General features: G+C 39.1%; 4 protein-coding genes and 1 pseudogene across 6 annotated transcripts; 1 reads left to right on the forward strand and 4 right to left on the reverse strand.

Moving 5' to 3' along the window:
• Positions 1 to 31,378: 31,378 nt before the first annotated feature.
• BEND4 (BEN domain containing 4) lies at positions 31,379 to 77,958 on the forward strand. Of its 2 annotated transcripts, none has more exons than XM_008017522.3 (5): positions 31,379 to 32,101; positions 39,758 to 40,324; positions 63,247 to 63,338; positions 68,641 to 68,881; positions 71,185 to 77,958. In XM_008017522.3, exons 1-5 carry the CDS (start codon positions 31,615 to 31,617, stop codon positions 71,400 to 71,402), a joined length of 1,605 nt encoding a protein of 534 aa, XP_008015713.1. In that variant the 5' UTR covers positions 31,379 to 31,614; the 3' UTR covers positions 71,403 to 77,958. The 2 variants fall into 2 exon arrangements, with proteins under 2 accessions (XP_008015713.1, XP_037864515.1); XM_038008587.2 differs by having other exon boundaries at positions 68,641 to 68,810.
• A 34,314-nt stretch (positions 77,959 to 112,272) lies between these two features.
• On the reverse strand, positions 112,273 to 221,385 carry SLC30A9 (solute carrier family 30 member 9). Of its 2 annotated transcripts, XM_008017529.3 has the most exons (18): positions 221,138 to 221,385; positions 209,765 to 209,929; positions 192,559 to 192,618; positions 190,232 to 190,331; positions 187,705 to 187,797; positions 187,254 to 187,336; positions 169,148 to 169,206; positions 165,412 to 165,479; positions 155,280 to 155,382; positions 143,590 to 143,645; positions 140,721 to 140,856; positions 138,513 to 138,552; positions 137,250 to 137,321; positions 136,680 to 136,787; positions 133,178 to 133,343; positions 126,564 to 126,693; positions 123,724 to 123,837; positions 112,273 to 116,669 (listed from the first exon to the last, which is right to left on the reverse strand). In XM_008017529.3, the coding sequence occupies exons 1-18, from the start codon at positions 221,247 to 221,249 to the stop codon at positions 116,625 to 116,627; spliced, it is 1,710 nt and encodes a 569-aa protein (XP_008015720.1). In that variant the 5' UTR covers positions 221,250 to 221,385; the 3' UTR covers positions 112,273 to 116,624. The 2 variants fall into 2 exon arrangements, with proteins under 2 accessions (XP_008015720.1, XP_037864516.1); XM_038008588.2 differs by lacking the exons at positions 123,724 to 123,837; positions 126,564 to 126,693 and having other exon boundaries at positions 116,529 to 116,669.
• On the reverse strand, positions 180,744 to 181,855 carry LOC103246170 (sodium/potassium-transporting ATPase subunit beta-1-like; annotated as a pseudogene).
• Positions 221,386 to 225,480: 4,095 nt separating the features above from the next.
• On the reverse strand, positions 225,481 to 230,197 carry DCAF4L1 (DDB1 and CUL4 associated factor 4 like 1). Its single transcript, XM_008017527.3, has one exon. It carries the CDS (start codon positions 230,158 to 230,160, stop codon positions 228,970 to 228,972), a length of 1,191 nt encoding a protein of 396 aa, XP_008015718.1. The 5' UTR covers positions 230,161 to 230,197; the 3' UTR covers positions 225,481 to 228,969.
• Positions 230,198 to 257,289: 27,092 nt separating this feature from the next.
• Positions 257,290 to 277,121, reverse strand: TMEM33 (transmembrane protein 33). Its single transcript, XM_008017526.3, has 7 exons — positions 276,757 to 277,121; positions 273,582 to 273,676; positions 272,899 to 273,086; positions 268,306 to 268,373; positions 267,191 to 267,324; positions 262,741 to 262,824; positions 257,290 to 258,012 (listed from the first exon to the last, which is right to left on the reverse strand). The coding sequence occupies exons 1-7, from the start codon at positions 276,799 to 276,801 to the stop codon at positions 257,883 to 257,885; spliced, it is 744 nt and encodes a 247-aa protein (XP_008015717.1). The 5' UTR covers positions 276,802 to 277,121; the 3' UTR covers positions 257,290 to 257,882.
• Between the last annotated feature and the right edge of the window lie 11,237 nt (positions 277,122 to 288,358).

Genomic DNA, 288,358 nt, shown 5'->3' on the forward strand with positions numbered 1-288,358 from the left:
AAAGGCACTTCTTTGTTTCACTATGTATATATTTGATTAATTGTGACATTAAGGGGTTTTTTTTTTTTTAAATCAATTACTAAACAGTTATGTTTCTTCAGTGAACTATCTATTCATGAGCTTCACTTATGATCTTGGGGTGATGACCTTTTCTATTTGTAAGTCCTCTCTATTAAATAGAGTTATTAACTCTTTATATATGACTGCACATTTTGGTCCAAGTTTATAAGCCTTTCAATTGGGTATTATATCTTTAATCGTACAGAAGTTCTTAGTTAAAATTTAATAAAATCAGCCAACCCTTCTTATTTCTGCTTTAGAATTATGCTTTGAAAAGTCCTATGTCATCCTAAGATTATTATTTTTGTTCTAGTATTTTATGGAATTTTGTTTTTACATTAAAATCTTAATCTACATAGAATTTATTTTGACATAAGCAGTGAGGGAATACTTTGGTATTCTTATTTTCTAAGTAATTAGAAAATCATACAAAAATTAGTTTTTGAGTAATCCATCCAATCTCTCCCAAATGATTCTGTTTCCCTTTATTAATGGGAAGCAAGTCTGTTATTTGACCTTCTATTCTGATTCATCATCTGCTGCCCAATTGCTGGCCAAGCACTGTTTGAACATTTGTAACTTTAAAATATGTTTTAAAATCTGCTGGACTAAGACTACATTTTTAATACTACTTTTCTGAAATGTTGTTTGTTACCCTATTGCCTTCATATTTTTCAGAGTAAGGGGGAGCAACACAGAGAGACAGAAAGAGCAAGAAGGCAAAGAGAAAACACTGAAGATAAACTTGGCCATTTAAGTTTCTCCTTAGCCTCATTTTCTCCAGCTGAAGATCTTTAGATTCCATTATCATTTACGGAATGCATTTTAAGTAAGCTAAGCACATTCACATAAATTATGTCAGTTTCTTCTCATTTAGTGTCAATATCCAACTTTTAATCAATTACAATTTTTTTACACTTTAATATCCAAAGAATATAGACAAAGCTTTTATGTGTTCAGAACTACTAAATAAATTTATTGGCCGGGTGCGGTGGCTCAAGCCTGTAATCCCAGCACTTTGGGAGGCCGAGACGGGCGGATCACGAGGTCAGGAGACTGAGACCATCCTGGCTAACACGGTGAAACCCCGTCTCTACTAAAAAATACAAAAAACTAGCCGGGCGAGGTGGCAGGCGCCTGTAGTCCCAGCTACTTAGGAGGCTGAGGCAGGAGAATGGCGTAAACCCAGGAGGCGGAGCTTGCAGTGAGCTGAGATCCAGCCACTGCACTCCAGCTTGGGTGACAGAGCGAGACTCTGTCTCAAAAATAAATAAATAAATAAATAAATTTATTAGTGATCATCCTAAGGATCAATATTCCTAGACTTCTCCATTCCTTGAGAAGGAAAAAGACTTTAATAAATATCTTGGCCGGGCGCGGTGGCTCAAGCCTGTAATCCCAGCACTTTGGGAGGCCGAGACGGGCGGATCACGAGGTCAGGAGATCGAGACCATCCTGGCTAACACGGTGAAACCCCGTCTCTACTAAAAATACAAAAAACTAGCCGGGCGAGGTGGCGGGCGCCTGTAGTCCCAGCTACTCCGGAGGCTGAGGCAGGAGAATGGCGTAAACCCGGGAGGCGGAGCTTGCAGTGAGCTGAGATCCGGCGACTGCACTCCAGCCTGGGCGACAGAGCTAGACTCCGTCTCAAAAAAAATAAATAAATAAATAAATAAATAAATAAATAAATATCTTATAATCAGGGATTCACATCCAGAAACACACTTTGCTAACAAGCACCACTTATATTATTTTATGGATATCAAAGTTTTGAAGTTTTATTATGTAACTAAAAATATATATATTTCAAGTAGTAAATCCATTCCCAAAAGAGCACAGAAATGCAAACAACTTAAGGTTCTGTAATTCACAGCACTAGGAACAGTTTCTGTGGGGTGGCCAGACGATGAGCTCAAGTAGAAAGTAGATGTGTTTTCACAGAAGGGGTAAAGGATGTGAAATTTCTCTTTGCCACCTAGATGTAGACTTCCACCTAGATCATTCCAGATATACCACCTTCCCCAGTCTGGGTGATGGGTTTCCCTTCCCCACAGCAGCCAAAGAGCAGGCCTTGAAACCAAAGGATCCACTTGCCAAGCTCAGCTCTTCCATTTTGCTTTATGACACTGAGTCAACTGCTTCACTGTCTGTGATTCAGTTTCCTTATCTATGAAATGGGTAAAATAATGCCAGGTATTGGAGTTGTTTTGGGGATTAAAAGAGTAAATGCACGCAAAATGCTCTTAGAGCATTCACATACTTTCACATATTTTACTGAAGTTTTGAGGGTTTTTTGTTGCTATTGTTGTTGTTTTAGCTACACCTGCTGGAATGGGACAAGGTTTTGAGTTTTAAAGGACTCATGATTTTTAAATAAATCCTATTTGTAAAAATCATTTTAAGATAATTTTAAAATAAATCATATTTAAAAGCAAAGCCCTAGCACATTGTCATCATTGAATAAATGTCAGGCAACAATTTAATAAGGTAATGCCCCTGTGGGGTAAAGAATTTTAAGATTCATGAAAACTTCTAACAATATCAATTCTTAAAAATTCAAACATTTTATATATATACACATATGCATATGCATATACTTATCTATATATACACACACACACATTTCCCATTCACCAATGTAATGCAAAGGGAAAGAAGCAAAAATAAAAAGTTTCATTTAAAATGGTAAATAAATTTACAATGTATGCTTTTCAACCTCAGTTTTGCATCGTACAGGCAATGTTGCCTTGAGTATACGTGTTCCTAAAGATGGGTGTGAATAATACACCACTTTGAACAGACTTCTATTTCCATCCAACTAAAAAGTACTCTAAATTCCCAAATGATCCTCATCTTTAATTTTTCCCTTTTCCTTTCTAGTTAACACAAAAGAAGAATTCAACTAGCTTAAACACAGATGGTCCAGCTGAGGTTAAGCTTTACCACCTCTTGCCCTATTGTGGTTTCCATCTTTATCTCAATGGAGCAAAATTTATGAAATAATTATTTCCTATCACTTTAATTTTTCCACTTGCCACTGGTTTTTGTAAACATAACAGGCAATATAAAACGTAATTTCTCAAAGTTTTTCAAGTTGTGGAAATCTTTCTTTTAAAAAAAAAAAAAATTCAGCCTAGTATGGTGGCTGACACTTGTAATCCCAGCACTTTGGGAGGCTAAGGCAGGCGGATCACGAGGTCAGGAGATCAAGACCATCCAAGCTAACACAGTGCATGAGCTCAGGAGATCAAGACCATCCTAGCTAAGACGGTGAAACCCCGTCTCTACTAAAAATACAAAAAATTAGCCAGGCCGGGTGGCAGGCACCTGTAGTCCCAGCTACTCGAGAGGCTGAGGCAGGAGAATGGCATGAACCCGGGAGGAGGAGCTGAAATCACGCCACTGCACTCCAGCCTGGGCGACAGAGTGAGGCTCCGCCTAAAAAAAACACAAAGAAAAAATCTATCCAGAAGCCCAATATGCAAAATAGATCAAAGTGAAGCTGCCCAGATTGAAAGGAGATGGGAAACCTAGAAGCCTTCTAGTAGCAACCAACCCTAGCCTGACAACTAAGGTCTCTGCCACCACCGAGATCTCTGAAATAAAACAGATCAAATCATGTTATATCTGGCTCAAGACCCTCCAATGGCTTCCTATCACACAGAGATTAAAATCCAAAATCCATGCCTTGCCCTACTTGTTCTGGACTCCTACTACCTCTTAATCTTTGATATTCTAAAGATATTCCTTCCCACCGACTGCCATCCCATTCCTGCCACCATCCTGACACCTCACACTGAGGCAGAAGATAGGGTCTGGAGGCAGGGAACCTAAGGCCAATTCACCCTGACTTTCCAGAATTAAATCAAAAGGAACCCCCCCACCCCCACCAACTTTCCACACCTAAGTAACAAAAGGATCAGTGACTACTCCCTTTGCAAACCTCCACCTTTTCTGCAGGACACATGGAAAATTGAAAGTACCTCTGACTGGTTGCATAGGAGTGTAACTTTGCAACTTCACTGCAGCCTCTGATTGGTGGCAGACAGCAACCAATCAGACTGATTGCCAGCCAAGTCTTCATTTGCATATGAGTGCAACTTTGTAACTTCACTTTAGCCTCTGAGTAGTTGCTTTCCACAACCAGTCAGATGTTTGCATAGGGGTGGAACCATTGTAACTTCACTTCAGCCTCTGATTGGTTGTGAGCAGCAACCAACCAATCAGACTGATTGCAAGCCATCACTTCATTTGCAGGGGGTGAACACCAAGTGATCAATGGGAAACCTCTAGGGGGGTATCAGGACCCCAGAAGATTCTGTATCAGGGCCCTTGAGCTGCTGCTCAGCGGGTTTCCACACTATGGAGTGTACTTTAATTTTCAATAAATCTCTGCTTTCATTGCTTCATTCTTTCCTTGCTTTGTTATGCATTTTGTTCAATTCTTTGTTTGAAATGCCAAGAGCCTGAAAAACTTGCGGTCAAGACCGTCCACCAGTATCAATACCATTACTGCTACTGCCCTAATTATTCCTTGAACAAGACAAACATTCTTGTTCCTCAGTCCCTTTGCATTTGCTGTTCCCTCTATCTAAAGGTTCTTCCACCACAAAACTCATGGCTCCTTCCCTTATTTCTTTTACATCTCTACGAAAATGTTATTTCCTCAGAAAAGTTATCCTGGCTGGCTGCACTGTACAAAGTAATACACTCCCATCCCCATTACTCCACCCCTTACCAATTTTTCTTTTTGGCACTATTATTGAAACATTTCTCTACTTACACATACATACTTGCTCATGGCCTGTTTCTCCCAGTTCCATGTGAACTCACTAGGATAGAAAATGTTTGTTCACTACTTACTCAAATACAATACCTGACACATAGTGCTGCTCAATAAATAGTGCAGGTTGAATAAATGAATGAGATAGCCCTGCATGCTTCTCGAGGCAGTTCTAAATCTCTACAATGAAAATTGGGGTATGTGTGTAAGTGAATGCAGGTACACCTCATCTCATTGTGATTTGCTTTATTGTGCTTTGCAGATATTGCATTTGTTATGAATTGAAGATTTGTGGCAACTCTGCATTAGGCAAGTGTATTAGCCCCATTTTTCCAACGATATGTGCTCATTTCATGACTCTGGGTCACATTTTGGTATTCCTGCAGTATTTTAAATGTTTTCATTATTATTATACCTACTATAGTGATCTCTGATCAGTGATCTTTGATGTTAATATTGTCATTGTTTTGAGATGCCACAAACCATGCCCATATAAGATGACAAACTTAATTGATAAATGTTGTGTTCTGACTGCTCCACTGACTGACCCATCTCTCTCCCTCCCCTTGGACCTCCCTACTCCCTGAGACACAGTATTTGAAATTAGGCCAATTAATAACCATTCAATGGCCTCTAAGTGCTCAAGTGAAAGGAAGAATCTCACATCTCTCACTTTAAAACAAAAGCTAGAAATGATTAGCTTAATGAGGAAAACATGTCAAAAGTCAAGGCAGACCGAAAGCTAGGCCTCTTGCACCAGTTAGACAAGTTGTGAATGCAAAGAAAAAGTTATTGAAGGAAATTAAAAGTGCTACTCTAGAGAACACATGATGATAGGAAAGAAAAACAGTCCTATTGCTGCTATGGAGAAAGTTTGAGTGGTTTGGATAGAAGTTCAGACAAGCCACAACATTCTCTAAAGCCAAAACCTAATCCAGAGCGAGGCTCTAACCCTCTTCAATTCCATGAAGGACGAGAGAGGTGAGGAAGCTGCAGAAGAAACGTGTGACACTACCAGAGGTTGGTTTATGAGGTTTAAGAAAAGAAATCATCTCCATAACATAAAAGCACAAGGTGAAGCAGCAAGTTCTGATGAATAAGTTACAGCAAGTTATCCAGAAGATCTAGCAAAGGTCATTGATGAAGGTGGCTACACTAAACAACACATTTTTCAATGCAGATTAAACAGCCTTCTATTAGAAGAAGATACCATCTAGGACTTTCCTAGCTAGAAAGAAGAAGTCAATGACTCAGTTCAAAGCTTCAAAGGACAGGCTGACTCTCTGTTAGGGGTGATTTTAAGTTGAAGACAGTGCTCAGTTACTGTTGCAAAAATCTTAGGGCCCTTAAGAATTATGTTAAATCTACTGTGCCTGTGCTCCATAAGTGGAACCACAAAACGTGGATGACAACACCTCTATTGATGGTTTACCAAATATTTTAAGCCCACTGTTGAGACCTACTGCTCAGAAAAGAAGACTGCTTTCAAAATATTACTGCTCATTGACAATGCATCTAGTCCCCCAAGAGTTCTGATGGACATGTACAAGAAGATTAATGTTTTCATGCCTGCTAACACAATATCCATTATGTAAGCCACAGATCAAAAGTCAAAATTATGTTCTTACTAAGAAACACATTTTGTAAGGCCGTAGCTGCCAGAGATAGTGATTCCTCTGATGGATCTTGGCAAACTAAATTGAAAACCTTCTGGAAAGGATTCACCATTCTAGATGCCATACAGAACATTTGTGATTAATGAAAGGAGGTAAAAATATCAACATTAAGAGAAGTTTGGAAGAGGTTAATTCCAATCCTCAAGGATGACTTTGAGGAGTTCAAGACTTCAGTGGAGGAAGTAACTGCAAATGTGTAAATAGCAAGATAACTAGATTTGGAAGACGAGTGTGAAGATGGGACAGAACTGCTGTAATCTCATGATAAAATTGCACAGCATGAAGACTTGCTTCTTATGGAGTAGCAAAGAAAGTTTTTTTTTTCTTTTTTCTTTTTTAGAGACAGGGTCTCGCTATGTCATTCAGGTTAATCTCAAACTCCTGGGTTCAAGCAGTTATCCCACCTCAGCCTCCCAAGTAGCTGGGACTACAGGTATGTGCCACCATACCCAGCTTGAAAATGCTTTATCGAGATGGAATCTACTCCTGGTGAAGATACTGTGAATACTGTTGAAATGACAACAAAGAATTTAGAATATTACATAAACTTAGTTGATGAAGCAGTGGCAGGGTTTAAGGTGATTGATTCCAAATTTGAAAGAAGTTCTACTGTGGGTAAAATGTTATCAAACAGCATCTCACGCTACAGATAATATTTCATGAAAGGAAGAGTCAATAGATGCAGCAGCAAATTTCATTGTCTTACTATAAGATATTACCACAACCACCCCAACCTTTAGCAACCACCACCCTGATCATTCAGCAGCCATCAACATTGAGGCAAGATCCTCCACCAGCAAAAAGATTATGACTTACTAAAGGCTCAGATGATCGTTAGTATTTTTTAGCAATCAGGTAAAATTTTTTTGAGATGGGGTCTCACTATATTGTCCAGGCTGATCTAAAACTCCTGGGCTCCAGGGATCCTCCTGGTTCAGCTTCCTGAGTAGCTGGGACTAGACACCTGCCACTGCACCCGGCAGTGTATATATATATACACACACACATATATATAAATATATACATAAATATATACACATATATAAATATATATATAAAGTATATATATACACACATATATATGTGTGTGTATATATATACACACACATTTTTTTTTTGAGACAGTCTCACTCTGTTGCCCAGGCTGGAGTGCAATGGCACAACCAGGGCTCACTGCAGCCTCAACCTTCCCAGGTTCAAGTGGTTCTCTTGCCTCAGCCTCCCAAGTAGCTGGAACCACAGGTGCACGCCATCCCAGCTAATTTTTGTATTTTTTGTAGAGATGGGATTTTACCACACTTTCCAGGCCGATCTCTAACTCCTAGGCTCTTGCAATCCACCCACCTAGGTCTCCCAAAGTGCTGGGATTACAGGTGTGAGCCACTGTGTCTGGCCCATATTTTTTAAATTAAGAATGTACATTACTTTTTTAAACATAAGGCTATTGCACACTTAATAGACTATAGTGTTAACATAACTTTTACATGCACTAGGAAACCAACAAATTCATGTGATTCACTTTATTGCAACATTTGCTTCATTGTAATGGTCTGGAACTGAACCCACGATACGAGGTATGCCTGTACTATTCCATAGACAATTATGGGAACAGTGTCAAAACCCTCATAAAAAAGGGTGACTGAAGGTGTCAGATAATATCCAAAAGTACAAGTTGTTTGAACATACAAATTTTGTGTCTTAGGCCTAGATTCAGGAGAAGCACAGGTGAGTTTGTGAATGGATTATGAAATTGATCTCATAAATGCAGATTATTTGTAATCACAAGCTTCACGGGGCATCAAAAAGGACATAAGAATGACAGATTCATAGGCTACTGCTAGGTGTGTCTTCCTGGTATCCTCCAAGGCTGTGGTCCATGAGGTATGAAAAATCCACCAGGTCCAAAAATCCCCACACAAAGAGGGTCCCTAGCTTCTTGATTCTACCCCATTCCCTGCCAGATAGGTCATGTGATGCTATGGTCTGCATGTTTGTAACCTCCCAAAATTTGTACGTTGAAATCCTAAACCCCAAGGTGATGGCATTAGAAGGTGGGGTCTTGGGGAGGTGTTTGGATTATAAGGACAAAGCTCTTATGAATGAGATTAGTGTCGTTATAGAAGGAGATCCCAGAGAGCTAGCTAGCCTCTTCCAATATATGAGGACACAGTGAAAAGGTACCATCTATGAACCAGAAAGTGGGCCCTCATCAGACACCCAATTTGCTAGTGCCTTGATCTTGGACTTCCTAGCCTCTAGAGCTATGAGAAATAAATGTTGGTTGTTTATAAGCCACCCAGTTTATGGTATTTTGTTATAGCAGCCCAAATAAACTACATGTTAACTCCCAGAAACAGTTTATAGCATGTATGGAACATTAATTATGGTCACCATCAATCTGTATCCCCCAGGCGTGACATACAGAGTCTCCATCCTGAAATTCTTGCTGCACCATTCTTATGCAATATCTTTTTTCTTTTCCCTGTGTCTCAGGATCCATGGATCAACCTTATGTATACATTTAGGGGCTATCCATTGACTGATCCAGCCCACCAAAGCATGAAGCTGAGGACTACTTTGAAAACACACAGAGAGACCAGAAAATGTCATGGCTTAAGCAAAAAACTGCTTCTGGAAATGATTTAAATAAACAAAATTAGACACACAAAAATGGCTCAGCAAAGGAGTCCTGGTGAGCATATTAACATTCAGTTAATACAGGTCTGACCAGAGCAAGAATCAGGTCCAAAGAAATGTGGCCAGAGTCACTGGGAATAAGATGGGTTATTTTGGACATTACTACAACTCAAGTTTAAATTGAAGTTAACATGCTGGAGTTTACCATTTTGGTATTGATAAATTAAGGTTTTGGGGTCTTTTGGGGACGGAGTCTTGGTCTGTCGCCCAGGCTGGAGTGCACCATCATGAATACTTGTAGAGACCAGCTTTGTTAGAGGGGGAAAAAAAAGAAAGAAAGAAACAGAGCAGGCCACGGTGGCTCACGCCTGTAATCCCAGCACTTTGGGAGGCCGAGGCGGGCGGGTCACGAGGTCAGGAGATCGAGACCATCCTGGTTAACATGATGAAACCCCCCATCTCTACTAAAAATACAAAAAATTAGCCGGGTGTGGCGGTGGGCGCCTGTAGTCCCAGCTACTCAGGAGGCTGAGGCAGGAGAATGGCGTGAACCCGGGAGGTGGAGCATGTAGTGTGCCAACATGACGCCACTGTACTCCAACCTGGGCGACAGCGAGACTCTGCCTCACAAAAACAAAACAAAACAAAACAAAAAACAAAAAAAAAATCCAGTAATCCTTGCAGCAAGATGTGGATCATTTTCTCAAGACTCCCACGCCCAAACCTCCCTCCAGGGATAATTCAAATCCTTGCAGCAGTAACCTACAGGGTCAGGAAGCCCATGGAATCCTGGGCTTCAGCACTAACCAAAACTTGACCTTGAGATTTTTGAAACCTTGGTAGAAATGGTAGAAGTCAACTGTCATTCCAAAGCTTCAGACAGATGATAAACAACCAAAAAGAAAAAAACAAGCAGTGCTGCTCCTCAAGGTCCAGAGGACCAAATGCAGCAATGCACTTGGCACTGGGACCTTTGTCCTCAGAGTGATGTCTGGAGAACTGGCAGTCTTGGGAGCATCAGGAGATGGCACCCTTAGCCTATATGCTATGCCATGCTCCCAGTAGACAGCCACCACCACTGACAATGATGAGAGCCTTCAGATGGTGTTTTTGGCACTGGGTAGCAGCTAAGAAAAGCCAAAGCAGCAGAAAAAGAGCACGGCAGACACCAAATGGTGTCCATAGGTGACAACAAAGTTGTGGGGCCCTTTTAGGACTTCAATAAATCTTTGTTAGGTGAGGTATTTTCAGGGCAAGAGATGCTGCAGGGTCTGAGGATAAAACAGGATATCTGCATTTCTAATGTTCTGACTCCATTTGTATCCGTAAGGTGGCGTGCTTTGTAACCTTTGGATAACAGCATTACACATTAGGTACAAGGAGAAGGAAAAGGGAAAGAGGTTCAGAACATTGTGAGTATGGAGTAAGGGGATCCTGGCATTAAAAAAAAGAAAGCCTCCTTAGAAACTAAGATAGGGGCTGCAATGTTACCAAGGAACAGGAACTGATAGGCGAATGCCAAGGCAGCAAGTATACAGCATGACAATGACGCCCGGAATGTTATAGGCTTGGAAGTTTTCCTAATCCTTGTTTAATCTCCTGGGAGTTTTTTTTTTTTTTTTTTTTTTCATAGAAATGCATCTTTAATTCCATAATGAAAATCAAGAGACAAATAGATTATATGTTATGGCCAACTTATGAGATATCTATTGCATTAATGAGTGGGCATCTGTACTTAAAAAGAGAAGGAGTTCTAGATGATGATTATTTAGCCTCTGAGGAAATTGCCTTCAATTTATTTATTTGACAAATATTTATCGAGCCTGGCACTCTTGTCTGTAATGGGGATACTGCAGTGAGCAAAAGTCTCTGCCTCCACAGAGTCTACATTCTAGTGAGAGGTAGACAATGAACAAAGGAAACAAGCAGAAGGGATACTGCAAAGTGATGAAGGCTGCAGAGAGAAAGTGGAGGGTGGGAGTGAGTGTAGGGACAGGGCAGGAGGGTCTCATTGAGAAGGCAACATTTTGATCTCTCACTCAGGGCATGCTTGCTCACATTGAGAATTTGATCAGAGATGTAAAGGAGCTGAAGGAGCAACCCCCGTGGATCTGAGGGGAAGAGAGTTCCAGGCAGAGGAAACAGCAAGCTCAGAGACCCTGAAACAAGGCTGCTCCTTGAGGGCTCCAGAAACAGCTAGACTGGTGTGGATGGAGTGGGGTAAGCACAGGAGGGTGAGATCACACATGTGGGGAAAAGAAAGGCGATCATAAGGGCCTCTGCAGTGTGTGTGTAAGCTTTAGCCTGAGTGAGAGGGGAATCCACTGATGGATTTGAGCAAAGAAGTGACAAGACCCCATTCACTTTTAAAAAGAATCACTCTGGTGGTGGCACTACAGGTGCTGGATATTAGTTGACCTGAAGCCACAAAAGAAAAAAAGATTAAGACTTAAACTTCCAAAGAGTTCTTATCCATCTACTGACTCACCTTCAACATTGCCACTGAGATTTTCAAAACTGGGCTGAGAGATCATTTTGTGAAAACGCATAAAACAGCATTTCTGTCGCTTTAAGCATACAACAGAGATGCACAGCAGAGATGCACAAGGAAGTGCGGGATGGGATAAAGTACTGTTTCCACAAGACAGGTCAGGTTACGCATATTGGCCAAGTCTGCAGCTTTTGGGCCATGCTCCAAACTCAATTTTCATCCTATTGGAGGTTTGGGGGTCCCGTGCACAGGAGAACGTGAGGGGAGAAGAAAGGAAGAAACAAAAAAACTGTCCTGACCCCAATCCTAAAATTCAGTCTTCATGAAAGAACCTGGAGTTACTGCCCACAGACGCAAGTGTGGGGTCACCATCAGATATCACAGTAAGTGTTTAGGTCCTGGTCCAGAGAGGATCTGCCAGGAACTAAACACTTACCCTGATGTCTGATGGTGACCTCTGGCCCTGGAGATTCTAGGACAGTCATGATTTCATATATTATGTCCCATTGGTCCCACAGACCACCAAAATGTTCATGAAGAACTTCCCATAAAGCTGAAAACAGGAGTCTCTATCACAGAGAGAAGAAAGAGAAGGGAGGCTGGAAGAAGAGGGTTTCTATCAAGAGGAATCAGTCCTCAGGATGATGAGGAGGGGGACAAGGGAAGGTTTGGGTAGCTCGAGGATATCAAGTCCCAGGCTGGGACCTCTATTTCTATGTTTCTGGGTTGGTAATTCTGATTTTAAAAGAGAATTCGTGTACATAATGCTCCTCAGGGCCCAGGCACTCAAAAAGGCCAACTCCCTGGCCTCACCCCTGAGTCATCCATTATTAACTTTAAGGAAGGCAGGAGGAGAAAAGCAGGCTTTAGACAAGTTGCATGATATAATTCCACGTTTCAAAAATGTGCAAACACACATGCATATGCTAAAAAACATACACACACATGCATACACACAAACACACATACACAAACACATACGCATACACTAAAAAACATACACAAATACACATGCATATACTAAAACACACACACAAGCATACACACAAACACACATCACATACTAAAAAAGAACACTAAGAAGAATGTAAGTCAAAGTGTTGACAGTTACTATCTCTGGATATTTTTGTTGTTCGTCTGTATTTTTTTCCTTTTCAAACAACGAATGTGGATTGCTCGTATCTCAAGGCAGGGAAGTATGTGTTATATGGTAGAAAGGATTCCAATATGAATGGTCCAAATGAGAAAGTTGTTCCTGAAAAGCTAATGTTTTGTCACCTAAATGACACACGTGGAAGCAGTTCTTGAATCTGTAGTCAGACTTGAAGTCTGGTTTGGGTTTTGGAATATGTGGCCAGCACGTCACCCAACCCTAAACAGACTGGTTTGAGCATGGCATGGGCATCAAGGATGGGAGCATGTCTTCCACATCTTCTTAAGAAAATGTACTGTGTCTGCCCTGTTGTTTCATTATAAGCTTGCCAGTGAAACCACTTCAAATCAAGTGAATAGATTTTTGGAGGGGTTTCACTGCTAGAGAAGGGGCTCCTTGCTATCCCTGTCTAGCAAGATACAGAAAAGGTTATTGTTACATTTTGCTTTCCATCTGCCCCTTTTTCTAGCTTTTTTTTTTCCCCCCCGAGACAGGGCGTTGTTCTCTCACCCAGGCTGGAAGGCAGTGGTGCAATCACGACTCACTGCCGCCTCGACTTCCTAGGCTCAAGCAATCCTCCCACCTCAGCCTCCTGAGTAGCTAGGATCACAGGCGCATGCCACCACACCTAGCTAAATATTTTGATTTTTAGCAGAGATGAGGTCTCGCTATGTTCCCCAGACACTTAAAAAAAAATGTTTTTTTTTGAGACAAAGTCTCACTCTGTTGCCCAGGCTGGAGTGCAGTGTGGTGCAATCACTGCCCACTGCAGCCTCTATCTCCTAGGCTCAAGGGATCCTTCCACCTCAGGCTCCCAAGTAGCGAGGACTACAGGCAAGCACCATTACACTCGGCTATTTTTTGCAGAGATGAGGTATCACTATGCTGCATAGAGTGGTCTCAAACTCCTGGGCCCAAATGACCCTCCCTCCTCGGCCTCCCAAAGTACTGGGATTACAGGCATGAGCCACTGCACTGAGGCCTAATTGGGGGTTTTAATTGCATTTATCCTCCCTTACCTCCATTATTATATGCTGGATATTTTGGAGATAATCAGGCATAGGTTGGTGGACCATAAAGAGCCACATTTGAACTTGACCAAGAGGAAAAGGCATTGCCCAGAAATCCTATCCTTGGAGCTAGATTCAATAACTGGATGTGACATTAAGTTGTTACTCTCACAGGAAATGGGTGAGTGTGTTTTGGCTGAACATGGGACAGTTATAATAAATGAATCCATTCTTCTGATTGTATGCATATATGTGTCAGGCAGCCAAGGGATGGACTGTCCTGGTCTCTAATGACAATTATCACATCCCCTCCTTCGGGAATACACCCTCTCCCCTGACTGCAGTGGTAAACATTGGACTCAGGTCAATCAACCATAATATCCATCCTTTGGCAGCAGAGATTGATTGATCCCAGAGTAGTCATATGTCCCAAAATAGAGCAAATCAGTGTCCTTTCCTAGGATTTATATACAAGCCTGTGATGAAAGAACTTTCTTGTGCTAGGCTACTAAGTTGAAGCTGTGGGCTCTGACATGTGGACAGGGTCACTCTGCAGCAGGAGAGGCCGAGATGGATCCTCAAAGATAAACTGAGGCAAGCAGGGAGGAAGAGTGGATGCCAGCACCAAGTCTTGGTTCCAGCTGCTATTGCCTTGACTGCTATGGTGATTGTTAGCCACACGTTTATCCCAGTTATCAGTCAACACATTCCTCTTCTCCTTAAGGTGGTCTGAGTTGGTGTAATGGTTAGTTTTACATGTCAACCTGACTGGGCCACAGGGTGCCCAGATATTTGGTCAAACATTACTCTGGGTGTGTGGTTAGTTTTACATGTCGAACTGACTGGGCCATGGTTAAACATTATTCTGGGTGTGTCTGTGAGGATGTTTCTGGCTGAGATTAGCATTTGAGTCAACAGACTGAGTAAAGCAGGTTGTTCTCCCTAATATGGGTGGGCCCCATCCAATCCATTGGAGGTCTCAATAGAATAAAAATGAGGAGTAAGGAAGAATTCACTCTCTGTCTGTTTTTGGGCTCTGACACTCATCTTCTCTTGCACTTGAACTGGAACTTACACCATTGGTTCTCCTGGTTCTCAAGCCTATGGACTTCTATTGGAGCTATACCACCAGCTTTCCTAAGTCTTCAGCTTACAGATAGTGGATCACAAAACTACTCAATTTCACTATCATGTGAGCCAATTGCTTATAATAGATGTATCTATCTATCTATGTTCTATTTCTCTAGAAAGCCCTGACTAATGCAGTTGGGGCTTACTGATGACACTGGTACCCAAGGATTCAGCTACAATAAACATTACCAAAGAGTCAATGGATCCCAACTCATGTTTCTTTGTCATAAAATAAGCCTAACAAGTTTATTTTTCATTCAACTCCATAGTGATCTTCCATGGCTGCCTGTTATTTCTTTCTTTCTTTCTTTCTTTTTTTTTTGAGACAGAGTCTTGCTCTGTTGCCCAGGCTAGAGTGCAGGGGTGCCATCTCGGCTCACTGCAAGCTCTGCCTCCCAGGTTCATGCCATTCTCCTGCCTCAGCCTCCTGAGTAGCTGGGACTACAGGTGCCTGCCACTATGCCCGGCTAATTTTTGTATTTTTTAGTAGAGACGGGGTTTCACCGTGTTAGCCAAGATAGTCTCTATCTCCTGACCTCGTGATCCACCCGCCTTGGCCTCCCAAAGTGCTGGGATTACAGGCGTGAGTCACCGCGCCCAGCCAGTTGCCTGTTCTTAATTTACCTTTGATTGGTGTTGAAAGGCCTCAGGATTACAATGGGGTGTCAAATAAAGAATGTAAACATTTTGTCATTGGGCCCCCGACTTGAACAACATTTCTGAAAGCAACAACTGTTGTTAAGAGAGGCTCATGTTTCCCCTGTGGAATTCCCTGGCTACTGAACATAAATAAAGAAATCAGCATAGGAGGGGGATGTCCTGGGGCAACTGAGGTGGGGAGAAATGGAATTCAAGGCTCAGATGAGAACGGCATTTCCTGCGCTACCTCAAAGACCCCAGCACCTGAGAGAAGTGCAACCGTGACAAATATGCAGAGTGTAGTCTCTCACCACAGGAACTACCAAAGAAACTAAAAACAGAAACATGCACTGCATAATCTCTAACCTCAGGGGACAACAAAACAGAGAATTGCTGTGTCAATCTCATTTCCTTGTTAGGTGCATTATCATAAGTGGGGGCCTTTCGTTCTGAATGCCACACTTCAGTAACATTTACCCGGCTCCAGCTTCTAAAATATTGAATTCCATAGTAATTTTATTTTTCGCTTTTGATCTTTAATGTTTTGCTCATTTATCCATAAACATGAGCTACTCAGCCAACTTCAAATTCAACAGCTAAGGTTAAAGTCTGAGGCCACCCGGCTAGGACTAAACCAGTAGCCCAAGGAGGACCTTGTGTTGGTGTGTGTAACAATAAATTTTAAATGTCTGTTTTTGGATACCTCCATGTAAGATTCTTTGGTGATGATCCACATCTTGATTTATCTTGCTGCTCTGGTTTAAGAAGAAAGACTGTATACAACACTGGGATTTTCCTGGACATGGATGGTAAAAGCAGTTCTCATAATGTGAATTTTAGAAATCCTCCCATTTTGTCAAAACATTCTGTTATAGGATGGTTCTGACGAGGGGAATTGCTAGAACCACTGTGCAAAGCAGTACTTTGTATCAGTTGATTAATTTTAAAAGTAGCTCATTCAACCAGTTTTGGCAACCAAACTATTTCTGAAATCCAGAATAGCAAAAACCTGAGAATGAGACAGGGAAAAAAAACAGGAGAGTTAAGAATAAGTCACAGTGAATTTACTGAATCATTGTCAGTAGGGGGAAAGAGAGACCGGGGTGCACCTGAGCCACTCCTCGGTTAGTTCACCTTCCCTGTGCTTCCCCATCAATGCCAAGCTCGGACCTGTGGCAGCTGGCAAACCTGGTCTGCTTGATCTGCCCACCTGGCAGAGGAGTGAGTTTGTTGTGATTATCCTGTTTTTACAGCTGAGGAAAATGGGACTCAGAGGTGTCCCTAATTGGCCCAGAGTAACACAGCTTGCCTAGGGTCTCACGCATACCAGTGGAACAAAAATTTGGATCCGGGGGCCGGGTGCAGTGGCTCACGCCTGTAATCCCAGCACTTTGGGAGGCCAACGTGGGCGGATCATGAGGTCAGGAGATCGAGACCATCCTGGCTAACACAATGAAACCCTGTCTCTACTAAAAATACAAAAAATTAGCCGGGCCTGGTGGCAGGCGCCTGTAGTCCCAGTTACTTGGGAAGTGAGGCAGGAGAATGGCGTGAACCCGGGAGGTGGAGCTCGTAGTGAGCCAAGATTGTGCTACTGCACTCTAGCCTGGGCAACAAAGCAAGACTCTGTCTCAAAAAAAAAAAGTTCCAAGGTCTGTGCTCTTCATGTGGCTTGGGGAGAGGCCAGTAGAGAACACTAAGCTTTGAAGATCCCTCTGGTGGGTAGTTGCACATTTTGGATTGAGATATATACAGAGGAGCCAGGCGCGGTGGCTCACACCTGTAATCCCAGCATTTTGGGAGGCTGAGCTGGGTGAATCACTTGAGGTCAGGAGTTCCAGACCAGCCTGGCCAATGTGGCGAAACCCTGTCTCTACTAAAAATACAAAAATTAGTTGGGCATGATGGCACGCGTCTGTAATCCCAGCTTCTTGGGAGGCTGACACATGAGAATCGCTTGAACCAGGGAGGTAGAGGTTGCAGTGAACCGAGATCGCACCACTGCACTCCAGCCTGGGTGACACAGCAAGACTCTATCTCAAAAAGAAAAAGAAAGATATACACAGAGGACGTAATCTAATTCTATCTAACGAAGATGGTAAAAGCCATTCTTTACCAAGTGTTTCCTGTGTGCCAGGCATGGTTTGTATACACACATTAATCCTTTTATTTCTCAGAGGAATGCTGCTAAGTGGGCACTATTATTATCCCCGTTCTTTAGATGGGGAAGCCTACTTACTGACACAGGGATACACAAATGGTAGGTGAAAGAGTCAACATAAAACCCAACAACTAGGTTGTAATTCCAGCGCTTTGCTTAGAACCGCGGTGGGAAAATCGCTTGAGCCTAGGAGTTTGAGACTAGCCTGGACTGTATAACATAGGAGAACCACCATTTCTATAAAAATAAAAAAAATTAGCTGGACATAGTGGCATGTGCCTCTAGTTCTAGCTACTCAGGAGGCTGGGCAGGAGGATTGCTTGAGACCAGGAGGTCAAGGCTGCTGTGAGCTATGATCGCACCACTGAACTCCAGCCTGGGTGACAGAATGAGACTCTGCCTCAAAAAAAAAAAAAAAAAAAATCAAACATCCAAGCAACTGGCTCCAGAGCCCACGCCCTCAACCTCTAAGTGTTCCTGTTTCTCAGGCACATCTATAAAGAGTGGTTAACAGAGTCCACAACCTTGTAATTCTAGATTGCATGACCTGGACTTTCATTCAGAACAACATTCATGTTACCCTCCTATTGGCAATAACGAGACACTTGGGACACAAGCAGCTTACAAGTTTCTAAAAAAAAAAAAAAAAAAAAATAGGATCTCTCTCAACTTTACTCAATTGAAAAAAATCTATATTTGAAACCAGATCTGTGTTCTTAGACATCCAGAATGGTTGTGATAATTTCAACAGGCTGAAAATGCAAGCCCTCACAGGTTCAAGGGGTGGGCTCCCCATGGCAAGGGTCATACCCATGGGTCTGTCCTTATCTCCTGAACTCATGGATGGCCATCCTTGGAAAGCCTGGAATCCACTTGGGAAAAAAAATAAAAACTAGATCTTTCATTAAAGGGAAAGTAACCCAAGTAAAGTTATTGTCATGCATATTATAGAAAATAAATGACTTGATTCATAGAGCACGGTGTGCCTCAAGTCACTGTTTGTTGCAGGTATATCTGTCCAGAGCAATCCTTCTAAATTTTGCCAACTAGAAAAGAGAGATAGCAAAGCATAAAGTCATCTGTCACTTTTGACATTCAAGATTGTCTGTCTGACTCTGTCCTTTCATTTTTCCCTTACAATTTCACAGAAGGTTTTATAGTTAACTTAGAAATATTTTTATCCCACAAAATGGCTTTTATTAAAAGGTTGAAAGAAGAGCTATTAGTTCACTCAGTCTCAAAGATGCAATAGAGAGCAGTTGCTCTTGTCTACTCAGCTTCCCTTCCTTAGAGAACCATTTCCTCCCATATGCAGTTCTGGAGGTGTCTTATGGCCCAAGCGTAGCTCATAACAGGACCTGCTCTCCCAGGCAATGATGCCTGGTCCAAGGATACCATGTGACAATCATCTTTCTGTTGTGAGTTTTAAATTGGGAAGATGACACTTTATGGCTGCTGGAGGCCATCTTTTCTGCAACACAGAGAGGTGAGACTTTGGATGGAGAGAGAGAAAATTCTGGAATAAGTGAGCCCATTTTTCATCCCAAAGACTCTAATTCCTGCAGTCCTCCTTTCCTGTGAGAAACCTTAGCATTCTTCCAAGCTGAATGAGCCAATAAATTTACCTTTGTACTTAATCTAGTTTGAGTTGGATTTCTGTCTCTTGCAACCAAGAGCCAGAATGTAAAACACTAAAAGTTTAAATCTCTTCCTTAACCTCTCACAGAAGGTACCTGTGTAAGTTAAATGTATTTCTCTCTCTTAAAAAGGACTGAGTTTCTTTTATACCCAGTAAACCTGTCATCTTGCTAGCCTCAGTCCTCTTCGCATTAAATCCATTTCTTTCATTTTCACTTCTCACTTAGCCCAGACTTCAAGCAGATGTGATTGCTTTCTAACTGCAGTAACTTACTTTGTCTTTGGGGAGACAGAAAGATACTTAGTTTGCTCATAAATAGCAAAATGCTCAGGCATCCCAATGTGTACTTGCTTTCCACTTGGTAACCTTCATACCATGATGAGTTTATTCTAGTGACATTGCCAGTGCTTCAAGCAATCGTTTTCAAGATAGTTGTATATTAAAATCACCTGAAGAGATATTTAAAACACCAATATCAAAGTCTCACCTCAGAAATTCTGTGATAATTGCCCAAGTATCAGTATTTTTCAAAATTCCTCCAGCTAAGGTTAAACCAGCCAAGGTTAAGATTGGTTGACTAAAAATATGTTCAGATATGTCTTTAATAATTTTTATGAGTGATTCAACTAGAATAACTTATTCTCTGTCCACGCTTTTGCTGGTAGTGTCAGAAAAAGCTTGGAGGCATTAGCCCTATGTAACTGTCCTTCACCATTTGCTGAGATGTGCTTGAATTCATTAAAGCATATTGGACATTTCTAGAGATGTGATGGAAATGAGAAAGGGATCCTGTTCTTTTTTTCTGAGACAGGGTCTCACTCTGTTTCCCAGGCTGATGTGCAGTGGCGTGATCACGGATCACTGTAGCCTCAAACTCCTGGGCTTAAGTGATTCTCCCATCTCAGCCTGCGAGTAGCCGGGACCACAGGTGCATGTCACCATGCCTAGCTAATTTTTTTTATTTTTTGTAGAGGCAGTGTTTTGCCATATTGCCTAAGCTAGTTGCACTCCTGAGCTCAAGCGATCTGCCCACCTCAGCCTCCCAAAGTGCAGACCCTGTTCTTAATAACCACACATTGGCCCTTTGTTCTGTGGCCTCCTAAGAACCCACTCTTCATGCCCAAGTGTACATATCTGTTGTGTATATTTAAGTCTTCTGTCAATATATATGAAATCATACGAGTTCTGATAGACTTGCAAAAAAATCAAATACTTGACCTTTTTGGCATAACTCATTCTGATAAAGAGATTATCATATAACCTATATATGGTACATGATTATCATATATGTATATATACCATACACCTATATATATGGTATATGTATTAGTTTGCTAATGTTGCAGTAAGTACCACACTCGGCATGGTGGCTCATGCCCAAAGTGCTGTAATCCCAGCACTATGGGAGGCCGAGGCAGGTGGATCACCTGAGGTCCAGGAGTTCGAGGCCAGCCTGACCAACGTGGTAAAACCCATCTCTACTAAAAACACAAAAATTAGCCAGGCATGGCGGCGGACACTTGTAATCCCAGCTACTCGGGAGGCTGATGCAGAAGACTCACTTGAATCCAGGAGGTGGAGGTTGTAGTGAGCTGAGATCACGCCACTGCATTCCAGCCTCGGCAGCAAGAATAAAACTCCAACTAAAAAAAAAAAAAGTAGTACCACAAACTGGGTGGCTGAAACAACAGAAATTTGGACAGAGACAGGCACATAGGGAGAATGTAATGGAACATGAAGATGGAGATTGAGGTAGTATTTCTACAAATTGAGGAACACCAGAGATTGCTAGACAACCAACACCAGAGGGTAAGGAAGAGTCATGGAATGGATTCTTTCGCATGGCCCTTGGAAGGAACCACTCCTGCTGATACCATTTGGTTGAATCTTGGTTGGATCTTGGATTTGTAGCCTCTAGAACTCTGAGACAACAAATTTCTGGGTAAGCTATTCCGTTTGTGGTATGGCAGCCTTTTCTTTTCCCTTATGGAAAATAAAAATCTATGACTTTGCAATCATTCACTTTGATGCTGGAGTGGTGGGGAGAAAGACTCACAAGTTTGAATTACCTGAAAACAATAAATTAAAGGATCACTGTTGGTCTTCATGCAATATATAAAGTCTGTTACCAGCTACTTTTTGGAGACCAAAGAAGAGGTTAAAAAAAAAAAAAAAAAAAAAGGCCTTGTTCTTTCCTAGCCTAGAAAACAGATCCAAAAAGTTCAGCTGCCTGGACATTTCTTATATAAGTCAGTTAGATTCTTATCACAATTTTAGAAGCAAAATCATATTTCTATTGGTTTCCAAAAACTGGTGCTTACAGAAGGTTTTGTTAGTAAACTGTGAAATACTCCAGGCAACCAGAACACCAGACAAATCCAGTTGTTTTCTTGGTTGGGAGCAAATGGCATGTATTAATTTATAAAAATTCTAATAAAGCATATAATGTGTGATGTTACAAAACCTCAAGTTGCCAATATTTAAGATTATATTTCAGTGGCTCATTTCAGAAGCTTCTCTATGGAAGTGGTCCTCCTGTGATGGTGTGGAATAAAACCTTGGCTTAAACACCAATTACCATTATGAACTGATCATTTCCTGTTGCAGCACAGTACCCAGAGAAAGTTAAGAGTGGCCAGGATGGAAATGGATCTTGATGGAAACGACTGCAAACTCTTTTTAGGAATTAAATCCCCAACAGTTTGACTTGCTGTTATCGTATCTTCTAAACTTTCTCTTCCTCTTTTCTCCTTTTTTCCTCCTGGTTTTAGTATCCAATTTTATTCTCTTAAATATTTCAAGTGGCTGGGTACAGAGGCTCATGTCTGTAATCCCAGCACTTTGGGAGGCCGAAGTAGGAAGATCACTTGAGTCCAGGAGTTCAAGACCACGCTGGGCAATGAAGTGAGACCCTCTCTCTCCAAAAAAAAAAAAAAAAAAAAAGGTTGAGCATGGTGGCTCAAACCAGTGACCCCAGCTATATGTAAGGCTGAAGCAGGAGGACTGCCTGAGCCCAGGAGGTCAAGGCTTCAGTGGGCCAGATTTACACCACTGCACTCCAGCCTGGATGACAGAGCAAGACCCTGTCTCTAATAATAATAATAATAATAATAATAATAATAATGATAATAATGAAATAAAAAAACAAAATTAAATATCTTAAGCTCATACTTATGTCCATGGTGCTTTCAGCTCTTTGGGAGGAATGTTCCTTTAGGAGTTGGAAGAAAGTGAAAAATAGAGAATAAAAGGTTAAACTTACAAAACTTGACAAGGTATATTTGCTACACTGATAAAGAGAAGAATATTGAGCTAACTTCTTCAATGATTTGCTTGGTGACTTTGGGGGAATTTCTTCAGTTCTCTGAAGGGAAATAGCCACAACATCATAATATTGGAAGGGTCAATGGACAAATAAACTAATCCATTATCAAGACCCAATTAGCCAATAGTCAATTCTGGAGTTGATGGGAAAGAGATAATCTCTTGCACACAGTTGACAACTGCTGGTGGCCAGATAGACACTGTAAAGGGAAGACCTGCCAGAGAATGAATCAGCACAAAGGAAATTGGAGGCAAGAACCAACAGGGGTAGATTACTAATAACAGCATGTGAGCACCCACGTCTGCAGATATATCTCTCGTCTTCATGGGTGTTCAAGCCATGAACATGTTTGCTTAAGTCCATTTGAGTGGATTTCTGTCACTTGCTACTAAAAGAGTCCTAATGATTCTAGGATTCTATTAGTGAAAAAAATAGTAATTAGATCAAAGATGACTGTCCTCGTCTACTCTTTAAAAGGATTCCAAAAACGTCTTAGAAACCATCATAGGAAAGTATAGTGTTAAGATATATATTGGTTTTCATCCACTGTTCTGGCTCATAACTCTCATAGCCCTTGTTACAATCTTTTGTTACAGCGTTGAGTATGTTAGGCCTCAGGGGCAGACCTCAGGAAATGCAAACTCTGACCTGCCCTCCTCTCACCTGCCCCAAGGCCAAACTTTAATCTTCCCCCCACCTTTCTGACTGTGGGTCTTTTTTTTCCCCAAATCCCCTATTCTGAGAAGCATGAGCGTGGGTCTTAATACCCTTGCCAGAGAGGGCCCCACTCTATACACTGGGAAACGGAATGCTGACATCATGAAGCCTCTATAAAAACCCACAAGGAACTGGGTTCCAAAATTTTCTGGATAGCTGAGCACGTGGAGGTTCCTGGAGGGTGGTGTGACCAGGCAGGGCATGGAAGCCCTGAGCCTCTTCCCTCATATCTCACCCTACACGTCTCTTCATCTGTACCCTTTGGAATATCCTTTATAGTAAACTGGCAAACGTAAGTAACTGTTCCCCTGAGTTCTGTGAGCTGCTCCAGCAAATTAATTGAACCCAAAGAGGGGGTCATAAGAACCACAACATGAAGCCAGTAGGTCTGAAGTTCCGGAGGCCCAGACTTGTGACTGGTATCTGTGGAGGGGGCAGTCTTGGGGACTGACCCTTCATCCTGTGTGATCTGATGCTATCTCCAGGTAGATGGTGTCAGAACTGAATTGACACCAGCTGGTGTCCGGTGCTTGGTGGTAGAGAAAACCCTCCACATGTTTGGTCACAGAAGTCTTCTATGTTGATGAGTGTTGTGGTGTGACAGCACAGGAAAAATGCAGTTAGAGTTTTTCCTAACCCAGAAGGAAAGATAAAACTGTTGTAGATTTCATTCCAAAGCGAGGAAGGAGGGGATTAAGCTTCCTCTGAATAGCCGCAAGGGCCAACAGTTCTGAGAAGCAAAGACGTAAATTTGTGTTCAACACAAGGAAAAAATTTCCACTGTTGAGAGCTATATAAAGCAGAACAGGTTGCTCTTGAATGCATTCCGGATCTGCCCACTTCCTTCCATCGTCACTGCCGCTACACTGGTCCAAGCAGTCTTGGCTCTTATTTAGACTGCTGCCAGGGCTTCATCATGTCACTCAGTCAGCAAATATTTATTGAGCCTCTTTTATGTGCTAAGCATTATTTTAGATGCTGTGGACTCTGTAGAGAACAAAACAGATAAAATCTCTGCCCTGAGGGAGTTTGCATTCTAGTCAATGGAAGCTAATAATAAACAAGTAAATATACAGCTGTAACAGATGGTGATAGGTGTCAGACAGGAAAGGATATGGGGGGGGCAGGGAGGGGCAGGTAAATCAGCTGTAAATAGGTGATCAGTGCAGGCCTCACTGTGAAAGGGATACAAGAGCAAAGACCCAAAGGAGATGAGGGCGAGAGCTATACAGGTATCTGGGGAAACAGTATTTCAAACAGAAGGAGCAGTGACAGCAAGAATCCTGCATGAGACAGGATATTTTTAGCCGGTTCAAGACCAGTGGGGCTGGAGAGAAGTGAGGGAGGGAAGGAGTGAGAGACAGGACTAGCCAGATTTCCTAGGCCGACTAAGAATCCCTAAGCCTAGCTGGGAAGGTGACCGCTTCCACCTTTAAACACGGAGCTTGCAACTTGCAACTTAGCTCACACCCGACCAATTAGATAGTAAAGAGAGATCACTAAAATGCTAATTAGGCAAAAACAGGAGGTAAAGAAATAGCCAATCATCTATCACCTGAGAGCACAGCAGGAGGGACAATGATCAGGATATAAACCCAGGCATTCGAGCTGGCAGGGTCTACCCTCTTTGATCCCCTCTCTTTGTATGGGAGCTCTGTTTTCACTCTATTAACTCTTGCAACTGCACTGTCTTCTGGTCCACGTTTGCTGCTGCTCGAGCTGAGCTTTCGCTCCCTGTCCACCACTGCCGTTTGCGGCAGTCACAGACCCGCTGCTGACTTCCATCCCTCCAGATCCGGCAGGGTGTCTGCTGTGCTCCTGATCCAGCGAGGTGCCCATTGCCACTCCTGATCAGGCTAAAGGCTTGCCATTGTTCCTGCACGGCTAAGTGCCTGGGTTCGTCCTAATCGAGCTGAACACTAGTCACTGGGTTCCACGGTTCTCTTCCGTGACCCATGGTTTCTAATAGAGCTATAACACTCACCACATGGCCCAAGATTCCATTCCTTAGAGTCCGTGAGGTCAAGAACCCTAGGTCAGAGAACACAAGGCTTGCCACCATCTTGGAAACAGGCCGCCACCATTTTGGAAGCGGCCAGCCACCATCTTGGGAGCTCTGGGAGCAAGGAACCCCTCCCCCCACCACCCTAATAGGAGTATAAGAAATGAGGTCCCAGAGGCAAGGGGTAGTGACAGATCATGAGAGGCCTTAAGCTATCATTTTAAGGACTCTGCATTTTACTCTAAGGAGGAAGACCAGAGAAGGCAGAGTGGAGACCACATTTTACATATATGTGTGTGTGTGTGTGTGTGTGTGTGTGTATATATCTTTTTTTTTTTTTTTTGGAGACGAATCTCGCTCTTTCGCCCAGGCTGCAGTGCAGTGGCGTGATCTCGGTTCACTGCAAGCTCCGCCTCCCGGGTTCCAGCGATTCTTCTGTCTCAGCTTGCCGAGCAGCTGGGACCACAGGTGCATGCCACCACACCTGGCTAATTTTTTAATTTTTAGTAGAGATGGGGTTTCACCATATTGGCCAGGCTGGTCTCGAACTCCTGACCTCGTGATCTGCCCACCTTGGCCTCCCAAAGTGCTGGGATTACAGGCATGAGCCACCACGCCCGACCCACATGATTATATTTTAAAAGGATCACTCAGCTGCTGTTTTGAAAATAAATTGTCTCCCTGCTGCCAATCTGATCCTGTAAAGTTAATTGTCCACAAAGCAGAATGAATCTTTTAAAATACTATGAAATTACCCAGCAATCCACTCCTAGACGTTTATTCCCCCAAAAATAAAACTCACGTCCACTTAAAAACCTGTGTTTGTTCAGAGCAACAATAATTGTAACAGTTCAACACTGAAAACAACCAAAATGTCCTCCAACAGGTGAATGGTTAAAGAGCCTGTGGTACATCCATACCATGGAATCTACTCAGTAATTAAAACGAACAAACTACCGATGCACACAACAACACAGGTGGATCTCAAGGGCATTCGATTAAACGAAAAATTTCAAAGGATCACATATTACACGATTCCATTCACATAACTCTAGTGACATAAGATGTACCCATCGGAGGATACGGATGAAGGGTACCTTGGACCTCTCTGCAACTTCATGTGAATCTGTACTTACTTCAAAATAGAAAGTTGTTTTAAAGAAAGCACTGCAGAAAATAAATTGTGTTTCAATGGAAAACTATGCACTGCCTACATGCAACCCTTTCTCAGTTATCTGATTCTACTCTTTCATTGTCTTTGAATTATTTTTACAAGTTCTAAACTCTGCAAGTTTAGGTAACTGATAGACATGCAAACTGTCCCATCTGGCAGAGATTCCCTTTTCCTCACCTGCATACCCCCATGGAAAAATCATTTACACATTCAGTTCAACATTCCTTTATTCCACACCAATCTGTGCTTCCCTTTGAACACTATAAGGGCCCTGAATAATTATGTTTAATAAAATCTTTAACACGTGTTCATTTTTATGTCTGTATGAGAGTCACGATTTTAACTTTTCTGAAAACATCATTTTTTAAGAACATAAATCTGGTCATGTCATTACCTCTGTGTAACTACCTCCAAGACTTCCCATTGCCTTTAGAATAAATCCCCCAAGTGTCCCATGATGTACAAGGCCCTGCACAGCCTGGGCCCAGCCTGCCTCTCTCCTCTCCTCCTTGCTCTGCCCCTTGCCATGGCAATTCCCATGGCTTGCCCTCTTTCAGCTCCCTTAGAACATCAAGCTTGTTCCCATCTTATGGTTCTTATGGCTCTTGCACCTATAGTCCCTTAGCCTGGACTGCTCTTCTCATGGGCGGCTTTTTCTCATGAGTGAACTATTGTTCCACTGCAGCGAGATCATCTCAGTCACACTCTATCAAAAGTACACCCTTGCCCTATTTTTTTCTTTTTTTTTTTTTTTTGAGAAAGGGTCTCACTTTGTTGCCCAGGCTGAGTGCAGTGGCACGATCTTGGCTCACTGCAGCCTCAACCTCCTAGGCTCAAATGATCTTCCGGCCTCAGCCTCCTGAGGAGCTGAGACTACAGGTGCTATTAGCCACCATACCTGGCTAATTTTTTATTTCTGTGGAGATAGGGTGTCACTATGCTGCCCAGGCTGGTCTCAAACTCCTGGATACAAGCGATTCTCCCACCTTGGACTTCCAAAGTGTTGGGATTACAGGCATGAGCCACCAAGCCCTGTCTCCCATCCTGGTTTTTCATCATAGTTTGTTTAGAGACAGGTGTAGCTCTGTCCTCCAGGCTGGAGTACAATGGCACAATCATAGTCCACTACAGCCTTGGACTCCTGGGCTCAAGTGATCCTCCTGCCTTAGCCTCCCAAGCAGCTAGAACCACAGATGCATACCACCTTGCCCAGTAATTATTATTTTTTTGTAGAGACGGGATCTCACTATGTTGTTCAGGCTGGTCTCAAACTCCTGGGCTCAAGTGATCCTCCCTACTCAGCCGCCCAAAGTACTGAGATTACCAGCATGAATCACTGCGCCTGTCCCTAATCATAGTTATTTCTATATGAAATAATATTTTTCAGTTAATTACTAGTTTGTTTACCTGTTCCACCTAAATCCATAATAGTAGGACCTTGTGATCTGGGTTAGCATTATATCCTCCAGTGCTTAGAAATGTACCTAGCACATGGTAGACACTCAGTAAATATTTGTGGAATAACTACCTGGGGAAATAAGGTCCCTGAAGGTAGCAAGATCCCCATCAGTGGAGGCATTTAAACATGGTTTGCACAACCACTTGCCAGGGCCATCGAAAACTATGGGCAGAGGCTCAGTCACAAGAATAAAAGACTGCAAAGGTCCCTTCTAGTCCTGTGTACCTACGATTACATAGCCACCACACCTTTTTTGCTATGCAATGGGAAAAGCACAGGAGTATTCCTAAGTCATTTTGTACCAAATGATAGCATGCATAGTCCTGTTCCTGCTGCAATATCATCTTGGCATTAAAATGTTGCAGCTAATCAGACATTTAATTTCAAAGTGGAAGGTCATTATCTTGTCACAAAATTTTATTCCAATTACTTTTTTTTCCTATTATACAAAATGAATTAAAAGTAGCACAAAACATTGGGAGATCAAACAGTCAATCAGAAGCTCATTAAATATCATTGAAATTGGTGCAATAAAAAGCATTTCCCATGGCTGAGTTATTATTTAAAAGCTACATTCTGGATGGCTCAAGGAATTGACATGCTGCCAATCAAAAAATTACCCTGTCCATAAATAGCCACTTGGCTTTTAAAAGTTCTCTCTCTCTCTTTTTTTTTTTTCTGAGATAAGAGTAAATATCTAAAAAGATTTAAAGCATGGGTGTAATTACTATTCTATCAGCTCCTATGAGACCCCCAAGACATCAGCAAAGTCACTATCTGATAATCTAGGCCACAATTTAGAGCAAGATGCTCACAGAGTGCTACCAGTAATTTTATAAACACTTAAATACATTACATCGATGTACAATACTCAGTTAAATACAGTCTCAGGCAGGGATTAGTGGTCAGTTATAATTTTAAAATTGCCTTCAACTCCACACTTAGAATAAACGCTCACTTTGTTTTTTAAAGAGTGATTCTTAAGTACTTCATTTTTCTATGAACCGAGGACCCAGATATAGGTGACTGCCCACATGAAAATCTGAAAGCTGATCATTTAAAACTTTTAAATATTTTTCCTCTGGGAACCTCCCCCTCCCCCAACCTTTAAAAAGCTAAATGACTAATTTGATTATTTCAGTTTTATAGAAATGATCACTTTTTGATGTAAAGGACAGCAGGTCCTTTTCAATAGAAAATATACAATAGAAGTATTGTTCCCAGTCTCTTCAGGTGTTTAAGTGGTGAGGAGGATATACATTTAAAACTACATAGAAGAGAAAGCCCCCAGGTACAGGAAATTACTTCTTCAGAAGAACTAAAAGATTTCTCCCCTCTAAACGCCCCACACTGCCACCACCCCAATTTCTTTTCAAAAGCCAGGACTTATTGGCAAATTATCTGGGAGTAAAGTGGGAGGAAAACATTTCAACGCAAAATTCAGAACTGCTTTATAGAAAGGAAAGTATGGGGAGGTTTGTTATCATTTATTTCCTCCAGTATATCATTCAATTTCAGCTGTCTCACGTCTCAGAAGTAGCTCCCCCATTTCTCACTTACGTGCCTAAGAAACATCTCCCTGGCATCTCATTCTCTTTCTCTGTCTTTCACCAGCATTTCATTATTTCTTAACTGTCCCTCTCATGCTTGTCTCCTTTTCCTAGTGATCCACGTGTCCTCATTTAGCAGTTTTCAGAAGCCAGGGAGAAACATTGCAAATAATGTTAAATATGATTAATATCTTGAATTCCTTGAAATATGACATGCATGAGTTACAATGAAACCTCTTTTATTTCCCCATGAAATGCTTTTGCATAATGAGAAAGAAAATGTCCTCTATGCCCTAATCAGCCCTGACAGTTCCTGGACTCCCAAATACTTTTATTTATGGCATTATTTATTTCATCTCTAATAAATGGATGGGGGGGTGGAAGCACAGCACCATCTGAGGAAGCTGCAGGAGAGAGGGAGACAATCTAGGGGGGAATAATACAGAAGCTGAACCAGCAAGAGAGAGAGAAAAAGCTTCCAAAGGAAAGGAGACCAGGGAAAGAAGAGGCCGAAAGATGTGAACCCCCAGAAGAAAATGGGTCACCTTCCAAAGAATAAAAGGAAGGCTCTGAAAAGGAAACAAACTCCAGAGCGCAGAGATGAGGGTCCTACACCAAGGAGCACCCAGAACTCTGACCTGGAGAACGAAAAAGGAAGGCTGAAAAGCAACCCTGCGGCAGGGTACGCTGGTTGGCCTAGAGGAGGAGTGATCTGAGATAGGGAGCAATGGACCCTTTGCTCCAAAAAGTGGCTGGGAGAGACAGGACATCTGCGCCCCACGGAGGATCTTCCTCCAAACCAGAGATCTCTCATTCAAACGGCTACTGAAATTAGCCACCCTCCAGACCCTCGCCGGATGACGCCAGTTGGTGAATAAGACAATGCAAGGAGTGAGTTCTCGAGTTACCTTGGTCTTGCAAGTACATATACACATATTAAAAATGACACTGTTGAAAGTAATCACCTCAAAGGGAGGTGTCAGGTCATTTCCCCACTCAATTGCACAGAGTCTACTTGGTATGAGAAGTCAGGAGCTGAATTCAAACAACCCGGATGCATCAGTGCAACACAGCCACACACTCCCGAGTATCTGACTTTGGGCAATTCCCTTTGGCCTCTCTGCGCCTCGGTTTTCTCATCTTTATAATGGGGGTGGGGGGAATGATGGTGTCATGCACATTCTCAGGGCCCCTACGGGAAACAAATGAAAACGTGAAAAAGTTCTACGCCCTGCGCGCTTTTATGTTCCGCATGAGCTTAGAGGCCGCGAGGCTCGGGGAAAGCAGGACCCCAGAGCCCTGTAAACACCGCGCGACCACCTGGGGCAAGATCTTGTAAGAGGTTCTTTTCAGAAAGATCGGAGAGCAATTCCCGATTGGTAGAAGAACTTGCGGTAATACACGCGTACTCTTGACGACCCCGCCCCAACGACTAGCCCCTCCCCTGTGCAACCCCGAGAGTTTGGGGTCATGCAGGGGGCGCCAGGAGCTCATTTAGGAAGCCGGACCCCGCCCGCAACCGCAGAAGCCTCGAGTCCACATCTGGGTCTCTAAAGTCTCGCCGTAGCCAGATCCAGGATCCCCACCTTCTTCAGCAGTTCCCGGGAGCCCTCCAGGTCCTCGCTTTCCCCCTTCCCCCCCTCCCCGTCGGAGGCGCGGAGCCGGCAGGCAGACCCCGCGGGCGGCTGCGGCGCCAGGCCCCGCCCCGCCCCCATTATCATTAGCAGATATTACCCTAAACACTTGCTCTTTACCTCCTTTCTCCCTCCAGGCATTGGCGAGGCGGCCTGTCAATCAGGAGCTCGGGCGGCAGCCCCCCGCGCGGGGGCTCGGCGATGCCAGCCTCAGCGACAGGCGGCGGCGGCGGCGGCGGCCACGGCACAAACATACACCCTCCCACACGCGCGCACCAGGGCAGAGCCGGCGGGCAGGCGGCGGAGGCACCCTCGGAGCCCGGCGCTCGGCGGGGAGGGGACGTGCTCCGGGGGACCGGCCCCGAGGCGCCGGATGGAGGAGGAGATGCAGCCTGCAGAGGAGGGGCCCAGCGTCCCCAAAATCTACAAGCAGCGCAGCCCCTACAGCGTCCTCAAGACGTTCCCCAGCAAGAGACCGGCGCTGGCCAAGCGCTACGAGCGACCCACCCTGGTGGAGCTGCCGCACGTGCGGGCGCCCCCGCCGCCCCCGCCGCCCTTCGCGCCGCACGCCGCCGTCTCCATCAGCAGCAGCGAGCCGCCGCCGCAGCAGTTCCAGGCGCAGAGCTCCTACCCCCCCGGGCCCGGCCGGGCCGCCGCCGCCGCTTCGTCGTCGTCGCCGTCCTGCACGCCCGCCACATCCCAGGGCCACCTGAGGACTCCGGCGCAGCCGCCGCCCGCGTCCCCCGCCGCCTCGTCGTCGTCCTCGTTCGCCGCCGTCGTCAGGTATGGCCCAGGCGCGGCGGCGGCCGCAGGCACCGGCGGCACGGGTAGCGACGGCGCCAGCCTGGAGCTCAGCGCAGGTACCAACTCTCGGCACAACTTTCCTTCCCGCCACGGCCGGGGGCAGCGGGAGGGGACCCGGGAAGGAGAAGCGGGGACCCGCCGACACTCTTCCGTGTTGGGCCGAGTCGGGACGTCGGGGCGCACCCTGAGGCCTCCCCGCGCGCCCGGAAACTTCGTGAAGATTCTCCAGCGCCGCCACGGCTGGGCTTCCGACGGCGCGCGCTTAACAGGTGGCTCCGCGGCTTGGATGCGGCACCGGGAAGCACGGCTGTGGCGGTCGGCGGCCGGGATCGCTTGGGCGTGGGCCGGAGTGGGGCCAGACGCCCCAGGGGGATAGCGGCGGCCGCTACGGGAAAAGCTAGAGCTTCTCGGGCCGCCTCGCTGGGACGCTCTAGTACTGCTTCACTTTTTCCGTCCGCTTCTTCCCTTTCTCCTCCTTACTCCATTTCTTTCTTTTCTCCACTTCTCCTTTGCCTTCTGGTGCTTTCTTCGCCACCTCTTTGATGCACTCTCACACTATCGCAGTCCACGCTGGTTGGCTCTTAGCTGCGTTTTTCCTTATGTCTTTTTATGTGCGCCTGTGTTTCTCGGGTGCTCTCTGTCTTGCTCTGTCCCTTTCCCCTCCCACCTTCTGGTTGTGAGACTCGGGGCCCCGCGTCTGCCACGCCGTGGACTTCGCGAGGCGCGGGGAACCATCCCGTCCCTCCTCCCTGCCCGGGAGCCGCAGACACTCTGCTCCCACCGCCCACGTTGTCGTCCCCGCCATCCCCTGGTCCCTGCCCACCGCGCGGCCCTGCCCCTCCGGAGCATCTCGCCCAAGCCCTACAGAAACGCCTCGTGGGGAGCACCCACCCTGGGGTCCGCGACTCCTCTCCTTTATCCCGAGTCCGCGGGCGCTGCCGGGGCAAAGCAGCCCACTGCCTGCCTGTAGAGAGCGAGATGGGCTGGTTTCGAGGCCACAGCCTGAGGCCTGAGCCCAAGGGACCTCTCCACCAGCTCCCAGTGGGTGCAGCCACGTTTATCCGCTCATTAGAACTAAAAGTTCCTGCCAAGGCCTTTTATGACACTTCGGAGCCCCCCAAATCCTGCATGTCAGTGAATATGAGACTCTTTTTTTTTCCCCTGTGGGAAATAGAGTGTTGTGTCTAAATGAGTTATAGATGCCTCCACTAATAAATCTGTTGTTTGTCAATATTTTGACACATGAAGGATTGGTTTTGAAAAAGAAAACCTAATTACAGGTTATAGTGAAGACTTGATCTGTCACATCTCTTACTGATATGAAGATGGTTGATTGCTTTCAGTGGGATTCTTAGGTGGGCTTCCTTATTGTTTGTGGGGTATATTTTTTTCAGTTGCTCTTGCCCCAGTATTCCATTGTGTTTTTATATTCTTCGTTAGGCAGTTGGCTTACTTGATTTTCCTCCTTACTTTTCTTCTTTTTTCCCCCTTTCTTAAGGAGGTTCGTTTTCTTTCTGGTTTGGGATCTTATTTTCTCCTAAACTATTTCTTGTTCAGGCGTATGTTTATTTCTAGACTTAGCTTTACCATCCTGTATTTTTATGTTGTTTTCCAGCCATTTGAGTCCTTTTCCCATTTTCTGTGTTTTGCTATTACTCTTTTGCATAGCCTCAGTTCCATCATTTTCATTGAGGTTTTCCCCTCATTATCTGCCCAGGTCAGTCTTTCATCTCCTCTTGCTTTCTCTTTCCAGCCTTTGCTGACTCTTTCCATATTTTACTTCCTGTTATACACTGTAAATTTACCCCCGTCTCATTTCCATTTTCATCCATAGTTTTAGCTGGCAATATATTTCCTGTATTGCTGCTTTTTTTCTGCACCAGTCACTTGCTGTTCTTTCCTTGGTCACTTCTACCCTGGCAGTTTCCTTGCTGTCCTTCATTCATGTGGAGTGTTTTATTTTTTTTCCTCCCTTTTCTCACCTTGTTCTCAATGTTCTCTTTCAGTATTCCCTCTAATGTCCTGTTTAGTTTATTTTGTCTCTGTTCCCAGATGGAAATTATAACATCACTAAATCTAAAGGAGTGAAGAGGGGTTTTTTTTATGCCTTTCAGACTTCTCTGTATTTCCTTTTATTCTCACGGCTGCTTTTGTTGTTTTTAAGGGAGGTCATCTAGAGGGGTGAGCTTGATAGCACCAAGGGCTGGATGCCTCGTGCTTGTTGGAAAGATGGGAATTGGATGGTAGGTTTCTTCCATGCAGTGAGGAAAATAGTCTGGGGGGAAAAAAGCCATAGAATTAGACATCATGAATTGTGGTCATAATGTTAATCACTGATGGACAAAGCCATCTCTTAACAGGCACAGTGTTGTGAGTGGTCATCAGGGGCACAACCACTTGAAGAGCTGATTGGTTCTTTTAGAAATTAGTCGTTCCACTTTGAACCAATGAGCTTGTGTGCACAGACCCATGGCCATTTAAGCATACAGGATGGGGTGGGGGATGGGTGTGGTGCTTTGCCTGTTGCACCTTTGCAAAAGTGTAATTGCAGTGTCTGAGGCTACCTGGTAAACTGAAAATAGCCAAAACATTCATGTGATGAAATGAGTCAAGGACAGAAGAAGAGACATAACTGAGTGTCCTGAGTAAATACAGTGAAAAGATGAAAGGGTTGAAGTGAATCTTAGTTGCCATTAAGGGCCATAACTGAGAAGAGAAATATGTGATTAAAAACAGATTTTTTTTCAACGTTCTTATAAAATCTCATGAAGAGTATAATTTTCCTTAAAAGGGGTAATACACCATGGTTTTAAAAGCATAGTTTTCCTCTGTGGGAGGCTTAGAGTTAAAACCCACGTAGATCTTGATATGCAGCCTAAATTTGGCATCAGGAAATGGGAAATTGCATCTTTAAGCAGAGTACAATCAAAAATGAATTACAATAAATCCTATATAATTGCATAGGTCATTCTCTTTAATGAGATTTTATTAACCTGACTGTCAAGCTTTTGAGTCAGGCAGATATTTTATCTTCTTCAACTGATAAAAGTGTCAGCTATAAACCACCATATAAATATTCATAAATCTACACATCTGTGGCAGCCTATCAGCATCATTCTTTTGGACATTAAAAGCATTCTAATTACTTTCTGTCTAGCAGAGCTGAAATGCTGCCTGTTATAGTATGTGCTTGGCAGGCATGATTGCTTTTGTTTGCCATCACAAATAGCAGCATCCTATTTTATATACCGATGGTCCAGAAAATATTCAGGGATTGACTGAGCAGGATGAATATTAGGAAGCACCATCTGGTTTTGATAGCACCGAGTATATTAACTCATCTGTTAATTTTTGACACATCATTGATTTATTTATTTAGAAAAATTGCATCCTACTTTGCTGTGTTGATGTTTGCCATTATGAAAAAAAAATTGGATGCCATTTTTTTAAAAAGACATAGTTCATTGATTTAAGACAAGGGTGGTGCTTCCAAAGATGCTTTCATTTTCTAAGTTCTATTTTCTATGCCATGAAGTCGTCTCTTAAAAAGAAGTTAAATTAATGTTTTAAGGAAATCATCTATTTTGAACTAGTGAGAAATCCTTGGGTAGATATATGAATACATGATAGTAGGTCACTAAAAAAAATTTCTGCTTCTGCATTTTTAATATTAATATATTTCACCCTTCGCTGGGCTAAAATCAAAAGGTTACCACTAATCTTGACTACTGTGATCTCCTTCATAGAAACAGAATTCTCTTGGGGATCTGCTGAGATGGGCAAATTCCATTCAAGGCTTTACTTACAAAGAAGGGCGGTAAAGTAGGGAGACTGTATTTGATTGCCTACTTCCCATCCCTCTTCTTACTCACTTATCAGATTTAGGATGGATTAAACAACTTAAATTCAGGCGAATTTCTCGAAATGAATTTTTTAATTAAAAAAATAATCATGGGTTCAGATTTTGGAATCAGACAAGGCACAATTTGCAGCATGATATTATCTCCCAATAGGCTGCACAATAAAGAAAAATAAATTAGAAGTGGGCATTTTGGAGGGCTTTGTGATTGTGATTTGTTAACATTTTATGGCGTTTAATTTTAGGGAAGTTAGGGATAAAGTAGTCCTTCTGTAAACTGTTGATTTTCTCTTTCCCTGCCATCACTTGAGTGGAGCATTCTATGACTAAAAAAAAAAAAAAAAGTTAAAATCATGATACATGTTCACAGTTTGCTCAGTTGAGAATCATAGATCAGTAGCCATTCAATTGTGTTCGTATGAAAACAGAACTTTTGTCCATTTCTTAATGATAATGGGCATCACACAGTACTTGCATTTGTAATTATATTCTGTCTAGAAAGCTAAACTATTGCTGCATGCAATGTGTATTAGGTGGAAAGATTTGCTATTTTCCATCAAATGTAATGGTAGTATTTTTCATCACACTCTTCCATGTATCAATGTTAAAATAATATTCAAATAATTCAAGGTATTGAGAAGGGAAAAAATTCAACTTTAAGTGTGACAGTAGCCCTTTTTGTACATATCATTTCTGAAAGCAAATTCAGATTGAAGCATTTAAAAAACTGCAGGCAAGAACTACTTTATGATTGTAGCTATTCTCTCATATTCTGAGTGCACTTTAATAGATTATCTTCATAATGTAGTATATCACATAATGATTTTTTCTCAGCATGTTACAAGTTTATCCTTCAATTAAGAAAACAAATCACGCTTGTCCCTAAGTCAGATTTTTTTCCCTTAAAATCTATGCTCTAATGTGATTTATCAATATGATTAAAACTACTCAGTGTATTGTAGGACACCGAACAAATACATTTAAGCAGTTCTTACCAGGCAATTCTGTGTTAGACTTTCATATTTTGTCCCTTTCATCAAGGTTATGTTGGACCATGCTGATTAAAATGCAAACAGTAAATGCAACTTCAGGTCTAGAATGGGATTATAGGATTAAAATGAATGAAAACTGCTGTTGTGCTGGAATTGAAAATTCCTAATCAATATCATCCTTTGATTTTACTAATAAAAGAACAGAAACCAGGAAGTAAAAAAATGAGTGTAACATCTTAAACCTCTTACTTGTATAGTTCAACTGTTGGCTTTCTTATTATTTGGTTTTGGCCATTGTAAATAAATGGCACCCAAATATTTTTGTGAGACACCAGATTAAGAGCACCATCTGGTGCGTCACAGAGCATGTATCAGATAGTTACAAAGTATAAATCAAGCTAACAAATTGTGTAACAAAATATGTTCCGTCCACCTACCTTGACAAATACACCTTCATGGTAACCAGGTTTGGAATTTACAGCCAACCCATGTCTTTCTCTCCCTACTCCCAGCTTTATCTTCCACCAGGAGGGACCTCATATACACATATATGGAGGTCCCAGTTCACACTTCCAGGGTCTGACACCATGATCACTGTCTTTGGATTGATGGCTAAAGAGAAGATGGCAGCATAGATCCTTAAAGCAGTTTGAGTGGGGAATTCCTGGATCTTGGGGTACTTGGCCATGGGGACAGGATTGGCTGGAGAAGGAGGGTCAGGTGGCGGTTCTGCTGCCAAGGTCTGAGGGTCTAGAATGGGAATTCCTAAGAATAAGAAAGTACTATCTTAAGAAGAAAATAGTCCTATGGACTCTCAACCAGCCTAGGGTGGACTTGCTACCCCTGCCCCAGTCAAGTAAATCTGATAATGCTATAAACTGAGATGCTCTATGTATGTGCAAGAGTACCTGCTATGTGTTCAGTAACTATTTCTCAAGGCGTTGTGCTGGCCTCTCACACTCCAGTGCAGTTTATGATCCTCTGATCCTCTACTGAGTAGAAGAGATCAGGCCTCTATTCTGACTTGCAGTTTTTCAGCGGGATTCAGAATTTGGGAGATGTAAGGGATGCTTCCCATGTGCCAAACACTGTGCTATATGGGCTTTACATATATATTCTTTTTTTTTTTTTTTTTTTTCTGAGATGGAGTCTCACTCTGTCTCCAGGCTGGAGTGCAGTGGCACCATCTCGGCTCACTGCAACCTCTGCCTCCTGGGTTCAAGTGATTCTCCTGCCTCAGCCTCCTGAGTAGCTGGGACTACAGGCATGCGCCACCATGCCCAGCTAATTTCTGTATTTTTAGTAGAGACAGGGTTTCACCGTGTTGGCTAGGATGGTCTTCATCTCCCACCTCGTGATCCGCCCACGTTGGCCTCCCAAAGTGCTGAGATTACAGGTGTGAGCCACCATACCCAGCTGCTTTACGTATATATTCTTATTAAAAAGTTGGAAAAGAGCACTTGGACCCCTCTCCTCTGATTAGCTTAGTTATTTCATGAAAGAATAGCAAGAAAAAAGAACACAGTGGAATGTTGAGCACTGCATGGAGTTCTCCTAAAGTGTGGTTTCCTTGGTCTTACATCCTAGTTGTGTTCTAGGGGATTTCTTATTGAAGCTGTTCTAGCTCATTATTCCTATAGCAGCCCTTGAACATCTCACCATTTTTTATTCTGAAAGTTTTTTTTTCCTTCCAAAAAAAATACAGCTAGTCAACATTTTCAGGGAGAGCTAGTGCTAGTTGCATTTTTATCTTAAACAATAGTTATAGGCATCTAAAATCTCGAATATTTTGTTTGTTGCCATTATTCTGGGAAAGGGGAGAGGAAATAAGAGACATCCTCATGCTTCTGTGTCAGCTCTGAAAAGTGCCCCTCTCTGTATTTATAGTAGCCCATTCTACATGGCAATCAGGAAAGAAGTGAATCTACCTCGTGACATTTATATTTAGGGTAAATTTTCAAGACCGTTCGATATCATTAAATTACATTTTCACAATTTGGGTTTTTTCCCCTTTTGTTTTTGCAGTGAGTTGATTGCTTTTGTTTGCTTTTTGCTTTCAATGGTTGACAATATGCTTTAGAATTCATGTACATGGGCTAAGAGGCACCCGTGCCTTGTGCCATTTTAGAATATTTGGCAGTCTACCGGAAGAGGTTCTAAGAAGTGATACTACTGATTTTCAAATGATCAGGTTAGCCTAAACATTGGCCTTGACGAGAAATCCAAGTTAGCAAATAAGTGAAAAGAAGGAATAGTGAACACAGATGTTAGAAGACACATACAGTTTTGTGTTCATCCTGTGCCCATAGGCCCACTCTTTGCTTTACCTTAGATTTCTAGTGAGCTCTTCAAAAAGACTTATCTTTCTTTTCCAGTTTGCATCTGGGAGCTATGTACTCTCGGCAGGGATTGTATCAGCTGATTAATCGCAAGGGCATGAGGGCACTCCAGAAATAGAAGTAATGATTGCTTTAAGCCCTCCTATCAATGAGGAATTGAGTCTGCAGTGGCTGACTCAATTCGTTAGAGTAAGGATATTAATGAAACCAAAGGTGTGAGTTCAGACCTGTGCAGCCAGTTAATGCCACAGAGAGGAAAATCTCTATATGGTGCCCAAAGTCACAGTCCAGCCGTTTCCTAGAGCAAGAGACTGGGTGTGACTCATCTAGCATCCCGCAGTCGCAGAACAACAGGAAGCTATGCATTCTATTCATAGTGGATTTACTGTGTCGTCTTGGCTTATGACAGAGAGTAGAAATACATATTTTTAACATGTTTGAATGTTGAGCTCAAAATTGAGGACTTTATTTATATTTTGCTGTTGGCTGTTGGTCACTGATGTGTCTTCTCATTTGTTGCAGAGAGTCGAATGATCTTGGATGCCTTTGCCCAACAGTGCAGTCGAGTTCTTAGCCTCTTAAATTGTGGAGGAAAACTCCTGGACTCCAACCATTCTCAGTCCATGATTTCTTGCGTAAAGCAGGAAGGCTCAAGTTACAACGAAAGACAGGAGCACTGTCACATTGGGAAAGGGGTCCACAGTCAGACCTCAGACAATGTAGACATAGAGATGCAATACATGCAAAGGAAACAACAAACTTCTGCCTTTTTGAGGGTTTTCACTGATTCTCTACAAAATTACCTGCTCTCGGGGAGCTTTCCGACTCCAAACCCCTCGTCAGCCAGTGAATATGGCCACCTGGCCGATGTGGATCCTCTGTCAACCTCTCCTGTGCATACATTAGGTGGCTGGACTTCCCCAGCAACGTCCGAATCCCATGGCCACCCATCTTCATCTACACTGCCAGAAGAGGAGGAGGAGGAGGAAGAGGAAGGCTATTGTCCTCGATGCCAGGAGCTGGAGCAGGAGGTTATTTCACTGCAACAAGAAAACGAAGAGCTCAGAAGGAAATTAGAGAGCATCCCAGGTATCCTGCCATATTCCTTGCAAGACAACTGCAACCCTTCTTTCTTTCACTTGTCTCATCTGTCTGTCTGTATTTCTGTACTCATGTATGTGTATGTGTTATGTATGTGTGGGCTTTTTTTGTTTTTTGGCCAGTGATGTAGAAAAGTTGGAAAAAACAGACATGCTCATGGGCTTGTTAGCCCATCCAGTGCCAAACAGAAATTGTAGGATGAGCCACTAGCCTGTTTACTTCCAGCTACCGTGTTCTTGTGTATAGAACACCATAGTCCTATTGAAAGGTGTCTCTATCAATATAAAAATAATTTCTAGATGTGCTGCTTTGACAATGAAATAGGTCAGGTGCTATAAGCCTATTTTCTTAAAAAATGGTCCTGTTCCTTCAAAATGGGTTTTGAATTTTTAAAAACTTTGATCCTATGCATTTTGTTAGTCAGTGATAGAAATTAAAATGAAATACTTTGAGAGGCAGAACTCAAATAGCACTGAACAAATGAAATGGTTTTTTCTATTTCATTAACTTTCCCTGCCTTTTCTTTTAAGTTTCAACAAGCATAATCTCTTTAGCATGTACACTGTCCTTTACTGTTATTAAGAAACTGTGAAACTAATAGGTCAAAGATAGACCAGTAATTCAACCGGCCCCAAACTATTTGTGGCTGGCCTTGGCTAAATATGAGGCATTTCCTGCCTCTTAGAGACACTAGATTTTCAGAGTAGTAAAATCATCTTTCTGGCAAGACATTCTCTCTGGGTTGCAAAGTCTTTTTTATTTTTTGAGAGGGAGTCTCACTGTGTTACCGAGACTGGAGTACAGCGGCACCGTGTCGGCTCACTGCAACCTCCGTCTCCTGGGTTCAAACGATTTTCGTGCCTCAGTCTCCTGAGTAGCTGAGGTTACAGGCGCCCACCACCACGCCTGGCTAGTTTATATATATACATATGTATTTTTTAGTACAGATGGGGTTTCACCATGTTGGCCAGGCTGGTCTTAAACTCCTGACCTCAGGTGATCCACCCACCTCGGCCTTCCAAAGTGCTCGGACTACAGGAGTGAGCCACCGTGCCGGCCCTGATTTTACTTTTATCTTTGAATTCATTCCTGTATGTCTGTGGCTTACAGAAGACAAGATCATTAACAAGAACAATCTCTTCAAACCTTTTAAATTGTGCAGTCGTTGCTAAGTGTTGAAGCTTGTGCCCACCAATCTACACATTTATTGGTTAATTGCGTACATGTACTACTATTCTAATATATTGGGGTTCAAAATAAATCATACATAGAAAATTTTAAAATTTTAATGCCGATGCATATGTATAAATATAAGTTATATTCTTTTTTTTTTTTTTTTAATTGAGACGGAGTCTCGCTCTGTGGCACAGGCTGGAGTGCAGTGGTGCGATCTTGGTTCACTGCAGCCTCTGCTGCCTGAGTTCGAGCGATTCTCCTGCCTCAGCCTCATGAGTAGCTAGGACTATAGGCACGCACCACCATGCCTGGCTACTTTTTTTCTTTCTTTTTTTTTTTTTTTTGTATTTTTAGTAGAGACGGGGTTTTACCATGTTGGCTCGGCTGGTCTCGAACTCCTGACTTCAGGTGATCCGCCGGCCTTGGCCCCCCAAAGTCCTGGGACTACTGGCGCAAGTCACTGCACCTGGCCAATATAAGCTATATTATTTTCCTGATACAGTATCTTTGTATCACTCAATTTGGCAGCTGATCTAGAAAGAAGGAAATGTTAAAGAAAGCTACCCACTTGTTTATTAGTAGACAAAGGAAGCAAAAAGAAGGCTTATCATTTAAAATAATTCTCCAAATAGAGCTGAGGTTTGGTTCAGAACATTTTGGAATTAGATTAAGTGCAGTTGTCTTGTGGAGGTGGGGAAGTAAGAGGTGCAGCAAATCCATTTTCTCCTTTTGCATTGGAGCCCTGGAGTTAGATGCAGACGCGTAGTGTTTTCCCACGCCAGGCAGGCACCAACTACAAGAGGGACACTGGGTAGAACCCAGAAGAATGTAATGGAACCAGATCACTCCTGGTTTCCCCAAGTCCGAGACATGGTTGCAGCTAGCACACTGTGGGATTTTACAAATCCACAGCTATGTAACCCATGCTTAGTTCACTCTGGGTTTATCTCACGGGTATTTTTCTTGTCAGCCCCACTGCCCCTCTTTAACTGGGGCAGAAAATCGTGTCCTAGAGGTCGTCCAGCTACGGTGACTTTTGTCGGCCACTCAGAACTATAACCAAAGGAGCCTTCCTCGCTTTTGAAGTGCTTAGTGGCACTCCTTGATCTCATCTTGGGAAAGAGTTTCAGAGTGCAAGGACAGGTGACACAAATGTCCCAAGTAGTATTGTCTAATTCCTGATCCTAAATATTTGGCAAGCTGTATGTCCTTGATGTGTCCTAAGCAAACTTGGGGTTCAGTTCCACGCTCACTTACTGAACCCATAGCAGGTCAGGTGCTTTGTGGTAGGGGTTCACTCAGTGTTGGCTTGCCACTAATCATTGTGTTTTGTACTTCCCAGAAAGATGGAAATGCTGCCATTTCTTGAGGCTTCTTGATGATCAAACATTGAATTGACACTGGTTGAAATTAGGCTAATGATCAGTCCTATTACTGTAAACATTCAACCCTGTTGACAGCCCCCTCCCCGAACTTGAACCAGCAACCATTTCACATGGATAACTGTGTTTACGTTAAGTAATACATCCAACAATGTGGATGAAAAGCCAGTTTATTAATTATGCATAGTAAAAGTAGTATACAATGAAGAAAATATTCTTTTTTTTATGATTACTTATCATGTATTTGTGACCTAGGGACCACTTAATATTGGAAAACAGGTTAAAATGTCACTTGGAGATGAAAACTTGATCAAAGGGAGAAGCCGCTGCCCTCTTGCCCTTACCTCTCAATGCCCATTTTTACCTAAACAATAAACCAGCCTGTGAGTGACACCCAGGAATCCACTTTTTACTTGATTAGCTGTGCATTTTGGGTAGAGGGGTATCTGTTATCATTTGAAGAAAAGTGTGCTATGTGGTACACTGGTTTTGCACAGAATAAAAATGTTTTGTCCTACAGTAACTCTCCTACATAATTTGGGATGGATTTTCCCTAAGCAGTGGTCTCACCAGGACCCCATCGTTCTAGAGGCCAATACATTTCTGTGGAAGGACCTGGGGCTTTCTTCTAGTAGAATCTACCTGAGTTGTGGGAATCACTTTTTTACAGCCAAGCAGGATGGATGAATACAAAGGAGAAGGCAACGCTCAGCAGGTAGCACAGAAAATAAGGTTGGAAAGGAGATAGGTCAGCTGCTGCAGGTCAGAGCCCAGGCAGTGTTCCTCGGTCGTTTCTCTGCCTTTCCGGAGGAGTGCTGTTGAGGATTTTTTTTTTTTTCTGAAATAAAGCCTTTTTACCTGGGAGCAGTTCTTGAAATGAGAGTTAAAAATAAACAAGCCTATCAGTCTACAAGAAAAAATGATTTCACTTGGGCATCTCTCAAGGGAAAAGGTGAGAAGCCATACCAAAACAAAGAAGTTGTGGGCAGGCACTATTTCTGGCACTACTCTGAGAGGGGCAGTGTTACGGTATTATTTGTAAAATATCCATCACAGTCTTTTGATGATCAGCTACATACAAGGCAGGGGCTTCTGGAAAATTCTCTCTTAACTTTTCAGAGTCAGTTGCAGGTGTAGGGAATTCAAATTTTATCCCAATCATATAGCATTAGCACATTTTCTTCTGTATTGGATCACCACACTAGAAAATTAGAAAGTGTTTTGAAGTAAAATTTTTTGAAAAGGAAGTGAAATTATGTTAAAAGAAAAAAGCCACAAAAGGAGAAGACTTTTGAATCAGGAGCATGAAGGGATGAGAGGTTTTTAAAAGAAGGAAAATGGTGCATGGAACTTCTCATTGGAGAGAGTGTCAGTTTAGAGTAGTCACATTTGCTTAGGAAGCTTAGTCAACACTAAGGAGAACTCATAAAGGAGGACAAATATAAAATAACCATATTTCATCTAATCTAAGATGTCAGTAGATGTAAGCTACACCAATCTTTATGCTCCACTAAGAAAGAAGAAATCATAATTGTACATTTTAATTACCTTTGAACACAAAGTCCATAGATTTTAAATATGAAAAACTGGGTCTTAGAATCATAAAATGTGGTAATTTTTGCTAAGAAAAGTCCAAAGTAAAATAATTATAACACATTAAGAATACCTTGAAATTTTCTGTGTGCCAAATATAGGAAGGATCTGTTTATTGTTGATATTTTCATTAAACTTGGTTTTGTAAAGTTAAAGTATACAAAATGAAGTTATAGGATATATAGATAGTTAAAAGTTACTGTAGTGAAGCTGTATCTGTCATCTCACGTAGTTACCCATTTTGCTGTTCTTGTAGTAAGAGCTGCTAAAATCTACTCAGTAGCCTTACTCTCAAGTACGGTACAAATCTGTCACCTGTGTACTCCTCATGTTGTGTTGGATCTCTAGACCTATTCATCCTACATATGTGCTACTTCGTAACGTCTGAGCTATATCCCCCCATTTCCACTCCAACTCCCCACCCCTTGTAGCTACTGTTTTGTTTTCTAGCTCTGTGTATTTGAATTTTTCTTTATTTTAGGTTCCACATGTAGGTGAGATCTTACAATATTTTTCTTTCTGGGTCTGGCTTAACATAATGCCCTCCAGACTCACCCATGTTGTGGCAGTGGCAAAATCTTGTTCTTTTTTAGGTCAGAGTAATATTCTATCCAATAATACACCACAGTTTCTTCATCCACTTGTCTGTTGACAGACACTTAGGTTGTTTCCATGTCTTGGCTATTGGGAATAATGCTGCAATGAACGTGGGAGTGCAGACGTCTTTACAAGATGTTGATTTCACTTCTTTTGGGCATATGTCCAGGAGAAGGTTTGCTGGGTCATATTTTTAATTTTCTAGGAAAATTCCAATACTGTTTTCCATGTCTATACCATTCCACATTCCCACCAATGGTGTACAAGGGTTCCCTTTCTCCCATACACTCACCAACACTTGTTATCTTTTGACCTTTTGCTAACAGCCATCCTAACTGGTGTCAGGTGGTGTCTCATAGTGGTTTTGATTTGTATTTCCCTGGTGATTAATGATATTGAGTATATTTTTATATATGTGTTGATATTCTTTGGAGAAGTAGCTATTCAGGTATTTTGCCCATTTTGTAATTGGGTTATTTGTTTTTCTACTGTGGAAGGGTATGAGTTCTTTATATATTTTAGATATTAATCCCATGGTCTGCAAAATTTTTTTTTTCAGACCATAGATTGCTGTTTCATTTTGTTGATTGCTATGCAGAAACTTTTTAGTGTGATGCAGTTCTATTTTTAAAATTTTTGCTTTTGTGGCCTGAAAATTTTGTTGTTGTTCTATGTAGTAAGAGCTGCTAAAATCTACTCAATATCCTTAATCTCAAGTACAGTACAGATTTGTTACATTGGGTTATTTATTCTTGCTTTTGTGGCCTGAGCTTTTATGGTACCTAAAAAATTATTTCCAAGGCCAGTGTCCAGAGCATTCTCCCTGTGTTCTTTGTCTTCCAGGACTTTTATAGTTTCTGGTCTTGTATTTGGGTCTTTTATCCATTTTGAGTTTATTTTTGTGTATACTATAAGGCAAGGATCTAATTTCATTCTTTTGCATGTAGAAATCCAGTTTTCCCACACCCTTAGTTGAAGAGCATTGTTAATGTTTTTGTAGCACCCTCAACTTTCTGAAAAGTGCTTTTTTAAATTATCTCATTTTATCCTCATAACTCCGTGGGGCCACAGCAAATATTAGTATCATTCCTATTTTACAGACAAAGAGGTTGGACAGTGAGCTCAGTTGGAAACCTAGGATTACAATCCAAGCCTCTGACTCCAGATCTAGTTTGTTACCCGCGCCACCCTCAAAACAGCTGATTCTCATTATTCACCATCGTTGTGTTCTATAAAGTCACTGTGAGCACCACATTGAGAATATTAAAACGTTCCTCCTAGGGGAAATACAGAGCTAGGTTCTTAAGAGCCTCTGTTCACAACAGTTTCATCAGCTGATCAGTATATAACTGTGTTTTATGTGCGTGTTTATTTAAAGAGACCTTATTTAATAATTATCGCTGGTTGAGTAACGGCACTATAGTTCATGCCTGAATGAGGTGTATCTAACATGCTTGTTTTCTCTGTAAGACGCATCACAGTCTTCTTGTGCTTAGGAGCAGTAGACAGCACTTCAGTGCTACAATTAGGGCCATTTGAAACAGTGAGATCACCAACAAAAGTCACAAAAATACAAAAACTGTAGCACTAAATAATAGACCATGGTGAGGACACTTGTTTACAGTGATGAGAGCTGAAACAAGAAGGCAGAACATTGCCTTGTTCCACTTCAGCTGGGAATGTGTGCATATCAGGTTTTCAGTACTCTGCACATGCCTGTGAGTCACTACAAAAGCACCACAAGGTCTGATTTGGGGGTTACAAATACATTTTGGCAAGTAAAGCACATTTGCACATACCGAATCCGTGAATCCTCATCAGGATCCACTGTACCAACTCCAGAGGCTACAAACTAGAGAACTAACCTTGGATTCTGCAGTTCTGATCATGTTAGTCCACTGTTGTCATTCTCTAATTAAGAAAGTTTTAAAGTGATCAGTCATGTCAGTTTTTGGATAACAGGAATTTGGCAAGAACAGAACACCCCAGAGTAGATGCAGTGTAGACGTGTGCTAGTATTCTCCGGTGCCCTCACCACCCTCCAAACTTGAATATACCCACAAGGGCCTGTGGGAGGGAAAATGCTCAGGTCGATTTCTGATCCTGAGAAACTCACGGATCATATGTAAAGTGGAGGCTCTGAGGTAGATGAAAAGAACTTAGTACATTCTGAGTATCAGGGCGAATGATAGGAACAGAGGAATAAAGAATTGAGTTATTTCCCTGAGAATTTGGTGAACGTCATCATGGCTCTTGGTTACAGCTATCAGTGACACTGAGGGAGACAGAGCAACAGGAGGTAAAGAGAATGGATTCGGAGTCAAAGCCGTGTTTGAATCTCCTCTCCTGCTACTTGGTATCTGTGATTGTTTTGGCAAATTGCTTTAATCATGCCAAACCTCAGTTTCCCTTTCTGTAAAGTGAGGTTAATAATACTGTAGGGATGTTGAAAGTACCAAATGCAATGAAGTCATGGTTGGGTGCCTACTAGTCTTCAGTAAGCACTCAATAAATGGAAACTTTAAGAAAAAGAGGAAATTATTCTGTGCCTAGTGCTCCAGAAATCATACGTTGTTTTCCTTATGATAAGTGGTGTTCTTACCTTACAAAGGTGTCACCATTCAATTAGTTGGCCAGGTGGGGAACCTCAGATCCATCCAGAGCTCATCTTTCCTTCTGACTTCCAGTCAGCCTCCACTCTTCTGGGTCCCACCTCTTAAACACCCTCTCTTTTCTCTCCACTAGTGTCAACCAGGCTCATCGCATAACTGGAGCTGTTGCAAGAGTCACTGAGCTCCCCTCCCAGACTCCAGTGCCTCCGCAGTTCCCAAGCAAAATTCATCACTTTTCATAGCACGTCATGCAGATTCTGTTATCGTTACCATAGGAAGTTGTTACTCTATATGTGTCTGTGTCTCCTGATGTCCTGATATGAAGAGAGACAAGCCATGGAGGTCCTTGAGGACAGAGGCTCAACGTCATCTTTGTGCCCCCTCTTTCCTAGCCCACTGTTAAGCATGTTGTAACATCTACATGTTAATTGAATTGAATTAATGGAATGAGGATACTGACATGAACAAAAATATAACTGCGCATCTGTAGGCTAATACTTACAGCTCATTGTTTATTTCTAGATATTTACAATTCAGGAGCTTATCCTTTACAGAGATGATGTGAATAGGGCACGTAAAGACGATGAAACACACAGATGGCCACGGTTGTCAGAGGACAGTAAATAATTCAGTTGCCCTATAAAAGTGTATGTGGAGTATTTTGAGATGTTTTAAGTCCTTGAAAACAACTGTATAGCAAGATAGATTAAATATTGCTTGAAGGGTGAAGAGAGAAACTCTGATCAAGATTTTAATGCAATGAAAATTAGGAACTAGAGACCCAAGCACCCTTAAGATGGGCAAAACCAAAATCTGAGCGGTTTTCCCCAAGGAAAACTATTTAGGAAGACCATTTCCCTAGTCTCGTTTACCAGCTGCTCATACAAGACAGCACAGTCGACAGAGTCAATTAAGTGGCCTCAATGAAGAATTCACTAGACTCCCAATCTTAAAATGACAGTAGCTTACATTAGGCACTATTTATTGGGTGCCTTTTGCTTTACATGTATTATTTTAATTAATCCTCACAATAACTGTATACAGTAGGTCATTATCCCAGTTTTACAGGTGAGATCATAGAGGCCGGGAGAGGTTAAGTAACCTGCCCAGAATCACATGGTTAGTAAGTGTAGGAGTCAGTACACTGAAAAATAATAGTATCCAAGAGTTCCTTTAGGACTAATATCCAAGGCTTTTTGTCAGTTAATTGGTGTCTACTAGTGTTATCGTAGAATGTCTGAAAGACCCTGTGTGTGTGACTTTAACATCCCTGGGGGCTTTCCTTTTCTTGAGCGGGACACCATCGAGATATCCTACATACCCAGTGGAACATTTATAACCCATTCCTCTCCATTTTTACTTTGCTTAGACAAAATTGTCTACTGCTGCTTAGACAGTACAGCTGCCAAGAAGGCACTGTCAACAGAATCACGTAAGTGGCCTCTATGGAGAATTCAGAGAATTCATAGACAACCAATCTTAAATGACAATAGTTTACACCAGGCAGTATTTATTGGGTGCCTTTTGCTTTACATGTATTATTTACACAAAAGACCTTCCTTATTTCCTTTATTCCTCTTAAGTATTTTACTGTTTCCAGGATTCTCCAAGATGCATTTTGAAATTATGTTACATAGAGGAGAAGAAAATTATAAATATCAATATCGGGATAGGTAGTAGGTATGTTTTAGGTACCTTTATAGCCATTCTTCATTGTAATAGAAGTTTCGTTTTTGGTTCCTCATTTATGTTCTCATTACACCTAATAGATTTGTCAGACTTTGTCCTGCAGAATGGACAAATGAATGAGTAAAACATGCCCGACGGGTCTGAAGTAGTAGTTTCACTGTGAGAGTGACTTGTTTAAAATTCCTAATTTAGGCTGGGCGCAGTGGCTCACCTGTGATCCCAGCACTTCGGGAGGCTGAGGCAGGTGGATCACCTGAGGTAAGGAGTTCCAGACCAGCCTGATCAACATGGTAAAACCCCCTCTCTACTAAAAATACAAAAAATTAGCCGGGCATGGTGGCGGACGCCTGTAATCCCAGCTACTTGGGAGGTTGAGGCAGGAGAATGGCATGAACCTGGGAGGCGGAACTTGCAGTGAGCCAAGATCGTGTCATTGCACTGCAGTCTGGGCTACAACACTGAAACTCCATCTCAATAAATAAATAATAAAATAAAAAATTCCTAATTTGCACGAGGAGGGAGTTGGCTGTGAAAGCCTCTGGGGGCATCACCAGCTCCTCGAGGATCCCCTGACCTCTTGCTGCTGAGAGTCAAGACCCACTCTCCCTTCCCTTGGGGAAGGGAGTGGAGTGGTGGCCTGGTCTCCACACAGCTGCACCTGCAGCACTGGTCGCTCACCCCACCCATAAAGGCCAGTCCTCACTCGGAAACTCCACAGTCCCCCACAGAACCTTAGGTTAACAGAACAGAGGGACATGAGGACAGGTTTTCCACAATTTCCTTTTCAGTGCTGTTGCACCTCCCAGGCAGGCAGCGTGGTGTAGCTGTGGGTCAGGATCATAAATTTCACTCCCACTTTTCTGGACGCACCTATCTCCATTTCCAGATTAACTTTTTTTCCCCAGAAAATATTCCACTTGATTCCATAGCTTCCCTGTGTAAATCTAGGCACCTATTCAGAGAGCCCCCAGTTAAGAGTGCTGTTCCAAATCCTTCACAGCAGGTGTTGGCCAGGGGTACCTCTAGGTCCCTGCCTCATAGGACCAGGAGTGGGAGGATGGGAGGACAGCTGGTGAAGGGAGGCACTCAGAACACCTGGGGCAGTTTGGGCTATTTTTTTTTAAAAAAAAAACAATTGACCAAATAAGAGTCTTGTCTTCAGTCTTCCTGGTCTACTTAGCCTGTGCCCAGGTATCAATGTGCAGGACCCATTTGCTTTAAATAGAGCCTCCTATGGCCAGTAAATACACATAACACTCCATTTCCTTCCAACCTATGTGCATAAATGTTGTGCATGGAAAGAAACAGCCAGCCTTTAAGCCCTTCCAGGACTGTGCCCTCCACACTGAAGTAACAGCAAGGAAGGCGAGACAACGGTGATGTAGACATTTTTCAAACAACTTTTAAATTAGTATAAAACTGTTATACGCACTGTAAACACTGGCTCACGCCTGTAATCCCAGCACTTTGGGAGGCTGAGGCGGGCGGATCACGAGGTCATGGAGACCACAATGAAACCCCGTCTCTACTAAAAATACAAAAAATGAGCCGGGTGTGGTGGCGGGCGCCTGTAGTCGCAGCTACTCGGGAGGCTGAGGCAGGAGAATGGCACGAACCTGGGAGGCGGAGTTTGCAGTGAGCCGAGATTGCGCCACTGCACTCCAGCCTGGGCGACAGAGCGAGACTCTGTCTCGGAAAAAAAAAAAAAGTCATAATAACTACCCTAATCCCACAACTAAAAAATAATCATTGTTAACTATTATCATTAACACTTTGGCTTATTTCTTCCCTGTATCTTTTCTATGCACATCATTATATTTAACATGGTTGAAGTCATGGTAAATAGTTTTATATGCTGCCTTGTAAACATTTGGGGATTTCATGTAAATTTATTTTATTTTTTATATATTTTAAGTTCCGGGTTACATGTGCAGGATGTGCAGGCTTGTTACATAGGTAAACATGTGCCATTGTGGTTTGCTGCAACTGTCAACCCATCACCTAGGCTTTAAGCCCAGCCTGCATTAGCTGTTTTTCCTGATGCTCTCCCCCACTGACCTCCCCTCCCCAATAGGCCCCAGTGAGTGTTGTGGTTCCCTCCATGTGTCCACGTATTCTTATTGTTTAGCTCCCACTTACGAGTGAGAACATGCAGTGTTTGCTTTTCTGTTCCTGCATTAGTTTGCTGAGGATAATGGCCTCCAGCTCCATCCATGTCCCTACAAAGGCCATGATCTCGTTTCATTTTTATGGCTGCATAGTATTTCATAGTGTATATGTACCACATTTTCTTTATCCAGTCTATCATTGATGGGCATTCGGGTTGATTCCATGTCTTTGCTATTGTGAATAGTGCTGTAGTGAACATACGCATGCATGTATCTTTGTAATAGAATGATTTATATTCTTTTGGATATATACCCAGTAATGGGATTGCTGGGTCAAATGGTATTTCTGGTCCTGAGTCTTTGAGGAATTGCCAGATTGTCTTCCATAACTGTTGAACTAATTTACATTCCCACCAACAGTGTAAAAACGTTTCTGTTTTTTCACAGCCTCGCTAGCATCTGTTATTTCTTATAATTGCCATTCTGACTATTATGAGATGGTATCTCATTGTGGGTTTTTTATTTTTTTTTTAATGCGACGGAGTCTTGCCCTGTCAAATTCTGGATAGAATTTGTTTAAGTTCCTTGTCAGATGGATAGATGGCTGGAGTGCAGTGGCGCAATCTCGGCTCATTGCAAGTTCCGCCTCATGGGTTCACGCCATTCTTCTGCCTCAGCCTCCAGAGTAGCTGGGACCACAGGCACCCACCACCACGCCCTGCTAATTTTTTTGTATTTTTAGTAGAGACGGGGTTTCACCATGTTAGCCAGGATGGTCTCGATCTCTTGACCTCGTGATCCTCCCGCCTCGGCCTCCCAAAGTACTGGTATTACAGGCGTGAGCCTCCGAGCCCGGCCTCATTGTGGTTTTGATTTGCATTTCTCTAATCATCACTGTTGTTGAACTTTTTTTCATGTTTGTTGGCCACATAAATGTCTTCTTTTGAGAAGTGTCTGTTCATGTCCTTTGGCCATTTTTTAATGGGGTGGTTTGTTTTTCTCTTATGAATTTGTTTAACTTCCTTGTAGATTCTGGATATTAGACCTTTGTCAGATGGATAGATTGCAAAAATTTTCTCCCATTCTGTAGATTGCCTATTCACTCTGATGATAGTTTCTTTTTTTTTTTTTTTTTTTCCTTTTTGAGACGGAGTTTCACCTCTGCCGCCCAGGCTGGAGTGCAGTGGCCAGATCTCAGCTCACTGCAAGCTCCGCCTCCCGGGTTTATGCCATTCTCCTGCCTCAGCCTCCCGAGTAGCTGGGACTACAGGTGCCCGCCACCTCGCCCGGCTAATTTTTTGTATTTTTTAGTAGAGACGGGGTTTCACCGGGTTAGCCAGGATGGTCTCGATCTCCTGACCTCGTGATCCACCCGCCTCGGCCTCCCAAAGTGCTGGGATTACAGGCTTGAGCCACCGCGCCCGGCCCTAGTGTCTTTTTTTTTCTTTTCTTTTTGTTTTTAATTTTTATTATTATTATACTTTAAGTTCTAGGGTACAAGTGCATAACATGCAGGTTTGTTACATATGTATACTTGTGCCATGTTGGTGTGCTGCACCCATCATCTCGTCAGCACCCATCAACTCATCCTTTACTTCATGCAATCCCTCCCCCGTCCCCCTTCCCATAATAGGCCCCGGTTTGTGATGTTCTCCTTCCTGAGTCCAAGTGATCTCAATGTTCAGTTCCCACCTATGAGTGAGAACATGCGGTGTTTGGTTTTCTGTTCTTGTGATAGTTTGCTGAGAGTGATGGTTTCCAGCTGCATCCATGTCCCTACAAAGGACACAAACTCATCCTTCTTTATGGCTGCATAGTATTCAGTGGTGTATATGTGCCACATTTTCTTCATCCAGTCTGTCATTGATGGACATTTGGGTTGGTTCCAAGTCTTTGCTATTGTGAATAGTGCCGCAATGAACATACGTGTGCATGTGTCTTTATAGCAGCATGATTTATAATCCTTTGGGTATATACCCAGTAATGGGATGGCTGGGTCATATGATACTTCTGGATCCTTGAGGAACCACCATACTGTTTTCCATAATGGTTGAACTAGTTTACAATCCCACCAACAGTGTAAAAGTGTTTCTATTTCTCCACATCCTCTCCAGCACCTGTTGTTTCCTGACATTTTAATGATTGCCATTCTAACTGGTATGAGATGGTAGCTCATTGTGGTTTTGATTTGCATTTCTCTGATGGCCAGTGATGACGAGCATTTTTTCATGTGTCTGTTGGCTGTATGCATGTCTTCTTTTGAGAAGTGTCTGTTCATATCCCTTCCTACTTTTTGATGGGGTTGTTTTTTTCTTGTAAATTTGTTTGAGTTCTTTGTAGATTCTGGATATTAGCCGTTTGTCAGATAAGTAGATTGCAAAAATTTTCTCCCATTCTGTAGGTTGCCTGTTCACTCTGATGGTAGTTTCTTTTGCTGTGCAGAAGCTCTTTAGTTTAATGAGATCCCATTTGTCAATTTTGGCTTTTGTTGCCGTTGCTTTTGGTGTTTTAGACATGAAGTCGTTGCCCATGCCTATGTCCTGAATGGTATTACCTAGGTTTTCTTCTAGGGTTTTTATGGTATTAGGTCTAACATTTAAGTCTGTAATCCATCTTGACTTAATTTTCGTATAAGGAGTAAAGAAAGGGTCCAGTTTCAGCTTTCTACTTATGCTTAGCCAGTTTTCCCAGCACCATTTATTAAATAGGGACTCTTTTCCCCATTTCTTGTTTTTCTCGGGTTTGTCAAATATCAGATGGCTGTAGATATGTGGTATTACTTTTGAGGACTGTGTTCTGTTCCATTGGTCTATATGTCTGTTTTGGTACTAGTACCATGCTGTTTTGGTTACTGTAGCCTTGTAGTATAGTTTGAAGTCAGGTAGCGTGATGCCTCCAGCTTTGTTCTTTTGACTTAGGATTGTCTTGGCAATGTGGACTCTTTTTTGGTTCCATATGAACTTTAAAGCAGTTTTTTCCAATTCTGTGAAGAAACTCACTGGTAGCTGGATGGGGATGGCGTTGAATCTATAAATAACCTTGGGCAGTATGGCCATTTTCATGATATTGATTCTTTCTATCCATGAGCATGGTATGTTCTTCCATTTGTTTGTGTCCTCTTTTATTTCACTGAGCAGTGGTTTGTAGTTTTCCTTGAAGAGGTCCTTTACATCCCTTGTAAATTGGATTTCTAGGTATTTTATTCTCTTTGAAGCAACTGTGAATGGAAGTTCATTCATGATTTGGCTCTCTGTTTGTCTGTTACTGGTGTATAAGAATGCTTGTGATTTTTGCACATTGATTTTGTATCCTGAGACTTTGCTGAAGTTGCTTATCAGCTTAAGGAGATTTTGGGCTGAGATGATGGGGTTTTCTAAATATACAATCATGTCATCTGCAAACAGGGACAATTTGACTTCATCTTTTCCTAACTGAATCCCCTTGATTTCTTTCTCTTGCCTGATTGCCCTAGCCAGAACTTCCAACACTATGTTGAATAGGAGTGGTGAGAAAGGGTATCCCTGTGTTGTGCCAGTTTTCAAAGGGAGTGCTTCCAGTTTTTGCCCATTCAGTATGATATTGGCTGTGGATTTGTCATAAATAGCTCTTATTATTTTGAGATATGTTCCATCAATACCGAATTTATTGAGAGTTTTTAGCATGAAGGGCTGTTGAATTTTGTCAAAGGCCTTTTCTGCATTTATTGAGATAATCATGTAGTTTTTGTCTTTGGTTCTGTTTATATGCTGGATTACGTTTATTGATTTGCGAATGTTGAACCAGCCTTGCATCCCAGGGATGAAGCCCACTTGATTATGGTGGATACGTTTTTTGATGTGCTGCTGGATTTGGTTTGCCAGTATTTTATTGAGGATTTTTGCATCGATGTTCATCAGGGATATTGGTCTAAAATTCTCTTTTTTTGTTGTGTCTCTGCCAGGCTTTGGTATCAGGATGATGTTGGCCTCTTAAAATGAGTTAGGGAGGATTCCCTCTTTTTCTATTGATTGGAATAGTTTCAGAAGGAATGGTACCAGCTCCTCCTTGTACCTCTGGTAGAATTCAGCTGTGAATCCATCTGGTCCTGGACTTTTTTTGGTTGGTAGGCTATTAATTATTGCCTCAGTTTCAGAGCCTGCTATTGGTCTATTCAGGGATTCAACTTCTTCCTGGTTTAGTCTTGGGAGAGTGTAAGCGTCCAGGAAATTATCCATTTCTTCTAGATTTTCTCGTTTATTTGCATAAAGGTGTTTATAGTATTCTCTGATGGTAGGTAGTTTGTATTTCTGTGGGGTCGGTGGTAATATCCCCTTTATCATTTTTTTATTGCATCTATTTGATTCTTCTCTCTTTTCTTTATTAGTCTTGCTAGTGGTCTATCAATTTTGTTGATCTTTTCAAAAAACTTACTCCTGGATTCATTGATTTTTTTGGAGGGTTTTTTTGTGTCTCTATCTCCTTTAGTTCTGCTCTGATCTTAGTTATTTCTTGCCTTCTGCTAGCTTTTGAATGTGTTTGCTCTTGCTTCTCTAGTTCTTTTAATTGTGATGTTAGAATGTCAATTTTAGATCTTTCCAGCTTTCTCTTGTGGGCATTTAGTGCTATAAATTTCCCTCTACACACTGCTTTAAATGTGTCCCAGAGATTCTGGTTATGTTGTATCTTTGTTCTCATTGGTTTCAAAGAACATCTTTATTTCTGCTTTTATTTCGTTATGTACCCAGTAGTCATTCAGGAGCAGGTTGTTCAGTTTCCATGTAATTGAGCGGTTTTGATTGAGTTTCTTAGTCCTGAGTTCTAGTTTGATTGCACTGTGGTCTGAGAGATAGTTTATTATAATTTCTGTTCTTGTACGTTTGTTGAGGAGTGCTTTACTTCCAATTATGTGGTCAATTTTTGAATAAGTGTGATGTGCTGAGAAGAATGTATATTCTGTTGATTTGGGGTGGAGAGTTCTGTAGATGTCTGTTAGGTCTGCTTGCTGCAGAGATGAGTTCAATTCCTGGATATCCTTGTTAACTTTCTGTCTCGTTGATCTGTCTAATGTTGACAGTGGGGTGTTGAAGAGTCCCATTATTATTGTTTGGGAGTCTAAGTCTCTTTGTAAGTCTCTAAGGACTTGCTTTATGAATCTGGGTGCTCCTGTATTGGGTGCCTGTATATTTAGGATAGTTAGCTCTTCTTGTTGAATTGATTCCTTTACCATTATGTAATGGCCTTCTTTGTCTCTTTTGATCTTTGATGGTTTAAAGTCTGTTTTATCAGAGACTAGGATTGCAACCCCTGCTTTTTTTTGTTCTCCATTTGCTTGGGAGATCTTCCTCCATCCCTTTATTTTGAGCCTATGTGTGCCTCTACATGTGAGATGAGTCTCCTGAATACAGCAAACTGATGGGTCTTGACTCTTTATCCAGTTTGCCAGTCTGTGTCTTTTAATTGGAGCATTTAGTCCATTTACATTTAAGGTTAATATTGTTATGTGTGAACTTGAATCTGTCATTATGATATTAACTGTTTATTTTGCTCACTAGTTGATGCAGTTTCTTTCTAGCATTGATGGTCTTTACATTTTGGCATGTTTTTGCAATGGCTGGTACCGGTTGTTCCTTTCCATGTTTAGTGCTTCCTTCAGGGTCTCTTGTAAGACAGGCCTAGTGGTGACGAAATCTCTAAGCATTTGCTTATCCATAAAGGATTTTATTTCTCCTTCACTTATGAGACTTAGTTTGGCTGGATATGAAATTCTGGGTTGAAAATTCTTTTCTTTAAGAATGTTGAATATTGGCCCCCACTCTCTTCTGGCTTGTAGAGTTTCTGCCGAGAGATCTGCTGTTAGTCTGATGGGCTTCCCTTTGTGGGTAACCTGACCTTTCTCTCTGGCTACCTTTAACAGTTTTTCCTTCATTTCCACTTTGGTGAATCTGACAATTATGTGTCTTGGAGTTGCTCTTCTCGAGGAGTATCTTTGTGGTGTTCTCTGTATTTCCTGAATTTGAATGTTGGCCTGCCTTACTAGGTTGAGGAAATTCTCCTGGATGATACCCTGAAGAGCATTTTCGAACTTGGTTCCATTTTCCCCCTCACTTTCAGGCACCCCAATCAGATGTAGATTTGGTCTTTTCACATAATACCATACTTCTTGAAGGCTTTGTTCATTTCTTTTTCCTCTTTTTTCTTTAGACTTCTCTTCTTGCTTCATTTCATTCATTTGATCCTCAATCGCTGATACTCTTTCTTCCAGTTGATCGAGTCGGTTACTGAAGCTTGTGCATTTGTCACGTATTTCTCGTGTCATGGTTTTTATCTCTGTCAGTTCGTTTATGGCCTTCTCTGCATTGATTATTCTAGTTATCCATTCTTCCATTCTTTTTTCAAGATTTTTAGTTTCTTTGCGCTGGGTACGTAATTCCTCCTGTAGCTGTGAGAAGTTTGATGGACTGAAGCCTTCTTCTCTCAACTCGTCAAAGTCATTCTCCGTCCAGCTTTGATCCGTTGCTGGCGATGAGCTGCATTCCTTTGGAGGGGGAGATGCGCTCTTTATTTTTTGAGTTTCCAGCTTTTCTGCCCTGCTTTTTCCCCATCTTTGTGGTTTTATCTGCCTTTGGTCTTTGATGATGGTGATGTACTGATGGGGTTTTGGTGTGGGTGTCCTTCCTGTTTGTTAGTTTTCCTTCTAACAGTCAGGACCCTGAGCTGTGGATCTGTTGGAGATTGCTTGAGGTCCACTCCAGACCCTGTTTGCCTGGGTATCAACAGCAGAGGCTGCAGAAGATAGAATATTGCTGAACAGCGAGTGTACTTGTCTGATTCTTGCTTTGGAAGCTTCGTCTCAGGGGTATATCCCGCCGTGTGAGGTGTGGGGTGTCAGTCTGCCCGTAGTGGGGGATGTCTCCCAGTTGGGCTACTCAGGGGTCAGGGAGCCGCTTGAGAAAGCAGTCTGTCCGTTCTCAGATCTCAACCTTTGTGTTGGGAGATCCACTGCTCTCTTCAAAGCTGTCAGACAGGGTTGTTTGCATCTGCAGAGGTTTCTGCTTTTTTTGTTGTTGTTTAGCTGTGCCCTGTCCCCAGAGGTGGAGTCTACAGAGACAGGCAGGCCTCCTTGAGCTGCTGTGGGCTCCACCCAGTTCAAGCTTCCTAGAGGCTTTGTTCACCTACTTAAGCCTCAGCAATGGCGGGCGCCCCTCCCCCAGCCTTGCTGCTGCCTTGCTGTTAGATTGCAGACTGCTGTGCTAGCAATGAGGGAGGCTCCGCGGACGTGGGACCCTCCCGGCCAGGTGTGGGATATAATCTCCTGCTGTGCCGTTTGCTAAGACCCTTGGTAAAGTGCAATATTGGGGTGGGAGTTACCTGATTTTCCAGGTGTTGTGTGTCTCAGTTTCCCTGGCTAGGAAAAGGGATTCCCTTCCCCCTTACACTTCCCAGGTGAGGTGATGCCTCGCCCTGCTTCAGCTCTTGGTGATCGGACTGCAGCAGCTGACCAGCACCGATTGTCTGGCACTCCCTAGTGAGATGAACCCGGTACCTCAGTTCAAAATGCAGAAATCACCCGTCTTCTGTGTTGCTTGCGCTGGTAGCTGGAGACTGGAGCTGTTCCTATTCAGCCATCTTGCTCCGCCCCCTCTGATGATAGTTTCTTTTGCTGTGCAGAAGCTTTTACTTGGATCCTATTTGTCAATTTTTGCTTTTGTTGCAATTGCTTTTGACATTTTCATCATGAAATCTTTGCTCGTGCCTATGTCCCGAATGGTATTGCCTGGATTTTCTTCTAGGATTTTTATAGTTTTGGGTTTTACATTTAAGTCTTTAATCCATCTTGAGTTAATTTAAGTATTTAATCCACCTTGAGTTAATTTTTGTATAAGGTATAAAGAAGAAGGGGTATAGTTTCAATTTTTTGCATATGGCTAGCCAGTTCTCCCAGGAACAAGGAATGGGGAAAGGATAGGGAATCCTTTCCCCATTGCTTGTTTTTGTCAGGTTTGTCAAAGATCTGATGGTTGTAGATGTGCAGTCTTATTTGTGTGTTCTCTGTTCCGTTGGTCTGTGTGTCTGTTTTTGTACCAGTACCATGCTGTTTTGCTTACTGTAGCCTCCAGCTGTGTTCTTTTTGCTTAGATTGTCTTGGCTATATGGGCTTTTGTTTTTATGTTCCGTAAGAATTTGAAAGTAGTTTTTTCTAATTCTGTGAAGAATGTCAATGGTAGGTTAATGGGAATAGTATTGAATCTATAAATTACTTTGGGCAGTATGGCCATTTTCATGATATTGATTCTTCCTATCCATGAGCATGGAATAGTTTTTCCGTTTGTGTCCTCTCTGATTTTCTTAAGCAGTGGTTTGTAGTTCTCCTTGAAGAGATTCTTCACTTCACTTGTTAGTTGTATTCCTTGGTATTTTATTCTCTTTATGGCAATTGTGAATGGGATTTCACTCATGATTTGGCTCTCTGCTTGCCTGTTGTTGGTATATAGGAATGCTTGTTTGATTTTTGCACATTGATTTTGTGTCCTGAGACTTTGCTGAAGTTTCTTATCAGCTTAAGAAGCTTTTGGGCTGAGACAGTGGGATTTTCTAGATACAGGATCATGTCATTTGCAAACAGAGACAGTTTGGCTTCCTGTCTACCTATTTGAATACTTTTTTTTTTTTTTTTTTTGGAGATGGAGTTTTGCTCTGTCGCCCAGGCTGGAGTGCAGTGGCAGGATCTCGGCTCACTGCAAGCCACCTCCTGGGTTCACACCATTCTCCTTCCTCAGCCTCCCGAGTAGCTGGGACTACAGGCACCCGCTACAATGCCAGGCTAGTTTTTTGTATTTTTAGTAGAGACGGGGTGTCACCGTGTTAGGCAGGATGGTCTCGATCTCCTGACCTCATGATCCGCTTGCCTTGGCCTCCCAAAGTGCTGGAAATACAGGCATGAGCCACCGTGCCAGGCCTCGAATACCCTTTGTTTCTTTCTCTTGCCTGATTGCCCTGGCCGGAACTTACCTTTTTTTTTTTTTTTTTTGAGACGAAGTCTTGCGCTATTGCCCAGGCTGGAGTGCAGTGGTTCGATCTCAGCTCACTGCAAGCTCTGCCTTCTGGGTTAACACCATTCTCCTGCTTCAGCTTCCCGAGTAGCTGGGACTACAGGCGCCCGCCACCACACCCGGCTAATTTTTTGTGTTTTTTAGTAGAGATGGGGTTTCACCGTGTTAGCCAGGATGGTCTTGATCTGAGCTCGTGATCTGCCCGCCTCGGCCTCGCAGAGTGCTGGGATTACAGGCGTGAGCCACAACACCTGGCCCAGAACTTTCAATACTATGTTGAATAGGAGTGGTGAGAGAGGACATCCTTGTTTCGTGCCAGTTTTCAAGGGGAATGCTTCCAGCTTTTGCACATTCAATATGATACTGGCTGTGGATTTGTCATGAATGACTCTTATAAAAAATTTTTCATACACATGTTTTTGTTTGTTTATTTTAGAGAACGAGTGTTGCTTTGTTGCCCAAGCTGGAGTGCAGTGGCACAGTCATGGCTTGTTGCAGCCCTGAAATGCTGAACTCAAGTGATCCTCCCAGCTTACTCTGGGTAGCTGGGTTTACAGGCACAGGTCACCACACCCAGCTAATGGTTTGATATTTTTGTAGAGATGTGTTCTTGCTGTGTTTCCCAGACTGGTCTCAGTCTCGTGGGTGCAAGCAATCCTCCCACCTTTGCCTCCCAAATTTTGGGATTACAGGCATGAGCCACTGTGCCTGGCAACATCTTAATGACTCTAAAATATGGATGAGGGATCAAAGAAAAGTTCATTCAAATCCTGATTAATGAGTCTTTACAATTTCTCTAAAACTTCCAAGCAAAATCCAAGGTAGTGCCTTGCACATGTCGCTTGACAAAGCAGTGACATATGTACCCTTGTGTTTTACTCTAACCGTAAACTGTGAAGAACAGAATGCTGCTTTGGAGCCTCATACTCAGCCCTGTGTAGAAGAGATTCATATGTAGAAAGTAAATGAAGTCCCCAAAGTCATACAGTCAGTGAAAAACCTGGAACTAAAATGCAGACCTGTTTCCTGTCTCCATTTGTTTCTCGAAACTTAGGGTTTTTTCCAGCAATTAATGCTCAGTGTCAGGAGACACATTCTTCCTCACTGTGGCATCGGTAAAAAGGGCTGGAGTTTTAAGAAGCTGGTGAAATTAGGGGCATTTGACAGGTTTTATTAAGCTTTGGTTTAATAACAGGCCTACCTCTAACTGATACACATGTGACTTATTTTGGTTGACCTCTTATTGTTCAGCAAGTGCTTCTTCAATTTGGAGAATATATCCATATAACCGTTCACAAGTGGCCCCAGCCGAGGTCTGTAAGGATGATGACTATTTTAAGAAAATGCTTTTTTGGCAAGAAGAAAAATTTTCTAACCTACTCCTACTTCCTGTTACTCAAAATCTTCAAAAGGATGTTAAAGTAGTTTTTGATTTATGTTACATTGTGATGTCACCTAAAAAATCCAAGGCGGTTGTTATATTACACTGCCTAAAATGATAATTCCTGTTTGCTATCTTTAAAAAATCGTGAGAAAAACGAAATTTAGAAAGCTCGGTGGTGATACTTTAAAATTAGGGCTTAGGTTAAATATTTATTATTTTTTTGAACGTGACAAGAACATCTTAAGAAAACACACAGCTAAGAAATACAGTGGCAACAATTCATATAAATTAGGTTATTAACTAAGCTACCAAGACCTTTAAAGGCAATTAGTTACTACTCCTGAAAGGGTTCTAATATAAATCTTAAGATGTAGGCATTATTTATGTAGTGGTACAAAAAAAAGTCATGCTCTATGTTGGGTTAATATCTATTCACTTTTATTTTGATTATTCAAGGAGTCTATAAGACTAAGCCTCAAAAAATAGTGTAATAGTGAAATATATAAAGGGATAAAATCAGTTGAGCTTCTTTGGGACACTTAGGGAAGAACTGTGTGGCCAAGTGTGTATGCATTGAGAAGCAAGTCTAATTGTATGGAATTCTGCTTACTGAAGAACTAGGAATGAATCCGTCATTAGAAACACTTATATTATTGATTAATAATTAGCAAAACCTTAGTTTTCAGTACTTTAGTTTTAAAAAGCATCATTGGGTGCTACTGCTACGACCTGAGTCAAATAAGTCAAGACATGTCTCTTCTGTGGGTTCTTTGTGATCATGATTGTTGACCCAAATTCATCTTGGAGTAAGTTTGACTTGAAAGTTCTCAGTGAATTGTGCTGAACCTAAATATTCTTTTCAAACTATAGCATCTGCTCTGTATTTACAAACTGAAATAACTACGGATGTCAAATGAAAGAAGATTCTATTTCCTTTAGAAAATATTTTTTTTTTAGAAGTTTGCATCAAAAATCTTTTTAGAGGCCGGGTGCAGTGGCTCGTGCCTATAAACCCAGCACTTTGGGAGGCCAAAGCAGGAGGAGGCCAGGAGCTCAAGACCATCCTGGGCAACATAGCAAGACCCTGTCTCTGCAAAAAAATTAACATGATTAACTGGGTGCAGTGGTGAGCACCTGTAGTCCCAGCTACTGGGGAGGCTGAAGTGGGAGAATCACTTAAGCCCAAGAGGTCAAGGTTGCAGTGAGCTGAGATCACTGTACTGCACTCCAGTGTGGGTGCCAGTAAGACCTCTGTTTAAAAAAAAAAAAATTAAAAATATTTATTTATGTTTATGTTACGGGAAAGCCAATGTGTAATTGTTGCCATTTCTTCCACCCAGTGCCCTGCCAGACCGTTTTAGATTACTTGAAGACGGTTCTGCAGCACCACAACCAACTCCTGATACCACAGCCAGCCGACCAGCCAACTGAGGTAGGTCTCTAGGGAAAAGATAAATGTTCCATTTGGGATTCCCTTAAGATGAAGTCTCTTGATAATTTACCAGTGTATACCAGAACAGAATGGCTAGCAAAATAGATTTTGACTGAGGTTTACAGGTCTGTTACCTGTAAGTATGTAATTTGTGGAGAAAGATGACACATATATTTACAGAGATTCAGCTTCGTACTGAGTGGGGAGAGACAGAGGTAATGACAATTTAAACAGCATGGGCAATTTTTCCACCGTTCTGTTTGCACAGAGATGCCTGAAATGAGAGACACCAACTTGTCATTCCCTCAGACAGAGCCTGTGTTCCACATGCCCCTCACTCTGGGCACCTCACAAACTGGGCACGATTCTCCAGTGTGTAGGTAGGCGTTTTCCAGACGTCAGGGCCTCTGGATATGGGTTATTTTTTTCATCTGGGTTTCAGTGGAAGAAACCACAGTCTCTCCCAATCTATAGAAGAAATTATGTGTTTTAATAGTAATAAAGATGGTATATACTTATAAGATGTTCAAGACTCAGTTTTGAATATATGACTTTCATATAAGACTTGAGAACCGGTGGACAATCCCCACAAGAATCCCCTGGGGAAGCTCTGAGGTTTCCCCCAGCCTAAAAATAAGCCTTCCTTGGATTCTCCTTCTCTTCTGCCGTCATTGCCCTCCTTTCTACTTCCATCTTCTTCCAGGCTCCCAAAGCATCCTGGGTCAGCACCTTCGTTCTGCACTACAGCACGTCTTGCTCCTCGAAAGTTCGGCCCGGGTCTCATCTCTAGTGTCATAGAAGACACTCGATTCATGATTGCTGAATGGTGACCTCATTTTTTTCTAATGATTAAACATTTGAACAGCTAGTCTATGTTCTTTATCTTCTCTCTCTTAATTTCCATTTGCTCTTCCCCCCTGTAATCTGGCTTCACTTCCACCACTACCAGAGTTTTCTACAAGAGGCCCCTGGTGACTCTCCAGTTGTCTGGTCCTGTGACCCTTTTTCCACTTTGGTCACCCCACGCCCTCACCTCTCCTCCTCTGTGCTCTCTCTTGCCCTTAGCCTTAGTGTTAGTACTTTCTCCTGGTTCCTTGCTCCTCTTCCTATGACGCCTTCATGAGTTTTTCCATCCACTGTTCTCCAGAGTTCATGCTTTGTCTTTTTCTCTCACTCTCTACTGCCTTTTCTCATCAGCTATGTTTCTTATTTATTTATTTATTTATTTTTGAGACAGGGCCTCGCTTTCTTGCCCAGGCTGGAGTACAGTGGCATGATCATGACTCACTGCATCCTCTACCTCCCAGGCTCAGGTGATCCTCCCACCTCAGCCCCGCAAATAGCCGAGACTACAGGTGTGCACCACCACGCCCAGCTAACTTTTAGTTTTTATAGAGACAGGGTCTCACTATGTTGCCCAGGCTGGTCTTGAACTCCTGAGCTCAAGTGAATCTCCTGCCTCAGCCTCCCAAAGTGTTGGGATTACAGGCATGAGCCTGGGTCCAGTTGTGTGTTTCTTATAACATTCACTAGATGTGTGTTAACAAGTCCCACATGCATACCTAGAGCACCAGTCCCGGTGGCTTCATTGTAGACCACCGTGCCAACTGCCTGGCCCACAGTGGTTTGCCCATACACCGCTTGATCTCACCGCACCTATTCTGAATACCCATCTGCAGTTCCTCCAGTTTTCAATAAAGGCCCCACCAACCCCAGGTAAAAGTTTTGACACATCACTGACCCCCTCATTTCCTACGTCTAAGAATTCTACAGCTATGTTGAGTTGTCTCTCTTTTCCTAGGTTGACTGTCTCACCTGACTATTGCAGCAGCTTCTTTCTTCTCCATTCTCCACACTGGAAAGTTTTTTTTTTTTCCCCCTGAATTACAGATCCAAAGTAAATGTATACTTAAAATCCTTGGCTCCCTAGAATTTAATCCATATTTCCTAACTTGACATTACTGTCATACAAAAAGCACAACTGAAAAGCCCACTTCCTCCAGGAAGCTCTCCCTGACTGCCACACCCCTGCTTTGTGCCTGTGCGGCACACTGTTCATGAGTGTAATTCAGAGCTAGTTACCTTGCTTAATAGTAAATGTACACCTATGTCTTCCATTTGATGATGACTCAAGTAACCCATTAAGGGTGATTCATTTTGTTTTTTTTCAGTGACTCAACAATAGGTCAATGTTTAATAACCTGTGGGTGGCTAATTGAAGAAAATATACAACAAGAATTCTACAAAAATAGGAAGATAGGGGAAATATCTACATTTCCTCTGGATAGGACTACTTAAACTTTATGACTCATCATCATTATGACTGTACTATTTTTATTGTCATTTCAGGCACACAAGCATTTTCTCATTTTTATTATTTATCACATGTTACTTCTATTAACTATGCTAAAACAGGTTTGTAAATCTCATCCATAACCCGGAGAGCATTCTGAATTGTGCTTTGGGCTATAAATTACTTTCTCTTTCTTTCCCTTTTTCTTGATAAAAATTACCTCCAAATGGTATTCTTACATTTTATGAGACCAACATTTTATGCAGAGCTACTGCATTCAGTGGATTTTTTCAAAGTTTTTGGGAAAGCTCCTTTCCTGGATTGTCAGCTGCCAGATCACTAGTCTGTCCCATCTTGAAATAGACCGGTTTCAGGGGCACAGCAAAGCATTGCGTACAGGGTGAACCCTGAACTCAGGGATGGCATCCCCAGCCCCATCCCTTTGAGCTGTGAAGCCTTGGAAAGGGATTTGACCTCCTTGGTAAAACAGAGCTGTAATCCTGGCTTACCAGGTGAGCTCACTCGCCTGAGCAAAACAGCTTTTAAAAATTATATGGTGTTAAATAAACAGCTTAAAAAGCAGCTAGACAGTCTTTTCTAAGGCTGAGGAGTATTTACAGGGACCATAACTAAGAGGATGGTGGAAGTCTTGTTTTTTAATTTAAGGATGGTAGAAGTCTCCTTTTTAGTGGCTCCTCATCTGTGTTGCTCTCCTTAAAGTTCTTTACCTTTGTGAATTTATATTCAGTGGTTAAAAAAAAAGTAAGAATTCTTCATTGTAGCCACCATTACTGGGTGTCTGCTATGTGCCAGCCACAGAGGCCTGTGCTCCACTGCATCAGCCGTTCAGCAAGTGTTTATTGCACCTGCATTGTGTCAGGCGCTGTACTCCGCCCTGAGAGTCTGGCATAGAATAAACAGGTAACAGTTCCAGCTCTCATAAGCTTATCTTCTAGTGGGAGACAGCGGGACTGCTCGCCACAAACCACCAAGCTGGGATTGTCATCTGTATTTTAACAGAAAAGAGTGAAGTTTAGAAAAGTCACCTGCCCAAGGCTGAACCCAGAGCCCAGCTGTAGAATAGACCTAGTACCTCCACCTGTGAGGAGAAAGGAGGGAAGTGTGCAAAGTGCTTGGGGCAGGCGCTTCGGGCTGGTCATCTGTTGCTCAATACATGGGGACGTTTATTAAGCTTCCTCCATGAAAGTACTGGTGACACAGTGAGTGGTTTTGAGTCAGCCAGCCCCCAGATTTCACGCCCCCCCCCCACCTCCCACCCAGCCTCCCTGAGGGCCAAGGGGTCAACCATTCAGAGCCCTTAGGAGACCTTTCCTTTCAGTGCGTGGGAAGCAATGGATTTATTTTCCCTGCTGCCGCTTTCCTCCCAACTGTAGCCTCTGTTCCTCATTTTTGTGAAAGACATCACTGTTTGACCTGGGGATCATCTTGCTTCCTCAGTCTCCCGTACATACACCCTGGCCCATGGAATTGGTTGCCTGGCCCCCTCGATTCGACAGCTTTCACTCCCACCTCTCTCTGCCCTGCACAGACTTGATTCAGACCTCCGTCTCTCACCTCCTGCCAGGAAACAGCAACCGGGGCTGAAGGACTTTTTGGGAGCTCTGGGCCCCTGCCCATCTTTTGATTGTCTCTTATACGCGGGGTCCTCCACTGTACCCAGCCAAGGCTGGGCTCATGCTCCCAAATAGTCACATCTTGTACTCATGATAATTCAGTTCCTTGCAGTTGTGTAGTTGGGGAAACTGATCCAACAACTTGAAGTAACTTGCTCAAGTTAGTCTAATAAGACACAGAACCAAGATTCAATTCAAACCCAGCCTGACTGTAAATTCAGAGCACATAGGCGCCTCAGCTGCCTTCCTTAGGAAAGGAGGCCACATCACACTGTTGCTCGTTGAGGAGCGTATGAGTGCTGCCGTGGTGAGTCTCCACGCGCAGAACTCGGTGCCAGTTTCCCAGCCGCATCGGGCTGCCTCCCTCTTGTTGGTTCCTATGCCATTTCCCCTTCTCAGTGCTTAACTAAACAGGGCACTTTTTGAAATAAAACCCTATCAGATCCAAATGGTGCCAAATTTATAAACTGTAGTAAATTTGCCAAGTTGTAAAAATGAATGAGTTTTCCCTTCTTTGTTTTGTACACCTTAATTACTGGGGAAGGAGTACATTAAAACTAAGATCATGGGTTAATTAATTTGTCCTGGACTGTAGAATTTTATGGACAACCAGAACTAAAGTAATGGTTGTGTAGGTGCAATTGATTAAACATGGCTTATAAATGTTACAGAAATTCCCGTAATTAGTCCCACTGCAGCTATTTAGCCCGGGAATTTTATAGCAGACATAAATTATGAAGGTGAAAAGTAAGGAAAATTTTGAGTTGACATAGTGGCATTTGCAGAAGCTATAATTTGAGGAAACCTGTTTTGCATGATTATTAGTGATTTCTTTTTTCAGTTTCCACAATTCTCCCTTCTTAAAATTTGCTTTTTAATGTTGTTTCTATTGTAATGCAGTGACTACCAGGTGTTGGGTGCGTTAAACATAAGTAATACCTTATTAAAATAGATCACCAGCATCATTTCGAAAAGTACTTAAAAGTAACCAAAAAAGGAAGGACCTGTTTGATCACACTCTTCAAAGTTTTGCATATTTTAATAGATTGAAAAGGAAAGTTACAGGTTAGATTTAAATAGTGTTCCCTGTCATTGGATCTTGACACATTTGAACCTACCTGTTAAAATGTAAGTTATAAATAGCTCCCCTTTCAAAGGTGTTCATTATACCTCATTGGCTCTTGTTACAGAAAATGCAAATGTAATTTGAAAAGTGCCCCTTCTGAGTCTGAGCAATTACTTGCGCACTTCAATACCTGGTTCATTGTCAGCACAGCCATTTGGTTAAAAAGCGTGTTTGCCTTTGAAATGGAGATCATTTCTGCTTCTGGCTGGCTGACTCGGTGGGTAATGAGAAAATATTTCGCTTTTCCAGGGAAGCAAGCAGCTGTTGAACAACTATCCTGTCTACATAACGAGCAAACAGTGGGATGAGGCTGTAAATTCTTCAAAGAAAGATGGGAGACGGCTCCTTCGATACCTCATCAGATTTGTTTTCACAACCGATGAGCTTAAGTACTCATGCGGCCTTGGGAAAAGGAAAAGGTCAGTGCAGTCAGGAGAGACAGGTCCCGAAAGACGCCCTCTGGATCCAGTTAAAGTAACATGCCTCCGAGGTACTGCATCCTTCCGCTCAGTGTCACCATCTGTGATCTCATTTCACTGCATTGGCTGTGGCTCTCCCCGTACAAGTGTTCAGCCTTACTGTATTTTGATTTCTTTCTGCTGAGAACGTCTAGGCTTCATGTGGCCCATCTACTCAGTATTGAGAAGCTCTTTTAAAAACCTCCGTTTGCCTTAGCATTGTTGTTCTCACTTAGTGGTACATAAGCATCGCATAACACCTCATGTTTCACGCTTCAAATTCAGATTTTCTTTGCTGCCAGAGAAGGCCACCTCCAGCAAAACTGGAGCATAGGGGAACACACAGAGGAAGGGAAGGCGTGGACATTTTTTTTAATGGGTAAAATGTTACCTCATTTCCAGTTCTAGTTTGTGTCCCCTTCTAGTACCTTCTCAAGAATACTTGGCCCAACTCCTTAAATTTGTTTAGGATTAATTCTCCTTATTGCTAAAATATACCTTGCCCAGTGAAACATTTTTCTTTTGGTTAAAAAAAAAAGTTTCTATTAAATGTACTGCGGAGATAATACGACTTCAGCAGTATTAATAGCTGATTACTTTGCAGTTGATCTGCACTATTGTAGGCCAGGCAGAGGGGTGGGAAGGAGGAATCAGGAGGTATCCGGTTGATTCAGCAAGTGCAAATACAGACCCAGACAAATAGAAGTGTTATAGTGCCAACAAAACATTGTTCACACCTGAAAAGTCCATATCAAAAAGCTCAATATTAGCCTATACAATTCAATGGCAGTTTTATTGACTGGAAAGACTTAATATTGATTTACTCTAAATAGGGATAAAAATTTTTCCTGGTGAGGAAATCACAGTAAAAAAAAAAAAAAAAAAAGCTGCATTGTCACTGCTAAGGCCCTGGTTATATGAAAGAATACTTCTGCACTCCCTTCTGAGATGCCCACAGTGACATTATGTGCCTAGGATGCACACGTAGTATTGGTTAGCAGCTGAGATTCCCTAGCCCTGCCCCCAGAGATTCTGATTCAGAAGGGATGGGGCAGGCATGCTCAAGACAACCTTAGGGATTTATGCACACATGGCCCACAATTCAGGAAACCACCTGAGATGAAAATGCCTGTGTTTACTAGGCACAAGTGCTCCAGCACACCTCCTATTAGTCGGTCTGAATATTCCACTTACTCAGAGTGACTAGGTGGTAGAAATTTCCAGGGTTTGTCCTGCCAGACTAGCTACAGTTTTCTGTATTCCCTGACATCATCAGAGATGATGGAGTTACTCACCAAGAGGCAGTGTTGAGCTTGGGGGCTTGACTGTGTCCTGTATGTGTGTACTCAAGGGAGTTGCCTTTAGACTTATAAAGGAGTCAAATAAGGGGTCTCATCGCTGTATTGTTTTCCAGAAATTCTTACACAACATTTTATATTTCTATAGCAAGTCAGTGGAAGTGATGGATTAAAATACATCCCAGAAAACTAGTGCTGCTGCTCTGGAAACACTGCAGGAGCCACTGTCACACTGATGCCTGATGCAGCCCAGGCTGCCTAACCAGAGACTGCCGTCTCCAGCTCATTTTTCACTTAGGGCCACAATGCATGGACCTCCATCCAGCTTTTGGGTGGGGAATACATAGGCAAGATATGGTGATTGTCCATGTTGGAGGCAGCTGAAACAGTTCACTCTTCCGGGCATGTTAATTGCTTTGTGGTAAAATTAAATATTTGGAGGAGATAGCATGTAAAAAATATTTGCCAGCCCATGTATAGAAATGACATTTTCGGAAATAAGTATAGCTAATCACACGACATTCTAAGAACATGGGTACCTTTTCTGAACTAACACTTAGGCACCTCCTCAGTCATTAAGACTGTTGTTTTATTGTACTCCATCTTCAAATTAGTAGCTGGTTAAAGAATACCATGCTAATGATATTTGTTGTGCTTCTGGAGATAGTAACATTCTCAAAATGTGAGCAGGTAACAACTTGGGTTTTGAAATCTACTCCTTGCTTATACCAGACATGGTGCATCCCATGCCTTACAAATCAAATTTACCTTTTATTTCAACAGCAAATGTTCCTTAGAGGGGTTACCCTCTTACGCAATTTTTTTTTTTTTTTTTTACTTTTGCACATGAGAAGAAAATTTGTATGGAATAAATTGGGTCTAATGAGTGACATCATCATGGCATTGCATTGGATTTCCCATAAAGCTTTTCTTATAGAGCTTCTGTTAAAGTTTAAGCAGCCTGTCCTGTCATCTTCTGCAAAAACCAGCTGTTTTTCTCTCTCTCTCTCTTTTTGATGTTGTGTATATTCCTACAGAATTCATTAGGATGCATTGTACCTCCAACCCCGATTGGTGGATGCCCTCGGAGGAGCAGATAAACAAAGTGTTCAGCGACGCTGTCGGTCACGCCCGACAGGGGCGGGCGGTGGGGACTTTCCTGCACAACGGTGGCTCGTTTTATGAAGGGATCGATCACCAGGCTTCTCAGGATGAAGTCTTCAATAAAAGTTCCCAGGATGGATCTGGGGATTAGTGGACAGAATCTTCCTGTTGTAGCAGCCGGTCCTCTCAAGAGTTCCAGTTGTGAATGTCCTGTTCCTGTCACCTGAGAGTCCAAAGCATGTCATTCTGCCATACTCTGCACATACTCAGCTGCCACAGTACCCAAATAGAAATCCATTTTAGGGTTGTTTGGGAAGTCTGTGGTGCCTACAACAGACTTTTGGAATATTATAAAAGGAAAAAACTATGATTTTTAAATGATTACTGGTTAGATGGTGAGGGTGAAAAAAATACGTGAGCTCCTAGTTACCTTTCTGAAATCTTCAAACTCTGCTATCTGGGCAGAGATAGTCCCCAAGGTAGGCTGGGGTAGTGTTTCTGCCCATGGGAGAAGGTGGAGACATGGAGTTGTGTTAAGGGACAAGGAGCAAACATTCTCTTAATTCAAGTAAGTTGTCTTTATGTTTTCCAAAGACCTGACTTCGTATTTCTCGGCAAAGGCATAGGATAGATGATATCATACACCATTTTGACATTAATAATGTCTATTACTAAAAGGAAACCAGAGAACAGAGGCAACATCTGCAGACAGTGGTGAATTACAGGTCAGCTGTTTTTCTGTTGTTTAAAAGCCAGTGTGTTGATGAGGAAGGCACTATTTGATCTCTGGAGTTTACAAACAGTAGTCATTTTTCATTGTTAGTCAAGAAACATCCAAAGATCCAAAACCATTTTCAAATGCTCGGTTTTGTAGGTTAATAAATCCGTAGTTTCCATAGCCTTAAATCAGGCTTTGTTGACACAATGCCAACGTGATGGGTAGAACAATGAAAATTTAAATCAGTTAGTTGTTTGGTGCACTGAAGACCAAACAAGTGGTGTGAGTGATGCTATGCGCTGAATTCACTAGATGTTCTGGCATTGTATACACACAGCTTCAAGGCCATTCTGACAACTATGCAATGGGCTTGTCAGTAATTGCTCTGAAATGTGAGGGTCTTTCTCTGCTGATTTGATCTTTAGAATTTGTATGGAACTTGTTTCCCATTGTCCTTGATGAAAATGTTTCATCCCCACCATGCCTCCTTTTCCCCAATGTTCCCTGTAGCTATGGCTAAGTTAGCACTGTGCTGCCCCCACTCACTATCCCCTGGTTAATTTGTTGAGTTCCATATGTGAAATTAGTGGTAATCTTTGGAACCTTTCCATATTGGCAAATGCTATAGAGGTGCTAGAATCATCATTTCTGAGGGCTTCCTGTTTGGAGTCAGGCTTTCTTTACCAAACTAGTCCAGATTACTACATTCTTTGTGGAGCAAAGGGCTAAATGGACAGCATTTATGGAAGGCTACTCTCATCTGCAGACATGACCAAGGGTTTTGAAAATTGAATGGAGATTCAGGTTGATGAGCATCCATTGATAAAGGGTTTTTTGGCTATTTTTGTCAACATAAACTCATAAATTATCCTTTAGATTTAATACTTAGTTTGCATTCACTATATACAAAGTCCTAGAAATAGGTCTTTCTGTAGCTTTTGCTTATTAGCTTGTTTTGTATTACTAGAATTCATCCATTGAAAAGTTTAATGTTTATGGAGATGGTCATCTGTGTTTTTTCAGTGATGTAGGGGGAACTAATATTTCAATTCTGTTTAGAGAAAATTAAAATTTGTCAGATTTACTCAACGGTATAGGGAGAACTAATACCCAATCCTATTTGGGGCAAATTAGCTAAAATTTGGAAGTAAAAGAAATTATATGGGCAAATGCCATGTTCTTATGGCAACCACGAGACCAGTATCTTTGGCTCTCCAAGGAAGAAAGATCTCTTAAAGCATTTTTAGAGGTCCGAGAAGTCAGTGTCTGTCTTTATGATTTTTTGACAACATGACATCTTTGCTAGAAGAAAAACACCACCATAGCCTCATCTGTTTTTCCGTCTTACCTTAATTTTTCACTGGCCTTAAGTTGTCCTTACTGCTGAGTACATTGTTCTGTTTTTCTGTAGCAACAATATTTGATCACTGCTTTTAAGAAAAACAGACTAGCCCTTCTTATTTTCCTGGAAGTTTGAGGTCCTGAACGTTTCTTGATATCCAAATATCTTGGAGCCCTGTCGTGCTGGCCTTCGCTGAGGCTGAGAGCACTTTCTGCGCTCCCGCTCCATGGCCGTACATGATGACGCACCTGCACCAGTGCTGCAAGAGCAGGGGACAGCAGCCTGTGGTTTAGCTGTCACTGTTACTCCTGAGAACGCTGCTGTCCCAGGCTTGCCCACCACATTTGTTCCAAAGTTACACCTGGTCTCTTCCTCCCTCGTGCCCATACCAGGTTAATCATTTCTCTATCAGCTGTTTCTCCATCAATAAATTCTGAATGTTGAGACTAATTGTTGGACATCTCTTTTGCACAAGGCTGACACACTCCATACTCAGCATCACACAGCCAGTTCTAATTCCTGGGTCTAGGACTTATGACTTCTGCCTGAGTGAGATGTTCCTACGACTTTTGCCTGAGTGAGATGTTCCGCTGTACTTCTACTGTTCGTGTAACTGCTAGGTTCCTTTAGCCAAGCCTAGCGTTTGACGCAGGCACTGGCAGCCACTGAGGCTATGATACAGCATCAGTGTGGACACTGCTGGCTCCTCTCCTTGGGACATATCCACACTCCCACTTGAGCTTCACCTTTAAGGCTAGTATGTACCTAAGTTCACAATGGTTGTCTGCATGGTCTCCTGATCTTTAAATCAGGACCTACAAAGGATGTTCATTTGTTTTTTGGAAAGGTCCATTGGGCCTCTGTGTAGCCAAGTTAAAAGCTCGCCCACTAAGACAGGATGCTGCCATTGCTCTGTGAGCCTTTCAGCTGAAATCCTTGGAGACTTGAAAGTGTTGCTTATCATTTTGATTTGATTTTCTACATCTTTATCTGGCAAATGGACAGATTGCTCTCAGAAGAAACTTAGTCATGTCAGCTTTTAGAGTCCTTCTTGAGTCATGTTGGCATTGGTGGTGTAAAATAGATGGAGTTAAAACAGCTCAGGATGCAGCCGTGCCCCCGCCTCACTGGTGAGAGGAGGAGGTCACGGGGCTGGCGTGACAACAAAGACTAAATGTGGCTTTTTTGTCAATGACTACGTGTGGTCCATAAGCCCAGCGATCAGAAGAGCCATACCTACCAAAAGTGACGGTGTCCTGTGTTTTCCACATTAAAATCTTGTTACAAAGATCCTGCTGGCTTTTCACAGTGAGCTGAAGCCCCAAGCTCAGTTCCAGCCAGGCTCAGGATGGCCCTCGAATGATCGGTATTGGATAGTGTAGGCCGGGAGCCTGTGGAGGGGACCAGTATTTTGCAAGCCGTTACTGAAGTCACTTTTCTCACTGATTATTGATGGTGCACTGTTCAAAATGTTATGGCTTAACCTTAGTGTTAAATGCTTTCAAGAAAAACTGTAACCATTTCAATTTTACAAGTACTTTCTCGTTTTACTTGAACATTTTACAAGTACCTTCCCTATTTACTTGAAAATATTTCCTCTAGCCCTTGAACCCGGGCATCACTTTTTTGGTTTTCCTCATTCCACTACAGCATTTAGGTGACTGTTACCATTTATGTTTCATTAAGCTTCACTAGGAATGTAAGGATAATATTAGAGCATTTGCAGAAAGTTGCTATCATCTCCTTTGGTAGGGGAATCAAGATACATATGTAGCTACTTCACAGCCATAGAGTTAGTGGGGGTTGTGTATTCTGCATTGTTCCTTATCCCTTCCTCAGTGACAGGCACATTGACATAAGAGATTCCTTCAGCATTAGAAGGAGAGATAAATTATTAACGTTTCTTATTTGATCCAACTACTCCATGTCCCATCAACTAGTGGTAACTGATGTTGATAGGATTTTTTTTAAGTCCAGTAACTATTCTTGCACTGTCAGATGTTTACCCCAAATTAGGCAATAATCCAGACTTTGGATCTATGGGTTTATGATTCCTACATTCTCCTGCCACTCTCAGTGGCTTGTTGCCCCCCTTCTGTTGCTCTCAGAAAATGGATGGAGCATCAGGTAAAGATGAAACATGCACTATGTTCAGAAAAGCAGACATCCATTGCCCTCATTTAGATGCCATCCTTCACTATATGCTCTAGAACCTAAACCTAATACCCATTGACTACCTCCTGAGTTTCTTAGATTTCAATTATTTAAAAAAATCTCATCCATGGATAATAGCTTCAATTTTAGAAAAGATTTAAACGTATAACTTTCCTCATTCAGTGCTATGTCATTTCACAGTACATATCTGCCTTAATTTTTGACAGCTCATATATACAGATATTTAGAAATGTAATAGAAAATGATTTTGCACATATGGTGCAAGTCTTGCTGGTGTATGTTTAATGTGGCAACACGTGCCAAAACTGTTTGGCAAAACATGTCAAATGGAGTGCTTGAGTCAGAACTCTAATGTAAATGTGTCTAAACAGCAGTGTGTATCATTATGATGTATTTTTGTAAACATAGTGATGGCTTCTTTCAGTCATGTAAGTACTGGATAAAAATAACCACTTCACTTGGAATAATGTAGGAAAATGTCACCCAGCGCATGGATAGTCCTCTGCAAAGTTACATTGTCAGCCAGTGGCACTGGTTCTTTTATTTATGTTGTTGTTTTTTTGTTTTTTTTTTTTTTTTTGGAGAGTGAAGAATTAACATCAGACAACATGGAGTGCAAAAATAATAACCCGTCAATATTTGTCTTCTAAATGTAAAATGTAAAAGTTTAACTGATTTGTGTACACATTAGAGACCACTTTCACACTCCACAGTATGTTCAGTTACAGATAGCACTGAGAGGTCGAGACTTCCCTCATCTAATGACCAGCTTGGTTAATTTGACTTCTGAAGGCACTAAATCACCAAGTCTTTGCAGTAATGGTGACCAGATTAATTTTCCTCATAACTCTCTGTAGCTGTCTGATATAAGGGCTGTGTTTTTATTGAATCACAGATCCTCGAATTAGAATGAAAGCACATCTGCTAGTAAGACTCATTTGAAAACTTGTTTATTCTTGCAGTAATCGGGCCAGTACAAGTGGCCAGATGTATCCTGGCCACATTGGAAAACTATTTGGGCCCATTCAGAACCACTTAATTGCAACAACAATAGTAACTATAGTTAATATCTATCTATTGAGTTCTTGTGTGCCAGTTACTTTGATAAGTACTTTAATGCATCCTCATTTTAATCTTCACAGCTACTCTTTGAGGCTGTTTCTGTTCTTATTCCCATTGTATTGATAAGGAAACTGCCCAAGCTAAGAAGAGGATCACTTTGGGCGTAGGAAGCAGAATGATGAGTTCAGTCTTCCTCAGTAGTTGCAGCACAGTTCTCAAAGCCCATCAATACTTTGGAATGGATTTATAGTTTTATTTATGCCATCAAGGGAGAGTGGATATTTGTGTATTACTAAAAACTACTTCTAAAGTATGTCGATACTTAAGTAGGAACATACAAACCATATGTCCTCTGGGAACTGCCCAGGTTTCTGTATAAGGCTTGACCTATGTAAGATCCTATGATGAAGAGCAGAAAACTTTTTTAAAAAGTAGGTGAATTAAAATTAAAATCAGGAGTTTGTTCACTTTTATCTCATAGGTTCCTAGTGCAAAAATGCAGGGAGACAAAAGCAAACATTTGAAGTCAGTGAAGTGAGAGTCTTTGGGAACTCCTTGATGTTAGAAATAGCACCAGGGCATCAGGTAGCCAATGTTCAATTCACTTTTCACGTTTGTGTCTTTGTAGCTTTAGAGCTGATGAGTCTGGTTGGTTTGGAAGAGAGAGTTTTAATTTATGATGTCACTGTGAGAACTGTGGTGAAAATTTTGTAAGAAAATACAGTAATCTGTTGATTCTTTCCTGTAGTTTGGGCTTTCACATCCCTTTGGCTGTGTTTAAGTTCAAGAGCATGCCAAGGCCATGAGGGTCCTGGCTTGTGCTTCTTGGGAACAGGGCATGCTAGCGGTGGGTCATGAAGCTTTCAAGGTCACTGGTCCAGCCTGACCCTGCCCAATTTAAGCATTGCCTTTATGTCTCTCCTCTCTGGAACTTCATGTAGCAGCCTAACACCGGGGCCGACTTGCCTTTACTCTATTTTCTATGATGAATACTTGTGGAGAAACTGTGACAAATTCATTGATCCTGATATTTTTATTGTTGGAGTCTTGTTGATTCTCTATGAATAATTTCTATTTGATTGTACTGTGTTGAGTTAATACCCACTAGGGATATGTTAATAAAACTACAAATGCATAGTGTAATATAGAATAGCAAGATTTTTTTGTGAACAATTTATATAGAAGAGTAAGTTGTTTTTTAAGTGTTAGGCTCATTTCTTTTGGGAACTTAAAATGTTATAAAAGTTTTTTAAACATTCAATATTTTTAATTATAAGAGACATTTGTTACTAGAGCCAATTATTTCAGGTGTTCTAATTGGAGTGTTGATTTTATTACCTCATATACCTCTAGAATGCCACGTGTTCTGTTGGGGATAAAATTGCACAATAAATGTCAAGTCTCTGTTAAGTGTTTTAACTTGCTTTTTGCATCTTTCTAATTCATTGTAAATACTTTTCTGTTTCTTTGAATAGATAACTTTTCTCTCCCTGACGCTAAGAGTTTTCTGCTTGTCTCTGAACATCAGGAAATGTTATATGCTTAATATCCAAATAAAAGATGCTCAGTTTTGTCAGGAAAGTGACCAGAGATCATCCAGAAATTCATTTGATCTAGTGAATGAAAGGCACAGCCAGTGACGATCTCAGAGTGACGTGTAGTCCAAGAGGATTTCCATACAGTATTTTATACATTCACACATAAAGCACACATGCTTGCTGGATGCTGTTCATGGTACCATTTAATCAGGAAGAAAAAAACCTATAGCTGCTGCCCATGACTTTAAAAAATAAACAGATACTGATTATTTATGGGTTTTGAGCAGTGTTCTGCGTACAAAGGCAGAATAGCTATGGTGAAATAAGGGGACATGGTTGTGACTTCCCACTTCTAGTTATTACATAAAATATAAATCTGACATAATCATTGTCAGACAGCATAATTGAATAACTGTTAGACTAAGTACAAGCTGAGACAACACACTGTTTCATTTTAGGGAAAACATAAAGGTGTTTTATTTTTGCCCTAGAAGATGAAAACTTTAAGATAGGAGTTTTTGTTTTGGTTTTTTGTTTTGAGACAGGGTTTCACTCTGTCGCCCAGGCGGAAGCACAGTGGCTCAATCATGGCTCACTGCATCTTCAACCTTCCCGGGCTCAAGTGATCCTCCCACCTCAGCTTCCTAAGTAGCTGGGACCACCGGTGCACACGATCGCACCCAGCTAATTTTTGTAGTTTTTGTAGCTACGGGGTTTCACCGTGTTGCCTGAGCTGGTCTTGAACTCCTGGCTCCCGCCTCAGCATCCCAAAGTGTTGGGATTACAGGCATGAGCCACCATGCCCAGCCTAGACAGTAGTTTTGGATGGAAAAGCAATACATTAGTCCAAATAATTTTTGTTAGAATATCAAAAAGAAATTAAAGGTATTCTGAAGCATTAAAAGAGGATTATTAAGTAATATGAACTGTTGGATATTTTGTAGCAAAGCACACATAGGGTAAACCTACCAACTAAAAAGTATTAGAAACGGGTGGGGCACGGTGGCTCACACGTTTAATTCCAGCACTTTGGGAGGCCAAGGCAGGTGGATCCCTTGAGGCCAGGAGTTTGAGACCAGCATAGGCAACATGGCAAAACTGTGTCTCCACTAAAAATATTAATACAAAAATTAACCAGGCATGGTGGTGCACACCTGTAGTCCCAGCTACTTGGGAGGCTGAGGTGGGAGGATCACTTGCGCCTGGGGCAGTGGAGGTTGCAGTGAGCTGCAGTGGTACCACTGCACTCCAGCCTGGGGACAGAGTGAGATCCTCTTTCAAAAAAAAAAAAAAAGTTTTAGAAACGAGTTAAGCTGCAGAATACAAAATCAATGTGCGAAAATTGCTTGTACCTTTATACGCTAGTAATACACAATCTGAATGGTATTAAGAAAATAATTCTATTTACAGCCACATCAGAAAGAATAAAATTGGAATAAATTTAACAAAATAAGTGCCAAACTTGTATACTGAAAAAGAGACTGATGCCAGAGTATATAGAACTTATGACTCAACAATAAGAACAAAAAGCCCCATTAGAAATAGGCAAAGGATCTGAGTATGTATGCTCCAAGGAAGATATGCAAATGGCCAGTACACACAAGAAAAAATACTCAACATTACTAATCACTAGGGATATGTAAATCAAATTACAATGAGATGCCACTTCACTAGGATGGCTAAAATGAAAAAGACAGTAACCAATGTTGAGGATGTGGAGAAAGTTGAAACCCTCAGACATTGCTGGTAGGAATGCAAAGTGGCACAGTCACTTTGGAAAACACATTGGCAGTTCCTTAACAAGTTAATCATAGAGTTATTATAGGACCCAGCAGTTCTTCTCATGGGTTCATACTCAAAAGAATTAAAAATAATGTCTACACAAAAAGTTGTACTCAAATGCTTATAGGAACATTATTTATAATAGTCAAAAAGTGGAAATAACCCAAGTGTCCATCAATTGAATGAATAAACAAAATGCATATCCAAACAGTGGAATATTATTCTGCCATTAAAAAGGAATGAAGTATTAAGACACACTAAAACACGAATGAACCTTGAAAATGTATGGTAAGTAAAAGAAGCCAGACAAAAAGCCATGCATTGTATAATTCCATTTATATGAAAAGTCCAGAATAGTCAAAATATTATGTAGGCAGTTTTAGAGAGTGCTGCTCAGTGCACGGTTTACATAATGAAGGAACTGAATATAGTATATAATCACTTCTAAATTTATTATACATTCATACAATATATCAGGAGCCTGATGTGCCTGGCATTGTTATCAGGCACCATGGCCTAAGAACCAAAGTAATACAGCCAATGGCTTGGCAACTATTTGAAGAGAAATGACAAGAGCTGTTAATTATGAGAAAATCCCAAGGTTGGCTGGGCAACTTGTTCCACCATATAAAGCTGTATTCAGGAAGGTGAATCGGGTGGGCTGTGGTGACTCATGCCTATAATCCCAGTGAGGTTGAGCTGGTAGGATTGCTTGAAGCCAGGAGTTTGAGATTGCCCTGGATAACACAATGAGACTCAATCTCTAAAAAAAAAATTTTTTTTAAGCAGAATCAGACATAAAACAAGAGAAAAATACGTGCCAGTGAATCAGTGTCTCTATTAACTGAAGCCAGCTGTTAGATGTGGCCATCTCTTGGTTCTGATTCAGTCCTAATGCTCTGTAGAGATACGGTTTCAGTGTCTCTAATCATTGGTCCTCATGTTTAAGAAACATGTCTGCGTTTTATCTGTAAATTTAAAAAGATATAAAATTGATGTGAAAGAAAAATACGCTTGCAGCTTTAAAAAGCTGCGATAGAATAAAATACATCTAAAGTAGAATATCTTAGTGCTTGTACTTGTCAGTTGTATATTTTTCACAAATTGGGTTAAACCATAGCTTTGAAATACAGCTTTACAATAAACATTCATTGTCATTTCACAAACATTTTATAGACCAAATTGATCCCAATTTTTTTTTTTTTACCTTTTTTAGTATTAAAAATTCCTTGAGGCATGAGAATACTTAAGAACATTCTCGTTTAAGAATGTTTAACGTAATAAAAATGAAATACAGGCTGGGCATGGTGGCTTACGCCTGTAATCCCAGCACTTTGTGAAGCTGAGGTGGACAGATCAATTGAGGCTAGGAGTTCAAAACCAGTCTGGTCAACATAGTGAGGCCCCTGTCTCTACCAAGAAAAAAAAAGAAAGAAAGAAAAAGAAAATTATCCAGACATGGTGGCACACACTTGTAGGCCCGTTTACTCTGGAGGCTGAAGTGGGAGGATCACCTGAGCCCAGGAGTTTGAGGTTGCAGTAGCACATGATCACGGCACTGCACTTCAGCCTGGGCAATAGAGAGGCACTCTGCCTCAAAAAAAAAAGAACAAAAGAGGAAGAGGAAGAAAGAAAAAGAAGAAAGATAGTCATGCACCACATGGTGACATTTTATTCAATGACTGTATATATGACAGTGGTCTCACAAGATTCTGATACTGGATTTTTACTGTACTTGTTCTTTGTTGAGATACATAAATACCACTGTGTTACAGTTCCCTACACTGTTCAGGACAGTCACATGCGGTATGACAGGATGTCCAATCCTTTGGCTTATTTGAGCCACATTGGAAGAAGAATAGTTGTCTTGGGCCACACATAAAATACACTAATGATAGCTGATGAGCTAAAAAAAAAAAAAAAAAAAAGAAAAAAGAAAAAATCTCATAGTGTTTTAAGAAAGTTTACAAATTTGTGTTGGGCCGCATTCAAAGCCATCTTGGGCCGCATGGGCCCATGGGCCACGGGGGCGAAGCTTGCTGTACAGGTTTTCAACCTAGGAGCAATACGCTGTACATAGAGTCTGGGTATGCAGTAGGCGATACCATCCAGGTTTGTGTCAGTGCTCCCTGCGATATTTGTACAATTGCAGAATCACCTAATGACACATTTCTCGGAACCTGTCCTCATCATCGAGCAACGCACGCGTGCTAAACAGTAGGCTGTGTGATTGAATAGAAGCAGGGGGACCAGCAAATGTAACTGGAGATACAGACTTTTTTTAAACCCAGGGTTTGCTTCCAGACAAAATAAGGGTTTAAATAGTGACTTTTCACTCTCCACCAGATGCTGGCGAGAAACGCAGGCCCTGACAAGAGATGAGGAAAGGGATATAAACATGTATTCTAGTCTTTTTTTTTTTTTGTACCAGTGACATTGATTCTTTCTCCTTCCTAGCAACACAGAAGCATTTTCAATTCAATATAAAAATATAATAATTATATTTGATTGTGGCTTAACATTATTAACATCTATTAACATTTTGTGCTAAATAATTACCCATTCACTTTCTGGTATGTATTTGGATAGACTTTGTGTGTGTATGTGTTTTGAGACAGGGTCTTGCTCTGTTGCCCAGGCTAGGGTGCAGTGATATGATCATAGCTCACTGCAGCCTCGAACTCCTGGGCTTAAGTGGTCTTCTCACCTCAGCCCGAAAGACCTGAGACTATAGGTGTGTGCTACTATGCCTGATTAATTTTTTTGCTTTTAGTAGAGACAAGGTCTCACTATGTTACCCAGGCTAGTTTCAACCTCCTGTCCTCAAGTGGTCTTCCTGCCTTGGCCTCCTGAAGTGCTGGGATTACAGGTATGAGCCACTGCACCCAGTGGATAGACTTTTTTTTACAGAAGAATGTCTATGATAGCTTTAAAATAGGTAAAGATTGGGGCTTTTCCTAATCCTTTCACATTTCTCTTTAAAGATATGTAATGAGGAAAATCCTCATGAATCTGTGGGGAACTACAAACATTTGTTTAATGAAGAATTTATAATGCTGGTGAAAAGTATAAAGGATGCCATTTCTTTGAAGTTATCAGTAATTGAGAAGTTACGGATAGAAGGAATTCAGAGATCTTCTAGTTGAGCAAGTAATTACTATTACTTAAGAAAGTAAGGCATGGAAAATGTGAGTAACCTGTTCACGTTTATGCAGCTATTAACTAGCAGTGCCTGAATGAATATCAAAATAATATAGTCCCCCAAAACCATAAGGTTGTTACAGCCTTTGCCCAAATTTATTGGTGTCTTCCTTTTTTCCTTGGCTGCTAGGAAGCCCATTGTTAAGTTATACAAGTTGATTGTCAACTGCTGCATCCCTTAGCTCAGTTTTTCTGATACACTTATTCTCTACCACTGTCGGCCGCCTTTTTCTTTTTTTGTCTCTGCATTTATTGTTAAAAGTTTGTTATAGCAGTGCTTTCTTATTATAAGCTGCCCGTTTTCCTGTTGGAAGTCAGCGAAGTGTAGAAAATAAGCATATTATCATGCTTTCTGGAACATAAATTGTAGGAGTCAAATTCCTAAGCTAACTTCAGAAATAAGACATCTCCCCCACCTTTCCCTGCCACCTACTCCTGTTACACACACACTAATTTCAAATTATTTGTTTCCACTTACCTATCTGGAATCTATCTTCTCAACCATGCTATCTTTTTCCCACCTGGGTTCTGGCCCTTCGTTGTAATGAAGATAAGAGTCCCGTGGATAAGCAAAAGCTGGGAACTTGCGAGAGGTGCGGACATATGAAGTCCAGGACACCTGATCCTTCCCTCCTTGGGGTCCTAACTGGGAGCCTTTGAGCAGAGCAGGGTCTGAACAAATGTCTGTTAACTCACAGGAGCTGGAAGGGGAAGTAATGTAGGGAATGAGAAATCACTGTGGTTTTAAGCTACTGAGGTTTCAGGGTTAATTTGTTAAAGGAATGATTCTAACCTTTTGGGTCAAGACCAAAACTAGGGAACCTTTCCGCGGAAGAACATACACTCCGGATGTTTCAGGAAATTCCAAGGGATTCTTGAATGCCCTGATACTTACCCATGGTCTCATGTTAAGAACTCCTAATCTAGAGTTCCTCTCTGCTTAGAGTCACTTTTTCCCTGACAGTTTATATTACAATTTTTCATTTCTTCTTATAGCACTTACTGACTACATAGAAAGGCATTGTAGTAGGATACACTGTTCTAAACTGTTAAAATGAAATGCCAAAATTATTATTCTAGAAAGAGGGTATCAGAAAGACAAATGGAAGAACCTGTTCAAACAAATGAAAATTCCAGTATTAGCAAAGCATTCTGCGGCCGGGCATGGTGACTCACACCTGTAATCCCAGCCCTTTGAGAGGTTGAGCTGGGCGGATCACCTGAGGCCGGGAGTTCGAGACCAGCCTGACCAACATGGAGAAACCACGTCTCTACTAAAAATACAAAATTAGCTGGGCATGGTGGTGCATGCCCGTAACCCCAGCTACTTGGGAGACTGAGTTAAGAAAATCGCTTGAACCAGGGAGGCAGAGGTTGTGGTGAGCCGAGATCACGCCATGGCACTCCAGCCTGGGCAACAAGAGCAAAACTCTGTCTCAAAAAAACAAAAAAGAAAAGTATTGTGCAACAGGGAACACTTCTACACTGCTGGTGGGAATGTAACTAGTACAACTGCAATGAAAAACACTGTGGAGATTTCCTTAAAGAACTTAAAGTGGAACTACCATTTGATCTAGCAGCCCCACTGCGGGGTATCTACCCAGAGAAAAAGTAGTCATTATACGAAACTTGCACATACCTGTTTATAGCAGTACAATTTGCAACTGCAAAAATGTGGAACCAACATAAATGCCCATCAATGGAGTGGATAAACAAACTATAGTATATATATATATACGCAATGAAATACTACTAAGTCATAAAAAGGAATGAATTAATGGCATTTGCAGCAACCTGGATGAGATTGGAGACTTATTCTAAATGAAGTAACTCAGAAATGGAAAACCAAACATTGTATGTTCTCACTTATAAGTGGGAGCTAAGATATGAGGATGCAAAGGCATAAGAATGACACAATGGACTTTGGGGACTTGGAGAAAGGTTGGGAAGAGGGGGAGGGATAAAAGACTACAAATAGGGTGCAGTGTATACTGCTTGGGTGATGGGTGCACCAAAATCTCACAAATCGCCACTAAAGAACTTGTGTAACCAAACACCACATGTACCCCAATAACCTATGGAAGAAAAAAAAGCATTATGCTACCATCCTTACTGAAATAAAGCAGTTTTATTCCCCCCACCAAAATGCCCTAAAAACTAATGCATATACCTTCTCAAAATTATGCCAAGTCTTAGTCTGGTGAATTCTTTAATATTAAAAACAGTATACTAATATATTCATAAGGAAATAGTTTTTGAGGACAGATTTTCCATACCGGAAGCAATCCTTCCCATTTTGTTACCCAGACAGGCTTGCCCATTTATATTGCAAACAGGCACACACTGCAGACTCAGCTACTGACATCATTCCCTGCATGTTCCTGCCCTCCACTCCCTCCCCTTTGTTCTTATCAGAAAAGCAAGTGGAATCGTTGGAGTGTCTTTACCTTGTGCAATGGTATCTGTTCAATGAGCAGATGTCTCTATTGCTTAGGCAATAGGTGCCTAACCAGGAAAAGACTTGGTGAGAGTATTTAAAATCTGTCCACTTAAATTTGTTCCTAAAAGAAAACTATTTTTACAAACCAGTAACCACATAACAATCCAATGATTTGTAAAGTAGCTTTTAAATCATTGTTTCTTGTCTCTTTCTGCTCAGGTTCTTATCCAACAATGAATAAAAACAAACTAGTTCCATCTCCCTTTATCTTACAATTTTTCATTTATTCTTATAGCACTTACTGACTACATAGCCATCTGAAGCCAGACACTTATTTTATTATATTTTTTTCTTTTCTTTCTTTTCTTTTCTTTCTTCTTTTTCTTTTTTTTTTTTAACATATTTACTATGTAAGTGGTCCGCCCCAGGCCCGGGTTCCATGTCCCCAGTTCCCATCACTGGGAAAATATAGGACATAAAGGAAATGTAGTGTGATTGTTTCAGAACAACACTGGGTCACCTTTTACATCAGATGCAGTTGAGCTTCAGAGCAGCAGTCTCCGGTTGGGAAGAATTGGAAACAGCCCCTGTAAGATCAGGTCTTGGTGAGAGAGGGAAGTGATCCTCCTCCACCCGATAGCAGGCCTGGCTCAGCTTCACCCAGGAACAGCTCATGATGAATGTAAGAGGATCTGAGTGTGCCCTTTACAGACTGTAGGTTACATTGCTTTTAGCTTATCTTGGTTAAAAAAAAAAAATGTATACATATCCATTTTAAAACAGAGTACCTAAAGTGAAGAGGTTTTTGGTTTTGTTTTTTTTTTTTCTGAAGTTCTATGGCTAAAGTGTGTTATAACAAAAAGTTCACAGTAAATCTTCATTCTTAAAAATCATTATTCTTTTAACAGTGTGGAAAGGAAAGGATAAATAACTTTCAAAATAATTGCAGGTGGCAGCCCTTCCTACTCAAGAGACTACACTAAAATAGCTTGTAAAAAAATCACTTGTACTAGAAATTAACAAATGGAATTTGCAATTAATAACACAATACCATTTATATTAGCACCCCCAAAATGGAATACTTGGGTATAAGTCTAACAAAATATGTACAAGATTGATATAAGAAAAACTGTAAAACTCTGAAGAAAGACATCAAAGAACTAAATTCTTGTTCATGGACAGGAAGACTCAGTATTGTCAAGATGTCAGTTCTTCCAAACTTGATCTATAGATTCAACAAGATTCCAATTAAAATTCCAGCAAGTTATTTCCTAGATATTGACAAACTGAGTCTAAAGTTTATATGGAGAGGCAAAATACCCAAAATAGCCAACACAATATTGAAGAAGAACAAAGTTGGAAGATGACACTCTCTGACTTCAGTACTTATTATAAAGCTATAGTAATCAAAATAGTGTAGTATTAGTGAAAGAATAGGCAAATCAATAGAACAGAATAGAGAACCCAGAAATAGACCCACGTAAATATAGTCAACTGATCCTTGACAAAGGGACAAAGGCAATACAATGTAAAAAAATAAAAATCTCTTCAACAAATGGCGCTGGAACAACTGAACATGCACATACAAAAAAATGAATCTAGACACACCTTATATCCTTCATGAAAATTAGCTCAAAGTAGATCAGACCTAAATGCAAAACACAAAACTGTAAGACCCCTAGAAGATAATATGTAAGACAATCTAGATGACCTTGGCTGGGTGCGGTGGCTCACGCCTGTAATCCCAGCACGTTGGGAGGCTGAGGTGGGTAGATCACAAGGTCAGGAGATGGAGACCATCCTGGCTAACACAGTGAAACCCCATCTCTACTAAAAATACAAAAAATTAGCTGGGCGTGGTGGCAGGTGCCTGTAGTCCCAGCTACTCAGGAGGCTGAGGCAGGAGAATGGCGTGAACCCGTGAGGCGGAGCTTGCAGTGAGCCGAGATTGCACCGCTGCACTCCAGCCTGGGTGACAGAGCGAGACTCTGTCTCAAAAAAAGATAATCTAGATGCCCTTGAGTTTGGCAATAATACCGAAGACACGATCCCTGAAAGAAAGAACTGATAAGCTGGATTTCATTGAAATCAAAATTTTATGCTCTGTGAAAGGAACTTTGAAAAAAATAAGCCACAGATGGGGAGAAAATATTTGCAAAAGACATCTGATAAATAATTGCAAGAGTGTTATCCAAAATATATAAAGAACTCTTAAAACAACTATAAGAAAACAAACCACTCAATTAAAAAATAGGCCAAAGACTTCAACAGACACTTCACCAAAGAAGATATACAGATGTAAACAGGCACATGGAAAGATGCTCTGCATCATATGTCATTAGGAAACTGCAAGTTGAAACAACAATTATATATCACTACATACCTATTAGAATGGCCGTAATTCAGAATGACAAACACCAAGTGCTGGTGAACATGTGCATTAATAAGAACTCTCATTGCTGGTGAGAACGCAAAATGGTACAGGCATTTTGGAAGACAGTTTGGCAGTTACTTACAAAATTAAACATACTCTTACCATATGATCCAGTGATCATGCTCCTTGGTATTGATGCAAATGAATTGAAAACTTACATTCACACAAAAACCTACACACAAACGTTTCTAGTAGCTTTATTCATAATTGCCCAAACTTGGAAGCAACCAAGATGTCCTTCAGTAGGTGAACGGATAAACTGGTACATCCGGAAAATGGAATATTATTCATCACTAAAATGAGCTATCAAGCCATGAAAAGACATGGAGGAAACTTAAAGACATATTACATGTGGAAGAAGCCAGTTGGAAACGGCTGTGTGATTCCAACTCTGACATTTTGGAAAAGACAAAACTATGGCGATAGGAAAAGGATCAGTGGTTGCCAGGGGTGAAGGGGTAGGGAGGTATGAAAAGGCAGAGCACAGAGGGTTTTTAGGGCACTGAAACTACTCTGTATGAAACTATAACGAGGGATACATGTCATTATACATTTGGCTAAACCTATAAAACGTACAACACCAAGAGTGGACCTTAATGTAATCTGTGGTCTGGGTGATAATGATATGACAATATAGGTTCTTCAGTTGTAACAAATGTGTCACTCTGGTGGGGGATGTTGATGATGGAGGAGGCTAGGCCTGTGGTGGGGGGGACGGGGTATCTGGGTAATCTCTGTACCATCTTCTCAATTTTGTTGTGAACCTAAAACTGCTTTTAAAAATAAATGCATTTTTTCATGTGTCTGTTGGCTGTATGAATGTCTTCTTTTGAGAAATGTCTGTTCATATCCTTTGCCCACTTTTGGATGGGGTTGTTTGTTTTTTTCTTGTAAATTTGTTTGAGTTCTTTGTAGGTTCTGGATATTAGCCCTTTGTCAGATGAGTAGATTGCAAAAATTTTCTCCCATTCTGTAGGTTGCCTGCTCACTCTGATGGTAGTTTCTTTTGCTGTGCAGAAGCTCTTTAGTTTGATGAGATCCCATTTGTCAATTTTGGCTTTTGTTGCCGTTGCTTTTGGTGTTTTAGACATGAAGTCTTTGCCCATGCCTATGTCCTGAATGGTACTACCTAGGTTTTCCTCTAGGATTTTTATGGTATTAGGTCTAACATTTAAGTCTCTAATCCATCTTGAATTAATTTTCGTATAAGGAGTAAGGAAAGGATCCAGTTTCAGCTTTCTACTTATGGCTAGCCAGTTTTCCCAGCACCATTTATTAAATAGGGAATCCTTTCCCCATTTCTTGTTTCTCTCAGGTTTGTCAAAGATCAGATGGCTGTAGATGTGTGGTATTATTTCTGAGGACTCTGTTCTGTTCCATTGGTCTATATCTCTGTTTTGGTACCAGTACCATGCTGTTTTGGTTACTGTAGCCTTGTAGTATAGTTTGAAGTCAGGTAGCGTGATGCCTCCAGCTTTTGTTCTTTTGACTTAGGATTGTCTTGGAGATGCGGGCTCTTTTTTGGTTCCATATGAACTTTAAAGCAGTTTTTTCCAATTCTGTGAAGAAGCTCATTGGTAGCTTGATGGGGATGGCATTGAATCTATAAATTACCTTGGGCAGTATGGCCATTTTCACGATATTGATTCTTCCTATCCATGAGCATGGTATGTTCTTCCATTTGTTTGTGTCCTCAGACACATGAAAAAATGCTCATCATCACTGGCCATCAGAGAAATGCAAATCAAAACCACAATGAGATACCATCTCACACCAGTTAGAATGGCGATCATTCAAAAGTCAGGAAACAACAGGTGCTGGAGAGGATGTGGAGAAATAGGAACACTTTTACACTGTTGGTGGGATTGTAAACTAGTTCAACCATTATGGAAAACAGTATGGCGATTCCTCAAGGATCTAGAACTAGATGTACCATATGACCCAGCCATCCCATTACTGGGTATATACCCAAAGGATTATAAATTATGCTGCTATAAGGACACATGCACACGTATGTTTATTGCAGCACTATTCACAATAGCAAAGACTTGGAATCAACCCAAATGTCCATCAGTGACAGATTGGATTAAGAAAATGTGGCACAGATACACCATGGAATACTATGCAGCCATAAAAAAGGATGAGTTTGTGTCCTTTGTAGGGACATGGATGCAGCTGGAAACCATCATTCTTAGCAAACTGTCACAAGAACAGAAAACCAAACACCGCATGTTCTCACTCGTAGGTGGGAACTGAACAATGAGATCACTTGGACTCGGGAAGGGGAACATCACACACCGGGGCCTATCATGGGGAGGGGGGAGGGGGGGAGGGATTGCATTGGGAGTTATACCTGATGTAAATGACGAGTTGATGGGTGCAGCACACCAACATGGCACAAGTATACATATGTAGCAAACCTGCACGTTGTGCACATGTACCCTACAACTTGAAGTTTAATAATAATAAATAAATTAAAAAAAAAATAAAAATAAATGCAATAAATAAATAACTTGAGTCCAAGGATGCTAAAATTTTAGGGATTTTTAAATTACTAAACTATATTACTTACTGTCAGCTTCTGGCTCGGTGGCTCTGTGATAGTTTTAAAGTCTTCAATATGCTTGGTGAAATAAGAAAACAGCTATTCCCATTGAATATGTGGATAACAATGAATAGCCACAAGAACATTCTGGAAATTTAAAAGGAAAATAAGCAACATAATCATGATACCAATTTTCTTAAGTGTGTGTATGGGGGCAGGGGAGGTTTGTATTTATCTTCAAATTGTTCCAATAGGTTATCCTGTTATGTCATGGTATTGTTTTATTCATAGCACTTATATGACAATGTAATTTTACATTTGTATGATTCTTTATGTCAAGCGTGTATCCCCCATGAGATTTTAAGTGGTACAATATCAGGGGACATAATTAATTCTTTACTTTCTTATATCTTTTGCCTGACATATTTGCATGGGGCTCCAAAATATTTTTTTACATTTTCATAGTGTACTTTGCCTATATATGTGTGTGTACAAAGATTATAAGCACAAACAAGAAGTTAAGGTTTGAAGAGGTTTGTGGAAATTGACAGGCTGCTGCAGCTGTCAATTGCAGGAAGACAATGCTGTACAGCAGGCTTTCTGCTTTCTAACACCATCTCATTCTTCTCCCTCATTTGTAGAGAATTAGGCATATCCGCCGGGCGCGGTGGCTCAAGCCTGTAATCCCAGCACTTTGGGAGGCCGAGATGGGCGGATCACGAGGTCAGGAGATCGAGACCATCCTGGCTAATACGGTGAAACCCCATCTCTACTAAAAAATACAAAAACTAGCCGGGCGAGGTAGTGGGCGCCTGTAGTCCCAGCTACTCGGGAGGCTGAGGCAGGAGAATGGCGTAAACCCGGGAGGCGGAGCTTGCAGTGAGCTGAGATCCGGCCACTGCTCTCCAGCCTGGGTGACAGAGCGAGACTCCGTCTCAAAAAAAAAAAAAAAAAAAAAAGAGAATTAGGCATATCCTGGCCTGTGAAGGAGAGTGAAGAGATGGGAAAACACTTAAAAAATAATTCCCATGTAGCTTCAATGTAATTTGAAAAGTGACAACATATTTTAGTTACACCTGCACATAGAAATTTAAGTGTGAATCATATGCACAGTTGATAAAGACATGTTTAGCTTGCACGCGCGTGTGCACTCCCCCCCCCCCCCCCCCCCCCCCACAGAGTACATTACCTTAAATAGGTTCATAGCCTTAAATAAAGTTCATAGACTTGGAAGGCATATGGAATATGGAACCTGAATTCAACTTCCAGCCCCAGTACCTCCTGGGTGTGTCATCTTGGGAAAGTTATTTTAAAGCACTGTCAGTCTCAATTTCCTTATCTGTAAAATTATTTCTAGATTAACATAAGAACGAAAACTAACATCTTATTTGCTTTTTGTCTCCTTCTTCCTTATTTATTTCCTTGGTTTGGATTAATTCAGTATTTACGATTATTCCTTTTTATCTTCACTGTTGGCTTATTAGCTATATCTTTGTGTGTGCGCGTGTGTGTTTTAGTGGTTGCTCTATGATTTACAATATACATCTTTAACTTACTGCAGTCTACCTTGAAATAAAGTCATACCAATCTATGAATAGTGTAAGAATCTAACAACAATGTGTGTCAATTTCCTCCCTCCTGTCCTTCATGCTATTGTAGTTGTATCTTCTAAATTTCCATGCTATAAGTTTTTAATTAAATTCCATTGTGGTTAAATAACATGTTTGGTAAGACTTAAAATTATTTTGACTTTATGAGACTTGTTTTATGGCCAAGCAGATGGTCTTTATTAGTAAATATTCTAAGAGCCCTTCAAAAGAATATGTGTTTTGATATTTTTGGATGGAAGGTACTATAATTGTCAAAAAGGTCACGCTGTTTGATCACATCTTGTTGTTCACATCTTCTCTATACTTACTGATTTTTCTATTCTATTGATTATTGTGAAGGAGCATTGTGTGGGTTTATCTGTTTCTCCTTTCGGTTCTGTCTATTTTTGCTTCATGTATTTTGAAGCTCTGTTTTTAAATAGACGATAAATACTTAGGTTTATTATGACCTCTTGAAGAATTAAGCTCCCTTTTTTTTTTTTTTTTTTTTGAGATGGAATCTTGCTCTGTTGCCTAGGCTCGAGTGCAGTAGGGTGATCTTGGCTCACTGCAGTCTCCACGTGCCGGGTTCAAGTGATTTTCCTGCCTCAGCCTGCGGAGTAGCTGGGATTACAGACACCCACCACCATGCCTGGTTAATTTTTGTATTTTTAGTAGAGACAGGGTTTCACCATGTTGGCCAGGTTGGTCTTGAATGCCTGACCTCGAATGATCCGCCCACCTTGGCTTCCCAAAGTGCTGGGATTACAGGCGTGAGCCACTGTGCCTGGTCCCAGCTCTCTTTTGATTGGTGTTGGTCTGGTATAATTTATTCCATCCTGTTACTCTTATGTGTATCTTTATAATTACAATGAATTTCACAGGCATCATATAATTGGGTCTTGCATTTTTAAATCTAATCTGACAATCTCTGCCTTTTAGTTGAACTGTTTAGACAATTTACATTTAATGTGACTTGATACAGTTCAGTTTAAATCTACCATATTGCTATTGGCTTTCTGTTAGTTCCATCTCTTCTTAGTTTCCTTTTTTCCCTCTTTTCTGCATTTTATGTTTTTTGTAGATTTATGAGGCATACCTCTTTTTTTTTTTTTTTTTTTTCCGATTGCTTTACAGATTAGAGTACATATCTTCAACTTATCACAGTCTGCCTTCAAGTAGTGTCGAGTAGGTGGTAACCTTACTGTCATAAGGACCTCCTAACAGTATACTGTTTCTTCTTCTGCTGGGACTCTGCTGTTTCTTCTTCTGCTGGGACTGCTAGTACATGTTTCTTCTCTGCTAGTGCTATTATCATACATTTTATTTTACATTTGGTATATACCACACAATCTAATGTATCAGGATTTTTGCATTAAGCAGTTAGCTATCTATTAAGGTAATTTTAAAAATAAGAAAATATCTCATATTTAATCACACATGTTGGTCTTATAATTCATTTGTGTAAATGCATATTTCCATCTGGCTTCATTTTCCTTCTGCCTGACGGACTTGCATTTCTTGTAGTATATTTTTTAAAAGTACTTTAACATTTCTTGTGTATAGGTCTGTTGGTGATGAATTCTTCCAGCTTTGTGTGTCTGAAAGTTTCTTTATGCTACCTTCATTTTTGTAAGTTATTTTCACTGAGCATAAATTCTAAGTTGAGAATTTTTCTTATTCAACATTTTTTTTTTTTTAATGGAGTCTTACTCTGTTGCCCAGGCTGGAGCGCAGTGGCATGATCTCGGCTCACTGCAACATCTGCCTCCTGGGTTCAAGCGATTCTTCTGCCTCAGCCTCCCAAGTAGCTGGGATTACAGACACACACCACCACACCCAGCTAATTTTTGTGTTTTTAGTAGAGATGGGGTTTCACCATATTTGGCCAGGCTGGTCTCAAGCTCCTAACCTCGTGATCCACCTGCCTCGGCCTCCCAAAGTGCTGGGATTACAGGCGTGAGCCACCACACCTGACCTCGTTCAACATTTTAAAGGTGCCATTCATTCCATTTTCTTCTGGCTTGCATCGTTGCTGATGTGAAGTTTCCTATATTTTTAATCTAAGTACTTCATGTCTAAGTATCTCTGTACCCATGTGTCCTTTTTTCCTCTGGCTACTTTTAAGATTCTCTCTTTATCACTGTTTATCAAGTTTGATTATGATCTGCCTTGGTGTGGTTTTATCTAAATTTCTTTTACTGGGGTTTGTTGAACTCTTGGATCTGTGAGTTTATATTTTTCATCATATTTGGAAAAATTTTCAGTCACTATTTCTTCAAATATAATTTCTGTCTTCCTTCTTCCTCCTCTTTTTCTGGCGCTCGAATTACGTGTTGTGGAAGGCAGAATAATGACTCACCAAGATGTCCACACATGTTAATCCCCAGAATTTTTGCATATGTTAGATTACAGGGCAGAAAGGATCTTACAGGAAGATTATCTTAGATCATCTGGGAGGGCCCAAAGTAATCACAAGGGTCTTAAAAAGAGTAGGTTTGAGTGATGCAATGTGAGGATCCCATGCTGTTTTTGAAGATGGAGGAAGGAAGTCATAAGCCACAGAATACTGGAGTCTCTAAAAGCTGGAGAAGACAAGGAAATAGGTAGAAGTATAAAATAATTTTGTGTTATTTTAAGGGGCCAGGTTTGTCGTAATTTTTTACAGTAGCCATAGCAAACTAGTACACACATATATTAGACTGATTGATATTTTCCCATAGATCACATGGACTCTGTTTATTTCTTTTCTGTCTTTGCTTTATTTTGAATAAAATATCCAAAATATTTGTGTATTGCTTCAAGTTCACTGATCTTGTCTTTTGCTATGCCTAATCTTCTATTAATTCCATCCAGTGTATGAGAGAGTGTCATATCTGTCCTTATTATGTTTATATCTTCATTTACATTCTTGAGCAAATTTATATTTATATGGCTTTGTTAAGGTCATCTTGTATTCTATCAGAAAAAAAAATTTCTCATCTTCAATAGTTGTTTCATTGTTGTTATAAATTATGTCTCTTTGTAAGGTTAGCAAGAGCTCTGCTCCTCAAATTTTAACCTGCTTCTAAATCACCTGCAAATCTTGTTAATGCAGATTTTCTGATTCAATAGGTATGGAGTGGAGTCTGAGATCCTATGTTTCTGACAAACTCACTGAGTGTTAAGAACTAAGTTTATTTTCAAATGTGTGGATATCCAGCTTGCTGACTCAAGAAAAGCTCACCTTTTACAATAGATGCATCTCTAAAGATGTAGGGATAGTTATTGTGGTTGTAAAACAGAGACAACTTTTTAAAGAAAGATCACTATGAATTATCTTGTAAAGGAATACATTCTTACCTACTTTATTTTTTGGATAAATCTGTAATTGTATCCAAAGTATGATCATAAAATAACATCAGTAGTATTTTTAACAAACATGGAAGAGCAACTGAGTATTCCTTTAAAAATAATCTCTTATGAGGCTATCATCTTTTTCTAACAACGTCATCATCTTTAGGATATGTTTAAGATACTGCTTGAGAGTTACCTGAGGTATGTGGGACCAATTTTTAAAATAGGCTTGATGGAATAATGGATATCTTTATCTTTTGAAGATAAATTTGATTTTTTGGAGGCAGTCAAAACTAGTTGGACTAACAACTGATGAATATGGTAGATTGGTAAACTGGCTATTATTATTTTGGGTTAAAAATAAGGAACACTGTAATAAAATTTATTTTGTGTTTGTGACTTATCAGTACCTTTTGTAGGAGAAGCCCTAACCATTCTATGAACGTTTTTAAGATAATGCTCTTACTTCATGTTCTTACTTCAAAATATACTATAAAGCTACTATAGCAGCCAAAACAGCACGGTACTTGCATTAAAAAAAGTCCAGAAATAAATCCACACATCTACAGCCAACTGATTTGCAACAAAGGTACCAAGAACACACCTTGGACACAGTTTTTTCAATAAGTGGTGCTGGGAAAATCAGATACCCACATGCAGAAGGATGAAACTAGACCCCTATCTCTTACCATATAACATAGTCCCCTTTATCCTGGTTTTCCTTTCTTTCTGTCTTTCTTGTGTTTGTTTGTTTGTTTGTTTGTTTTTGAGACAGAGTCTCACTCTGTCGCCTAGGCTGGAGTGCAGTGGTGTGATATCGGCTCACTGCAACCTCCACTTCTCGGGTTCAAGCAATTATCTGCCTCAGCGTCCTGAGTTACAGGTGCGACCACCACGTCCAGCTAATTTTTGTATTTTTAGTAAAGACGGGGTTTTACCATGTTGGCCAGGCTGGTCTTGAACTCCTGACCTCGTGATCCACCGGCCTTGGCCTCCCAAAGTGCTGGGACTACAGGCAGGAGCCACCATGCCCAGCCTCCAGTTTTCCTTTCTGAGGTGTCAGTTACTCACGGTCAACCACAGTCTGAAAATATTACATGGAAAATTTCAGAAATAAGTAATTTGTAAGTTTTAAATTGCACACCCTTCTTTTTTTATTATACTTTAAGTTCTAGGACACATGTGCAGAATGTGCAGGTTTGTTACATAGGTATACATGTGCCACGGTGGTTTGCCGCACCCATCAACCTGTCATCTAGGTTTTAAGCCCCGCATGCATTAGGTATTTATCCTAATGCTATGCCTCCCCTTGTCCCCAACCCCCCGAGAGGCCCAGTGTGTGATGTTCCCCGCCCTGTGTCCATGTGTTCTCATTGTTCAACTCCCACTTATGAGTGAGAACATGCAGTGTTTGCTTTTCTCTTCCTGTGTTAGTTTGCTGAGAATGATCCTTTCCAGCTTCATCCATGTCCCCGCAAAGGACATGAAATCATTCTTTTCTTTGGCTGCATAGTATTCCATGGTGTACATGTGCCACATTTTCTTTATCCAGTCTATCATTGATGGGCATTTGGGTTGGTTCCAAGTCTTTGCTATTGTAAACAGTGCTGCAGTAAACATACGTGTGCATGCATCTTTATAGTAGAATGATTTATAATCCTTTGGGTATATACTTAGTAATGGGATTGCTGGGTCAAATGGTATTTCCAGTTCTAGATCCTTGAGGAATCGCCACACTGTCTTCCACAATGGTTGAACTAACTTACACTCCCACCAAGAGTGTAAAAGCATCCTCTCCAGCATCTGTTGTTTCCTGACTTTTTTTTTTTTTTTTTTTATACTTTAAGTTCTAGGGTACATGTGCATAACGTGCAGGTTTGTTACATATGTATACTTGTGCCACGTTGGTGTGCTGCACCCATCAACTCATCATTTACATCAGGTATAACTCCCAATGCAATCCCTCCCCCCTCCCTCCTCCCCATGATAGGCCCCGGTGTGTGATGTTCCCCTTCCCGAGTCCAAGTGATCTCATTGTTCAATTCCCACCTATGAGTGAGAACATGCGGTGTTTGGTTTTCTGTTCTTGTGATAGTTTGCTAAGAATGATGGTTTCCAGCTAAGAATCCATGTCCCTACGAAGGACACAAACTCATCCTTTTTTATGGCTGCATAGTATTCCATGGTGTATATGTGCCACATTTTCTTAATCCAGTCTGTCACTGATGGACATTTGGGTTGATTCCAAGTCTTTGCTATTGTGAATAGTGCCACAATAAACATACGTGTGCATGTGTCTTTATAGCAGCATGATTTATAATCCTTTGGGTATATACCCAGTAATGGGATGGCTGGGTCATATGGTACATCTAGTTCCAGATCCTTGATGAATCGCCATACTGTTTTTCATAATGGTTGAACTAGTTTACAATCCCATCAACAGTGTAAAAGTGTTCCTATTTCTCCACATCCTCTCCAGCACCTGTTGTTTCCTGACTTTTTAATGATCGCCATTCTAACTGGTGTGAGATGGTATCTCATTGTGGTTTTGATTTGCATTTCTCTGATGGCCAGTGATGATGAGCATTTTTTCATGTGTCTGTTGGCTGCATAAATGTCTTCTTTTGAGAAGTGTCTGTTCATATCCCTTGCCCACTTTTTGATGGAGTTGTTTGTTTTTTTCTCATAAATTTGTTTGAGTTCTTTGTAGGTTCTGGATATTAGCCCTTTGTCAGATGAGTAGATTGCAAAAATTTTCTCCCATTCTGTAGGTTGCCTGTTCACTCTGATGGTAGTTTCTTTTGCTGTGCAGAAGCTCTTTAGTTTAATGAGATCCCATTTGTCAATTTTGGCTTTTGTTGCCGTTGCTTTTGGTGTTTTAGACATGAAGTCTTTGCCCATGCCTATGAATCCTCCCTAACTCATTTTATGAGGCCAACATCATCCTGATACCAAAGCCTGGCAGAGACACAACAAAAAAAGAGAATTTTAGACCAATATCCCTGATGAACATCAATGCAAAAATCCTCAATAAAATACTGGCAAACCGGATTCAGCAGCACATCAAAAAGCTTATCTACCATGATCAAGAGGACTTCATCCCTGGGATGCAAGGCTGGTTCAACATTCGCAAATCAATAAACATAATCCAGCATATAAACAGAACCAAAGACAAGAACCACATGATTATCTCAATAGATGCAGAAAAGGCTTTTGACAAAATTCAACAACGCTTCATGCTAAAAACGCTCAATGAATTCGGTATTGATGGAACGTACCTCAAAATAATAAGAGCTATTTATGACAAACCCACAGCCAATATCATACTGAATGGGCAAAAACTGGAAAAATTCCCTTTGAAAACTGGCACAACACGGGGATGCCCTTTCTCACCACTCCTATTCAACATAGTGTTAGAAGTTCTGGCTAGGGCAATCAGGCAAGAGAAAGAAATCAAGGGTATTCAGTTAGGAAAAGAAGAAGTCAAATTGTCCCTGTTTGCAGATGACATGATTGTATATTTAGAAAACCCCATCGTCTCAGCCCAAAATCTCCTTAAGCTGATAAGCAACTTCAGCAAAGTCTCAGGATACAAAATTAATGTGCAAAAATCACAAGCATTCTTATACACCACTAACAGACAAACAGAGAGCCAAATCATGAATGAACTTCCATTCACAATCGCTTCAAAGAGAATAAAATATCTAGGAATCCAACTTACAAGGGATGTAAAGGACCTCTTCAAGGAGAACTACAACCCACTGCTCAGTGAAATAAAAGAGGACACAAACAAATGGAAGAACATACCATGCTCATGGATAGGAAGAATCAATATCGTGAAAATGGCCATACTGCCCAAGGTAATTTATAGATTCAATGCCATCCCCATCAAGCTACCAATGAGTTTCTTCACAGAATTGGAAAAAACTGCTTTAAAGTTCATATGGAACCAAAAAAGAGCCCGCATCTCCAAGACAATCCTAAGTCAAAAGAACAAAAGCTGGAGGCATCATGCTACCTGACTTCAAACTATACTACAAGGCTACAGTAACCATAACAGCATGGTACTGGTACCAAAACAGAGATATAGACCAATGGAACAGAACAGAGTCCTCAGAAATAATACCACACATCTACAGCCATCTGATCTTTGACAAACCTGAGAGAAACAAGAAATGGGGAAAGGATGCCCTATTTAATAAATGGTGCTGGGAAAATTGGCTAGCCATAAGTAGAAAGCTGAAACTGGATCCTTTCCTTACTCCTTATACGAAAATTAATTCAAGATGGATTAGAGACTTAAATGTTAGACCTAATACCATAAAAATCCTAGAAGAAAACCTAGGTAGTACCATTCAGGACATAGGCATGTTTCCTGACTTTTTAATGATCGCCATTCTAACTGGGGTGAGATGGTATCTCATTGTGGTTTTGATTTAATTGCTCACCCATCTGAGTAGTGTGATGAAATCTCATGCCATCTGTCAGGAACATGAATCATCCCTTTGTCCAGTGTATCTGTACTGTATATGCTACCTGCCTATTTGTTGTCAACATCGTGGTTCAATGATCCAGGATCAGTGAAGCAGATGATCTTCCTTCTGACCTATCTTCAGAGGGTCAGTAGTAGCCTAACGCTACAGCACAATGCCTATGTCATTTACTTCATTTCATCTCATCATGTAGGCCCTTTATCATCGCACTCAAGAAGGGTGAATACAGCACATTAAGATATTTTGAAAGAATCCGCATTCACATGACTTTTATTACAGTATATTTTCATAGTTGGTTGATTTTATTATGGTTGTTAATCTCTTACTGTGCCTCATTTATAAATTTAATGTTGCTATAGGCATGTACATATGGGAAAAAGCATAGTATAAATAGGATTTAGTACTATCCATGGTTTAAGCATCCACTGGGAGTCTTGGAATGTATCCTGTATGGAAAAGAGGGGATTACTGTATAAAAACTAACTTGAAATGGATTAAAGACTTAACTGTAAGACCTGAAACTATGGAACTAATAGAAGAAAACAGTGGAAATGTTTCATGACATTGGTCTGGACAAGGAGTTTTTCTGACCTCAGAAGTACAGACAACAAAAGCAAACTGAAAAGCTTCTGCACAGCAAAGGAAACAATCAACAGAGTGAAGACACGACCTACAGAATGGGAGAAAACGTTTGTAAACATTTGTGACAAGAGGTTAATATCTAGAATATATAAGGAATTCAAACTATTGAGTTCAATAGTAAAACAAAACAAAACAAAACAAACCCAAAAATACAATTAAAAATGGGCAAAAAACCTGAATAGACATTTCTTGAAACAAGACATACCAATAGCCAATAAGTATATGAAAAAATACTCAACATCACTAGTCATCAGGGAACTGCAAGTCAAAATCACAGTATCACCTAACTCCAGTAAGAATGGCTATTATCAAAAAGACAAAAAATAACAAGTGTTCGTGAGGATGTAGAGAAAAAAACCCTTACACACTGTTGGTGGAAATGTAAATTATTATAGTAATTATGGAAAACAGTTTGGAGGTTTATCAAAAAAATAGAAATACAACTACCACATGACCCAGCAATCCCAACACTAGCTATTTATCAAAGGAATTGGAATCAGTATGTGAAACAGACATCTGCATGCTCATGTTTATTGCACTGCTATTCACAAGAGCCAAGGTCAGGAATCAACTTCAGTACCCATCATCAGATGAACAGATAAAGAAAATGTGGTATATATGCACAATGGAGTACTATTTCACCATAACAAAACAGGAAATGCTGTCATTTGCAACAACATGGATGAAACTAGAGACATTATGTTAAGCATAATAAGCTAGATAGAGAAAGACAGATACCACATGATGTCATTCATATGTGGAATCTAAAAAAGTTGATTTCATAGCAGTAGAGAGTAGAACCATGGTTATCAGAGGCTGAGGGAGAAGGGTGGGAGGTAAGGGAGGGAAGAGATAGGGAGAAATTGGCCAACAGGTGCAAAGCTACAGTTAGATAGGAGGAATAAGTTCTGGGTCCTATTGCAAGTAGGGTAACTATAGTTAGCAATGTATATTTCAAAATCACTAGAAGAGGATTTTGAATGTTCTCACCACCAAGAAACAATAAATGTTTGAGGTGATGGTAAGGTAATTACCCTGATTTGATCATTACACAATGTATACATATATTGAAACATCAGATAGTACCCCATAAATGTGTACAATTATGAGTTGATTAAAATTTTTTTAAATAGTGAAGCTTATCATTATTAAGGAAAAATTAATTCAAGAATTAAGTGTTTAGGAATGTAAATCTTCAAAAATATTGTAGCTAAGTTTATTTGGATTGGAGATAGGTATCAAGAAATTAAGTAAAGAAAATTGAATTCTAATCTGAAAACATTGCCAAGCCTCGATAGGAGGTCCTGTTGCAACACTGGGCCTGTCTTCTGGACACACAAAGTCCTCAGAGGAATGGAGGTAGCTGGAGAACCCTGGAGGAATCTTGCAGGGCTGGGGCTGGAAGAGAGTCCTATGGAACAAATAAGACGGAAACAGCTGCGACATATATTTTTTCCTTTTAGAGATCCAACCTTTTCCCACTTTATAATAAACTGAGAAGTTATATATCAAATATAACTGCCTATAAAATTTTAAATTGCTTCAATCTGAGTTTAACACCCACCTTTCCTTTCATCTTTTACCAAATAATCTTAAAGCTGTATCTAAAATTCAGTAAGAAAAATTACAATAAAAATGGGTTTTGTAGTTTTTTCAATTTATTTAATATTTCTACAGAGAATGGATAAATCACAATTTACAACTCCAGCATGAAACGATATCTTAAAGTCACACTTATGAGGAAACAAGTTAAATATACTGAACCCCCAGAGACTCTATGCCATTTTTGAAATAGGCATGAGACTCATCCATTGTGATTCTTCAGATTTGGCAGAAATGTGGCAAAAGGGAATTTATTTCATATTGAAGGCTAGAGACAATTTGTTTCAACACGAGGGAAGGGGTCCTCAGGAATGAACGCACTCTGATACTCTTGCTAGAATAAGATGGTATTCACCTAATTAGACATAGTTATCAACTGAAAGTCAGTAGCCATCTATTTGTACATGTCCTCTACCTATTACATAGCACACTCTTCACCCTTCTTTTTCTCTGTGCCTGGCCTTACAAAGGGTACTTCCCCAAGGAGGATTTCCTACCCCAACTGCTTAGGTAGTTACGAGGTAGCACAGTGCCCAGTGACACAGACACTCAAAAAGGATTTGTCATATGAATGCAATAATGGAAGTCTATTTTTAAATTTTCTTTTTCAGTTTTCCAACTTACTAGGACAATTGTCCTACTCTTCTCTGACAAATATGCTGTTTTTATGATGTTCCACAGTGAGATTTAAGATCATTTCAGATTATATCAACAAAAAGTTGAGCAAACGACCACATTGAGTTCCAACAGCATATGCCATATTACTAGGGTTGGAAATTTAGAGTCTAGTGGTATTAAACCCAAGTTTTATAATTCAAAGAAACATGCTCATCTTCAGTCTTTTCCCTTTAAAACTTTTGGTTGTCACCTCCTCTTGAAAGTAGGTATTACAATTAAAATTCTAATTCAAAAATTCTCACACCTTAGTTTTATAACACTTCAATATCTTCAATTATCCCAAGATTTAAGAATTGCTTGTCCTTTTTTCTTCTTCTTTTTTTCTTTTTTTTTTTTTTTTTTGACATAGAGTCTCACTTTGTCACCCAGGCTGGAGTGCAGTGGCATGATCTCAGCTTACTGCAATCTCCACCTTCTGGGTTCAAGCGATTCGCCTGCCTCCGCCTCCCGAGTAGTTGGGATTACAGGTGTCCAACACCAAGGTTGGCTAATTTTCGTATTTTTAGTAGAGACGGGGTTTCACCATGTTGGCCAGGCTGGTCTTGAATTCCTCACCACAGGTGATCCACCCACCTCAGCCTCCCAAAGTGCTGGGATTACAGGTGTGAGCCACTGTGCCAGCCTGAATTGCTTGTCCTTTTAAATTAACTTTTTATTTTAAAAGACAAACTCATTGTAGAAAATCTGTAAATGACAGAAAAAGAGAGAAGATAAAAATTATCCACGTATGAAATTGTTAATATTTAGTGTATTTGCTTTTGATCCTTTTTCTATGTACACATTGAAATTATTCTGAATATAGTTATGTATCCTGTTTTTTCACTAGAAAATGAATCTTAAGCACTTTTTAAAATTTAAAAAACTAATACCTGTTCATAAAAATGTCTTTTATGTCCCGCTCCAATCTCAAACCTTAGCAGTAACAACTTGAACTGCAAGATGTATATTCTTTTCTTTTCTTTTTTTTTTCCTTTAGACAGTCTTGCTCTGTTGCCCAGGATGGAGTACAGTGGCGTCATCTTGGCTCACTGCAACCTCCACCTCCTCCCACCTCAAGCAATCCTCCCACCCCAAGCAATCCTCCCACCCCAGCCTCCCAGATAGCTGGGACTACAGGTGCGTGCCCCCTTGCCCGGCTGATTTTTGTATGTTTGTCTTAGAGGCCAGGTTTCACCATGTTGGCCAGGCTGGTCTTGAACTCCCGGGCTCAAGCAATCCTCCTGCCTTGGCCTCCCAAAGTTCTGGGATGACAGGTGTGAGCCACCACGCCCAGCCCAAGATGTGTATTTTTACATTTTTCTCTATCATAAGCATTTTTCCATATAAAATATCCTGCAAAAAATGCCTCCAAAGACTGTATTCTATCCTACCTTACAAATATGCTATAATTGCCATAATTTATTTAACTATTCCCCTAAATGTTTCCTAATTTTTTCATACTGAAGCAACTCTTTTATTAGGCTGTATTTCTAGAAGTGGAATAAATAGGTCAAAGGGTCTGACTATTTTCCAGACTTTTTTTTTTTTTTTCTGGAGACATACCGTTGCTATATTGACCAGGCTGGTAACTTCTGGCCTCAAGCAATCAATCCACCCACCTCCTCCTCCCAAAGTGCTAGAACTGCAGGCATGGGTCACCACGCCCAGCCGTATTTTTCCACACTCTTAATATCTTCAGCTATAGTACCCCCGACATAGCTGGGCCTACCTCACACTCCCATCAGCAGCAGAGTGGAATGCCTATCTCAAACCTGGAGATGTCAGGTAGGCAGCTGGACATTTGAGTCTGGGATTCGAAGTGGAGAATCAAGGTTTCAATAAATAATGTTTTTTTTTTTTTTTTTTCGTTTTTGAAAGCCATAGGACTGAATCAGTCAGTGAATGAATATAGACAAAGAAAAGACATAGTCCTGGGATATGCCAATGTTTGGAGGTAATGGAAATGAGGAGAAACCTAAAAAAAGAGACTGAAGGCTGGGCATGGTGGCTCACACCTGTAATCTGAGCACTTTGGGAGGCCAAGGCGGATAGATCACTTGAGGCCAGGAGTTTGAGACCAGCCTGGCCAACATCGTAAAACCCCGTCTGTACTAAAAATACAAAAATTAGCCGGGTGTGGTGATGCACACCTGTAGTCCTAGCTACCAGGGAGGCTGAGGTGGAAGAATCGCTTGAACTCGGGAGGTGGAGGTTGCAGTGAGCCAAGATTGTGCCACTGCACTGTAGTCAGCCTGGCGACAGAGTGAGACTCTCCCCCCGCAAAAAAAAAAAAAAAAAAAAAAAAAAAAGACTGAAAAGGAGTAGCCACAGAGGTAGGTGGAGAGCTCAGAAAGTAGAACTCTGGAAGCCAGATTCACTGTGTCAAATGCTGTTGACAGGTCAAGATGAGAACCTAAGATTGACAATTTTATTTAGTGGTATGGAAGTCAAGGACAGGGTTAGTGGAGAGAGTGACAAAAGCCTGATTGGAATGGGTTTCAGAGAAAAGGAAACAGAGGCAGCAAATACAGACAACTCCTTTGAGTTTGCTGTAAAGGTAAGTAAAGAAATGAGAAAATAAGTGAAGGATTTTTTTGTTTTTAAGCATTTTGTGTGTGGCGGTGTGGTTGTGGTGTTTTAGTCTGTTTTTCTAAGATGAGAGAAATAACAGCATGTTTAAAAAAATTTAGGAATTCTGTAAATATCTTATACATTATGAAACTTAGTTAGGAAGCTTAAGGAAACCTGGAAAAGCAAACACAAATTAATTATGGGCATTTCCCAGGATACCTCCCATTAAGTGGACTCAAATTAGGGTCCCAGCATCTTCTATACTTGAAATAAGTGGCCCATGATGGATGAAGAATTGCTTGGTTCTGATCAAGGCAGGCCTTATTGACCTCAAGAAGGACAAGAGGCCACAGCCATGAGTAATTCTGTCCTGGTTATTGGATGAGGGGATTATCAGGATGGGACATCCCCCACATTGACCATCAGGAATGATTATCTGGTTGACAACACTGCCATCATCTTCCATCTTCTAAGGGCCTCATGGGCATCTAGTATGTCATAGCTTGCATATAGTAAGTGTTTAATAATTGACATGGGCTGTCAATCCATATAGAAAATGTCATAAGGAAATTCGATCAATTTGAGTAATTCCTTGGAACTTCAAGCAGTGATGATATTAGACCATCTATCACCCAATCTCTTAATGCTCTTTTAACCTCAATGTGATCTGCCATAGTTCCAGGAGTAATCTAGAATTCATATAAAATCTCTTTTAAATAGATTTAACAAAATAGAAATAATCATATATTACTGTTGGGGTCTGCGTGTTTCCTAAACAAAGGAATGAACACACAAGACAACACAGGACGAGACAAACATGGTGGCGGCCCCGAACAGCACGCTCTGCTTTATTTTATACAGTCGTTTGTGGAATGTTGCCAAGTCACAAGACACATTGTTGTTTTTCTGACCTTTCCCTGACTTTCTGGATTTTCAAGATGTTTACACATAAACCAGCCCCCAGGGTCTGCTGTTTGCAGCTGGCTCCTTTGTCCTCCCTATTTGCAGGGAAGGAACGCCCTGCTTCGTTTGCAAGAGCAGGACTTATTGGGAACGTCTCGTTTGCGAGCACGTAGTCCTCTACACATTACGGGAGGATTTCTTTAAATTGTGAACTCTTCTAGTGCATCTAAAAATAGATTTAGAAATATTTAATTTACACAATGTCCAGAAACTTATATTTCTTTTTTTTTTGGTTTTTTTTTGAGATGGAGTCTCGCTCTGTCAGCCAGGCTGGAGTGCAGTGGCACAATCTTGGCTCACTGCAACCTCCACCTCCTGGGTTCAAGCGATTCTCCTGCTTCAGCCTGCTGAGTAGCTGGGACCGCAGGCACGTGCTACCACACCTGGCTAATTTTTTGTGTTTTTACCAGAGATGGGGTTTCACCGTTTTAGCCAGTACAGTCTCCATCTCGTGATCCGCCCACGTTGGCCTCCCGAAGTGATAGGATTACAGGTGTGAACCGCCGCGCCTGGCACAGGAACTTATTTCTTGTATAAAGTGTGGTACTGGTACCAAAACAGAGATATAGACCAATGGAACAGAACAGAGTCCTCAGAAATAATACCACACATCTACAGCCATCTGATCTTTGACAAACCTGAGAAAAACAAGAAATGGGGAAAGGATTCCCTATTTAATAAATGGTGCTGGAAAAATTGGCTAGCCATAAGTGGAAAGCTGAAACTGGATCCTTTCCTTACTCCTTATATGAAAAGTAATTCAAGATGGATTAGAGACTTAAATGTTAGACCTAATACCATAAAAACCCTAGAAGAAAACCTAGGTAATACCATTCAGGACATAGGCATGGGCAAGGACTTCATGTCTAAAACACCAAAAGCAACGGCAACAAAAGCCAAAATTGACAAATGGGATCTCATTAAAGAGCTTCTTTCAGCAAAAGAAACTACCATCAGAGTGAACAGACAACCTACAGAATGGGAGAAAATTTTTGCAATCTATTCATCTGACAAAGGGCTAATATCCAGAACCTACAAAGAACTCAAACAAATTTACAAGAAAAAAACAAACAACTCCATCAAAAAGTGGGAAGGGATATGAACAGACATTTCTCAAAAGAAGACATGCATACAGCCAACAGACACATGAAAAAATGCTCGTCATCACTGGCCATCAGAGAAATGCAAATCAAAACCACAATGAGATACCATCTCACACCAGTTAGAATGGCAATCATTAAAAAGTCAGGAAACAACAGGTGCTGGAGAGGATGTGGAGAAACAGGAACACTTTTACACTGTTGGTGGGATTGTAAACTAGTTCAACCATTATGGAAAACAGTATGGCGATTCATCAAGGATCTAGAACTAGAAGTACCATATGACCCAGTCATCCCATTACTGGGTATATACCCAAAGGATTATAAATCATGCTGCTATAAAGACACATGCACACGTATGTTTATTGCGGCACTATTCACAATAGCAAAGACTTGGAATCAACCCAAATGTCCATCAGTGACAGACACCATGGAATACTATGCAGCCATAAAAAGGATGAGTTTGTGTCCTTTGTAGGGACATGGATGCAGCTGGAAACCATCATTCTCAGCAAACTATCACAAGAACAGAAAACCAAACACCGCATGTTCTCACTCATAGGTGCGAACTGAACAATGAGATCACTTGGACTTGGAAAGGGGAACATCACAAACTGGGGCCTATTATGGGGAAGGGGGAGGCGGGGAGGGGTTGCATTGGGAGTTATACCTGATGTAAAGGACGAGTTGATGGGTGCTGACGAGATGATGAGTGCAGCACACCAACATGGCACAAGTATACATATGTAACAAACCTGCACGTTATGCACATGTACCCTAGAACTTAAAGTATAATTAAAAAAAAAAAAAAGTATAATTAAAAAAACAAAAAAACTGCACCTCCTTGCTTTCTCACCACCTGGGCCCACCAATCCCATATTTTGATCTCTGAGACCTTTACGTGATGAATGGTATCATACTTATTTAGCCCTTTGCTTGTCCACAAGATAAACTAACATGAACATTCAGAATCATAATTTATCAACTTGGGTAAGAATTTTTGATGGCTCAAGAACATTTTTGTAGGGTTCAATTGTTCCCTAATGTTCAGAATGTATAGTATGCATTTGAATGAGAGGAAGTCAAATTCAAATTCTTCATTTTGAACATGAGAAATGTATTAGCAGAAAGCAATGCTTACCAGTTGGTAGCCTTAAGTTATAGCCCAAGAGCTATTTGTATTGATACATTTCTAAGAGATAAGCCAGAATTTTATCCTCCTGCTTCCAACAACAAAAACCAGGCACTCTAATGTTGTGCACTGTACAGGCACTCTTAAATATTAAAGAGAGATTAGGATTACTTTAATCCACCACATCAGGACTGTCCAAAACAACTTTCTGTGATAATGAAAATGTTCTATATCTGCAGTGTACAACACAGTCACTGGCCACATGTGGCTACTGAACACATGAAAATGTGGCTAATGCAACTGAATTTATTTTATGTAATTAATTTAAATTTAAATATCCCCATGTCACTAGTGGCTACTATATGGTAAAGCATATTATGTGTTACTTCCTGTTGATGTAGTAATTTTCAGTAAACACAACTCTGGAAATAGGCTGTGTACTTAAATTATCAGAAGGTTCATTTATATATACTATTTTATCTTTGTAGAATAGGGGAATATATATAATAAATGTATGTATATATGAATATGTACATTAAATATCTATAAGGATATATCACAAGCTTATAACATTAGTTGCCTCTGGGAAAAGAAAATGGATAGCTGGGAGCAAGGTTGAGAGAATGTTTCCTATAAATCTGTTTGAACATTCTGAATTTAGAATCATGCGAATGTTTTATCTATTCAAGTACAATTATAAAATATAGTCAGCTTTTCGTATCCATGGGTTCACATCTCTGATTCAACCAACATCATATTGAAAATACTCAATAAATAAAAAATTGCGTCTGTACTAAACATGAACAGGCGTTTTTCCTTGTCATTGTTTCCTAAACAATACAGTATGACAACTACTTATATAACATTTATATTGTGTTAGGTATTACAATAGAGATTAAAGTATCCTTGAGGATGTGTGTGGGTTATATGCAAATATGCCATTTTATATAGGAAACTTCAATATCCTTGAATTTTGATATCCCAGGGATATCCCCACAGGGTATTCCCACAGATACCAAGGGATGACTATATATATAAAATTTTCTTTTTTCGAGACAGAGTCTTGCTGTGTCGCCCAGGCTGGAGTGCAGTGGCATGATCTCGCCTCACTGCAACAACCTCCGCCTCCCGGGTTCAAGCAATTCTCCTGCCTCAGTCTCCCGAGTAGCTGGGACTACAGTTGCACACCACCACGCCCGGCTAATTTTTGTACTTTTAATAGAGACAGGGTTTCAGCATGTTGGCCAGGCTGATCTTGAACTCCTGACCTCGTGATCTGCCCACCTCGGCCTCCGAAAGTGCTGGGATTATAAGCATGAGCTACTGCGCCCAGTTGGGATAACTATATTTTTGAAACTTCTGATTAATTCTAATTTTCACACCTCTCCCTGAATTTCTTTCCTACATGGTTCAAATCAATGACTGACATTTGAACAAAATATTATCTTCTGGATATGTTTATCCATGGTAGTAATAAATATCATGTAAAAAATAGGCCGGCGCAGTAGCTCACGCCTGTAATCCCAGCACTTTGGGAGGCCGAGGCGGGCAGATCACAAGGTCAGAAGTTCATGACCAGCCTGGCCAATAAGGTGAAACCCCGTCTCTACTAAAAATACAAAAATTACCCGGTCAAGATGGCGGGTGCCTGTAGTCTCAGCTACTCGAGAGGCTGAGAGAGGAGAGTCGCTTGAACCCGGGAGGCGAAGGTTGCAGTGAGCCAAGATCACACCATGGCAATCCAGCCTGGAAGACAGAGCGAGACTACTATGTCTAAAAAACAAAACAAAACAAAACAAAATAGCCTAAAATAACAGACAAGACCTCAGCGTCCATAAAAACCTTAATGAGGACCGTGCACAGTGGCTCACGCCTGTAATCCCAACACTTTGGGAGGCCAACGGGAGGATCACGAGGTCAAGAGATCAAGATCATCCTGGCCAACATGGTGAAACCCCGTTTCTACTAAAAATACAAAAATTAGCTGTGGTGGTGCATGCCTGTAGTCTCAGCTGCTCGGGAGGGTGAGGTAGGAGAATCGCTTGAACCCGGGAGGCGGAGGTTGCAGTGAGCCGAGATCGTGCCACTGCACTCCAGCCTGGCAATAGAGTGAGACTCCGTCTCAAAATAAAAACACAACAACAAAAAAACCCCCAAATCCTCCCACCCAAAAAAACAAAAAAAAAAACAACTCAATGATCCATGCCCTACCCCACCGGTCATCCTCCTGTCCCAAGAGGTCTGGGTTAGATTTAGCTAACTATTCTGACTACTGAATATAAATTAGGTGACTGTATAATAATATAATGAATATTTCCTTTCTACTTTTTATACAGTGTTACTTCTTTTGGGCTTTTCTGTTTAGCAGAAAGCTTCCTTGAGAGTTCAAATTCTGACTCTGCCTTTTATTGGATGAGTAGCCTCAGACACTAATATTAACTACTGTATCTGTTTCCTCATCTGCAAAAATGTGAATTACAGACCACATTTCACTGGCTCTTGGTGAGGATTAAATGTGTACCTGTAGGCCGGGCACGGTGGCTCATGCCTGTAATCCCAGCACTTTGGGAGGCCAAGGCAGGCAGATCATGAGGTCAGGAGATTGAGACCATCCTGGCTAACACGGTGAAATCCCATCTCTACTAAAAATACAAAAAAAATTAGCCGGATGTGGTGGCGGGCGCCTGTAGTCCTAGGTACTCCGGAGGCTGAGACAGGAGAATGGCATGAACCCAGGAGGTGGAGCTTGCAGTGAGCTGAGATTGTGCCACTGCACTCCAGCCTGGGTCACAGAGCAAGACTCTGTCTCAAAAAAAAAAAAAAAAAAAAAAAAAAAAAAAGTACATGTAAAACAGTACCTGGCAAACAGACCTCAAAATATTGTTAATGGCTATTATAATACTAACAAGTATATATTTCAGTCTATTTAAAACCCTTTTCAAAGGGTTTTATTTTGGGCCTTAATGACATATACAATTCTTTCTTTTCCTCTGCAAATCATAAACTGTAGTTGTTCTACTTTCAATAGGTTTTGAATCTTGGGAGGGAATTATACCCTCTCAAAATACCAAATTACTTTGGTTTAGTTTCTCACGAAAAAGAAAATACAGTTGGAATTCCTACAGGATTAGTATAGAGTTCAATTTAGATCACAGTGCAGGCTGGCCTTAGGTTGAGGGTTTTGATGTTCCCATATTTTGCATTTTTTTCTCTAAATATACTCTTGTAGACACATTTGAAACAAAACAGCCGAATTAAAATCTAGTTATGTCAAAATGTACTGATAATATATATCACTAAGGAATATAACTTTCCAGATTTTGTTTTACCAAACACATATTAATAATAGTTAATATGTTAATAAACAGTATATTAATAACAGTTCTTTTTAAACTGAAACTGATTATAAAGTGATTAAGTTATTATAGTCTGGTTTTATAAAACCAAAAAATTAATAATTCTCTTTAAACTGAAACCGATGATAAAATGATTAAGAGTTATTATAGTTAGGTTTTATATGACCAAAAAGAATCTTAAAAACTAACAGGCACACTGAATGAGTAACAAATTCTGTTCAAAAACATAGGCATAATTTTTAGGGTAAAATATATCAGATCATACAGTTTAGTTCTTAGCACATGAGGTAAAGAAGAATTTATGTTCAACATTTATTTCTCAAGGGAAAAAAAAATCCCAAACTAATAAATGAGTTGCCTTTATTTACATATGACATTTATTAAGGGAAAAAGTATCCTGAGGGGCCAGGACCATGTTAATGTGCCAGGGAAATCAGACAGATGAAATACAATATAACAAATGAAATTTTCGTTTTGCATAAAGCCAAGTCTAAGGATGCAAGTAAACTTAACATGCAAATATAAAGGCTATCAGACTAATCTTCTATATAAATGCCTTCCAAAGTTCCATTTCAGAGACAGGAATGAAGGATTTAGGGGAGACAATCTTTGAATCAACATTTTACATTCGATTCTTTGCTTCACTGACTTCTGACAGTTTGGCAAATTGGGGGTCATCACGTTTAAAAGAAATGCTGCCAAAGCTCGACAAATGCAATCCAAGAAGATAATACAAATTCTAAATGCCTGTGCAGTTTTCTGTAGTTCCCAGCATTCTTCCTCAAAAAGTCATCAGATTTAAAACTTAGAAACTCTTTAGATGGTATTTTAGCAAAAATCATTATCTAAATTATGAGATAAGGTAACACTGAAAGCCATATACCAAAAACTCAAGCCTTATGATATTTTGTTATTCACTTTGCAGTATGTGTGTGTGTGTGTGTAGGGGGATGTATGCAGGGATTAACTTTGCTTTTGAAAAATTTTGAAAATTTTTCCATCTGATCTCACGGGTTCTTTAGTATATGTTCAGGAACCTACCTCTTTGGAGTTGGGTACTATAGGCCTCCAGGATAGTCCACTTAAAAACAGATTACCAGGAGCAATGGCTCACACTTGTAATCCCAGCACTTTGGGAAGCCGAGGAGGGCAGATCACCTGAGGTCGGGAGTTCGAGACTAGCCTGACCAACATGGAGAAACCCTGTCTAAACTAAAAATACAAAATTAGCCGGGCGTGGTGGCGCATGCCTGTAATCCCAGCTACTCGGGAGGCTGAGGCAGGAGAATCACTTGAATCGGGAGGCGGAGGTTGCGGTGAGCCAAGATTGTGCCATTGCACTCCAGCCTGGTTAACAAGAATGAAACTCCGTTTCAAAAAATAAAAATAAAAATCTCCACCCCTCATCCTCCCACTGCTATGATGAAAACTGTGCCACCTTATATAGTTTGGGGCCTGCTACTTACAGTGAATTAGAGATCCATTCTCAACCAAACCTAAAAGTAGGTACAGATGCTCTTTGACTTATGAGGTTATGTGCCAATAAACCCATCATAAACTCAAAAATTCTTAAATGCAACCATTGTAAGTCAGGGACCACTGTATACCTCACGTTTGATAAATCCTAGATTTTAATTTTGGGCAAGTAGGAATCCATCATAGATCCTTGACTGCCCCTCCTCTCTGTCCAGAATTATTTTTGTAATTATTCTCCTGCAGAGAATATTTTTCTTAAAAATGATTTATATGCTTTAATATTCAAATGCTATACGCCAAAATAGATACAAAGAAACATTAATTTGGTAAAATAACAAGAAACCTGAGAAACTAAATATAGCATTATTTTTGGAGAAAGAGATCCAAATTCTCTGATTTTTTGAGACAGGATCTCACCCTGTTATCCAGGCTGGAGTGGCATGATCATAGCTCATTGCAGCCTCGAGCTCTGGGGCTCAAGTGATCCTCCCACCTCAGCCCCCTAAGTAGCTGGGACTACAGGTGCTGATATGCTTTGGATCTGTGTCCCCACCAAATCTCATGCCGAATTGTAATCCCCAGTGTTGGAGGTAGGGCCTGGTGGGAGGTGACTGGATCGTGGGGGCAGAGTTCTCATGAATACTTCAGCACCCTCCCCTCTGGGTACTGTATAGCGAGTTCTCATGAGATCTGGTTGTTTACAAGAGTGGCACCTACCCTGCACCTCTTGCTTTTCTTCTGGCTATGACTGCTTCCCCTTCGTCTTCCACCATGAATGAAGTTTCCTGAGGCCTCCCCAGAAGTAGAAGCTGCTGTTTCCTGTTCAGTCTGCAGAACCGTGAGCCAATTAAAGCTCTTTTCTTGATTACTCAGTCTCAGGTATTTCTTTATAGCAGTGTGAGAATGGACTAGCACAGGTGAACACCACCACACCCGGCTAACTTTTTTTAGTAGAGATGAGGTCTCGCTGTGTTGTCCAGGCTGGTCTTGAACTCCCGAGCTCAAGCAATCCTCCTGCCTCAGCCTCCTGAAGTGCCGGGATTACAGGCATGAGCCACCATATCCAGCTCAAATTCTCTGATTTTAAAATTCAATGACTCTAGAAAAATTTCCTGATTCTACATAAATACTCAAATTCCTTGATATGTTGTACTCCTTTATTTCTTATTTTACATAAACAATCTTTATGTAAGTTTATCAGTGCAAAACAGAATTAGAAAAAATGGCAACATAAACCTTCAATTATTATTTAAGAATGGTATGACCTCAACCAAAATCAGATTTAAAAAGAAGTATCAGAAACTGGCTTTTTTTAGGGAATTCTAAAAAAAAATTACCATTTGGAATACCTGCTGCACATTAACTTTGAGGGTTGTCTTGGGTAAAAAAATGAATTAATTATTCTTGTCTGGCCTTGTGAAATTTCTCAGAGTAATATCACTAAGAGGAAACTGGATATAATTTGGTACTTTCCCATATGGCAATGACATGAAGTAACAAATGGCAAGTGGTAAAGGGGAAGGAAGAAGAAAAAAGTATAGAGTGAATCGTAATGGGTAAAAAAACCAAGGTTTTTTTTTTTTTTTTTTGTAAAGAAGGGGTAAGGAATTTGAAACTTTAAGAATAGAATATCAAATTATATATATATAAAAAAACAATTTTCTATCTTAAAAATAAAACTGGAATGTTACTTCACTTAAAATGTACAGTATGCAAAATACTCTAACAGTAAAAAAAACCCAAAAAACACAAAAACACCAATGTAAATGCTTGTAATTTTTCCAGTAAATGAGATTTCTAGATCAAAAATCACCATTACAAACCCTTTAACCAAGGATTTATTTTTTGTTTCCAGCATTACAATTTGTAATAATTCATAAATTTCCATTTCAGTACGTTTAAGACACAGATCTCACACAGGCAGTTGGGTCCACATGTTAACAACTCATTTATTCAGCAAAGAGATCACCCAGCCGCCATTGTCATATAAACAATGCTCATTGCTACCTGAACATTTTAAAGTACGTTATGAGTTGTTTTGATGATGAGAGCTGTAGCTTTTCACCACATTTTCAATTACTAAATTGCATGTTTTTTCACCTTGATAACTTAGGGTCAGTAGAAAGCTATTTACTTACATGTTATAGTCAATATTCTATGCTAAATGCCCATTTGTAACTGGAAGAAACTCACAGACACACTATGAACTATATTATACAAAATCATGACCATGAGTTTCAGTGAGAGATTGTGTCTCTCTTAAAGCAAGAAATATCCCACAGCTCAGATTTACATAAGTAGTGCCGCCTTTTAAATAAATTAAAAGTCAAATGCTGTCCTTGCCTGTAAAATTATAAATATTTCTAACCCATTTTACAGAATTTTAAAATGTTTATAAATGCATTATCTCCCAGTAAATAAACATTATGGTACTGAATCTCATTTAAAAAAAAGTCATCACACTGGCCCATGGGAACATCTAGGACTGTACCTCCTAACATTAGAAAAATTAAACCAAATAAGGGGAAAAGAGCAAAGAAGAAAAAAGAAATTTTACAAAGTGGCAACTACTAGGACCTAAAAGAGTATACTGAGGTGTCGTCATTCAATTCAGTAACTAAACATTTCTGGAATGAACATTTGTAGATAACTAGGTAAGGAGAGTGATTCTCTTAGCACTCAGGTCAAAATCACAAAGTATGGAGAAATAATTTCCACATTCTATAAGGAAAGACAGACTTTGAAATGGAGTGACTGTTTAAAAACTACATACCAAGACTTAGCCAGAATGTTCAAGATTGGCAGATTCTGATGGAGTGAAATCTTCACTGGCAACAAATTAAAAATCATGATCCTATGGATGCCACTTATTTTTACCAATGTGAAAAAAAGAAAGATGATTACAAAGTACAGTATATACTGAACGGGTGAAATATGGGACATTATGAACAATTTAAATAACCAAAATGTTCCCTATGGAAGCATAAAAACATGATTTGAAAATTGATTCAACTTGTAGTGTCTCTCTTAGATGTAAGAAGTAGTTTTAGTTCTGTGTCCTGCTGAATTGCTCTTTACATAAAATATTTCCTTCATCTTAAAAAAAAAAGGCTTCTGCATGGCACCGAGTCCTTCAGTGTAGGAGAGGAGGAAACTCTGTAGAGTGGACGGACAAACTTGTTTCCAAGGTCCCCACCCAGGTGATTCATTCCATCAAACTCACAGTATCTCCAAATCTACATGTCGAACCTCAGGATTTCGTTTCTGTAAAGAAAAATCACCACCACATTATTTGTAGCAAAATAAAATCTTGTTTCTTTTTATTCCTCTTGATCATTAGAGCTAATGAAAACATTTGCAAACTATTTCACTACAGCATACTAATAAAACAGTTGCATAAGAAAAAAAAAGATCAATAGGTAAATAGACATAATATAAACAGTACAATAAGTAGTCCCACATTTCCTAAGTTTTTTCATGTGTTCGTTAATACAAAAATGCATTAAGGATCTAGTACATGCCAAGCATTGCAAAGCACTGGAAATACACATTTTTGTGTGGTGAAAAGAAAATCACTGCAAAGCAATAATAATCAGAAAGAGTAAATTGACAACCACTCATTTTATATACTTCAGCAACAATCCATATATTCTTGGGCCAGGCACTGTGCCAGAAAACAGAGCTATGATTATTAAATAAGACTGTTCCTGACCCTAAGTGGCTCAGTTTAGCTAGGGAGACAAGCATAGCAGTAACCATCTACAAGTTAAAGTATAAGAGCTAATAATAAAAAGTTAACATTTATTGGGTACTTACTCAAGTATCAAGTACTGTGTTACATGTGCACATGTATGTGTGTTTTAAAAGCCTAATAACCTAATTATTATTTCCATCTTATGGGAAAACTGAAGTATGAAGAAATTAACTAACCTGTCTGAAGTCACACTGCTAGTAAGTGATGGAACCAGGACTGATTCCAGACCCCAAGCTCCTATTACACTGTACTAAATAATAACACTAGGAGCAAAAATGAGACAGCCATTTTGCTCATGGGATCTAGAAAGATTTCAATGAGGATATAATATCTAAGCTAGGTCTGCATATGGTGAGCCTTCCAGGTAGATAATGAAGAGTGTCTAGACAGAAAACACAACATCAGCAAAGTCAGACAGCCTGCAAAGTGTGTAATGGCACTATGGTATAGCTAGCAGAGAAGCTGCCAAAAGGGAAGGGTTGGTAATGAGGCTGGAAAGACAGGCAGAAATCAGGTTACTAAAAATCTTATATGCTAGCTTAAGGAACTTCAATTCAATAACAACCAATACTGTCTACTATTACATGCCTACTCTGTGCCAGGCATTGAAGTGTATATGACAATCAACTGGGAACAAACAGTATTTGCCTTCAGTGGACTTATGTTTGGTAGTCAAGTGATACGGGTAAATTAAGTAGCCAATTACAATACTCGGCTACCACAGAGCAAAGTAAAGATTTGGGGTTTCTTTTTCCTGTGAGTGCGCAAAGGAAAGGCACCTAAATCAACTTGAGGGGAATTACAAATATAATAAAATGTAATATATTAATACTGTGAGAAGGGAGGACAGAAAGTAGTGTATAATTAGCACACCTATCGAAGAGGAAATACTGTTAAATCAAGAGAAGCAGTAAGACTTTTATATAGAAATATGGCAGTAAATAAAGACATACTAAAAGTATTAAAGATTATTTTATCTCTTAAAATATAAGTAATGAGGTAGGTGAGGCAGTGATAGTTATTTCTGTTATAATCTTTTCAGTTCTATTTGACTTTATAAACTTTGTGCATTATTTTATAAAAATTGCAAAAATAAATCACAAGGGGAGAAAAGTTCCTGTAAATGATTCAGTTAGGATTAATAATTCCTAGCTTAAAAAGTAATATCCTAGGACCATGTGCATATTACTCGTATTAAAGGCATCCAGTCATAAAAGCAAAATCTGGCAGAATACTGGAGTTTTGCTCCAGCAAGAACACTCTATTGAGTGCACACAGGGATTTTTCTTATAACTAGTGTCGTTCAAGTGTGCCTGGGGGTACTTTCCTCTTAGATCCTAATGTGAGAATGACCAGGGACCTTTTAACAAGGAGGGTACACTTTTGTTCTCAACCTTTTCCTTATTTAAAACCATTCCCTGTCTCTAGAACTCTGTAAACTCAATATGGAATTAAAAGTAAAATTCTCCAAACAAAAATAAAACTAAATTTTATCTTCCTACTCCAATCAACCTTTACCTATCCTAATATGACTTGAAAAATTTACCTGTTCATTGAAAGTTTGACATTATTCTATGTAAAAAGCACGATATAAACAAATGTGTACTAATAAAAGCTTTATCTAAAAAAAAAACCCCTAAAAATTGGCTCTGCTTTTAAAAATCAAATTTTCAGAGTAAACTAATCAAATTTGTAAAAATGTGCACAATACAAAGCACACAATATATGCTGAATGAATGAGTAAATATGATTAATATCCTTAAAACTCAATGTTCACTGCCTAACAAGATATCATGTGTATAGTAGAAACTAGTATTTATCGAACAGAACTGAAAATCAATAACTGGTATCCAACATAAAATTTTCATTCACTTATTCAACAAATACTTTAAAATCTACTATATTCCTTACATTGCTCAATACCAATTAGGCTATTTTACACACCATGAGGATTTTATTCCAAAACTTGCACAGAGTTAAAACCCAAATTACATAATTTATTTTTCAATGCTGCAGATTCATTAAAAACAATGTAATAAGAGAAACTGGAGAAACAAAGGCAAAGTAAAGAACAGAGCATTTAATTCAGACATTATTTATAAGGAATTTACGAATGCTACAGCAGTCTCCCAATGAACTAATTTCCATTAATCATCATGAACAAAAAACTTAATGGAGGGATAGGAGAAAGGTTTATCTATACTCTGAAATATAGAGATAGGACAAAAAAATGTTTAACAGATCAAAGAACTTCAAAATCATAACAAGATATATTTATATTAATTTTGTAGTTCCTATCTTGTAATATGGGAATCTATGAATTAGTCTCTATTATTTTTAACACCTTTACAAAGAACTATACAAGTTCTAGAATTTTTTTCTTTTTTTTTTGAGATGGAGTCTTGCTCTGTTGCCCAGGTTGAAGTGCAGTGGCACTATCTCGGCTCACTGCAACCTCTGCCTCCTGGGTTCAAGCAATTCTCCTGTCTCAGCCTCCTAAGTAGCTGGGACTATAGGCGCCTGCCACCACGCCCGGCTAGTTTTTCTATTTTTAGTAGAGACGGGGTTTCACCATATTGGTCAGGCTGGTCTTGAACTCCTGACTTCAGCTGATCCACCCACCTTGGCCTTCCAAAGTGCTGGGATTACAGGCATGAGCCACCATGCCCAGCCACAAGTTCTGGAATTTTAAGCCAAAAATATAGTCTATTTCAACACTCAATGGCATTACTCAACAGAGATGGCTCTACTGGTACAGAATTACATAAATGAGTGTGACCTTCCAAAATAATCCAGTAATAATTACAATTTAAACTTGGAAGGCAACCATGAGATACTAAAAATAAAGGAATATGCCAGTGAACAAAGTTTTAGTTTTCAAAAGAAAATCAGCTTATTTTCATGACTAGGAAAAACAATTACATTCGTGCATTCTCTTTTGGTTTAGCACCTCAACTATGAAGATGTCCTTTGATTTAAGATTAATTATGCTTTATTATCTTAGCCAAAGATGTTTCCACCTGAATGTATGGATTATACTTAGCTTCCTGGTTTGAAAGACTTACATAATTCAAAAACATTCTTAATGATTTAATAGCCTCTAGTTAAAGTACAAAGTTAGCTAAACAAAAACAATAAGGTCTGATTGTTATAAGAGTAAATATAGGTGAGAATGACCAATTTGTTGATTATTCTTAAATCTGGCTTCTGATTTCTTGTATCTACTAAAATGTAAAGCAAATATTTAGTCCATTATTTTCCTTGCCAGCAAAATAAAAACAAATAAAGAGCAAAGTTTATTCAATCTTGTGCTACCTTGCAGAAAAATAACCATCGTCTCACATTTTATATACATACATTAGTTGTTCGCAAAGTGCAGTTCAAAGACTGCTGGGGTCCTGAGACCTTTTTAGGGGGACTCTAAGGTCAGAACTATTTTCATAGTAACTTTAAGACATTCTTTGCTCTTTTTTTACTATGCTGACATTTCCTGATGGCATAAAAACAATGGTGGGTAAAACTGCTTGCACATTTGCACAATTCAAGGCAAATGGCATCGAACCATACCAGTAGTCATTGTCTCTACTGTCCCACACTGGACATAAAAAAGAAAAAAAGTCGGTTTCATTTTAAAAAGTCTTTCATGAAATAGCAAATGTATCCATTTTACAAGGATAATCTCAACCCTTGAGTTTACTTTTAAAATCCTGTGACAAAATGGAAAGTATTTAAAAGTACTTCTGTGATTGCTTGAGTTGTGAGCTGAATAAACTGCTTTTTAATCTAGAATATATTTTTATTTGAAAGATTAACAAACTCGGTTTATTCAAATTTGGGTATTTGGCAGGCATCTTCTAAAAAAATGAACAAAATGAGTCTTCTTTCAAGGAAAATAACAGTATTTGTTGCTAATGATAAAATGCAAACTTTTAAGTGAAAATTTAAGTTGAAAAACATATCCACCCCTATCAGCCTGAGAGTGTACCCATATTTAGAAATGTATCAACATCTGAAAGATCTATGTACCTCAGTGAACCAGTATTTTCCAAAATACTAATTCATAATGTTATAGAATCATGCATGGGTAAAGGATTCATTCAGAGTATAAAGACAGACCAAAAGATTTTAATATAACAGTGTATAGTAGAGAATTAATCTTACCCAAAGGGAGGTTTGGCTTTTGTTCTCCATAACCCGGAGGGAATTTCTAGGCCCTTGACATGTCCTTCCTAAGAGTATCTTTGTTTATCTGGGGGCATTAGCCACCAGACAGTCTAACAATGTGATATATGATGGGGGCCTTTGACCACACAGTATCTGCTCCACCTCCAGAGGGGCTAGAGACAAAAGGTCAGCCACTTAGGCAGTCAACTAGGGAGCCTCAATAAAATCTCTGGTCAAGTCTCAGATGAGCTTCCTGGTTGGCAATACGTCATGCTACTGTCAAACTTCACTGCCAGGAGAGTAATACTGTACATTACAGAGAAAAGACAACTGAAACGTCATGTTTGGAACTTTCCTGGACCCTGCCCTATGCACTTCTTCTGTTGGCTGATTTCAATCAGTATCCCTTCCCTGTAATAAACCAAACCATAATGGGTATAACATGATTTGGTGAGTTCTAAGAGTACTAGTGAATTATCAAACCTGAAGTGCTCTAGGGAACCTCCTGAACTCATAGTTGGTATGAGAAGGAAGGACAGTCTTGTAGACTGTGCCCCCTACCTTCACAAGTAGCATATGAAAAGAGAGTATCACAATTATCTCAAAAGGCTATAGGAACAGTTCTCCTTTTCCTTCATATTCTTCGACCAAACAATCAAATCACTACGACAGAAGGCAGAAGCAGATATGGGACTGTAGCTGTCTTCTACTAAGTCAGGCATAAAAAACTTTTGCAAAAATGTGAAATATCACTCTTCTAACTACGTTTTTTCATTTTGGAAAATATAACTATTTATATAAAAATGTGGGCTTGGCGTGGTGGCTCACGCCTGTAATCCCAGCACTTTGGGAGGCTGGGGTGGGCAAATCACAAGGTCAGGAGTTCAAGACCAGCCTGGCCAACACAGTGAAACCCCGTCTCTACTAAAAATAAAAAAAAATAAAAAATAAAAAAAAATAGCCAGGCATGGTGGTGGGTGACTGTTATCCCAGCTACTCGGGAGGCTGAGGCAGGATAATTCCTTGAACCTGGGAGGTGGAGGTTGCAGTGAGCTGAGATCACGCCACCGCACTCCAGCCTGCGCGACAGTGCGAGACTCCATTTCAATTGGAAAAAAAAAAAAAAAAAAGTGGCCGGGTGGGGTGGCTCACTCCTGTAATTCCAGCACTTTGGGAAGCCAAGACAGGCGGATCACTTGAGGTCAGGAGTTCGATACCAGCCTGGCCAACATGGTGAAACGTCATCTCTGCTAAAAATACAAAAATTAGCTGGGCATGATGGTGGGCACCTGTAGTCCCAGCTACTCGGGAGTGAGGCAGGAAAATCGCTTGAACCCAGGAGGCAGAGGTTGCAGTGAGCCCAGATCGTGCCACTGCACTCCAGCCTAGGCAACAGAGTGAGACTCTATCTTAGTTAAAAAAAAAGAAGTTATCTGTATTAAATAGGTGTATGTTTTTAAAAGTAAATGATAAATATTTTAAAAATTATCTACTTTCATGTATGATTTGGTAAATATCAATAACTATAACTCAAATAAATAAAATCTCTTTGGGGTCTGCAATGATTTTTAAAAATGAAAGAGTCTTAAGACCAAAATATCTGAGAAATGCTCATCTAGAAACTTCAAAAAATGTCAGATAAAGCTCATGAACTATAATATTAACAAAATCTTATTTGAAGTACTTGTATTAATCTAATCAGATATCCAGATTCTCAAAGGAAAACTTATAGAGATGGAAGTTTTTTCCTTCCATTTTTTACAAAATTTAAAGAATGGTCAATATCAACTGAAGAAAAAGCACTGCCTTCAACAAACTATATACATTAAAGATCATTTACAAGTTTTTATTCATTGCAAACAGAATTCAAATGACAATAAATGGCAATTTGAGAACACTGAGTCATTTTAAAAGACAACCTGATCCAGATCAAGTAGTATTTCAGTAACATAACCAATAAATTACAATAATCTCCAACTGAATAGAAACAAACAAAAACAGAAAAGAATTTCAAATGGACTAAAAGCAAGATACACATTCTATTTTTTCTAACTTTTGACCAGAGTCTAAAGTTTCCTTTTCATCTTTCTCTAGGAACTTTCAAAATGCTTATTTAATAACAACAAAAATCCTTTGACTATTTTAGAAACTAAGCAGGCAGCATAAAATAGTGGTTAAAAGTAAAGAATCTGGTTCAAATCACAACTTCCCTATTTCTTAGGGTAAATTATTCAACTTCTCTAAACCAGTCCTTTTCTGGCTTATAAATACCTACACATTGTGGAGTTATGAGTGGGTTAAAGCATACATGTGATGGATGCACTTAGTGTCTGGTGTAGATTAAGTACTCAAAAAAATAGCTGCCATTATCATTATGTCATTTTTATGAATACATCTTACTTTCAGTTCCTTCTCAAGTCTATCTACTTCAGCTCCTAAAGTATCAATAATATTTTCTCCATGTTTAAGCATAAAGGTCTCTAGTTCTTCAGGAGTTTTCACTTCTTGAATTTCCTATAAAGAAAATGAAAACAGGAAAATAAATTTTTTAAAAACCATAGTGGTACACTGATGACTCCTTAAAAAAAAAAAAAACCTTATAACAAACACCATTACGTTTAATGAACATTTTTAAAACTTTAAGCCACGGGCAATGGATTACCTATTTCCAAAACAATTCAGATCAAGAAAATTGAGTACAATACTACATAGAGGTAGCACTACAAAATTACTGGGGAAATAATATAGTCAATAAATAGTGTTAGAATAATTATTTTCCTATAAGAAAAAAAATTTAATCCCTATCTCAGACCATTAAAATAGTCGAAGTGGATGAAAGACTTAAGGGTAAAAAACAAACCACAAAACTACTAGAAGAGAAGATAATATTTTTATGATAATGGGATATGGAAGGATTTTTCATGCAAAAAAATAAAAAGCACAGAGGAAAAGATTACAAATCTGACATTAAAATTAAAAATCATATTAAATCTTTTGTATAACAACAAAAAGAAAAGGAAGCTACAAACTGGAAAAAAATAATTGCATATATACAAGTAAGAATTAGTATCCAGGATATTAAAAATAAAGAGTTTTCCAGGAGTTTAAGACAAGCCTAGACAAGATGGTGAAACCCCGTCTCTACTAAAAATACAAAAATTAGCCGGGTGTGGTAGCGGGCACCTGTAATCCCAGCTACTTGGGAGGCTGAATTGCTTGAACCCGGAAGCAGAGGTTGCAGTGAGCCGAGATCGCGCCATTGCACTACAGCCTGGGCGACAGAGCAAGACTCTTATCAAAAAATAATAATACAACACAATCAAATCAAGAGTTTTCAAATCTATAAGTGGAATACAAATGAACTTAAAACATGGAAAATCAGGCCCGGTGTGGTGGCTCACGCCCGTAATCCCAGCACTTTGGGAGGCTGAAGCGGGCGGATCACGAGGTCAGGAGATCAAGACCATCCTGGCTAACATGGTGAAATCCCGTCTCTACTAAAAATACAAAAAATTATCCAGGCGTGGTGGTGGGCACCTGTAGTCCCAGCTACTCGGGAGGCTGAGGCAGGAGAATGGCGTGAACCCGGGAGGAGGAGCTTGCAGTGAGCCGAGATTGGGTCATGGCACTCCAGCCTGGGCGACACAGCGAGACTCCGTCTCAAAAAAAAAAAATAAAACAAAAATAGAAAGAAAAATCAGGGAGCAATGTAGAAGAAATCCCACTGGTCAGTGAACTTCAATGTTTATTAACCTCAGTGCTCCAAGAAATAAAATTAGAACAAGATACAATTTCACACCTATGAAACTGGCAAAAATTTAATAACTCTATCAATACAATTGTAAGAATATGAAGCAAGAACTTTGATATGCAATGATGGAAGTTAAATTGACACACTTTGGAAAATAATTTGGTAAGACCCAGGCAAGCTGAAGATAAGTATACCCAATGGCTCACCTATTTAAAGCTATCTATATATATACCATACTAAAGAAACTTTCATATATGTGAACAAGGAAACATGTGAGAATACAATCATGGCATTGTTTCTTTCTTTCTTTCTTTTTTTTTCTTTGATGGAGTCTCGCTCTGTCACCCAGGCTGGAGTGCAGTGGCGCGATCTCGGCTCACTGCAACCTCTGCCTCCCAGGTTCAAGCGATTCTCCTGCCTCAGCCTGCTGAGTAGCTGGGACTACAGGCATGCACCACCATGCCCAGATAATTTTTGTCTTTTTAGTAGAGACGGTGTTTCACCATGTGGGCCAGGATGGTCTCAATCTCAATCTCTTGACCTTGTGATCCGCCCACCTCAGCCTCCCAAAGTGCTGGGATTACAGGCGTGAGCCACGGAGCCCGGCCATGGCATTGTTTCTAATAGTAATACAAATGTCTATCAACTGGAGAAAAAATAAATAAATCACAGTATATTCATAGGATGAAATACTCTAACAATGAAAAATTGACTAGAGATGTATAAATTAACAGGGACGAATCTAAAAAATATGTTGCTATGCAAATTGTAGAGATGCATACAGTAAGGTACCATTTATACCAATTTTTAAACATTCAAAATGTTACACATTATACTAAAAAATGCTGAAAAGTATAAAAATCTGAATGGAAAAGACAAGTACCAAGTTCAGCATAATGTTTAATTCTAGGATGGAAGAAGAATAAGATCTAGAAAGAGAAAATGGGGGCTTGAACTGTTTTTGCAATGATTTCTTTTTTTAAGACCTTAAGCAAACACACTGCAAGCAAAATGTTAAGATTTGACAGGGACAAGTGGTAACATCTGTGCTGTTCATTATATTCTCTTTTATAAATTCTCTTTTAAACTATTCTTAATAAAAAATTGATTCTGGAGTCAGGCAGATTTAAATTCATATATGACTCCATCTCTACGGCACTACAATTTCAGGCAAGTTAGTTAATTTCTCTGTGTCTCAATTTCTATATATGTTAAAATAAAAATGTTATTTCATTGTTGAAATAACAGGGTGGTTGAGGGTAAATTAGATTTAAAAAGATTAAATGCACATAGCAAGCACTTAATAGTAAGTTTGATCTGCTGCTGTCTCCTCTGCACCCCTCCATAGTAAATATAAAGGTCTCTGTTACATTTTGGTACCTAAGAAGTTGAGAGCTAAAGTGTCTTTAAGATCTATAATTTCATTTTGTTTACCTTAAAAGTATTTTTCTAACTCTCAGTTATGTAAGAAAATGATAAATAAACTTACTTGTAACATTTGGTCAAAATCTTGTTTTTCCAAATATGATCTTGTAACAACTCGCCCATCAAAATCTACTTCTGCCTTAAATCTTACTTTACCTAATCCCAGATCTGTGGCTTTAACATCATGAATTGCCCTGCAATCAATAACAATGCATATAAATTTATTTATACATACATACACATATATATATACTTTAATAGCACAAAGGCTTGAATTATTGGTTTTTTCCCCACTAGTTACGAGAATGGACTAAGACGGCTTCAGAGCATTCACCATTAAGTACCACCTATCATTTTCTAAGGCCTGTCCATTTAACTTTTTTTTGGCATGATATCACACAAAGGTGCAAACTTAACGAATATTATTTTACGGTAATTTACACATATGAGTTATAAAGCTTGTGTATTAAAAATTCATTAACTCTGCCGGGCGCAGTGGCTCATGCCTGTAATCCCACCACTTTGGGAGACCGAGGCAGGAGGATCACCTGAGGTCAGGAGTTTGAGACCAGCCTGGCCAACAAACTCTGTCTCTACTAAAACTACAAAAATTAGCCAGGCGTGGGGGTGCATGCCTGTAATCCCAGCTACTAGAGAGGCTGAGGCAGGAGAATCACTTGAACCCGGGAGGCAGAGGTTGCAGTGAGCCCAGATTGTGCCACTGCACTCCAGCCTGGGCAACAGAGTGAGACTCTGTCTCAAAAAAAAATAATAAAAATAATAATTATTATATATATATTCATTAACTCTAAATCACTTTTCTAAAATATCATGTTATCTCATAAGCTTTTGCCCCCATATATCCACTTAACAATTTCCTAAATGCCATATAAAAATTTGTTTTAATTTATAATGGTGTTTTAGAGTACATTAACCAATTATATGTTCACTAGCTTCTTTAAAAGTCTTCATACAACGCTGTGAAGTTCTCTATTAGAATGAGGTTAATAGTAACTGCCACATGGGACTGATGTGAGGAATAATGAGCTAATACATATATAAAATGTTTAATATAGTACGAACTATAAGGCAGGCATTTAATCAATGGCTTTCATAAGTGGATAGGGTGACATCTTTATTTTACAGATGATAAAACCATCCCAGAGGGGCATAAGTGACTTGCTCAAGGTAATTCAGCTAGTAAACAGCAGACTAGGACTCCCCAGCCCAGCTCCTCAGATATCCAAGCCCAGTAGTCTTTGCATCATACCCTTCTGCCTCCCAGACAGGAAAGCAGATACTCAAGCATAGCTACTTTTCATTCCTCCTGCTCTAACCCTCAGGATTCAATCTTCCCTAGAAACTGTTGAGAAATTCTCTTCTTTCTACAGTGATCACTGTAAGATCTTTTCTGTACAGCTATATAAGAAATACCAAAACACTCTGAATTCTGAGGACATAGAGATCTACTAGAAAAGCAAGCCTAAGTAAGACTCCAAGTATTCTTAAAACATTAGACCCTAATTTCTGAGCGATCCTGAGCAAGTTACTAAACACTGAGTCCAAAATTTTTTATCCATATAAAGAAGCTATATTTTAATCAACCATCAAGGGTGAAATAAGAATTAATGTTTTAATATTTATAAAGTTACATGTGCTCAAGTTAAAACAAAACTTGTTCAGATTGGCCGCAAGAGGCTATATCACTTATTATTTTTTTTTATTTCCTCTCGTGGTAACTCACAGAACATATTTATTCATTTTAAAAAATCATTTTTACTTTAGTTTTCACAGAGTATTAATACATTTCATTATTTGGCTGGTATGTAAATAGCAACTAATAAATATATTTAGATATACTTTTTTCTTATGTTCTTACATATAACTAACTACAGACAGATAACTGTTTGGAGGGTTCCCAATGATTAATCCTTGCATCTATACACAAGCCCTTCTGTGATCCCCTCTCCCTGAATGTGGGCTATACCTACCAAATATGGCAAAGATGTCATTTCCAAGATCAGGTGACTCATCTGTGACTTCTGTCTTGTTCACACTCACTCTCTATTGCTTTATCAGCTTACACTCTTTGATTAAGCAAGCTGCCATGCTGAAGAGGCCCATTTGGCAAGGAGGTAAATCTTGCCAACAATCATGTGAGTAAGGTTAGAAGCAGCCCCTTCCCCAGGAGATGGCTGTAATTCCAGTCAACACCTTGATTACAGTCTATGAGAAACCCTGAAGTCGAAGACCCAGATAAGCTGTGCCCTGACTCCTGACTCACAGAAACTATAAGACGACAATATATTGTTTAAACCCTAAGTTTTGGGCCAATCTGTCACACAGCAGTAGGTAACTAATACACTGTTTAAAAAATTGTATGAATTTTCTGGATTACTAATGTATTTTTTCCAATAATTGAATCCACAGATTTTCACTCTTCCAGAAAATTTCGAATTTGCTAGTCTTTCAGTTTATAGCTCTTTTTTAGACACTACTTATTAAACAATATATGCAAAATTATAAACATGTATGTACCAACAACAGAACACCAAAATAAATGATGCCAAAACCAGAAGAAATGAAGGGAGAAACAGATAATACAACAACAATAACTAGAGGCTTCAATACTTTCAATAATGGATAGAGGCCGGGTGCAGTGCTCACACCTAGCACTTTGGGAGGCCGAGGCGGTGGATCACCTGAGGTAAGGAGTTTGAGATCAGCCTGGCCAACATGGCCAGTGATGAAACCTCGTCTCTCAGGAGTTTGAGACCAGCCTGGCCAACACGGCCAGTGGTGAAACCTTGTCTCTACTAAAAATACAAAAATCAGCTGGGCATGGTGGCAAGCACCTGTAATCCCAGCTACTTGGGAGGGTGAGGCAGGAGAATCACTTGAACCTGGGAGGCAGAGGTTGCAGTGAGTCAAGATTGTGCCACTGCACTCCAGCCTGAGCAACAAGAACAAAACTCCATAAAAAAAAAGAGGATAGAACAATAGAGCAAGAAGACAATTAGGGAAATTGAAGTCACTATAAACCAATTAAACCTAACAACCATCTACAGAACACTCTATACAACAACAGCAGAATATATATTCTTCTCAAGTGCATATGAATATTATCCAAGACTATATGTAAGACCATAAAACAAACCTCAGTAAATTTAAAAGGACAGAAATAATATAAAATATGTTCTTTGACCACAATAGAACAAAATAATAAACCAATAATGGAAAGAAATCTGTGCAACTCACATCTACGTAAAAATTAAGTAACATACTTTCCTAAATAACTGAAAATAAAAAAAAATTAGAAAATACTATTAGATGAATGAAAATGGCACAATATATGGAAATGTATGGAATGCAGAGAAAGCAACACTTAAAGGAAAATTTGTAGCTGTAATTGTCTATTTTAAAAAACAAGAAACATCAAATTAAAAGCTTAACCTTAAGAAACTGGAAAAAGAGCAAACTAAACCGAAAGCAAGCAGATGAAAAAAATAATAAAGATTAAAGCAGAAATTCATGAAAAAGAAAACAGAAAAACAACAGAGAAAGTCAATTAAACCAAAAGCTGGTTCTTTAGAAAGATCAAGAAAATGAACAAACCTTTAGCTAAACTGATGAAGAAAAGAGAAGATTCAAATTACAGAAATGAAAGATGAGACATCTGTACCAACACTAAAGAAATAAATGGATTACAAAGGAATATTATAAATAGCTGTATACCAACAAATTAGGTAAATTAGAAGTAAAAGACAAATTCCTAGAATACAAGCTACTTAAATGAAGTCAAGAAGAAATAGACAATCTGAACAGATCCATAACGATAGAATTACGAATTAAAAAACTACCCACACAGCAAAGCTCACATCCAGATAGTTGAATTCTACCATTTAAAGAAGCTGACATCAATTATTCACAAACTCTTCCAAAAAAATAGGAGAGAACATTTCCCAACTCATTCTCTGAAGCCAGTATTATCTTAATACCAAAACGAGACAAAAACATCACAAGGAAAGGATATTAATTTGGATTATCTCACATTATGTTACTAAATCTAATACTGATTTTCAGAATGCTCAACTTCTAATCTTTTTTTTTTTTTTTTAAGAGACAGGGTTTTGCTATGCTGCCCAGGCTATAGTGCAGTAAGTGGCTATTCACAGACATGATCATTGCACACTAGCCTCAAACTCTTGGCCTCAAGTGATCCTCCTGCCTCAGCCTCCCAAGTAACTGGAACTATAGGCATGTGCCACTGTGCCCATCTCTCAATTTCTAATCTTGTTCCAATGAGATGGTTACTTTTCTAGATTAAACATATAGGGCATAGAATATAAATCTAGTAATCATTAAGATGTTTTACTAATTCAGATACGCAGGTCATTTTTAAAAGATTTAACTTAAAGATTTGAAGTATAACACACAAAAAAATCTTATTTTAAAGTTTGAAAAAAATATATAACAAGTTAGTAGAAAATTGGGTTTTTAAAGGTTTGTTCTTTCATTTCATTATAAAACCACAATGCTGCTGGAATTTCACTGAAAAGCACTATTAGAATTCTATATCTCTTCTTCTGATTATCTCCTAAGTCTCCAATCTTTAGTTTTAAAAATTTTAAAGATAAAGATTATAAGAAAAATATTTTAAAATAAGTTAAAACAAAGTCTATTTTCAAAATAAATATAAATTATATTTAATTTGGTAATCATTTTTCAATGAACAAAAATCTTTTTAAATTTGTAATTGCAATGCAAATATAAGGCAACTCTACAGGCTCCATATTAAGTGTTTCCACATTAAGAAGACAACTACTTTACAGATTCAATGCCATCCCATCAAGCTACCAATGACTTTCTTAACAGAATTGGAAAAAACTAAAGTTCATATGGAACCAAAAAAAGAGCCCGCATTGCCAAGACAATCCCAAGCCAAAAGAACAAAGCTGGAGGCATCATGCTACCTGACTTCAAACTATACTACAAGGCTACAGTAATCAAAACAACATGGTACTGGTACCAAAACAGACATATAGACCAATGGAACAGAACAGAGTCCTCAGAAATAATACCACATATCTACAAACATCTGATCTTTGACAAACCTGACAAAAACAAGAAATGGAGAAAGGATTCCCTATTTAATAAATGGTGCCGGGAAAACTGGCTAGCCATATGTAGAAAGCTGAAACTGGATCCCTTCCTTACACCTTATACAAAAATTAATTCAAGATGGATTAAAGACTTAAATGTTAGACCTAAAACCATAAAAACCCTAGAAAACCTAAGCAGTACATTCAGGACATAGGCATGGGCAACGACTTCATGTCTAAAACACCAAAAGCAACGGCAACAAAAGCCAAAATTGACAAATGGGATCTAATTAAACTAAAGAGCTTCTGCACAGCAAAAGAAACTACCATCAGAGTGAACAGGCAACCTACAGAATGGGAGAAAATTTTTGTAATCTACTCATCTGACAAAGGGCTAATATCCAGAACCTACAAAGAACTCAAACAAATTTACAAGAAAAAAACAAACAACTCCATCAAAAAGTGGGCAAGGGATATGAACAGACACTTCTCAAAAGAAGACATTTATGCAGCCAACAGACACATGAAAAAATGCTCATCATCACTCGCCATCAGAGAAATGCAAATCAAAACCACAATGAGATACCATCTCACACCAGTTAGAATGGCAATCATTAAAAAGTCAGGAAACAACAGATGCTGGAGAGGATGTGGAGAAATAGGAACACTTTTACACGGTTGGTGGGACTATAAACTAGTTCAACCATTGTGGAAGACAGTGTGGCGATTCCTGAAGGATCTAAAACTAGAAATACCATTTGACCCAGCCATCCCATTACTGGGTATATACCCAAAGGATTATAAGTCATGCTGCTATAAAGACACATGCACACACATGTTTACTGTGGCACTATTCACAATAGCAAAGATTTGGAAACAACCCACATGTCCATCAATGATAGACTGGATTAAGAAAATGTGGCACATATATACCATGGAATACTATGCAGCCATAAAAAAGGATGAGTTCATGTCCTCTGTAGGGACGTGGATGCAGCTGGAAACCATCATTCTCAGCAAACTATCGCAAGGACAGAAAACCAAACACCGCATGTTCTCACTCATAAGTGGGAACTGAACAAAGAGAACACTTGGACACAGGAAGGGGAACATGACACACTGGGGCCTGTCGTGGGGTCGGGCGAGAGGGATGGCATTGGGGGACATACCTAATGTAAATGATGAGTTAATGGGTGCAGCATACCAACATGGAACATGTATACATATGTAACAAACCTGCACGTTGTGCACATGTACCCTAGAACTTAAAGTATAATAATAAATAAATAAATAAAAAAAGAAGACAACTACTTTGCAATCTTCTATTCTCATTATATCAACTTACTGTTTCTTATTCTAAAAATTAGAAGTATAGAAAATTTAAAAGGAAACTTACAAGGAGTTTCCTAAGTGTATTCCTTTTTCCTTCCAGGATTATAATTCTGAAAAGTTACAGACTAAAAAGTTCTGAAGACCAGGAATCCAAAACTTCCTCTGGAAGTATTTACAAATGAAGCATTTCTGTTTTTAAACATGTTTTTGTAAGCCTTAACAGGATTACTGGAATAAGGCTGACCTTACTGATGGGTCATTCTCCAGGAGTTCAGTGAGCCGTTGTACTTGTTCTGGCTGGATGGACCGCCCTAAGAGTGCTTCTGTGTTAGTGTAGATGAGGAATGCTGAGACCACACCTAATAAGGTGCCCACACCCAACGAACCTAGGCTGTCATACAGTGGATTGCCTAAATAAAGCACACACAAAAAAATCAGTAAATTAACATTTTATATTATTTCAGTGAACTTTATAGAGAGCAAAGAACCAGAACCAGAAATCAAGGCACTTAAAATTTATTCCTAATTTCTTTAATTACTTCCTTTAATGACTCCTAATAGTTTTAATATATTTTAATATACTACAAAATGAGGATGCTACAACTTGCTTCCATAAGAGCATTATGTGACATAATTAAGACCTACTTGTACCTGTCATTACATATGTGAAGCTTCTGAGCACACAGACACCAATACAAAAAAATGACATAATGAAGAGTCTATTTCTTTTAGATATATCAGTAGCACTTTTCCTACACCAGACAGACAAAATAACAGTAAAATCAAAAGCTGAAAGAAACCATTTTCTGTGTTGTCTTCCTACTAATGTTCTGTAAGAGAATTAAGCCCTACAGAAAATAATATGGGTGACTCTCTTCTCATCCAACCAAGGATGATATATAGCTACATTCTAGATACAAAGGAGAGAACTTAATTCATTACATGCCATAGGTGCCTCAATGTGGTACTTCTCAAAGTGTGGTTCCTGGACCAGCAGCATCACTTGAAAACTTGGTAGAAAAGCAGATTCTCAGACCTCATTTCAGGCCTCTGAATAAAAAATTCTGGATGTGGGTTTCAGCATTCTGTGTTTCCCAAAGCCCTGTAGGTGATTCTGATTCTAATATTTGCCTTAGGTTGTCAGGGCTTCTCTCCCAGAACCAATGAGAAAGGCTGATTTATCATCTATGAATGTATAAGTAATATTTATATAATAGACACATTTTAAATCTTTATAAATAAATATTTTAAATCTTTATAATAAATTTTACACATGGCTTTTATGACTACAAGTCTTTTTATTCCAAAGATGAAATGTCATCAATATATTTAACTCTTTTAATGTTTGACAAAACATATATTTTGCTAAGCTATAACACTAAAAAGCAAACTCGTTTATCTATACTAAGTGTTAAAAATGATCCACTTGTAAAACATTATCCATTAGAAGTTTTGTAATTATAGAGCTCAAAATCAAATACTGCTCTTTAGAAATCCAAATTTAAAGTTATTTTTATTTAAATATATACATTCATGTACTCTTACAGAAATCACAGGAATATTAGCTGAAAGAAAATACCTTTTTAAAGAAAACTTTTATTTCTTGGCATGTTATTTAATTTAATTTGAATAAATTAGCTAATTAAGAAAAATTTAATTCATGTAAAATACATTACATAGTTTTGTAAGTTTGATCTGATTGGTTTCTGTTATTATGTAAAAGAAAATAAATTATTCAAAGTTGACTTCTGCATCAAGTCACACTTTTCTCAAGCCTAAAATTTTGCTAGTAATTTATGTTCAAAAACAGTCTAAAACTAAATGGTCAACCAGAAAAACAATCAACACTTTTACAAATATTTTGGATCACAATAAACATCAGAGAATGCTGGTTTGGTCTTAAAATGCACACTCAGAATGAGAAAGAAGTATTCATATTTCAGACTATTTGAAGAAACCCTGCAGAATTGTGGAAGCTTGTCACTTAAAATTATTTTAAATATGTAAGGACAAATAGAGAAGAATGGAAGAAGTTCCTTTCCAAGAGAATTCCAACTTCATAAATTGAGTCTTTTCATGCTAAATGGTTCTTTGTTTCAGAAAATAAAAATAAAATAGAATTTCTGTCTTTTCATTTACCTGTATTGTATTGGCCCTCAAAACACTTAATTAGCTACCAAAATGAGGAGAGAACCAACTTAAAGAAATAGGAAGGCAACAGTAGTTATTATTGGCATTAAGGGTGGAAAAAGACAAATGAACAAGAGCCACAATATATGGTAAGTCTTCATTTATGTTGTCAATAGTTTCTTAGAACTGCGGCTTTATAGGGAACAACATATAACAAAACCAATTTTACCATAAACTAACCAATATAAACAACAGTTAAGGTCTGGCGGGGCGCAGTGGCTCACGCCTGTAATCCCAACACTTTGGAAGGCCAAGGTGGGAGGATCACCCGAGGTTGGGAGTTTCAGATCAGCCTGACCAATATGGAGAAAACCCGTCTCTACTAAAAATACAAAACTAGCTGGGTGTGGTGGCGCATGCCTGTAATCCCAGCTACTCAGGAGGCTGAGGCAGGAGAATCGCTTCAACCTGGGAGGTGGAGGTTGCAGTGAGCCGAGATTGCACCATTGCACTCCAGCCTGGACAACAAGAGCAAAATTCCGTCTCAAAAAAAAAAAAAAAAAAAAAAAAAGAGTTAGGTTCCTATGGCATATTTCTGGTCACAAAAACATCACTCAACTTCTAAGACCCAAAACATGTCTAATATTGAACACCAAAATAAATAAATGTGGGCTATACATATATTTTTAAAAATTAATGAAAACTATGTAAAATAAGTATTTACCCAATTTTTGGTGAATCAGCGAGTATCGGCAATAGTGGTGGTGGTGGGTTAAATCAAAGAATAAAGTTTGCAAAGTGAAAATTGTAAGGAACACCTATTACCACCACATAATTCAAAAATAAACAACCACAAACATGTGGGCTTGCTGAGCGCTTTCATACATCAGTTATTGTCCTGTATCTGTCTGATTATCACCCACTTGAGCCTATCCTAGCAGCTCAGGACACAAGAAGGAACCAGACCTGGCTAGGATGCCATCCCATGGCAGGCCACACTTACACCCCCCACACTCACTCAGAATGGGACTATTTAGACACCCCAATTCACTGACCATGCACAGCATTGTGATGTGGGAGGTAGTCGGAATGCCCAAAGAAAACCCATGCAGGTAAAGGGAGAATAAGCAAACTCCACAGAGATGGTGGCGCCAGTTAGGAATTGTTATTTTTCACAACAACGTTATAACAAAATCAAGTTGAACAAAACAATGTTATTTTAGGATCTATGTATATTTGTTTGGAACTTTAGAGTTTATTAGAACTCATCTTTTCTTAATAAACCTATGAGGTTACCAAGGCAAATATTATCCACACTTTTATAGGTAAATAAAAAGTTCACAGTGATTGCACAATTTTTAAAGTCCCAGCTAGAAAGACTTACAGCATTACAGAAATCCTCTACAAATAGCCTTATTTCTAATTTAGAGACATTTTTAATTCAAATAAACCTGAATACTACTGCTGACCAAATCTTATACAAGTCAATGATTAGTATGGAATTAATATTTAACAATTTATTGGTTTAATATTATTCAATGATATAAGATAAAATTCCCACATATTAGAGAATTATTTAGGTAGGACAAATCACCCGTAATTTAAGAAATGTTTACCTGTTATAGAAGTAAGGCCCATGCAAGTGGCTGCTATTATAACTCCCAAGACTGCAGCAGTATCCTCCAATAATATCACATTTGTACTAGGATCACGACTTTCCATTACTTAGTCATTGGGGAAGAGACAAGAAAAATAAATTTCTAAAATTTTAACTTGATACTACCAGGTAACATTTTAATAAGTATCCATTTAAAATCAAGATATAAATTAAGATAAAAGTGTATGAGAGATTATGATTTTAAAAACTTTGTTCAATGCAAACATAATTTCTTGGCTTAAATGTCAACAATAACTGATACATAAAGTTAAATTACTTTCTCAAGTTATATAACCATATAAAGAAATACCTTAGTTCACTTAAGTCAAATCCAAATATAAAGTATCCATGTTCAAATTTCTACACTACTTTTCTTTTTAATAAGGGCTGAAAGATACGTAGGAGCCACATAGGGATGATATTTAGATATATTTTGTACATATCTATTAGGAACAAAGCAATAACAGTACTAAGTAATTTTAAGCAAATAAGGGGGGTGAAACAAACTCCTGCTTTCTAAAATACATACCATACTTGTAAAATGTCATTCCTTTGGCCCGAGCATTCCTACGAAGTTCATTTACAGCAACAAGAAGTGTTGCTAAAAGAAAAGCATTCATATCAGCAAGACAGAAACTTCATGCCTCCAAACTTTAAAGATGGCATCTCAAAAGATAAACAAATAAGCACAACATTTTAAAACTAGGGTTGGCAATAAGGAAAAGTTCTATGTTAATTAGTTGTTATCAATTAATCATTATAAAATAATGAACCCCATAATTCTAAACCATAATAATTAAATACAATTACTAATAACAACAGCTTTAGTTTATTGAAGAGCTGCTATTTGGCAGCTCCACACTAACCACAATCATTTTTGAGTTTCCCAATCTTTTGAGACAGGTGGTGTTATAACCATTTTACACACTTTCAAAGATGAGGGGCCCCACAAACATATACAGTTAGGATCTGTCAATAAAAAATAATCTTAATTTTAAAAATAATGAAGGGAACATCACACACAGAAAGTTACAATGTTTCAGAAGTAAACATGAGCACAGCAGTGAATCAGGCAGTTTTATACTGATATTAGCAGTTCTCTGTCATCATACTGCTATAGAGGTGTATTTCAAAAACGTTGAAATATTTGTATCACAAGAGCCTGGCTTCTTCTGATGAACACTATTAAGTGCTAATTTTTAAAAGTTCAGTTTAGTTATGCTTTTTATACTCGCTTTCAAATGTTTTGAGTATTATGATACTCAAAAACGAAACATACTTTCCCTTTAAAATAAGTAAAATAATTATTTATCCAATTTTTAGTGAATCAGCAAGTAACGGCAATAGTAGTGGTATTGGGTTCAATTAAGGAATAACGTTTACAAAGTGAAAATTGTAAGGAACACCTCTTACCACCACACAGTTTAAAAATAACCACAAATATGGTGGGCTTGCTAAGCACTTTCATGCCACATCAGTTATTGTCCTGCATCTATCTGACTGTCACCTACTTGAGCCTATCCTAGCAGCTCAGGACACAAGAAGAAACGAGCCCTGGCCAGGATGCCATCCCATGGCAGGGCGCACTTACACACACCCCCACAGCTATCCATTACAGAAACAACCACAGTACATCATACAAAGACTTTACTCCCTAAAAGTAGAGAAAGCTTAGGTGACTATTCCCACACTTACTTTTCTTTAATCAACAGAACTTAGCAAACTATAATATGAACAGCTGAATACATATTACTACATTAAGAATAGAGACATACTTTGTGACAGTACATACCTCCTTCAGATACTAATGATCCTGCTAAAATACAATATGCCTAGAAAAGAAACATTAAAACAAAGCATAAATTAAGTACTTCCAATCACAATTGTTCATATATAAAGTCTGTAATAAACAAAAACATGAATTCAAATCTAAGCCAGACAATAAGGTTACTAATGGGAAACAACTCAAATGAGGAGGACAATGACATATGAACTCAAATATTTGATATCAGAGGTTCTAGACACCAGATACAGTAAGATCCACACCCAAACTCAAGTAACTTCTAGATTTTGCTTGGATGCCTAACACCAAGAAAATCCTGATTCAGAAAGGTAAGTAGTTACAAACAGTAACCAATTTTTGTTTTTTTGGTAATACCACATTCCCGACACTCTTCAATTAAAGATGAAGAAAAGCTTTAGTCTGGGGTGTTTAAAAAAAAAAAGTTAACCTAGCAACACATATTTTTTTATTTTAATGAAATTCAAACCAAACATCTACAGAATTTTCAACAATGTTTAGAATCCTAGGCTTTCCTAAAATAGAGATCTGAAAACTCTGCACCTAGTCCAACACTATTTTAAAAAGGGCCATAGTCTAATGGAAACCCATTTAGTTACTGAAAGGCACAAGAGCTTTTAGAAGTTTTTAAACTTATACACAACTGAAAATTTAACTAATTACCTAATCTCTAACTCCAGAGACTGCTTTGCCTCTATAAAGTGATGCTGAACAAATTAGAAGAATGCTAGGACAAAGAAGTACCCATAAAGTGGCCAAATCTTTTCAGGATGGAGGAAATACATTTGTTTCTTTTAATTATATGAAATGTATTATGGTAAGAAACTAGTCAATTAAAACTATAGAAAACTAGAGAATAACAAATAAGCCTAGTTTAATGGGCTTGTTATTAAGTAGATTTGCATGATATAACAATATATTAAAAAACTAGACAGAGTGATTCTGTCTAGTTCTGACTACAACCCAAAATAGAGAAGAAAATAGGTACAAGTATCCCCGCAATCCAAAAGGAGGTGTTATACCATCTATTCAGGCCTTGCACAGAAGGTAGCCCAAACCTGGGGCCTCTACCCACTAGACTACATTCTAGTCCGCATCCTCTAGACCACGTAAGAAAAGCTGAAATTGAGGAAGCCAAAAATGAAGATTTCTTTGGTGAAAGCTGTTGATGTGTGTATCCTGGATAGCGGATATCACAGCAAACTGTCTGATGCATACCTGAGTGATACATCTATATGCAAGCCTACTAACTGATACTGGCTGTACCAGCAGAGTAGATCACTGGGCTTGAGAAAAAACCTGCACTCCCACAGAAAGTGTGTTAAACATGTCTGTTTTAACACACAGGTCCCTAGGAGTCTTTCATAAGGAGATCTACCGCTCAAAGGGCATTCTTTCCAAATGCAAGACCACTTCAGCACTGTCTGGAACCACACCATGAGATGCAGAAGCTGAGAGGGTATGCTATGTGACCAATTTGGGCAGCCATAGCCAGAGCAGCCAAGCAGGGTAATCTCCAAGAAGTGCCCAAGAAAAAAAAAAAAAGACAGCTTTAAACATCTACAAAGGCCAGAGGAAACCAATGCAAAATAACATTGTAGTCAGTAAAGTAGTATGTTTTTATCCCCTATCCCAACCTGCAACACTGCCTAGGGAATAGGAGAGAGGAGCATGAAGCATGAAGAATAGGAGATGAAGCCCTAGAGGGGATCATACGGGTGATCACCCTGCCATCCTCCCATTCCCCCAGTGCAGGCTTCCTACCTGAAGGAAGCCCAGGATGAGGGAAAACAGAAACTTTAACTTTAAATATAGTTCCAACTTATGACTATTACATGGGTCTGGATATTTTAGTTACTGAAATGAGATTATTCTTGGGACCAAAAGTGAACAGAGGTTTTCTTGTTCTTCAACAGTAACTGGAGAAATTAATGGAACTGCCCAAGATTTTAACCAAGGAGCAGGGCTTGATAATCGGTACCTACAGAGATCTTGTTCAACATCATTGACTCTTATGGATTTAGAGGTTATGTCCAGTCACGTTCTAAAAAATAAACTACAGATACATAACCCTACATTACACAGTCAAGAAGGTATATGTCATTCCCCTTCTTTAACACCAATATGACAAAGGCCTTCTACTGTACACAATCACTAAGTCATAAAGACATCAAACTGAGGAGAAAAAAAGAGGATTACCCATAGAAGGGATTCTATTGGTTGAGGATGAAGCAATCCCATGACTCCATGGTACCAAGACAGTCCCGCACCCATCATGAAAATACCAACACCACTAATTAGTGAAGAAATATAGCGCATATTTGAAAATCCATACCTGAAAAATAGAAAAGAATATAGTTCACAAGAAATACAAATGGTTTCTTTTAAAATATTGACCTTAATAGGTCAATAAAAACGACTATCAAGATGTTATCATTTTATATTTAAGTGAGATGTTAAGTGCCAAACTTGAAAAGCAATATGGAAAGTGGAAAAAACCTGTAAGATCTTTGAAAATACATAAAAATAAAGTGAATACCATCCAATTCAGCTTTTTTCTGATCCCTTTTCCAAATAGCCTATTTTGATTTAGAGAGCTACTTTACTATTGCGTACCACAGATCCTGGTAAAATTAATCTTTTAAAAAATGCATTCAGATGTTTAATGAACAGGGTAACATTTAAATTTCCCTGTAATGCAGCTTCTAATTGAATATTTCCATCTTTTTGTGCAGCCAGTCTATGATTTATATTACCTATAATTTGATGCTAGATACAGAAGTTTACAACACATAATTTATTGCTGGTTCTGAATGGGTTAGCACACAGCAACTTTCAACTATTACTAGAACTAAGATCTTCAGTTTTCTGGGTGTTTTCATGGTGTTAAAATCTCAATTATTTTTCAAGCATGCTTTATCAATATGTATATTATTTTGTATTATTGTAAGTTCGGACACAATACTTAGTATTAAAGGTGTTCAAAAATATATTAATAACATACTAGAGGAGGAAAAGAATCACTCATTAATAAAAATATTTCCTGGAAAATTTAGTCCCAAACCCAAACTGAGTGGGACTCTTCTGAGAAATACAAATTTAAACAAGAATTCTTTTTTTTTTTTTTTTTTTTTTTTTGAGATGGAGTTTCACTTTTGTTGCCCAGGCGGGAGTGCAATGGCGTGATCTTGGCTCACTGCAACCTCCGCAATTCTCCCACCTCAGTCTCCCAAGTAGCTGGGATTACAGGTATGCGCCACCACACCCAGCTAATTTTTTATTTTTAGTAGAGACGGGGCTTCTCCATGTTGGTCAGGCTGGTCTCAAACTCCCAACCTCAAGTGATCTGCCCACCTCAGCCTCCCAAAGTGCTGGGATTACAAGCGTGGGCCACTGCGCCCGCCTTTTTTTTTTTCTTTTGAGACAGAGTTTTACTCTTGTTGCACAGGCTGGAGTGCAATGGCGCGATCTTGGCTCACTGCAACCTCCGTCTCCTGGGTTCAAGCAACTCTCCTGCCTCAGCCTTCTGAGTAGCTGGAATTACAGGCATGTGCCACCATGCCCAGCTAATTTTTCGTATTTTTAATAGAGATGGGGTTTCTCCATGTTGGTCAGGCTGGTCTCGAACTCCCGACCTTAGGTAATCCACTTGCCTCAGCCTCCCAAAGTGCTGGGATTACAGGCGTGAGACACTGCACCCAACTTTAAACAAGAATTCTTAATCAAACTGCTCTTGGAATTCCTTTTCGCAAAGATGTAATCCTGCCATGGGTAATTCCCAGTTTATAGATGTGACAATGTGACAATCAGCTCACTCAGAAAAATTTACTTTCTTCTAAAGTTTCCTCCCAAAGTAATATAGAATATATATTTACGTTAAAGTAAATTAAGATCTAAAATAAATGGTATTACTTACACTTTAGGTGATTTCAAGGAATTATTAACTTCTTATTGAAAATTTTAATTATGTAGATCTAAACTGTCCAATATGATGAGTCACAAGCCACATGTGGCAATTTAAATTTAAATAAATTAAAACTAAATATAGTTTAAAATTCAGTTCTTCAGTTGTACTGGCCACATTTCACGTGCTCAATAGTTACATGTAGTCAGCTACTACCATACTGGACAGATATAAAATATTTTCATCATTGCAGAAAATTCTGTTGGGCAGCACTAAAGTAGACTATAAAAATACCTTGAGAAGAAATCTTCACAACCAAAAATGTAAAATTTGTACCTTCTGTTTTTAAATCTTTTGTATATAAAACTTGCCAAGAAAAAAAAAATTTTTCTTAAGATGGTAAAATACTGTAATGATGTGTAATTAACACACCAGAGAGCTATTCTCTATACTAGCTTATTGACAGTTACAAAACATTCAAATATATTATTTATAGGAAAACAGTAGTATCGCTTTCAAGAAAAGAAAGGCATTTTTAAAGAACAGAGGTAGACTCCTTTACAGAAATAAAAGTGCATTTTTGGCCTTAAGATTTATGAAATTATATTACTGAAGCTAGTCTTAAAATGATGCTTGTAGAATTCAAAAGTGTTTAGATGGTTATGTTAACAGAAGCAATAGAAAAAATAATACATTCTAAAAAGTATACTCACTTTACAAATAAATAATTCTGATATATTAACAAAATACTATTTCCAAATCACAACAGGAAGATTAAAATAAGTGTGTACGTAATAGAAGTTACCATCAAAATTTTAGATTGGGCAGCCTATGAGTCTAAATCTAGAATATGTGTTTCCTTGGACCAAAATAAAACAGACCTGTAAGATCAAAATATGTGCTTTATTATTATCAAATATGGAGAAAACAAGATCTCCATGCTGTGCTACAAAGCATAAAAATAACTTAAACTCCATTTTGAAATTATACCTTGAATTTACTTTGACACAGTGGTAAGTTCTGCATTTTAGATACTACAGTGGAAGAAAGGACCAAATCTTTAACAAACTGCAGGTACATAAATGGCAGGAGATTTCTGAAATTTAGTTATTTCAATGACTTATTGCCAAAACAAACAAAAACAAAATAAAGCAATGTCCTTACGGATGAGAAGGATCTGGTGTTTGAACAGACTTACGGATGCCCAATGCTAGTAAACCCTACGAAGAAGAAGAAAAAAAGGTGAATAATCATTAGCAAGATGGAGAGTGTAATATGGTAAAGCCAATGTGGAGGGTGCAGGCTGACAGTGACAAAGAAACACTCAACATATGCATGTCCAATGGCCCAGCAATTCTGGTTTCTAGTACTTACCTTAGAAAAATAAAGATGAACTCAAAGGGGTTCAAAACACCATTGTTTATAAAGATGAGAAACATGAAAGCAACCTAAAAAAAATCCATCAATTGGGAATGACAAAATAAATGATAAACCATATATTACTTCTACAGTAGGTTAAAAAAATAGGGTTAGAGTAGAGCTTTCTATACTGACACGGATAAAGCTCCTAGACATACCATTAAGTGGAAGAAGAGAAAAAAGCAAGTTAGGAACAGTATGTACAGTACAGAACTTATGCTTTGTAGTTTTTATAAACTACATATAATGTAAAGCACAGAAAAGGTTAAAAAGAACAAGCATGTAACTATGTTTATCCCTCTGAAGAAAGGCAAAAATTAAGGTAGTCTGTAATATTTGACTTTTTACAGGAAGAATAACTTGCATAGCTGTACAAGTAAAAGATAATAAAAACTTTAAACTATATATATTGTATATGGGCACATACATTTCTATTAAAGCTGCAAAACCATGCACAGGAATTATATATCACATTCTTTTCTTTCCTTCCTTTCTTACTCACTCTCCTCTGTCTCACTTGCCTTCATCATTTCTTCTTTCTTTCATTTCCACTTAGGTGGTTTTTAAAGTTTTGTCCTTTGTTAAAGAGTTATCCACTGGAACTTCTCAATAGCATTATGCTTGTCCCTATTAAGTTCTTTCCATCCAAATTTGATGTGAATCTAGAAATCACATCATAAGACTACCTTATTAGAACTATTTGATAAAAATACAAAGCCTCTGAGTGAATTCCCTATGTAATTTTAGTTGATTAATCTGAGGCTTTTCCTTGTTTCAGCATCATATCAAATAATCAGATAAGTAAAGTTTCTAGATAATGACTTCTTCATAGATGATGTTTCCCTTAGGTTCCAAGAAATTTAATAGAAACATTTTTTCTAATAAAAAATAGAGATTAAACAAACTTGAAAATATTAATGCAAATATATTTTTAGGTCTTCACATTGGAAACCCTATCTTAAATACACAGAATATTATAAGCTTTTACCACTGGATTCCATGGGAAAAGGGAGCAAACCACCTAAAATATACATGATTTTTCAGGGAATTAAACTAAGAGAATGAGAGTAAATTCAAAGGAAGATATAACTCTCTTACACCCTGTTATAGTTTGGCTGTATCCCCACCCAAATCTCATCTTGAATTCCCACATGTTGTAGGAGGGACCTGGTGGGAGGTAACTGAATCATGGGGGCAGGTCTTTCCCTTGCTGTTCTTGTGCTAGTGAATACGTCTTATGAGATCTGATGGTTTTAAAAAGAGGAGTTTCCTTGCACAAGTTCTCTTCTCTTGTCTTGCCACCACGTATACGTGCCTTTCACCCTCTGCCGTGATTGTGAGGCTTCCCTAGCCATGTGAAACTGTAAGTCCATTAAATCTCTTTTTTTTTTGTAAATTGCCCAGTCTTGGGTATGTCTTTATCAGCAACATGAAAACAGAATAATACAGTAAATTGGTACCAGCAGAGTGGGGTGCTGCTCTATATACCCGAAAATGTGGAAGCAACTTTGGAACTGGGTAACAGGCAGGGGTTGGAACAGTTTGGAGGGTTCAGAAAAAGATAGGAAAACGTGAGAAAGTTTGGAATTTCCTAGAGACTTGTTGAATGGCTTTGCCTAAAATGCTGACAGCGATATAGACAATGAAGTCCAGGCTGAGGTGGTCTCAGATGGAAATGAGGAACTTGTTGGAAACTGCAGCAAAGGTGACTCTTGTTATGTTTTAAGCAAAGAGACTGGTAGCATTTTGCCCCTGCCCTAGAGATTTGTGGAACTTTGAACTTGAGAGAGATGCTTTAGAGTGTCTAGCAGGAGAAATTTCTAAGCAGCAAAGCATTCAAGAGGTGATTTGTGTGCTATTAAAGGAATTCAGTTTTTTTGTTTTTTGGTTTTTTTGGGGGGGCAAAGTCTCGCTGTTGCCAGGCTGGAGTGCAGTGGCACCATCTTGGCTTACTACAACCTCTGCCTCCCAGGTTCAAGCGATTACCCTGCCTCAGACTCCCAAGTAGCTGGGAATATAGGCAAGCGCCACCACGCCCAGCTAATTTTTGTATTTTTAGTAGAGACGGGGTTTCACCATGTTGGCCAGGATGGTCTCGATTTCTTCACCTCATGATCCACCCACCTCAGCCTCCCAAAGTGCTGGGATTACAGGCAAGAGCCACCGTGCCCAGCCCAGGCATTTACTTTTAAAATGGAAACACCATAAAAGTTTCAAAAATATGCAGCCTTACAATTCGATAGAAAAGAAAATCCCATTTTCTGAGGAGATATTCAAGCCAGCTGCAGAAATTTGCGTAAGTAATGAGGAGCTGAATGTTAATCACCAAGAAAAGGGGGAAAATGTCTCTAGGACATGTCAGAGACTTTTGTGGCAGCCCTTTGAATCACAGGCCTGGAGGTTTAGGAAGAAAAAGTAGTTTTGTGGGCTGGGCCTAGGGTCCCTCTGCTGTGTGCAGTCTGGGAACTTAATGCCTTGCATCCCAGCTGCTCCAGCTGTGACTAAAAGGGGCCAAGGTACAGCTCCAGCTATTGCTTCAGAAGGTGGAAGCCCCAAGCCATGGCAGCTTCGACATGGTGTTGGGCCTGTGGGTGCACAGAAGTCAAGAATTGAGGTTTGGAAATCTCAGAGGATATATGGGAAACATCTGGATGCCCAGGCAGAAGTTTGCTGCAAGGGCAGGACTCTCATGGACAACCTCTGCTAGGGCAGTGCTTAAGAGAAATGTGGGGTCAGAGCCCCCACACAGAATCGCTACTGGGGCACCACCTAGCGGAGCTGTGAGCAGAGGGCCACTGCCCTCCATACCCCAGAATGATAGATCCACTGACAGCTTGCACAGTCCACCTGGAAAAGCCACAGACACTCAAGGCCAGCCCCTGAAAGCAGCCATGAGGCGGCTACATCCTGCAAAGCTACAGAGGCGGAGCTGCCCAAGGCTGTGGGAGCCCATCTTTTGCATCAGCGTGACTTGGAGGTGAGACATGGAGTCAAAGGAGATCATTTTGGAGCTTTAAGAATTGACTGCCCCTCTGGATTTTGGACTTGCATAGGGCCTGTAGCCCCTTTGTTTTGGCCAATGTCTCCCTTTTGGAATGGCTATTATTTACCCAATGCCTATACCCTCATTGTATCCAGGAAGTAACTAACCTGCTTTTGATTTTACAGGTTCATAGGCAGAAGGGACTTGCCTTGTCTTGGATGACACTTTGGACGGACTTTTGAGTTAATGCTGAAATGAGTTAAGACTTTGGGGGACTGTTAGGAAGGCATGAGTGGTTTTGAAATGTGAGGACATGAGATTCAGGAGGGGCTGGGGTGGAAAGATATGGTTCAGCTGTGTCCCCACCCAAATCTCTTCTTGAATTCCCATATGTTGTGGGAGGGACCTAGTGGGAGGTAACTGAATCATGGGGGAGAGTCTTTCCTGTGCTGTTCTCGTGAGAGTGAATAAGTCTCATGAGATCCGATGGTTTTAAAAAGGGGAGTTTCCCTGCACAAGCTGTCTTCTCTTGTCTGCTGACATGTGAGACCTGTCTTTCACCTTCCACTGTGATTGTGAGGCTGCCCTAACCATAATTAAACTTCTTTTTTTGTAAATTGCCTGGTCTTGGATATGTTTTTATCAGCAGCGTGAAAATGGACTAATACACACCTGTACATTAAAAGTGACAGTCATTATTAATTCACATTATGTGTATATATGTATACATAGATATGTATTTATATTATTTTTAAAATATTCAATAGACATTCAATTATTTAAAAAATCCTTAATATTCAGTTGGCTGTGCAATGAAGTGTGAGATACTGTCAACTATTTTATAAACTGAATATGGACCATATTTATTAGTTCTAACAAAAATGAGACCACCCCAACCAGTTCTCCCTCAGAGGTAAGACAGAATCAGTTATATTTGATATGTATCCTTCCAGACCTTTTTCTACACATTTACAACATAATCTCTATCAGTTACATATATATAACCTACAGAGCATTTGTTTAGTTTGCAGCATAACGAACATTAACATCTAGTAGTTAAGAAGTACTGTAAATGCTCTCTACTCCATGATCACCCTTCACCTTTCTGGTGTTCCTTAAGTATCATACTATCCAGCACCTGCATAATGGTACCTCAGAAGAGCTTTCTAGTTGTTTCATGTGCATATAATCTGTTTACAGAAGACAGAAACGAACCACGTCTTCTTCTAAACACTTGCTACATTGCAAACTCAGGTGCTCAATAAATTCATCTGAGTTGATATTAAATGATATGAAGTGCATGATTTAACAGAAAAGTTTTCCAAAATGAACGGTAACAGAAATTGTAAGGCTAACAATTGTAAGTGAAACCCTGTCTCTACTGCAAATACAAAAAAAACAGCCGGGCATGGTGGCGGGCGCCTGTAGTCCCAGGTACTCAGGAAGCTGAGGCAGGAGAATGGCGTGAACTTGGGAGGCGGAGCTTGCAGTAAGCCGAGATCACACCACTGTACTCCAGCCTGGGTGACAGAACAAGACTCTGTCTAAATAAATAAATAAATAAATAAATAAATAAATAACTACATTATAATTAGAGACACAGGTCTAATTTAAAAGTTGGACGTACTTAAGTCTCTCAAGAAGTGAGGAAAAAATATGGCATAAAAAATATTACGATGAATTAAAATTTTAAAAATATTATAGATCTCGAAAAAAACAACTTTCTGAAATACAATTTCCATCTATTCAGAAAGGTCCAGTTGAAATATTTTTCATCAAAGCCTTTTTGAAAACTCTAATTGAGACATACTCTTCATCCAAGAATTTTCAAATCACTTGATATCATACGGTCTCAAACTTTCATTTACCTCTTGTCTTGTTGTTCAATCTTCTACAAAAATTCGTTTGCTTTTCTGGTTCCAAAACTAATACATTCTCATTGTAAAGACATTCAAGTAGTATAGGAGAAGAACTATTTAAGAGTCTGGAGTATATTTCGGACTGTCTTTATACATATCTGTATATACTATTTAACATTCCTTTGAGAATATTTTTGTGCTGGATTTCAAGGAGAAGGTTGTATGTACTTAAACACATGACCACAATCTATAATGCACTTTGTTTGTTTCATGAAAATTTTCTAACATGCGGACGGATGGATGGATGGATGGATGGATGGACGGACAGAATAATTTTTAAAACCTGATAGAACTTTTTTTTTTTTTTTTGAGACAGAGTCTCACTCCGTTGCCCAGGCTGGAGTGCAATGGCACAATCTCGGCTCACTGCAACCTCCAACTCCCAGGTTCAAGCAATTCTCCTGCCTCAGTCTCCTGAGTAGCTGGGATTACAGGCGCGTGCCACCACACCCAACTAATTTTTGTATTTTTAGTAGAGATGGGGTTTTGCCATGTTGGTCAGGCTGGTCTTGAACTCCTGACCTCAGGTGATCTGCCTGCCTCGGCCTCCCAAAGTGCTGGGATTACAGGCATGAGCCACTGTGCCCGGCCCTGATAGAACATTTTTAAAAACTCAAATCATCCATCATTAAGCTTTAACAATTATAAATATGTAAGCAAATATGTTTTATTTCATCCATATCTACTCCCTCATGAATATTTTGAAGTAAATTCCAAGCATCGTACCATTTCATCTTTAAATATTTTACATGAATCTCTTTAAAAACTAGGCTTTTTAGAAAATACAGCCACAAGACTATTATCAGACTTTTAAAAATCAATACTAATTCCTGGCCGGGCGTGGGGGCTTGCGCCTGTAATCCCAACACTTTGGGAGGTCGAGGCAGGTGGATCACGAGGTCAGGAGATCAAGACCATATCGAGACCATCCTGGCTAACACGGTGAAACCCCATCTCTATGAAGAATACAAAAAATTAGCTGGGCATGGTGGCAAGTGCCTGTAGTCCCAGCTACTTGGGAGGCTGAGGCAGGAGAATGGCATGAACCCGGGAGGCGGAGCTTGCAGTGAGCCGAGATCGTGCCACTGCACTCCAGCCTGGGCAACAGAGCGAGACTCCATCTCAAAAAAAATAAATAAATAAAAATAAACTAATTCCTTACTATTATCAAATATCTACTAACTAAACACATTTCCACATAGGGAGAATTTTTTTGAGGTAAAATTCACATACAATGAAATGCACAAATCCTGAATGTACAGTTTTTTTGTTTTTGTTTTGAGATGTCTAGTTCTGTCGCCCAGGCTGGAGTACAGTGGTGCCATCTTGACTCACTACAACCTCTGCCTCCCGGGTTCAAGTGATTCTCCTGTTTCAGTCTCCTGAGTAGCTGGGATTACAGGCATGTGCCACCACGCTCAGCTAATATTTTTGTATTTTTAGTAGAGACGGGGATTTCACTGTATTGGCCAGGGTGGTCTCGAACTCCTGACCCCCAGTCATCTGCCTACCTCGGCCTCCCAAAGTGCTGGAATTAGAGGCATGAGCCACTGTACCCGGCCCAAAATGTACAGTTCTGTTTGTTAACAAATACACATACCCTTGAAACATATATTCCTATGAAGACATAGAACCTTTCCATCACTCCCAAAAAGCTCCCTGTGCTGTTTTCTTCCCCCACATCAGAAGCAACTATTTTTCCAATTTTTTTAAACTATTAAAAATTAAAGTTCCTTGCTGGAGATACATCTATGTTGCCAGTCAGAAAAGTAGTTCTTTCTCTTTTATTGCCAGATAATATTCCATTGTATCAATTTGTTTATCTGCTGTACTGCTGAAAAACATTTGGGTTGATTCCAATTTTTTCAGCCATTATAAGTAAAACTGCTATAAACATTCCTTTTTTTTTTTTTTTTTTTTTTTGAGACCAAGTCACTCTTTTTTTTTTTTTTTTTTTTTGAGACGGAGTCTGGCTCTGCCGCCCAGGCTGGAGTGCAGTGGCCAGATCTCAGCTCACTGCAAGCTCCACCTCCCGGGTTCACGCCATTCTCCTGCCTCAGCCTTCCGAGTAGCTGGGACTACAGGCGCCCGCCACCTCGCCCGGCTAGTTTTTTGTATTTTTTAGTAGAGACGAGGTTTCACCGGGTTAGCCAGGATGGTCTCGATCTCCTGACCTTGTGATCCGCCCGTCTCGGCCTCCCAAAGTGCTGGGATTACAGGCTTGAGCCACCGCGCCTGGCCTAGACCAAGTCACTCTTGTCACCCAGGCTGGAGTGCAGTGGTGCAATCTCAGCTCACAGCAACCCCCGCCTCCTGGGTTCAAGCGATTCTTCTGCCTCAGCCTCCTGAGTAGCTGGGATTACAGCGACCCACCACCATGCCCAGCTAATTTTTGTACTTTTAGTAGAGATGGGGTTTCACCATCTTGGCCAGGCTGGTCTCGAATTCCTGACCTCAGATGATCCGCCCACCTTGGCTTCCCAAAGTGCTGGGATTACAGACGTGAGCCACCACACCCAGCCAACATTCTTATACAAATATTTTGGGACCATTCATTCCCACTTCCCTTGGGTAAATACTTAGAAGTGGAATTGGTGGGTCACAGGATAAGCATATGTTTATAGGACACTCCCAGATGTTTTCCAGAGTGGTTGTACCATTTTATTAATACACTCCACCAGCAATGTCTGGGAGATCTGGCTGCTCCACATCTTCACCAAAATTTGGCTGTCAGGGTTTTTACTTGTAGCCATTATAGTGGATATGCAGAGATGTCTTGTGGTATTAATATACATTTCCTGATCATTAACGGTGTTAGCACTTTTTCAGGTGTCTACTAGCCACCATTCATGTTTCCTTATTTGTGAAGTACCTGTTCAAATCTTTATCCTTAGGGGGAAAAAACTGGGTTCTCATTTTATTACTGAATCGTGGAAGTTCTTAATTCTGGATACCAGTCCCCTCTCGGAATGCTTTGTGAATATTTTCTCCCAATCTATGCCTATTTATTTCCTTAAGGATGTCTTTCAGTGAGCAAAAGTTTTTAATTTTGATGAAGTTTAATTTGTAAATCTTTTTATTTTACGATATTGTTTCTGTGTCCTATTTATGAAATCACTGCCTAACAGGTCTAAAAGATATTCTCCTAGGTTTTCTTCTAGAAATCTTCATAGTTTTAACTTTTATATTTGGACTATGATCCATTTCAAACTTGTATACAGTGTGTGACGTAGGAGTCAAGGTCCTTTTTCTCCTCATATGGATCCAATTTTTCCAACATTATTTGTTTTAAAAAGTTTCACTTCTTCACTCAACTGCTTTGATGCCTTTGCCAAAAGTCACAGGCCATGTAAATGTGGCTCTGTTGTTGGATCAATTCTGTTCCACTGATTTGTCAATCCTTATGCCAGTAACTCACTGTCCTAATTTCTATAGGTTTATAATGTCTTGAAGTTCTCCAAATTTCTTGTTTCAAGGTTGCTTTGAATATTGCAGGTTCTTTGCATGTCCATATAAATTTTGGAATTTATTCAGTCTGTCAATTGTACAGAAAAGTCTGTTCATATTATGAATGGGATTCCATTATATCTGTACATCAATTTAGGGAGATTTAACAGATCTATGACATCCAATCTACGAACACGCTATTGTATCTCTCCATTTATTTAAGTTTTAATTTCTCTCAGCAACATTTTATGACTTTCAGCGTAATGGTCTTGTATGTCTTTTGCTAGATTTATCTCTAAGTATTTAATATTGTGTGATACTACTTTACATGGAATTTATTAAAATTTCTTTCTCCATTTATTTGCTGATAGTAGAAATGCAATTAATTTCTTCATATTAACTTACTGATTTTGAATGTTAAACCGACTTTACACTCCTGAAATCTTACCTAATTATGATGTAATATCATTTTGATATGTATCATATTTATGTATTTATATAATTCAATCTGATTATATTTTAAGGAGTTCTGCATCTGTGTTCATGAGGAATAACTGGTCTGTAGGGTTTTTTCCTCTCGTAATGACTTTGTAAAATTTTGGGATCAGGGCCTCATTAAAGCAGTAGAAAACATTTCATTCTCTATTTCTGAAAGCCTGTGTACTCAGTATTGTTTCTTCCCCAAATGCTTGATAGAATACTCGTGATACTGTTACATAGGTTATGAAGGCTTCTTCCATTGTTTTCAATCTTTTTTGTCTGTGGCTTTAGTAAGAATGTTTTCTGCTGTTACATACTCAGGTTCACTGACTTTTACCTGCAGTGTCTAATCTGCTGTTAATTCTATACAGTGAATTTTTCATATCAGGTATTTTTTTTAGCTCTAAAAGTTTCATTTGGCTTATTTTTCATTTACCTGCAGTGTCTAATCTGCTGTTAATTCTATACAGTGAATTTTTCATATCAGATTTTTTTTTAGCTCTAAAAGTTTCATTTGGCTTATTTTTCATACCTTTGATTTCTCATGTTCATATTTTCCTTTCAATACATAACTGTACTTGAAGTAGCTGTTTAATATCCTTGTCTGCTAATTCTATCATCTGTTAAGCCTGCTTATGACTGATTTTTCTCCTGGTTATGAGTCAAATTTTCCTGCTTCTTATACTGGCTATTAGTCTTTTTATTGGATGCTAAACACTGTGAATGTTATACTGAGTGTTTAGATTTTGCTGCCTTTATTAAAGAATGTGAGGCTTTGTCCTGGCAAGTGATAAAATTATTTCAAGATTGGCTTGATCCTTTAGAACTTTTAGGAAAATTTGTTAGGGAGGGTTCTAGAACAGCCTTTACGTTAAGAATAATTTAGCCCTACTCCTAAGGCGAGCCTTCTACTGGCCTCGATAATGAGAACTCTCTTACCTCAGCTAGTCAGAACTTGAATGTATCCTAGTTTTGTGTGAGCACTGGGAATTAGTCAATTACTGCTCCCTGCTGGTTCTCTGCCAAGATTCATGTTCACATCTTAGACATGTGTAACTTAACATTCAGCAAACATTCAATTCAAGGAAATCCCTATGTAGACTTCTATAGCTTTTTGTCTTTGTAGCTCCCTCCTCTGTGGAACTCTGCCTTGTAAGTTCTAGCCACCTCAGACGCCCTGAACACTGATTTCTGTCTTCTCAACTCAATGAGACTGTTATTTCCCATCCTGCTCCACTATCCCAAATATGCCTTCAAGCAAAAAGCCACAGAGATCATAGAGTTCAAGTAATTTGTTTCTTATCTCTCAGGGATCATGGTGTTGTGTTGCTATTGTCCAATATACTGTCTAATTTTTTAGTTGTTTATGGCAAAAGATTAAATTCAATTCCTGTTAGTCTGTCATGGGTGAAAGCAGAAGTTCTGAACATAATATTTTGCAACTTGATTTTTTACTCAATTTATCATGGTTATTATTCCAGGTCAGTACACAGATATCTACTCATTCTTTTTAAATGCCTGAATAGCATAGAGTATGAACACTTAAACAAATAAACATTTTATTTCAATGTTTGAAATAAAAACTAATATTGAAACTAGTAACATCATACATATCTCCTTGCCATATGGACAAATATTTCTGTATTTCAACTTTCCTCGATAAGCTTACAAGAAAATAGAGATTATAAGTTATATATTTCCCCCTATCCCCTCTCCTCCCACTGCATGCCACAGTTGAATGGTAAAATTTTATAGAGACGGTATGCATTAAGTATACATTGAGTATAAAAATTAAGTTCAAGGTAAATACTTAGTACTAATGGCAAATGCTTGTCTTCTTTCCTTACTTTTATGAAGGGTTTTAATCCATCTGATTTGACAGTGAGTGAGACAAGTTCTCAGGCTTAATTTTTAATTAATATTGTTCTCCTTGCTCCTTATCTTCATATTATTTTTATCCTTGTCTTAAATATTCTTATTTTACCTGCGTCTTTCATTGAAGTTCTCCCAAATCCGTTTTTATATAACAGGACTAAAAATAAGTAAATATTCAAAAGGTATCTTCTTAATATACCATGCTCTTTAAAATGTAATAGTGATGCACACACAGAAATTTTTATTATATTCTTACAAAAGGTTTGGGTTTCTAGTTTTCACAATTTGGGCCATAGGGGGTTTAAATGGTATTTTAATTTTATTAATACAAAAACTTTTCTCCATTTGCAAAGCCAAGGAAAGTAATTCAAATTATGAATCTAATGTGAAAGCATTTTAACCGATTACATATGATTTTACATCTTTATTCCAAAAGCTTAAATTCATGGACTATTACAGTCATTGAGAACTCATATTCAGAGACCAGATTTCTGCTCAGTGACTGATAATGTTATACTTCACATTCCATTGTCAGAGGTTCTTAAAGCGTAACAACCTGCTTTAAAATACTATGATTAAATTTCTATGCACTTCATTGCTGAAAAGTAAACTTTTATTTTCTCCCACAAGCCAACTACTGGAATCATTCAGTTTTAAAATAGATCAACTTTTAGATTAAAGCCTAAAACTATTACTTCAAAATTGATTTATAAAAAAGCTTTAGTCCTCACCTGATTACAAGTATCAGATAATGAGTGTATAGCTTCTGAGAACATACTTGCTGAACCGGTATAAATCCAGGCAAGAAATTTAAAGAAGCAGTTTAATCCATTGCTAGAAGAGAAAGAGAAAACAATTTAGCATAGGTTTGGATAAAAATTTAAGCCAAAAGCATACTCAATCGGCTGTATATACCTCTATACTAGATTCTGTTGAAAGTAAAATGAGGCTAAGCACAGTGGCTGACACCTATAATGCCAACATTTTGAGAGGCTGAGGTGGGAAGATGGCTTGAGGACAGGAGTTCAAGACCAGGCTGGGCAACAAAGTAAGACCCCATCTCTATAAAAATTTTTTTAAAAACTTAGTCTGGTGTGGTGGTACACACCTGTAGTCCTATCTACTCAGGAGGCTGAGTTGGGAAGATCATCTAAGCCCAGGAGTTCGAGGCTATACTACACTCCAGCCTAGGCAGCAGAGTGAGACCCCGTCTCTAAAAAACAACAACAATTGCAACAAAAACGAGTACAATTAAAAGAATCCCTAGCCTTAAAAACTTTCTGTTTAGGTAACAAGAGTAAAAATTTGAAAAAATATAAATTATGTACTGTTAAGAGGCATGCTATGTGTAAACAAATTACTTAAGTGTACTTTGAAGACTGGTGAGAAAAGAGGGTCTTCTATATTTGGACAAGATAAAATTTAAAAGACAATTATGTGTTTTAGGTAGATAAAAGCAGATGTGCACCTGATACTGTCCAGTGGGCCAGTATCAAAGGCAAGATTTCAGTGAAAGTCTGTTTACTTAAGGGGGCAGATGCCAGAGGTGACTCTAAGCATTCTCAGAGTCATACTAGAAGAAGCTAGATGCCAAAATAAACAGTTAACTCTGAGGAAGCTAGCTGCTCAGATACCAACAGTAATGACTAATATGATTTATCTCAGACGTTATGCTAGTGAGTTACCATGTTATATTACAAGTCTGTTATACAAATATTAATACCCCCATTTTACAAATGAGAGAACTGTATGTCCCCTTTTAGCTACCCTTTTCCCATCTCCTCCACCTCAGATAACTTCTTAAAAACATCATATTTATTCTAGCTGTCAGTTTTCATCTTGTCAATATCACTCACTATTCCATACTACTAAATTCCTAGAAACATTTTAGTATTTCTCTTAACTTCCTGGGAGCATCTGACACTATTTTCTTCCTTTTTAAAACAATGTTTATTTTATTTATTTTTTAAATGTATAATTTAAGTTTTGGGATACCTGTGCAGAATGTGCAGGTTTGTTACATAGGTATACATGTGCCATGGTGATTTGCTGCACCCATCAGCCCGTCATCTACATTAGGCATTTCTCCTAATGCTATCCCTCCCCTAGCCACCCACCCCCCAATAAGCCCCAGTGTGTGATATTCCCCTCTCTGTGCCCATGTGTTCTCATTGTTCAACTCCCACTTATGAGTGAGAACATGTGGTGTTTGGTTTTCTGTTCTTGTGTTAGTTTGCTGAGAATGATGGTTTCCAGCTTCATCCATGTCCCTACAAAGGACATGAACTCATCCTTTTTTATGGCTGCATATTATCCCATGGTGTATATGTGCCACATTTTCTTTATCCAATCTATCATTGATGGGCATCTGGGTTGGCTCCAAGTCTGCTAGTGTGAATAGTGCTGCAATAAACATACATGTGCATGTGTCTTTATAGTAGAATGGGACTGCTGGATCAAATGGTATTTCCGGTTCTAGATCCTGGAGGAATCGCCACGCTGTCTTCCACGATGGTTGAACTAATTTACAGTCTCACCAACAGTGTAAAAGTTTTCCTATTTCTCCACATCCTCTCCAGCATCTGCTGTTTCCTGACTTTTTAATGATCGCCATTCTAACTGGCGTGAGACAGAATCTCATTGTGGTTTTGATTTAAATTTCTCTAATGACCAGTGATGATAAGCATTTTTTCATGTTTGTTGGCTGCGTAAATATCTTTTTTGAGAAGTGTCTGTTCATATACTTCACCCACTTTTTGATGCAGTTGTTTGTTATTTTTTCTTGTAAATTTGTTTAAGTTCCTTGTAGATTCTAGATATTAGCCCTTTGTCAGATGGATAGATTGCAAAAATTTTCTCCCATTCTACAGGTTGCCTGTTCTGTTCACTCTGATAATAGTTTATTTTGCTGTGCAGAAGCTCTTTAGTTTAATTAAATCCCATTTGTCAATTTTAGCTTTTGTTCCCATTGTTTTTGGTGTGTTAGTCATGAAGTCTTTGCCCATGCCTATGTCCTGAATGGTATTGTCTAGGTTTTCTTCTAGGGTTTTTATGGTTTTAGGTCTTATGTTTAAGTCTTTAATCCATCTGGAGTTAATTTTTGTATAAGGTATAAGGAAGGGGTCCAGTTTCAGTTTTCTGCATATGACTTGCCAGTTTTCCCAACACCATTTATTAAATAGGGAATCCTTTCCCCATTGCTTTTGTCAGGTTTGTCAAAGACTGGACGGTTGTAGATGTTTGGCGTTATGTCTGAGGCCTCAGTTCTGTTACATTGGTCTATATATCTGTTTTGATATTGGTACCATGCTCTTTTGGTTATGGTAGCCTTGTAGTATAGTTTGAAGTCAGGTAGCGTGATACCTCCAGCTTTGTTCTTTTGGCTTAGGATTGTCTTGGCTATACAGGCTCTTTTTTGGTTCCATATAAAATTTAAAGTAGTTTTTTTCTATTCCGTGAAGAAAGTCAACGGTAGCTTGATGGGGATAGCATTGATTCCATTAATTACTTTGGGCAGTATGGCCATTTTCACAATATTGATTCTTCCTATCCATGAGCATGGAATGTTTTTCCATTTCTTTGTGTCCTCTCTTATTCCCTTGAGCAGTGGTTTGTAGTTCTCCTTGAAGAGGTCCTTCATATCCCTTGTAAGTTGGATTCCTAGGTATTTTACTCTCTTTGCAGCAACTGTGAATGGGAGTTCACTCATGATTTGGCTCTCTGTTGGCCTATTATTGGTATATAGGAATGCTTTTGAGTTTTGCACATTGATTTTGTATTCTGAGACTTTGCTGAAGTTGCTTATCAGCTTAAGGAGATTCTGGGCTGAGATGATGGGGTTTTCTAAATATACAATCATGTCCTCTGCAAACAGAGACAACTTGACTTCCTCTCTTCCTATATAAATACCCTTTATTTATTTCCCTTGCCTGATTGCCCTGGCCAGAGCTTCCTATACTATGTTGAACAGGAGTGGTAAGAGAGGGCATCCTTGTCTTGTGCCAGTTTTCAAAGGGAATGCTTCCAGCTATTGCCCATTCAGTATGATATTGGCTGTGGGTTTGTCATAAATAGCTCTTATTATTTTGAGATATGTTCCACCAATACCTAGTTTAAGATGAGTTTTTAGCATGAGGCGATGTTGAATTTTATTGAAGGCCTTTTCTGCATCTATTGAGATAAACGTGGTTTTTGTAATTGGTTCTGTTTTAGTAATGGATTACATTTATTATTCTGCAAATGTTGAACCAGTCTTGCATTCCAGGGATGAAGCCAACTTGATGGTGGTGGATAAGCTTTTTGATGTGCTGCTAGATTTGCTTTCCCAGTATTTTATTGAGGATTTCTGCATCGATGTTCATCAAGGATACTGGCCTGAAATTTTCTTTTTTTGTTGTGTCTCTGCCAGGTTTTGGTATCTGGATGATGCTGGCCTCATAAAATGACTTGAGGAGGAGTCCCTCTTTTCCTATTGTTTGGAATAGTTTCAGAAGGAATGGTACCAGCATCTCTTTGTGCCTCTGGTAGAATTTGGCTGTGAATCTGTCTGGTCCTGGGCTTTTTGCTTTTCAGTTGATAGGCTATTTATTCCTGCCTCAATTTCAGAACTTGTTATTCATCTATTCAGGGATTCAACTCCTTCCTGGTTTAGTCTTGGGAGAGTGTGTGTGTCCAGGAATTTATCCATTTCTTCTAGATCTTCTAGTTTATTTGTGTAGAGGTGTTTACAGTATTCTCGATGGTAGTTTGTATTTCTGTGGGATCAGTGGTGACATCCCCTTTATCACTTTTCATTGTTGTCGATTTGATTCTCCTCTCTTTACTTTTTTATTAGTCTGGCTAGTGGTCCATCTATTTTGTTAATCTTTTCAAAAAACCAGCTCCTGGATTCACTGATTTTTTAAAGGATTTTTTGTGTCTCTATCTCCTTCAATTCTGCTCTGATCTTAGTTATTTCTTGTCTTCTGCTAGCTTTTGAATTTGTTTATTCTTGTTTCTCTAGTTCTTTTCATTGTGATGTTAGGGTGTTGATTTTAGATCTTTCCCACTTTCTCCTGTGGGTATTTAGTGCTATAAATTCTCCTCTAAACACTGCTTTAGCTATGTCCCAAAGACTCTGGTACACTGTGTCTTTGTTCTCATTGGTGTCAAGGAACTTATTTATTTCTGTCTTAATTTAGTTATTTACCCAGTAGTCATTCAGGAGCAGGTTGTTCAGTTTTGATGTAGTTGTGTGGTTTTCAGTGAGTTTCTTAATCCTGAGTTCTCATTTGATTGCACTATGGTCGGAGAGACTGTTTGTTTTGATTTCTGTTCTTTTGCATTTGCTGAGGAGTGTTTTACATCCAATTATGTGGTCAATATTAGAATAAGAGTGACGTGGTGCTGAGAAGAATGTAAATTCTGTTGACTTGGGGTGGAGAGTTCTGTAGATGTCTATCAGGTCTGCTTGGTCCAGAGCTGAGTTCAAGTCCTGAATATCCTTGTTAATTTTGTCTTGTTGGTCCATCTAATATTGACAATGGGTGGGGGTTAAAGTCTCCCACTATCACTGTGTGGGAGTCTAAGTCTCTTTATGTAGGTCTGTAAGAACTTGCTTTATGAATCTGGGTGCTCCTATATTGGGTGCATATATATTTAGGATAGTTAGCTCTTCTTGTTGCACTGATCCCTTTACGACTATGTAATGACCTTTGTCTTTTTTGATCTTCGTTGGCTTAAAATCCGTTTTATCAGACACTAGGATTGCAACCCTCCTTTTTTTTTCTTTCCATTTGCTTGGTAAATATTCCTGAATCCCTTTATTTTGAGCCTATGGGTGTCTTTGCACGTCAGATGGGTCTCCTACATACAGCACACCAATGGATCTTGACTCTTTATCCAATTTGCCAGTCTATGTCTTTTAACTGGGGCATTTAGCCCTTTTCTATTTAAGATTAATATTATTATGTGTGAATTTGATCCTGTCATTATGATGCTAGTTGGTTATTTTGCTCATTAGTTGATGCAGTTTCTTTATAGTGTCGATGGTCTTTACAATTTGGTATGTTTTTGCAGTGGCTGGTACCAATTTTTCCTTTCCATATTTAGTACTTCCCTTCAGAAGCTCTTGTAAGGCAGGACTGGTGGTTATAACATCTCTCAACATTTGCTTGTCTGTAGATTTTTCTTCTTTGCTTATGAAGCTGAGTTTGGCTGGATATGAAATTCTGGGTTAAAAATTCTTTTCTTTAAGAATGTTGAATATTGGCCCCCACTCTCTTCTGGCTTGTAGGATTTCTGCACAGAGATCTGCTGTTAGTCTGGTGAGCTTCCCTTTGTGGATAACCCAACCTTTCTTTCTGGCTGCCCTTAACATTTTTTCCTTCATTTCAACCTTGATGAATCTGATGATTATGTGACTTGAGGTTGCTCTTCTCGAGGACTATCTTTGTGGTGTTCTCTGTATTTCCTGAATTTGAATGTTGGCCTGTCTTGCTAGGTTGGGGAAGTTCTCCTGGATAATCTCCTGAAGAGTGTTTTCCAACTTGGTTCCATTCTCCTGGTCACTTTCACGTACACCAACCAAACGTAGGTTTTCTCTTTTCACATATTCCCATATTTCTTGTAGGTTTTGTTCATTCTTTTTCTTTTTTTTCTCTAATCTTATCTTCATGCTTTATTTCATGATCTTCAATCTCTTATATCCTTTCTTCCGCTTGATTGATTTGGCTATTGATACTTGTGCATGCTTCACAAAGTTCTCGTGCTATGTTTTTCGGCCTATCAGGTCACTCATGTTCCTCTCTAACTGGTTATTCTAGTTAGCAATTTCTCTACCCTTTTTCAAGGTTCTTAGCTTTCTTGCGTTGGGTTGGAACATGCTCCTTTAGCTTGGAGGAGTTTGTTATTACCCACTTTCTGAAGCCTACTTCTGTCAATTCGTCAAACTCATTCTCTATCCGGTTTTGTTCCCTTGCTGACAAGGAGTTGTGATCCTTTGGAGGAAAAAAGACGTTCTGGTTTTTGGAATTTTCAGTCTTTTTGCACTGGTTTTTCCTCATCTTCGTGGATTTACCTAACTTTGGTCTTTGATGTTGGTGACATTCATACGGGGTTTTTGTGTGGACATCCTTTTTGTTGAGGTTGATGCTATTCCTTTCTAATAGTTTTAATGCTATTCCTTTCTAGTTTTCTTTCTAATAGTCAGGTCCCTCTGCTGCAGGCCTGCTGGAGTTTGCTGGAGGTCCACTACAGACCCTGCTTGCCTGGGTATCAACAGCAGAGGCTGCAGAACAGGAAAGACTGCTGCCTATTCCTTCCTCTGGAAGCTTCATCCCAGATGGGCACCTGCCAGATGACAGCTGGAGCTCTCCTGTATGAGGGGTCTGTTGATCCCTGCTGGGAGGTGTCTCCCCATCAGGAGGCATGGGGGTCAGGGACCCATTTGAGGAGGCAGTCTGTCCCTTAGCAGAGCTCGAGCACTGTGCTGGGATATCCACTCATCTCTTTAGAGCCAGCAGGCAGGAACATTTAAGTCTGCTGCCACAGCTGCTCCTACCCCCAAGTTTTCTGTCCCAGAGAGATGGGAGTTTTATCTATAAGCCCCTGACTAGGGCTGCTGGGGCTTTCTTTCAGAGATGCCCTGCCCAGAGAGGAGGAATCTAGAGAGGCAGTCTGGCTACAGCAACTTTGCTGAGGTATGGTCGGCTCTGTACAGTTTGAACTTCCTGATGGCTTTGTTTACCCTGTGAGGGGAAAACCGCCTACTCAAGCCTCAGTAATGGTGGCCTCCAAACCCCCACCCCTGCTCCACCAAACTCAAGCATCCCATGTCAACTTCAGACTGCTGTGCTGGCAGCCAGAATTTCAAGCCAGTGGATCTTAGCTTTCTGGGCTCCGTGGGTGTGGGATCTGCTGAACCCTTGGCTCCCTGGTTTCAGCCCCCTTTCCAAGAGAGTAAAAGGTTCTGTCTCTCTGGCATTCCAGGCACCACTGGAGTATTAAAAAAACTAGTCTAGCTAGCTTGGTGTCTGCCCAAATGGCCGCCCAGTTTTGTGCTTGAAACCCAAGGCCCTGGTGGTGTAGGCACCCGAGGGAATCTCCTGGTCTTTAGGTTGTGAAGACCACGGGAAAAGCGTAGTATCTGGGCTGGAACGCACCGTTCCTCACGGCACAGTCCCTCATGGCTTCCCTTGGCTAAGGGAGGGAGTTCCCTGACCCCTTGCGCTTCCCTGGTGAGGCAACGCCCCACCCTGCTTCAGGTCACCCTCCGTGGGCTGCACCCACTGTCTGACCAGTCTCAGTGAGATGAGCTGGGTACCTCAGTTGGAAATGCAGAAGTTACCCACCTTCTGCATGGATCTTGCTGGGAGATGCAGACAGGAACTGTTCCTATCCAGCCATCTTGCCAGACACCTCTCGGCTGGCTATTTATTTTATTTTTTAAAGACAGGGTCTTGTTCTTGCCAAAGCTGGAGTGCAGTGGTGTAATCACAGATTACCGTAGCCTTAAACTCCTGGGCTCAAATGATCCTCCTGCTTCAGCTTCCTGAGTAGGTCTACAGGTGCACATCACCCACCATGCCCAGCTAATTAAAAAAAAATTTTTTGTAGGTACAAGATTTCACTATGTTGCCCATAGTGGTCTTAAACTCCTGAACTCAAGTAATCCTCCTGCCTCAGCCTCCCAAAGCCTGGGATTCCAGGTGCGAGCCTGTACCAGGCCTGCTATTTTCTTAAAACATGCGCACCTGTAGTCCCAGCTACTCGGGAGGCTGAGGCAGGAGAATCACTTGAACCTGGGAGGCGGAGGTTGCAGTGAGCCGAGATTGCGCCACTGCACTCCAGCCTGGTGACAGAGTGAGACTCCGTCTCACAAAAAAACAAAACAAAACAAAACAAAACAAAAAAACACTGTCTTCCCTTGGCTTTCATGACACTCCTTGACATGGTTTGGCTCTGTGTCCCCCAGAAAATCTCATGTTGTAGCTCCTATAATTCCCACATGTTTTGGGAGGGACCCAGTGGGAGATGACTGAAGCATGAGGGTGGGTCTTTCCAGTGCTGTTCTCATGATAGTGAATGAACTCACGAGATGTGATGGTTTTTAAAAATGGGAGTTACCCTACACAAGCTCTATTTGTCTGCTGCCATCCACGTAAGACATGACTTGCTCCTCTCTGCCTTCCACTATGATTGTGAGGCTTCCCCAGCCACAGGAACTGTAAGTCCAATTAAACCTCTTTCTTTTGTAAATTGCCCCGTCTCAGGTATGTCTTTATCAGCAGTATGAAAATGGACTAATACACTCTCGGTTTTCTTTCTACTTTTTTCCTTACTCCTCCTCAATCTCCTCTGCAGGCACTTTTTCCTCCACCTTTTTCTTAATGTTAACATTCCTCAAGGAATTCTTCCTGAGAGCTTTTTATTTCTCATACTACATATACATACACTCCTCAGGTGATCTTTACTTGCATGACTTTAATTATCATCTACATACTAAAAACTATCAACTCCATATCTCTAACCCAGATTTCTCTCCTAAGCTTCAGACCAATATATATTAACAATAATACTTCTTAAGTACATATCTTAGAGCAGTACTATGTTAAGCACTTTTCACACATACATCCCTCCAATGAGAAAAGCTATAATCACTATTCCTGTATTACTAGTGAAAAGAACCCTGCTGACTATCTTCACATGGGTGCCCTAAACACACCACCAGCTCAAATATGAACTCATCATTTTCTCTGCTCCCACCCTGCTCCTCCTTTCAGTGTTCTCCTCGGTGAATGGTACGTTATTTACACAACTATACAAGCCAGAAACCTGGTCACTATCCTTGAACATACCTTCAAAGAAGTTGAAGCTGTCCATGTCCATCTGTACCACCACTATTTATGGTTATGACATCATTATCCCTTGTCTGTATTATAAATGCCTTCCTCTAGTTTAGTGTCCCTCCAATCCTTAAAGAATTACGTATTATATCTTCATATTTTCAGATATCACACTATCTGATGTTTTACATATATATTTAAAAATAAAAGAACTAATGAATTATTGAATGATTTCATACATCCTAAAATAAATTAATCAGAAAAACAGATAAAAAGTGAACAAAACAATTGAAATCAAGAAGATAGAGGGGAAAAGGGGGAGGCAAGGCCGGGCTCAGTGGCTCACACCTGTAATCCCAGCACTTTAGGCTGAGGTGGGCAGACCAAGAGGTCAGGAGATCGAGACCACCCTGGCCAACATGGTGAAACCCCATCTCTACTAAAAATACAAAAATTAGCTGGGCATGATGGTGTGCGCCTGTAATCCTAGCTATCTGGGAGGCCGATGCAGGAGAATGACTTGAACCCGGGAGGCAGAGATCGCAGTGAGTTGAGATTGCACCACCACACTCCAGTCTGGCAACAGAGCAAGACTCTGTCTCCAAAAGAAAAACAGAGCAGGCAAAAACAACAATTATGTTCTTCTGAGATAAGTGGAATAAAGATAATAAGCATAAAGATATTCTTCAGTAGCTGTAACCCAGGTTGGTTTAGCTACTCTAAAAATAACCTTGGCCAATCTAACTTCTTTAAAAAAGACTTCTATCAACTCCAATAAAAATAAGAAAGGATTTTCAGGTAGCAACTATTCTTTAACTACATCAAAAATATACAGAGAATGAGCATGGGTGTCTATATGAATTCATGCTCTTTCCCCATCACTTTACTGACAATAATAAAGACTTATTCAATTTCCTCCTAAAACAATATAAACCTCAAACTCTATAGCTAGCTACTAGGTAATAAGTTTACATATTCACAGATATACACATTTAAAAGAATATATTCTATTTCACAAAGCTTATTTTTCAGTACTTACATGCAAATTGCGACCATCACCACTTTTCCTGGTCCCTTAAAAAACACCGATGTCGTTCTGGAGCGTGGCTGTAAAAAAATAAAAACTTTTTTTTAATATCTCCAAAATTTTGTAGAGAAGCACTATAACTGGTGGCTTTGACAGACCAGAAAATTTTCCTCTATCAAAACTTCTGAATTACGTTACTTATTTTTCTCTAGAAGTTCTTACTTAGAAAGTAGAAAGATTAAAAAAGACAGCATATCTGGGTCTCTTTCCAGAATCTTGTTTATTTTGTTTCCTTGTAATTCATGTCCTGCCTTCTTCCAGAAAGGGTCTGAGTTGGCTATATAAAAACTAGTAATAAAGTAGAAAAATGCACTGAGCTGAAATTCATATGCTCTAAGAATGTGTGAAACCAGACACCCCAAATTCTGTACTGACCTGCCTTCAGAGCTTAGCGAAGGAACTACACAGGGATAAACCTTGTCCATGTGGTCTCAACTTTTACTTCGATTTGTAAGCCATAAACTCTAACTATGGGTCTAGATTTCTGAATTATACTGTTTATTGATAACAAACAGAATATATGTTTTATTATAACAAGAATATATTGTATTCTTTGGTTGAATAGAGAAAAAAACTCTATGAAATTATTATGGGAATAACAGAATGCTGCTTAAGGTGAAAAATAAGATTTCTTTAGAAGAAAGGTTTGGGAACTCATGGGAGGGGCAAAACAGGGAAAGGAAATGAGATCTTTAAGATCAGAATAAGAAATAATAAGAAAAAAATAAGGAAAAAGATTCACTGGGTTCAAACCACTTTAATAAAGAAGGCTGCAGAAAAAGGGAAGATGTGTTGGTAGTAACTAGGAATAATAAGGCACAAGGACTCTAACAAGACAATAAAAATCTGGAAAAACAAGAGATCACAAGGAGCCAGGATCCAAAACCCGCTTGGGAAGCATCCTGTAAAAGCTACTCAAAAATTCCATAATCAGGCCGGGCGCAGTGGCTCACGCCTGTAATCCTAGCACTTTGGGAGGCCAAGACGGGCAGACTGCTTGAGTTCAGGAGTTTGAGACCAGTTTGGGCAACATGGTAAAACCCCATCTCTACTAAAATACAAAAAAATCAGTCGGGTGTGGTGGTGGCTGCCTGTAATCCCAGCTACTCAGGAGGCTGAGGCATGAGAATCTCTTGAACCCGGGAGGCGGGGGTTGCAGTGAGCCAAGTGGGCAACATAGCAAGACTCTGTCTCAAAAATAAAATAAAATAAATTAAATTAAATATTTAAAAATTCCATAATCAGAGCAATTGAAGAACTGCCCCTTTTTGAAGACCAGGACAGTAAAATGTTAGAAATTAATGAAACTGGATAGCCAATATCTATTTTTTCTATTTTTATATATCTTTGAAAACATTCACAATAAACAAGGTTCTTTAATATTGGTACAAGTACAGAAAATTTGGATAGATTTCAGAGAGAACTACCAGGAAAAGGAGCATAAATTGTTCAAAGCATTATTGATGCATTTCAAGGTGATACTATTGTGGAGTTAAATATATTAAGCAGAGATAAAGGTACTTCCAATTTTCTGAAGTACTATTCAAGAAACTCATGAATTAGAAATAGAAGGGAAGGCATGGGAAAGTAGAAATATATTGAAGGGGGAATTATTATACAAGAAATTAAGTACCAGCGAGGCAGACTCAGAATATTGTGATTTCATATATCTCATTGGAGTTCTCATGAGTTAAGAATATATTGGAAAAACAAGTGTCTGGGTCAGAAATAACAACAACAACAAAAAAGAACAAGGCATTTAATTTGTGCAAACAGGATTAGTTTAATTTGTGCAAACAGGATTAGCCTTATGTTTCAGAGAAGGAAAGCAACCATTTTCAGTGGGAGAACAACCATTCCTAAAGGGAACAGGGGTACAGTAGAGGGAAATGAAATACTAATTTTATCCTAATGTCCTTGCAAAAAAGGTTGTAATAGCAAAAAAAATTGATTCAAAACATGAAAAAGCTGACCAATATTAATCTTCTAAAGGCCTGAAGTAACAAGAGATTTCATAAGTCAACCGCTACTATTAGAAAATCTGGTGAGGATGATTCTCCACGTGAAACAGATGTGAAGGCGAGGAGTGAATCTTCCCAGGAGGCAGGTCTCACCAGCATAAGTTATCCCAGCACAAGAGAAAATGGCAGTAGCTCTTTAGGCATGAGAGTGAAAATGCTGGCTCACAAGACATATGAAGGCTCTACTAGAGGAGAATTCACATCTTCAGGGCAGCACTGGGGTGCCAGAAATGCAGGGATCAAAGGGGAAATGGAAATTAAGGGGTCTTGAAGATAATAAATAGAAAAGGAAAGCATATCAAATAAGATTTGGCTAAAATTATCATCACTGCCAATGTCTAAACTTTGCAAAAGGGGTGCAATGTCTCAAATGCCACTAGAGAGAAGAATATGTGCATAGGTAGCTTTTTATCCAAATATGACATTAACTTCTTGATAGGAGATCCCTCCCAGTCAAGTTTAAACGGAAAGTCAACTTGGCCATAGACTGGTTGGCATCTTAAAGGTGCTGGGGACTTTGGTAAATCATTTCAGTGGAGTGGTGGAGTTCAAAGCCCAATTGGATTAGGTTCAGGAGAAAATAAGAGGTAGAACAGTAAAGGCAAACTTTCTATATGTGTCCCAATATTAATTTTCTTCTCGTAGGAAGGAAAGCAGAGTATTTTGTCACATGTGTAGATGAGTTAGTAAATTTGGTGATGAAAAGATGAGGTGATGGAAAAGATGAGGTACTTTTATGAAATTACACCTATTTTTTCAATAAAATATGAAGCAAGGGCAAGAGCTGAAGAGTAAAGAGTGAGGCTGTTGGGAAGAAAGAAAAAGATATGCAATAGCTATTTCAAAAAGTGGGAAGGTAAATATACTCTGGAAGTTTAGTAAGACTGTCAAATAATATTGAGTATCCATTGATTCTGTATAGTCATATAATGAAGAAAGAACAATCACACTGGCTGGGTAATTTTCTTCTCCAAGGGCTAACTTACTTCCTGGATACAAGCACAGAGTTGGCAGTGTGAATGCTAAACCAGAGTCAGGAGCAGAAAGAGAGAGGCTAAAGAAAATTAAGAGTGTGTATGACAGATATAAATCTCACTAAAACCTAAGAAAATAAAGTCTTCTTCCTCATTTATATCTACATGCTTAAAGTTCATAACATGGTCATGACTTTAAAGAAAACTTACATACGAATGTTTTAAATTTCAAGAAAATCAGGCTGGGTGCGGTGGCTCATGCCTGTAATCCCAACACTTTCGGAGGCCGAGGCAGGTGGATCACCTGAGGTCAGGAGTTCAAGACCAGCCTAGCCAACATGGTGAAACCCTGTCTCTACTAAAAATACAAAAATTAGCTGGGCATGGTGGCGTGCCTGTGGTCCCAGCTACTTGGGAGGCTGAGGCAGGAGAATCGTTCAAACCTGGGAGGCAGAGATTGCAGTGAGCCGAGATCGTGCCACTGCACTCCAGCCTGGGCAACAAAAGCGAAACTCCATCTCAAAAAAAAAAGGAAAATCAGAAATGAATGAATAGACTATAATTCAGTGAACTACAATGTACTCAAGAAAATCTTAGACTGAGATTACAGACATGCTAGAATTTTACAATGGACTGATATTAGAATTTTGAGGTACAACACACACATACACATTAGTACAAAGATATCCTTACCTTGGTATTTCCCAAGAAATCTCTGTACTCTCTTAATATTTTTTGGTTTCTAAATAGCCCTGTAAGAATAACAAAATAAATTTAGGTCACAGATATTCTTACTAGTCACAGTTTAGATTAACATGATATTCTCTTTAGGATTATGTTAAATATGCTCTACAAGCTAACAGCAAAAATACTAAGTTATAAAAAATTTGGATTTGTAATCTGATTTAAAAATAGGGAGAGGATTTCAATAGACATTTCTCCAAAGATTATATAGAAACCACCAACAAGCATATGGAAAGATGCTCAACATCACTAATCATCAGAGAAATACATATGAAAACCACAATGAGATATCACCTCACATCCAATAGGATGGCTACTATTAAAAAAACAAGAAACAGAAAATAACAAGTGTTGGTAATGTGTCAAAACTGGAACCTTTGGGCACTGACGGCAGGAATGTAAAATGGTGCAACTGCTATGGAAAAAAATATGAAGGTTTCTAAAAAAAATTTTAACACAGAATTACCATATAATCCAGCAATCCTACTTCTGGACATATGTCCAAAAGAATAAAAAGTTGGGGCCTCAAAAAGCTATTCACACGCCCATGTTCATACCAGCAGTAGTCACAATAGTCAAGAGGTGAAGCAATCCAAATGGATGAATGAATGGATAAACAAAATGTGGTATAAACATATGATGATGGAGTATTATTTAGCCTTGAAAAAGGAAGGAAATCCTGTCACATGCAACAATGTGGATAAACCTTGAGGACACTATGCTAAGTGAAATAAGCCCATCTCAAACGGACAAACACTGTATGATTCCACTTATATGAGGTATCTAAAGTATTCAAGTTAATAGAAACGAAAAGCAGAATGGTGGTTGCCAGGGACTGGGGGGAGGTAGGGAAACGGGAGGTAGTTATTTAATGGGTATAGCGCTTCAGTTTTGCAATATGAAAAACCTCTGAAGATCTGTTTCACAACAATGTGAATACACTTACACACTTATGAACTGTACCTTTGCAAATGGTTAAGAGGGTAAATTTTGGGCTATGTGTTTTTTACCACAATAAAAAAGGAGGCAGGAGAATCTGGATTTGCAATGAGATAAAGGCAATTTGGAAAGATTCTTTTCTCAATATTACCTTTAAAAAAGTTAATTAAGCCTGATACAAAAACAAAAGTCCTCATTTTTACCTCAAAGTTGAAAAATATAAGAGAGAGTGTTTTTCTATTACTGTGTTTTCTCAAATTTTTGTATTACAAAAAATTCCTTTAACTTTTATTTACAAGGCTACTCATGGTATCATTTCAATAGCAAAAGATGAGAAACGTCCTATGGGGGAATGACTGAATAAATTATGGTATATCAAAAAATAGAGTATTACAAAATAAACAAAGAAATGTCTTTATTTACTGCTATGGCATAGTCCTCAGGACAGAGTTAAGTAAAATAAGCAAGAGCAGCTCAGCGCAGTGGCTCATGTCTGTAATCCCAGCATTTTGGGAGGCCAAGGCAGGCGGATCACAAGGTCAGGAGATCGAGACTATCCTGGCTAACATGGTAAAACCCCGTCTCTACTAAAAATACAAAAAATTAGACAGGCATGGTGGCATGCGCCTGTAGTCCCAGCTCCTCGGGAGGCTGAGGCAGGAGAATTGCTTGAACCCGGGAGGTGGAGGTTGCAGTGAGCCAAGATCACGCCACTGCACTCCAGCCTGGGCCACAGGGCGAGACTCCATCTCAAAAAAAAAAAGGCAAGAGCAGAAAGTATGTATAGTATGCCTTATTTATGAAGGGTATGGAGTTTAATACAAATGTGTATGTTTATTTTCTTTTTAAATATTATTTTTATTTTTAAATTTTGGGTAGGGAAAAGGGTCTCGCTTACGTTGCCCAGGCTGGTCTCAAAAACTCCTGGTCTGAAGTGATCCTCCGACTTCAGCCTCCCAAAGTCCTGGGATTACAGGCATGAGCCATGGAGCCTGGCTTTATTTTCTTATATTTTAAGTACAAAAAAAACAAAAAAACAAAAAAACACCAAAAACTGATTTTTAAAACAGTTACTTATACAAGAGAGAGGACTTAGAGTGGAAAGGACAGAGATGGAAGCTAGAGTTCTCTGAAATATCTGTTCTGTAGGTTTGACTAAGAAATCATGTAAATTTTTAGGCAATTATAAAATAAAAACAAAATTATGTTTAAAAATCAGAAGCAAAATGAAACAAATGAGCCTAACTGTATATCTATTGATGGTATTTCTATACAGAAAAATTTTAAGTGACTTTATAACACAGAAATTGAAGTATGCATCTCTAGTGGGATATATATATACTAAAAATACAAAGAAAAGCAAAGAAATCTTAAATTACATTGCTAGTATTAATACTGTTATTTGAAACTACACTTTATTCTCTATGTGTGTAGAGACATAGAATAAATCAATTATGTAATTCTTTAACTTGATTTTATTTTCCAGTAAAAGTGGCTCATTTTAGAAATAGTTGATTACCACCCCAGGATAGGAAACGTACACGATGTGTCTGAAACATATTATTCCTGAAAGTAAGGACACCATGATACTAGAGTTATGACAAAGGGACTTAGGAGCCAACTGAGGCGCTTCCATTGATCAACATTAGGACAGTTTGACCACTGCTACTTTGTTCTATTCCTTGCATGTTTTCTTCTCCCTCTTCTCTCTTCCTATCCCATTGCTCCCCTCTTGGTAATGAACTCCTGTACTCTCAAGAAACTCTCTCCATCCCTTTTCTTCCTGGGTTATTGACCATAATTGTCTCACAATTTCCACTTTGAAATTTTGCCAACTCATCTGAAAAAGGAAATATTGTCATTTCTAAGCCTTGGTCCCGTGCAGAACTGAGATAATCAAATAGTTTAGAGTCCTCCTAAATATTTATACTCCAAGGCTTCTCGTTTCATATCCTTCCAGTTTCGTAATTTTTTATCAGGTTACTAGTAACAAAAATAAATAAAATGGGGTGGAATCCTAATGAAACCATTGAAATAGGGTTGGCAAACTTTTTTTCCAAGAGGACTAGTGACATGGTTTGGACCTGTGTCCCCATCCAAATCCCATGTCAAATTGAAATTCAATTGTTGGAGGGGGAGCCTGGTGGGGGGATAACTGGGTCATGGGGGTGAATTCTCATGAATGATTTAGCAATATCCCTCTTGGTACTGTCCTCATGACAGGTGAGTTCATTCTCATGAGATCCGGTCATTTAAAAGTGAGAGGCACTCCCCCATCTCTCTCTTGCTCCTGCTATGTAAGACACCTGTTCCTTCTTTGCCTTCCACCAAGATTGGAAGCTTCCTGAGGCTCCCCAGAAGCTTCTATGCTTCCTGTACAGCCTGCAGAATTCTGAGCTAATTAAACCTCTTTTCTTTATAACCAGTCTCAGGTATTTCTTTATACCAATGCAAGAACTGACTAATACAGCTAGGTAGCAAATATTTTACGCTTTGGAGGCCAAGAGATAATATAAAGGATATGATAAAGGCATAATAAGAAATAACTACAAATTTCCATGAAAATTTTTGACAAAATTTAAAATATAATAAAAATATGTGAATGCAATTCTTTGTAACACAGGTCTACTAATCAGAAGAACAGAATACTTTTTGGGGAGATAGGATAAAATATTTCACTTAATTGGAATTCAGTTAGTATTCCTTATCATCAAAATTAATCGCAAATATTCATCTATTGATGATGATCTGATATTTTACTATTTCATCTAGAAAATCTTATAGGTAAGTACTGCCAAATACTGATATAAATCTATAAATGTGATTTTAAATAATTATATTCATAGCTTTGAAAGCATTTATAGAATTATATGAAATTCTTGTTGATATTTGCCTTTTAGCATCTTGTCACATTGAGGACTAATCACTTCCAATTGAAGTTAGGAGAAAGCTGCTAAACTGCACAATTCAATGGATTTTGAAATATGCAAATTTCCTCTGCACTTGCATGGAAATCTGAAAAACACTTCTGGTTGGGCTTGGAAAATATATCTGCTGCAGATGTCTTCTGTTATTTTTTTTTATATGTTCATTCTTTTATTGTCCATTGTTTTAACCTGACTGAATACATGATCCACAAGAGCACTGTACTCCTGGCAATTATTAGAACATGGATTTTGCATGGTAGAAAACATTTAACACTAGTCTATGGGGTGCTGCACTGCTTTCTATAAAGTTCAAAATAAAGATTTATTTTCAAGTAAGTGACTCTGGTTTATTTCATACACATTTTTTTTTGCAGAAAAAAATAAAACTGTACAACTGCATAAACATAAAATTCTTCCACCATGAAAATGGTTAAAACATTCATAAAGACACACCATCAGCATGTGATGCCTCCAGAAAGGAAAAAAGGAAAGTAAAACAAAATGTACAAAGCGAATTAATTAGGCCTGTTACTAGCCAAAGTGATGGGCAAATTCAGATCTCAGACAAAGCTTTAGAACATACCAGAGGACAAAGGAAGAGATGTCAAGACAGCATTCAAAACAAGCACAACACAACTCATCACCTTTTTGTGTTTTTCTATAGCATCACTTAAAATTTAAAGGGCAGTTCCCCCATGACAAACCCCCGTCCCAGTCCCAGGAGAAAAAATAATAATAAAGTAAGACCTAACGCCACAGGAAAAGACTACAGAGTATGTTAAAAATGCTCATTGAGTAGGTTTCAAGATGGCCGAATAGGAACAACTCCAGTCTGCAGCTCCCAGTGTGAGTGACACAGAAGACGGGTGATTTCTGCATTTCCAACTGAGGTACCTGGTTCATCTCACTGGGGCTTCTCAGACAGTGGGTGCAGCCCATGGACCAGAGTGGGGCATCGCCTTACCTGGGAAGCACAAGGGGTCCGGGAATTCCCTTTCCTAGCAAAGGGAAGCCGTGACGGATGGTGCCTGGAAAATCGGGACACTCTCACCCTAATACTGCGATTTTCCAACAGCCATAGCAAACAGAACACCAGGAGATTATAACCCGACCCTGGCTCGGAGGGTCCCACACCCACAGAGCCTGACTCACTGCTAGCACAGCAATCTGAGATAAAACTGCAAGGTGGTGAGGCTGGGGGAGGGGCATCCGCCATTGCTGAGGCTTGAGTAGGTAAACAAAGCCGCCAGAAAGCTCGAACTGGGTGGAGCCCACCCCAGCTCAGGCAGGCCTTCCTGCCTCTGTAGACTCCACTTCTGGGGGCAGAGCATAGCTGAACAAAAGGCAGCAGAAACTTCTGCAGACTTAAACGTCCCTGTGGGACACCTTTGAAGAGTAGTGGTTCTCCCAGCACGCAGCTGGAGATCTGAGAGCAGAGAAAATGCCTCCTCAAGAGGGTCCCTGACACCCTAGTAGCCTAACTGGGAGACACCTCCCAGTAGGGGCTGACTGACACCTCATACAGCCAAGTGCCCCTCTGAAACAAAGTTTCTAGAGGAAGGATCCGGCAGCAACATCTGCCGATCTGCAATATTTGCTATTCTGCAGCCTCCGCTGGTGATACCCAGGCAAACAGGGTCTGGAGTGGACCTCCAGCAAACTCTAACAGACCTGCAGCTAAGTGTCCTGTTAGAAGGAAAACTAACAAACAGAAAGGACATCCACACCAAAACCCCATGTGTACGTCACCATCATCAAAGACCAAAGGTTGATGAAACCACAAAGATGGGGAAAAACCAGAGCAGAAAAGCTGAAAATTCTAACAATCAGAGTGCCTCTTCTCCTCCAAAGGAACACAGCTCCTCACCAGCAACGGAACAAAGCTGGATGGAGAATGATTTCAACAAGTTGAGAGAAGGAGGCTTCAGATGATCAGTAATAACAAACTTCTCAAGCTAAAAGACGATGTTCGAACCCATCACAAAGAAGCCAAAAACCTTGAAAAAAGATTAGACAAATGGCTAACTGTAATAAAGAGTGTAGAGAAGTCCTTAAATGACCTGATGGAGCTGAAAACCATAGCACGAGAATTACGTGACACATGCACAAGCTTCAGCAACCAATTTGATCAAGTGGAAGAAAGGGTATCAGTGATTGAAGATCAAATGAATGAAATGAAGTGAGAAGAGAAGCTGAGAGAAAAAAGAGTAAAAAGAAACGAACAAAGCCTCCAAGAAATATGGGACTATGTGAAAAGACCAAATCTACGTCTGATTGGTGTACCTGAAAATGATGAGGAGAATGGAACCAAGCTGGAAAACACTCTTCAGGATATTATCCAGGAGAACTTCCCCAAACTAGCAAGGCAGGTCAACATTCAAATTCAGGAAATACAGAGAACGCCACAAAGATACTCCTTGAGAAGAGCAACTCCAAGACATGTAACTGTCAGATTCACCAAAGTTGAAATGAAGGAAAAAATGTTAAGGGCAGTCAGAGAGAAAGGTCAGGTTATCCACAAAGGGAAGCCCATTGGACTAACAGCAGATCTCTCAGCAGAAACTCTACAAGTCAGAAGAGAGTGGGGGCCAATATTCAACATTCTTAAAGAAAAGAATTTTCAATCCAGAATTTCATATCCAGACAAACTAAGCTTCATAAATGAAGGAGAAATAAAATCCTCTACAGACAAACAAATGCTGAGAGATTCTCTCACTACCAGGCCTGCCTTACAAGAGCTCCTGAAGGAAGTACTAAACATGGAAAGGAACAACTAGTACCAGCCACTGCAAAAACATGCCAAATTGTAAAGACCATCAATACTAGGAAGAAACTGCATCAAATAACGAGCAAAATAACTAGCTAACATCATAATGACAGGATCTAATTCACACATGACAATATTAACCTTAAATGTAAATGGGCTAAATTAAATAATTGGGCTCCAATTAAAAGACACAGACTGGCAAATTGGATAAAGAGTCAAGACCCATCAGTGTGCTGTATTCAGGAGACCCATCTCACATGCAGAGACACACATAGGCTCAAAATAAAGGGATGGAGGAAGATCTACCAAGCAAATGGAAAACAAAAAAAAAGCAGGGGTTGCAATCCTACTCTCTGATAAAACAGACTTTAAACCAACAAAGATCAAAGCAGACAAAGAAGGCCATTATATAATGGTAAAGGGATCAATTCAACAAGAAGAGTGAGCTATCCTAAATATATATGCACCCAATACAGGAGCACCCAGATTCATAAAGCAAGTCCTTAGAGACCTACGAAGAGCCTAGACTCCCACACAATAATAATAGGAGACTTTAGCACCCCACTGTCAACATTAGATCAACGAGACAGAAAGTTAACAAGGATATCCAGGAATTGAACTCAGCTCTGCACCAAGCAGACCTAATAGACATCTATAGAACTCTCCACCCCAAATCAACAGAATATACATTCTTCTCAGCACCACATCACACTTATTCAAAAATTGACCACATAGCTGGAAGTAAAGCACTCCTCAGCAAATGTACAAGAACAGAAACTATAACAAACTGTTTCTCAGACCACAGTGCAATCAAACCAGAACTCAGGACTAAGAAACTCAATCAAAACCACTCAACTACATGGAAACTGAACAACCTGCTCCTGAATGATTACTGGGTACATAAGAAATGAAGGCAGAAATAAAGGTGTTCTTTGAAACCAATGAGAACAAAGACACAACATACCAGAATCTCTGGGACACATTTAAAGCAGTGTGAAGAGGGAAATTTATAGCACTAAATGGACACCCTAACATCACAATTAAAAGAACTAGAGAAGCAAGAGCAAACACATTCAAAAGACAGCAGAAGACAAGAAATAACTAAGGTCAGAGCAGAACTGAAGGAGATAGAGACACAAATAACCCTTCAAGAAATCAATGAATCCAGGAGCTGTTTTTTGAAAACATCAACAAAATGGATAGACCGCTAGCAAGACTAATAAAGAAGAAAAGAAGAAAAGAGAGAAGAATCAAATAGATGCAATAAAAAATGATAAAGGGAATATCACCACTGATCACACAGAAATACAAACTACCTACCATCAGAGAATACTATAAACACCTTTATGCAAATAAACTAGAAAATCTAGAAGAAATGGATAAATTCCTGGACACACACACCCTCCCAAGGCTAAACCAGGAAGGAGTTGAATCCCTGAATAGACCAATAACAGGCTCTGAAATTGAAGCAATAATTAATAGCCTACCAACCAAAAACAGTCCAGGACCCCATGGATTCACAGTCGAATTCTACCAGAGGTACAAAGAGAAGCTGGTACCATTCCTTCTGAAACTATTCCAATCAATAGGAAAAGAGGGAATCCTCCCTAATTCATTTTATGAGGCCAACATCATCCTGATACCAAAGCCTGGCAGAGACACAACAAAAAAAGAGAATTCTAGGCCAATATCCCTGATGAACATCAATGCAAAAATCCTCAATAAAATACTGGCAAACTGCATCCAGCAGCACATCAAAAAGCTTATCCACCATGATTAAGTTGACTTCATCCCTGGGATGCAAGGCTGGTTCAAAATAAGCAAATCAATAAATGCAATCCATCATATAAACAGAACCAAAGACAAAAACCACGATTGGCCGGGCGCGGTGGCTCAAGCCTGTAATCCCAGCACTTTGGGAGGCCGAGACGGGCGGATCACGAGGTCAGGAGATCGTGACCATCCTGGCTAACACGGTGAAACCCCGTCTCTACTAAAAAATACAAAAAAAACTAGCCGGGTGAGGTGGCGGGTGCCTGCAGTCCCAGCTACTAGGAAGGCTGAGGCAGGAGAATAGTGTAAACCCGGAAGGCGGAGCTTGCAGTGAGCTGAGATCCGGCCACTGCACTCCAGCCTGGGCGACAGAGCGAGACTTCGTCTCAAAAAAAACAAAACAAAACAAAAAAAACCACATGATTATCTCAATAGATGCAGAAAAGGTCTTCGATAAAATCTGACAGTCCTTCATGCTAAAAACTCTCAATAAACTAGGTATTGATGGGACGTATCTAAAAATAATAAGAGCTATTTATGACAAACCCACAGCCAATCATACTGAATGGGCAAAAACTGGAAGCATTCCCTTTGAAAACTGGCAGAAGACAGGGATGCCCTCTCTCACCACTCCTATTCAACATAGTGTTGGAATTTCAAGCCAGGGCAATCAGGCAAGAGAAAGAAATAAAGGGTATTCAATTAGGAAAAGAGGAAATCAAATTGTCTCTGTTTGCAGATGACATGATTCTATATTCAGAAAACCCCATCGTCTCAGCCCAAAATCTCCTTAAGCTAATAAGCAACTTCAGCAAAGTCTCAGGATAGAAAAATCAATGTGCAAAAATCACAAGCATTCCTATATACCAATAACAGACAGAGAGCCAAATCATGAGTAAACTCCCATTTACAATTGCTTCAAAGAGAATAAAATACCTAGGAATCCAACTTACAAGGGATGTGAAGGACCTCTTCAAGGAGAACTGAAAAACACTGTTCAACAAGATAAAAGAGGACACAAACAAATGGAAGAATATTCCATGCTCATGGATAGGAAGAATCAATATTGTGAAAGCAGCCATACTGCCCAAGTTAATTTATAGATTCATTGCCATCCCCATCAAACTACCAATGACTTTCTTCACAGAATTGGAAAAAACTACTTTAAATTTCATATGGAACCAAAAAAGAGCCCGCATTGCCAAGACAATCCTAAGCCAAAAGAAAAAAGCTAGAGGCATCCCCCCACCTGACTTCAAACTAACTACAAGGCTACAGTAACCAAAACAGCATGGTACTGGTACCAAAACAGAGATATACACCAATGGAAAAGAACAGAGCCCTCAGAAATAATACCACACATCTACAACCATCTGATCTTTGATAAACCTGACAAACACAAGAAATGGGAAAGGATTCCCTATTTAATAAATGGTGCCGGGAAAACTGGCTAGCCATATGTAGAAAGCTGACACTGGATCCCTTCCTTACACCTTATACAAAAATTAATTCAAGATGGATTAGAGACTTAAATGTTAGGCCTAAAACCATAAAAACCCTAGAAGAAACCTAGGCAATACCATTCAGGATATAGGCATGGGCAAGGACTTCATGACTAGAACACCAAAAGCAATGGGAACAAAAGCCAAAATTGACAAATGGGATCTAATTAAACTAAAGAGCTTCCGCACAGCAAAAGAAACTACCATCAGAGTGAACAGGCAACCTACAGAATGGGAGAAAATTTTTGCAATCTACCCATTCTACCCATCTGACAAAGGGCTAATATCTAGAACCTACAAAGAATTCAAACAAATCTACAAGAAAAAAATCAAACAACCCCATCAAAAGTGGGCAAAGGATATGAACAGACTATTCTCAAAAGAAGACATCTATGCAGCCAACGTACACATGAAAAAAATGCTCATCACTGGCCATCAGAGAAATGCAAATCAAAACCACAATGAGAGATACCATCTCACACCAGTTAGAATGGTGATCATTAAAAAGTCAGGAAACAGCTGATGCTGGAGAGGATGTGAAGAAATAGGAACACTTTTACACTGTTGGTGGGACTGCAAACTAGTTCAACCATTGTGGAAGACAGTGTGGTGATTCCTCAAGGATCTAGAACTAGAAATACCATTTGACCCAGCCATCCCATTACTGGACATATACCCAAAGGATTATAAATCATGCTTCTATAAAGACACATGCACGAGTATGTTTGTTGCAGCACTATTCACAATAGCAAAGACTTGGAACCAACTCACACGTCCATCAATGACAGACTGGATTAAGAAAATATGGCACATATACACCATGGAATACTATGTAGCCATAAAAAAGAATGAGTTCATGTCCTGTGTAGGGACATGGATGAAACTAGAAACCATCATTCTCAGCAAACTATCGCCAAGGACAGAAAACCAAATACCACATGTTCTCACTCATAGGTGGGAACTGAACAATGAGAACACTTGGACACAGGAAGGGGAACATGACACACCGAGGCCTGTCGTGGGGTGGGAGGAGGGGGAAGGGATGGCACTGGGGGATATGCCTAATGTAAATGACGAGTTGACGGGTGCAGCACAACAACATGGCACATGTATACATATGTAACAAACCTGCACGTTGTGCACATGTACCCTAGAATGTAAAGTATAATTAAAAAAAAGAGTGATGACCATAATAGATTAAAATACATTGATAAATCTTTTAAAAATGCTCATTGATGGGCCATTATCTTTGAAAGAGTAAAAATAAATAAATAAATAAACCATGCCAGTTTTATTCCCATTGAATATTTATACCTTGGACAACAAACTCTGCTCACATAAATTACAAAACAGATACGATAAAACATGGGTTGAAAAACGATCAGAGTATGCACCTATAGTACTGTACACTAAATGAAATACAGGAGGCAATACTTAGAGGCCAGAAACACTCCTTACAAGTCACTTATGGAATCATAATTTACAGTAAAAATTAGCACATCCCAAGGCTCAATTTTTCTTGCCACTTACAGTAGAATATTTTGTTGCTATTGCTACACTTTAGTTTACATTAACTACATTCTAACCGATTAAATGCAGAAAGCAAGTGTAAAGCACATAGATTATGCTTTAAGTGTAGGTCCCATACGTATGACAGTTTGTTCAAGACTAACAGGTTTTTGCATTTTTTTTTAAACTTATTAAATGGCTAGTGGGAAAGATTTGTGCTTGTGATCAGCTCTTAACTTCAATTTTTACATCAAGGGATCCCTGAAAACCGTCTTTCTCACTGTGCCTAATGTTCTCACCATACGCTTTACACTCTATGCAAATTTCAGGGTCCATGGTAAGGTTGGTGAACTGTATAGCAAGGAGGGGATGCAGGTATTTGGGCTGCAGGAGTTTGCCATAGCAGAGATAATTCTGCAGAGGAAAACCAAGGTAGGTGTCCAGTCCAAAATACTCCACATTTCCATCTTTATCCTTATCTTCATCTCACTAGCCAGTGCACTGAACAGGAAAGACATACTCATACTTCATCACTGGGTAACTCTCCAAGGACTCACTCTCGGGAGGCTTAGGTTTAAAGCCTAGAACTTGCTTGAGCTTTATAATAACACACAGTTTTGTAGCCATAAGTTTCGTTATTTAATCCAGAGCAATTTCCCAGCCACTCAAGCTTGAATCTGCAGAACTTTCGCTCACCTCATTCATGATTAAAGTCTCCTTGTTCTTTGGGTTCACTGGGCACATTGTCACAATCTTCAAAAATCATGTCATCCTTCTGGGCTGAATCTTTGTACTTTTCCAGGAACCTAACTATGTTCAGCACATATGCCTCACAGTGCTTGGGATCATTAGGATGAAAGGCAGTTTCAGTCTTCCGGATCTGAGATATCTGTGTGAATCCTGGTGGGGTCCTGATATGTGGTCCTGATATGTGGGCTTAAGTTCACTGATGGTGAGCAGCACCACTTGGATGATTCCGATGAAGATGCCATCCAGGCAGCCATAACATATTATGTAGAACAGAAGGATCTTAAACCAACTGCCACTGGTCCTGCCCCAAAACTACTTCTTCTCTGAGTTCCAGATGAATTTCTTCCAACTGCCCTCCTCCTTGGCTTTCCTGCAGGTCATGGCAACGGTGGGTCAGCAGCTGCTGCAGTCGAAGGGCAGGTGGCTTCGGGATGCACCCTGGCATTCTCTGAGGCGTTGCTCGTTGTCTCTGGCCTGGCTCTCCGCACACAGGACATGCCACTGCCACTGTGGATCTGAGTGCTTCTGTTAAACTTCTAACAGCATAGGAAGTACATAAAGCTGACTGACATTACTTTAATTCAAACAATGAATCTACTGTTGAAATGACTTTATAGCAGAGTAAGTTTTGTATTTAAACACTGCTTTCCCCTGTAATTTTACATTGAATGCATTAAGAAGCATAAAGTCTGCAGCAAAAGCTAATTTTCTAAGCCATTCAGTGTTTGATAATAGTGGTTGACAGGTAGGTCTTCTTATTCAGAAAAATTTCAGTTTTCAATTTTTCAATCCTGAGCTCAAAAAATGGCAGTAAAACTGCTAAACCATTGAAATGCAGTGTACATGGACAAGTCAGGATAATCAGCTTCTATTTCTTTCAGTGGTTAAGTCCACAAGTTCAAAGGTGATACTACTGGTTCAATAGCAAACAAGAGATTTAAGTATTTTCCACAAAGTTCCTACTCATGACAAATATTTTCTGCGAAGTATCTACTGATGAAAAGGCTTTAAACATCTTATGTTTTCACAAGCTTTATAAATTTGTCCAACTAAGGCTTTTTCTGCTCTACACATATTTTTACCACCACCATCTAGGTAAGACATCTTAGCAGATTCCACATCAGGTTTACTGAATTAGTATTTTCACATCTTCTTTGAAAATATTCTCGTGTGGCTGGGCGCAGTGGCTCACACCTGTAATCCCAGCACTTGGAGAGGACGAGGTGGGAGGATCACAAGGTCAGGAGATTGAGACCATCCTGACTAACATGGTGAAACCCCGTCTCTACTAAAAATACAAAAAAAAAAATTAGCTGGGCATGGTGGCACATACCTGTAATCCCAGCTACTGGAGAGGCTGAGGCAGGAGAATTGCTTGAATCCAGGAGGCAGAGGTTGCAGTGAGCCGAGATCATGCCACTGCACTCCAGCCTGGCAACACAGCGAGACTCCGTCTCAAAAAAAAAAAAAAAAAAAAAAAAAAATTCTTGCCTGTGGTTGTTCCACACAGACTATTCACAAAGGGTAATTCTTCAGTCTCTTCAAACTCAGCACTCACTCCTCAAATAGTATTGGTACATAGGTCAACTTATCAGGAGCCAAGGAATATCATTCAAAATCATTTGCCTTGCTTTTTAATTGACTACTGATGTCTGTCCCCAGTGTCCTCAACTCTTGAAGCAACTAGTCTTGTCTAAAGACTACTGTACTGGATATATTTCTTCAGCTGCTCAAATTAAACAGGACTTAATTTACTTGCCATTAGAAAACTACTTTCTTTGATTGACTAATAAGCCACTCAGAAATCACAACTTTGGTTGCAGCCTCATTTTCATTTTCTATTTTTGTGAACAAATTCTGCTGTAATAGATTCCATCTTAAATTTTCTAGTTTTTCTATTACACTCCTGTGAATTAGGAATACTGTCATGATTGATTAATCTGGTAAAGTCAACATATATTATATTCTTTTAACTCAGCTATGGTGTCACTGCATAGTAGACACAGTACTTTGCCATTTAATTCAATAAAAAATAATCCATGCTTAACTGTGACTTAAAAGCACAACACTAGATGTCTACTTTTCTTACTCACCAGATAGGTATGCACTCAAATTAAAAAAAAAAAGAGGTCATGTACAAGGATACCTATGACATTTGAAATACTATTGAATTATAACTGTTACTGAATTATAGTATACTGAGCAGCAGTGTAAAGTGACAGGAGCACCACACGTGGTCTCTGTTGGAGCTACTCAACTCTGCTGTTGATATGCAAAGGCAGCCATAGACAATATGTAAATAAAAGATCATGGCTACATCCCAATAAAATTGTATTTGTGGACTCTGAAATTTAAATTTCATTTAATTTTCATCTGCCACAAAATATTGTTATTATTTTGCTTTTTTGTCAGTCATTAAAATATGAAAACCACTCTTGGCTTATAAACTATACATAAACAGGCGGTGGACCAGATTTGTTCATGGGCCATAGTTTGCCAACTCTGGCTACTGAAGACAGATTCCGTAACACCGCAAAAGTTATTTATTAAGAGCCAGGGACATAGGTTGTTGTAAGCTATCTAGGAAGCCATCCTCTATTAAAATTGATTACACTAAAATCCAAAACTATAAACAAAAAAACCCCACAGAGTTGACAGGCAATTTTAGAATCAGACTTGCTAGAAATAAACAATATGTGGACACTGACCCTGATGTAGAATGCCGAAGGAACCGTTATGCTCTCTTTGGTTAAAGGGAAAACCATGTTGGAAAAACTAAATTGCAATGCACTGTCAAGAAACCAAAAGAGAAGGTGAAAAAAAAAAAGGAACAAACTTAGGGCTTTCAACAGCCATGCAAGGCAAACTTTATTAACTTCTCAAACCCTAAGCAAGTGCAGTCCCTTTCTAATACTAATAAAAATCAGTGTCGTTGATAAGAAGTATGAACACTAAAAAATAAATTGTTCTATCAAATCAGAAAAGGGAATAGTAGCAATCATACTGTTCTGAGAAACCCTCACGATGCTCAATAAAATCTTAGTCATTTAACAGATAAAGTTGGCCTGATTATCAAAGAAAAATATGTATACATTTTTCATAAATACTAGCACATAGATCTCTACTTTAATCCTGACACATTACCATATATAAGTGCCCAAGAGTAAAAGAACTATATAACTGCACTGGCAATATCTAATTCCCCAATGGAATATGCCCTATCTGATTGTATCCCATATTAGCACCTATATTACCTATAAAGAAACTCAATGGAAACCATTAACTGAATAGTATATCAGAATTTCCAGGACTACCTGTCCCCGGTATGTATTTCTTCCACTGAAAGTAAATACTTCACTTCTGTTAATTTAAGTGGAGCTCTCTTTAGCGTATCTGTGGATAAAGATAGTCAGCTAGGCATGGTGGCACACACCTGTAGTCCTGGCTACTCAGGACGCTGAGGCAGGATGATCACTTGAGCCCAGGAATTCAAGGCTATAATTCACTATGATTGCACCTGAGAATAGCCACTGTATTCCAGCCTGGGCAACACAGTGAGACCCCATCTCTTTAAAAAAAAAAAAAAAAAAAAGATAATCAACAACTTTTTCTGACGCCAAAAATCCTTTAATACTAGGATTCACTGTCTCCTTCAAACTTTTGAAAATGCCAAACCAGTGATTTAAAAAACTTGGATTTTACAAGGAAAACTATACTTATTCAACATCTAGATGATTTAATAATATATATTCCAGGTCACAAGAATCTCAAATATACTCCTTATTCCTCCTGACTAGATTAGCTGAAAAGAGACATGCCATTTTCAATTTTGCCAAGAAAGGAATCATCAACAGAAGGTCAATCACTTTCTTTGTCAGAATTAAAGCTATTCGAGAACATCCTAGATCTTCAACTAAAGGGCAAATGAGAGGATTATTAAGACTGACAGCTTACTACCGGCAATGGATAGTTAACTTTTCTAAAACAGTTCAACCAACACCATCACATGAACTGACTAAAACAGACATCCTGACCTTTTAATATATACTGGAATATTTATAAATAAAATGATACAATGTCTGGACCTGGTTTCAAAGTAATCCAGTAGAATGAAGGTTAGTGAGAGGGATATACATTAAACAAGGCTGGCCATGTGTTGATAGCTGTAAAGCTAGATGATGGGCATTAAAAGGTTATTATACTTTTCTCTGCGCTTCTGAATATGTTTAAAATTTCCCTACTAAAAAGAGGCGAAACCAAATTTCAAGATAGACTGTTAGAAAATATTTAGAACAAATAAAACTAACATGGTTAGATTTTGGTTAAAATCCACCAAAAACTTATTTAAATCAATTTTAAAAGACACACAATCTAATAGAAAAGTGAACAAAACATATAAAAATTATTACAGAAGAACTAAGAAAAACCAATACACATAGAAGATAATCAACCTCAGTAGCAGTCAGAGATATTCAAAATTAAATGAGGTACCATCTATTGCCCATCAAATACACAAAAAAGTTAAAATCTTGTTAATATTCAGCATGGGCAAGGGTATGAAAAAATAGTCACACTCATACACTGTGATTGTAAATGTAAACTGGTACCATATTTCCTTCAGAGAGTAATTCTTTAGGATCTATCAAATTTTTAAATACCTATGCCATTTGATCCTAAAATTATACTACTAACACTCAATCCTATGTAAATATTCACAATTATCTAACATGTTAAAAAAATAAGAATATTTATTGATGTATTCTTTGTAACAGTGAAAAACTGAAGAACATAAATCTTGCTACATCCATACAATGGGGTACTATACAACTGTTGAAAAGAATGAGGTAGATTTCTATATGTAGACATGAAAAACGGTTATGATTACACCACTATCTATAAAGAGCAAGATGTACAACAATATGTATAGTATCATCCCATTTATGTCTTTGTTGCCCAGGGTGGTCTCAAACTCCTGGGCTCAAGTGATCCTCCCACCTCAGCCTCCTGAGTAGCTGGGATTACAGGCAAGTAGCTGGGACTACAGACATGTGCCACCACACCTAGCTCCTAAGAGTCTTACTTGCATATACATTTCAAACACCAAGTACAGCTTCTTGTTCATAGTGGGTACTGGATAAATACCTGCTGAATTAATTAATGTAGCTGAGTTAATAGAACTTTCTGTAAAAAAGCAATTGCTATGATGTGGCTCTGTGTCCACACCCAAGTCTCATCTCGAATTATAATAGCCATAATCACCATGTACTGAGGACACGACATGGTGGGAAGTGACTGGATCATGGGGACGGTCTCCCCCATACCGTTCTTGCAAAACTTAGTTCTCGAGATGTGATGGTTTTATAAGTGTTTGACAGTTCCTCTTACACATAAGCTGTCTCTCGCCTGACACCATGTTAAGACATGCCTGCTTCTCCTTGCGCCATGATTGTAAGCTGCCTGAGGCCTCTCCAGTTATGTGGAACTGTGAGTCAGTTAAATCTCCTTTGTTTATAAACTACCCAGTCTTGGGTAGTATCTTTGTAGCAGTGTGAAAACAGACTAATAGAGCAATTACTTCCTATTCTATCACTTTTATAACAAGTATAATCTTCAAATCAGATCATAAGTTCTGATAGTTATATGTCTTATAAAAATGATAAACTGTAGCTTCTCTTCCTCTCATCATCTTCAAAAAGTTATACAGGAGAAAACAAAAACACAGTTCTTGTTTTTGTGAAATAATTGAATCCCAAAACGGAAACTAGTATTTGCTGGAAGCAACAGAGCCTAGGCCAACAGGTATGCTAGCACTAGAGAGTTCTTACAGGCACAGTTCTCACCTACAAGTTACTTTTCAATTAACTTGACTTTAAATTGAATATACTTACTTTCTCTGTATTCTATTTCTGCTTCCTTACGCAATTTTTTCTCTCTGGCAAGAGCTTCAGGGCTTCCCCAAACTTCCAAAGATCTGTCATATACACATGGTCACCACAATGAATAATTTTAATGACCTTATTGACATCACATTTAAATCTAAATTCTCTAATGAGAATCTTACAACAAAGCATAAGGTGCTTTCAGAGAAACACAAAGAACTTAAGGAACTTTTTCAAATGAAATCTAAACAATTAAAGTAAATTCAACAGCAAATTTCTTACACATTATGACATATATTTAGTTAATGAGTACATATTAGTAACTCACAAATATACAAATTTGCAAATACAAAATATTGTTTTTAAAAAGTCATTTAAAGAATTCTGAATCTGTTTAAAATCTATTTTAGTAATCCAAAATTTGGCTTGCACTTTTATTCTGAAAGAACCATGTTCTTACTTTGCCTCCACATCTGATCTCAAGTATACAGTAAAAGACTCAGTATCTTCATGGGGACTTCGTCGTCTGATTTTTCGAAGTTGTTCTAGATCACTAGAGAAAGAAACATGTTGAATTCATTCAGACAAAGTGCATATAGTTTATATACTTAAAGAGGATTACTAAGGGCAGATAAAAGCAACAACACTGATCTCCATCTTAGAGGAATATAGATGTGAATGGCTTTTAAAGATCAGTTTAAAGATGACATTTTGTATACAAAAAATATTCCAGAGACAGTGAAAAAAAATTACTCTTGATGCTCAGTGTAGACACCACAATATAACATGTAGAGATTCAATTCCCTCACCAATGCTTACATTTTTATCTGCTATGGGCACACCACTGCCATCTCTAATATATGGGGAAAAAAGTGAAAAGTTAGGTAATGCATGGGGGCTCACTCCCAGCACTTTGGGAAGCCAAGGCAGGTGGATCACCTGAGGTCAGGAGTTCGAGATCAGCCTGCTCAACATGGTGAAACCCCGTCTCCACTAAAAAAAATACAAAAATTAGCTGGGTGTAGTGGTGCCTGCCTGTAGTCCCAGCTACTCAGGAGGCTGAGGCAGGAGAGTCACTTGAACCCGGGAAGCAGAGGTTACAGTGAGCCAAGATCATGCCACTGTACTTCAGCTTGGAGACAAAGCAAGACTCTGTCTCAAAAAAAAAAAAAAGTGAAAAATAGGCAAGGTGTGGTAGCTCACATCTGTAATCCCAGCACTTTGGGAGGCTGAGGTGGGTGGATCACTTGATGTCAGGAGTTCGAGACTACCCTGTGCAACCTGCAAAACCCCGTCTCTACAAAAAATACAAAAATTAGCCAGGCGTGGTGGCACACAGCCGTAGTCCCAGCTACTTGGGAGGCTGAGGTCAGAGAATCACTGGAGCCTAAGGAGGTAGAGGCTGCAGTGAGCCACAACTGTGCCACTGCACTCCAGCCTGGGCAGCAGAGTGAGACCCTGTCTCAAAAAAAAAAAGAAGAAAGAACATGGATTAGAATATCATCCCTCTACTTAAGAATTTAAGTTAAAAATTTACAGTCATTATTTGTTTATATGTAGATTAATACTAAGTGGTAATATCTATTCAGAGGTATGAAGTCAAAGAGTATATGTCAATTACATGTTATTTATTTTCCTTTCTCCTAAATTCTGAAAGGCTTATATATTCATCAAGTCACTGCTAAATAGTCATTCTATATTTAATCACGGATCTTCCTATAGAAATTTTGTAAAAGCAATGAAATAACCTATAAATAAAAAGTCTGTGACTATGTAATGTTATCAAGTTCTAGAAATTAAACCTAGATTTAAAAAACATCAATAGCCATCACATGTTAGTAAAAATGTAAGGATCAGCTTTCAAAAGATACATATTCTAGTTCTCCCTGTCACTGACTCACTTAAATGAGCTGGGTCAATCACTAACATATCATGTTCATCCTGGCCTACTAAAGTGGAGACAGCAATGCCTAATCCACTTAATTCACAAAATTTTTGTGAGAACTAAATCAATATTATAATTGGTTGTTGATGTAATAGTTATAGAAGTTAAAAATTATAGGAATACCTATTTCTTGATATATACCAAAGTGGCTGTGACAATGAGGAAGACTGAAAAAAAGATCATCTGATTTCTCTAACTGGCACACAAAGGAGGGAGAAAAGTTTAAATTTGCGACTAACATAATTTCAATAAATATAAACATGAGAAATTAATAACAACAGATATTGCAAAGTAGTAAAAATAATTTATACTCAACAGAAACACAGTTGGGAGCATGAATATAAATTTAACTCTAAATTAAGTACTCAACTCTGCTGGGCAAAAAACCAAGAGTCAAACATACAAATATGCAAATAATCTTACTGAGAATTCTGTCACATATTAATGACTTAAAATTTAACTCCTAAGATTCTTATGTGATGGAGAGGTTTTGAAGAATTTACCATTGTGGGTTTAAGAAACTAAGAAAGAGCCGGGCGCGGTGGCTCAAGCCTGTAATCCCAGCGCTTTGGGAGGCCGAGACGGGCGGATCACGAGGTCAGGAGATCAAGACCATCCTGGCTAACCCGGTGAAACCCCGTCTCTAGTAAAAAATACAAAAAAATAGCCAGGCGAGGTGGTAAGCGTCTGTAGTCCCAGCTACTCGGGAGGCTGAGGCAGGAGAATGGCGTAAACCCAGGAGGCGGAGCTTGCAGTGAGCCGAGATCCGGCCACTGCACTCCAGCCTGGGCGACAGAGCGAGACTCCGTCTCAAAAAAAAAAGAAACTAAGAAAGACTAGAACTGGTAATGCTGGGGCAGGATTCAGTTTAGTTTGCTAACAATTTTTAACATTTTTGACTGAATAAAAATATTTCTTCATTTTAAGGAGCCAGTAGCAAATGTTCCATATATGGATGGTAGCAGGTAACACACTCTAATAAAGGAAAAGTTATTTAGATTATTTAGATATGGCACACGGCTACATTTTTTTTTTAAATTACCTGGATTTGAGGCAGAACTCATTTATTGCTCTGACTCCAGTGATGAAATTATTCTGAGTGTACTTTGATCCATACTCCCTTTTCTTAAGGACTGCTTTAACTAAACAAAAAACAGGAAAACATAATAAATAGGCACATTGAAAATCACATGTGAAGATGAATATAGGCTGATATTTAAGAGGCTTCACGAATTAATGTCACAGAAAACTGATCTTTTTCACTGAATGACATCAGAGAAAAAATTATCCAAGTGCAGAATAGGATGAAATTGCACTTGTAGCCATCTAGCTTTTCTCTCTATAGATCATCTATAACCGACGCCAAAATGTCAACCTCTGCCTAATGAACACCTTGAATAGGTATTACTGGTCTGTCTAAATAATATTAGTATAATTTAAATTGCTTAGGGTCTAAATGAAAATGAACTGAAGTTTTGATTAAAAATTACAGAATATTGGGAGGCTGAGGCGGGTGGATCACTTGAGGTCAGGAGTTTGAGACCAGCCTGGCCAACATGGTGAAACCCTGTCTCTACTAAAAAAATACAAAAATTGGCCAGGTGTGGTGGTAGGTGCCTGTAATCCCAGCTTCTCAGGAGGCTAAGGCATGAGAATCACTTGAACTTGGAAGGCAGAGGTGGCAGTGAGCCAGATCATGCCACTGTACTCCAGCCTGGGCTACAAAGTCAGACTCTGTCCAAAAAAAAAAAAAAAAATTACAGAGTAGTTGAGTGCTTTTCAAATTGTGAGGTGAAATCAGCATTTCATACAAAGCAGAACTATAAAGTAATTAAAGACTACTACATATAAGTATTTTTTTGTGAAAACCTTTGTTTCATTTACATATACTAATTTATATGTATACTAGTTGCTAATTAGTGTTTCTTACGTGGGTTGCAGTCATAAAAGTTTAAAGCCACTAGACCATTTCACATAATGTAATACAACTAAAGAAAAGGATGGAATAATTTTATCAGTTAAAAATTACAAAAAAATTCATTACAGATTATAGGTTAAATATTGCCTTCTAATAAATTGTTTTCTATTGTCAAGTATCAAACTGCTCATAAAAAGGCCAGTGACACCAACACCAATACCAGTTTGGCATCAATTATAGTCTGTGAGTTAAAAATTACAGAACATTGGTCTATGTTAATAAATCATTATAAGGTGAGACTTTTGGTCATATGATAGAGATAAATAAGCAAATACCTTAAGTGCAAGAGCAAAATAACAAACTCATGTGTTCTATTTCAAATTGTCACCTCTTCACTTCATGTTCTATTCTCACATTTATTATTTCACAATTTTCTGTTCTACTTCCAAGTTGAAAGAGCAAATTCAGCCTAAGATTACCTATCACTACAGTAGGTAAAAAGACTCCTAAAATAATACATACTTACATTAAATGCACAAACATTGTGTAATAATATTTCAAAAATAAAGTTCAATAAAAAAATTAAAACCTTATCTGAAAAAATACATAAAGGAAATACAGATTTTTTTTTTTTTTCTGCATGAGTTTCAGGTCTCTAAACTGCCTTTTACATTTAAAAAAAGTTTTTTATTTTAAGTGTCTTCCAAATAGCTAAAAAATCCTGGCCCAGGTTATTAATGATGAAGATGAGGATGATAATGATAATCAAGGCTGCTATAACATTAGTTAATTGACCATCTACCATGTGTTAATCAAAGTTACCCTAGAAAAGAAGTCTCATTTTCAAGCACCACGTTATAGGGGAGAAAACTAAGCCTCAGAGAAGTCAAGTAAATTGCCCAAGGTCAGCCAGCTGGTAAGAACTGGAGCCACAAATTTAGTCCAGTTTTGTGTGATGCCAAAGCCACAGTGCTATTAATGATAGAGTTGCTGCCTCCATGAAACAGCTGCTTTGGAGATGAGAACCATAGCCTGTTACACAGAAAAGAGCTACAAACGGGAATTCCTTCAATTTCTCCCAGAAAAGAAAGTCAGACAAGAACTGCCAAACTCTACCTGGATTTGAATAAGCAGTAGCTGAAAGGTGTGGGCCTCTTGTTCTTTAACTGCATTACTCTTCTAAAAATGATAATGCAATTGATGATTCTTATTTGCCATTATTCCTTTCTTTGGGCTTTTGAAAAAATTTGTGACAAAAATGCAAAATAAATTTAATGGAAAATTACTTTAATATGTAAGAGAATAAATCCTTATGGTCAATCTATTTAAATAAAAGCAAAAATAAACTATACTCTTAGAATAATATAACTATAAAGAGCTCTACATAAACCAATGTTATATATTTAATTCAAAACATTTTTATAATAAAAAATAGGATAAAATATATTTACCTCTTACTTGGAGAGGTTCTTGCTTAAGTGGAGCTTTGAGTTCTGCGCCTATATCTTCTGCTGTAAAGTTTATTAAAACAAGTTTACACTGAACAACTGCTTTCACACAAATCTATAAACTTAATTAATATTAGCCAACGTAATATAACAATGCATCAAAACGACAATGTATCATAGACCACGCTGGATTCATCTTAAGAATGTAAGAGTAGTTAAACATTACAAAAGCTATTTATCTCATTAACAGATTAAAGAAGAGAAACTGTACAATCATTTCAGAAGCTAAAGAAAAAGCATTTAATACAATTCAACATCCATGCAAATCTCAAACGCTTTTAGAAAATTAGGACAAAAAGGAATTTCTTTAAAGGGTAAAACAAACCTACAACAAACATTGCCTTTAATGGTGAACGTTTAAATGCATTTTTAAATTAAGGAACAAAAGAATACGCAGTTCTTCCATTTAAAACTGTACAGAGATATCATTCAATGAATAATCAAGTGGGACTGGGACAACTCTACAACCCTACACCCACAAAGAACACATTAAATAAGAAAAATGTGCATCTACCTCCCACCATAAATAAAAAACAATTACAGGTAGATTAATTAATTATTTAAATGTTAAGGTATTTACATGCCTCATAGTAGACAATATAGAAAACTTTTATGGAACAGAAAGATTTCTTAAACAAGATATAAACAACACAAGAAAAACTGGATAAATTTCTGCTAAATTAAAACTCAGAAAAACTGTTTATCAAATAATCCCATAAAAAACAGAGAAAAAAGAAAGGCCTCAAACTGAGAGAAGATATTTCCAACAAATAGAATCAACAAAAGTAATCAAGAATATTTAAATAAGTCCTCTAGATCAAGAAAATGACAATCCATTAGAAAAAAACAGGAAGGATAATCTTGCAGAGAAAAGGATATACAAATAACCAATAAACATTTGAAAAAATGTCTGCCTCATCATTAATAGAGTCCAAATGAAATCACAAGATGCTATTTTATAACCACCAGATCAAGAAAAAGGAAAATATGACAATACCTAATATTGGCAAGGGTATGGCACAATGAAAACGCATACACTGCTGGTGGAAATATAAACGGGCACAATACCTTGGTAAACAGGTAGGCATTATCTACTATAGTTGAACACAAGCATAAATTATGACCCAGCAATTCTTCTAGGTCAATATACTTGGGTTCAAGGAACTCTTGCACGAGGGCACAAGGACAGAGGTACTTGAGTGTTCAGAGTACTGCCCATTAGCAAGAGAACAGATAGATAGATAGACAGACAGATAGATAGATAGATATAGACAGACAGACAGATAGATAGAACATGTTATATTCACACAACATTTCATACAGCAGTGAATAATAACAAACATAATAATGGCCATCTTTCTCTGAGCTTTTACTGTGTGCTAAGTACTACTCTAAGCATGTATCAACTCATTTAACTTATACAACATCCCTGAACAGTATGTGCTATAATTATCTCCAAGAAAATTAATGAACCAGACACACACACCAATAGGATAAATCTTAGCAACTAAATTTAATGAAAGAAGTAAATCACAAAAGAACACATACAATAAGCTATCACAATGAAGTTCACAAACAAGCAAAAGTAAACAATCAGGGCTATATACAAATGTACGAAGCTATTTCCTTTTTTTTCACATGGATACATAGGACAAATGGAGATGTGAGGATGTGATCAAGACAGTGAAGTTCTTAGCTTGAGTAGTAAATTCCAAGGTTTGATTTTATGTTTTTTAACTTATATATGCATTATAATATCCTTTTGTATGTATCAAATACATTGTAAAAATCTCACCCTTAAAACATTTTCCATTATATTTATATCCTCATTCAATAATATTTCAGAGTTTATGAAGAATGGCTACATTTACTAAGTATTTAACATGTGCCATGTACTGTCCTATGCACTTTACAAATTATTTCATTTAATTGTCCCAAAATTGCTCTGAGTGAAAATACTATTATCTTCATCTTATGAGGAAACTGAGACACAGAGATTATTATAACTTCCCCCAAAGTCACAGAGCCAGTTTTCCTTATTATGAGGAAACTGGGGCATGGAAAGGTTTTGTAAATTCTCCCAAAGTCACACAGCTAGTATTTTAAACATGGAGGTACAGTTATTTTGATTACTCTATACTCTTCACCACTTTCCTGTATTGCCTGTGTTTAGAACAATATTTAATTTTATGTGTAGGTATTTGTGTATTTTTCTAGGGGGTAAAAAAGGAGTAGATAATGGATTACCAACATGGAGATCACTGGAACCTCCTGAAAACAGCAGTTTCTGGACAAGAATGGGAATGGACACAGTAGTTGAGGAGAAAATAGGAGATTAAATGGAAGCAGTATTTGGACTTTCAGCAGGAGCTGAAAAAGAGAATGATTCAAGGAAAGGTTGACTGCATTTTACATAGAGATGGGAATGATGCAGTAACCATGATGAAAACATAAAGTAGGCTAACGGGATAATCCCAAAAGCAAAGTCCTTGAGCAGATGAGATAGTAGGGGACCCAGAATATAAGTCTCTGAAAACATGGAATGAAACAGAAATTAACTAATTACACATATTTAGATTATGAGTTCATTTAAATGATACGGAACACCACTAAGTCTGACTACTTAACTGTGGTACATTTGTATTTCTGCCATCTTATTGTTTACAGTTTACCATCTTGTTTTCTTTGCTTTTATTTTTATTTCGCTTTTCCTGCCATCTCTTAGATTGAAAAAGTTTTCTGTATTGTCCTCCCAATTGCTATTTAGAATTTCCAAGACTATAAAAAAAAAACTTTTTATTATTAATTTTTTGGGGTTTTGGTTACATTTGCTTTTATATTTTAATTTTTTTATTTCTAATTTTTATGGGTACACAGTAGATTTATACATTTATAGGGTACATGAGGTATTTTGAAACAGGCATACAAAGTGTAATAATCACATCAGGGTAAAGGGGGCATCGATCATCTCAAATATTTATCCTTTGTGTTACAAACAACCCAGTTATACTCTTTTTTGTTTTTAAATGTACAATAAATTATTGCTGACTGCAGTCACCCTGTTGTGCTATCAAATACTAGATCTTATTCATTCTATCTAACTGCAGTTTTGTACCCATTAACCATCCTCACTCTCCACCTCCCACTATTCTTCCCAGTCCCTAGTTACCATCATTCTACTCTCTCTCTCTCTCCATGAATTTACTTGTTTTAATTTTAGCTCCACAAATAAGTGAGAACATGCCCTTTTCCTTTCTGTGCCTGCCTTATTTCACTTAAGGTAACAACCTCCAGTTCCATCCGTATTGCTGCAAATGACAGGATCTCATTCTTTTTCATGCCTAAATAATACTCCATTGTATACATAGACTACATTTTCCTTATCCATTCATTTGCTGATGGACACTTAGTTTGCTTCCAAATCTTGGCTATTGTGAACAGTGCTGCAATAAACATGGGAATGCAGATAGCTCTTCTGATATGCCGATTTCTTTTTTTTTTTTTTTTTTTTGAAAGGGAGTCTCACTCTGTCACCAGGCTGGAGTGCAGTGGCACAATCTCAGCTCACTGCAACCTCCACCTCCTGGGTTCAAGCGATTCTCCTGCCTCAGCCTCCTGAGTAGGTGGGACTACAGGCATGTGCCACCACACCCAGCTAATTTTTTTGTATGATTTCCTTTCTTTTAGGAATATACCTAGTAGTGGAATTGCTGGTAGTTCTATTTTTGGTTTTTTGAGGGTCCTCCAAATTGTTCTTCATAGTAGCTGTACTAATTTACATTCCCACCAACAATGTACAAGGGTTCCCTTTTCTCCACTTCCTCACCAGCATTTGTTATTGCCTGTCTTTTGGATAAAAGCCCTTTGAACCAGAGTGAGATGATATCTCATTATTGTTTTGATTTGCACTTCTCTGATGATCAATGATGTTGAGCACTTTTTCATATACCTTTTTGCCACTTGCATATTTTCTTTTGAAAACGTCTCTTGAGATCTTTTGCCCACATTTTAATCAGATTATTAGATTTTTTTCTCCCTAGAGTTATTTAAGCTCCTTATATATTCTGGTGAGATTGATAGTTTACAAATATTTTCTCCCATTTTGTGGGTTGTCTCTTCATTTTGTTGACTGTTTCCTTTGCTGTGCAGAAGCCTTTTAATTTGATGTGACCCCATTTGTCCATTTTTGTTCTGGTTGCCTATGCTTGTGGGATCTAACTCAAGAAATCTTTGCCCAGCCCAATGTCCTGGAGAGTTTCCCCAATGTTTTCTTTAAGTAGTTTCATCATTCAAGGTCTTAGATTTCAGTCTTAATCCATTTTTATTTGATTTTTGTATATGGCAAGAGAAGGGGTCTAGTTTCATGCTTCTCCATATGGATATCCAATTTTCCCCAGCACCATTTGTTGAATAGACAGTCCTTTCCCCAATGTATGTTTCTGGCACATCTGTTGAAAATGAGTTCACTGTATATCTATGGATTCACTTATGGGCGCCATATTCTGTTCCATCGGTTTATGTGTTTGTCTCTATGCCAGTAAAACAGCACAAAGGATTTAGGTTTAGTAACCTAAACCTATGCTGTTTAGATTATTAAAGCCCTGTAGTACAATTTGAAGTCAGGTAATATAATTCCTCCACAGTTTTTTCTTGTTGCCCAGAAAGCAAAGGTGGGTAGGGGGTGATTTGGAATAACACCCGGGAAAGAGCAAGAGGAAAAATAAATGTTTCTCTAGAATTTCATAGTGATCTAAATGTCTTCCATCATACTGTTATTATTATTTTTTTAAGCGTCAGGATCTTGCTGTGTCACTCAGGCTGCAGTGCAGTGGCGAGATCATAGCTCACTGCCATCTCCAACTCCTGGGCTCAAGTGATCCCACCTTAGCTTCTCTAGTAGCTGGGACAAGAGGTGAACACTATCACACCAAGCTAATTTTTAAATTTTTTGTAGAGATGAGGTCTCACTATGTTGCCCAGCCTGTTCTCAAACTCCTGGGTTCAAGTGATCCTCCCACCTCAGCTTCTCAAAGTGCTGGAAGTACAGGCCTGAGTCACCAAGCCTGGTTGATTATAGTTTTAGCATTTAATATTAAAAGAAAGTTTACTGTTTTATTATCAATAGTTTTACCAGGACATTTTATCCATTTCTTGTTCATCGTTGTCTCTTGGATCTCATCCCTTCTGTAACTCAGGGTTTCTTCTGCATCTTACAGGAGTACATGCTTTTAAGAGTTTTTGTTTGTTTGTTTTTTAATGTGGAGGGGTTGATTAGTAAAATGACTCTAATCTTTGGGAGATGAAGATGGTTAACAGATAAAAAAAAATAGAGTAAGACCTACTATTTGATAGCACATTAGGGTGACTATAGTCAGCAATAACTTAATTGCATATTTTAAAATAACTTACAGAATGTAACTGGTTTATAAATCAAAGGATAAATGCTTGAGGGGACGGACACCCCATTCTCCATCATGCGTTTATTTCACATTGCATGCCTGTATCAAAACATCTCATGTACTCCATATATACACCTACTATGTACCTCCCAAAATTTTAGAAAATAAGTTTTTTAAAAAATGACATTCATCTTTATAGGTATGATAACATTCCTATTTTTACCTTCACTTTATAAGGATTATTTAGATCACTATAAAATTCTAGAGTAGCATTTATTTTTTCCTCTTACTCTTTCCTGGATATTACTCCAAATCACTCCCCCATCTTTGCTTTCTGCATATTTTTGCAGGTAAAAAGTCTACCTCAGTAGAACAACAATTAGGCTCATAGTATTCTGATTTTTCTCTTTGTCAGCTTTTAAGTTGGGTTGTTTCGTGTCTTGGTTTTTAAATCTGTGGTTTCTCTACAAAGTGTCTGGGGTGGATTTATTTTTATTTATCCTGCTTGGTACTCAAAACATATTTTTGATCTGAGAATTCCTGTTTTTCTCAAATTGTGAAACATTCTCATCCATTATCTCTTTATATATCGATTCCTCGCCATTTCTCTACCTATTAAATGTAGGCTAGAGTTGCATGCTCTTAAATGCTTTCAATTTTTGGAAAATCTTTTTGCCTTCCTATGTGCCTTCAGACTGAATTTCAATTTGCTAACTCTCCTACTGACAATGACTATTTAGTTTACTACATTTTTACTTTAGTGGCTACGCTTTCATTTCTAAGATTTTTAACTGTCTCCTTTTCCTAATTATTTGCTCTGGTTTTGTATCTGCAAGTTTGTGTTTCAAAACTCCCTGTCATTTGTAATGAATATGAGTCCTTCATTTAACCTTTTGAGAACATTAAACTTATTTTAAAGCAATTGAAGCTGTTATTTTAGCTTCATCTGGAATTAATTCACATTTGTTGATTCTGTTGGCTTTCGTAGCATTAGGATTCTTCATGTACTTTGAAATTTCAGAGTTCACCATCTTACTCTGAATAAGGTATATCCTTCATTCTCCTCTTCACATTCTTGTGCTCAGAGTTCAGTCTAATACCTCTATGCAGAACTCATATTGCCAGTTTGGTCTCATATTGCCAGTTTGAAATTCCTTCCCCTCAAGCCAGTCTCTAAGCCAGGAAACAGCAGGTTTCAGTTCCTGGTTCATATGGTTTGGCTCTGTGTCCCCATCCAAATCTCACCTTGAATTATAATCCCCATAATCCCCACGTGTCAAGGGCAGGACCAGGAGGAGGTAATCCAATCATGTGGCAGTTTCCCCCATGCTGTTCTCATGATAGTGAGTGAATCTCTTGAGATCTGATGGTTTTCTAAGTGTCTTGCATTTCCCATTTGCACTCATTCTCTTTCCTGCCACCCTGTGAAGAGGTGCTTTCTGCCATGATTTTAAGTTTCCTGAGGCCTCCCCAGTCATGTGGAACTGTGAGTCAATTAAACCTCTTTTCTTCATAAATCACCCAGGCTCAGGTATTTCTTCACGGCTGCATGAGAATGGACTAGTACATTGGTCTTCTCCTTGCCTCCCTAGACCTACAGCCTCCTATAAGACACAGCCTCGGGTAGCAACTGGAATTAGCTATTTTCAGCCTTCTTCTATGGGGGTGGGTGGATAAGTTCAAATAGTGAGTCTGACTCCAGTACCTTGCTATTCATGTAGCACATGCAGCATATTACTCCAAACAAGCCAGACTCCTAGCTGCCACTTCCAGGTTACAGACCCAGAGTCCAGAAGCTTCTGTTCCATTTCTTTGATATAACATGTCTTTTTTTAGTCCAACTGTGTCTTCAATTTTCTCTTTTTATGCTTTATTATTCAAATGAGTGGTTAGTAGAACAGGTGCCTCAAAGCATGTATTCACAATACCACTGTGATCAGAAGTTCTGCCTATCCATTGAGTTACCTCTTTCAAAGCTTATGTGAAGCAATTAAATGTCAATATATTAAGCACTAACAAAAGCAAAGCCCTATTTGAAATAAAAGCAAAATATTTACACATAACTTTTAGTATATTTCTTGGCAATTGTTTTGCAGTGAAAACCACTTGGAAAATGACTAAATACTGTGTGTGTGCTTATTTTATCTTTTTTTTTTTTGAGACAGGATCTTGCTGTGTCGCTCAGGCTGGAGTGTGGTGGCACAATCAGGGCTCACTGCAGCCTCAACCTGTTGGGCTCAAGTCATCCTCCCGTCTCAATCTCCCGAGCAACTGGGACTACAAGCACATGCCACCACACCTGGATAATTATTTTTTGTAGAGACAGTGTCTCCCCATGTTACCCAGGCTGGTCTCAAACTCCTGACCTCAAGGAATCCTTCACCTTGGCCTCCCAAAGTGCTAGATTGCAGGTGTGAGCCACTACACTTGACCAAAATACAGTATGTTTTGATACCTAAAGCATGTACAGAAAATCTAAAAAAGCTTTAAGTATTTGTCAAATCCTAAGTAGGTTATGATGTCATACTGGTAAACTGAAGATAAGCTTAAAAACACTTCTATTTACTAACTACATTTGACCTTGAAAAGTTAAATTATTATTATTTTATTTTTGTCTGGCTACACAGCAAGTAAATTCTAAACTATTTTTATCTGTAGAATCTATATATCCATTTCTTACAATTTAGCTTTGGGAAACAGCAGGGCAGAGAAGAGCGAAGGGAAAAAGGTAGAATAATACATTTTCAAAATTTACCTAATATCCAAACAACTGATAGCTCCTGTCAAAAATTTCAGAAACAACGGTAGTTTCTACAATGCTCAAATTTATTCAACTAAATCACATAAAATGAGTTGCTCTAAGCTGTGTATTTCTGAATATTCTTCTCACTACAAACTGTCTAGATGTTACTAAATATATAGTGTTATACAGCACAAACAAGAATGCTAGTAAACGGCTTAAACACATGTATGAATACTTATTTTACATAGCACCAACTTAATAAACTCACACTGCATCACTGGAGTAGAATCTTTATGATTTCAATCAGTAACCAAACATTCTATCCATGAATATCTCTAGACATTTGTTTTAAGCTCAAACCCAACGCTGGCTGTTTGCCACACATCTGCTGTCATTAGCAAAATTAAAACTAATTTTACCAAAATTTAACACATCTGAATGCTCCTTAAAAACTTAAGGATTCCTTAGCAAGTCTCTGCTTCTTAATGAGCTGTTCCTGACTTCATCATGTGATTTGAATTATTCAAAACTCAATCTCAAATCCTTAAATATACAAATTACCTTTCAATCAAGCAATTACTTGCTCTCTATCTGATGGCTAACAAGGTCTAATGTGGCCTAAGCAAGTACTGAAAAATTGAGCCCAAAATAAAACTGTCAATAAACAATACATTTCTAATACAAGAAAATAAACTAACATTTTTATTCCAGTCAGCAGAGAAAAAAGAAACTTAATCATGGATCTCAATTTGAAAGATTCTGAATGGTGGAACCATATTAAATATTTTCCCCTTTGTCTATGTTCACCTCTGCAGAGCATTATAACATATTTTACCCTTAATTATATTATTTCATCCCTATTTCTTTTCCCTTAACTATGTTCTAATAAACATGCTTATTTCTGGAACTTAGGGACTCATTACACTCTGCATTCTTTCATTGCATAAAATCAAACTCTCAATCAATATTTACCCCAGCAGTTCTCCATCACCACAAAAGAAAGAGAAGAAATTGCACAGGTAAACGCAAAGGGAGGATGAGGCTTAGGAAAAATAATGAAAACAAGGAACCATTAAAATATATACAGGTTTCTCAAGGAATCTGTAAAATCTTCCCCTGTGAAAGACATCTAACTAAAGGAAAAATGGTCTTGAAATGTTTATTACTCTTCAAACACTGTCTTCTCCTGACACCAGATAGTCTGGTTTTTCTCCAGCCACTCCTTCTCAAGTCTGCTTTGCATGCTCCTCTTCTACCTGTCCCTCACCCATGTGGGGGATTTTATACTAGAAGATCTCTTCTTACTCTAAACACTCCCTGCACTGTCCCAAACAGACCCATGGTTTCAGTTACCATGTATGTATAGGTAAAAACTCCTAAATCTTTAGCTCCAGGTTAGAACTCTAAGCATTCACTCACTTATAAATATTTATTATGTCCCTACTATCAGCAAGGCACTGAGGTTCATGTTGTCATGGAGCTTGCAAACATGTAGGTGATGAGGAAATAAATAAAAGATTGAAAACATCAATCAGGAGTAAGTGCTACCTATGCCGAAAATTAAATTAGGGTGGTATTAAAGACTTACTGGGTAGCTACTTTAGGTTGAGTGACTCTAAAATGTCTCCATGCAGAGGTGACATTTAAACTGAGATATGAATGACCGGAAGAGGTTAAGCCATGTGAAGGGCACCTTGGAAAGAGAAAGCAACTAGAGCAAAGGCCCTATAACAACAAGCTTGCCATTTTCTCAGAACCAAAAGGAGAGTGCTTTGGCTGAAACATAATGAACAAGCAAGAGAGTAGTAGAAGAAAATAAAGAGGAATATGGAAGCCAGATCAGCTAGAGAGAACTCTGAGAGTCAGATTAATAAATTTTAATTTTATTCTAGCAGTCTTGTCTTTTTTCTATGGGTAACTAGAAGCCAATGGAGAGTTTTAATTAAAAAAGTGACATGGGCCGGGCGCGGTGGCTCAAGCCTGTAATCCCAGCATTTTGGGAGGCCGAGACGGGCGGATCACGAGGTCAGGAGATCGAGACCATCCTGGCTAACACGGTGAAACCCCGTCTCTACTAAAAAATACAAAAAAAAAACCTAGCCGGGCGCGGTGGCGGGCGCCTGTAGTCCCAGCTACTCGGGAGGCTGAGGCAGGAGAATGGCGTGAACCCGGGAGGCGGAGCTTTCAGTGAGCTGAGATCCGGCCACTGCACTCCAGCCTGGGCGGCAGAGCGAGACTCCGTCTCAAAAAAAAAAAAAAAAAAAAAAAAGGGGCATGATCTGTTTTTAAAAAGATCACATTTGTTCCACCACAGTAAATCAGACAAGAGATAATGATGGCTCGAAGTAGGACAGTAGTTGTGTTAAGACGCGTGACGTCTTTTTTTATTTTTTATTTTTTTTGAGATGGAGTCTTGCTCTGTCGCCCAGGTTAGAGTGCAGTGGCGCGATCTCAGCTCGCTGCAACCCCTCCCTACTGGTTTCAAGCAATTTTCCTGCCTCAGCCTCCTAAGTAGCTAGGACTACAGGTGACTGCCACCATGCCCGACTAATTTTTTGTATTTTTAGTAGAGATGGGGTTTCACCAGGTTAGCCAGGATGGTCTTGATCTCATGACCTCGTGATTGGCCCACCTCGGCCTCCCAAAGTGCTGAGATTACAGGCATGAGCCACCACGCCCGACCTGATGTGTGACATCTTAACAGATGATGCAGTGACTAGTAGATTCACTGGATAACCAACTGCCTACTGGTCACTGCATCATCTGTTAAGATCTTCCATAGGTATCTATAATTCGGATGTCCAAACCAAGCCATCATCATCATCTCATTAAAATATCCTCCACCTCTGGTACTCCTAATTTCCTAATTTTAGAAATTATTGAAATCATCTAGACAACTGGCCAAACAGTAACCAAGCACTGCCCTTGGCTTGACCCTCTTCTTCATCCCCTAGACTCAACTACTAAGTACTAATTATTCAGCTCCTAGATCTCTTAAGGTCATCTACTCCTTTTAAAAAAAAAAGCATTATCATTACCCTAGTCCAGAACTCCATTTGCACTACTACTTTCAATCTCCCTCCTTTGCAATCTGTTTGCCATTTTGCAACTAGTTATCTTTCTAAAACCTTAAATCTGATCAAGTACCTACCCTGTTGGGAACAGGTCCCCCAAAATCTGGCCATAAACTGGCCCCAAAACTGGCCATAAACAAAATCTCTGCAGCACTATGACATGTTCATGATGGCCATAACGCCCACGCTGGAAGGTTGTGGGTTTACTGGAATGAGGACAAGGAACACCTGGCCCGCCCAGGGTGGAAAACCACTTAAAGGCATTCTTAAGCCACAAACAAGAGCATGAGTGATCTGTGCCTTAAGGACATGCTCCTTCTGCAGTTAACTAGCCCAGCGTCTTCCTTTAATTTGGTCCATCCCTTCATTTCCCATAAGGGATACTTTTAGTTAATCGAATATCTATAGAAACAATACTAATGACTGGCTTGCTGCTAATAAACACGTGGGTAAATCTCTGTTCGGGGCTGTCAGCTCTGAAGGCTGTGAAACCCCTGATTTCCCATTTCACACCTTTATGTTTCTGTGTGTGGGTCTTTAATTCCTCTAGTGCCACTGGGTTAGGGTCTCTCCGACCAACCTGGTCTTGGCACTCCCTTATTTGTATTAATAATACTCTTGTTATTCCCACTACCTACAAAACAAAGTCCAAACTCCCGAACAAGAGTCCGATCTGACCACTGCTTAACTCTTGCCATTTTCTCAGAACATGGCTGAGAAAAAGGGAGACTGCTTTGGCTGAAACATAATGAGTAAGCAAGAGAGTGTTAGAAAAAAAATTAAAAGGAATATGGAAGATGGATTACCTTCTCTCGTACTTTCAATGCTACCAACACCACCAAATCCTCTACTCACTATTCCAGGAATTTTACCTCCTTTTTCCACCATTCACCACACCAATACCTATGTGTGTGTGTGTGTTTGTTTGTTTTTTTTTTGAGACAGGGTCTCACTTTGTTGCCCAGGCTAGAGTGCAGAGGCACTATCATGGCTCACTGCAACCTTGACTTCTCAGGTTCAGGTGACCCTCCCACCTCAACCTCCTGAGTAGCTGGGACTACAGGTGTACACCACTATGCCCAGATAATTTTTGTATCTTTTGTAGAGACAAGAGTTTCACCATCTTGCTCAGGCTGGTCTCGAACCCACCTTGGCCTCCTAAAGTGCTAGGATTTCAGGTGTGAGCCACCACACCTGGCCAATACCTACTTTTCTTTCATGTCTCAAAGTAGGTATCATTTCCTTATGGAAAGCTTTCCTAACCACTCAAAACTCGGTTAAGTGCCTCTCCTATGTGCCCCTGCAGCACAATGAATTTCCCCTATCACAGTCTGGTTATCCCTCAGTATTTGTTGGGGATTGGTTCCAGGACCTCCCTATAGATACCAAAATCCACGGATGCTCAAGTCCACCTTATAAAATGGTGCAGTATTTGCAAATAACCTATGAACATCCTCCCATGTACTTTAAGTCATTTCTAGGTAACTTATAATACCTAATTCAATGCAAATGCTAAGTAAACCATTGTTATACTGTATTGTTTAGGAAACAATGACAAGAAAAAATGTCTGTATATGTTCAGTACAGATGTAGCCATCCATTTTCCCCCCAAATCCTTTGATCCTTGTTTGGCTGAATCCACAGATGCAGAACATATGAATACAGGGCTAAATGTTACAATACAATATTTGTTTGCTTAATTTTCTGCTTTAGTATCAGCTCTGAGTCATTCTCATTTTCTGTCATATAAAAAGTACTCAATAAATACTTCTTGAGTAAATTAATGAATAAAGGACTTCCTTTAATGCTTCCTTTTATTGTACCTCAAGCAAAATCTTTTTAAATGCATTGTTAGTCTAGCAAAAAATTATATGAAAAGGGCAAAAATGAAGTGAAAGTAGAACCTCTACAGAATAAATGAACACATCAAAGCCAGCTCTCCCTTGATTTCTATTGAAGCTTGGATTCTTTGAGCTTATTCCTACCTCCAGACCTACAAGGGGCATGGAAGACCAGAGAATAAGACTAGGTTCTGCCCAAGATAAGGAGTCTAACAGGGGACACTGAAGTAAAAAGCCACAGCCATGCAATCACTATGAACTAGAAATAAATAATACACATAGAAGGGAACAGCAAGGAAACTGGCCTGTCTGTATTTTGGTGTTAAATAGTAGGGAAGAAAAAACTACTCCTCTGAAAATCCTACAGACAAGTGAACCCTAACACAAGTATACATCTGAATTCACAATGTAAATCTAAAGCAGAGAACTGAATTTAATGTGGTCCCAATAATGCTACTGGAGAGTAGCATACAAAAGCCAAAACAAATCCCCCCAGGCAGAAAGTCATTTTCAGTCCAGATAAACATCAAATACTTTCAAGATGCAAAAACATCATGGAAAATGAACAACTCACAGTTATAAAACATAGTTATGACATCATGAATAAGAGTAAAAAAGGTAAGAAAAGGATCATATAGTGAGAAACAAAAAGATTTCATATAGCAGAATTTTCTGTTAAAAATATAAAATAGTTATGTTTAATGTATCTAATAAAAGGTAAGTCTGAAAATACAACCAAAGAATTAAAGACCAACCAAGCAAGGTAAAAAACAATTTCTAAAAATGAAAAATATGGCCGGTACGGTGGCTCACCCCTGTAATGCCAGCACTTTGGAAGGCTGAGGCAGGAGGATTGCTTGAGCCCAGGAGTTCAAGACCAGCCTGGGCAACACAGAGAGACCTTGTCTCTACAAAATACAAAAATAAATTAGCTGGGCATGGCAGCACACACCTGTTTTCTCAGCTACTTGGGGGGCTGAGGTAGGTCGAGCCCATGAGGTTGAGGCTGCAGCGAACCATGATCATACCACTGTACTCCAGCCTGGGCAACAGAATGAGACTTGGTCTCAAAAAATATATATATAGATAGATACATTTACACACACACACACATATATATACACACACATATCTATATACACACACACATATACACACACATATCTATATACACACACATATATACACACACATGCACACACACACACACACACATATATATATATAATCATTTAAGTTAAAAACCCAACATACATAATCAACCAGCACATTTGAGGCAACTAAAGAGGAAATTAGTGATTCTGGTAGACCTGAGGAAATAATACAGAATGCAGGTCAGAAAGGTAAAGAAATAGAAAATATGATAGAGAGGTTTAGAGACATGAAAAACATAAGATGATGTAACATATTTCTAACTGAAGTTCCAGAAGAAGATAATACAGAAATGGGAAGATGTAATATCTGAAGGGATAATAAGAGAACTGTAGAATTCCAGAATTGTAGAAAAATATCCATCTTCAGATCTAGGAACCCCAACAAATCTCAAGTAGAATAAACACAAAGAGATACATAGCTAGTTACTTCATAATAAAACTGCCATTTATACCAAAGAAAAAGACTTTCAAATTAAAGTTAATCAAATTTTAAAATGCTGTCAAATAGAAAAGATATACAAAGGCATAATATCTGACTTCTCAACAATTAGTGGAAGCCAAAAGACAACTGAGTAACATCTTAAATGTGCCTTTCCCACAAAAGATCCTCACCTAAACGAACTTCTATAGGATGCACATCAGACAGAAAGATTAGATATAAGAAAAGGTGGCTCACAAAGACTCTGAATAAACCTAAGCAAACAACAATGTATATTTTATAGCAGAGAAAGAGCAGAATAGACAGAAAATATTAGCCAACAAGTAGTACGTAAATTGGAAGAGGCAATCAGAATTAAAGCACTCTAAAGCTTTTGTGTTTTTCAGAAGGAAAGTAAATTTATCAATTAACTTTAGTATTTGAAGTACAGACACAGAGTCTGAAACTTTCAAATGAAAGAAAGAGAATATTGGAGAGGGGATGATGGAATGAGGGGAAAAAAAAGAGGCAAAAAAGGAATTTAAGAAAACAGGACAAAGAAACATGATAAAATGGTAGAAATAAGTTTAACTATATCAGTGATTACAGTAAGTGTAAACTGCCTAAACTTCTTCCAGTTAAAAGACATAGATGATTGTATTAAGACAAAAAGTTAAAATCAAAGGATGGGAAAATAGTAACCAAAAGAGATGTAGTGGAGAGGTCACTAAAGAAAAAGAGTAGCTGCACAATGATAGAGGGTATAATTTATCAGTGTTATGTAATAATTCTAAATACGTATGCATCTAATGACAGCCTCAAATTATAAAAAGTAAAAATTTACAGAACCATAAAAAAAAAGACCATCAAATCTAACATCAGACTCTGATACTCCAACATCTCCCTTGGTAATAATGAATTTTTACAACAGGACAAAGATTTGTATTGAACACTAAAAATAAGAATTGATGTGTATAAACACCACACCAGCAATTAAAAATACACATTATTTTCAAGACAGGAAAATCATTTAGAAAAACTGACTAACTGCTAAACCAAAATGTTACACTCAACAAATTTCAAGACTGAATCAATACAGACCACAGTTTGTGAAAAACATTTAATACAAAAAGATAAACAAAAATTCCATCTATCTGTAAATTTAAAATGATACTTTAACAACTAAAAAGTCATAGAAGAATCACAATAGAAGTAAGAATACATTTAGAATTATAAATAATAAAAATATTATATATCAAAACTGTGGAATGTGTTATGGCTTAAATGTCTACTTCAGAAAGGAAGGAAGGGTTAATATTAATAAACTAAGTATCTAACTGACAATTAATAACAGAATGACAGAACCAAAAAACAAGAGATGCTAGTGAGGCTGCAGAGAAAAGTCAATACTTAACACACTGCGGGTGGGAATGTAAGTTAGTTCAGCCACTGTGGAAAGCAGTTTGGAGATTTCTCAAAGAACTCCAGCAATCCCATTAGAGAGTATATATCAAAAAGAAATAAATTATTCTACCAAAAAGACACATGCACTTGGTGTTCATCGCAGCAATATTCACAATTGCAAAGACTTGGAATCATCCTAGGTGTCCATCAATGGTGTACTGGATAAAGAATATATGGTACATATACACCATGGAATACCATGCAGCCACAAAAAGGAATGAATTATGTCCCCTGCAGCAACATGCATGTAGCTAGAGGCCATTATCCTAAGCAAATTAACACAGAAAACAAAAAACCAACTACTACATATTCTCACTTATAACTAGGAACTAAACACTAGGTACGCATGAACATAAAGACAGCAAAAATAGGTACTAGGGACTACTAGATGAGGGAGAGAGAGAGAGGGCAGCAATGGTTGAAAAACTATTTGGTACTATGCTCACTATCTGGGTGATGAGATCAAGTGTACCCCACACCTCATCATCAAACAAAATACCCATGTAACAAGCCCTCACATGTACCCTCCTGTATCTAAATAAAAGTTGAAGTTATAAAACAATGAAACAGAGAAAAAATAATGACAGAACAAACACACAAAAAAAGACAGCAAGGAGGCTATAATTAAAAAGCAAAAATTGATGAAATAGGATACAAACATATAATGGTTCAAAGTAAAAAAAATTACTTGGAAAAATAATAAAAGACAAACCTCTGGGAAGACTAGTCAAGAAAATAAAACAAATATTAGGAATGAAAAAAGGACACAACTACATATGCTATTGAGAGTAAACAGGGAATATCATTATACACCTTATACCAATAAATTAAAAATTTAGTTTAAGTAGATAAGTAGATAGTTTTTCGTAGAAAACTGAGTCAAAAAGAAACAGAAAAAATAAAGAAATTAAACAAGTGGTTTAATAGTTCCCACAAAGAAAACATCAGTCCAGACAGTATTACAAGTAAGTTCTATCAAACATTCAGGGAACAAATAATTTCACACAAACTATTCCAGTATACAGAAAAAAATACATTAAAAAAATTTATACATACCTGTTTCAAATGACGGTACTTTTTCCACTCTGAGAGTTTGTGATCCCTGTCCTTCTTTCTGAACATTTGTGGAGTAAAACTTTACTTGACTCAGTGTACCAATATATGGATGAGTACAGGGAACCATGTTTGAAAAGCTTCCAAATGTCACTAAATTCTGCCACTCTAAAAGAAAAAACATATATACTTTGATTTCAAACCAACTCCCAGCTGCACAATTAATTGCCAAGTCACCCTCTCCAGAGGAGGTGTTTCACTGCTTCTAGATACACAGGAAATACATTTTGTAAAGAAAAATTAGTGACAACATTCTAATTTTCTCTAACCTGTAAACTTATTTGGAAATTTTTAAAAATATTAAAAAATCAAATAAAATATTTATGCTAGTCAGTTATTTTGAAAGGTATATAGTACATAATAGATACCCTTTATTTTGCATGCTGGTTGCAAGCTAAAAAAATTTTGGCATAATTACTTTTCAGAATAAAGGACTCTGGGAGGGAAGGTCAGGAAGACTTCCTACACAAAATTATCCTGTGTCCTTCTTCTACTAGCTAACGATTTATTCCTCTTTCATTTCACAATCAATAAGTGAATTATATTAATCATTCATTCATACTGTCACCGATTTTTTAATCAGATAATTAGATCAACATTTGGTGAGATGCCTCAGTATATGGGGAATTTTAATTGAGTGAAGAATAGAAGACTAATTACAAAGCACTTCAGCTGCTTCATCTGGGTTTACTGTGCGCTTTGAAGGGCTCAAATACAGAAGGAAAATATATTCCACAATTTACCCAAGTACAAGAAAACCAAATTTGTCTCTATTTTCCTGTGACCTTCCTTCTCTTTTATTTTTTACTATGAGTACTGAGAATTCCCCTTTTTGAAAGAACCCAAAAACCCTATCTAGATAATATTCATATATTTTGTAAAGTTTTAGGTGAAATCAAATTACATCACTACAGATAGTCAAGTTTTTCCAAGGATGGAGGGTTGAGCATTTAAGAGTTGAAACTTTTTTAACTGCTTAATAATGATCTTCCAAAAATGTTAATTCATGTATTATGTGTGCAGATATTTGCATTCTGAAAGAAAAGCCATTTCTTAATGGCTCAGAGAATTCATCAGGAACATAAATTATTAATGTTGAAGATAATATGAAGAGCACAAAGGGCATAAGGGAATATAAGTATTCACTCAAGTTTCAGGCCTAGAACTTACTTCCTTGAAAAAGTTTCTGATGTCAACTGATTCTTTTACTTATCTGGGAAACTGCTGAAGGCCTAGAATGTTTTTGGTCATTTGTGTCTATTTTTTAAAGGGTCAGTAAAGCAAATATAACAGAAGATTCCTACACATTAAAATATGCTGCCTACTAGCAAAAATAATTAGTAAATATGGGCTAAAGCAGATTTTCATAGGAAACACACTCCAGAAAAGCATCTTCTTCATCCTGGCCACTGGTGTTCCGACTGTTCAGCCCTATTCAAAATATCTTCTATAATTATTACCTGACAAAGACAATATGCTACTTTTTTTTTTCACACACTGATGAAATACTTTCATAGAATTTGTGCTAAGATGTTTAAAGAGGGATTACTCCACAGTTTAAAAGTCCTTCCTTGGAAGATGACCCATTTCCATGACTTGATGCTAGATTTTTTTCAACACTCTCCTTTGTTTTTAAAACGTTACAGAAAATCTCAAACACATGCAAAGGTAGAAAAACCAGCACAATAAACTGCCACGTACTCATTGCCTACTTTCAACAATGATCAACTCATGGTCAATTTCATCTCATTGCTACCTGCACCAATATTAATTTGAAGCAAATCTCAGACATAATTTCATCCATAAATATTTCAGTATATATTTACAAGAAACAAAAACTTTAACACAACTATAACACCATTAGCAGAAATTTTTTTAAAATCCTTAATATCATCAAATATTCTCAATTTCAAATTTCCAGTTGTTACAAATGTTATAATTTTTTTCCAGTTTCTACGTGAATAGATTCAGACAAAGTTTACATATTGGGACTAATTGAGATGTCTTTTAAGTCTCTTTTAAGCTACAGAATGTCTGCTTTTTTTTGTTTTGTTTTGTTCTGTTTAACTGCAATTTTTATGTTGAAAAAGCCAGGTTGTTTGTCCTGAATTTTTGTCCTGGTGATTTCCCAGGCTGAATTTTGCTGACTGAATTCCTATGGTATTGTTTAGCACATTCTTCTATATGTTCTATAAATCAATGGCTGTAAAGGCTTTATCTAACTTCAGGCTCTTTTTATTAGGTCAACAGTACTTTGTTAAGTGATGATGAGTTTTTTTTATCAGGAACCACACAGTAATTGGTTGATTTATTTGGGATGATAATGTCTACTGTTCTTCAATGCCTAGAATCATTTATTCATTAGGTGGTTACAAAACGATACCAATTTTATTACTCCTTCATTTACTACTCAGAATACTTTTTTTTTTTTTTTTTTTTTTGAGACGGAGTCTCGCTCTGTCGCCCAGGCTGGAGTGCAGTGGCCGGATCTCAGCTCACTGCAAGCTCTGCCTCCCGGGTTCACGCCATTCTCCTGTCTCAGCCTCCCGAGTAGCTGGGACTACAGGCGCCCACCACCTCGCCCGGCTAGATTTTTGTATTTTTTAGTAGAGACGGGGTTTCACCGTGTTAGCCAGGATGGTCTCGATCTCCTGACCTCGTGATCCGCCCGCCTCGGCCTCCCAAAGTGCTGGGATTACAGGCTTGAGCCACCGCACCCGGCAGAATACTTCTACAAAGAGAAAATATCCGTCATTTATTGGTTATTCAGAAAAGTAGTTCATATAGGACTAAATGCTTCTTTCCCTTTGTTTACCAGTTCTCAAAATAATACGTTAATTACCTAAGGTCCTGTAATAGTGACATATTTTTAATTTGTGTGTATATCATTAAAACTTCATAAATTTAAACATTACTTGGCATTTTTCAATCTGGTTTAGTCATCATCCTGACTAATGCTCAAACTGTTCTATCTTGGGCCAGTAGAGGTCTCTTAAAATTGACTCCCAAGTGCTTTTGACACTATCCCCATAATCTTTGAAAGCTTTCTTGCTGACTGTTTTAACACCAGTAGAAATTCAGGTATTAGCAACTTTAAAAGTACACATTTGGCATTAATACGAGACAGAAAATGGCACATACATTTACCACCTTTAACACTGTATATTATAACAACTATACTGGAGCACATTTAACTCAATAAAACAAATATAATACCTAACACATAGCAATGGAAACACAACCACTGGTTAAAGAATTACTAAATTCCGCAGGGTGCAGTGGCTCACGCCTGTAATCCCAGCACTTTAGGAGGCCGAGGTGGGTAGATCACAAGGTCAGGAGTTTCAGATCAGCCTGGCCAACATAGTGAAATCCCGTCTCTACTAAAAATACAAAAAATTAGCCAGATGTGGTGGTGGGCGCCTATAATCCCAGCTATGCAGACGGCTGAGGCAGGAGAACTGCTTGAAAACAGGAGGCGGAGGTTGCAGTGAGCCAAGATCGTGCCATTCCATTCCAGCCCGGGCGACAGTATAAGACTCCATCTCAAAACAAAACAAAACAACAACAACAAAAAAAGAATTACTGAATTCATTAATTCTAGTAAGCAGAGAGACAGAGTGAAAAATATTACCCACCATTAATACTCTTTTTTTCAAGGTACCTTCTAAACAACCTACATATGGAAGTCTTTACTCTGGCACTTACTATTCTACTGGCCTGGACAAGAACTGTGTATATAAGGGCTATGTCTTCAAGACTGCAGAGCTACTGGTATCCTATCATCAGTCTATTCCGAACAGCCACACTTCTGTGTTTATTTTACTCTCATGGCCTTTGTAGCTAATGACCTAATGGCCACTGCCAGTGATCACTACTTGTCCTCTCTCTCCAATCTAGTTTGTCACCTACCACTTACTCTGGCTTCCAAAGAAAATCTGACCATCATTTTTAGGCTACGAATAACAACAAAAGACACTCCTTTTCTCTCACACAAACTGACAACTCAGTCTACCCTATATGTTGCTTCCGCAACAACAACTAAAAATAAACAAAAAGATGTCTTGCAATGTGAGTTTATTTCCGCCTAACTTCAGAGACAAAGTCAAGCTTGCAGCCTGTCTTCTAGATTTCAGTCTCCTTAGTTAGGAGACTATTTCAGTAATTACTTTCCAAAATTTCTAAGGCAGTGATATATGAAAGCTAAATAGCTGTTAAAAGAGGTTACCAACAGGTTATATAACCTTTTAAAGAAGTTATTATGAATTTAAAATACATAATATAGAACACAAAAATTATTCCTTATAGTATTATTCATCGCAGGAAAAAACAGAAACAACTCAAATGTTTCCTAATAGAACAATGATTAAGTTACCGCAGGTCCTTATACTTTTATTATGTATTCATTAAGAACTTTTAATAACAAGGAAAAACACTCATGCTCTAATGTTGCATGAAAAAAAGCAGGAGACTTGTACAGTATGATTTCAACTACTAAAAATGTGGTGAAATATCTGGATTATGCACAGTTTTTACTTTATACCTTATACTTTCCCTGTATTTAAAAAAATGCCCATAATAATAAAAAAAAACCCTAAGAATATATCAATTGCTAAATCATCTGAAACTTCATCAAGGTCTTATTAACATCATCATCACAATTTGTAATATAGTCTACCATTAACAGATTGACTATCTCTGGTTTACTTTAATCCTTTCAGCTAGCCAAAACTAAAGGAAAATCCTTTTTATCCTTAATCATGTAGCAAGCAAAAGTGTGACCTGGATGGAGCAGCTTAGTCTAGAAGATCACTGTTGATGTAACTTTTCTCCAGACCAGAGTAAGAAACAGAGAATCTCTTTTTTTTTTTTTTTTTTTGACTTAGGAAACAATAGACGATGACAACTTCCTGGACTGCATCTTGACATACATCTCTACTGCCTTGCTTAATTCTATTTTTTTTTCCATTTTTATTTATTTTTGAGATAGAGTCTCACTCCGTCATCCAGGCTGGAGTGTAGTGGCATGATCTCAACTCACTGCAACCTCTACCTCCCGGGTTCAAGTGATTCTCCCACCTCAGCCTCCCGAGTAGCTGGGAATACAGGCATGTGCCACCACGCCTGACTAATTTTTGTATTTTTAGCAGAGATGGGGTTTCACCATGTGGTCCACCCTCCTTGGCCTCCCAAAGTGCTGGGATTACAGGTGTGAGCCACCGCACCCAGCTGTGTTTTTCTGAGACAGGGTGTCACTCTGTCATCCAGGCTGGGGCAGTGGTGCAATCATGGTTCACTGCAGCCTCAACCTCCCCAGCCTCAGGTGGTCTTCCCACCTCAGCCTCCTGAGTAGCTGGGACCACAGGTGCGTGCCACCCTACCTGACTAAATTTTTCTTTTTTTTGTAGAGATGGGATTTTGCCATGCTGCCCCAAACTCCTGAACTCAAGCGATCTACCTACCTTGGCCTCCCAAATTTTGCTGAGATTATAGGCATGAGCCACCATGCCTGGCCAAGAGTGACATTTTAAAAACACCCCTCTTTTTCTAAGACTGTGGCTTAAAATACTCAAATTTCCACCAGGTGCAGTGGCTCATGCCTGTAATCCCAGGACTTTGGGAGGCCAAGGCAGGCAGATCACCTGAGGTCAGGAGCTCAAGACCAACCTGACCAACATGGTGAAATCCCGCCTCTACTAAAAATACAAAAATCAGCCAGGCGTGGTGGCTAACACCTGTAATCCCAGCTACTCGGGAGGCTGAGGCAGGAGAATCGCTTGAACCCAGGAGGCGGAGGTTGCAGTGAGCCGAGATCCGCCATTGCACTCCAGCTTGGGCAACAAGAGCGAAACTCCATCTCAAAAAAAACCAAAAAATGAAAAAACTCAATTTTATTTTCATATCATCCCACCACACCCTAGACACAACAGGTTTCTTTCTGTTCCTTAAAACTATTTGTCTGGGCCAGATGCAGAGGCTCACACCTGTAATCCCAGCACTTTGGGAGGCCGAGATGGGTAGAATGCTTGAGCTCAGGAGTTCGAGACCAACCTGGGTAACATGGTGAAACCCAGTCTGTAACAAAAATACAAAAATTAGCTGGGCATGGTGGCGTTAGCCTGTGGTCCCAGCTACTCAGAAAGCTGACGTGGGAGGATCACTGGAGCCCGGGCAGTCAAGGCTGCAGTGAGCTGTGATCGTGCCAGTGCACTCTAGCCTGGGTGACAGAGCAAGACCCTTTCTCAAAAATACATACATATATACATACTAGTCTGATCTTTACAGTTCCTCTTTGCTCTTCCCAAATTGCTCTTTCTCCCAGACCTTCACATGGCTTGCTCATTTTCATCTTTCATGCCTAGGCTCAGTCATCACCTCAGAAAAGTTGGAGTCCCAGGCCATCTTATCTAATGAACTAGCCCGTCCTGGCTACTTTCTAGCCCATCGTCCTGCCTATCTCTTCTATGGCACTTTAAGTATATTTACTTCTGATGGAAGAAAGGTGGAAACCAACTACCTTGGTCAGCACTACACTATCAGCAACGATAATGCCTGGCATCCAATGCTGATTCTCATTCACAACAACTCTAGGAGGTACATACTACAGTTAGCTTCACTTTATACTTAAGTACAATAAATTCTACAATGAACTTGATCTGCATAGAATCTTTCTGTTGACCTGCCCAAATGGTCTTTTTGTTTGCTTGCTTGCTTTTTTTTTTTTTTTGAGACAGAGTTTTGCTCTTGCTGCCCAGGCTGGAGTGCAATGGCGCGATCTCAGCTTACTGCAGCCTCCGCCTCCTGGGTTCAAGCAATTCTCCTGCCTCAGCCTCCCAAGTAGCTATCATTGCAGGTGCCCACCACCATGCCCAGCTAATTTTTGTATTTTCAGTAGAGACGAGCTTTCACCATATTGGCCATGCTGGTGTTTTATAACTGTCAATACTCTTAGTTATTTAAAGAGTTTGAGGAGGAGGAGGGACCTCTGCTGGGGATAAAAGTTAAATTCTCAGTCTACTTTCCTTATGACAATAAATACCGGCAGATTAGAGACAACAATAACAGAGTATGTTTGATTTCTATTTTCTATTTAAAAATTACACTTTTATTAATTTCAGTGTTCATCTAGTATACTTAAGTGTCTTCCCCTCTCAAATGTTTGCCAAATGAGGCCACCTGTAAATACATGAAAAAAAGAAATATGTGCTCTATCCTAACCCAAAGAACTTTTTATAAAAAAGGATATACTTACTACAGAAACTAAGTAACATTTTTATTCTTTAGAAGTATATGTCTACTGTAGATCATTTGTAAAACACAAATTAAAAAAATTTTAGACATGAAAACTCACTGTTAATATCACAGTATATATTTTTACTGTATTTTTCTACAGTTTTTACCTAATAACACGAGAGTACTTTCCATGTCACTATTCTTCTGAATTATAACTTCTTTTTTTTTTTTTTTTGAGATGGAGTTTCGCTTTTGTCGCCCAGGCTGGAGTGCAGTGGCGCAATCTCAGCTCACAGCAACCTCCGCCTCCTGGGTTCAAGTGATTCTCCTGCCTCAGTCTCCCAAGTAGCTGGGATTACAGGTGCCTGCCACCACGCCCAGCTAATTTTTTAATTTTTGGTAGAGATAGGGTTTCACTATGTTGGCCAGGCTGGTCTCGAACTCCTGACCTCAGGTGATCCACCCACCTCGGCCTCCCAAAGTGCTGGGATTACAGGAGCGAGCCACCACACCCGGCCCTGAATTATAAGTTTTTTAAAAATGGTTGTAAATATCACCAGCCCATAATAAATGTATCATAATATATTTGTTTCCAACTCTCCATAACTATAAACTACCAATTTATTACTATAGTAAACTTCTGCAAACATTTTAATATGTATCTGATTATTTCTTTAAAGTAAATCCTTTTGAGTAAAAACTATTAGGTCAGAGGGCATAAACCTTTTAAGTTTTCAATCAGTAGTTAAGAGAGTTCCTGTTTTCCCACACCCTCAATATGGGGTATCATCATTATGAAAAATTCGGCAAAAATGAGATAGGCAGTGAGAAGTAAAACCCTTTAAAGTAAAACCCTTTAAAGTTTTTTAGTAAGTATGGAACATTTTTGCATTTTTATTGACCACTTGAACAACTTTATGAACTTTGTATTCAATTCCTTTGTCCATTTTCCTACTGGAATGTATACTGGTTTGTAAAAATTCTTTATAACTTAAAGATACTAACTCTACACTATCTAATTGAGTAGTCACTGTTTACTGAGCACTTAAAATGTGGTTAGTCTGAACTGTGATGTGCTGTAAGTGTAAAACACTCACTGGGTTTTCAAATGTCCATCAATGACAGACTGGATTAAGAAAACGTGGCACACATACACCATGGAATACTATGCAGCCATAAGAAAGGATGAGTTCATATCCTTTGTAGGGACATGAATGAAGCTGGAAATCATCATTCTCAGCAAACTATCCCAAGAACAGAAAACCAAACACCGCATGTTCTCACTCATAGGTGGGAACTGAACAATGAGAACACTTGGACACAGGAAGGGGTACATGACACACCGGGGCCTGCCGTGGGGTGGGAGGAAGGGGAAGGGATGGCACTGGGGGATATACCTAATGTAAATGACGAGTTGACGGGTGCAGCACAACATGGCGCATGTATACATATGTAACAAACCTGCACGTTGTGCACATGTACCCTAGAACTTAAAGTATAATAAAATAAAATTTAAAAAGCCAAGAAAAAAAGAATTTAAAAAAAAAAAACCTCACTGGGTTTTAAAGACAGTACAAAAAGACGATGTAAAATACTTCAATAATTTTGATATTGATTACATGTTGAAATATTTTGAATATACTTGATAAAATAGTATTAAATTTTAATTTTACTATTAAAATATATTAATTTCATTATTTAAATTAATTCTAGAATATATTAAAATTAATCTTTAATTTTTTTTTAATATGGCTATCAGACAACTCAAAATTACAAACAGGGCTCTCATATTTCTTTTAGACAGTTTCTATTTTGCCTTTAAAGGCATTTCTCATTTTTAAGTATTCAAGCAATCCCTCAAGGTTTCCTCCTCTCTTTACACTTTATAAGTTTTTCCCAGGCACAGGCATTTTAGAAGCATAAACTAAACCTTACTTCTAGACAAATAAAAACATCTGTTTTTAGATTTTCTTTCTCCAAAAGTTCTTCAAATAGTCTTCTCACATGCATCCAATTTAAATAGTACTCTTTTTCTAAATGATTTTTAAATTTTGCCATAATAATGGTTGCCCTTTTAAGAAATGCTTCATTATTGAAACTAAATTTTCACAAAGTTATTTTTAAAAACCTACTAAGCATTTTTAAGTGTGAAAAAACATTTTAATTTTTTGTAGTAATAAACATTCCAAACAACTTCGCAAAGTCATTTTGACCACTAAGATAGGTAATAATTATCTGTGTTTCACAATGAGACAAATAACACATAATTTTCAACATGATTACAGCTACACAGAAGAGGGATTACAAATTACACTGTTTCTACTCCTTTTTGTCAACACTTAAAGGGCAGTTTAGACTAAATTTAACAGCCACTGTAATTTCAGTGTAAAATGCCAAAATTGGTTGGTCAATAGAAACAATTGTGCTAAAAACTTACTTGGGGATTCTGGAGATGATTCATTTTTCTTTTTCTTTTTTTTTTTTTTTTTTTTTTTTTGAGACAGGGTCTCACTCTGTCACCCAGGCTTGAGTGCACTGGCACGCTCAAGGCTCACTGCAGCCTCAACTTCCTGCGCTCAAGCGATCCTCCCACCTCCGCCTCCGGAGTACAGGCTAGGATTACAGGCGCGTGTCACCAAATCAGGCTAATTTTCTGTAGAGAGGCGGTTTTGCCATGTTGCCCGGGCTGGTCTGAACTCCTGGACTGAAGCGATCCACCCACCTCAGCGTGCTAAGGTTTACAATCCTCCTAAGGATTACAAGCAAGAGCCACTGCACCCAGCCGACGATTCATTTTGTCCATAAGAGAACCTGGCAATATATTGCCAATATGGAAAAACTCAACAGTTACAGTTTTCTATCACTACCAAAAAGCCCTGGGAATAGTGCTGTTAAAATTTATCCGTTTGAAATTTTAAGAGCCAGCTTTTACATTTGTTGCAAATAAAAGATATGAATATATTCTAATTTATATGCACAGCACAGTTATTATAGCTTATATTACATAAAATCTCGAATGACTGCAACTTCTACCTTCTTTCAGGAGGTCACAAACATGCTACGGGTTTTTCCAAACATGATATGTTTTTAGAGACAGGTCTCACTATATTGCCCAGGGTAGCCTAGAACTATTGGGCTCAAAAGATCTGCCTGCCTCAACCTCCCGAGTAGCTGGACTACAGGAGCGCACCACCACGCATGGCTTCAAACATGAATGTTTCGGTAAATACTCTGCATCCTAAGAATGGAGGGATTAGATTAAGGGTGGACTTAGTTCTGTCTTCTCCCTCAGAGTTCCTATCAATTCTCAGTGTCAAGCAATGTGTCAAGCTACGGTAAAAACGAAGGTAAGTCTGATTAGAAGTTCAATGTTATTTTGGAAACTCTCAAACCATTTAAATTTGAGTCAGAAAAGAATGTTGAGAGAGATGAAAATTCTCTTCAACCACCTTTTTTTCTGGGTTACAATTACAACTGACACCTTTTCACCAAAAAGACTGCTCAGCCGAGCTGAAGAGTTCCTTTGTTTTTCGGCTCCAAACTGGGTTCATTCAATAATCGTCGGATACTTTCGTACTTCTTCCGAAAGATCCGTATTGAGTAGCACTCCTCCTTCCTTTTAGAAAATTTAAGAAAATAAGTTGGGAGTATAAGAAAAAGAATAGGCCAAGAAAATCTCAACCTAGTGTTAAATGAAGGTGCGCTGGAAAGCTCCAAAGACCCTGGAACTTTGCGGAGTCCGCAATTTCCAACCGCGGAGGTGAGTCACCGCGGGACACCGCGATGCGCACGTAGCATTTTGTTTGGTAAAAAGCAGTAGGCTTCAGAGGTGCAATCCGGCCCGCGAGATGCCCACAAGTTCCCGCGGGGGCCATGCTAGGGCTGCAGGAGGCATCAGAGTCAGGGAGACCTGTCAGGACACCCGCGGGCTGCGCAGGGTGAACTGGAAAAGCGGAGGCCGGAAAGGAAGGTTCTGAGGTTGGCGAAAGGCAAGCGGGGGACCTGCCCCAGGCGAGGCGCCGAACCCATCCTGGCCCTCCAATTCGGCTTCTACGGAGCCAGCGGCCAGCGCGGGACACTCACCCTGGCGGTCGCCGGGGCCACGGGCCGCCGCCCTGCATCGCAGACGGAGCCGGCACAAGGAGGACCAGCTACATCTGTGGGCCGCGGCGGCGGCGGCCAAACCCGGTAACATCCTGGCGGGGCACGGGCCCCTACTCGGACACCGCCTCCTGCCTCCGCGCAGCCACCGACACCGACTGACTCCATAGACTGGACATCAGCGAACACTGATACCTCCGCCGCCACAGGCTGCCTCAGTGACCCGGAAATGGCGACGTCGTTTAGCGACGCCTGCCGTGGAAGCAGCGGAAGTGACGTAAAGCGTTGAACACCAATAAGGAGGCCTTCCCTCCCAGGGACCCAGACCCCCAAAGCGGGGAGGGCGTGGCCGCAGGGGAAGCTTGGTGTCCGCCGTCGTCTTTTGCACCTGTACTTTTGCACTTGCTTGGAAATCATCACGTAAACCGTTTACATCTTGGTCAGCCAGGAAAGCTGTCCTTTGGGAGTTCTGTCTACTTATTCCTTTTTTCTAGACTCGAAGCCAGGACCATGGTTTCGGAAATGAGAGGAAAGATGGGAAGGATGGACGCAGGTTTTCTGAGCCTCTCTACCTAGAGCCTGCCAGGATAAACTCGAGTTGGAGCCAACATGTCCAGTAATCTCCGAACCTCTGCTACGTACATCGTTCTCCTTGTTAACACCAGTGTGTATCCAGTACCATAAAGGCAAGTACACACTTCGGAATCAGTTACTTGCCCTACTAATCTGTGAACCTCGGATTTTTGCCTGTAATGTAAGAGGTTTTATATGTTCATGAAATGTTAGGGTAAACGGAGGTATGGAGACTTCGAAACAGTCTGGTCCCAGGAAGAAAGAAAGTATCCACGTTAACTGTTTCTCTCTGCCATGCTCATTCAGCTCTTAGCTCAAATTCAAGAGAGGCCTTCCTTGACCACCCTAGCTATGGTAGGCCTGGTCATTCTCTACCCCGCTGTCCTATATAATTTTCTTGAAAATGCTTATCACTCTGAGATTATGGGTTTTTTTTGGTTTTTGGTTTTGTCTAATTTGTGACCTAGAATAGAAAATAAGCATCATGATGCTGGAATCTTGTCTATTTTGTACATGGCTGTATAAAGAGGCTAAAACAATGCCTGGCAAAAATGAATCGAATGGAATGTATGGTGGTTTGTTTTAAAGTTAATCTGCGTCGCTTATCTATATTACTCCAAAATAACTATCTCAGGGGGAAATTTGGTATGTCCTTAATTTTAAAAAAAAATCAACAAGTCTTTTATACTAATTAAGTATAACCAAATGAGGAAAGGGAAGAAATTCTCGTAAGAATGGTAAGCAAATTTAATTTCCTATGACAAACATAACTTAAAATATTCAGTGGACAAACATTATAAAGAGATGTCCCATAAATATAGGCTCAGTATTACTAAAAAATCTGAATATTACTGGAAAGTTACTTTCCCTTTCTTGTAATAGATTTTAATAGAAATTCAACATTATGAAGTAAAAATACATAAAGGCTTACCTCTTATTTTATGGTAACCGTGTGCAGACATCTATTAACTTTTATGGATAATTATTTTTGAACAAAACTAATCTCATATTTTGCATTCTTAAAATGGCTCTGGTTTCAACTGTCATTTTAGGCAAGCTTGATCAGAACTTCTCAGGTTTTGTTTCTAATTTGTACGATAGGATTATTTTTATTTTGTTTACCTGTATGTTCTAATCATTTTTAGAAGAAAATATGTACCTTTTGTGATACAAAACTTTAAAAAAAAATACATTTTGTGCAGAGTTCTTAATTTCCATAACGGCCCACCTGATGTGTAAAATATAATGTTGGTGCACAGTAAAATTTCACCGTGTGTTAATTTTTTCCTGTCCTTTTTCCTGGTATAGTTGAGGTGTAACTTGACTTAGACACTACTATTTGTTATAAACTACCAGTACCCTTGATTTGCCAAATAAGTTTGAAGAACAAAGGTAACAAAGTGTTACCTTGTTTAACCCTCACATTGCTGTGTCACATAATAAAGCCTCAACAGACTTGGATTAAAATAACTCTGCAGTTGTCATGGTATTTATACCTACATATCATGATATACTTATCCTTTGGAAAGTCTTTGAAACTTCCCCAAGTGCTAAAACTTAAGATAATGTCAGTTTTAGAGTTCCTCAGGGGAATTTCCTTTGACCCTAAATCCCATCCTTACCAAGAGACTTTGCTTTTATGCTCCATTTGAGACACATTCAGCGTTGCCTATACAAAACAGGTAAGATTCTAGTATCATAGGGCTGATTTTCTATTGGAAGAGGCAGCAAATTTATAAATGAACATATTGATAATTTAAAACAGTAATAGCAACGGTAGTAATATTAATCATTTACTAATTGCCAGGCCCTCTATGTACACTGTCTGATTCATAATACCTTAAATAAGTTATACGTAGATGGAGAAACCAAGGCACAAAGATTTAAGCACTTAAGCACCACTCTTTCTAAGTCAGTGGGTACTTGCCTTTGGAAGAAAATGTGAGGTCTTTTCAAAAGACTCGAATGAAAATGTGGTGTTTCTATTTTTTTTTTCTGGGATGTACGTTAAAAGAGAATTTCCCCAGATATTTTTTACACCATTTTATGTGATCAACGTGGTGTAAAATTGTCTGAGTTTCATGAGGATTCATGATATAAATAGATGCCTAAATATAGGGAACTTTATTAAGTCAGATAGAAATAGAAGTAGGAGAGGAGTGAAGTGTCATTTGATTATTACCATACACCATGATTCCTGCAAGGTTTTCCATTAACTCTGAAGAAGTTCCAGCATCTTTCAGAAATTTGCTTGTGCAATTGAGCTGACTACTATTCCTTGATTTCATCCTGTCTATAGCTTTGGGAAAATAATTCTGATCTTGAGATAAACTTGGCTGGTTATCTGGAAAACTGACTTAGATAATCCATTACAAAATAAAGTAAGTGGCTCTGTCATGAGGCTTACTAAGAACACAAATTTAATTTTGAACACACACATATTTGTTGTCATCACGTTTTGGGGATTTTTTTCTTTGCCTCTAGGAGTGGGGAAGGAGGGAGCTTGCCCACCTGAACACTTCAGTAAGAAAATGGCCCAGTCTGACCAACATGGCAAAACTTTTTCTCTACTAAAAATACAAAAATCAACTGAGCATAGTGGCGCACACCTGTAATCCCAGCTACTCAGGAGGCTGAGGCATAAGAATCACTTGAACCCAGAAGGCGGGGGTTGCAGTGAGCTGAGATTATACCACTGCGCTCCAAGGTGGGCGATAAAGTGAGACTCTGTATTGGAAAAAAAAAAAAGCAAGAAAGAAAATGGCTTATAGCCAGGTGCTGGTGGCTCATGACTGTAATGCCAGCACTTTGGGAAGCTAAGGCAAGAGGCCAGAAGTTTAAGACCAGCCTGGGCAACACGATGAGATCCCATCTGTAGCAAACAAAAAACAAAACAAAACAAAACAAAAAACGAAACAGAAGTGGCTTATACATGGGTAAAAAGAATTATCTGGTCAAACCCCCTCTCTCCTATACAACAATGGTCAGAAGCAATAAGGCTCTGCACAGACACATTTGGCCTGTAAACGCAAAAATGCAAAAGAAATGAAACATGCAGTTGATATGGTTTCTGACCAGGTTGCTAATCCTCATCTCCATTTTTCAGAGAGGTGAAAGGTTTTTCCACAGTTCACTTAGCAAGAATGTCATAGAAGATGGAATCAGACTCAGGTCTTCTAACTCCAAATCAATTTACGTGGCTGAGTGAGCACTGTAGAGGAGAGAAGAAAGGAGTGGCTTGTTCTTACAGGTTTTCCCTCTGACATTATCCTATGAAATTACTTGTGGGATTTTTTTTATTACAATTATCTTGTCAAATAGCCATTTAGTATTCCACTACCATTAAACTTAGGTTCACTCTTTGCCACTTTCATCCAAGAAAAGGAGAATGATTTCTCCAATGATAACTATATACCTGGATCATAGCTCTCTTATTCAACACTACTTAGCTTCTCCAATAAAAGCTCCTGCAATTTACCTGGTGTGGTGGAGAAAAAATTACATATACACACATGCACACACACCTTTTCCTCAGAGGGTAGTAAACAAGATTCAGATTACAGCTGGAATAATTGAATTATTAAATACTCCTGGAAACAAGAGACTGACTGTTTGATAACCTTTATCTTTGAGAGGAATTAAGCTGAGACAGAGCATGGAGATGTAATACTTTTAGAGAGGGTAGCATTTGTGAAGAGTCAATTCTTTCCCCAAGCCACAGGGGGAGGCAGCAAGAGAAAGTCTTACTAGGGTTTTTAAAATTTAACTTTTTATTGAAGTATAATACACAGAAGAAAACACATAAAGGCACAGCTGTAAGAATTATCACTAGTGAACAAAAACTATGTAGCCAGTACCCCACTATACAGCAGATGCACCTGACAGCAGTAACAACCATACTCTGACAATGACCCTGTGATCTAAAATGAGTATGTGCTCAGAATCCCAAATTAAGGAATCAGGAGTGACTAATCCTGAGTTTCACTCCTTATGTATGCAGGACATCTGAACCCCCAGCGCATCCCTTACAACACAGGCAATACAGGGGATTAAGGTCCTTTGCTTTGGGTTAAATGGAGGTTGCTAGGTGGAGTGTGCTAAGTGACAATGCTATATAAACTGCATGCTTTTTACAAACCGTAGTGGTTCTTCCGTTCAGCCTACTACCACTGGACCATCCCTATATATAAGTTCCCCCAATAAACCCAAGTCTTGTTCGCTGTCTACACATGTCTTCTTTGGCCTCTCGGACACAGTGCCATTCCTATTGGAGTCACCAGGGGTCTGGCATGACACCAGCATTGCTAGCTTCCTAGAATCCTCTTCTGGTCACTACTCTCCTACCCTGCAAGTATACCATTAATCCTGCTTCTAAGAACATACATTAATTTTGTCTGTTTAGGGACTTTATGTGCATTAATTGTACAATATGTGCTCTTTGGTGTTTGGCATCTTTATTTCAACATTGTTTGTGGGATTTGTCCATACTGCTATGTTCATTCTTACTACTGCAAAAAGGATTCCATTGTGTTAATATCCCACAGTTTATCCATTCTACTATTAATGAACATTTGGGTAGTTTCCAGTTGGGGCTATTAACAAATTATGGTGGACACAGGTATGCATTTCTGATGAATATATTCCTAGGACTGAAATTACTGGGTCATAGAGTATGCAAACTCCTAGCTTTAGCAATTACTAACTTTCCCAAGTGCTTGTACCAGTATACACTCTCAATAGTATATGAAAGTTCTATTTGCTCACAACTGCACCAACATTTGCTTCTCTTATTTTAATTCCCAGTGTCACTCCACCTGATCTATTTTAACCATTATAGTGAAAGTGGTGTGGCACTGTGATTTTAATTTGCATTTCCTTGACAATAAATGAAGTTGGATGCCTTTTCAAATGTATATTAGCCATTTGGATCTCCTCTTTTTCTCCTATTCAAGACTATTGCCCACCTTTCTTTTACGTGTCTGTGCTTTTCGTACTGATTTCTTTCTTTTGTTTTTTTGCATTTGTTTTCTTTGCAAATGAGGATAAACAGTTTATCAAGTTATGTAGTCATTTTTTGTCAATTGCCAAAGAAATGACATATCACTATCAGACATATATATGTGTGTGTATATATATATACCTGCAGCTAGTTCTTACTGAATGATTACAATGTCTTTTTTTCATTGTTTAATTTTTTTTGTTTTATTTTGAATGCTTACAATGTAAAAGGGACAACGTATATATCCTTTAACCCTGTATCTACTTTATCATTTAGTTTTATTGTCTAAGACATTTTACACTGAAGAAACAACAAGTAAAGCTTACACAATTTCTCGTCACATATCAAGTTAGTATCAAAAACTGACTGAAAGGATTCCAAAAATCTGTGCCTAACCACACTCCCCATATCTTCTGTATTGATCTACTCATCTTCTATCAATATGTAATTACATTATTAACCTCATCTAGGTCATATAAAGCACATCTATCCCATCTACTTTAATTCTATGTATTGAAGTCACCAAATTTGTAATACCAGCCGTGACATGACCACATATCTACAGAATACTTTGTATCTCCAACTGGAGGTTTAGTAGATGTCTAAAACTCAGCATCATTCCCTTCACCTAAAGTTTTTTTCTCCTTATCCTCCCTAGGTTAGTAAACGACACCATCATCTACCAGTTCTAAAGTTAACAAAAAAAACTGTCATCCTCAGAGCTTGCAGTGAGCCGAGATCACACCACTGCACTCCAGCCTGGGCGACAGAGCGAGACTCCGTCTCCAAAAAAAAAATTGCTGCCATCCTTTATTCTTTCACTTTCTAGTTTACTCTCATCAGCAAGTCTTACCAATAATACTACCTTCGAATGATCTTCCAATGCAATCATTTCTGATCATTTCTACTTCTCACATGCAGGTCCAAGGCATCACTGTCCCTTGCCTGACTAACTACAATAGTGTCCTAATTGCTTTCTTATTTTTATTTTTTGAAGAATAACATATATACAGTAAACTATAAAAATGTGAAGCATATAGCTATATGAATTATGTATTTATCAAGTGTCAAGATAAAGAAAACTCAGCATTCCTAAAGCTTCCCCATGTCACTTCTCAAGCATCCTAAAAAGAAAAAGAAAAAAAAATCCTTTCTTTCTACAGAGGTATCTACTATTCTACCGTTAATCACCATAGACAAGTTTTTACTGCTTTTGAACTTCAGAATTGAACCATACAGTTTGTACTCATTTCTACCTAATTTCAATCACCATGTTGAGATTGGTCCATACTGTTTCACATAGCAAGTGTGCCTTATTTTCTATTATTATGCAGTATCCAATTGTATGATTATAGCACGAGTTTTAGCATTTTGGAAATTCAGATAATTTCCAGGCTTTGGCTATTAAGAAGTAGCAACTAACATTATTACATGTTTTTTTCTTCCTTGCTTGGTAGAAAAACAGGCTCTTTAACATTTTTAATAAACCTCTCACAAACTGCTGCTCCTAGATTACAAAAAGTCAAAGCCAATTCCTTGAATCTGAACTTCAAGTCATCATAATAGAAACCGGAGCTGCTGCACCTTACATTCTGAAAGGTACCTCAACAAAAGCACATTAAAGACTGTTTAAAACTTCTCGTATTTAAGAAGATCCCTCTTTCCTTTCAATGCCTATGGATAATAATAAAAGGAGAATCTTAAGGGATCTGCTATTGAGTTTGAGAAATTTAATGATTCCAAACTGCAGCCTTAAATATTTCTGTAGAGACTCCGAGAAATTACCTCTCCCTTGTCTCCACTCCCACTGGCTTCCTCAAGCACAGATGCCTGGGACCCTGTGTGACTAGTCAGTCTTACCAGTACCATCATTATGCTTCTCTAAAGGGCTACTAGTGAAAGAAGCTGCTTTAATTTATTTTAGTTTTTGCCAATCTTCAGTCCTTAGAAAAGTCTTATTAAAAAAAAAAGGGTGGGGGAGGTGGTTAACGGTTCTAAGGCATTCAACAAGAGGAAATAGGTATCTTTTATGAAAAGGACTTTCAAGTTAAGTCCACAGTTTAGCTGAAATAACTTTACGGAAAAGTCTCCACATAAAACTCTTAACACCTTACCCCTGGCAGCCGGATGGATGGGATCTATATATGTCACGTCTCTTAAAATGCTCTCACAGAAACGGTAGTAAGATACTCTTAACTTCCTTAAGTCAAATCCACATTCGGCCGCGCTGCAACCTGCAGAATTAGCTGAAGGGGAAACAATAAAGGTCCTGCCGGACAGCCATGAGCAGCCCTGGTGCTGCTCCCCGGATGCCCCCGAGCCGAGAAGCGAAGGCCACGCTGGGAATGTCGTCCTTGGAGGCAGAATACGGGGAAGGGATGGTTCTGAGCAGGTGGGCATCATGGAGGCTCCAGATTCTCGTGTAGCAGTCCTGGCCCACTGCCACCACGATTCCCTCTTCCTCGTGCACATGCAGGGGCAGATAGGCGGACTCATTCACGTGACCTTCGTACTGCCTTATACATTTAGTGGCCCTCAGATCCCACAGCTTGATCTTTCCAGTCATGTCTGATGCCATCAGGCATTGCTCTTCTTGGAGGATTTGCACAGAGGTCACTGCAGAGTCATGGAACAGGCGAGTGGCCCTCCACCCCTTGCCTCGATTTCTACAACGCAGATCAATGGCAAAGATCTCCCCGGAGCGACAGCCATTAAACAGTAAAGGAGCCGTACTAGCAAACTGCTGGGCCAAGACATCACTGCTGGCACCAAACGACTGCTGGTGTCCCGTCGCCACGTTGGTCAACAGGACCTGCTGAGACAAGCCTGCACTAAAGCAGTGATATGCCCGGGTGTTGAGGGACCAGGCACAGGACCAGGCCTCAGGGATCTGGAAACTGCAGAGCATGCCAGGCTGGTTTACTCTTGTGTGAACACTTAAGAATCGCGACGCTGGGAGCAGCACCGCACAGCTTGGAGCATCTGTAATTCCCTGGAAGCACAGCAGAATGTGAGAGTCCAACTGGTTCAGCGAGGCCCAGCACAGGGACTTCACCTTCCGGTTGGGGACGTAGAGGTTTCTGAGCACGTACACGTGGAATGAAGGGATCTTCAGAGTTCGCAGGCTGATAATGCCGTACTTGGAACCTTCGACTTCGACCTGGTTCACTACGAAGAGCTGGTCGCTGTTGGTACTGGCCAGAATGAAGTTAAATCGGTCGGTCGCCAAAGAGGAGGGATCCAAGCTCCGAATCTGGACCTTTTTTCTCTCCATGCAGCTCACACGCAGCTCGTTGGCTAAACGGGAGTAACTGGTGACGTTGAGGAAACCTAGCTGGCTTTTTCGGAGCATAGAAGATGCATTAAATCCCATTCTGGCTACCTTTTTCTGCTTGGCCTCCTCCTCGAGGAGTCGCAGCCTTTCAGCCTCCATTTCCTCCTGCGGACTGTTGCTCGTGACAGGAAATTCTTCAGGATGTTCTTTTCCGTGACAGGAAGTTCCGTCCAGGCGCGAACGGAAGTGTTGCTAATTTTTAGTCCTTTGTTGCAGATGTGTATTACAAGTCTCTTTTCCTACTCTGTGGGTTGTCCTATTCTCTCAGTGGCGTCTTGACGAAAGTTCTTGATGTTAAATTTTTTCCTTTCTCTTTTTGAGACAGGGTCTTGCTCTTTCACCCAGGCTGGAGTCCAGTGGCCCGACCACGACTCACTGCAGCCTGGAACTCCTGGGCTCAAGTGATTCTCCTACTTCTGCCCTATGTAGCTGGGACTATGAACTCAAGACACCACGCCCGGCTAATTTTTTTGTAAAGATGGGGTCTCCCTGCATTGCCGATGCTGGTCTGGAACTCAAGCTGGAGCAGCCTGTCCGCCTCAGCCTCCCAAAGTGCTGGGATTACAAGCATAAACCCACCGCGCCTTGCCTGTATTCCTTAATTTTTTATTTTTTATTTTGAGATGGAGTCTCGCTGTGTCACCCAGGCTGGAGTACGGTGGCGTGATCTCGGCTCACTGCAAGTTCTGCCTCTAGCGTTCACGCCATTCTCCTGCCTCAGCCTCCCAAGTGGCTGGGACTACAGGTGCCCGCCACCATGCCTGGTTAATGTGTGTGTATTTTTAGTAGAGACAGGGTTTCACCATGTTAGGTAGGATGGTCTCAATCTCCTGACCTCGTGATCCGCCCGCCTCAGCCTCCTAAAGTGCTGGCATTACAGGCTGAGCCACCGCGCCCGGCCGCCTGTATTTTTAAAATACAGTTAGAGACCAGACTGGGCGGCGTGGTGAAACTTTGTCTCTGAAAAAGTACAAAAATTAGACCGGGCGCAGTGGCTCACGCCTGTAATCTCAGCACTTTGGGAGGCCGAGGCAGGTGGATCACGAGGTCAGGTGATCAAGACCATCCTGGCTAACACGGTGAAATCCCGTCTCCACTAAAAATACAAAAAATTAGGGGGGACTGGTGGCAGGCGCCTGTAGTCCCAGCTACTTGGGAGGCTGAGGCAGGAGAATGGCGTGAACCCGGGAGGCCGAGCTTGCAGTGAGCCGAGATTGCGCCACTGCATTCCAGCCTGGGCAACAGAGCGAGACTCTGTCTCAAAAAATAAATAAATAAATAATTATACAAAAATTAGCAGGGCATGGTGCACACCTGTAGACCCAGCTACTCAGGAGATGGGAGGGAAAATCACATGAGCCTAGGAGGCCGGGAGGGAAAATCACCTGAGCCCAGAAGGTTGAGGCTGCAGTGATCACCCCACTGCACTCCAGCAAAGCCAGGAGACAGAATAAGACCCTGTCTCAAAAAGAAAGAAAAATAAGTAAATAAACTATGAATTTGTCCAAACTGTCAATTTGTTTCATTAATGGTATCTTTTGTGTTCTGTTGTTTCATTAATGGTATCTTTTGTGTTCTGTTCAGGACATTTGTACCTATTACATGATACTAGTAAAGTTTTGGGGTGTCTTCCAAGAGGAGACTGATAGCTCCAGTCCCCATCTGGATGTTTCCTCTGCCACAAGGCTTGCTGACTGCCCCTAGGCTATGAATTTCCAGGAATTTTGGAAGATTGGGGAGAGTTGGTAGGGACTACAGAGAAATCCGGTGATATCTATGGATCCTGTCTGAATCTACAGGCCCCAGAGCTGGGATCTCAGAGAGCACATGAGATTGAGGCCAACACACTTGCCATGGAATAACATGAGACAAGGGATTTCTATGTATCAGAAGAATGTGTTTCACCACTGCCAAATGGGAATCAGCTGACAGATGCAGGAAGTCTTGCAAAGGGCTATCAAAGCGTAGAGGACTGCTTGATATTGAGTTATCAGTGGAGCTGTTAGGAACCCCATGCATTCTCACTAACAATGACCTAGAGAAAGCACATAGCAACGTGGCAGCAGTCAGACATTTAAGGCATTGCCTGTTTTCCTTCTTAAGCCTCCTGATCCCACCATTGGAAGAGCAGACACACGGAAAAGAGGGTTGCGTGTAAAGAGAATTGGAACTACAGGTCTAGTCTGCTCTGGAAGGCACGGAAGAAGTTTTTGAAATAAATATGAGACTAATATTTTAAATGAGTAGGACCTAATCTCAATACCTAGAATGAAAGTTTTAATAACTAAGGAGGCTGATACTTAGAAGCAATGAAATCTGACAAAATACCAAGTGTAGAAGATGACTTTCATGCTTATGCCTCTTGAGGTGAGATTCTCAATCATACTGATTACACGTCTTTGTCTATCCTAGTATACTATGGACATTTTTAGACAGGGATTGTTTCTTATCCATTTTTCTATCCTTACTGTCTAGTGTATAATATAGTACATGGGACTTAGGATATAGGTAAGTGAATGAAGGAATGAAAATGATAAGAACTACATAATGTTTAATTCTCCTTTATTTCATAGGCCTCTTCACTGAGAGGAATAAGGGGTTAAGGTTATTTCTGCAAAATCTATCCAACTTCTGCTCTACAGAGGGAGCTTTCAATCTATTTCCACTTCTTTTTTTCAATTTTTAATGTATGTGGATATATAGTAGGAGTATGTATTTATGGGGTACATGAGATGTTTTGATATAGGCATGTAATGTGAAATAAGCACATCAGGGTAAATGGGGTATCCATCCCCTTAACCATTTATCTTTTGAGTTACAAACAATTCAATTGCACTCTTTATTTTAAAATATACAATTAAGTTACTATTGACTATAATCACCCAGTTGTGCTATCAAATAGTAGGTCCTATTCGTCTTTTTTGTTTTGTTTTGTTTTGTTTGAGTCTTGCTCTGTTGCTCAGGCTGGAGTGCAGTGGCGTGATCTCGGCTCACTGCAACCTCTGCTTCCTGGGTTCAAGCGATTCTCCCGCCTCAGCCTCCCGAATAGCTGGGACTACAGGCTCCCACTACCACGCCCGGCTAATTTTTGTATTTTTAATAGACACAGGGTTTCACCATATTGGCCAAACTGGTCTCAAACTTCTGACCTTGTGATCCGCCTGCCTCGGCCTCCCAAAGTGCTTGGATTATAGGGGTGAGCCACCGTACCTGGCCAGTCCTATTCATTATTTAACTATATATATATATTTTTTTTACTCATTTACCATCCCCACCTTCCCCTTCTTTTTCTGATCAACTAACTTTCCTTCCTTCTCAATAAACATATAAATCAACCTTCTAGAAAAATTAAGTCTTTCCCTTATATGTTACATGACTTTTTATCTACTGTCTTAAAAAATTATTTCAGCCTTTAGGATTCTTTCCTTCTCTTTAAGGAATTTACATACTCCATTCCCACCATGCCATTCCATTTCCTTCATCCACCTTCCCATTTCTCCATAGGAGAAATTGGAAACGTTCCCCACAACTCTCACAACTCTGCCCCCCAGGTCCCATACTCATCCTGCCCAACCACATCATGTGACCTTTGCAGCAGTGGTTCTCATCCTGGGACAACTGTTGGCAATATCTGGAGACATTTTTAGCTGTCACAACTGGATACTACTGGCATCGAGTGGGTTGAGGCTGGAGATGCTGCTAAACATCCTACAACACACAGGGCGGCCTCTCACGACAAAGAATTATTCCAAAAAACATCAATAGTGCCACTATTGAGAAACCTTGCTTCTCTCAGAGTTAAAATTCAGAACTGTATATAAAAGGCAAGGCTTACCAGCTTCCACCATATGTGTGTGTACGTTTTAATTTCCTAAATGTTCACGCATGCCACATGCCTCTTAATACTGATCATTTTTCCCATCCCCCACCTCTGTTCATGTCTGAAGCCACTTGCTCACTTTAGCATCACTGTTGTGAGTCACAGAGAGAAGAACAAGGGGCAACATTCCTCATCTTTTTACTCCAATATCTATACAAGAGGGATAGGGAGGTAAAAAGATAAACAGAGATAGATTCTTACTCTATTCTATTCTGAGCCTCTTGCAAAGTCTTCTTCCAAATGCTTCAGATAGGCTTCACTGCAGCTTATTTGTTCTTACCAATTTCACTATAATTTTTCCCAATATCTCCAACATTCCTTTTCTTGTCTTTGAGAAGCTTGCTGGAAATAACTTTTGCCTGACATTAATCTAAACATATTATATTTCTGTGACATTTTACACTAATTATTGCTCTTTCTAAAAATACCCAGGCCTTTATTTTTTAGCCAAATTTTTTTTGTTTGTTTCCAAAACAGAAGGTGAATTGGTTCAATTCAGGTATTAATTTTAGCTATGCCATATCAACTTCTGGACACAAGCAGCTAAAGGGAAACTGGAATGGGAAGAAAATTCCACTCCTGCCCTGTTTCCTGGTTAGGAAGGAGCAGACTTTAGAGAAAGAAGGCCAAGCATGGTTTGTAACAGGCTGAAAACATGCCCTTGAAAGCTGAGGCCTCAAGTGTGCCTGTGAAATGGTAAACAAACCTGGTAATGGTAAACAAGCCATGGCTTTGGCTTATTTGCAATAAGGAACAAATCAATTGAAGTATTTCATATTCCTCTTCAGAAGCGAACCATAAAGAGCCATGAGACTTCCCAAACAATTGGGATAAATGGGAGAATAATAAATAGAACGAAACAAACAGAAGGAAATAAAAAATAAGGAGCAAAATGCTTTTTAAAAAGCTAAAAACATTTTAGAAAGTGTGAGAATAATAATTACTAAACCCACATGTCTGTAACAAATGAATTGCAATGAAAGGCCAGAGTACAAATAAGAATTATTCATTAACTTGCACTATAGCATCTGCTACTTGTTATTTCAGCGAATGAATTGTGCAGTAATGACAGTGAATTCTAAACTTGAATATCTAATAATCGAACAGTCATTCCTGCTTTCTACTTGCAAGAAACAAAAAGGAACTAAGAGAAAGGAAGAAAAAATAAAAGTTTTTTTAAAAAATGGTAAACTGATGCCAAGACTGGTCATATAATTCAATATACCATTCGAACTAGGCAGCAGGCTTCGCACTGACCCAGCTGCTGAGTATAGAGATTTTTATGGTAAGAGGTGTGCTCTAACATGGCAGCCCAATATTTTACACCCTTGCTGTGTTTTCTGATAATGGACTCACACTCTTATTCCTTTTCCATAAATAAAGCATTCTGTTGTCTGTTCATCTCCAGCCAAGGAGCACCACTTCATAATGGAAACCATTCTCCAGGCAGTGGGTTTCAGCTATTAATTACTGGAATGTCAAATGAGAAAATATGTGATTGGTTAAGCTTAGAAACAAGGTCAGGAATGAAGAATAATAAATTTGAAAGCAGACATATTTAACAATTGCTATGAGAAACGGATTCTGGATTACACATAAAGTTTTAAAATAACTTCAGGTCTCCTAAGCTAGATTTTTTTTTTTTTTTTTTTTTTTTAATGATAGCACTCAGTGCCAGTGAAGAACATTTATATTTTATGACTGCACAGCATATTTTGAACATAATTCCAATATCTGGGGAATGTCCTACCTTGTGAGCCTACCTCCCCAAAGTAGAAGGCTTGCTCTCCTGGGCTCCTTTGGAGCAAGGGCCTACACATGTGACAAACCACCAACCAACCATCAGAACATCTATGAGAGGCTACAATATGAAATAAAATAATGGGAAAAGTAAGGCATCTCATGGGACATATTTTCTGCAAGGGAAGAGGCGTAAGGCAAAATATAACCAGTGGAGGTGGTAAGGACACAAGTCCAGGGGAGTGTCCCAGTAATAGTGGTGACTGTTCCCAATGGAAACTGCATTACTCCTGGTTAGATAGCTTCCAAGCTTGATTCTCTATTCCCTCCAGACTTTTAAATAGCTAATATCCTTTTTATAAAATTCCTCTTCTGTTTAACTAGGGTAAGTTTTGTTTCAAGCATTCAATGTGTATTTATTGAGTGCCTACTATGTTCCAGGAACTGGTTTTTAGCAATGAACAAAACAGAAAATGATTCTTGTCCTAATGAAGCTTACATCTGGTGGGGACACAAATGAGAACCAAAATAAACAAATGTGTGATAATGCTATGTGCATTATGATAGGCACTATAAGGCAGTAAGTACTACAGAGAAAAATTAAGCAAGAAAAAAGAAATGTCAGTGTGGAAGTGGGTGTAGTATATTTAAATAGGGAGGTGAGGAGAGGACTCACCAAGGTGACATTTGAATAAAGATCTGAAGGAGGTAAAGGAATGAGTCAAATTGATATCTAGGACAACATTCTAGGTAGAAGGAGTACTTTTGTACTTGGCAAATTCAAAAAAGAGCAAAAAAGCCAGTGTGGCTGGAACACAGCAAATGAGGGAAAAAGTAGTAGGAGATGAGGAACAAGAAGTGTCATCAAAAGACGTTTGTCAGTCACTGCAAGAGCTCTAAGAGTAGAAGCCACAGAAGGGTTTTGTGCAAAGGAGACATATTCTGATGTATGATTTAACAGAATTATTGTGGTTGCTGTATCAAGAACAAATTGGGGAGAGGCAGGCAAAAGCAGAAGAGAAAAGTGAGGAAGCTACTGGAATAATCAAGGTAAGACATGGAGGTTGTTTAGTTCACAGTGATAACTGAGCTGGGTGAAGAGAGAATCTGATTGTGGATATATGTTAGCTTTTTTGTTTGTTTTTTGTTTTTGTTTTTATGAGATAGGGTCTCACCACGTTGCCCAACCTGGTCTTGAACTCCTGGGTTCCAGCAGTCCTCTTTCCTTAGCCTCCTAAGTAACTGGGATTACATGTGTACACCACGGTGCCTGGGTATTTCTGAATATATTTTGAAGATATAACTGACACAATTTGTTCATGGATTGTTTGGGGGACATTCTAATGACCTAATGCACCTGACAACTAGAATTAGCATATATGATTTAATGTGGTTTCTAAGAATCAAAAGCCAGAAATACGTACTAAAACATTATTAGTGGTTCTATAAACCCCTAACATTGATATATTGATATAGAGCTTTCGAGTCAACACTATCTGATGCATGTAATAAAATATATCATCATTACCATGCCAAACTCATTTTTTAAAGTATTTATTTTCAGCACTATGTGCAAGACATAGTAATCTAGTAATATAACCAATCATTTTAAATAGCACTAGAGTTTACAAAGCACTTCAACATCCGTCCTTGAACGCAGCCAGATTCTGTAACTCACAAAGTGCTACATCACAACTATACTCTGAAGTAGGATTCCACCATCACCTAAGTTTCACTTTCTTAGTTATAAAATACTTTCTACATATGTTTCTTGAACACTAAGCCCATATACTATGGACTAAGTAGGCCCCCACAAATTCCTATTTTGAAGCCCTAACCTCTAGTATGTCTGTATTTGGAGACAGGGCTTTTAGGAGGTAATTAAGTTTAAATGAAGTCATAATGGCACTGCATTAGTCCATTTTCTTTCTTTTTTTTTTTTTTGAGACGGAGTCTCGCTGTGTCTCCCAGACTGGAGTGCAGTGGCGTGATCTCGGCTCACTGCAAGCTCCACCTCTAGGGTTCATGCCATTCTCCTGCCTCAGCCTCCCAAGTAGCTGGGACTACAAGCACCCGCCACCACGCCTGGCTAATTTTTTGTATTTTTAGTAGAGACAGGGTTTCACCGTGTTAGCCAGGATGGTCTCAATCTCCTGACCTCGAGATCCACCTGCCTCAGCCTCCCAAAGTGCTGGGATTACAGGTGTGAGCCACCACGTCCGGCCTAGTCCATTTTCATGCTGTTGATAAACACGTACCCAAGACTGGGTAACTTATATAGATAAATGAGTTTAATGGACTTACAGTTCCATGTGGCTGGGGAGGCCTCAGTATCATTGCAAAAGGCAAGTAGTAGCAAGTCACGTCTTACATGGATGGCAGCAGGCAAAGAGAGTGCCTGTGAAGGGAAACTCCCATTTTTCAAAACCATCAGATCTTGTGAGACTAATCACAAGAACAGCACAGGAAAGAGCCGCCCCCATGATTCACATATCTCCCACTGGGTTCCTCCCACAACACATGGGAATTACAGGAGCTACAAGATTAGATTTGGGTGGGGACACCGAGCCAAACCATGTCATTCTGCCCGGGCCCCTCCCAAATCTCATGTCTTCACACTTCAGAACGAATCATGCCTTTCCAGCAGTATCCCCAAAGTCTTAACTCATTACACCATTAACTCAAAAGTCCACAGTCCAACATCTCATCTGAGACAAGGCAAGTCCCTTCTGTCTATGAGCCTGTAAAACCAAAACCAAGTTAGTTACTTCCTAGATACAATGCGGGTACAGACATCGGGTAAATACAGCTGTTCCAAATGGGGAAATTAGCCAAAACAAAGGGGCTACAGGCCCCACACAAATCCAAAATCCAGCAGGGCAGTCAAATCTTAAAGTTCCAAAATGATCTCCTTTGACTTCATGCCTTGCACACGGGTCACAATAATGCAACAGGTGGTTTCCCACAGTCTTGGGCAGCTCTGCCCCTGTAGCTTTGCAGGTTATAGCCTCCTTCCTGGCTGCTTTCATGGGCTGTTGTTAAATGTCTGCAGCTTTTCCAGGTGCAGGGTGCAAGCTTCGGTGGACCTACCATTCTGGGGTCTGGAAGATGGTGGCCCTCTTCTCACAGCTCCACTAGGCAGTGCCCCAGTAGGGACTCTGTGTGGGGGCTCCAACCCCATATTTCCCTTCCACACTGCCCTAGCAGAGGTTCCCTATGAGGGGTCCACCCCTACAGCACACTTGTGCCTGGGCATCCAGGTGTTTCCACATATCTTCTGAAATCTAGGGAGAGGTTCCCAAACCCCCATTCCTGACTTCTCTGCACTCGCAGGCTGAATACAACGTGGATGCTGCCAAGGCTTTGGGCCTGCACCATCTGAAGCCAAGGTCCAAGATCTGTGTTGGCTCAGCCACAGCTGGAGCAGTCGGGACAAAGGACACCACGTCCCCAGGCTACACACAGCAGGAGGACCCTGGGCCTGGCCCACAAAACCACTTTTTCCTGCTAGGCCTGTGATGGGAGGGGCTACCACAAAGGTCTCTGACATGCCCTGGAGACATTTTCCCCATTGTCTTGGTGATTAACATTCGGTTCCTCATTATTTATGCAAATTTCTGCAGCCAGCTTGAATTTCTCCTCAGAAAATGAGATTTTCTTTTCTATTGCATTGTCAGGCTGCAAATTTTCCAAAGTTTTATGCTCTGTTTTCCTTTTGAAACAGAATGCCTTTAACAGCACCCAACTCACCTCTTGAATGCTTTGGTGCTTAGAAATTTCTTCCACAAGATACCCTAAATCATGTCTCTCAAGTTCAAAGTTCCACAAATCTCTAGGGCAGGGGCAAAATGCTGCCAGTCTCTTTGCTAAAACATAACAAGAATCCCCTTTGCTCCAGTTCCCAACAAGCTCTTCATCTCCACCTGAGACTACCTCAGCCTGGATTTCATTGTCCATAGCATTAACAGCATTTTGGTCCAAGCCACTGAATTCCAAACTTTCCCACATTTTCCTGTCTTCTGAGCCCTCCAAACTGTTCCAACATCTGCCTGTTACCCGGTTCCAAAGTCTCTTCCACATTTTTGGGTATATTTTCAGCAACACCCCACTCTACTGGTACCAATTTACCGTATTAGTCTGTTTTCATGCAGCTGATAAAGACATACGTGAGAGTGGATAATTTATACAGGAAAAAGGGTTTAACAGACTTATAGTTACACATGGCTGGGGAGGCTTCACTCATGGCAAAAGGCAAGGAGGAGCAAGTGACGCCTTACATCGATGGCAGCAGGCAAAGAGAGAGCTTGTACAGGCAAGCTCCCGTTCTTTAAAACCGTCAGCTCTAGTGAGACTTATTCACTATCACAAGACCAGCACAGGAAAGAGCCGCCCCTATGATTCAAATATCTCCCACCAGGTTCCCCCCATAACACGTGGGAATTATGGCAGCTCAAAATGAGATGTGGGTGGGGATGCATACCCATATTAGGCACCCTAATCCAATAGGACTAGTGGCCTTTTAAGAGGAAGACAGAGAGATATCTATTTATCTCTGCATACACACCCACTAAGGAAAGGCCATGTGAGCACATGGTGAGATGGTAACTCCCAACAAACCAAGGGAAGAGGCCTCAGAATGAAACCCATCTTGCTGGCACCTTGAAGTTGGACTTCCTAGGTTCCAGAACTCTGGGAAAATACATTTCAGTTGTTAAACCATCCAGTCTGTGGCATTTTGTTATGGCAGCCCATGATGACTAATACACCACATTATAGAAGGAAAAGGTGGTCTTGATATTGACCAATTACATATACACACAAAATTCCAAGAATGTTCATTCATAATTTCATCCTCAGGCCATATGATCAAAACCATACAAGGTCCACAAATCCACAAGCCAATGAGTCTAGAATCACTGTTTTGATCTCTTCAACTTATCCCTAAGTTCCATTCACAGCCACAGGGTGTTTGTCCTAGACTCTGGGGGAGCAATGTGAAGTGACACTATGGTTACCAGAGAATCTCCAACAATCCCCTTCATACCCTCAATACTTGTACTGTCCAGTATATTAGCCACTAGCCATATGTACCTATGGAATATGTACATAAATATTTGATATATAGCTAGTCTAATATGATATGCTATAAGAATACCATACCAGATTTCAAAGACTTAGTATGAAAAAATGTGAAATGTTAACTTTTATGTTAATTACTGCTGAAATAATATTGTTGATATATTGTGTTTAATAAAATATATTATAAAAATTAACTTCACCTTTTTACTGTTTTAATGTGGCTAATAGAAAATTTAAAATTACATATATGGCTCACATTAGTACCTTGCTTTATATTTCTATTGGACAGTGCTAATTCTCTCTCTCTCTCTCTCACACACACACACACACGCACACACACAGTCTCTTAATTCTTTTGATATACAATACTCACTCCTTCGTTGAAGTCCCTGCTCCAGCTCTTCTTGAGTCTTGTCTCCAAAGGATGTTGTCAATATTTCTCTACTCAAACTGGTTCTGCTGTTCATAGCAGTCAGGTTTCAGAACATGAGTGTGCATGAGGCAGAGGGGAAAATTTCTCATGGGGGTCTGCCCCCCATGTAAATATCTGATGCAATTAGATATTTTTCCTCATCACACTGATGCTTTTTCTGCTTTACTACCTTAGGCAATATTAAAAACCCATCCTTTATTTATTTATATTTTTAAATTGAGACAGGGTCTCACTGTCAACCAAGCTGAGTGCAGTGGTGCAATCACAGCTTAGTGCAGCCTTGACCTCCCAGGCTCAAGCAATCTTCCCACTTCAGCCTCCCCCAGTAGCTGGGACTATAGGCACATGCCACCATGCCCAACTAATTATTTATTTTATTTTTGTGGAGAACAGGGTCTTGCTATGTTGCTCAGGCAGGTCTCAAACTCCTGGACTCAAGCACTTCTCCCACCTCAGACTCCCAAAGTGCTGGGATTATAGTTGTGAGAGAGTGTTCCTGGCCAAAAACACACCCTTCTATTAAGATAGCCTTGAGAGATTCAACATTCTAGAAAATGGGAGTGGCAGGGGAGAGAACCTTCCACCACACAAAATTATTTTGATTCAATATTACTCTCCCAGTTTCACAAGAGGAAGCAGATGTTCAGAGTGGTTAAATGTTACCCAAGGTCACAGAGCTGTATGTAATTAATACTGACGTCTGGTATCTGATCTTTATTCATTCCTCTTACCATTATATCACAATATCATGTATCTCCAAAATTTAAATTTTGACATTTCAAAATTTTAGACCATCTGGGAGGGAATACGATGGGGGGTGGTCATCACTACAAATATCAATTACCAGAAAGTATCTGAAGAATAGTTATTTTCTAACCCTTTGGAATATAAATATGTGGGAAAGTATGTTAACTACTCAATTTATTCAATAAAGCAATTCACAGAATTATTCTAATCATAGATTCTATTAGTCCTTTCTCATGTTACTAATAAGGACATACCCAAGACTGATAATTTATAAAGAAAAGAGGTTTAATTGACTCACAGTTCAGCATGGCTGTGGAGGTCTCAGGAAACTTACAATCATGTCAGAAGGGGAAGCAAATACACCCTTCTTCACATTGAGGCAGCAAGGAGAAGTGCAGAGTGAAGGGGAGGAAAGCCCCTTATAAAACCATCAAATCTCGTGAGAACAGCATGGAGGTCAATTACCTTCTACCAGATCCCTCCATGATACATGGGATTATGGGAGCTACAATTCAAGATGAGATTTGGGTAGGGAAACAGCCAAACCATATCATTCCAACCGTGGCCCCTCCCAAATTTCATGTCTTCACATTTCAAAACACAATCATGTCTTCCCAACAGTCCCCCAAAGTCTTAACTCATTCCAGCATTAATTCAAAAGACCAAGTCCTAAGTCTCATCTGAGACAAGGCAAGTCCCTTCCACCTATGAGCCTCTAAAATCAAAAGCAAGTTAGTTATATCCTAGATACAATGGAGGTACAGGCACTGGGTAAATACACCCATTCCAAATGGGAGAAATTGGTTAAAACAAAGAGACTACAGGCCCCATGCAAGTCTGAAATCCAGTAGGGCAGTCATTAAACCTTAAAGTTCCAAAATGATCTCCTTTGACTTCATGCCTCACATTCGGGTCATGCTGATGCAAGAAGTGGGCTTCCTCAGCCTTGGGCAGCTCTGCCCCTGTGGCTTTGCAGGGTACAGCCCCCTCCTGGCTGCTTTCATGAGCTGGTGTTGAGTGTCTGTGGCTTTTCCAGGAGCACAGTGCAAGCTGTTGATGGATCTACCACTCTGGGGTCTGGAGGACAGTGGCCTTCTTCTCAGAGCAACATGAGGCAGTGCCCCAGTGGGTACTCTGTGTGGGGGCACCAACCACACATTTTCCTTCCACACTGCCCTTGCAGAGGTTGTGCATGAGGGTTCCACCCCTGCAGCAAACTTCTGCCTGGACATCCAGGCATTTCCATACATCCTCTGAAATCTAGGTGGAGGTTCCCAAATCTCAATTCTTCTGCGCACCCACAGACTCAACACCACATGGAAGCTGCCAAGACTTGTGGTCTGCACACTCTGAAGCCATGGCCTGAGCTGTACCTAGGCCCCTTTTAGCCACAGCTGGCACACAGAGCACCAAGTCCCAAGACTGCACAAAGCAACAAGATCTGGGCCCAGCCCACGAAACCATTTTTAACTCCTAGGCCTCTGGGCCTGTGATGGGAGGGACTGCCAGAAGACCTCTGACATGCCCTGGAGACATTTTCCCCATTGTTTTAGCAATTAACCTTTGGCTCCTCTTTATGCAAATTTCTGCAGTCAGCTTGAATTTCTCCTCAGAAAATGGGTTCTTTTCTATCACATCATCAGGCTGCAAATTTTCCAAACTTTTATGCTCTGCTTCTCTGCTTTTAAACTTAAGTTCCAATTTCAAACCATATCTCTGTGAATACATAAAACTCAATGTTTTTAACAGCACCCCAGTCACATCTTAAACACTTTGCTGCTTAATAATTTCTTCCACTGGATACCCTAAATCATCTCTCTCAAGTTCAAAGTTCCATAGATCTCTAGGGCAGGGGCAAAATGCCACCAATCTCTTTGCTAAAACATACAAGAGTCATCTTTATTCCAGTTCTCAGTAAGTTCCTCATCTCCATCTGAGACCACCTCAGCCTGGACTTCATTGTCTGTACTACTATTAGCATTTTGGTCAATGCCAAAATGCTCTAGGAAGTTCCAAACTTTCCAGCATCTTCCTGACTTCTGAGCTCTCCAAACTGTTTCAACCTCTACTTGTTACCCAGTCCCAAAGTTGCTTCCATATTTTTGGGTATCTTTACAGCAGTACCCTAGTACTTGGTACTAATTTACTGTATTAATCTGTTCTCACACTGCTATAAAGAACTGCCCCAGACTGGGTAACTCACTCACTAACACAAGAACAGCAGAATGAGGGTAACCACCCTTATCAATTACCTCCCACCAGGTCACTTCCATGGCAAATGGGGATTATGGGAACTACAATTCAAGATGAGATTTGGGTGGGGACACAGCCAAACCACACCATTGATGATGACGATGACAGCCAAAATTACTGAGCATGTGAAACACTATGCTAAACACTCTGTATGTTTCAGCTCATTTTACCATTTCACAAAGTATGGGGTATTGGTATTCCCATTTTACAGAGGAAAAACAGGTCACATGGCTAAAAAGTAATGGCAACCAGGTCTGTCATACTTCAGAGCCCTAGAGACTGGTCACGTTACATACTCATGCATTGCTTAATGAAGGATTACATTCTGAGAAATACATCATTAGGTGATTTAGTCATTGTGCAAACATCATAGTGTACTTACACAAACCTAGATGGTATAGATTACTATACAAATAGGCTAGAGCCTATTGTGTAGTCGATTACAAACCTGTACAGCATGTGACTCTACTGAAGACCATAGGCAACTGAAATACAATGGTTATTTGTGTATCTAAATACAGAAAAAGTACAGTAAAAAGAGAGTATAAAATACTTTCTTTTTTAAAAAAAGGGTAGACCTGTATAGGACACTTATCATGAATGGAGCTTGCAGGACTTGAAGTTGCTCTGGGTGAGTGAGTAGTGAGTGAATGTGAAGGCCTAGGACATATCTGTATACTTTATAGGCTTTATAAATACTATACACTTAGACTACACTAAATTTATTTTTAAACTTTTCTTTCTTCAATAATAAACCTTAGCTTACTGTAACTTTTTTTACTTCAAAAACTTTTTGACTTTTCTTTTTCCCCCCTGAAGACAGTGTCTCTCCGTTGCCCAGGATGAAGTGCAGTGATGCTATCATGGTTCACTGCAACCACCAATTCCTGGGCCCAAGCAATGCTCCCACTTCAGCCTTCTAGATAGCTGAAGGTACAGGTGTGCACCACAACACCTGGCTTGTTTAATTTTTGTAGAGACGAGGTTTCACTATGTTACCCAGGCTGGTTTCCAAATCCCGGGCTCAAGCAATCCCCCTGCCTTGGCCTCCCATAGTGATGGGATTACAAGTGTGAGCCATTGTACCTGGCCAACTTTTTAAACTCTTTTGTAATAACACTTAGCTTAAAAGACAAGCACATTGTACAAATGTACAAAAATATTTTCTTTCCTTTTATCCTCATATTCTATAAGCTTTTTTCTATTTTAAATTCTTTTTAACTTTTTAAACTTTTATAAACACACCCCATTAGCCTAGGCCTACAAAGGGTTAGGATCATCAATATCACTGTCTTCCACCTCCGTGTTCCACTGGAAGCTCTTCAAGGGCGGTAACATGCATGGAGCTGTCATCTACGATAACATTGTCTTCCTCTGGATACCTCCTGGAAAAACTGCCTGAGGCTGTTTTACTGTTACCTTTTTTGTTGTTGTTAAGTATGTGTACACTCTAACAATAACCAATAACATAAACCAGTGACATAGATGTTTATTGTCATTTTCAAGTATTACCTAACATACATAATTGTATCTGCTATACTTCCATACAACTGGTAGCACAGTAGATATGCTTACACTAACATCACCACAAACACAATACATTGTGCTGCAATATTACAAGAGCTAAGGCACCTCTAGGAGATATGAATTTTTCAGCTCCATTTTAATTTTCTAGGACCACCATCATATATACACCATTGTTGACTGAACGTCATTCTTCAGCTGTGACTGTAGTGACTTCCAATGATAATGGTTTTATCCCTGCTTCTTCCTAGGTGGCTCAGGATAAAAATTAAGTCTCTACCAAGTTCTGGCATAATCCCTAATGAAAACAGAATTGTAATTCTGGTCTGTATTTTCTAAACATTACAGATACATTTAGTTTTGAGCATTTCATAGACTATGTTTGCATCCTTCTTATGTATTCATTTGGCAGGGTTTAGAAGGAGCATGGTTTTAAAGAGGACTTATAATCATTTCCTGATTTTGAAGATGTACTTCTGGAGAGTACTCTCACAGTTACAGAGGTGAATCTGATTTTGCTAAGTAATAGCACTTTTGCTTTCTGTCCCTTGCAAAAGCCCCAAAATCCCACAAATCACTAAAGAACTTACTCAAACAACCAAACACCACCTGTTCCCCAAAAACCTATGGAAATAAAAGAAAAAGAGAGAGTGTAAAATAATTTGACTGGTGACACAGATCCAAAGCGTTTTTTCTCAGAAAGATGACTTAAAATATGGTCACAAAAATTTTAGCCAATACCAACTCATCAAGTATGGTCTTGGGGGAGGTTCTTTTAAATTCCACGAGTCCCAGAATCTCAAAGGTAAAATGAGAAGCATAATATAATATGAAATGTAGCTGTTTGATCATATAAATCTTTATAGTATACAAATACTTTCACATACACTACCTCAAATAATCCTTGGTAGCCACTTTCTACAAATGAAAAAATCGAGGCCCAAAGAAACTAAGAGAATGTCCACAGATTGGAACCACTATTTGAGGACTTCCTGCCATCACTCCTGATGTTGTTATTTATAACTCCTTGATAATGTTTTAACACTTGAGCTGCTAAATTGGATCTAGTGTGTGATTAGCACACATTTTTTAAGTTTGAATGCTTTTAGGCAAACCATGTACTTTCCAGCTCAGTTCAGTCTTCCCACTACTACCAATATTATCAATCCATGTGTGTGAGAAATCATTCTGTGTTTATTTTCCTTGGGTAATAGTAATCACCTACTTGAACACTTGGGGTCTTAGCCATTTGTTTTTTCTTAAGAGCCTGATCAATATTCAATAGCAACAATTTTTTAAAAAGTCCTCAAAAGAGGCCGGGCACAGTGGCTCACGCCTCTAATCCCAGCACTTTGGGAGGCTGAGGCAGGTGGATCACAAGGTCAGGAGAGGGAGACCATCCATGCTAACATGGTGATACCCCGTCTCTACTAAAAATACAAAAAATTAGCTGGGCGTGGCCACTGCACTCCAGCCGGGTGACGGAGCAAGACTCTGTCTCAAGAGAAAAAAAAAAAAAAATTTCTTAAAAGAGTCTATGTGACTTTGTACTGTGATTTATAACCAGATTTACTACGTGGTTAATTATGATAACCCAAACTTTCTTTTGCACTCTTCAAAAAGGCTTTTTGCATACTCTGTTTAATGGTGAAACTAAAAAGTGAAAATACAGATGGGCTAGGCAGTCTATAAATTAAAAATTATTAGTAATAAAATAATTAACCAGTGTTAAGTTCTACTGATACTGTAATAATGTATTGTTTCAAGGCAAAATAAATGGAATATTTGGTGTATGGATTACACAATACTTCTTTTCCTCTTGGCATAACATAGAAGATCCATTTATAAGAGACCCATTAATAGTCAAAAATGTTTATTTACAAGAGTAGAGTATGTCCTCTTATCCTTGCTCAAAACTCTAAAGACATCTAAGATTATCTGAAACCACTCTTCTGAGATTGTACCAATAGCAAATGTATTCCACAAATTCTATAAATTTTAAAAAACGAACCATGTGAATGCCCAAATTATGACGGCATCCCAAAGAACATTCATGGGCACATTTCTGACACTGCTACTTAGCATATAAAAACGCACACTTCAATGGCTAGGTGTGGTGGCTCACACCTGTAATCCCAGCACTTTAGGAGGCCGAGGTGGGCAGATCACAAGGTCAAGAGATCGAGACCATCCTGGCCAATATGATGAAACTCCATCTCTACTAAAAATACAAAAAGTAGCTGGGCGTGGTGGCATACACCTGTAGTCCCAACTACCTGGGAGGCTGAAGCAGAAGAATCACTTGCACCCAGGAGGCACAGGCTGAAGTGAGCTGAGATCACACCACTGCACTCCAGCCTGGCCAAAGAGCGAGACTCCATCTCAAAAAAATAAAAAAGCACACTTCAGTGAACAATATCTGAATGAGCATTGTATTCCAAAGCTTTCCTGCAGAACTATCAGTAAGAGATTCTCTGACTTCTCAGTGGAATTTTAGTTTCTCAATCTTAAATTGAGACCCCAAACCATCCTTCTACTTGTTGCATAAATATAATGGAAAAAATTATTAGCTCACTTAGGCACCCTGAAAACTAGTAGTATGTATTAACAAATGATAATGGTCTAAATTTTTTTTATAGCATGAAAAGGTTAAAATCACGACAAAGCCCTTTTGAACCTTGCTTAGATAGCTTACTGTAAACACCAGCTGAAAATAAAATCAACAGTCAAAACCTGTTTCCTTTTCCCCCAATTTTTTTAGTTACAAGTAAAATGAGAGCCACTAGAATTATTTTTCAGAAAACTTACCACCAGGGGGCAGTTCACTTGTAATTAAGGTAAGATTCTAATCTGTCAAAATTTAAGAATCTGAATAATTACCAGTAAGTAGAAAATGAACAAAGAATGATTTTATAAACCTGCTTCAAGGTTATTTGAGAATTTTAATGCAAAGATTTAAAAACATTGATGCTACTGAAAGCATATTACTACTGTATGTAGGTATGTATAAAATTAGAGCTGCCAAAAAAACCATTTCAGAGTAAGTATAAAGAACACAAAAACCCAAATAGAGTTGTACGAAGTCTCCTTACAGATAACTTTGCCACAATATTAAAAGGCAAACAACAACAACAAAAAACTCTCTGGTAGGTTATTAGGATGTTTACTTACTTTGAAAACAAATTTTTTTATTCCCAGCAATATATCCATATAATTAAAAACATAACTAAAAATGCAAAAGAGCACAAATTAAAATATTTTCCTTGAAATGGTTTCAGTATTTTTCTTTTGTTTTTTAAAGGAGATGAAGTCTTGCTGTTCTCCAGGCTGGTCTCAAACTCCTGGGCTCAAGCAATTCTCTCACCTCAGCCTCCCAAGTAGTCGGGATCACAGGGATGCAACCACCATGCACAAAGTCCGGATTCAATATTTTTCCAAGAAATGTTTCTTTTGCTTATATTTTGAAATTAAGGACTGTCCTCAGGACAGGAAAATATGAAGTTCATTAAAAAAAAATTAATTCAAAATAAGCCCAATAGCACAAGAGCCCAAAAAGGAAGTTTAGCCATCCAGATAAAGTGTTTTTTGTTTTGTTAGTTTTTTTTTTAAAGGCCGTTTCTAAACACTTCAAAAGACAAATTACATGCTTTGGATATTACTAAGTTGAACTGCCAAACACAATACTATGAATTCATAGTATCAAGACCCATTATTTTTAAAAAAACCTAAGTATATGACTGTATCTTTTATAAATTAATGACCAAAAAAAAGAAAAACCTATTTTATTCTGGATCACTACAAGTTCTATTTCTGTGTCTTGAGAGTCTTGGTTTGTTACTTAAGTGGAATGGTCTATTACTGTTGGAACACTAGGCAATAATGGTTGTAAAGCTCCGAATTTGTAGGATTAAAAAAAATGATACAAACCACTATTTTTTTAAAGTATATAAAATTTTAAAGTAAACCTGTGATTAAATTCACAAACTCACAATCTAATTACTTGATATTTATTAATAATTGTTTTAAGGGCAACTTAATGAAGACAATGGTACTAATATTAAATTTACCTTAATTTAGTGGCATGGCCTCAACTTATCCCCACCCCTTCTTTGGTTAATGGGACTCCCTTCCTTTGCAGAACTTAACTACCTCCTATTCTGTTTCTGGTGACACCACCAACCAAAATCCCATATATTCAGGTTTTTAGGGAAAAATAGTTGGATACACTATCTCCACTGGGAGAGAGACAGTAAAAAGTAGAAAGGCAAAATCTCTTTCTATAACTTCCCCAAGAGGGACATGTTTATCTCTGCATTTTCCTGAGGGCAACAATATAGGGAAAGAAGTCTTCCCTTTACTAAAAAATATTGGAATTTCCCTCCTTTCATAATATATTGCAATAAAATCACGTAAGCCTTCTTCCTATCAGGGCATTACTCTTAATCATTTCTAGTCATCCAACCTAAAAGACCTATGATAATTATCGTTAACTTTTTATATTGAACTTAAAAAGCATCTGAAAGAGATACATAATCAAAATTTTACTAAGTGATTTAAAATAACATGAAATGATTTAAACCAGGAGAAAGGAAAGTGAACAGGGATGAGGGTAGGGCACATTTGACCATATTCAAGGATTGTGAGGGCTGGGAGATAAGAATATGGAGGTTCATTACACTAATCTTTGTGCACGTTCAAAATTTGCCATGATAACATAAACTTTTAAAAGACCTTTGTTGACACATCACCTGCTTAGACTGATAATTCTCAAGGATCTCAGTGCACCACTTTTTTAGAGTTTCTCCATTCAACCAGCCTTGAGGAATAAAATATTTTCCCCTTCCCAAAGCTCAGAATTATTTTCTAAACAGCCCCAAATATTTCCATATGCTAAAGAAAAGAGCATTATGAGTCAATAATGCATATGTCCCTAAGACCTCACACTATTAAATCTTTAGGAAATCAGTTTTCCTAACACTCTATTTATTGTGTTACCACTTTTTCCCTTATGTAGATAACTCATTTACTAATTAATATTTATTCACCTGTCAGAATTGCCTTTATACAACTGATTTCCATAATGCCTCTTAGATTACAATCTCCAAATAGACAAGGATTTAACTTCCTTGTACTGTGTATTGCTTACTGCCAGTTGTTAAAAAGCCACAGAAAATTCTAGGTGTCAATTCTAAACACCTAGAAGGGAAATATATTTCTCTGTTATCCTGCGTTGACTGATGACTTTGGATATACTGCATACTGTGAACCATTATAGGGCTCTAACTCATCTCTAGAGTATAAATTTCACTAGATTAAGAAAAAGTACAGAATCAAGCAAACAGCTGAGACATCAACGTAATTTTTTTTCCTTTTTCGTTTTCCAGTTACACCTTAGATCACGTTTTTCCCAGTTTCACATCAGACCTCAAAATCACGGCATCTCTATTATTTGTGATGGGCTGAGGATAAGAGAAGTGTGTTTAAATTCACCTTATTCTAACAAAAAGGCAATTAAGTTCAAAGGAAAGCTGATTTCTAACTACAAATGTTCTTAGTTCTTTGCAAGATAACATTTTTATATCTGCTTAAATCCAGAGAGATTTTTATTCCACAATTAGATTTTAACATCAATAAAATCTTAGATATAACAATGCAGATGAACAATTTAATTTGCATTGAAATAAATATTAGACATACAAAGCACATACAGTGAAAAAGGGTCACAATAAATTACAAGTAGAGACATTATTTCCCTCAATCACCAAAGAAAGCCCTTGATACTTCCAATTTCACACCATCAAATTTATCATTCTTGCTGATTTAAGCAGAACACAAAACAAATATGGATCTCAGGGCTTACTTTCACAGGTACCAGCATGGATAATTTACTACCGTGATCCAATTTGGAAATCAGTAGGGACCAGTAAATCGCTGCATAAAAGAAAGAGTGAATGAGGTCCTTTTTCCTTAGTGTCAGCAGGCTATGATTATTATGTTTATTAGATTTTCTTGAAAGGACTTCACATTTTCTCAGATATGCAGGAAAACTATATTTCCCCTCTGAGCTCTACATTAGCATTTATGTGCTTTGGTCTTGAATACAGGGGAATGAATTTTTCAATTTATTTTATAAATTTATATAGTCTGGATAGCATTGGCCTGAAGAATGTAACCCTCCAACCTGTACAATATTAGATATTAAAAATGGATTCAAGAGAAGTTACTAAGAAATGCTGACATACTGTCTATACAAATTTTTAGTTCAATATATGCCATTATATAAAGCACCAAAAGTAATGCATTTATAAATCAAACCATTTTTTATGACCCTGTTTCTAATCTTTGTAACCCTTTTACATTTGTTCCAATATACACACATCATAAATGATACTTGCTCAACACTTCACTGATTTGGTCTCAACTTAAAAAAATACATATGTAGGCAAAAATTAATGTCAAAGGAACTGTTCTAACAGTTACAAGAGAAAATAGTAAATGTTTGGAACTAAACTGTCATGAACCAAGAAAAAAAAGGTTAGTTTCAAAGTGCTAAGCATATCAAGTGGGTAGCTTCAGAAGGCTAGATAGAATGAAATGATTCTTACGCCATTCTTTCTCCTGGAATATGAGCTAACTGTTAGATCTCAGCAAAGATATCCATCTATAATTTTTTCCTATTGTTTTCTAAGAAAGGAATCTGCTTTAGATTTTAAAATACTGTGCTTTCTTTATCTGTTGTGACATCAACTCACATTGCAGGTCAGATTTCCTACATGCACAAGAGGAGAAAGGCTATAGAGTTAATCCATCACACTTGAATATGTTCCTTCTAAAGAACCCATGTGAACATCGCCTTAGAACATAAACATTTCCTAGAATAGTTATAACCAGGAAACCTCCCAAACTCTTAGCAGCTCCTTTCTTCTCCTTCATATAAGATCCAATCATAACTTTCTACCCTGAATATAAGACTGCTCCTTAAAACAATCTCTGGAAATAACTCCTAGATTTACACAGGTATGCCTTTGGTATACTAAATGTTGAGCTATAATATCATATAGTCTCTGGAATTCTCCTAATCCTAGAGAATTCCAGTGAGTTGTTAAGGGAAACTAGTTGTCTCAGCCAGGCTCAGTGGTTCACACCTATAATCCCAGCACGTTGGGAGGCTGAGGCGGGCAGATCACTTGAGGCCAGGAGTTCCAAGATCAGCCTGACCAACATGGTGAAATCCTGTCTCTACTACAAATACAAAAATTAGCCAGGCATGGTGGTGCATGCCTGTAGTCTCAGCTACTAGGGAGGCTGAGGCATGAGAATCGCTTGAACCCAGGAGGCAGGGGTTGCAGTGAGCCGAGACTGCACCACTGCACTCCAGCCTGGGCAACAGAGAGAGAATCTGTCTTAAAAAAAAAAAAAAAAAAAAAAAAAGAGAGAGAGAGAGACAGAGAGAAACTAGTTGTCTCTATAAGCCAAGCTTAATTTTCAAATCTGGGTACCATTCCTCATATAATATCTACAAATTTTATATTACTATCAAAAGTCTAAATTTTAAGAGGTTGAACTTGCTATATCTAGTCTACCTACAAAATTATAATGAAAACATTTTAAGTACTATTTTCCTACACATCTGAAAATGAAGGAGAAAGTACAATTTTATATTAGTGTGTTTCGGTGATTTAGGCACTTAGCATGAAAAGAAAAAACTGGATAGACCATGATCTTAATGATGTCACTCCAAATTGTGCCCTATTTTACTGTTTTCCTAGAAAGCACATATTGACAGGGTACTTCTTTTGAATAATTCAGTATTTTAAAAATGTAGGCTAGGTGTGGTGCCTCAGGCCTGTAATCCCAGCACTTTGGAAGGCCAAGACGGGCGGATCATGAGGTCAGGAGCTCAAGACCAGCCTGGTCAACGTGGTGAAATCCCGTCTCTACTGAAAATACAAAAATTAGCCAGGCATGGTGGTGGGCACCTGTAATCCCAGCTATTTGGGGGGCTGAAGCAGAATTGCTTGAATCTGGGAGGTGGAGGTTGCAGTGGGCTGAGATGGCGCCATTGCAGTCCAGCCTGGCCAATAAGAGTGAAACTCCATCTCAAAAACAAACAAGCAAGCAAACAAAAAATGCTTAATATTTTTTCAATCTTGAATGATTACATATTTAAAAGGGTCATGGAATTCAGGGACTTAGTTTTATAGCTGACTCAGCACTTTTGGTGGCATTTAACCTTTAAACACACCATGTGAAAATGGGGGGCTACCTGAGGAAAGAGTGCCACCTACTGATTATAAACATAACTGTCCGTGGCTACTTCTTCCTTGGAGTTTTCATTTCAAAGTGTCAAAATTAGTCTAATTTGTGTGACAGCTTTGAGACTGTCAGATTCTAAGGAGGTTGAGGAAGGAAGAGGTGGTGGTCAGAATAACTATGTTAATCAAAATAAACTCCTAAGCATTAGCATTAGTTAAGGTTCTTCACCTCAATCTCTCAAAATTAATGTTATTTTGAACTAAAACTTTAAAAAACACTCAGTTCTACTTGTCTTATTACACGTATACTCATCTTCTTTTCCAGAAAAAATAATATTCATGTCCTAAACTTAGAAACCTAACCTGAAGTTTTGATCTGGATTTTTAGGAAGGAAGTATTGATAATTTCATCATTCTTAGCTCTATAACAGAACCTATTAATTTTTCATAATTTTTAGTTTAATATTATAGCTGGCCTTGATGTTCTCTGTAAGGGACATTCTTAAATATTCAAGTCTAACTTTCCTTTTTTCTTTTTTTTTGAGACAGAGTCTTGCTTTGTCACCCAGGCTGGAGTGCAGTGGTGAAATCTCACTGCAAGCTCCGCCTCCCAGGTTCACGCCATTCTCCTGCCTCAGGCTCCAAGTAGCTGGGACTACAGGCGCGCACCACCACGCCCGGCTAATTTTTTGTATTTTTAGTAGAGACGGCGTTTCACCGTGTTAGCCAGGATGGTCTTGATCTCCTGACCTCGTGATCCGCCCCCCTCAGCCTCCCAAAGTGCTGGGATTACAGGCGTGAGCCCCCATGCCCAGCCAAAGTCTAATTTTCTTTACAAATTCGCTTGCTTTCTTTCTTCCAGGAGGATCTACCTCTGAATTTTATTCCCAAAAAAAAAAAAAAAAAAAAAAAAAAAACTAAATACAAATTGCACTTAATAAATTTCTCTTTAGACTGATATTAGAGTTTAAATTAATAAGGTACCAACTATACAAAAGGACAGAGAATCCTTGCTAAAATAAAGTAGATTTTGTATAAGGCTTCCATCTATCCAAAAAGGTTTAATATTTAAGTGCTGGAAGAACAATGGTACTATACCACTTCCTGAAGAATTAGACACTCTGGATGTTAAATGAACTTCTTTTAAACCTGTAATTAACAATAAGTTGAACGATGCAGTAAAGAGTTAATTTCTCTTACTACATTCATTCTATATATTGCTATTTTATTTCCTTAATTTTAATTTGATAGGTATACATGTAACACTGTAATTTCAAACTCCAAATCAGCTGGTTGTAGATATTTCTATTGCAGAATTTCTAACTATAAGTTCATGCAAACTAAACATCTAGTAATGCTTAAATTGTAAAACTTACTTTTTCATGAGTTTAAGAGTACCTTTTTTGTATATTAAACCTTCCTTTAAGAAACAAATCTGTTTCAACTTGTCAAACATGAGTATATCAGAAATATTGTAATTCTGCTATAATGACACAAAACCTCAATTTAAAGCACAGTGTTGTTTTATGTTGTAGTAGTTTTAATGTTAAAATTCTTTTTGTTAAACCAACATGGATTACTGACCAATTATCTTGACCAACAGTACTTTTCAAAATAAAAAGGAAAAACTCAAAAAAGAGACACACAGATCTTTAAAAGATAATCATGATTAAAAAAAAAAATCATGGATCATGGTATAAACAGAGCACACAAAAGGAAAATAAGAAATGAAAAAAAACTGTTGAAATTCAAATAAGTTTTATACTTCAGTTAGTAGTATTGTTCTGGGGCTAATATCTTACTTTAGATAAATGTTCTACAGTTACGTAAAATGTTAACATGAGAGGAGCTGAGTAAAGGGTATGCAAAAGAACTCTTCTAGGCCAGGCGCGGTGGCTCACACCTGTAATCCCAGCACTTTGGGAGGCCAAGGCAGGCAGATCACGAGGTCAGGAGATCGAGACCATCCTGGCCAACATGGTGAAACCCCATCTCTACTAAAAATACAAAAATTTTGTATTTTTACAATACAGCTGGGACTACAGGCATGGTAGCATGCACCTGTAGTCCCAGCTACTTGCGAGGTTGAGGCAGGAGAAGCACTTGAACCCGCGAGGCAGAGGCTGCAGTGAGCCAGGATCACGCCACTGCACTCCAGCCTTGGTGACAGAGAGAGACTCTGTCTCAAAAAACAAAAACAAAACAGAAAACCTCTCTTGTACATTTCCGACTCTTCTATAAATCTAAAACATTTTTTTAAATTATAGGAAAAGCCTTCAGCTGCCAAAATTTCTTGACATAATTCAAGACTTCATTTTTAAAAACATAATTAGAAATCAATGTTATGTTTACTTAACATTATAGTCATTTTATTGCTCTAGAAAATTTAGTTTCTAAAACCATTAGATTACTTATATAGTGACAATAAGACTAGCTACATACACATAAAATCAACTGTATATTATGAGGCTGCTTCTCCAACTTTGTGGACAAATATTACAAAAATACAAAAATAGCTGATTATAGTTAAGCTATCAAGTATAATTTTTCATGTATTTATCCTAAGAATATCCCCTTTTTATAGATTAGGAAGATGAACAAAAATAAAACTAATGTTACTGATAAATTACTAATGAATGTATTTGAGAAATCCAAATTACATGCAGACAAAAACTGGTCACAAAAACCATTACACTACTCTGTACTAAAACTGTACAATGTTTTAAACATTTCCAATCATGCAACAGTAATGAAGATCAGCATGAATTTTATAAAAGAGTTGATGGGAGTTCAATGAACAGGATTTAACACATTTTACAACCCAAATGAAATGCACACTATTCCCCCACAACTCCTCCCCCTACTCCATTCCCAATCAATTACCTTACCTATAAAACCTTCCATTTAACCTTTTAAGTCAGATTTGATGGGTAAACATGTAATCCACAGTACACTCTCCATTATTATTTCAGAAGAGACACACATACAGTCAGATGCTAAATCTTCGTTACATTCCTTTCAAAAGGCATCTAAACTGTTTCAATTGTCAATGAAAATTTAAGCCTAAGAAACCAAGAAAACTGGCAGTCAAGATTCTGAACTAGGTAGTTCTACAAACTATAATACGAATAATCTATATGTCTGCATTAGTAAAAGAAGGATTTCCTATTTGAGAACTGTTTCTCAATGGCTCTCTGAAGGGAAAGCTGTGTCACTACTGCTTTCTGCTTTCAATGGCAAGGTGACCCCAAATATTTATCCAGCTGGCTAAGAGGCTTACAGTTGAGCCTTTTAAAAAATACTCAAGGCCACAGAAGTACTTATGGAAATAAAATTTTAGAAGGTGGTAGTTTAAGATACACAGAATTCTTCCTATAATGGTACATTCAAAACACATCTGTCCTAACAAAGCAGCATAAAACCAATTAAAAAACAATTTGAAATTAAATACACTGAGAAGTGTTAAAATCATTAACCAAAATTACTGAATGGTAGAATACTGTCTCAAAATGTACTGAATTCACATATGTTTATCACCATAATGAACGCATGCCAGATTTAAACTCAGGTTACCAATTCGGTTGAAACAAATGTTAGAGCTATTTTTACAAGAGAAATAAATGTACTTCATGATATAGGCACAACAGCATCTTTTTTAAAAAATTGGTACATGTATCACTAGATACAGACTTTTTAACCATTAGCAACACAGCGCAGTAAAATTTTCTCAAAACTTTTTAAGCTTGATTTAACATGCCAAGAAAATGATTATTTTTCCACTGAGATGCATTTATGTAAATTATGTAAATTGGATTGAGGTCAGTGTAACACCTGGAATTTACAACCCCTAGCAGAAGTACCAGCTGCTAATAATGCTTATACTATATTTGTAGCTTAACTAGATGTTAAACTACGGAACTGTTGGTGCCAATCTGCTTATAAAGGCAATGCTCTGGAGACAAAGTCTTCTCACAAACAGTGGGCAAGCAGGTTTCATTATTATGTGTTCAACAACAATCCTCAGTTCATTAAATAAGGTCCTGCAAGATAAAATAGTTTTCTTTGAGAAACACAAGGAAAAAGCAATACACAGGCTTACCTCATTTTATTGCACTCCACAGATATTTCATTTTTTACAAATTGAAAGTTTGTTGCAACACCGCATACAGTAAGACTATCAGCGCCACCTTCCAACAGCATGTGCTCACTTCATGTCTCTGCGTCACACTTTGCCAATTCTCCCACTATTTCAAATGTTTTCATTATTACTGTATCTATTATGGTGATCTGTGATCATGCTCTTTGGTGTTACTATTATAACTGTTTTGGGGCACCACAAACTGCACAAATATAAGACAAAGTACTTAATCAAGGCCATTCCTGGTTGGTCTCTTTCCCTCTCCTCAGACCCTCCTATTCCCTGAGACACAATATTGAAATTAAGCCAATTAATAACCCTACAATGGTCTGTAAGTGCTCAGGTGAAAAGAGAGCTCCCATGTCTGTCACTTTGGATGAAAACTAGAAATGATTAAGCTTAGTGAAAAAGGCATGGCTAAAGCCAAGACAGGCCAAAAGCTAGATGTCTTGTGCCAAATAGCCAAGCTGTGAATGCAAAGGAAAAGTTCCTGAAGGAAATCAAAAGTGCTATTTATGTGAACGGATGAATGATAAGAAAGCAAAACAGCCTTATTGCTGATAGTAATGCTATTGCACACTTAACAGACTACAGTAGAGTGCAAACATAACTTTTGTATGCACAGGAAAACCAAAAAATTCATCTGACAGCTTTATTGTGATATTCACTTTATTGTGGTGTTCTGGAACCACTTCCATGATATTTCTGAAGTATGCCTCTAAGGCTAAACAAATGCTGATGAAGGAATATATCATAGCCATTAGAATTTGAAGTAAAAGAATAACTGGAATTCATTGTAGAGAAAACACAAAATACACACAATGAAATTCTCAAACTCAACATCTACATCTTTTATGGGTGGAAACACTCATTTAACAAAGGTATTTAATAAATGGCTAGCTCTAAAACCTCAGATTATATTTTAAAAATTATATATTTTGTCTTTAGAGTCACATTTTCACATTTAACTTACGCAATTTCAACTAGTTTTTTAAAAGAGAACAAGAAAAAATATATAACATGGGCGCTATTACATACTTATTCACCTACTATTTCCCTAAATGTACATATTTCCCCTCAGAGATTTCCTCTTCTGTAAAATAATTCTGAGTTGTGGTGAAGTTTAAATATGACACAGATGTTCAGTAAATGTAACTTCCCAGTTGGATCATTACACTGAACTATGACTCTTTTATGCCTTCAGACTAAAGCCCAAGTCCTCAACGTAACACCCAATACCCTCCACAATCTAGTCTCCATCTAATTTTCTGTCCCATCTCCTGCCACTCCCTGCCCTCGCTCCTATCATGGACTTATGTTACATGTTTGTGCCCAAAACCATGTGGGCTTTGCCTATGCCTTAACTGTGCTCACTGCCTACAAAGTATTATTACATACTGTACACATCACATACATTATACAGGCTAGTATACACAAAATCATGTATACTGTACTGACATTTATAAGTGATATGAAGGATCATCAAAGGTAATTTTAATCATTCACAATTTTCACCTTATGTGTTGATTCATCCTGTATAAAGATGCAACTCCTATTCTATCTTTCTGTGTCCTGTTTTACTTTTATGGTTAGAAAAAAAGTAACAAATTACTTTTCTAAACAAGTATTCAATATGCTTGCACAGAAAGACAGAAATAATAATATTTGGAGTAATGCATATTTTCCAAAACCTGACCTTCCTGTATCTCCTGTCTTCGTGAGAGCACCATTACAACTCTCTTAGGCTTCCAGGCCAGAAACCCGCGGGTCTTTAACTTACTCTTTTCTCTCAAGCCCTAATATCCTACCTCCTAATACCTTTCATATTTGTCCCCTTTTCCTTTTACCACTGGATTAGTTCAGGCTCTAGACTACTCTAACTGTCTCCAAATTGGTATTTTTCTTCTCTTGGTGAGCTTGCAATCCATTTTCTGGAATATTTCTAAATCAGATTTCATCATGGGGGTTCCCAATCTCTCCATGTTACAATATTCAAAGGCTCTCCTTATCTCAAAATAAAATCCAAACCCTTTCATGATGTAGTGCTTTCTACCATCTACCTTTCTGGACAGAAATATTTATCAATCCTCTATATACTTCCTGAGCTCAAGTATGCTAAGCACTTTTCAGGCACCCATGTGTCAGAACTCAGATTCATTCTTTAAAGATTTGGCTTATGTCCCCACCTCCTCAGTGATTTCTCATTTGTCTCTGTCTGTTCTCTATACTTTCAGAGCACCTTCATCACCACACTGACTTACATAGCTGTCTAATTTACTCACCAGTGAGTACCTCTGAAAGAAAATATTTTAATTCCACCTAAGTTCATCAACATACAATCCCTGTTTTAACCAATCAGTCAAATGAATAAAGCTAGAAGATATGAGGACTAATGAAGTCAATCACTTTCACTAAAGTCACATAGCTAGTTCTTTTATTACTGGCTGCATCACTGGCACAGACCAAGTCAGAAAGTTCCTTAACAGCGCGGACAACAGAACTTTGAGCAATGATAAAATTATTGCATATCTGTGCTGACAGACCAAGTTACAGAGTTCCTTAATAGCACTGACAACAGAACTTTGAGCAATGATAAAATTTTTGCATATCTGTGCTGACTCACAGTTTCCACCAGCAACATATGGCTTTTGAGTACCCACGTGAACTATGCTCAAGGGAACTGAGTTTTAAGTTTTATGAATTTTATTTAAATGGTTAAATGTGGTTGCTGTGCTGTATTGGACAGCACAGCTAGAGACAATCTGTACTAAATATCCAAAAAGAACTGAAATCACCAACTTGAGAATAAATATCATAGTGAAAGTGGTACGAACTGTGAATACAGATGGTCTCAAAACCTTTAATTTAAAAAAGTGTAGAACTGAAAATATAGTTTTATAGCCTGTTTATCAATATTTACAAGTTGAAATATTTTCCATTACCTTTCCAATGGTTTTGATTAAAATGGGTGCTTGTAAGAGAGCTTTGAAGATGTTTACTAGCACATATTTGTGTTATCTTGATTCACCGCTATTCTTTCCTTTTCAGTCCTCTGAAAACTAAATTCTAGATGTACTAATATGATTTAATGGTATATGGAGAAAATGGGAATGGAGAGGGAGGCACAAAGAAGCACAGAAAAACAAATGTGCTGATTAAAATAACAGATGTCAGGGCAAAAAACTATAACATAATGTCTGAAATGAATATAGGGACCAGAAAGAAAAAAGGCTAAAACTCATGAAATCAAGTAAAAATGAATGTTAATTTGCTACCACAGACTCATTAAGAACGAATGTCTAAAGTAATTTCTATTTTAGAAAGTATTATAAAAAAGACATTGTCTAATAGAGCACAAAAACACTCTGAACGGAAAATCAGATCATAGAATAACGAAAATAAACTAGTAAGAATGTAATAGTCGAAGTACTTTTAAAATATTACTTCACTTCACCCCCCAGAAGGAATTATTTCCTCTACCAATGAAGAAATCCAAATTTAAATAACTTGCCTAGTCACACAACTAGTTAATGATGGATCAGCATTCAAATTCAAGTTCTTTTCACTGTACTCATGAAAATATAATGTACAGATTGCTGTAATGCACTCACTGGATTTCTGGCTGAATTCTACTCCATTATTTTAAACTTGAAAATAGACTATGTTAATATTAGTATCTGAGTATCATTTTTAAAGTTATTAAAAACATCTATTCATTTTAGTTTTACTCCAATGCTTGAGATCAGAATGTATAATTTAGTGTATATTAATTTAAGCCTCCATTCCTGAAAACTACAGTAATTCCCTAAAATTTCTCTGCTTCCCCATTTTTCTGCTTCAAACTCTTCTGCCACAAGGCTATCAGAAGAATATCTGACCATGTCAAAACCATCATTCCCATTCACCTAAAAGGTAAATTCCAAACTTCTTACCCTAAAACTCAAGAAGTTTTATAATATGGCTCCAATATACCTTTCTAATCTTAGCTCCAGCAATTCACCATTCAGAATCTCCAGTAGAGTCAAAACAGCTCTAAATAAAGTTCCTCAAATACGGCCTGTGCTTCTCGTCTCTCTTGCTCCTACTATTTCCCCACCTAAAATGGTCTTCCCTATTTTCACTATTCAAAAGTTTTATTCCTCCCACAATCTCAATTTTGTGAAACCTTCCTGGGCTCATCTATCTTCTGGCCCAATGGTATCTCCCTTCTGTGGACTGCAGTACTGAGATAATAAAGCAAACATATGGCATTCATTACCTATTGGATAGTGAATACTGTATCCTAATCATTGTTTATGTAATTGACATGTGTTTTGTTTCTTCAACTAGGAAAGTTGAGAATGAAACCTATGTCTTACACATTTTAAAATTTGCTAAGTTTTAGCAGTGCTGTAGAGGTGGCGTAGATAACTGCAGTCTCAGTTTCCAAAAAGAAATACAACCACTTCCTCACCAACCCCAGTACATTCTAAGGCCTACATTAAAATTACCGAAACACTGCTTGCTTCTAAATTCTCTGCTTGCTTCTAAATTCTAACACATTAGCTAAGTAACTCTTAAGAATTACAAATACTATATATTCATAATACTCTCAACAAATAAAACATGCATAAAATCATCATCAGCTTACCGACAATATGGATTTCTTCGAGACGAATATCGAAGAGTAAGAAATCTATAGTATATAAAAGGTTGGAGCAAACTTCCTTGACCACTGAAATAAAAAAATACAAGGGTGATAAATATACATTATTAATTCATGTGTATGCTCTCAAAACTTAAAGGCAATTCAACTGGAGAATATGTGTATCTTCATTCATCAAATGGTCATAGTGAAATCTATCATGTCTAAATCCAAGTTATCCTCGAATATAAAAGAATGTATATGATTGGTAAACAGTAAAACGTTAAATTTTTATAGATGTATTCTTGTATGTACTACTTTTGAAATTTTTTAAAATACTAAATAAATCAGAAAATGTTACATAAATACTTCCATAATTACTAATTCATGAAATCAAGTTGTAAATCTTCATAAAATATGCAAATGAAAAGTGACTTATTTTATATATATTATAAAAAACAAACTCTCCCCCGCCAACCACAAAAATTACACTGGCTCATTAGTAAATCTACATAGCCTATACTAATTATTGTTCTTGGTTAAAAAACACAATTACAATACTCCAAGAATTATATATATGTTTATGAAATACCAAGTCTGGAATTCTTCCCTAAGAAAAACTATCTGAATTAAGACATTCACTGAAATAACTACAAACAAAATGTGGCAACAACCTAATGTGAAGCAGAATTAAACAACTTACATTACGGTTATTTAATAGATTTAACATGCAACTACCTAGAATCTTGGTTATGAAAATTACATAGCAACTTTGAAAAAAGCAGAATATAAAACTATACATATTATTACAACTATATTTTTTAAATCGGAAGAAATATATCAAGATGCCAAACGTGTTTTATTAGGTTAATTTTTTAGCCTTTTCTTCTAAATTGTATTACTTTCGTAACAAAAATAATTTACACGATTACAAACTTACCGCTAAACAAATGCAACATCCATTTTCCCCAATAATTTGACAAATTTTTAAGAACACCCTACACAACTACGTTTAACTTATTATTGATTATCCCATATCACAATACATAAATTACCTCAATCTTTTTTACAGCTTCAAATATACCATCTAATGCTTGGACTATTATGTAACAAAATCCCTACTAATGAATATTTGGGTGGCTCCAGTCAATTAGAAATAAAGCTACAAAGATATATATATATATATATATATATATATATTTTTTTTTTTTTTTTTTTTTTTTTGAGACAGAGTCTCCCTGTCTCCCAGGCTGGAGTGGAGTGGCAACATCTCCGCTCACTGCAAGCTCCGCCTCCCGGGTTCATGTCATTCTCCTGCCTCAGCCTCCTGAGTAGCTGGGACTACAGGCACCCGCCAGCACGCCCAGCTAATTTTTTGTATTTTAGTAGAGACGGGGTTTCACCGTGTTAGCCACGATGGTCTTGATCTCCTGACCTCGTGATCCACCCACCTCAGCCTTCCATAGTGCTGGGATTACAGGCGTGAGCCACCGCGCCCGGCCTACAATGATCTCTTTATCTGTCTTTGCACACGTGCATAATGCATATGTAAGATAACTCATAGACTATGCATCAATTTTTAAATACAAAGCTTGAAGCATTACTGGTGCAAATACAACTTGATAAAGCCTCCTAATATTAGACTGTGTGTCTACCACGAAGGGTAGCATATTAGGAATAGCAGTAATGTAAGATTGTTCTTAATTTTATTATTTAGGTTATATTCAAGCTACCTACTTAAGGCATTAACAGCTTTTCCTAATAGGAAATATAAGCTGATTTTAATTTTTCAAACAAACAAAATGATTTCTCTATTTAAACATTTCTGGTAAAGTCTCATCTTCTTTACAGTGATCTTAAAAATTAAGACGGTAAGTTTGTACAAATAAACGTTTAAATTAAACATTTAAGGAGCACAACTCAACGTACCAATGCAGTCAAAACCTGGTGCTCCTAACAAAAAATTCACTATCATTCCAAAGTGAAGTCTTTGTCTAAGTTTGCATGGCATCTCAGAATTTCATTAAAATCATCTTACTCTGATTTAACAGGAGCATAAGAAATTATTTTGCTTACTAAACAGAATCTGGAGGTTTCAGAATATAGATATCAATTATACCCATATAAAAAAACTAGTCTCGGTATCTACCCTTTTTTTTTTTTTGAGAGAGTCTTGGTCTGTCGCCAGGCTGGAGTGCAGTAGCATGGTCTCGGCTCACTGCAACCTCCACCTCCAGGGTTCAAGCAATTCTCGTGCCTTAGCCTCCCGAGTAGCTGGGACTACAGGCGCGTGCCACCATGCCCAGCTAATTTTTGTATTTTTAGTAGAGACAGGGGTTTCACTATATTGGCCAGGATGGTCTCGATCCCCTGACCTCGTGATCTGCCCGCCTTGGCCTCCCAAAGTGTTGGGTTTACAGGCGTGAGCCACCGTGCTCGGCCTGGTATCTACCATTTTAACTTCCATCTAGTTACATGAAACAAATCACAGAACTTGGTCTGACCCAAAAGCAGGATTAAGTGACATAAAAACCCCAGAAAAATGAATAAAAAAAGTAAGGGCAAAAAGTTCCTTTTCCTAACTAATAATTAAAGTTTCTAAGTGTAGATCAGGATCACAAAAGAAAGAGGTGAAAAGAAAAACCTATAAACGATAGGAAAAATATTAGAATGTTGATCTTGTCCCTTTTTCTGTTGTTCCAGATTACATTACCCTTTTCTTTTATATGCTTTCAGCTTCTAGGAGAAGAGAAGGCTTTTATTAAATTTTAGGGTCAAGGTTTTAGAGTTAATTTACAAATACAACTGCATCAAATCTAGTTGGGACCACACAACTTAAGCAACACCTACCAGTCCTGGAGTTCTCAGAAGAAAGCACCACTTAAAAGAACGAAACAGATATACGTTTATAAGGAAATCTATAAAACTCTGTTCTTAGTTTGAAGAGACTGCTATGGAAAGAAGTAATTGTCAAGTACATGAAAACTTTACTAGTTAATCAAGCAAGGTACATTTAAAATTATAACTATAAAATCAATAATGACAGTTTGTTACAAACTAACAAGATTATGAAAAACAGGTAACACAGACATTTTAAAGAATAATTTAGCATGGTCCATTAAACACAAAAGGCACCTAGCTTGTACTTAGCAAAATCTTTTCTGGTTTCTATGTTGAAGAAAACACTGGCATTAAGTATAAGCAGGTAAAAAATATTTACTGGTCAATATTTGAAAAACTAAAAATTTGGAAACAAATTTCCATGATCAGGAGATAAGCTGGAATCCTATATGGCTTTAAAAAAAAAAAAAAAAAAAAAAAAAAAACAGAACTGGATATGCCAAATCAAATAGGTTATGAAAACATACAAGGGGGAAAAAGGTACAGAATAACACCTTTTTTTTTTTTGGTGAGACAAAGTCTCACTCCGTTGCCCAGGCTGCAGTGCAGTGACGTGTTATCGGCTCACTGCAACCTCCACCTCCTGGATTCAAACAATCCTCCTGCCTCAGCCTCCCGAGTAGCTGGGATTACAGGCATGTACCACCATGCCCAGCTAATTTTTGTATTTTTAATACAGACAGGGTTTCACTATGTTGGTCAGGCTGGTCTTGAACTCCTGATCTCAAGTGATCCACCTACTTTGGCCTCCCAAAGTGCTGGGATTACAGGTGTGAGCCACCATGCCCAGCCAGAATAACATCTTTGATGTAAAATAAGAACTAAACAAATTAACAAACAAAACTCCACATCCACAATATATATGTTCTACAAATTTCTATAAGTATTTTTAAAGGACTACATACGTAAGACACATATTAAACTCCTTACACCTCTGGGAAGAGGACAAAATTGCAACTAGGACTCATATAGTCAAATGTTATTTTAGCTTTTATCTGTAATGTCTCATTACTTGTAACACTAAAAATTGATAAAGCAATCATCTGGGTGGCAAGGTGTATTGTTTTAAAATGTAATGCAAGAATTTCAATGCAGAGGTCAATACTATCTTAATGTTCACACTTTTAAAAGGATGGCTTTCTTTATTCACGTATTACTTCTGTAATTAAGATACAAACAAAATAAGGTGATAGTAGTCACTATTAATATAAGAACATAATTTTAAAAGTTTTTCTCTAGTGTAAGAAACATCATCTCAATAGTGACAGAATGGACTAGATTAGACTTCACAAGATTCTTTCAAAGGTGGTAACTATGAAAGTAATTTTTAAAATGTTAAATGATAAATCACAAGAAATAAGACAAATTCCTAGGTCTACTATATTTCAAGTTCTCTACTATAAACGACAAAGGTTAGATTAGGCGACTGCTAAGATTCATCTAGCTCTACATGTCAATACCTACCTTCAACAGATTTAAACAGAATAAAACTTGAGTTTCTACCTTTATTATGTTTATTCATCAGCCTCCCAAAACAAATACAATTTTTCCTTACCTAAAAAGCATAAAAACTGTGGCAGGCATCAGGAATATTTCATTACAAGCAATGAACTTCAGAATATTTTGTTGATTAGCACTTAATTTGTCCAAGACAGATCTCAACAGAGGTAAACTATTTGAGCCCCTTGCCTAAAACAAAAGAAAACCAACATTAGAAATAAGGGAAGCATTTCTGATAACAATACTTTCTTTCTGTAAGTAACTAGCCTATCCAACAGGCAATACAATCAAATATACTACTTTGGAAATGATGGTACAAAGTTCACAAACCATTTAAGGACAAATATAGTATTTTTCCTGCTTTTTTATATATTTAGACTTAATATAAAAAACAACTTTAGTAAAAGTACTTTTCATTCTTAGCTGCTTTTTCTCAAGAATGATTATTTAACAAAAAATAGTGGTTATTTCTCTCTAACCATGACAAAATCTGACTATCCAGTAATACAGTTAAAATATCTGTGACTCCTTCCTTAGCTAATGTTGGAATTGGCAATGTAATTACTGCTGTGACCAAAGAATTACAGGGATAAAGAAAAAGGCCAATACAAAGCATAAATCTGGATATTTTAATTCAAATTTCAGTATATATACTGTAAATGTGCTTGGTAAATTTGCCTGGATATTTTAATTCAAATTTCAGTATATTCTGTCAATGGCCTGATGCCAAGTTAGGTTTAATGCTCCAACCTAGCAATAAGAAAGAATTTCAGGAAAGCCACAGTTCTGAAAATTAATGTAAAAGAGATTCATTCAGTACACTCAACTTATTTGGTATGCCAGAATTGAACACTGACAGAACAAGAGATCTGACAACTCAACAAACTTTAGAGACACAGGTTTCAAAAAAATAGATCTATTTCAAACTTGAAAAAGTCCCCTGGAGACCGGGGGGTGATATTAAGTGCAATCCTTTATCTATAAAATGTTCTAGTTTGTGAAACTTCAATAAACACTTCTAAACTTAAAACTTTCAAATCACCAAATAATTCATAACAAGTTTGTAAGGAATGGAGGGACTTTTTGTGACAAATACCAAAATGTCTTAGAATGAGAATTCATGTCAATGATCTGTAATTCAGAAGTCAGACAAGCAGCAGTTTTACTTACATCAAGGACCTTTTTCGTATATGTGGCAGCATGAAGCAAAGAGAATAACAAGACTGGGAAGATACTCACTAAAGAAAACAATTAAGGAAAACATTTAAAAGTCATCAAGTATTCTGCAAAACAGACTATGTATTATGTCCAAATATATAGATCTGAAACATCTGCTAAAATGAGTTCAGTGGAATGGTTTGTTTTACTGATATACTTTAAGTCAAATCAAATTTTGTTAACTATAAAGAAGAAAGTAAACTATTTCATTTTCTAAAATTCAGGGTTTTTTGTTTGTTTGTTTGTTTTTTGAGATGAAGTCTTACTCCTCTCCCCCAGGCTGGAGTGCAGTGGCACAATCTTGGCTCACTGCAACCTCCGCCTCCTGGGTTCAAGCAATTCTGTCTCAGCCTCCCAAGTAGCTGGGATTACAGGCGCCTGCCACCACGCCCAGCTAATTTTTGTATTTTTAGTAGAGACAGGGTTTCACCATGTAGGCCAGGCTGGTCTCGAACTCCTTACCTCAGGTGATCTGCCCACCTCGGCCTCCCAAAGTGCTGGAATTACAGGTGTGAGCCACCGCACCCGGCCAATTCACAGTTCTTTTTATGACAAAAATTAATAGTGAAAAAGCTTTTTCATTCATTTCTACTGGGTAACAATTTAAACACTTGCTAAATTAAATTGAAATCTAGGTCACCCCAAAGGGTTGTAAGTATAGCTTTTAACCCTACAACGGCTTTCTTGGTCACTCTCACTTACCCTTCAAACACAGTAGTTTTATAGTGCTTTCACAATCTCAAATGCTGAGGAAAGAGTCTAAGGTAATGGTTTAAAGAGTAATTCACAAATTTTTAATCCCAAAGACTAAAGATCTTTTATTACTTCTTTCCTACAAAGACTCTAAAATTTTGAGATACTATACCTAACAAGTTGTTACAGTTATGCTCTCAATTTGTAAAAATTAAAATGGCAGTATATATTTTGCTTTGTATACAGTCAACTGAAACTCTTAACAGCTTAATTACAGACATAAGGAAAGAATCCTTTTGAATCCAACTGTTTGGCTTTATGCCATGGATAAACATACTTTTCATTCAGCTTTTTGTAAAATGGAAATTGTTCAAAAGACCCCATTCTCCACCCCAATTTCTACCAGGTTGATTTAAAAAAAAAAATTATCAAGTAGTTCCACAAAATGATATAGACTGTCAATCACAAATGGCAAAAATACTTGTCCTAAAAATATTAGCAGTTCCTAAGAAATGAACCATTGTATTTTTCTATACTAACTGAAGGCCTGATATGACAGGAAATGGTGATTGCTATAACATAATCTGAGTATCAAATTCATTATAACCATAACTCATTTAGGAATCCAAGGGACCCAGTTTCCAACTGACAAGCAAGACACCAACCTATATCCAAGTATTAGAAGAACCATAACTGTCTAACATAGTTTTCCAAATTAATATCCTGACCAACTCGTTCCCACCTCTAACAAGAATTAAGAAAAATGTCCATTTCCTAAGTAGGGATCATATATGTATATAAAAAGTTTTAAAATTTTTAATGAATCATAGACTACTTTGAAACTGATGGAAGCTACAACTATCTCCTAAAGTCACTATAAAACTCTGTTGATCCTTAAAGAATTCAATTCAAACTTTGACGCATATCCAGACTGAATTCAATAAAAGGGGCAGTGTCAGGTAGTGAAAATATAGCCCTGAACTGGGAGTCAAGATACCTGGGTTCCACTCCTGACTCTGTCACTAACCTAATTTTCCTAGGCCAAGTTTCATGCTCTGGCAAATGAGTATGCAGAGATCACAGCTAGAAATTTCCAATGAGTCTTTTATCTCTAACATTCTATAGTTCACAAATCCTTGCTAAGAGATTCATAATCTTAGTCTTCAACATCACTTTTAAACTATTAATACAATGTATTTAGAAATAAGAGGTGAAATGCCCTAAGTACCTGTTATTAATCAAGGAAGGACAAAATATCTCCTTTATAAGAACAAAAATCAGAATGCAAGTCTGTAATATTACTTTGGGCCCACTTTTATTTATTACCATATCACCTTAATAATCAGATTAGCATTTCCTGCCAATTACTAGTTTATGTTATTCCCACTGTTTACTACATTCCCTTTTTAAGAATTTAAGGAATACGAAATCCTTAATCTTCAACATTCCCAGGAAAGAGGGGCTACCAAATAACCAACTGTATAAAAAGGCAGAAAGGCTTTCTTCACTAGTCATGAGTCTCATTTGGCAAGACCTCAGGATTCACTCAACAAAACTTACTGATCTGTGTAAGGCACTGTTCCCAAAGTTATTGATGTATTCAGTTTACCTGACATTAAAACACATTTTCTGTCATTTCTATTTCTCCCTCCGAAGAAATTTTAAGCTACTAAAAGGCATGACCAAAAATCTCTACATAACTTCCTGTTATAGCTCAGAAAGTCTAGAATTTTAACATTGGTGACTGCAAAGCACTTCAATCAACAGAGGCCAGTCAGGCCAATAATATGCCAAACAAATGTGATTATCATTTACAGTCATAGTATAATAATCATGTAATAAGTTTTACCTAAAAATGAACCAATACAAATTATGACGGGACATTACAGACCCATGCATTGAAACAGGAAAAATTTTATCCTTACATTTCAAACTACCCATATTATCTCAGTGAAGCATGTAATTTAAAGGGAATCTCTATATAATGAACATGTAAATGAAGTTACCAGCTTTACCCACATACAGAAAGAAATATCTTTAATGTACACTTAAGTGTTACTCACCCACTAACTGTAGATCAGGTAGGGCTTTTAAGTTAGAAAGACCTTTTCAGTATTACTAACTACTTACTAGCCAATGTGTGGGAAGTGGATACCGATAATCAGCAAATCAGCATCTTTATTAAAAATATACCACAATGAGTGGTATATTTTTTAGAGTGCTACAAAGATTAAACGTCAAGTTCTTTTTTTTTTTTTTTGAGACGGAGTCTCGCTCTGTCGCTCAGGCTGCAGTGCAAGTGGCATGATCTTGGCTCACTGCAATCTCCACCTCCGGGGTTCAAGCAATTCTCCTGCCTCAGCCTCCTGAGCAGCTGGAACTATTGGCACGTGCCACCATGCCCAGCTAATTTTTTGTATTTTTAGTAGAGATGGGGTTTCACCATATTAGTCAGGATGATCTCAATCTCCTGACCTCGTGATCCACCCACCTCGGCCTCCCAAAGTGCCACTATGCATGAGCCACCATGCCTGGCCTAAATTCAAGTTCTTATACTGGCAAAATAGGTGCTCAGGAAATTTCTGTTTCCTCCTATTTCTTTTGCTTAAGACTTATAAAAATCTATTTAAAAGTTTGATACTTCATGAGCATAGGTATCTAAATAGGTAATATTCAGTCTCAGAGGAATATTTTATTGTGCTTTACATAACATATAGATGTATCATAATATTCAAAAGCTCTTAGAGCAGCACTTCTCAATGCACAAAACGATTTGCAGAGATAATCTACAGGAAAAAAAACCAAAACCGTTAAGTTTAAAAAACCCTGGTAACTCTTTTAGTTTCACAACACACGTTAGAATACCAAAGTCCCTATAGTAAAGAACCCTATTTAAAAATGTTTAACCTGGCCGGGCGTGGTGGCTCACACCTATAATTCCAACACTTTGGGAGGCCAAGGCAGGTGGATCATGAGGTCAGGAGTTCAAGAACAGCCTGGCCAAGATGGTGAAACCCCGTCTTTACTAAAAATACAAAAAAATTAGCCGGGTGTGGTGGCAGGCGCCTGTATTTCCCAGCTACTCAGAAGGCTGAGGCAGAGAACTGCTTGAACCCAGGAGGCGGAGGGTGCAGTGAGCCGAGATCACGCCATTGCACTCCAGCCTGGGCGACAGAGCAAGACCCTGTCTCAAAAAAAAAAAAAAGTTTAACCCAGCGTTCACTACAGAACCTCTTCCCTATTTCTCCCCCTCCTTTATGGAATACCCAGTATCATCCCACAACACACCTTTGAAATGTGAAAACATACAAATTCCAAACAAGTTATTTCTCATTAGCTTCACAGATTATCCATGTGTGTCCTTATTTTCTACTCTATACACAGCAAATATTAACTTCTTTGTATTATCTCATTCTGTGCTTAAATAAGTTATTTCTTGGTTAAATTCCATTTGTGTCTAGTTCACTTAAGATAGAAAGAGCTGAGGACCTCTCCTTTTTATAGCAAGACATGACACTTTGCCAAAAATGTGAATTAAATGAAAAAAATTTTCAATATTAAAGTAAGTTCTGCATAAGCTTATACTTCGAACCAGAATTTGAAAATATCCATTCTAACAGAGATTACAAGAGGCAAGAACAAAGATAGTTTAAAATTCCTAAATCAGCTCTTCAAAGTTTACATTTCACATTTTAAAAGTCAGAAATTCTTACGCTAAACATATCTTCATTCAAATGAAGTGCCAAGAACAAACCCAGACTTCATGGAATGCCTTCATTGCTGAAATAATCAGAAGAGATCTCCTATACACTTAGTTGGCAATTTCATTGTTAAAAAGGTAGAAAAGGATACTTGTAACTGGGTAGGAGTTTACAAAGATGAGTGAATACAACAGGTAGTGACAGCTGTCCTCTAACAAAGCCTGGGCCAGGAATGCTCTGCTTAACTGGAAGTGTGGTAATCTTTGATGCAGCCTCAGAGCACTGGTAAGAGCATTTGCCAGCAAAGCACGTTGGTAAAAGCTTGCTGCTTCATGTAACCTGAAAATTACCAGAGGAGAGGTTATCATGAGATATAAACAACTGCAGTGTCTCTTCCTCCTTTGTGAATTGCATCATAATTGCACAACACCTAAATCACTTGTCAATAGAAAAAAATTACATGAACTTATTCTACCTTTTTAATAGCATCACTTCATATATACGTCCAACTGAATTTTTTATAATCAATTTATAAAACTGAATTTTATAAAGCAGGATCTTCCATCAAGTAATAAGTAAAAATGAAAAAAACATGAACTTATCTCATTCCCACACATCAATTTTTCCTTGGATTTTCAATGTGTTAGTTTCACAAGATATAAAATATTCCTCTAACTGATACTGTTATTAGGTTGTTAGTATCTTAAGGCTGGAACTTGTATTTTATTTGTCCCTGAACCCTTTACAGGTTAACAAGTCTTACACATAAAAGGCATTCCAGATAAACCGACTCAACAATTGAATATCAAAGGCAGCAATATGTATAATACATACCCAAGAAGAGGCAGAACAAACAAAGCAGAGCAGTAAACTGTGAACAAGCGAGAAAGCCACATTGCCGTGTCCAGTTTATTGGTCATCATGAATTGCTAAATTTAAAAAGAAAAATACTGTAAGCTATGTCTGCAAATTATGTTTTTAAGCATCAAGACTGTGTGGTTTTTATTTCTACTCGAAATATTTTAATCTTGCTCCATTTGTTTTTTAGATCATTAGGTGAAAACTCCAAGGCAATTAAATGTTTCATGTATACGCTTAATGACAAGTCTGAACACCTTACAGTTTTCATGTGGAAAGCACAAGAAGTACTTAAACAGAAATAAACAGAAAAACATCAGCTGACATTTGAAAAAATGCAAAGACTAATTAATTAGAAAAAATAGTCTTAACAGAAATTCAACTACAATTGTCTGTGTTCCTTTAATACTTGTAATATTGGCTTCATCTATTTTAAAAGAACATTAAACAAAAACTAATTGCTCTCAAGAGATCCATATGCCTATTCTTAGCAAAAACTCTCAAATCTGAATAGGTAGGTCTCAGAGCTGAGTAAAACATCACATAAAGCCAGTTTGGATTAAAGAAACCTTTTGAAGAAGAAATATAAAACCATGATAGTAGTAACAACTGAACTCATTCGCCTTGTAATCTGCCTACATGCACAAGAGCCTGGCATACTGTAGGTGCTCAAAATACGGCTGACAGGTATTAAATGGCCACCTGCCTCTCTGATTACACCACTCTCTTTATCACCTCCATGTTCCCCCACCAAGTCTTACCCTAGTTTCGATAGTGCTAGATTAAACTTCCGTATACCATTTTCTTCTCCAGTTTTTTCCCATTCTGTCTTTTCCTTTGCTGCTTTCCCCCCAATACCTATGTCTATTACCACTAAAGCAGAATCTTAAAATTTGTTTTCTCATTAAAATGTATCTTATATTCAAATTCTAAAGTGGCTTTTACATGTTTTGTCTAGGATCTTCGTAAGTAATTTTAACATCGAGATCCATATACATAGATATATAAACGAAAGTTTCACAAACAATATTTACCCTACTGTACATAATGGATTTTGACATTTTCTATTTAATTTTTTAAAAATAGCTGGTGTTTTCACTAAACTGACTTCTCAACTCACTAAGGGGTCTACCTGAAGTCTAAAAACACTGCTCTAGGTAATTTAATTTATCTTTTGAAAAAAACTATGAAAAATTTGAGGGGAAAATGCAAGTACATTGTAAAATTCCAGGCTGTTCTATTGTATGTCTTTTTAACCCACATGTAGGTAATTTCAGAAATATGAAATACAACTTGGATGTATTATTAAATCCAGACTTACCATACTGTAACTCCAGTAAATTGAAATGATTAGCAGTAATCAAGTGAAGGATGAATCCAGCTTACTGTGCTCAGTTTCTCAACAAATATTACAACTGTGCACCACAGTTTGAAAGTTAGTTTTAGAACATTCTCCTTAAAATCTATTTGCTCAGGGTGTTTATTCTGCAATAAATCATTGAGCTATGCGTTTCGTTTTGTACACGCTTATGTATATTTTATTATACAATTTTAAAAGTTTAAGAAAGTGTATTGGTATACATTTTTTAAGAGTAAACTGTCCAACCATCATACTAATAAATAGCTCAAGCAAAAAAAAAAAAAAAAAAAAATCACTAGATCTTTGCGTGAAAAATTGTTGAGGAGCAATATTCACACAGTCTCACAGTATCATGCCAAAGAACACTTTAGTTAGAAAGGAAAAAAGGAATCTTTACAATGGAGAAACTGGTGGACACCACCTTAATCAAATAATCAAATTCTGCAATGATCGGATAAACCAATGTAAAATGCTTCCTGATATATAATATAGATACACATATCAGATATACATATATGCTGCAAAATATGTCTGGACTCACAACTATCAGTATCTTAAAAGATAAAAAAGGGGAAGAGAGGGCAGAAGAACTGTTCCTAGATTAAAAGGGAGTAAACAAGATACAGACAGTAAATTGAATGCATGCTTTTTGAAACAGGGTCTCCCTTTGTCACCCCAGGCTGGAGCGCAGCAGCACAGCCCGCCTCAGCCTCCCGAGTAGCTCGCACTATACTGGGACTATGGGAGCGCACCTCCAAGACCGGCTAATTTATGTTTGTTTCGAGAGGAGGTTTTGCTCTATCGCCCAAGCTGGAGTGCAGTGGTGTGATCTTGGCTCACTGCAGCTTCAGCTTCTCGGGCCCAAGCGATCCGCCCGCCTCGGCCTCCCAAAGTGCTGGAATTACAGGCGTGAGCCACCACGCCCCGCCTAATTTTTTTGATTTCTAGTAGAGATGAGGTCTCTCTGTGTTTCCAAGGCTGGTCTCGAACTCCTGAACTCAAGTGATCCTCCTGCCTTGGACTCCCAAAGTTCTGGGATTACAGGAGTGAGCCACTGTGCCCGGCCATCGATGCATGTTTTTTGGCTGAATCCCGGATGAAGAGAAAGCAGCTTTAAAGGACAATTATGGAAATTTGCACATGGATTTTGTATTAGGTAATATTTCTCAAATGTGGTAACTGCATTATGGTCACACAGAAGAATACTTAACTATGGATTCAAAAGTAGAGGACAATAATGCTCCGGGCACAAATAAATTGTTAGCTCCAGATCAGCATCTTAAAAAATTTACAAAAGCATAATGATATTTCTCTTCATAAAGAACAAAGTGAAGAAGAAAAAGACCACCGCTCTCCTCCTTTTGCATAATTTCTATATACAATGGTATATACCAGGCAGAAACGTTCTTTGCCAGCACCCGTGTGCTCCACGTGGTGTGTGTCATGGATCATGCGTGTCATGGCACAACCTCATGTGGCATCTTTAACCCTGGGGCCTACGATAAACAAGAGACAGAGGTGTGAGAAGAGGAAAGAAGGCCCAATTTCCATGGCATACAGGTGAGGGCCACGAGCTGCAAGTCAGTCTATTGTCGCTTCGGAAACAAACTTGTAGTTCCCTCCGTATCTTCGCTCAGGACCTCCCCTCTCCCCGTTCCAACTTCCCCACCCCAACTCATTAATCCCAGTCCTGAAAGCACTGAGCTTCTGGAACGCCTCGGGACTCGCAACACTTCCTGCTTCTTCCTAACTCTTGCAAATCAAGCCAGGCTACCCTGCCCTCGCACTTACCACAGCGCCCGCCCCTTGGGGGCCGTTCGGGGTTGTATCTGCCATGGGCTCACACTAGCGTCTGCAACGCTGCAACCGCGGAGAGAAGAAAGGGGGGAGAAAACGTCAGCGCTGGGGCCAGGACCCGGGTACCGGCTTCCCTGCCTCGCGCCACACACAGGCCGGATGCACCCTGCCGGAACTCTGAGCCTCCACCAGGAAAGGGTTTCGCTCGCCCGGTGCAGCCTACTGGATCCAGGGCACCGCAGCAGCCGCGAGGTACCTGTCCCGAGTTCAAAGCCGTGTTTCCAGAAAGAGGGGAGCGAAGGCGGAGCTTAAGGGTGAAGCCCTAGAGAGCCAACCTATGCCGCCGGCTCCAGGTTATGGCCCAACCCGGAAGTGCTCCTTTCATTTCCGTAGGGAAAAGGCGGTGACGAAGGGGGGAAACGGGAGTGGTTCCCAGAGGCATGACGGGAAGTGTAGTTTTTTCTCCTAATTCGAGCTCCACCTGTCCTATCCGCCGATTGGCCAAGTGAGCTAAGAAATCAGGAAGGGGCGGCAACTTTTGCGTCAAATACAGCTCACAAATAATCCTCCCTGCCCATGCTCAAACCATGAAATTTCTGCACTTCCTGATATAGAGGCCTCAGAAACATCTTTGATCCCTTTCTCCAGGGACTTACTAAGCCCTGTGGTTCTATATCTATTAATTCTTTAAACAAGTATTTATGAGGCCTGCTATGTGACAGGCTCCATACTTGGCAAGGCGGATAAAAAGAGGAATATGACACAGATTGCAAAAGAGGGACAAATAAACGGAAATCAGAGCATAGTGATTGTGTAATATGTACAGAGGCTGATTTAATCACAGGGAGCACAGAGGAGGGTACCTAAATCAGAAGGGGTCTGGGGAGGTTTCCTGGAAAAGATAATTCCGGCCCTTGGTCTTGAAGGACAAAAAGTTGGCTGAAAGTGTTACCGGTGGAGGGTGTCCAAGTTCTTGGCGTTTTGAACATAGAAACGGACAAAACGCACAAAGCAAGGAAAGAATGAAGCACAAAAACAGAGATTTGTTGAAAATGAAAGTACACCCCAGAGTGTGGGAGCGCTGGACAGCAGTTCAAGGGCCCTGGATACAGAATCTTCTCGGGTCCAAATACCCCCTAGAGGTTTCCCATTGGCCACTTGGAGTTCACTTCATGTAAATGAAGTGGTGGCCCCCAATCAGAGGCTGAAGTGAAGTTACAAAGTTGCACTTCTGTGCAAACGTCTGATTGGTTACAAAAAGCAACTAATCAGAGATACTTTCAATTTCCCATCTGCTGCACAGAACAGGTCCGGGCTTGCAAAGGGAGTAGTGTCTGGTTCTTCTGTTACTTAGGCATGGAAAGTAAGGATTTTCCTTTCAATTTAGTTCTAGGAACTCAGAGAGAAACGGCATTAGGTTCCCTACCTCTATACGATATTCTGCCGCCTCAAAAGGGGAAGAGGACTCCAGACAGGGTAACAGAAAGTGCAAGAAGTAACAGGATAGCCAGAGGACTAGTTCAGTGTGACCAGAATGATGGTGCAAGTCAGGGGATTGTGAAAGATTTGGGCTAGAAAGGCAGGCAGGCGTGTACTGAGGAAAGGATCTGAACTTGACCCTGAAATCCAGAGAACCATGGTACAATTTTAATCAGAAGTGTGACATCATGAGATTTAGAAAGATCTCTCTGGCAACAGGGTGGAGGATGACCAAAGGGGCAAACTAAAGGTCAGGAAATTAGTTGTGAAGTCATTTTTTTATATATAAACGAAAAATAAAATCCTAAGTCAGGGGTCTGTCGGCTGACTGGATAGATCTGTCTCTTGGCCAAGGGGACCCCAGCCATGATGGGGCAGGAGATCAGACATGCCTCATTATACCCCCTCCCTTTTGTAGTTTGGACACAACTGACTAGCAACTACTTAGGCATGGAAAGTTACGGTTTTCCTTTCAATTTAGTTCTAGGAAGTCAGCCTACGTTTAACATGTTAATGTTACAATAAAGATCATAACATTGACAGAACAAACTCTTTGTAGGAATAGGATACCAAATTATAAACAGGACCTAAGGCCATGCCAGGCAAGGGTTAAGTCATGCACCCCCTACACTTAAAAAACAGGTGCTGGAGAGGATGTGGAGAAATAGGAACACTTTTACACTGTTGGTGGGACTGAAAACTAGTTCAACCATTATGGAAGACAGTGTGGTGATTCCTCAAGGATCTAGAACTAGAAATACCATTTGATCCAGCCATCCCATTACTGGGTATATACCCAAAGGATTATAAATCATGCTGCTATAAAGACACATGCACACATATGTTTATTGCGGCACTATTCACAATAGCAAAGACTTGAAACCAACCCAAATGCCCATCAGTGGTAGACTGGATTAAGAAAATGTGGCACATATACACCATGGAATACTATGCAGCCATAAAAAGGATGAGTTCATGTCCTTTGTAGGGACATGGATGAAGCTGGAAACCATCATTCTCAGCAAACTATCGCAAAGACAAAACACCAAACACCGCATGTTCTGACTCATAGGTGGGAATTGAACAATGAGAACACTTGGACACAGGAAGGGGAACATCACATACCGGGGCCTGTCGTGGGGTGGGGGCAGGGGGAAAGGATAGCATTAGGAGATATACCTAATGTAAATGACAAGTTAATGGGTGCAGCACACCAACATGGCACATGTATACATATGTAACAAACCTGCACGTTGTGAACATGTACCCTAGAACTTAAAGTATAATAATAAAAAATAAAATAAAATAAAATAAACTATGTTCTGCCACAAGAGTTTCCCTCCCCCCCCCCCCCCCCCCCCGCACCCTCTGGCAGCTAAACAACCACCGGCCTAGAGAGAAGCAATATTAAAACAATTACTACTGATCCAACTTACAGATACTAACTGAACCCCTGCTATACCAACCATAGCTACAGCTTTGACTGCACAAGAGACTGATTTCAGTAACTTTCTCCAGATAAGACCACTGACCATAGGCTGGTTCTGGCCACTTTACAGAGGCCATGCACTTGTGTGCCTTCATCTCTGCTTCACCTTTTGATGTACAGGGCCTAACTGTAACACATTAAATGTTAAGTCTCCACCCCAAGATGAACACAGGTTGTATGTAACATGCATGTTGTTCCATACGCATGGATCAGGATTATAAAATACTTTTATGAATATTCATAGCTCCTCCTATAACCTGTTGAATATGTAAGTTTAGCCAACTTATTCAGCATAAAGCTCCTACCCAGCCCCTCTTCCTTTAAAGTGCCTTTCTCTGGTCCTTGCTGGAGGCTGTGCTTCTCAGCCTGTGAGATGGCCACCTTGCAGGCTGTATCTCCTTATAATAAATAAATTTAAAAAAAAAAAGAAAAGAAAAGAAATAAAGTCTCCTTTTCTAAATGTATAGATCCTGTGAGTTTTAAGTTAACACGCACATGTAGGAAAGAAGTGACGTGATTCTGGATTGAGGCAGTGTTGTTGGGGAAAAGAAGAGGAAAGATGACTTGGAGGTGGCTTCTAAGATGTGGTGACTAACTAGGTACAGGTGTGTAGGAAAGGGAAAGGGAATGTCATCTGCTGAGACCTGGAGAAAAGTGTAGAAAAAAAATGCATTAGAAGAGCAGTAGATTGAGAATCAAATATGAAGGGGCTAGGGAGAGGGAGCGGACTGGGGACCTACTGGAAAGCTGGCAACCTGTTGGAAAACTGGCACCCTGTTGGAAAACCAAGAGACTGTAATGCTCTTCCTCTGTCAGATGTGTGGTTATCCTCTAGTATCCATGGGCAGACCGGGTGCTAGTCAGCTGCAGCCAAGAAATCAAATGGGGTTCTCCTGAAACAGTACAAACCTCTTTTTCTAAGGCCACTGCCCAAGTTCAGGTCCTTCAAATCTCTAGCCTGGATTACTCATCCTCCTAGCTGAGCTAAAATGCCACCTCCTCTGCATTCTTCCCATATCATTTACTCCATATTTTTATAGCACTTACACTTTTTAACATTTCTTAGAATTATATGTCTACTTGCCAGTGTGTGTGTTTGTGTGTGTCTATGGTAGTCAACTTAGGCTGCCATAATGAAATACCATAAAGTGGGTAGCATAAGCAACACAAATTTGTTTTCTCACAGTTCTGGAGGCTGGGAGGTTTAAGATTAAGGTTGCAGCAAGGTAAGTTTCATTTTAGCCACAGGCAGCTGCCATTTTTTGTGTGCTCAATTTAGGAGGTGGTGAATGATCTCTCTCCTCCTCTCTTCCCCTTCTTATAAGGTCGCCAGTTCTGTCGGATTAGGACCCTATCCTTATAACTTAAGTTAGCCTTAATTACTTCCTAAAGATCCTGTTTCCAAATTTATACAGTCACATGAGGGTTAGGGTCTTGACATATGAATTTGGGGGACACAATTCAGTCCATAGCTATGTATATATTATATATATGTATGTATGTAAGGACATACATATATTTTTTACTGATTTAAAGGATCATCTTATTACAAAAATATTAAAATACAAAATGTTTTCTATTGTAAATTCCATATGGCTAATTAATCTCACAGATACGTTTTTTGATTTTGCTGAACTCTCATATCGATAGCAATATATAGTTGCCATTGATGAATGAGTGTAATTCCATGAATGTTGATGTGATATTTTTGTTAAAGAGTAAAATGAAAGTGAAACAACTAAGACATATATCTTCAACTTTGCATATTAAAATAATTGCAAGTTTACTGCCCTAAGTAGTTGTATTTAGTGTATGAGAACAGCCCTAAGCCCTGCCAAAATTTGCTATTTTTAGTTCTTACCAATATTAGGTATATAAAATGGTATGTCATTATTTTTTCAATTTTCGTTTTCCTGAGTAGTAGTGAGGCTGAGCGTCTTTTCACAACTTTATTGGCCATTCAGATTTTCTCTCCTGTTGCCTTTTTTTTTTTTTTTTTTTTGAGACGCAGTCTTACACTGTCGCCTGGGCTGGAGTGCAATGGCACAATCTTAACTCACTGCAGCCTCTGCCTCCCAGGTTCAAACGATTCTCCTGCCTCAGTCTCCCGAGTAGCTGGGATTACAGGTGCCTGCCACCACTCGGGGCTAATTTTTTGTATTTTTAGTAGAGATGGGGTTTCAGTATGTTGGCCAGGCTGGTCTCAAACTCCTGACCTCATGATCTACCCGCCTCAGCCTCCCAAAGTGCTGGGATTACAGGCGTAAGCCACGGTGCCCGGCCTCTGTTGCCTCTTTTCTACTGAGCTGTTTGTCCTTTATTATGGTCCATTATTATTGATTTGTTGGCATTTTAAAATTTTTTTGTTAAAATTGTGTTTTGATACTAGTTTTTTGTTATGTTGTTACTGGTAGAGGGTCTTGACTGCAAGTTTGTCCAGATTCTTGGCATTTTGAACAAAGAATTGAACAAAACACCCAACAAAGCAAAGAAAGAATGAAACAAGGAAAGAACAAAAGCAGGGATTTGTTGAAAACGAAAGTACACTACACAGTGTGGGAGCTGGCCGATACAGAATCTTCTCTGGTCCAAATACCTTCTAGGTTTCCCATTGGCCACTTCATGCTCACCTCATGTAAATGAAATGGTGGCGTGAAATCAGTTGCTTTGTGCAGCCAATCAGAGGCTGAAGTGGAGTTACAAATGTCACACTCCTGTGCAAACATCTTCACCTTATGGGGGACAAAAGGCAAAATAATATGACTACTCTGAAAAGATCAGAGGTAGACAATCTTTTAGTAGACATGCGTATATTTAAGAGCCCAAATGACATCAAAGAAAACTGTGTTCTTGTCTCTGCTTCCCTCTGAGTTGACTTCATTGTCAAGTTGATTCTCCTTCAACTTTAGTCCATATTCCACAAGATTAGCAAGACCAGCCTGTAGAAAGTGCCTCTTGCTTGATACTTTCAATTTAATGAGCCAGGCTTCATTCTTACTGGATCAAATTTGGTCCCATAAAAATTTCTACACCAATCATTTAGTTTAAGAGACAGATTGACCATGCTTGGGTCATTCACTCACTCTTGTTTGAATGGAGAGTTCTGAAGGGAATGTATGCAAGATCATTACAGCAGGTAGCAAGCATAGTATGAGGAAGATAGGAAAGGGCACCCCGCCCCCCTCCCCACACACACTAGGAGTGTTGGGTAAGCATCAGGGGATGGTTGGGCTGTTGTTAACTGTCTCTCTAGAGTAATAATTAGTTATAGTCAGCACCAGGGAAGGGCAGTCTCCTGGTAGATAGAAAATACCTGAAACTGGCGATCAGCAGCTTCCTGATAAGATCTCAGGAGTTGGGCAAGTAGGCTCAAGCAAGACAGCCCACCCCAGGGGAAGAATCAGGGGAGAAGTAATGCAAGATCCTGGAAGTATGCCAACATGTGATGCCCCAGGTGAAGAGGTCAAACCATGCATTTGATCTCTCAAGTCGCGCACTTGACCCTCTTCCAAGTATACTTTACTTCCTTTCATTCCTTTCTGACATATGCCTCTTGGTTGAATTCTTTCTTCTGAGGTGGCAAGAATTGAGGTTGTTGCAGACCTATCCAGATATAGATTCACAGCTGGTAACTGGATGAACCTCATTTGACACTCTGTCTGTTGCTATAATAAGAACAATATATGGACTCCAGGTACAGCAAAAAAAAAAAAAAAAAAAAGGTTCTACTACACTCCTTGTTTTAAATTAATGTTTTTTATATTCTACGTTCTTTCAGTGACTGCCAATTAACTTCTATTTGATAAGAGTTTCCATAGGGTCAGAGTCAATTCCTAAGTGTTACCTAGCTTATTTTAATTGAAGGTAAGAAAATCCAAATGTAACACAAACCCCGAAGCTAAAGCACTTGACTACCAAGAGGCCATTGTTCCATTTGGCTAGAAATTGGCTAATGAAACAAGAATTGATTCCAGAGTTATTGATGACTTGGCTCTCCCCCTGTTTTCAAGGGGGATTCTACTGAACCATCAAGTGATCAGTTTGCTCATTTCTGCTTCCATCAGTGATTAATAATTCTGTGGTTGGATAGGGTATCTTTGCAATTGCTAAGTGCTAAGACATTCATTTCATTAGTAATACATTCCTACTTTTATTTGTTGCCTGAAAACTAAGCTCAATAAGCTCTGCAGTTATAGCTTGAGTATGAGGTCTCAACTAAGAAATGAAAATTGTTGTTACCTTTAAAAATTGGTAATGTAAGAAAACCTTTAAGACTTTGGAATGGGTGCACGTTCAGTGGAATGCTGAAGACTGGGGATTATCTGATGCTGTATAAATGTATCTTTGTCTTTGACTACGTTATTTTTTAAACCCTTTAAATTGTAAATAAATGATAGCAATGCAACTACTTCTTAGCTATTACCTCTCTATTGATGATGTGACAAATTATGACAAGATTCATGACTTAAAATAACACAAGTTTATTATCTTATAGTTCTGAAGGTCGGAAGTCCCACACAGGTCTCCCTGGGATAAAATCAGGGTCTGCAGGGCTCTACTTCTTTCCAGAGGCTCTAGGGGAGGATTCATCTTCTTCCCTTTTCCAGCTTTAGAGCTCATCTTTGATTGTTGGACTCCTTTCTCCATTTTCAAAGCCAGCAATGTTGCATCTTTCTGAACATTTCTCTATAGGGATTTCTCTACAGGCACAACCCCCTCTGACTCTCTTCTGCCATCCTCTTCCACTTTTTTTCTTTTTTTGAGACAGAATCTCACTCTGTCTCCCAGGCTGGAGTGCAGTGGCATGATCTCCACTCACTGCAACCTCCACATCCTGGGTTCAAGTGATTCTCCTGCCTCAGCCTCCTGAGTAGCTGTGCCACCACACCTAGCTAATTTTTTTTTTTTTTTTTTTTTTTTTTTTTAGTAGAGATGGGGTTTCACCATGTTGGCCATGCTGGTCTCAAACTCCTGACCTTAGGTGATCCCCTCACCTCGGCCTCCCATAGTGCTGGGATTACAGGAGTGAGCCACCGTGCCTGGCCCAGACTTTTCCACTTTTAAAGATTTGTGATTCTTTTGGACCCACTTGGATAACCCAGGATACTCTCCCTACAAGGTCAGATGATTAGCAATCTTAATTCCACCTGTAACCTTAATTCCCCTTTGTCATGTAATTTAACAGATTCACAGGTTCTGAAGATTAGGGTGTGGACTTCTTGGGATGAGAGGCAGGGAAGGGTGGTATTATTCTGCCTACCACATCTATAGACATGGAAATAAATTCTGCCAGATGTAGACTGAATTGGCTTTTCTACCTATCTACTCCTATATAAAAATCCAGTTTTGTTTCTATGTGTAAATTCATTTCACTATTCCTTTATTCTATATAAATTTGTAGTCTTTGAGTGGGCTGTGGTGGCTCACCACTGTAATCCTTGCACTTTAAGAGGCTGAGGCAGGAGGATCATTTGAGGCCAGTATTTAAGACCAGTCTGAGCAACATAATGAGACTCCTATCTCCAAAAAAAAAAAAAAAAATTAACTAGCCAAGCATGGTGGTGCACACCTGCAGTCCTAGCTAGGATTGCTTGAACCCAAGAGTTCAAGGCTGTAGTGAGCTACGATTGTGCCACTGCCTTCCAGCCTGGGAAAGAGAGCAAAACTCTCTCTCTCAAAAAAAAAAAAAAAAAGAAAAAGAAAAACTTAGCTGCCAGAGATAGAAAAAATACATGCACACTAGAAATATATTCTAGAGCTTCAGAACATGAGTCTATCCCCCACTGTTTTCCATCTTATAAATATCAACGTGCACAGGAGATGGACCTCCCTGGGACTGTAATCGCTACTAGTTGAAAGCTGGAGATCAGATTGCTTCTCCCTGATACTTGAAACTCAACTTTGCGCCATAATCGATTCAAGGGAATTGTTTAAAATCGCCTGTTAATTTCACTAACTGGGTCCTGGAGAAACTTTACAATCTACTTTTCTCCCTGGTTTTCAAAGTTTGTTTATTTGAGTAGTTTCTAGCCCTTATCATGTTTGCTCCTGAGAGGCATGCCGAGAGAGAGAGAAAAAATTCTTGGGCTAATCACACAGTCTATTACACTGAGGTGGAGGTGGGCTCCTGGCAGGCTCAAGCTACAACTAGTAAAGAGGACAGTTTTGAAGCTGCAGGAAGCGGTGGCCCAGGCAACAACAGGCCCCAAGGCATGCCCCATCCAGCCATGCACCAAGAAGTAAGTCTTAGCATGGGGTGGGGGAAGGGGAGACCCAGACAGATGCCTCCACAGCAGTGCCTCCCACCCACCTTGCCTGTACCCTCTTTCTTTTTGTTGTTGTTGTTGTTGTTGTTTTTGAGACGGAGTCTTGCTCTATCGCCCAGGCTGGAGTGCAGTGGCATGATCTCGGCTTACTGCAACCCCTGCCTCCAGGGTTCAAGCGATTCTCCTGCCTTAGCCTCCCAAGTAGCTGGGCTTACAGGTGCCCACCACCATGCCTGGCTAATTTTTGTATTTTTTTTTAGTAGAGTTTGGCCAGGCTGGTCTCAAACTCCAGACCTCTCGATTCACCTGCCTCAGCCTCCCAAAGTGCTGGGATTACAGGCATGAGCCACTGTGCCGAATCGCCTGTACCCTCATAGCTATGCCCTTCCTAGTCCTCTGGAGAGCCCACCACCCCAACAATAGCCAAGACGGTGGCTCTCCTGTGCATGCATATACATGTGTGTACGTAGACACACATACCTTCTTTACCCACAGCTCCAGGAAAAGCAGCCCCGGCAGAGCCACAGTGGCTTTCTCTGTGGGTGGACAGCGCACCTGTACATACAAACCCCACTCAGGACTCAGATCCAAGCAGAAATACCTCCTGCAGCCTTTCCTGTCACCAACACAGTAGGAGAAGGTACTGCATGGGGGAGGGGGGTGCCCATCAGAGGCCTCAGTTGGCTAGACATGTGGCAATGGCATGTGGCAGACTAACCAGTTGCCTTTCACTGCTTTGATGTCACTCAGGAGGTTCCAGACCAGAAAGATGCCAAAGATCTGGAGGCAGGTGATACTCACAAAGACCTTGGTTATGACGATCATGTTGTCCAGCAGCCATTTCTCAAACTGGCCCATGCAGCCTTTGGTGTGGATGGAGCTCTGCTGCTCCAGCTCCAGTTTAAGCCAGACATCACAGTGAAGTGGCATCATTGTCTGGGGTAACACCCAAGGTTTGTTGACTCATGTCAAGGAAATCAAGGGCATGGACACACACAGGAGTGTTTAAGAGCAGAGGTTTAATAGGTGAAAGAAGGAGAAAAGAAAACAGCTTTCTCTTCTGCAGAGAGAGAGGGGCACCCAAGTGGGTCTTCCAATCCTGTGATGAAGTGCACAGGGGTTTTGTAGACTGGCTTGAGGAGGTGGTATCTGATTTACACTGGGCCCAAAGAATGGTTGGACCAGGTGAGACATTTACATAGTGCATGAGGAAGCTGGCCACCCCACCCTAGTCTTCTGTTATGCAAGTGGCTTCTCTTCTTTACCAGCTTCATGTTGTCTGCTCCTTACTGTACACGTTGTTGGCAAGGAAAAGGGATGATGGAGTCGCCATGTTGAACATGCCTAGCCCCCTGGTAGCCTTCTCCTATTGAAACAGCTGCTAGCATTCATCCGTGCAAGGTTCCAGCTTGCTTATTTATGTCTGCAGCTCAATTTTACAGGCTGCTTTGTGTTAGAAACACATGTTGTAAAGGGAGGGGATGTTCATGGAAACTCAGAAAAAGGAAGTCATGTAGAGAGGGCTGCACTGGCAGCAGCTGTAACCTTTGGTTGGGGAGGCAGCCATTCCTGCAGCATCCCTACAAGGAGGAAGCTGGGGTAAAATACTCAACCTCAAAACTGGCTGCACCCATAGTCCCAGCTACTCGCGAGGCTGAACCAGGAGGACCACTTGGGCCCAGGAGTTTGAGGCTATAGTACACTATGATTGCCTTCGTGAAAAGCCACTGCACTCCAGCCCGGGGAATACAGGAAGACTTGTCTCTAAAAACAATGACAAAAACCCAACCTCTTTATTCCTATCTCCCTCTAATCTCCTACCAGGGATCCTCATTGGCCAAATCCAAATTGAAGCCAGAGAGCAAGTAAATTCATTGAAGCAACCCAAGCCGGTCAAATTCCCAGGGTCAAGAACAGGATGGATTAGTGTGGAGAATGAATCCGGAGAGGCAAACAGAAGATATTCAGCACAAACCCTATGAGATGGGTAGTATTATGGTGCCCGTTTTATACATGTGGAAATTGAGATGCACAAGGGTTAAATAATGTGCCCATAGATAATAGGGGGATAAAAGTGGCATTGAATTCCAAAGTCTGTGTTTAATTGCTATCTATACTGCTACTACTTTTTCCTCCATATCTCCTGCATAGTGCCATATGTAATAGAGGCCCTCAATAAATACATTTTAAAAGAGAAAAAAAGGAAAGAAGAGATTAAGTAAACTATTTATGAAGACTTTAAGTTAGTTCTCTAGAACAGTGGTCGCCAACCTTTTTGGTATCAGGAATTGGTTTCATGGAAGACAATTTTTCCACAGACAGGAGTAGGGAATGGTTTTGGGGTGAAACTGTTCCACCTGAG

Source organism: Chlorocebus sabaeus, chromosome 27 (assembly GCF_047675955.1).
Source record: "Chlorocebus sabaeus isolate Y175 chromosome 27, mChlSab1.0.hap1, whole genome shotgun sequence".
Lineage (NCBI taxonomy): Eukaryota > Metazoa > Chordata > Mammalia > Primates > Cercopithecidae > Chlorocebus > Chlorocebus sabaeus.

Coding starts and splice junctions, on each gene's coding strand:
- BEND4 (XM_008017522.3), top strand. CDS start 31,615: ATGGAGGAGGAGATGCAGCCTGCAGAGGAGGGGCCCAGCGTCCCCAAA. Junction 32,102..39,757: donor CAGCCTGGAGCTCAGCGCAG/GTACCAACTCTC, acceptor CATTTGTTGCAG/AGAGTCGAATGATCTTGGAT. Junction 63,339..68,640: donor CAGCCGACCAGCCAACTGAG/GTAGGTCTCTAG, acceptor TCGCTTTTCCAG/GGAAGCAAGCAGCTGTTGAA.
- SLC30A9 (XM_008017529.3), bottom strand. CDS start 221,249: ATGTTACCGGGTTTGGCCGCCGCCGCCGCGGCCCACAGATGTAGCTGG. Junction 187,798..190,231: donor GAGTTCTGCCTCAAATCCAG/GTAATTTAAAAA, acceptor TTCTTTCTCTAG/TGATCTAGAACAACTTCGAA. Junction 140,857..143,589: donor ACACCAGATCCTTCTCATCC/GTAAGGACATTG, acceptor TCTATTTTTCAG/GTATGGATTTTCAAATATGC.
- DCAF4L1 (XM_008017527.3), bottom strand. CDS start 230,160: ATGGAGGCTGAAAGGCTGCGACTCCTCGAGGAGGAGGCCAAGCAGAAA.
- TMEM33 (XM_008017526.3), bottom strand. CDS start 276,801: ATGGCAGATACAACCCCGAACGGCCCCCAAGGGGCGGGCGCTGTG. Junction 268,374..272,898: donor AAACTCCTACCCAGTTACAA/GTATCCTTTTCT, acceptor TGTTTTCTTTAG/TGAGTATCTTCCCAGTCTTG. Junction 267,325..268,305: donor ATACGAAAAAGGTCCTTGAT/GTAAGTAAAACT, acceptor CTTTTGTTTTAG/GCAAGGGGCTCAAATAGTTT.